The sequence below is a fragment of the Syngnathus floridae genome, chromosome 9 (assembly GCF_059516105.1).
Source record: "Syngnathus floridae isolate MCC-2025c chromosome 9, RoL_Sflo_1.0, whole genome shotgun sequence".
Taxonomy (NCBI): domain Eukaryota; kingdom Metazoa; phylum Chordata; class Actinopteri; order Syngnathiformes; family Syngnathidae; genus Syngnathus; species Syngnathus floridae.
In genome coordinates, this window is record NC_142421.1 from 11,371,245 (window position 1) to 11,650,819 (window position 279,575).

General features: G+C 45.3%; 22 protein-coding genes and 2 long non-coding RNA genes across 47 annotated transcripts in view; 12 read left to right on the forward strand and 12 right to left on the reverse strand.

The window, feature by feature from the left end:
• Positions 1-3,261, forward strand: part of cog2 (component of oligomeric golgi complex 2) — a 4,829-nt gene extending 1,568 nt beyond the window's left edge. The window contains exons 8-18 of the mRNA XM_088385745.1: positions 1-71; positions 211-337; positions 414-553; positions 921-982; positions 1,101-1,252; positions 1,322-1,507; positions 1,728-1,800; positions 1,909-2,051; positions 2,145-2,284; positions 2,664-2,856; positions 2,971-3,261. The exon at positions 1-71 is cut by the window's left edge and continues 54 nt beyond it. Of these exons, the coding sequence (XP_088241871.1) occupies positions 1-71; positions 211-337; positions 414-553; positions 921-982; positions 1,101-1,252; positions 1,322-1,507; positions 1,728-1,800; positions 1,909-2,051; positions 2,145-2,284; positions 2,664-2,856; positions 2,971-3,069 (1,386 nt within the window). The 3' untranslated portion in view covers positions 3,070-3,261. The remainder of the gene's footprint in view (positions 72-210; positions 338-413; positions 554-920; positions 983-1,100; positions 1,253-1,321; positions 1,508-1,727; positions 1,801-1,908; positions 2,052-2,144; positions 2,285-2,663; positions 2,857-2,970) is intronic.
• A 5,959-nt stretch (positions 3,262-9,220) lies between these two features.
• LOC148393494 (equilibrative nucleoside transporter 1-like) lies at positions 9,221-18,102 on the forward strand. Its single transcript, XM_088385749.1, has 13 exons — positions 9,221-9,579; positions 13,237-13,311; positions 13,744-13,825; positions 14,129-14,310; positions 14,536-14,675; positions 15,226-15,360; positions 15,498-15,595; positions 15,679-15,760; positions 15,828-15,910; positions 16,098-16,206; positions 16,321-16,406; positions 16,634-16,833; positions 17,080-18,102. The coding sequence occupies exons 2-13, from the start codon at positions 13,283-13,285 to the stop codon at positions 17,189-17,191; spliced, it is 1,338 nt and encodes a 445-aa protein (XP_088241875.1). The 5' UTR covers positions 9,221-9,579; positions 13,237-13,282; the 3' UTR covers positions 17,192-18,102.
• Positions 18,103-18,379: 277 nt separating this feature from the next.
• Positions 18,380-26,352, reverse strand: LOC148393495 (atlastin-2-like). Of its 2 annotated transcripts, none has more exons than XM_088385746.1 (14): positions 26,156-26,350; positions 23,394-23,542; positions 23,095-23,304; positions 22,728-22,862; positions 22,549-22,653; positions 22,415-22,465; positions 22,283-22,339; positions 22,083-22,175; positions 21,860-21,998; positions 21,666-21,793; positions 21,537-21,593; positions 21,381-21,452; positions 20,784-21,215; positions 18,380-20,051 (listed from the first exon to the last, which is right to left on the reverse strand). In XM_088385746.1, the coding sequence occupies exons 1-14, from the start codon at positions 26,226-26,228 to the stop codon at positions 19,896-19,898; spliced, it is 1,857 nt and encodes a 618-aa protein (XP_088241872.1). In that variant the 5' UTR covers positions 26,229-26,350; the 3' UTR covers positions 18,380-19,895. The 2 variants fall into 2 exon arrangements, with proteins under 2 accessions (XP_088241872.1, XP_088241873.1); XM_088385747.1 differs by lacking the exon at positions 18,380-20,051 and adding an exon at positions 20,061-20,513 and having other exon boundaries at positions 26,156-26,352.
• LOC148393496 (uncharacterized) lies at positions 25,947-50,630 on the forward strand. The gene is made up of 5 exons (XR_015860597.1): positions 25,947-26,385; positions 26,467-26,651; positions 26,914-26,960; positions 42,170-42,286; positions 44,592-50,630. It is a non-coding gene; the product is annotated as an uncharacterized LOC148393496 (long non-coding RNA).
• Positions 50,631-50,914: 284 nt separating this feature from the next.
• On the reverse strand, positions 50,915-53,678 carry olig3 (oligodendrocyte transcription factor 3). The gene has a single exon (XM_088385750.1). It carries the CDS (start codon positions 52,348-52,350, stop codon positions 51,472-51,474), a length of 879 nt encoding a protein of 292 aa, XP_088241876.1. The 5' UTR covers positions 52,351-53,678; the 3' UTR covers positions 50,915-51,471.
• Positions 53,679-64,057: 10,379 nt separating this feature from the next.
• Positions 64,058-67,596, reverse strand: LOC148393498 (uncharacterized). The gene is made up of 2 exons (XM_088384736.1): positions 67,492-67,596; positions 64,058-64,952 (listed from the first exon to the last, which is right to left on the reverse strand). The coding sequence occupies exon 2, from the start codon at positions 64,898-64,900 to the stop codon at positions 64,145-64,147; it is 756 nt and encodes a 251-aa protein (XP_088240862.1). The 5' UTR covers positions 64,901-64,952; positions 67,492-67,596; the 3' UTR covers positions 64,058-64,144.
• Positions 67,597-68,098: 502 nt separating this feature from the next.
• On the forward strand, positions 68,099-73,183 carry LOC148393499 (interferon gamma receptor 1-like). Of its 2 annotated transcripts, none has more exons than XM_088384733.1 (7): positions 68,099-68,296; positions 69,657-69,783; positions 69,876-70,057; positions 70,126-70,319; positions 70,924-71,083; positions 71,246-71,361; positions 71,435-73,183. In XM_088384733.1, the coding sequence occupies exons 1-7, from the start codon at positions 68,230-68,232 to the stop codon at positions 71,813-71,815; spliced, it is 1,227 nt and encodes a 408-aa protein (XP_088240859.1). In that variant the 5' UTR covers positions 68,099-68,229; the 3' UTR covers positions 71,816-73,183. The 2 variants fall into 2 exon arrangements, with proteins under 2 accessions (XP_088240859.1, XP_088240860.1); XM_088384734.1 differs by lacking the exon at positions 68,099-68,296 and adding an exon at positions 68,610-69,226.
• A 135-nt stretch (positions 73,184-73,318) lies between these two features.
• Positions 73,319-75,375, forward strand: il22ra2 (interleukin 22 receptor, alpha 2). Its single transcript, XM_088384735.1, has 6 exons — positions 73,319-73,522; positions 73,601-73,721; positions 73,991-74,178; positions 74,439-74,596; positions 74,737-74,891; positions 75,059-75,375. Exons 1-5 carry the CDS (start codon positions 73,357-73,359, stop codon positions 74,884-74,886), a joined length of 783 nt encoding a protein of 260 aa, XP_088240861.1. The 5' UTR covers positions 73,319-73,356; the 3' UTR covers positions 74,887-74,891; positions 75,059-75,375.
• Positions 75,376-75,615: 240 nt separating this feature from the next.
• LOC148393501 (adenylosuccinate synthetase isozyme 2) lies at positions 75,616-84,356 on the forward strand. Its single transcript, XM_088384732.1, has 13 exons — positions 75,616-76,037; positions 78,601-78,703; positions 78,993-79,061; positions 79,134-79,184; positions 79,393-79,459; positions 81,247-81,354; positions 81,446-81,527; positions 81,597-81,723; positions 82,228-82,382; positions 82,554-82,678; positions 82,741-82,838; positions 82,914-83,063; positions 83,207-84,356. The coding sequence occupies exons 1-13, from the start codon at positions 75,879-75,881 to the stop codon at positions 83,257-83,259; spliced, it is 1,347 nt and encodes a 448-aa protein (XP_088240858.1). The 5' UTR covers positions 75,616-75,878; the 3' UTR covers positions 83,260-84,356.
• Positions 84,357-95,918: 11,562 nt separating this feature from the next.
• On the reverse strand, positions 95,919-105,688 carry zbtb18 (zinc finger and BTB domain containing 18). 5 transcript variants are annotated; one of them, XR_015860418.1, is made up of 3 exons: positions 101,249-101,625; positions 97,786-100,027; positions 95,919-97,003 (listed from the first exon to the last, which is right to left on the reverse strand). XR_015860418.1 is itself a non-coding variant. In XM_088385142.1 (3 exons), the coding sequence occupies exons 2-3, from the start codon at positions 102,746-102,748 to the stop codon at positions 98,412-98,414; spliced, it is 1,632 nt and encodes a 543-aa protein (XP_088241268.1). In that variant the 5' UTR covers positions 102,749-102,867; positions 105,041-105,687; the 3' UTR covers positions 97,025-98,411. The 5 variants fall into 5 exon arrangements, 3 of the variants coding, with proteins under 3 accessions (XP_088241268.1, XP_088241269.1, XP_088241267.1); XR_015860419.1 differs by lacking the exon at positions 95,919-97,003 and having other exon boundaries at positions 97,025-97,974; positions 98,078-100,027; XM_088385142.1 differs by lacking the exons at positions 95,919-97,003; positions 101,249-101,625 and adding exons at positions 102,733-102,867; positions 105,041-105,687 and having other exon boundaries at positions 97,025-100,027.
• A 10,471-nt stretch (positions 105,689-116,159) lies between these two features.
• On the forward strand, positions 116,160-147,788 carry akt3a (AKT serine/threonine kinase 3a). 5 transcript variants are annotated; one of them, XM_088385794.1, is made up of 15 exons: positions 116,160-116,321; positions 118,549-118,944; positions 129,616-129,735; positions 131,719-131,844; positions 133,661-133,772; positions 137,895-138,039; positions 138,336-138,467; positions 138,761-138,826; positions 139,402-139,470; positions 141,222-141,344; positions 141,427-141,555; positions 145,132-145,346; positions 145,437-145,524; positions 145,605-145,707; positions 145,992-147,788. In XM_088385794.1, the coding sequence occupies exons 2-15, from the start codon at positions 118,899-118,901 to the stop codon at positions 146,075-146,077; spliced, it is 1,560 nt and encodes a 519-aa protein (XP_088241920.1). In that variant the 5' UTR covers positions 116,160-116,321; positions 118,549-118,898; the 3' UTR covers positions 146,078-147,788. The 5 variants fall into 5 exon arrangements, with proteins under 5 accessions (XP_088241920.1, XP_088241923.1, XP_088241924.1 ...); XM_088385797.1 differs by having other exon boundaries at positions 129,619-129,735; XM_088385795.1 differs by lacking the exon at positions 116,160-116,321 and adding an exon at positions 116,429-116,650.
• A 1,537-nt stretch (positions 147,789-149,325) lies between these two features.
• On the reverse strand, positions 149,326-172,599 carry sdccag8 (SHH signaling and ciliogenesis regulator sdccag8). 2 transcript variants are annotated; one of them, XM_088385792.1, is made up of 17 exons: positions 172,341-172,585; positions 171,689-171,868; positions 171,128-171,195; positions 170,852-170,923; positions 170,646-170,759; positions 170,430-170,504; positions 170,262-170,326; positions 169,985-170,185; positions 169,636-169,774; positions 169,119-169,271; positions 168,832-168,966; positions 168,347-168,463; positions 167,702-167,844; positions 158,970-159,097; positions 157,027-157,135; positions 155,937-156,068; positions 149,326-149,699 (listed from the first exon to the last, which is right to left on the reverse strand). In XM_088385792.1, the coding sequence occupies exons 1-17, from the start codon at positions 172,405-172,407 to the stop codon at positions 149,591-149,593; spliced, it is 2,007 nt and encodes a 668-aa protein (XP_088241918.1). In that variant the 5' UTR covers positions 172,408-172,585; the 3' UTR covers positions 149,326-149,590. The 2 variants fall into 2 exon arrangements, with proteins under 2 accessions (XP_088241918.1, XP_088241919.1); XM_088385793.1 differs by lacking the exon at positions 149,326-149,699 and adding an exon at positions 154,795-155,381 and having other exon boundaries at positions 172,341-172,599.
• Positions 172,600-173,380: 781 nt separating this feature from the next.
• Positions 173,381-185,373, reverse strand: tnfaip3 (tumor necrosis factor, alpha-induced protein 3). The gene is made up of 9 exons (XM_088385791.1): positions 185,052-185,373; positions 183,016-183,365; positions 180,041-180,231; positions 179,803-179,944; positions 179,018-179,188; positions 178,714-178,894; positions 177,626-178,596; positions 177,138-177,346; positions 173,381-177,057 (listed from the first exon to the last, which is right to left on the reverse strand). The coding sequence occupies exons 2-9, from the start codon at positions 183,320-183,322 to the stop codon at positions 176,773-176,775; spliced, it is 2,457 nt and encodes an 818-aa protein (XP_088241917.1). The 5' UTR covers positions 183,323-183,365; positions 185,052-185,373; the 3' UTR covers positions 173,381-176,772.
• Positions 185,374-186,718: 1,345 nt separating this feature from the next.
• perp (p53 apoptosis effector related to pmp22) lies at positions 186,719-192,104 on the reverse strand. Its single transcript, XM_088385503.1, has 3 exons — positions 191,565-192,104; positions 189,674-189,814; positions 186,719-188,306 (listed from the first exon to the last, which is right to left on the reverse strand). The coding sequence occupies exons 1-3, from the start codon at positions 191,770-191,772 to the stop codon at positions 188,095-188,097; spliced, it is 561 nt and encodes a 186-aa protein (XP_088241629.1). The 5' UTR covers positions 191,773-192,104; the 3' UTR covers positions 186,719-188,094.
• On the forward strand, positions 191,445-194,599 carry LOC148393507 (uncharacterized). Its single transcript, XR_015860495.1, has 2 exons — positions 191,445-192,153; positions 193,385-194,599. It is a non-coding gene; the product is annotated as an uncharacterized LOC148393507 (long non-coding RNA).
• LOC148393508 (cytoplasmic dynein 2 light intermediate chain 1-like) lies at positions 192,550-195,726 on the reverse strand. Of its 4 annotated transcripts, none has more exons than XM_088385502.1 (13): positions 195,563-195,726; positions 194,776-194,905; positions 194,618-194,652; positions 194,478-194,550; positions 194,293-194,381; positions 194,019-194,217; positions 193,753-193,821; positions 193,599-193,676; positions 193,426-193,505; positions 193,225-193,295; positions 192,996-193,093; positions 192,838-192,930; positions 192,550-192,687 (listed from the first exon to the last, which is right to left on the reverse strand). In XM_088385502.1, exons 2-13 carry the CDS (start codon positions 194,791-194,793, stop codon positions 192,625-192,627), a joined length of 966 nt encoding a protein of 321 aa, XP_088241628.1. In that variant the 5' UTR covers positions 194,794-194,905; positions 195,563-195,726; the 3' UTR covers positions 192,550-192,624. The 4 variants fall into 4 exon arrangements, with proteins under 4 accessions (XP_088241628.1, XP_088241626.1, XP_088241624.1 ...); XM_088385500.1 differs by lacking the exon at positions 195,563-195,726 and adding an exon at positions 194,989-195,148 and having other exon boundaries at positions 194,478-194,547; XM_088385498.1 differs by lacking the exon at positions 195,563-195,726 and adding an exon at positions 194,989-195,148.
• On the forward strand, positions 195,080-199,782 carry LOC148393509 (uncharacterized). Its single transcript, XM_088385492.1, has 3 exons — positions 195,080-195,210; positions 196,119-196,228; positions 196,397-199,782. The coding sequence occupies exon 3, from the start codon at positions 196,798-196,800 to the stop codon at positions 197,938-197,940; it is 1,143 nt and encodes a 380-aa protein (XP_088241618.1). The 5' UTR covers positions 195,080-195,210; positions 196,119-196,228; positions 196,397-196,797; the 3' UTR covers positions 197,941-199,782.
• LOC148393510 (uncharacterized) lies at positions 198,543-203,420 on the reverse strand. 5 transcript variants are annotated; one of them, XM_088385504.1, is made up of 5 exons: positions 201,398-201,622; positions 201,196-201,314; positions 200,880-200,977; positions 200,731-200,816; positions 198,544-200,641 (listed from the first exon to the last, which is right to left on the reverse strand). In XM_088385504.1, the coding sequence occupies exons 1-5, from the start codon at positions 201,409-201,411 to the stop codon at positions 200,554-200,556; spliced, it is 405 nt and encodes a 134-aa protein (XP_088241630.1). In that variant the 5' UTR covers positions 201,412-201,622; the 3' UTR covers positions 198,544-200,553. The 5 variants fall into 5 exon arrangements, 1 of the variants encoding a protein (XP_088241630.1); XR_015860491.1 differs by having other exon boundaries at positions 199,767-200,641; positions 200,714-200,816; positions 201,185-201,314; XR_015860493.1 differs by lacking the exon at positions 201,398-201,622 and adding an exon at positions 203,320-203,420 and having other exon boundaries at positions 198,543-200,816; positions 201,185-201,314.
• LOC148393511 (uncharacterized) lies at positions 202,301-205,811 on the forward strand. Of its 4 annotated transcripts, none has more exons than XM_088385495.1 (3): positions 202,301-202,455; positions 203,533-203,642; positions 203,811-205,811. In XM_088385495.1, exons 2-3 carry the CDS (start codon positions 203,540-203,542, stop codon positions 205,280-205,282), a joined length of 1,575 nt encoding a protein of 524 aa, XP_088241621.1. In that variant the 5' UTR covers positions 202,301-202,455; positions 203,533-203,539; the 3' UTR covers positions 205,283-205,811. The 4 variants fall into 4 exon arrangements, with proteins under 4 accessions (XP_088241621.1, XP_088241622.1, XP_088241620.1 ...); XM_088385496.1 differs by lacking the exon at positions 202,301-202,455 and adding an exon at positions 203,016-203,140; XM_088385494.1 differs by lacking the exon at positions 202,301-202,455 and adding an exon at positions 203,030-203,152 and having other exon boundaries at positions 203,531-203,642.
• A 264-nt stretch (positions 205,812-206,075) lies between these two features.
• lyrm7 (LYR motif containing 7) lies at positions 206,076-207,106 on the reverse strand. Its single transcript, XM_088385506.1, has 5 exons — positions 206,999-207,106; positions 206,805-206,877; positions 206,573-206,643; positions 206,423-206,504; positions 206,076-206,333 (listed from the first exon to the last, which is right to left on the reverse strand). Exons 1-5 carry the CDS (start codon positions 207,014-207,016, stop codon positions 206,263-206,265), a joined length of 315 nt encoding a protein of 104 aa, XP_088241632.1. The 5' UTR covers positions 207,017-207,106; the 3' UTR covers positions 206,076-206,262.
• A 20-nt stretch (positions 207,107-207,126) lies between these two features.
• Positions 207,127-208,231, forward strand: hint1 (histidine triad nucleotide binding protein 1). Its single transcript, XM_088385505.1, has 3 exons — positions 207,127-207,294; positions 207,774-207,878; positions 207,977-208,231. The coding sequence occupies exons 1-3, from the start codon at positions 207,184-207,186 to the stop codon at positions 208,139-208,141; spliced, it is 381 nt and encodes a 126-aa protein (XP_088241631.1). The 5' UTR covers positions 207,127-207,183; the 3' UTR covers positions 208,142-208,231.
• A 155-nt stretch (positions 208,232-208,386) lies between these two features.
• Positions 208,387-228,728, reverse strand: cep170aa (centrosomal protein 170Aa). Of its 2 annotated transcripts, XM_088385490.1 has the most exons (22): positions 228,159-228,728; positions 223,660-223,797; positions 222,437-222,526; positions 221,614-221,695; positions 221,443-221,498; positions 221,145-221,367; positions 220,191-220,316; positions 218,739-218,888; positions 218,362-218,661; positions 216,185-216,544; positions 215,695-215,975; positions 215,266-215,343; positions 214,583-214,703; positions 212,977-214,488; positions 212,843-212,893; positions 211,902-212,181; positions 211,386-211,596; positions 210,889-211,056; positions 210,718-210,806; positions 210,544-210,637; positions 210,424-210,475; positions 208,387-210,260 (listed from the first exon to the last, which is right to left on the reverse strand). In XM_088385490.1, the coding sequence occupies exons 2-22, from the start codon at positions 223,762-223,764 to the stop codon at positions 209,977-209,979; spliced, it is 4,713 nt and encodes a 1,570-aa protein (XP_088241616.1). In that variant the 5' UTR covers positions 223,765-223,797; positions 228,159-228,728; the 3' UTR covers positions 208,387-209,976. The 2 variants fall into 2 exon arrangements, with proteins under 2 accessions (XP_088241616.1, XP_088241617.1); XM_088385491.1 differs by lacking the exon at positions 212,843-212,893 and having other exon boundaries at positions 228,159-228,727.
• Positions 228,729-228,879: 151 nt separating this feature from the next.
• Positions 228,880-237,306, forward strand: rtkn2 (rhotekin 2). Its single transcript, XM_088384664.1, has 12 exons — positions 228,880-229,413; positions 229,892-230,088; positions 230,481-230,527; positions 230,625-230,678; positions 232,973-233,090; positions 233,286-233,486; positions 233,770-233,864; positions 234,284-234,390; positions 234,471-234,602; positions 235,137-235,305; positions 235,948-236,055; positions 236,181-237,306. The coding sequence occupies exons 1-12, from the start codon at positions 229,264-229,266 to the stop codon at positions 236,765-236,767; spliced, it is 1,965 nt and encodes a 654-aa protein (XP_088240790.1). The 5' UTR covers positions 228,880-229,263; the 3' UTR covers positions 236,768-237,306.
• Positions 237,307-238,149: 843 nt separating this feature from the next.
• arid5b (AT-rich interaction domain 5B) overlaps positions 238,150-279,575 on the reverse strand; it is a 56,111-nt gene continuing 14,685 nt past the window's right edge. For both annotated transcript variants that reach the window (XM_088384663.1, XM_088384662.1), the window contains exons 5-11: positions 261,959-262,189; positions 253,042-253,163; positions 252,055-252,433; positions 248,816-248,868; positions 248,278-248,375; positions 241,787-241,985; positions 238,150-241,578 (exon numbers count right to left, since the gene is read on the reverse strand). In XM_088384663.1, the coding sequence (XP_088240789.1) occupies positions 239,809-241,578; positions 241,787-241,985; positions 248,278-248,375; positions 248,816-248,868; positions 252,055-252,433; positions 253,042-253,163; positions 261,959-262,189 (2,852 nt within the window). In that variant the 3' untranslated portion in view covers positions 238,150-239,808. The remainder of the gene's footprint in view (positions 241,579-241,786; positions 241,986-248,277; positions 248,376-248,815; positions 248,869-252,054; positions 252,434-253,041; positions 253,164-261,958; positions 262,190-279,575) is intronic.

Sequence of the window (279,575 nt, forward strand, 5' to 3'; positions counted from 1 at the left end):
TCAAGGCTGCTGGAGTTTGTTCCTCATCACTGCAGACTCTTGAGAGAGGTGACTGGGGGAGCCATATCCAGGTTAGCAAACAAAAATAAATAAGTCCTTGACTCATAATTGGGAAAATAACCAATCATTGATACCTGATTAAAAAAAAAAATCAGACTGAGTAAGCAAATTCTTGTGTCCGCTCTACATGGATGTTCCTTCTCCGGCCAGCGACAAAGCTGACATCGTTCCCGGCTACGACTTCCCAGTCAACTCAGTGTGGCCCGAGATGGTAAAAGGCATTGAGGAGAGGCTATCTTACCTCTTCAACCCTGGAAACCCCGACATTTTCTACCAGGTACGGCGGACAACAAAGGACGCCACTTGACACCCACCTCCTCCCCCCTTATCACCTGGCCGCTCTTCATTTGTAGCGTTACAGCGCCAGCGCGGAGTTCGTCCGTCGGTTCGAGCGCCAGTGCAGTTCGCAGGCCAGCGTGAGGCGACTGCGAGCGCACCCAACCTACATCGCCTTCCACAATAAATGGAACCTGCCCGTCTACTTCCAGCTGAGGTTAAAGCTTGTTGTGTGCGCTTTTGATGTTGAAACAAAGTCGGTCGGCACTTTGCCATCTCGCCGAGGATTCAAATTTGTTCCCTATCACAGTCAAATAAACTCAGAAAATTTATTATAATTTCAAAATCAAGTTTTACTAATTATCTCGCTTGCATTTTTTTATGTTTAAATAAGTAAAGATGTTTGTTATTCTAAGGTAATGTTTATGAATAATACTTTCTGTTTTGTAATTTTAATGTCAAGATTACAAACAACTGAGCAGAAATCTAATTCTCAGATGGCATTAATATTTTTACTAGGATGCATGTGTGCTATGCTGTGTGACAGTCACTCACTTCTTTGAAACATCTGAATGCTTTTCTAGGTACCGAGAAATAGCGGGAAGCCTGGAGAATGCCATTGGTGACGGGTTAGAGGTGGCGCCAGGTGTGTGTTTGGATTCCGACTTTCTTTTTTTTGGGGGGGGGTCCAATTTTTGTCACAACGTCCATTGAATTAATGAAGTCCATAAATAGCCTTTGTAACCATCTTGGCTTCCCTCCAGCTGGTAGCGCGTACCACCTTCAGGCGTCAGCGTCGCTGTGGTCTTGCCTGATGCGCTGCTGGGCCGACAAAGTCTACCTGCCGCCGCTGGCTCATCGCTTCTGGAAGCTGACGCTGCAGCTTTACTCGCGATATGGCACCTTCCTGAACGAGGTCAGCTTTTGGGGGATAAACCACCGATGGTCATTTCAGGACTTGTTGACGGATTGGCTCGGCGAACAGGTGCTGACCGAGACCGCTTCGCCCGAGGGGAGCAAAGAGCCCAGCAGGCCCCTCCCCAGCTCGGCGTCGTCCACCTCCAGCAGGACGTCCGTGGAGGAGACGGGCAGCGAGAGCGGCAGTCCCGCCTCGCTGTCCACCAAACAGCTGGTCCGCATTGCAGCTGACGTCCAAAAACTACAAGAGCGAGTAAGCGCAATGATCATATTTACTACTTCACCCTAATCCCACTTTGAAACCTTATCCATAGTTTGAAACGCTATCCTTAGTTTGAAACTCTAACTCTAGTTTCAATCCCTACTTTGAATCCGTAACCCTAGTTTAATTTAGTCCGATTGGAAAGTAGAGTTTTTCAGCCTCGGCAGGTGTAAATCTGAAGGGTTTAAATTGCTCTCTTCTTGTCTTTTAGTTACCAGAAGTGTCCGAAATGGTCAGACGGCGATTAGAAGCCATCGGCTTCACAAACTTTGTCATTGTGGAAGGTGAGTGACAATCATTTTAATGTCACTGTCTCCTTTTACTTTTCTTTAGTTAGCAGAACGTGCCAATCGGTGAGCGATCTGAAAACAGCAGTATTGTGTTTTCCCCAGAGGCATTAGCGGACTCTAATGCGTGCCTGTCCAGCAGCATCCCGGCCCTCAGCACCCGCATGACCCAACACCTGAGCGAGCGTAGCTGCCGCTTCCTCAAGAGCGCATCCGAGGTGCCCCGACTCTACCGCAGGACTAACAAGGTCGGTCGCCGGAGCGCCTGAATTATCATCGCCGTAACAGCCTAACGCGATGTTGAGTACGCTTATTCTTTTTCTTCTGTCTTGTGCCGATAGGAGGCACCCTTGCGAGCGTCTGCGTACATGGACAACGCCTTGCAGCCGTTACATCAGCTGCTGAGCGACTCAACGGGCCTGGTGGACGCAGCCACGGCACGCCGGTGGCTGACAGTCACGCTTTCTGAATGCACGCAGAGGTGAGCGCACACAGAATCAAGTTTTGGTTGTGGTGGTAAAATACAATCAAATAATGTCCATTTTGTTTTTTTGTTTTGGGTGTTTTTTTTTTATTAGAAATAATTACATACATGCATTTCAAAATATAGTTAGTACTATATAAATAAATTTGTACATGAAAATAAAAAAGTTTTCGACTCTTTTAACCCTTTTAATATTGTTTAAAATAAACAAATACATTTAAAAATGAGGTAAACTTTGAAAAGGTGTTCAATACTTTTCAAAGTAAAGTGCTAATACTAAAACTAAATACAAAGTGTTCAAATAAATGTGTCATTTGGGGTCATTCAAGACAATGGTGATGATTTGAGGACATGGACGCGTGCGTGTGTGCGCTAGGTACTACGAGACCATTTCTGAGGTTCTGAGCTCTGTGAGAAAGATGGAGGAGAGTCTGAAACGACTGAAGCAAGCCAGGAAAGGCGCTGCTGCTGCTACCAGTGCTAGCGCGGCCGGAACCAACGGCGGCCCGTCAGACGACACCAAGATCCGACTTCAGCTGGCTCTGGATGTGGAGTACTTGCGGGAACAGGTGAGTGGCCGGGATGAAGATTCGTTTCTCTCCCTCATCTTCTCTTCTCCCTATCACACTGAAGAACGTCCAATGCAAACGATCGTCCTATTGCTGTTGTGTGCTCCACCTCAGATCGAGCAGATGGGTGTGGAGCCTGCTGATGTGGCCATGTTGGCTAGCCTGATGGAGCTGGTCAAGGAGGCCCGAGAGCTTGGCAAACACAACGCGTGAAACAACACAAAGAAGGGCAAACTTTGGGTAGGCCGCAAAGCCTCGTTTATCATGTGGCGAATTGGGATCGGAAGGGATGAGCGCCATCAGTTGTGCTTGTGTGGTGCTCGATGCAAACTGACCGACTACTCTTATTGTGTGTTGTGAAATGGAATATTTCAGCTGCATAGTAAAAATCTATTTGAGAGTCGATCGCTGAATGTTTTCTTACTGAATGTTTCCAAGCCCTCGAGAAAAGAAGGGAAAAATACATCAACAATGGAAGCATGGAATGGAAAACAAAAGCATTTCAAACACCAAGAAACCCTAACCTCTGTTTGAAACCTCAATTTGAAACCCTCACTGGTTCAAAACCCTACTTTGATACCGTAACCCCATTTTGAAACCCAAGTAGCTCAGTTGAGGACTATTCCTTATTTACAATGTCAGCTTCTCAACTGAAATTATTCATTGGCTTTCTGTAGCACTTCATGAAAGCAGACAATAAACATTGTTTGAAAAAATGCCGTACAATCAAAACTACACTTTTTGTCCACTGGACAGCAGCAACTAGCTATCATGTAATATTGCAATATGTCGAATAAAGGCATAATACGGTGCAATAATGTATTGGAAAAGTCCCTTCCGCGAACGAAATTACACGATATAATGTATATAACTTGTGTATAAATGTATTGATGAAAAAGAAAGTGACTTTTATAAGGGATGACTTAAAGTTCCAATTCATACTCCAGCCAAATGATGGCGACAAATAACGCCACCCACCTTTAAAAAAAAAAAAAAAAAAAAGTTGAGGTAAACTTTTGTTAGCTACATGCACCTGGGGAATAGACACCAATTTTGCAAACACTCGGCCGAAATCTACATTTATCCTAAAATGTCACCGCTGTTACCGCTGCGGGCCTTCGTGAACAAACGGCTGCTCACCGCTGCAGAGGAGATATTTGACTGTCGTTTGCTGAATTTTGTCCACAATTTAGGGAGTGCGTTATCTGCGCCTCACGGCAAAAGCCTTTGCCAATCACCTGTTATCCAATTTACTCACTGTGTGCTCGTTTGATTTCTTCAGATTTAGGAAAATGCAAAGACACTGAAGCAGAAATTAGACTTACACAAGTTGGTTGAGTTCAATCACAATTCTTGTTCAAAAAGCTCTGTTTTCAGGAAAGTACAATACAGCGCTGGGCCCTTCAAGAGCGGAAAGTCTCCATTCAGAAAAGCCCAAGTCCAAGGTTGTTAGATCAGTTTTATATTCAGTAGCACATTGTGGGCCGAGATTGATGGGTGATGAGTCTTCGGGGTGGGGCAAGTTCGAAGGAGAGTCTGCTTCCATGGGAGTGGTGCTGGTTATGGGCGATTCGGTGTGTAGGTGGGGGGCTGTTGGTGTGTGTGTGTGGAGGGGGGCTGTTGTCTTCCATCCCGTCTTTCGGCCTTGGCGATCATCTTTGGCCGAGTTCTCAGGTGGGGGCTGTTGTCTTCCCTCCCGTCTTTCGGCCTTGGCGATCATCTTTGGCCGAGTTCTCGGGTGGGGGCTGTTGTCTTCCCTCCCGTCTTTCGGCCTTGGCGATCATCTTTGGCCGAGTCTTTGGGTGACTCCTTCTGGCACCTGCTGGTTTTATCTCCACGTGACCTTCCTGTGAACATTCTTCTCCAATCTTGGACATACACTGTCGTACCTCATTCTTTTAATTTTGTCATTTTGTACGAAATTATGTTAGCTTTTGGCTGTGACATCATTAATCTATTGCTGTTATTTTAATACATCATGTCTTTGCTTATTCTTAGTTTAATCATGCTTCCAACCGTATCTTTTCTTTGTTAGGCAAACTATTTCCCTCTGTGCAGAGCGTTCAGTAGTAATTAAAAACTGGCGTCTAGCATTAGTCAAAACATAAGATACCATCAAGTACTGAACGGTCAAGACGACTCTGGGCGTGTCCATGATTCAGAGAAAAAACATCAGGCATGCATTACACAGTTCCTTAAGGGTCATTAAGCTATTTAGGCAATATATCAAAAGTCATTTGTTATTTCAAAGTGCTCAAAAATATATATCAGATCATAAAGTTATAAAAACCTTTCTCATCACCACTTATCAAAAATGTCTAGTTATGTCTTCTTTATTGATTTGGTGTGTAGGTATAATTATATGCTTAAAATGTTTCTTTTATTTATCTAATATGTGAATATACTTGTCTGTTTATGTACTTTATTCAATGAGGTTTGAGCATATCTGTTTTTGTAGCTAGGCAGGACTTTTTGTATTTTGACCCCATTTCCTGCAATGCCTTAAAAAAAACTAAATTCATCACACATGTCTTTTATAAAACTGAGCATTATTCATTTTAATTGTGTACTGACTAGCCATAACTCTAAATCACTTTTTTTTTTAATCCCCAATCTGGGACCCTCCCAGTCCCCACGGAAGTGTTTTGTGTACAGTGGGAGCCTGAGAACGCTGATTTACATAACGCAGTAGTGATTGCTTTTGGTTCAGCGGGGTCTATTCTCACAATTCTTTCATGTGCGCCCTTGCTGTGCACTATGAGTGCCTGTCGGATCTGCGGTGTCACGCGGTCACCTGCTGTTAGGCGACAACCCCCGCAGAACCAGAGGTCGGGGTTCAACTTCTCACGCAGCTAACACAACACAAGCATTTTCCTCCCTTTGGGCGCGCGACGGACGCACAGCGGCGGTTCTCGGCAAAAGACTGTATCACACTGCAAGGTAGAAAAAATGCAGATTTACACGTGGGAAGCAGCGGGGGCTATTGAACACGTGGTCACGCATAGATCCATACGCTGCGTGTTTGTGGTTTGCGTGTCCTTCGGCTGAAAAAGAACAACAAAAAGTCCGCATTCATTCAGCCGAAAAAAAGAGATCGGGTATGCGTGGTTCAGGTTGTGGGGGGCTGCCAATAAATAAGAGAGTTGCTTATTTTGGGATTGTGCTCACTAAACTAGCGACACATGATTAGTTTTACACGGGCAGCTGACGTGGACGGACGTAAAATGGCAAAATATGGCGCTTGATGGAATTTTCCATATTTTCTGTCTTTCCTTTTTAATTGTGATTGAACTCAACCAACTTGTGTAAATCTAATTTCTGCTTCAGTGTCTTTGCATTTTCCTAAATCTGAAGAAATCAAACGAGCACGCAGTGAGTAAATTGGATAACAGGTGATTGGCAAAGGCTTTTGCCGTGAGGCGCAGATAACGCGCTCCCTAAATTGTGGACAAAATCCAGCAGCATCACTGTGGACATGTTTTTTAAGATATATTATCTGCATGTTTGTTTTTTGTTTTTATCAGTGGTCAAATTCTCTCTTGAACTGACTAGAAGGAAATGAAACTGCATTTTTTTGGGGGTCAAAGTGTCAGGAATGAGTGGAGCAGGGTTTTTTTTTGGAAGGAAAGGGAGGTGGGTGGACAAAGACATAGAACAGGGCAGGCCGAGGCTCATGTACAGTGGACAGAGACAGAAGGTCCATTCAGACCAGGGACCAATAGATAAAAACAGGTACTGACTGAAAGCCTACCCATGAGACCAGGGAAATGCACGACGGGAGCAGAAACCGACGGGGAGTAACATTAGACACCGACAGTGATCACATAACACAAAGTGGAGTCGCAGACAGACAAAGACACATACAAGCGAAACCTCTCAGGAAATTGCATTTGAGTCTCAGGACCTCATTTTAGACACAAATGCACTTTCAAGGACGATGAACACACACATGCACGCTTGTATATAGCACGGTCAGCTGATTTGCCTGCTTCACTTCTTCCCATGCATGTGACAGGTCACATGTTGGACACTGACCTGACAGTTCTCGATACCATCGGTCAAATTTGCAACTGGGGTGCAAACAGGCACCCCAGTCTCCTTGAGCTACTTTGCTTTAACATCATCATGGCCGACAGCTGCTCATAAGAGAAAAATAAAGAGTAGCCAAAGGACAGATTGGGATGTTTTCGCAAGACTGCGAACTCTTTGCGAGTTATCTCCATTTTTATTGCCTGTTAATCATATGTCCTGAATGTCCTTGACGTTCCCCCTCTTAATCACAATTTCATAAGAAAGTATGATAGGAATGGAAAATAAGGCGACACCCTTTCTCGGCCGATCTGACACCGATCGGTGGCGAGGTGTGAAGCCAGGGTTACGTCAATGGAGTTTTAGCTGCACACACATCTCGACATTTATTTCCTGTGTATTTCTCAAAAAGTAAAAGTAATCATCAACACTATCTATGCACTTTTCAACCTTTTCCCATGAGAACTTGGGTGGGACTGAACATCACATTCCAACACTGAAAAAAGCAGAAAAAGCTGCAAGCACGGTCAGAAATGTCGAACTGTCTTACTGCCAACATTTATTTCCTGTGCATTTCTCAAAAAGTAGAAGTAATCATCAACACCATCTATCCTCTTTTCAACCTTTTCTCATGAGAACTTGGGTGGGACATTCCAACATTGAGTAAAGCAGAAAAAGGTTCAAGCACGGTCAGAAATGTCAGTTTTTAATAGATTTTTTTGACATTTACATTGAGATGAAGAGAAAATGCAGAAACACAGACAAAATAACTTTTATTAAGTAAAACATTTAAATAAAATTGAATAAGGAGCCATTTAAACATATTTAGGGAGGAAATCATAACAGAAAGTGATTTAGTTTGAATCCAGCTGTTGAGCTATTAAATTGTACGGGTGTTTAAAAAGCGCATTCCATATCTTGGACTTTTTTTTTTTTAAGAGGACAAGTGTTCCACAAATGGATACAAAGTCCACTTAAGTCACTGCTGAAGTAGCAAAGGTCAATCTCAGGACATTTTCTTCCTGACACTGCATTGCGAGAAATCCATTCTAAGTGGGACATTTCTTGCAGCATGACAGGAAATGCGTACGGGCACGTGACCATCCACAAAGTTGTGCGCCGTTGGGAATCCGACAGGAAAGACAAAAAGTGGCTCACACTTTCTCGGACCTCCCTTGAGTTGGAGTCGTCTTTTTGTTTACTTAATCCCTTACCATTCTTAATCTCAGGTGGAATTCACTTAGCTGCCATTTAGAGGTTTAGGAGGCCATCTAATGAAATTCCTCCTCTTAAATCTCACTATGTGGTCAGAGAGGAGGCACTTGTTGGTTGCTGGCTTGAAATCTGGTGCTGATTGCTTGTTTTTGTGCAAATGCCATCTTGGGACTTTTCGGTTTCCTCAAGTCTAGAAGAGGGGAAACTGTCACTGCTATTTTAACTTTTTCCATGAGGAGTTAAAGAAAACCACAGAGTGAGAACAATATTTTGGAAAGTTTTGTGCCACCACAGTCTTCCAGTCCCAGGCGCCAGTCTCTCGTCACAGATGGTGTCTTGTCCGAAAAAACCCACAGCCTGGCTTTTTATAGCGCCGGGTGTGGATGTCTGCAGACGACCGCCACTGCTTTATGAGCAAACGGTGGAGGCGGACACTCTTCCTGGCCGCAAAAAAACGGGTCAGAAACAACACCGGTGGAGACGCTTGTGATATGACGCGATGCTAGACTTGTCACTTTTCACAGACACTCAGGAAAACAAACCCAAACAGAGAAACTATTACTGTTTGTGCAAGGGTTGGAAACACATGGTCATGGGCCGCATAGGGCCCACCAGATAATTTAATATTTTTGTATGGGTTTAACAATACAAGCTCACACACACACACTTGTGTGTCTGCTCGCTTGCTTCAAATGTCAATAGTCTGGGTTTTCAAATGACCATGGTTCAGTCTGGACAGATGATATGACTCACATCATGTTGACTGCTGTTTTGCCCAGTGTTATTTTTATTGAGGTAACTGTTTTTCAGGGGTTGGCTTGTTTTGGATGTCAAAAAAAGCAAATTTGAACTGAAAAAACTTGATTTGTACTTCTATTTATACTTTTAACATTAAAAAAATACATAAAATGGGGTCTGATGTGAATTTCTACACTTTTTGCCTGTTAATCTCTACATCAGGGGTGTCCAAGTCCAGTCCTCGAGGTCCGCATTCCTCCATGTTTTCCAAGTTTCCCTCGTTAAACACACCTGATTCAATGATCAGGCTCCTGCACAGGTGTGTTTAACGAGGGAAACTTGGAAAACATGTAGGAATGCGGCCCTCGAGGACTGGACTTGGACACCCCTGCTCTACATCCTATTACAGCAACAGACAAGAGTAAACAAGTCATTTCAGAAACAATGCCACCATTTTGAGGGAAGGCGATTTTCTGCACCGTCTTAAAATATTAGTGTAATTTGACACGGTAGAGCGGGTAGACGTTTGAAATCAAGTTTTGCTAAAACTTGTACTGGTTAATTAAGCTTCGTTGGACCTTCGTCTTTACTCTAGACAGTCACTGCCTTTTCCAAGGAGTCCCTGAACGCAGCGCAGTATAGCGCTGCTCGACTTGCTCTGATGACACCCACACACAAGCACAGTCACAGACACACGCGTGCTCAAGCACAACACAGGAGTCCACGCGGTCCTCAGACAAGGTAAGATAAGATAAAAATTTCACTCTTAACACGCCACTATCCCTCACAATTTCATTCGCTACGAGTCTCTAGTGTTATCTTAAGTCTAAACGCCCAAAAGACTCGCCGTTTTATCCAGACATTCCCCGAATTCACTCATAGACCAATGCGTGAATTTGGCACTATTTAATTTCAGTTGACAGCGCGGACTTATCGCGTGGGTGCTGTGTAGCAAAATAATTTGCAAGGAGCGGAAAGAGGACGGCGCGCCTTCGATCGGCTCTTGGGTGACACTCGAGCTGCCATACCGCCTTTTGTTTGTGGCGAATTAAATTTAGCGCCAAGCCTCGGGTGTGCCTAACGCTCTCGGCTAGTCGTTTGCTAGTTCACTCGTGTTTGCATGTAATAAAGTATTAACGGCCATGCGGTTGACTGTAGCCGTAATGCTGACAGTGGCTTGATTGTACTTGACCTTTGTCACTTGTGTAGCCTAAATAGTAAAACTGACGAAAATGGACAAGTGTACCAGCGAATGTGTACTGCAGTACCGATTACAAATCAGGCTTATTATACCTCATTTTTCTGCTAGTAATTGAATAAACATACTAAGTTTCTCACTTTTTCCCCAGTTTGGTGTGTACCCCACCCCTCTTGGCTTCAGGGTTATGATGAGGGCAGATTGAGGATATTTGTTAGCTGTGGGCAATGTCTCAAGTTCAAATTGAGAGTCAGGCTGGAAAGAATTGTGATCATTCACATATTTTTTTATTTCACGTCTATTACTAAAATAGAAAGCGAAAGCACCACGAGGATGAGCTAGTGGCAGATTATTTTTCCTGCTGGCAACCTTGTGTCTGATTGTTCATGTGCGTGCTTCCTGCTTCTACTGTTGCTGCCATTTTTCCCCGGTTTGTCATCACACTTTAAAAGGTTTGACCTACTAAACTGGAAAAGTTGCAAAGCCATTACTCAACGGCACCGACGCTGAAAGAGAAGGAAATGCCACATCAAATCCGAATCTCGGCACCCTTCATTTTCTAGAATAGTGTTACCAGATAGCATGAAGGCGTCGTGATATATATCGGGTGAAAAGAGCAACGTGCGCGCTTTCCTGGAAGGCCGCCTGGTCACACGTGCCTGTGCTATTTGCGTTGGGCATGCCCGACCGAACAGAAGTGAGGACGAGGAGTCAGAATGGTGCCTTTGTTTTCGCTGGGAGGAACAGCTGATGAGAGCGGCGACGGCCCGGCCCTGTGTTGGCCACATGTGTTGACTCATTTGTAAGGTTCATCTAAAGTGGCCTATTTATGCTAATGCCCTTTAGCCAATCTTTTTTTTTTTACTATTCCCATGTTTCAGGTGCACCTTAGTTCCTAACACCCTTGATTGATTTAATCGTGATGAACAAAGTGATTAAATCCTCATGCCTTCACCAGTTCAAACTCGCTTGAATCAACAAACAATATAGGCTTTATCTCAATTTTATGTGATAGACGGGAAATGTTTGCAGGGGTTTACAGTGGGTGGGGGGCGTTGAGTCTGAAGACAAAGCTCAAAAATAAATTTGCATTATGAATGCATCTTTGTGTTGAGGTTGACTGGGTCAAGTCTCAGTTTCTCAATACATTTGAGGCAACATTTTTATTCAGGTGCACCTTAGTTCCTAACACCCTTGATTGATTTAATCGTGATGAACAAAGTGATTAAATCCTCATGCCTTCACCAGTTCAAACTCGCTTGAATCAACAAACAAGATAGGCTTTATCTCAATTTTGTGTAATGGACGGGAAATGTTTGCAGGGGTTTACAGTGGGTGGGGGGCGTTGAGTCTGAAGACAAAGCTCAAAAATAAATTTGCATTATGAATGCATCTTTGTGTTGAGGTTGACTGAGTCAAGTCTCAGTTTCTCTATACATTTGAGGCAATATCATTTTTATTCATCTTTTGCCAAAAGGTGATATGATCACCTTAAAACAGACATCATATGTAGAGTAGAATTGGAAAAATCACATAGTCAGCCATTTTGGTTTGAAGGAGCCAGTTTGGGAAACTCGTAGCGCCAGTCAGAGGTAGGTTGGCACTTTTCACACTGGTGACGCTAAATTGCGGAACTCTCGTGTGCGTGGATGCGAAATAGGCTTTCTATTGTTTGGTGCTTTTTTATTTTTTGTACCTGAGCCATGCCACGCCGCCTGTCGGAACTCCTACAAGGGAATTTGCCCAAACGAGCTCCAAACAGGTGAGCAGAGAATGGTTTCAAAAGTCGGATATTTTTGTGTTAACAGTCAAGCACAGCTTCATCAATCGTGTTGCGCATGTGAACTGAGCGGCCTTTTAGTGCGGTCATTATAAATGTCAATACTGTTAAGCATGTTGTCTCTCTATAAAGGACTGACCTTTTGCCAACAGTTGTTCGATTGCGGATCATCAAAGAACGCACAATAGCATCTCGCGCTCTTCTTTTACCGCACTCGTACCCAATCAAATGGTGGGATATTTTTTTGGGTTGTCGCTCAGATGCCAAGTCCGCAGACTCCAAAGTGTGTGTGTTGCATTTCAACAGCAAGGCTCGTGATGCCAGCTGGCCGGCAATTCATGTCGACCTAAAAGAAAGACGCTTAGCAGGATTCAAAGCTGTGCTGTCAAGTTATGGCGCTGAAAAGAGAAGATATGTTGCTTCTGCTTTGTTTTAGTGAAACTGCTTTGTCAAAGAGAGACTCGCATCTATTGAATGTAAGCTAGGGCTAACCCGCAGGTGGCTCACATGCTCGTGGGGGGGCGGTTGATTAACGGCATGTGAATGCTAATGGGCCAAAGTGGAGTGCACTACATTGCTTCCGACGAATTTCCAGTCTGCTGAGCTTCATTTCGATCAATACGGCAATGATGTTGAAACGTTCAGCATGTTCCACGCATCCGTTTTCCATAGCGCTTAGCTTAGCGGGTGATCTAGAGCTTATCCCAGGCGAGGCGGGGTACACTGTTCAATTGATTGAATCAAAATGGGAAAAAGTTCTATTTTTATCACTGAGCGCATGCCGCGTCGCAACTTGTCTTGGCAGAAAGCTGTGTCACGGTACATCAATAATACAAGGCTGGCCTTTGAAGAACAAGGAGAAGGTCGTGGGTGGGGGGGCGCTTTATAGCGACACGTCAAATGCGCTGCTTAATGGAGGGAGAAATTGAAAGCAGGGCCGCCGGCTTGGAAAAAATGACAGTCAGTGAATGACCGCTGATGCGACATCCTCTTTTAAGTCTCCCGCGAAATGAGTCATAAGGATTTTAGTGCAGGAGGGCGGGGAAAGAAGAAAGGCACGTCCCAAAAACAGAGAAAGTCTGCTTTGTAAAAACAAATCATCACAGAGCACTTTGCTTTACGCCGTGCGTTACAGGAGACCGCTTGCTTTGTAGTTTATTTATTTTTGGGAGGGCTCTTTACGTGATTTGTGGTTCTGCATGCACGGTTGACGTACTTATGTAAGTTTGCTACATTGCAGCATTTCTTTGCTTGGTTCAAGGCAACATTGTTTGTTCTGTCCATGTCGAATTTGAACTTTGACCATTTGACTAGCTCAAATATTCACAATTTGAAACAGGCGCGCATCTCTGGCCGTTGATGATAAAAACTGTTTTTGTGCGTTTGCCGCCGCACATTGACTGTTATCTTTGGTTTTCAGAGCCGCTGCACCATCTTGATCAAACCTCGCATTGCACACAGCAACCATGACTGCCATGAACTCACCCAGAGACAAGTAAGCCAAAATGAAACGCGCTGCCTTTTTAAAAATTATACAGAAGAGTGTTACCAGAGCAGTACTCAAATATGTGCGCAAATAATTTGTAATATAATTGTGTTTGTTTGTGCTCTTACAATTTGGTCATTAAAAATATAAAAATGCAGATTCAATCTTTGAAATTATTTTTAAAGTTAAATCATTTTAAATGTAGGATTTGTATGCAGTTCAATATGACATGATTATTTTTAAAGTGAAATAGTTTTAAATGTTGGATTTACATGCAGTTCAATATGACATGATTTGGTAGTCACCCGATAATTGGTCACATTTGGTCACTAAACGATGGGTCCTGAATTCAACCAATGTGGACTTTAAAAAGCCTTAAAAAAAACAAAAATTGGACCTGATTACAACAAAAATGAACTTTACTTGATATGTTTTTGTCAGATACAATGCAGTGTGGCTCATATTCTTCATCCTGGGCTTGGGAACTCTTCTGCCATGGAACTTCTTCATGACGGCCACCATGGTATGCCATAAGTCTGGGGCTGATAATGCCTGGGGGTGGGGGGAGAGACAGAGACAGACAGGCACGCAGACACACACACACACAAAGATGGAAATTTGACCATCTGGTAGTTTACATCCTGCGGTGGGTGCCATGTCCAGCCCAATTCCTTTAGCGTTACTCCACTGAGCTGCAAGGGAGGTTAAATGTTGGAATTTTAACTCGAGTATCGGTTAATAAAGGCACAAGGAGAGGAAAACACAGAGCCTCTTCTTGTCTGTCTCTTTGGTCAGATTTGCAACAATATGTGTCATTTCTTGCCAGTACTTCACCAGCAGGCTGAAAGACCCGCCCAGCGAGCTTTCTGCTAATCAGACGGCCAACAGAACGCTGGACGGCGGCGACACCCGCAACATGCTGGAGTCCAAGTTCAACAACGTGATGACTTTGTGCGCCATGGTGCCGTTGCTGCTCTTCACCTGCATCAACTCCTTCATCCACCAGAGGTGACCGACACCCAAGCGATGTGTATGTGTGTATGTGTCTGAGCATGCGTGCGTGTACGTGCGTGGGGAATGTTTGCTTTAATTTTGGTCGGATTAAGAGAACTGCAGTTGTTTCTGTAGCCAGACACACCTTGGAATATTTCTTTTCACGCCGACTCCTCTTAAACGCTACGGCGTGGCTGAGCATTTAAATGTTGATGTTTGTTTCTTTTCCTTTCTGCTAAGGATCCCTCAGAAGCTGCGCATCACGGGCAGCCTGACGGTCATCCTGCTGGTCTTCCTGCTGACCGCCTTGCTGGTCAAGGTGGACGTGGAACCGCTGCCCTTTTTCACCCTCACCATGATCAAGATCGTCTTCATCAACTGTGAGTTCCCCCCCCCCCAAGGCATCATTGATGTTAGGTTTGAATCCTGTTGCTAACCAAAACAGCAGCACTGGAAACAGTCTGAATCTCAGGTAATAATCTCGCGTTATGCTACTTAGACTTGGACAGCGTTGTGTGTCCCTCTTTCATCGGAAGTCAGCTGGGATAGAGTCCGCCCCCTTCCTTGTGATCATTTCCACATGTGAAAACATGTGGGGCCCAGTGAAAACAAGCAGCTCGGCATCACCGGGTTCCTTGCATAGTGTGCGATCTCACGCTGTGTTTGTTTGGAAGGCGCAGTCGGACGAGCAAGCTGCCGTTCCGCCATGTTTGATTTAGACAAACCTGACCCTAAATCTTTGATATCAGGGCTTGCGCAATACTGCCGCTTTAACGTTTAGTATTTCAATGTGTACACATATGAATTGTCTAGGAGTGGATTTTGTCTTCTCGTCGCCTTCCTCCCCAAATTGAAGGTCCACTTGTCAGATCAGCCATTGGATGACTCCAGAAGGTGTAACACACGCTCTCTTGATGCCCCCACCCCAAGCGTTTGGGGCGGTTTTGCAGGGCAGCCTGTTCGGACTGGCAGGGATCCTGCCCACCTCTTACACCACGCCAATCATGAGCGGCCAGGGCCTCGCCGGGACCTTTGCCGCCTTCTCCATGATCTGCGCCCTGGCCTGTACGACACACACAAGAGCAAACACCACAACAGAGTCGATCAACTCGGTTGTGTCGACTCAAAAATGTCAAATCAAAAACCATATTTAGGAAGTTGTTGTCTTAAATGGATGGTGATGGAGCTCTATCTTTCGGCAGCCGGCTCAGCGCTACGGGACAGCGCCTTCGGCTACTTCATCACGGCCTGCTTCGTTATTCTCATCGCCATCGTCGCCTACCTCACTCTGCCCAAGATGGTGAGACCTCACAAAATACTTTTTTTCTTTCTCCACTGCTTTGAGTTTCCCATTATAGCTGCTGTTATGGTGGTCATCCTCAGGAGTTTTTCCAGTACTATATGGAGGGCAACGGATCCAAGTCGTCTACTGATGACGAGAACAGGATAGACCTTCTCAAACAAGGTACTGTCCTGTTTATTCATTTGACCGTGCGTATTTAATGAGAGCGAGGCGTTCATTTGTCCCACAGAGAATGCTGAGAAGTGTCCCGAGATGAGTGTGACAGAAGATGACAAAAAAGTGGGCGTGTCTGTGCTCCAAATATTCCGCAAGGTAAAAAAAAAAAAAAAAAAAGAGAGGACCTTTGTAGAGGTTACCTTCCCAAAACTGCCTCTATAATTGAAAATCTATGTACCATGGTTATTATTGAAATAAAAACAGTAGCGCTTAAAAAAAAAATCTTTATAGCAAAAATGCCACTTGCAAGTGCTAAACATTTTTGCTGTTGTTGCGTATCAAGATTTGGGTGATGGCCCTCTCTGTGTGCTTCATCTTCACCATCACCATCGGGACGTTCCCGGCTGTCACCGTCGATGTCAAGTCCACGGTGGCCAACGGCAGCAGCTGGGGTGAGTCCACAGTCAACTGTCTTAAAACAAATCTTTGATACATAACAGCCATTTTGTCAAGTACCGATAGAAAGTTGTGTCCTACACCCATGTCAAAGGAGTTTATCTTTTTAGAAATATACTTCATCCCCGTGTCGTGTTTCCTCCTCTTCAACGTGATGGACTGGGCTGGCCGCAGTCTGACGGCCGTCTGCATGTGGGTCAGTATTCAACTTCCATCAGTCAGATGCACTCAAAGATATCCTATGTATTTGAGGGTGTGGGGGAAACAAGCTCCATTTTTGGTGGAAAGTCCCTATTGGTAGTATATCTGCGTACTCATCAGCTTACTCACGAATGTTTGGGTTAAAAAATACCATTTGTGTGTGTGTGTGTGTGTGTGTGTGTGTATATGTGTGTGTGTGTGTGTGTGTTTGTGTGTTTTTAGCCTGGCAAGGACAGCCTGTGGCTTCCCGCTCTAGTGGGCGTGCGACTGGTGTTTGTGCCGCTCTTCATGTTGTGTAACGTGCAGCCCCGCTACAAACTGCCCGTATTCTTCTCGCATGACGCCTGGTACATCGTCTTTATGATCTTCTTCTCCTTCTCCAACGGTTACCTGGCCAGCCTCTGCATGTGCTTCGGACCCAAGTGAGTAAAACACCGAATGCTGCGCAAAAAAAAAAAAAAGCAGCGGACACGCAGATAACCAGTATCTACGAATTAGAGGTTATTTTTTTGTGTGTATTTGTTTTAATCAAAATTGATTAGTGTGTTAAATATGGCGTGTGGTCGTACTTACATAAGCACGTGTCACGGTTTATACAGTATCAAAAAATATGGTGTATAGCAATGTTATGTTGTGGTTTTAAGTGAATGTTATATGTGCGTGTACAGGAAAGTGTTGCAGCACGAGGCAGAGACGGCGGGGGCCGTTATGGCCTTCTTTCTGTCCCTGGGCTTGGCGCTGGGGGCCGCCATCTCCTTCGTCTTCCGCGTCATTATCTAAAACAGCCAACGCCATGTAAAAAACAGCACACACACGTAACATCTTCTACTGTTACTTGCTGCCATCTCCGGAGAATGCCTTTGCTGAGGGTAAGGCCAGAGGACACCCTACCTCTGTCTCACCATGGCAACTATATAAGCTTAAACAAACTGACACAATTGAGCTGAATGGTTGTTTCCCAGCATGCAAGGTGGTAACTATCAACGAGGACATCTTTTCAAATTACAACTGAAGACCGAATGACCATTTGTTATGAGGAGCCTCTATTATCTTAATTATCTGACATAATTTTATCATTATTTTGTTATTGAGGCTCTATGGCTTTTTGTTTTATTTGCTTGCACCAAAAAGACATGGCCAAAGTAAATTAGGGCCACACGCAAGAATCAAAACAAATATTTTTTTGTAACCCTACAAGAAAAGTAACTTAAAAATGGGGTGAAATTTGAAAATGAAATAGTCATATTTTTAGTTATGAGAATTGGTAATATTTGAAAAAAGAGATTTTTAACAAATGTTTTAATACGAGAAACATTTATTCTGTAAAATGTCATGTTTTGTGTGGGTGGGGAATCCCCAACATTTTACAAATTGATTCCCGTAACTTTTCAAATTATTTTTTTGTAAGATTACAACTTCGATCAACTTGGACAATCTTGGCTCTGCAAGATTGTCTGACATGCAACAGGCCACTGCTGCAATTTTCTCATCTAGTGGTTTTGTATATTTTTACGAACTTTCCAAGTTTATTTTTCTATCATTGTCAAAGAGCATTTTCCTCATTATTGGTCTGGCCTTCTGCTTTTTGTAGTCAGTTGCAGTACATATAAAAAGCTTTGAAAACGCAACCTTTGTGTATAGGAATCTACGTCTTCAAGTACACTTCAATTAAAGTATTTTTTAAAACTTTGGCTCCCTCATCTGGTCATTTGTAGTATCGCTACATAATTAGCCAAAATCTGGCACATTTTAAGAAAAGCGAAGATGAGTCTTTAGGAAGGATTTAATCAAGGTAAACACTTTATTCAAAAATAAATTACCGAAAATGATTTTAAAAAGGTGGACAGGCATCACACTTTAGCCTCACTCAGCCAATCACATTATCAGGCGTCATCAAACACCTGCTCAAACTTCTACAGCAGCAACACGACAACGAACAGGTAAATTGAGCCAAACACACACACAAGCTTGATTCACTATAAAACGTTTTCAAACTTTATTTAAATATCTAACATGCAGGCTCAATGTGTAACAAAACTGGCGCTTGAGGTGATTGAATGAAGCTACTACTAGCTTATTGGCTCCTGAGAATCGAAGGAGTGCGACCGTTAAAGGGCAAAATTCACATTGAGTATTCTGATTTAACACTTTTACAAACCAGCGTTGGTAAAAAAAAAGAAAAAAATAACCTGTGGTTTATTCCTCTAAGATGGGAAAGTTGCAACTAACTAGGTTAGACTTAACTTTTAACTTTAACTTGATTAGCACAAACAGAAGTAGCGAGGTAAACATTTTAGTCTGTAAAGTATACTAACCTGCCAAAGCCTTGAATTTGCTTGATCTTACTCGTATGGGATTTTAATCTGTCAAATTAAGACCCTATGAAGAAAAAGAACCTTTGGGAGTTTATTAGCCTGCCTACTAAAGCTTTAAATTTGATGTTTCATATAATAAGGCGAGGAGGCTAGATAATTAACACAGACAACCGTGCTAATGAGCATAATTGTGAAGTAGTAGTTTACCTAATTATTAAAGTAGATGAAGCATTATCTTAAACTTATGTTGTCATGAAAAAAATACAACTTTGAGAAAAGCATTTTTAGCCTAAGCGGAAGCAATTAACTCACTTGGTGTTAATTGGCCTAAAATGTCAGCCAGAGAGCAAATTAAAAAAATTTTTGTAGCAAAACATGTCATGGACAAAGTACATGGAATTAAACTAAGTGGCAAATTAAAGTCTGTTGCGGGGGGCGTACAACATGGAGAGTAGGAGCCTTTTAGCCTGAAAGCCAAACCAGCTAAAGCCTTAAATTTGCTCAATGTCACGTCCACGTCAAAAATGTCAGCCATGGAACAAATTAAGTTTCTCTGAATTAGTAAAACAAGTGGACAAAGAAGACTAAGCCAAGAAATGTTGAAAAGAAATATGTACAATTTAGGGGAGCCTTGGCGAAGAGCCAACTAAAGCCTTAAAACTTGCTTAGTGTCTTTTAATTGGTTAATCGTGTCAAAATGTCAGGCAGGGACCAAATTAAGTAATCCTATGAAAAAGCCAAAGTTAGATCGGGCACTATGTGCAACGTTGCCAAAGGCAGCAGAGTTGAAAATGCTCATCTGAGCACCATGCAGGACAGGACTACAAACCACGTAATGGGTGTTTGGCTCCGAACTGCAAACACAATGGCTGGCCCATACAGTTTCCATTGATGACAAAGCCACGAGGTTACAAACGCATCTTAACCAATGGAGCGTCAAGTCAGCAGCTTTTCAATGCGCTCATTTGCCCTCCATTTTGTTTCCTGAAGACCTCGTTGGGAATAGTTGTGCTTTCAAGGCAACACGTTTGCATCCATTGTTGAGGATGGTGATGAAAAATTGTCTTTTGGCAAAAGGCCACTGCAAGCTTTGGTGTTGATCTACTCGTCACAGTTCTAAACACATGAGGAAGAGTGGTGATGATGATGATAATGATGAGGGAAGTGCATCAGTGCGTCTTTAACTTGGCGTTTTGCTGCTGCTGCTGTGAAGAAGACGAGCCGCCGCCACTGCCGCCAGGTTCGGTCAGGCTGGCTTTGAGTGAGTTGACCACTGTCTGCCGCACGTTGTCTTCCATGTAATGTTCACTGAGCGGCTTGAGAACCTGCAACGGGCAAAGCACACAGTGAGCAACGCGTCGGGAGGGACAGATAGTGACAGTGTCCACAAACATTGCAGTCAAAGGAAAGTTAAGTTAAATTAAGTATAAAATTAGAGGGAGGGGGTCCTTGAGCATGCACGGCATCAAAACATCTCCAAAGTAAAAAAAAACTGAATCCAACTGATAGGGTATCCGAACCACAAGACACTGAAAGAAGAAGAGCAATAGCAACCGTGAGATCCTGTTGTGGGCGTGGCCACAGACTCCAACGTGAACAAACGGCTAAAAGTGTGGACGCGACAACGTGCGGCCTTAGTGGCTCTTCCTTTGCCGGTAGTTGTTATTGGGGGGCGAGAGCCCCACCGCCCGGCCCTTTGTTGACGCTCCCAATGCCAGGAGAGCGGCGGGCCACGCTGCCGGCCACGCCACGCCCCTCGTCACACGCTTGCAAAGTTTGGAAAACACCTGAGGAGCACAGTGGGGAGGGAGAGGAGCAGTTACCCACCAGCACCGGAAGAAAGATCCAAAAGGATCATCCGGAATGAAAGAGGAAGAAAATGGAGGGAACTGGTGGAAGGAAAAGAGGAAAAAAAGACAGGACGCGAAGGCCAGACGAGGAAGAAAGGCCCTAAAATAAGAGTTGCTGTATGTAAACAATATTTTCCTTCAAATGCATGATGGGATAGAAAGGAAAACCACAAACAAGGCCCAAGTCATGCGTGCAACCAAACTGACCTGTTCCCACAGCGTCTCTGCCACCAGGTCGATGATGGTTCCCACCTCACGGAACTCGCCAGAGTACTTGACGTACGCCCACGCGCAGAGCGACAAGAGCGCCAGGACCATCAGCAGATTGGCCAGCACCGCCAGCATACTCAGACCCACAAAGGCCGTTACGCCCGACACCACGTAGGCGACAAACATGACGACGAAGAGCGTCGCGGGCGTGCGCGCCGCATAGAAGATGTTTTTGCCGTCGTTGTGCTTGCAGAAGTTTCCAAAGGCCTCGTCCAGCTCGGCCTCCAGCTGGTTCTGGTAGCGCTGGCAGAACTCGTCACCGCCCATTTTCTTCACCGAGCGGAAGTAGCGCACAGAGTGCTCGCGGAACTCGTCGTGGGAGCGCTCCAGGTCGGCGGGGGCGATGTACGGCTTATCGCCGCCGCACACCTGAAATTCCACAGCAACCTTAGGTTAGTCCGGACATTTACTACCAGGACTAGAGCAATTAATCAAATTACAAAAGCATTTTCTAATCGCAAGGGAATGCCAGCATGATAAGGGATAATCAAACATGTCATGTTTTCATTCCTCCGGCCTGACAAACATTCTGACCTGCTCCATGTTCTTGCTGTACATGTCTTTGGCTCCAGCTACGGCAGTCAGGTTGTTGGCTTCTGCCGTTGCCTGGGAAACAGTAAAACAAACATTGTGATTGCTGATCTTTATGGGGCAGCACAACAGGTTGAAAAAAAAAAATGCACGGCAAACCTGCAACATGGACTTTGGATGAGGCAGCTCTTCACCTTGATAGATCTTGATGTACGCCTAAAGGATGTCCCAGTTCACATTAGCGAGAGAAGGCGAAAAGCCGCATCTTCTGTTTTGCCCGATCTCTACCTTGAAGTACTCCACAAGATCTCGACATGTGACTTTGTTGCCGCCGATCTCCTTCACCACCAGTTGTTCGGGTGCCAGGAGCAGCGGCACCAGCTGCGACAGCTGCTGCTTAAAGTCCCCGTCGATGTCTGGAACGCACAAAAGGCTGATGCAGTCCATCCGGCGCACAACGTGACGTGCGGTTCCGACTGTACCTCTCAGTCGGCCATCAAAGTGGAGATTGGTGGACACCTTGAGGCCCGGGTGAGGCAGCAGGAAGCAGCCGATGTTGGAGAAGCACGAGTGGATGTGCTTGCGGACGTTCTGCAGCTCCTCGTGCTGGTTCTGCTTCACCTGTGGGAGCGCACAGCAGTCACGTTGGAACGCCCACTCCCCCGGAGGCTCTTCTTCAAGCATCGCATAGCAGGCCAGTCTCACCTGCAGGCGCCTCGTCAAGAAAGCGTTGCCTCCCTCCAGGCCGTAGTCGTACTCGTAGGGGAAACTCCAATCCCGAATGAGGAACATGAGGGACTAATGAACACAGATGACGTTTCAACAAGACACCACGATTCAGCTCGGAAAACAACAGCTTGGTGGTGTCAAAGGTGGAGACTCTGGAATGCGTGTGTAGCGAGCACCTGAAAAGGTTTCAAGTAGACTTCTTCCAAGGCCAGGCGGCCGTACTCTGTGAAGAGCTGCAGAAGGGGAGAAAATACAAATGAAAGTAAATTTTGGGAAGTTTGGGAAGAACTAAAGATGACACCACCAACCTGAAGATGCTGCAGGTCATCTTCCTGAATGTTTTGCGAGAGATTGTACACCTGAGAAGACATGCAACATGTGATTTGCAGGTTCTTTATTTCCATAGTTTTTTTTTTTATTTTTTTTTTAGGACAAGCCAAACCTGCACGGAGCTGGTCATCGTGCTGAGGGCAAACACTGTGGCACAGTCCTTAATGGTAGACTGGCTGTCGAAGGCTCCCTGCGTGTCCACCAGGAGGACGGCCACCTGAAACAGCGACAGCGTGACCATGCCGCCGCCTCCTCTCATCAAAGATCCTTCTTTTCCTCGCACGGGACTACCTTGCTGCCGTCCAGCTTGTCCACCACAAAGACTTCATTCCAGACTTGAATTCCGGTGGTCTCCCTCTCGCAGCCTCCTCTCCACGTGAAACCGGTCAGCGGGTCATCGTCACCGCCTATCCACTGCTTTTTTTGCTGCGAGGAGAACCGTAAAACTATAAATGATACATTCTTGTAATGATTGGAGAAATTCATATTTTCAAATGTCTTCCTACGACTGGAAAAACTTGTTGCGCTCGAGGACACATTCCAAATCTTTCGTCATACTCTGTGTGAAAGACAACATGGCTGCTTGCCATGATTGCAACGTCTCACGTTCTCTTATTCTGTCAACAGACATCACCCAAGCGACATTCAGCCATCTCACCTGATTGTACATGTAGCGCAGCATGAAGTCCAGCAGGAAGGACTTGCCCTTGCGGAAGGCGCCAGCAACAGACACCACCACCACATTGAGGTCCCGCACATGCTCCTGCAGCAGGATCTTCTCCAACGCGGCGGAGTCCAGCTCAAAGCTGTGCTCGTCCTCGTTGGCCAGCAGGATCTGCACCGGCCGGGCCTTCTCCTCTTCCTCTTCCTGACCAGACCGGGTGCCAATCGGGAAATCTTGAACAGTGAGGTCGAGACGACAAGAGTCCATCCGATATGCGCACGCCCACGCCTAACCTGTAATTCCTGAACGCCTTCATCAGGTGAAGGAGTCCAGTCGGAGTTCATCTTTCCCAGAAGCAGGTCATCCTCCAGGTCCTTGGGTCTGGCTGGAGCACTCCTCTGACTGCGTCGAACCACGGTGACATCTTGGACACCGCTCGAGCCTTCCTCCCACAAAAAGAAATGTCAGGTTAGCTCTCCCCGATTTGGACCGCACAGCACGCAGGCGGAACTTTCACTTTCACTGCATTTTAATCTTAGGCGGGGATCTAGGCCACATTCAAAAATAGCCATGCACTGAAAATCACACAGGACACGAAACCATAAAATCCAAGGACGGTGTCAGGCCTGAGCAACTTAAATGATGCAGGGGCACATGATTGATCATCAGCACTGCTCAGGGGCCACATAGGACCTTCGTAACTAAAATGAAACACACAAAATATAGGTAGAAAATCTGTGTATCAAGTGAGCCGCTAGTTGCCCATCCCTGATCCAAAGCGTCTCCCTGACGGATGGGACCGCAGGAGTGCCGCAGTCAAACAATCCAGATGATTTTCCATTCAAATGCAGCACTCATGCAAATTAGGTTGGACCGGCCCATCCACTCACCGCAGTCACTGACAGTCCCGCTCATCCCGACTTTGTAAATAATTGAAATGCTTCGGTCCTCGCGCGTAATGCCTCCATCTCCGCGCTTGTAATTGTTCATAATTGAAGAGTTGCCCAAGCCCGTGTTTCGCTCCGCCGCTTCCCAATAACGTCGGCTTGTGTGCGCCCATCTCGGGAGGGCAACCTAAAATTAGCCACCTTCCTTCTTATCGTTTGCCGAGCAGATGCTAACCGGCCCGCTTTTCCGAGCGGGCGCACACTAAAAAAGGTCAACACATCTCGATGAGGACAAATTTGTCCGTCATGCATGGCTTTCTTTAACCATAGCGGGCGAGCGCCGACGTGAGCCTCTTAATCCCCACACTGGCTCCTTGCTTCCAAAAATGGCTATTTGCTCACTTGAAAGACAACAGTGATGAGGTCAAAACCCAAGCTGCTGCTTAGGACACTTTTTGGGGGGGCAAAACTTGCGTGGATAAAGCGCTTTTCTCTTGCAACACTGAAAAACTCTGCCAAGGCTTCCCGACAACCTCATTTGTAACGTTAATGGTTTTAAAAACGACCAAGTCAACAACACTAAAGCTCCTTTTCCTGCTTGTAAAAGAATTTCCCCATGTGATCATGTCACTGTATTGTTTGTGATCCAACCCAAATCCCAACATTTCGCCTTTGATGGGCTTGCGTACAGAGCAAAGGCGGATCACGGTCACATTTGTTACGACAGGATCTCAGTTAAAGTGCTTTTGGCTACTGTAAAACCAAGTGGACTAACAAAAACTGGCAGTCTGACACAGAACCCAAGAGAGTTTTATTTAGCTAGTTTTTCCTTCCTATCCTGAGCGGGACTCATGCTGGCGCATACGCTCAGACGAATGGTTGTGAAACAGAGGCGCCTGTGTGCACAGCTAAATACCAACGTTCCACATATTTAATCCCACTTTGCACTAAAACCTGTTGAAGCAAATAGCTTGTTACCTTTTGCATGTCAACTGCTTGGTGTTTAGCGCAAACCTTCTCGCTTACATCCCGATGTCCACCCAAGAAGAGATAACAGCAACGTCACGTGGTTTATCGACCATGACCCATTTCGGGTCGCTTAGCTTTGAAAACGAGCTGAACCGTCATGAAGTGTACAAGCGTCTCAAATGATTAAAGCCAGAGAAAGCAAGCTACTATATGAATGTGAAAGTATTCTCCCCTTATAAGAAACCAAACTAATCCAGCCTTTTCAGAATGAATAAACCAGTAACTCTGAACCAAAACATCAACCTGCCCTGGGGCCTCTCCGGACGTGAGCAGGGCAAATGTGCAACTGTTGAGAGATGGAGAGGACAAAGTGCACAATAAGAGCAGTTAGCTTGGATTAAAGTGCACATGTACAACATGCATAATTGGATATTTACAGACTGTACGAGTTCTTTATTTTTATTTTATTGTTGATTTGTCAGCCAACTAACATTTAAACAATACAGTGGACGATTTCAGTACAGTGTGTGGTGGGATTTCCCTAAGAAAGAACGATGCACTTCGGCTCAGGACAGAATAACCATTGTTGGTTGGTTCACTTCACAACAGTGAGCACCAAGCAAGCAGCAAAACATTATTAGCCTCGTTACACGGATGCTCAGCAAGCGTACTAATAATAGGCCGTGTATAAATATCAGGGTTATTAGTGGAACTACCGGGATTTGCCGTGTGTGTGTTTGTTTTCATCACAAAAATCAATCGCTACATACATCAAGATCATACATCACTGTACATCGCTCGCGGAACCCGGCGATGTGTGCCCGAGGACCAAGCCGGTCGCCTGGCTGGTCCAGGTGAAAGTGGCAGAAGAGAGGGACAGGTGTCCCGCGCAAGACGCTAGGGTGTCCGGCTCCGACTCGTATTACAGTGCTTTCACTTGAGGACAGCTTTGGTTCTAAGGTGGCAATATCAATCGCTGTGGCGGTTGCTCCCTTTCCGCTTAAACGAGCACTGCGATTGTGTTGTAGCGAAACGAACCCAAACGCGGGACGCCGCGCGGCGTCCGAGGCTAACAGGCGAGCGGGCTAAGCCAGGACAAAAGCCAGGGACAGATTGGACGCCGATCGCGTTTCCAACCACTCGTTTGTGTTCAAGTCCAGCCTGCATGCAGTAATCGTGGAAACGCAGAGGCCGCTTACCTTGCTCAGCTCGTGTGCTTTTACAGTTGGGCTCTAAGTGAGCTCTGCTCCTCAGCCCGCTCACCTCCGCCATCTTGGGTTTGAGCTAACTGCCCCGCTGACGTCACAACTGCGTGTCGTCCGACGCTTACTTCCATGCTTAAATGTTGGCGCACCACTCTTCACCGGAGGTTTTCGCCCTCAAAGTTCTCCCCAGCCCCCGAGAGCGTTCATTATAAAGGCTGAGAAAGGTGATCGACGTCAAGTTTGAGACATTTATCGTGCTTTAATGCGAGGCGCTCACGTGAACACGTGTCTATTGTCTTTATCAGGAAGCGGGGGTCTCGGGCCAAACAGGCAAAAATCGCCTGCACTTAAGCAATATCCTTTCGACCAATTAAAACTCATGATAGCCTAAAAACGGCTCTTGACTGCACCATTTCAGGTCTTAGAAAAGAGTTGAAAATTCTGTGGCAGCTTGCCCTGGAGGTTAGCACATCCCTCACAGTTCTGAGTTGTAAGTCGAAACTCTGTGGCTACTACATTTATGTGGGTGCGTCATCTTCATTCATTATTGGAGCCGAGATTTTTGTGTGACGCCCCTGTCTTAAAATTCTAATGTCACCTGTCAGCTGGGCTTGGCTTCATTGTCAAAATGATTATTGCGCTACAGTGAATGGATGGAATGATAAGAGCATATCATGTTGCGATGACATTTTCTTTTAAGATATTAACACCTGAATGCCAGTCATAGTTACATATATTCATGTGTATTGCAGGGGCTTCGACACAGGAGGACCACCTTGAAAATGTGCACCTTTAGCAGGTAAGCCACTCGGCATCACCTAATTGTTCCAGCTTTTGTGAGTGTTTTGGTTAATGCTAATGGGTGTGTGTGTTTTATACAGTGGTTGGCCACTTTAAACTGATCCTTCTCTCATTGTTTGTACAGTTAAAACTTTTATGGTGGCGACATTAACATGCAAATAAGAGCCATGCTCGCGGTGAAGATAAGACCTATCTCCTGTTTGAACACACATTGAGCTTTTATGGCATTTCACCTGCATTCAGGAAGGCTAAATGCTAAAGCAAAGCAAGCCATAAAACCTGCTCTTCACCTCATTTGATAAAGTCACTTGGAGTGTTTGCCCAGCTGTTTGCCGACACGAGGGAAAGACAATCTGCTCGGAGCAGAAATAGGAAGGCGGCGTATCTTGGAGGTCTCCTAATCCTTTGACAAGTTCCTCTCGGCTGCAGAGGGCCAACCTTCGCGACAGGGAGGAATCTGACATGGGAGTTGGGGGTGGGCATCTGTCTCTAATGGGTCATATGTCAAAGCAGGTCCTTTTGTTTGAAAGTTCCGCTGCTGTGCGGCGCTTGAGTGAGAGTACATCATTTAGTCAAGTTAACAGAACATTCTCATGGACACACGACATTGTGGAGCCACCGCAAAAGTCTAAATCAAAGACACAAACAATATTGTGGAGCGAGCGCCGACACATCTGTCTTCTGACATTTACACGCGCACAACATTGCGGCGACCCAATCACGTGTCACAGTCACGTGAATCTGTCATCACTCATAGTAGTGTTTGTGTTTATGTTCTGCACACCACACTGTAGACTTTGCTTTGACATGATTGATCCACAATGTCGTAATAATGTGTCAGTTCATGATTGAGACTTCAACTCTGACGTCTGATTGGGCCTTTATGACTCTTTCCCGTCGCCACTCCACAATGTTATGTGTGTGTGTGTTTTATGTCAATTTTGGCATCGCCTCTCAAACTCCACTTTCACCTGATATGTAGACACAAATCAACATGATGTATTGACACAGCAAAGAGGACCAAGACAAGGACAAGTGGTGGACAAACACCGATAAAGAGGTTGAAAGCCACACGTCCTGAAATAACCCGAGGCTCACACGACTCTCTTTTGAGACTTGGCTGCCATGGTGCGACAGGTCGCACCATGACCGGGACATCCCCCGCATAGCTGCCCCCATCCAGGGATTATAATTGACATTTAGAAACCCATCCGCAGGTTTACATTAAAAGATGAACATGGCAGCATTTTGCGCCACTCCCCGAGTAGACTTCAACGCTATTTCAGTCCGTTTATAACATTCAGAGGATTAATTTAGTGTTTTTTGATGGGGGCAGGGGGCTTTTGTAACTTTTCATACAGCGGAAGTTGGGTAAAGAATTTGCGAAGAAATTCCAAAAGCAGTGTTTTTGTATTAGCCGATTTCGACAAAAAAAAAAAAAAACAGAAAATCCGCAGCTTCACTTTAGTTTGCATTCTAATTGTGGTTGGTGGGCTCCTCCTAGCGGCTCAAGACTTGAATGCATTTACTAAGTACATGGCAAGTAATTTTTCAATGCTACCACATGATGGCAGCACAGACTAGAATTTAACCCTTTTTTTTTTTAACCTATGACCTGGCCATTTCTTTTAGAAATCAAAATTGACCCTTGAGCCCAAGAATTTGCTCACTTCTGCTTCATAACGATAAAAAAAAAAACATAATGCGTCTGCTACTTTTAAAGAATCTGATGGCACTCAAATCAAAATAACTGACAGAAGTGATGCTCTCAAAGCATTAAAATAAAGTATTTCAATGAATTGCAATTATTTGTTTAGCTCCTAAAAAAAATACAAATAGTCTGAGCAGCGCTTGTCTTCTGTTAGTAAGCCATACAGGCTCTGAGCCCCTGGCAAGATTCCCCGTGCCCCCGGGGGCACCCGGGCAGCCAAAAAATCACGGCAGCGGGGGGTCTCATCACTCTCTCCACACTTTTGCTGTCAGCACTTTTTGTTTGCGGCAACATAGCCGAGTGACAAGGCGTGCACTCCCAGGTAACTGGACTGCATGCGACGATGCTGGCACACCAGAAGAACCATGTTGAACCAAACGAGCAATACTCCACTAGATGGTTACCTAGATCGGTATGTGGGTGGTTAGGTATGTTTTGTGGGTCCTCATTTAGGCCTCATGTCTTGATGTTTTCAATCATAGTTTTTTTTTACGTTTTCAGTTCCATTTGTGACCTTGTCATTATTTTACCCAAGTATTGATTCATTGGCAAATAATGTATGAAAAACTTCGTAACTAACTATTCAATTCATATTTTGTGCAGCTCCTACTATTATCAGTTGTTTTGCTTCATGAGAATAAAATATGTAATTGACTGATCTAAGAAGTATGAGAAAATATGCGTTTATCAGGTGCTTCCAAGTTTTGTTTATTTTTCTTGGTTTCGCAGCACACAGCTGCTCAAGTAACTCACTAAGCGAGAGTTGCGTTTTGTCATCGGCAACCTGCTGAGATTTCTAAATCTTGTTTTTCTTCTTTTTGCTCTGTAATTAGCCAGACTTTTTAATTCCGCCACAAGATTGAAATCACTTTTCACTTTCCTGCTTCTTTCTAAACATGCAAAATGGTCTCCCTCCTACTCACTCCCATCTTTTGTTTTCCGTACACTTTCACACCTCGTGTGACGCGCTATTGTCTGTAAACAGGCGGCCCTTAACCAGGCTTCAACCCTCTGTTTCTGCTTTGGCCACCGTTTAGTGCCGTTGCCGTGGCAATCGCCGTCCATCAATTTAGGGTGGATAGCTTGTGAATGAGTGGCGAAAACGAAGGGGCGTGTTTGTGTGCAAGTTGAGGTCAAAGTTGAAAAATCACTCAAGCTCCAGAAGAGCTGACAGCACCTTTCCAGAAAGTCCTTCAACTGGATAAGTTGGGAGCTTGCGTATTTCATTTCATGCAATGTAGAGTTGTATTTGTCACATTAGTGTTAAAGCAAAGACATATAACTGACTGCAAACATTTGGAGGCAAACATTTAACCCGGAGTGCAAACGAAACATGGTGAAGCAGCGTTTAGCATTTAAATAATAAACATTTCATGATTGCGTCTACAAAATGATACATTACTTTGCGTATATTTAATTTATTTCAACTTATTTCTTCATTTGAAGTGACTTCCTTTTAGGGGTTAATAGTAATTTAATATTAGTATTGATTTTTAATTGAACAATTTGACCTCTTGATCGTTTTCTTAATCTCATATTAACATTGCATTTAATAAAAATTATAAATGTTGCATTGTTATTTAGTGTTAAATGCATATTCCCCATTATTTTATTATTTCTTTTCTAATTTTGGTATTTTATTTCGAGAAGAAGCACTCTTAGCCAGCCATTCATTTTCTTCATAAACTCTCAGCTGGTGTGACAACATGCACTAAAATGGTCATTGTGTATATTCAAACGTTTCTGTGCCGTTTTTCTCTCCGTACTGTATGTGTGCTCATATTCTACCACGCCATCTTGCAACGTGAGCGTGACCGGCGTCTCTCTTGGCTTCCCTTTTTTGTGGGCCATCAAAGGGGCTTGAGCAAAGAGACATGAGCCTTAATTGTTGTGCTTTATCAAGGGGATAAAGGCGGGACGGGCATCAATTGAGCGCGCCTTTATTGTGTGACAGACTGACGGCGAGGTAATTGGCAGGGGCCGGGGGGGTGTTGAGGATGACGGCGGGCGGGAGACGACCCAAAGCCAGCGAAATCGGAACAAGAATTTCGTGCAATTGCCACGTTTATGTTATGTCATCGCAAATTTGACTCTGAGCTGTGATTTCTCCCCAATGACTCCATGTTTGAAACCTATACTCTGCAATGTTTGAGTAAAACAAAGACTGTGACATGTAATTACAACAACATTTGTTGTTTTGCTGTGTAATAGCCATTTTTATTTTCTTGATTTGAACTCCACATTCACTTGACATAAACTGTAACATACCGGTACTATTGTTTATTATTATTCCAAAAATGGACAACATAAGCGGCCCCTCCCATCTGCAGTCGAGTAAATAGAGTGGTACAATTTGCGGAAATATGGTGGCTAACTTTTCTTTAGTGTCCGCAAATACGCCAATTAGCATTTTAAGAGTTCTGCAGCATTTAAATGTTTGCCGAGTTGGAAATTCGCAGCGCGGCGCAGCTTGCTAATGTCGCCGGCTAATGTTGGCCGGCGTCCATTACCTCTGAACCGATGGCTCGGCGTCTGATTATGTGGCGACCATGTGACGGCCGTTAGAGCATCATTTCCAATCTGTGCTCGAGACAGCACTTTTAATTAGCGCTTTTAGCTTTGATCAAGACTGTGAGTGCGAGGGGGGAGATCGACTTTGCTCCATCCTGACTGGAGAGGCATTTGGTGGCAAGTCTACTGACTTCGCTCTACTATTGTAGAAATATTTGGGTAAAAAAAAAAAAAGAGGGCTAACTGCGCTGGTTGACATGAATATATGAGTGTTTTTATGCCTGCAGTCAAAAGGCAGAGTTAAGTGGGCCTTGTTGCGTGCCAGTGAGCAGGGTGGAAGAGAGTGGCGCTGGGAGGGGGGCCGATGAAGGCGAGCCCCACGCCCCCCCGCCGGAGCACCATGCCTAATCAACCCTTTCTCGCCAGGGTCAAGACTTTCTGTCTGGGTCCGCGGTGCTGCCTGCCACCGAGGGCCGGCCCATTCAGTCGCACAATGTCCCTGTCAGTCCCGACAACACTTCCTGCCTCCGCTGGCTCCAGCCCTCGCAGGGATACACAATATTTCACAGCTCCCGACAATGGGCTGTCTGCCCGCACCCACCATATGGTTACTATGGGCCCGCAATATTGACACACATCACTAATTATTCAAAGAGACCGCAGCGCCGAGTCGGGGAGTTTCCCTCCCCTGCCGCTCGGATATGCGGACGCTAGTGTGGGATTACGCTCACATTTACATATAGGAAAAAAAGACAGGTTACATATTGAAGGTTCTGTGCAACTAATTGATTGTGGCAAATTGTATGTTTCATTACCCTTTGTCCTGATATGTACAGAATGTTGCAGGCAGTTATTAATATTTAATTCTACCTTGTGCTGCAGTCCCATCAATGTTCTTTTTCAACATGAAGGAGCGCAAAATGCACGTTGGCTAATTAGCCGATGTTTGCTCCGCTGTGGAATTGTGCCGTGATTGTCTAATTGCGCTGCAGCTCCTATGTGTGATTACATTTTTTTGAATACTATCGAGACAAACTTGCCGCTGCATTCGAGAACATTTTTCCATCTCAGCCTTGGCAGGAGGGAGACGCAGAATGGCTTAATCATAGTTGAATCTGTTTTTTGAAATCACGCTAAATGGCGTCGTTCCACATTTCCTTACGGCCATTTAACTGCTGTGGCAAACTTTTGCAAATTAGCCGCCACCTCTAATCTACCTTCTGCTGCTTTTGAGAACAGTGGCAAATTAGAAACATTTCAGTTTGAGTCCGACTTGAAAGCCTCGCAGTGGTATGTTGAGAACTGAAACTCGACGTGACTTCCTGACTGCAATATTTGCAATGGTCATGTTCGCGAACCCTGACTTTGTCTTAGTTTTGGTTGTCTTCTTTTTTTTGACCTGCCATCTCCGTATTTTCTCACAGCAGGCCCAGCCTGTCCCAGAACGGGAGCGGTGGGAACGTTCCCCTGTGCAGCCGGCCATGACAGGCCCATGTCGGGCCGGGACTCGGCTCCTCCACTCCGTGGAGCGGGTGATTGACAGGTCTCACCGGGGGAGGGGGGACTCCTTCAGGTGGCGTCTTGGCCGTTCTGAATGACAGATAAGAATGTGGGATCTTGGCATCAAACGAGCCAACGGAAGAGGCGAGTTTTTGTTGACAGAAAGTCTGTTGTTGGAATTACGTGACGTGGAACTTAAAAGAACCGAGGCAACATGAACACAACATTGTGGAGTGAATTATCTAATTTCTTGAATTGAAAACCTACATGAAATTGATCACATTATAACGTGACTGAGAATTTTTCTTTTCTGGTGGGCCAACGTCAGGCTTCTGTAAAATTCAGCCCAAACTTTGGCAGAGCACGCCTGATCCACATGGGAAGGACGGCCCGAGTCAAACCCCGAACCTCGGAACTGAGAGTGCCTCATTAAAAAGTTAATTTTCCATCACACGTCCCCTTTAACACGTCAGCGCGGGCCTGACAACCAAATAACGAGTGCGGGAGCGGGCCTTTAAAGTCAGCTAACGGTGAAGGTTGCCACAGGTCCAGATGTTGGCGAGCTTCGCCGTCCTCTCCCGGCTCGTGTTATGCGCTGTGCCACATCTGTGCACGCGTAGGTGTGCCATATTGCGCGCCATCTGCCGCACATGCAGCGCGGCCAGAAAGTGCTCATTTTAAGCAAGGCCATAAACGCTCCAATTGACGGGCGTGGAACAGCGGCTTTTCTAAGGGCGCTCCCAGGACCCGAGCCCAGCCGCAAAGATTTTGGCAGCCAACGGACAGATTTCACCTTCTCGCTCGCCGTGTGAAATTCTTTGTCGAAGCCGTGACCCGCCAGCCGCGGAAAAAAGGAGGCGCCCAATGGGCTTCCTTTTCCGGCACGCATCTTCACCATCTGCTCTTCCTCCGCACCTCCGTCTCATTCCGTCTCTCAGCTGGGCCGAGGGGGCAGTACGGATGCGAATGTCACCCCGTCACAATGTTGCTTGAGGGAAATTGACTCTTTAGCCTCGGCGCTGTCGGTGGCCATATGCTGATGTTTTCATATTCGGCAGATCCGCGCGCGGGGAGCCGTAATGTCTGCTCCAGTCAGAATTACGAGGAGCCGCCACGCCTCGTCTGTCGCGCCGCCCAACTCCCAATCCAAGCGTCCCGTTAATGGCGTCCCTTCGCCGGCAGTTTCGCGCCCCCGTTGGCAGGATTCCGTCTTAGTTTTAGCGTGTTTAGCGCCTTTCTTATTAAACATTCACAGGCAAAGGGCCGTCTCGCCGAGCGCTGAGCTGTGGGCGGCTTATTCATATTTCATGCCTATGTCTGCACCCGCCCCTTTAATTAGGCCGCTAGTTCGTCGTTAAAGTCCGCCGAGAGCAAACTTTTCTCTCGTTACAAAACTTCTTGTGCTGATGTACAGCTTTTCCAAGCGACGGAGGGTTTGGTTCGCTGGTGTTCAAACTACGGCCTGCGGGCCATTTGCTGCCCGCCACCAATTTTTGGCTAGCCCGCAGCATGTATTCAAAGTAACGCTAATATTTCAAGGCATCGATATGTTGCCACATGCGGCAAAATCAGGTCAGAAGTTGACTGATTCACACAGCCTCCGTTCAGCTAAACCCGATCGAAGGCGGGCTCTCGTTGAGGTCCTCAGTGGACCTGCCGGTCCCGGCTGAGCATGTTACATAAGTGTGGGCCATTTAGAAATGGCGTCCGCCGTCCGCCCAGGTCGGCCTTGTTGCTTGTAATCGGCAACATGGCGCGGCGCGGCGTGCGGCTGACAGATGCCCGCTCCAGCTGGTACAGAAGGGGGGGTGGAGTTTTATCGCCCAATTGGAACGGGGGTCCTCGCACCCCTCCACGGTGCTGGCCGCCGTCGCCGCATTTAATGAGTCACGAATTGCCTGTTTGTCTTCTGCTCCCTGCTGTTTCCGCACTCCCCCTTCCAGAACAATCCCTGAAACACATGCTGCCGCGCTCCGCCGAGCAGCCGGACTCGGTGGCCCAGCCAAACCGTTAGGCACAACAAAGTTGTCATCTTTCTTTTATTCTTCCTACCGCCTTCCCTCCTTCTTTTCTGGGGGCAATTCCTCGCCTCATCTGAGCGAGGGACGGGCCACCGTGTCGTAAAGCCGCCCGATCAGATGCTGCGCCTGACCTCGCCAATATGGCTGCCCCGAGTAAGCGGCGGCCGTTTGACAAACGCGTAAATTGCTGTATAATTGGGCTGCTGCTGTCGAGTCGACGCTTTACATGACAACAAGGAGACAGTGAACAGGTGGTGATTGCAGCCAGCGCAAAAAAAAGACAAAACTTTGCAGCAAGATAACAAATTCTTCTTGGCTTCAAGTGAGATCCAAGAAGACAGACTGAGACACTTGGATGACCATCACATGGAGCAGACACAGCACACACACACCTCCTCCAACATGTGCTCCGTTTCAGCTCAGCATTGCTAAATTGCAGATTTGTGATGGCGCCTTCAATGTGGTACCACGTTGTGCTGTAAAATGTCAGGCAGGCAGAACTGAGGTCTCCTGAAATTGATGCAGCCCAAAGAGGACAAGAAAAAGACACTCCACGAATGTGATACTTTTACCGTTTTATTATTTGCTATTGTCACAAAGCACAGTGTTGTGCCCCCCACGCGCCAACCCCAGGTGTGGAGTAGCTTGAGTTAGCGTCAAGTCCCATCCCTGCAATCTTGGCAGCGCCCGCGTTCGTCCCAGCGGCGTGAAATCCCCGTGGTACGGGGCGGCCTCTTTGTGCGCGTCTCCCGGCTCTGCGAGCGGCATTCTTCTCATTGTCCGGCTCAGCGAGACAGAGGCGGACGGCGTGAAAAGCTCCTCGGCGGGGGGAAACAATGTCTCCGGGGACGCCCATAAATGTCTGCCGTTGAGTTTGGGGGCCCATTGACTCTTTGCCTCCCTGCCAAGCGGGACCCTGTCAGACCAGCCCCTCTCTCTAACAGCTTAATTAGCAGAAAGGACAACAATGTCCCAGCCTGTTTTGGAAACAAGAAAGGGCCTGAAAAAGGCCGCTCTGCCCGCCTCTCATTGTCCCGCCATTACAGCCAGTCCAAGTCTCCTCTTCAGCTCAGGACAAATAAAACAACATTCCTGCACTGTTGCGTGAGGAGCATGACGACCGGCTTGACGGACAAGCCACTTCTCGGCCTCTTTCGTCTGCAGAAAGGGGAGGGGGGTGCGCTCTGATTTACGCTGGCGCTCTTGTGCTCACGCCGCATTCGAGAAAGTTGGACATTTCGAAAAACTACAATGGGATGACGCTTGAAGTTGGGGTATCTACTAGAAATCAATGCTCAATTTGAAGGATGAAAAAGACCACATATGATTAAAAAAAATAAATATAAATTTCTGGTCAATTTCTGCTTGATGGATTTTAACCGATGTGAACTGATTCTTTCCAGCGACTCGACAGATGCCATGTCCAATTCTTGAGTGGTGAATCCTTTGACCTTTTGACCCCTGGTAATAAGATTTACATTTTTCACAATAATGCTGAGGGTGGATGATGATCATGCACTTTGTTTTGTTATGCTAATGACGCTTGTGTCCTCCAAACTGTTGTTCCACATTCTTGGTCGTCGTCTTCTGACTGACGGACACGTCTTCTTACTTTCATGTTTTGTTTTTCTCCCGAAGTCTTTACGTGTCATTAAACTGCAGGACCAGATTGATTTTTACGTGAACGAGGCTATTATTTATTTTTATTTGTTTCAGTGCCGGTGGCTTGAAATATGACTTGAGGTGAAACCATAAAAGGCAGCGTTCCAAAAGTTTGACAGCCTCTGCTCTTGCCCCCCTGCGTGTGAGAAGTAAGCTGGGAAAAAAAAGTCTTCTTCCTTCCTGGGAAGTTGCGGATGAGGACGTTCTCTCCATAAAAGACGGCGGCACCTCCGAGAGGAGCTAATTTATGCTGCCGCCGCCACGGCGTAAATCGCCTCTAGATCATATTTGTGCGACGGACCGGTGGGTGGTCTGACACGGGAGGGTTGAACATGGTTCAAGTGCCGCCGCGCTCAATGAGCAGCACAAAGTTTCACAATGTTCCGTGGCTGGAATTGACAAGACGGAGCGACACGGCGCTCGGGCTGGCCCAGCCCTGAACTTCAGGCTCACAACAGCACTTGTTCCCGCTGGATTTATTGACGCCCCGTCCAAAAGGTGTTAAAATCAACACAATGAGCACATTTAAAGAAAACACTCACTCGCTTTTCTTTGCGCACGGTGATAAACTTGAACTCAAAAAAATGGACATCAACTTAAAAAAAAAAAAAAAAAAAATCAGGTCTTAAATCTCGCCTGATGTTTAAGTGCTTCGAGAACAAAGGGGAGAAAGTGAAGTTAGGCGTCGCGCACACAATGTGCTACTTGTGTCCTTCAGTCATTGTTTATCAGCACTTGACTCAAAACGCTCAAATCAGTTTGAATGGAGAGAATATCAGTGAACGACAGCATCGAATAATTAAGATTTTAAAATGAGAACTGAAGAGGTTGAATGTAAGCCTAATTTTTCCTAAAAACCCTTGCTAACGGTTAGCACGTCGGCCATGTTTTCTCTCTGCAAGACAACTTTGCAACAAGAATAGAATCAAAACCAAAGCAAGTTTGGTGACAGTGGCCGACCTCCTCCGAGCGACACTCGGAGGAGCGTCAGACAACCCCTGAGAGTTAATCATTACCGCGAGAGCGCTGTGAAGGCGGGCTGAGCCCTCAAAGCGTCGCACAGCAAGGCACGGGCAGCTCACAGAAGGCCTGATAAATGATGCGACACACCTTCAAAGTATTCCTCGACAAAGAGCGAACAGGGATGGGCGGGAATCCGGCCACCACACAGAAAAGTAGTTTTTTTCTTTGTGTGTTTATTATATTGTATTATATTATATTATATTATATTATATTATATTATATTATATTATATTATATTATATTATATTATATTATATAGTTTGAGTTATATTGTTCAATAAATGTTGGGTGTTTTTTTACCTTGGTTGTTTAAGTACTTAGGGAAAAAAAGGCTTTTAGTGCAAAAGTAAATAACTAGCAGAAGAAAAATGCTGCATTTGCTAATGTGAACAACTGTGACAAAATGCAACTTACTTGAACAGTTGTAACGCCAGCTGCTGATTTTGAGCTTCAAATATTTTTTAGCTGACTTCAAAAATTCTATCTTGCTTCTCAATCAAGATTTCAACTTTACGTCTGTCTATTCCCATCCTTTTTGCGTTTTTTGGTGAGATACGATGAGGTGTCACACGCTATCTTTGTAGGCATTTTTTTTTTCTCTGAGACAGCCTGTGAAGTCGTGTCGGGACGGGAGGAGTCCAGCCGGGGCTAAAATGACAGAGAGGCAGAGGCCACGGCTTCTCTCTGAGATGAACATTAATAATGGCGGCCAGCACAAAAGATCAGAGAGATCACCTCCATTGTGCTGCCATCTCGCCCCCGTGACACCCCGCGTTCTGCCCATGTTAGAAGAAGAAGAATGGAGGCGCTTAACCTGGTGACATCGCTGGCCTTTGGCTGGCGTGTCACACTGATCCAGACCATCATGATGCAGAGATTTATGCTACGCACATTCACTAGAATGCTGATTTGGGTGATATTAAGCTCTATTCATTGCACATTTATGTTTTAATCAGGCTGTCTTCTAATAACTGGCACAAAAAAAAAACTACCAACGGATCAGAATAAATACTGTCAGCTGCGGCACAAAAATTTTCCGGTTTCTACTAGAGGGTAAAATAATGTGGGAAAAGCCTACAAGAACAGCTGAACTTTATTTGCAGTTATTCAGAGGCACTTTAAATGGTGGCAGGTCTGTACTGACTCACATTGAATGAGAGTTTAGATGGGATTAGTTCATTCTGAATTCTGCCGCAAGTTGCATAGCAACAGGTGATGCTGGCCTGGCCTGCTTCTTCCAACATTGAGCCACAGAACAGACAAAGCAGAGATATGTAATAAGAACTAATATATAATTGTAATATCTTGTCACGTCGTGAAGCTCTCACCAGTCTAGCGTTTGATATTGACGGCTCTTTGAGGAGCCTTCAGGTGCCCCGGGGTGAATAGAGCAGTTCTGACCAGTTTGGTCATTAATCATCCAGGTGGACAGGAGACAGAAGAGCAGCAGCAAGAGCTGGACAGGTGCGGACGGACCAGCGCCTGTCCTTGACCTCCATCTTGGCTGCCATCCACTTACTTTGTTTTTATGTCGCAATCTTTATTGACAGCATGAGTGGAGCACGTGGTGATTGAAGTGAAAGTAAAATCTATTCCATGTTTCTGAGAAATGTAGGTGAAAAGGCCTTTTTTAGAGTGGCAGAGTGTTCTAAATTCTAATCAGCGATTTGATGATGCTGATGTCTGTTTTCTTGGTCTCACCTGTGTCACGGTCTGGTGGTGGCATGGAGCAGGACGACCAAGTGCAGCTTGGACCAGGGTTTATTGAAGCAACTCAAAAGGCAAACTGACATGACTTAACAATAACTTGACTGACCGGGACGTGGAACAAGAAGACAGCAGGACATGACGGCATCAAGACAGGACGACAACACCGACCGACAGCAACCAAAACCAATGACCAAAACCAATGATCCGACAGGGAGGGAGGGGCAGACAGGACTTTTATACACGACAGGTAACGAGAGGCAGGTGGGAACAATCACACTGATCATGGGCACACAGGAGGGGAGGGGCGAGCACACAGACAGAAATCAAGACAGACACATAGTGGAGCAGTTGGGGGCGAGGCGTGACAGAACCCCCCCCACAAGGGACGTCTCCCGACGTCCAAAAAAAAAAAAAAAAAAAACTAGGGGAACCGAACCGCACCGCACTCGGGCGGCGACTTGGGGAACCGAACTCGGGCGGCGACTTGGGGAACCGAACCGCACCACACTCGGGCGGCGACTTGGGGAACCGAACCGCACCGCACTCGGGCGGCGACTTGGGGAACCGAACCGCACCGCACTCGGGCGGCGACTTGGGGAACCGAACCGCACCGCACTCGGGCGGCGACTTGGGGAACCGAACCGCACTCGGGCGGCGACTTGGGGAACCGAACCGCACCGCACTCGGGCGGCGACTTGGGGAACCGAACCGCACTCGGGCGGCGACTTGGGGAACCGAACCGCACTCGGGCGGCGACTTGGGGAACCGAACCGCACTCGGGCGGCGACTTGGGGAACCGAACCGCACCGCACTCGGGCGGCGACTTGGGGAACCGAACCGCACTCGGGCGGCGACTTGGGGAACCGAACCGCACTCGGGCGGCGACTTGGGGAACCGAACCGCACTCGGGCGGCGACTTGGGGAACCGAACCGTACCGCACTCGGGCGGCGACTTCGGGGAACAGAACCGCGCTCGGGCGGCGACCTAGGGGACAGAACCGCACTCCGGCGGCGACTTCGGGGACAGAACCGCACTCGGGCGGCGACTGCGGGAACAGATCCGCACTCGGGCGGTGACTTGGGGGAAGAAAAAAAACTAAGGGAACCGAACCGCACTCGGGCGGCGACTTGGAAGTCTGTACCGCGATCGGTGGCCACTCACAAAGTCCGTACCGTGATCGGCGGCATTCGGAAGGCGGGGCTGTGCGTGGCGGCAACACCCATCACGCGCCGCAGCAGTGGGAGTGGAGCCAGGGACGATCGCGGGTCCGACGCAGCTGGCTTGGATGCCTGCTGACATTCGCGTGTCCTGCGACGCTGGGGTGGAGCCCGATGGCGGCCGTGAGTCCGATGACGCCGGGAGGCACTCCAACGGCGGCCGTGGGTCCGGCGTCGCGGCACCAGAGTCCGATCGCGGCCGCAAAGCCACTGGCGCCAGCAGCAGTCCGAAGGTGGCCACGGGTCCGGCGTTCCGGCAGCAGAGTCCCAACGATGCCGCGAAGCCCATGGCGCTGGAACCTGCTCGGACGTGGACCGGGCGTTGCAGTGGAAGCTGGTGGTGGAGGGGGGTCCAAGCGCTGGTCGTTGTTGTGGTCGGATCATTCTGTCACGGTCTGGTGGTGGCATGGAGCAGGACGACCAAGTGCAGCTTGGACCAGGGTTTATTGAAGCAACTCAAAAGGCAAACTGACATGACTTAACAATAACTTGACTGACCGGGACGTGGAACAAGAAGACAGCAGGACATGACGGCATCAAGACAGGACGACAACACCGACCGACAGCAACCAAAACCAATGACCAAAACCAATGATCCGACAGGGAGGGAGGGGCAGACAGGACTTTTATACACGACAGGTAACGAGAGGCAGGTGGGAACAATCACACTGATCATGGGCACACAGGAGGGGAGGGGCGAGCACACAGACAGAAATCAAGACAGACACATAGTGGAGCAGTTGGGGGCGAGGCGTGACAACCTGTTTAAGTGCTGCAGATTTGGTTAGCAACAAAGTTTGACTAGGATGAGCAGTTACATTCTTATTTGACATATTAGTGTAGAATATCTGAACTGTTGATTTGTTTATTTTCTTTTCCTCTCTGACCGCCCCAACACACACACAGACACACACACACACACACACACACACGAAGAAGATGAATGTGCTGAAATCCGAAAGCAAACATCTGAGCTTGTCAAGGCGGGCGAGAGTGACGCCGTCGCTTAAGCAGCTGACAAATGACTCCCCCTCCTTTCCCTCGCAGTCCCTCCCGAGGGATGCCGCGTTCGTTCAGAGCCATTTTTCAACCAATTTATTTCTTGATGTGCTCTAACCTGGGGCATCTCCCGCTGGGGAGGCTTTATGCGGTGATTAATGACGGCTGTTTAGCGGCGGTACCTAGGGGAGCCGGAGCCCATCTGCACCAGCCTGACAGGTACAACGCAGACAGAGCGGGACAGGCCCAAGGATGACCAGCACACAGGTGTCATGCACCCGGTAGATGACTCCCCATTTGACCTCGTATTGCAAGAAAATATAACAATCCAGAACCCCCCATGAACCCTCCCCGATTTGCCGGTTGGACAACCTTGGAACTCCAACTGTTTGGTCGTTGGAAAACTAGTGGCCCAAACAGAAGTCCAACGGTACCTAAATGTTGAGCAGTATTCCAAGCACTCTTACGCCGACGCATTTTCACCCACGCTTTCAAAGGCAACCTCCAAGGTCTCGTCCAGACGATTTAGCCATCCATGATACGCTTGAACACCTCGTCTGCTTCACTCCCGGACGCCGGGAGGAGCGTAATGAGATTAGGCTGTGGACAGGTTGGCGGCCAGTAGCTGTCACAACTACTCTGCTCTCCGTAGCGTCGACATGCGCAAAGCCAAACACTTGATGGTGATTAATGAACGAGCTAATGTGGAGTCTGCTACTGTCGGTCACATCTGCGCTCGCTCAGCTAGCACAAAGTTGAGCTGTTTAGCTAGCGACAGGCCACCGCTCGCGTTCCAGCTCGCTAATGGCTCCGAATCACGCAGCTAATTGATGACTTCTTCTTCTGCTGCAGCTTTGTGGACGTGCACCTCATCACTACAATGGGGCCTTCTGCATGCACAATGTCCCGCCCCCGAACTCCCGTGGTCCCAGACAGCTTTGAAGCCCGCCGAGATCAAAACGCAACTAGGTGAGCACCGTGTGACCCCACCGCAGACAAATGGCCGCGAGGGAGGCGGGACAATGACTTTGGAAGATAAAATCATATTTGCAGGGCAGGCGTCCAAAGCCACCGTGGACCCCCCCCTTTCCACTTTCCCTTTCTTGTGTGAATATGGACAATGACTGTTTGCGTTTACACAACCATAAATCAGACGTGCCCATTGCCACAGAGCAGCTGGCACGTTTGCCAATGATTAAAATTATTAATCACGCCCATTGGTCACGCACTTCAAGCCGGGGTAGCGTGCAAAGCAGGCTGCTTGCGGGAAGTGGGGAGGGGCAAGGGAGAGAAAAAGCATGGAGTGTGGGGCAGACCTCCGCCAAGGCCAAGACAATGCCAGGCTGTGGGGGATTCTTACATCAGTTAGTGCAATACTCTTAACAAACTGAGCAAAATACTGTTGCCAGAGCCAACTGGTACTGTAAATACCTGCACGGTGCATAATGAGCCGGACACAAGCATGTTACGTCCACGCGTATTGCCTTTCTTCATCGGCGGGCCTGACAGATGGCCTGAGCTGCGAAAACTGGGTTTTTTTTCAACAACGGCAACAAATACCAGGAGACACGTGAGGGCCAACACGGGTCAAAACTCGTCGCTTGGCACAACGTCGGTGTCCGGAACAGATGTGTTCATCCGATGAGAAGAAATAGCAGCTCGCGCCCGTGACTTTTGTGGACTGCTAATAGGCAACAGGGGACTATTTGATTTCACAGTCCGCCAGTACAATTAAAGCTGTCGACACATTCTTACATTTTTTCCACTTTATGGTCACAGGAAAATGTCAGACGCTGTGCCAATTATGTCCGCGTGAACATGAACCATAATAAGGGCGCAGTCCAGCATTATGGCCAGATGGTGCTGTTTTCCTCTATTTTTATTTTATAGTTAATACAGAGCAGTTGTGAGGGTTAGCATCACAAAAGTGACAAATGTATGCAGAAATCTGATTTCAGAAATCTGAAGAATCTGAAAAAGTCCTAACATCTACATGCAGGTACTGGAGTCGGAACAACTATTGAACTTAAAAAAAAGAAAAGTCAGTTTACAAGTGGACAAAGACCGCGATAGATGCTTTTGAATATACCTGTGCTCGCCCTTCTCGGCGGGCCTCCCGGCAGGAGGTGGCTGAATTGACAGGCGCTTTGACGAATGACCTCCAGTCAACTCTCCATCCTTCCTTCCTTCCATCTCCTCCTCCAGCCATCCCTCCACCATGCGCGGCCCTCGCATAACACAGCAACACAGCGTCCCCCGGGCAGGCCCGCACAGGAGGCCCCGTCTAGGAGGCCAGAGCTGGAGACAAAAGCCCCCCTCCACTCTGACAAAAGCCTCCACCACCTTGAGCCCCCAGCCCCCTTATCAAGTCCTCCAGGGAGAGTGCTCTCCGCTGGGCAGCGGCTGTTAATAAGCCGCTAATGAGGAAACAGACCTCTATTCTCTGCTAACATCAAGACAGATGGACGCATCTGACGTGTTTGTTTTCAACTTCCTGTGGAGATGACAGATATCAAGGCTCTGAAAGTTCGCAAAGCTCAGGGATGGAACACATTTCGTTGTCAAAAACTCTGATATTGGTCTTAACGATGAGGTTCTTCAAAATACAGTCATTGCAGTTTAGTATCCAAATTATATATATATATATATATATATATATATATATTGTTCATCAGATATTTTGGGAATCAAATAAGAAAAATTACACAATAATCACAATTGCTGCCATCAACTTAGTTTCAAAGTCAAAGTCTGCTTTATTGTCAATATCTTCACCTGCCAAGACACACAAAGAGATCGAAATTACGTTCGCACTATCCCACGGTGGTAAGACATAGTTCACAATGTACATATGAGTGAACAACACAAGAAAATAAAACAAGAAGGCACAAACAATGAATAAATAAGAGTGATGAATAAATAATAAATAAACAAATAACACAATAAATAAGTACAGGACGCTATGCAGAAGGGGGAAGAGAGTTCAGGATCCTAACAGCTTGGAGACTGAAGCTGTTGGTGAGTCTGGCGGTGCGGGAGCGCAGGCTCCTGTACCTCTTCCCAGAGGGCAGAAGATCAAACAAAGAGTGAGCGGGCTGACTCACATCACTCACAATCGTGGTCGCCTTGCTCATGCTTTAGATATTCTTTTCTTGTCCCTTCAACAGACAAGACACAAAGTTAACCGGAAATCTCTTTGAAATGATTCAGAAAAGAATTTGATGTAATTTTTTGTAAGATCACATCCTCTGACACCTGGGCACTTTGTCCCCAGGTGGGCCGGTCCAGATGTGCTCCAGAGGGGACATGCGCCAACGGTACGAGGAAGTGTGCCTTTTGTCCACGTCTGACAGGAGGTCCGCACCGGAGTGCAGCCCTCCAGGAGGCCCTTCCACAGCAGTGTGTGTCGGATCCATCACACACAGGTATTGATAGGGACCGCCCCCCAGCGGGACCCTTAATAGGCCTCTAACGGGATGACCAGCCTGCGAACGGCCCCCGCCAACCCCCCGTCACTTACATGATCACAGATGGAGGGTGAAGTTGGGGGTTTGACGGACAGACGGGGAAATTTGGGGATGAGCGGGGGGAGTGTTGAAGGGGGTGAGTGACGGCTCTTGCTGGGGTGTCAGAAAGTGACAGTGCTGTCCTCATGTTGAGGGAAAGTCTTTATCCTGGGGCGATGATTTTTTTTTTTTGCTTTGTTTATGATGCACTTTTTCCCATAGTAGTGGGTTTTTAGTTCATAAAACAATCAAAAATGCTTTTAGCTCATTTGAAATGCATGTTCTCAATGGCAGCTAAGGCAAAAAGATCCAATTCCATTCGATAATTGCAAATGGCTCAAGTTCCTTCAGTACATCATCAGATTCTCTCAAAAATCTTTGTAAAACTTGACTTTGTTTGGTGCCTGGGAAAACATCAAGAATTCCTTCTAGATCTTTATAAATGTCCTAAAAAAGACCTAAAACCAGCCACATGTTTCTACAGATGTCCCAAAACAACTACAAAACTCTTTAAATCATCTTAAATCTGACTCCTGATTAAAATTTCTGTCAAAACGACCACATTTTTTAAATAGAAAATGTGTTCTTAGTGTCTCCTAAAATTAAAACAAAATATTTTCTTCAATGGGGATGCACAACCCAGGAAGTGCAAGCGGGGAACAGAAGAAATAGGGCGTACACCGTTGGCCTGAAAAACAAAAAAACTAAACTAAATTAAATGAGCAGATTGAAGAGCACACAGTCTATGCAAAGTCTATGATGAACTTTTTTTGTTTCAAATATTGAAAGATTTTGGCAGATAATATAGACACCCATGGATTGGATTACTCATATGTGGATCTGTTGAGAGAGGACTGTTGAGTCTTTTAGTTGGATGGGGATGACTCAGAAGAAAAAGTAAGAGCTATGCTATGCTATGCTATGCTATGTTTTGCTATGCTATGCTATGCTATATCATGTTTAACAATTCCACGTCACACATGCTATTGCAGCTCTTTTAGTAGCATTTCAAAACTGAGGTCAGAGTTGTGTTGCTGATTATGTTTCCAATCATAAACACACACTCATACATGCACACACACACACACGCACACACACACACATGCATGCCCATCATATCAATGTCCAGTGTGATTGGGTGGGCGTCCTCAGGGGGGACATGAAGCAGCCTACAAAACGTTAACATCTGCCACACATTACTGAGCCAGGGCACTTTTCATTGGCCCATATGATCACACATGGACACACACATGAATGCAAACACACACACACACACGCACACACACACGGTTTGGGGCTGCTGTCATTTCTGCTTTCCCATCCAGTGATAATGCCCGTTTAGAATTGCTGCTGATCTTTGCTGAGTGGGGGGTTCCGCCCTCGGATAATTGCATGTAGATGACGTTGCTATTGCTGCATCAAAACTAAGCAAATCTTTTTAAAACGATAATAATAGAAACTAACTAAAATAACAGATTGCCCTTTGATCACAACATTTGTACCGGTTATAAACCTAGCAATTGAACGGGGTGTGTAGACTTTTTATATCTATACATGATACATCCAAAACCAGTTCCATCTCTAATGAAGTCGCACCTTTGTTGGCACGCATGTCGCACGTCTTTTGCGTGTTTGCTCTCCAGCAGCAACAAAACCACCAACAAGATGTCAGTGTTTTGTTGACGTTGATGAAAAGCACCAACTGTGACGGAGTCTGCCTGGCAGCTCCTTCAATGGTGTGCTCTGCCGTGCCAACTGAATGTGGGCCAGGGCCAACAGGCTAATAGGAAATCACGGCGCCTGCTAAGCTAGGCTAGGCTATGCTAGGCAGTGAATGAACTTAAACCAAAATCAAGCGCTGAAAAAGGTTGAGCGGTATAGGCAGACGTGCTTTTGGGAGTGAAGCTGTTGTCAAGTTGTTGATTTACAATCCTGCGTCTGCTCAATAGCCACGTTTTCATTTCAGTGATTGTTGTTCATAAATTTATTGGGAGACCGATATGAATTTTCACTGTTGTTTCCCAGGGACGTCGCCTGCCTAATTTAATTTGATTTGATTATGTACAGCAATGCCACTGCGTGTGTTTGTGAACATGTCCGTGCGTTGGCATGCCAGCTCTGAGGCTGGCAGAGCGCTGGGTGACAGTCTTTCTCAGCAGGAGGAGTGTTAGGACAAAGTGAACATGGTCGTGAGGAGGCGGCTGATTCCGGTCCCAAGCCAAGAACAGACATCGCAGATAAAGACATCACATTGCATCGTTGTCAAAACAACTTTTAGTTTACAAACATTAAATATATGAGTTAAGCAGCAAAATTCACCCGTTTCCATCCATCTCAGGGGGTGGCCATTTTGCCACTTGCTGTCGACTGAAAATGACATCACAGTTTCCTCAGGTCACAACCAATCAGGGCTCAGCTTCAGAAAGGTGGTGAGCCGTGATTGGTTGTGACAACAAAGTCCTCATGCACAAAGAAATTGAGTTGGCAAATCTCAACGTCCCGTCGCTGCAATAGGACAATTTTGTGAATCACAAAACACCAAGAGGTGAGGCTGCGTTTCGTTAGAGCGCTCTGTATGAACTATAAAAGTCGCACGTCCCTTCCCTCCGATGACACGCGTAAAGCATCCATGCGATGACACCGTTTAACCACATTTATCCTCGCCTGTTTTCCTGCCGTCATTATTCCCGAGAGACTCATCGCAGGCGACATATTCCAAACATGCGGTGGCCAGCGATCCACAGACACACTCACACACACACACTGTGCAGGACAGTTGTTTTTGAGCAGTTTTGGGGGCAGTCGGACCCTGACGGGGAGCCTCCAAACTATTGAGGCGACCGGCTGGCACGCCGACAAGCGCCAGTCCCAGAGCACGTTTACGACCAACGCTGAGCGCCATCTGTCAGTCACTGTAGGAGAGGAGCGCTCACACACGCGCACACACACTTCCCGTCTGGCTCGGTACACTTCCATGAGTGGAAGGTCGGACCCACGATATTGAGAGCCACAAACAAACAGTCTGCTGATGTGCAGGCTTCTCACGACGAAAACACTGAGCATGGCGACGAGCATGACTTGACTGCTTTTTACCTCCATCTTTTAGTCATTGTAATGATCACTTACCAAAAAGTAGTCATTTCTATTCATACATTTAATTCAGAAAATATGTTTTCTAAATTATTTGTAAGTATTTTTTACTTAAAATTCAAAACATAGTTTAAAACACAAAAGGTTTCTCATGTTGAATGCCTATTCAGAAATTAGGGTTTTATTAGTTGGGCCCTAATCAAATTTAATTGTTAAAAATACATTTAAATTGAGTAATTTTTTCTGGGACAAAATAAAGGTTTAAAAGTTTTATTTTATTGGAATATTTTCATAAAGATGATTTAGATCTATTGTCACTTTCTAAGTAACTAAATCACTGTCGCTTTTACTCGATTGGTTATAAATAAATTAATATGTAAACAGATAAAATGGCAAAAAAACTAAATAATGTCATTAAATTCCTCCCTTTTTTGTTTTTGCACAAAATAAATACAGTACATAAAATGACATTTCCTGTAATCAAACAATATTCCCTCATGTGCAAAAAAGTTTGTTACTTTCACTTAAATGGCACTTTTTGCCATCTTTATTGTTGGACTGATTTATGGTGGTTGATGCGCCGACATCTCGGAAGTATTTAAATGTTGCAGATGGTATCTTTGAGGAGCATCCTGGTGTTTAACGGCACCCTGCCTATTCTATAAATAAACAAGACATTGCATATTACTTGCTTAGCTCATCACTTGTTGACATTTTAATTCATTTTTTCATGACTTTCAATTCAATAAATAAAAACACGGGAGTGGCGTCACATTACGCTTTATGATTATGACACTTCCTGTCGCAGCCCGACGACGAGTGCAGCACCGCGACCCCGCCCCGGACAAAAAGTGTCAATTAACATGCAAATGAGCGCTTGTCGCCAATGGCAATGGCAAGGCGCTCTTATGATGGAAATATGTTGCCCGTTTTGGCCCATGTGGGTTCAACATTAGTCAGCTGAGCACGGTGGGGGCAACGAACCCCCCCATTACTCCCGAGGTCTCCCCCAGGGCAGAGGCAGGTGCACTGACCCCCCCCCCCCCCCCCCCCACAACTCACACACAACGATCAGGCGGTTTTAATCGTGCCGGTTCAGCCTGTCCTCCTGGTCAATAAGTTATTCCCTCAACTGCTTTTGTTCCAAGCCGCCGTCTCTTTATTCACAGTAAATTCACTTTCTCCCGGCGCCCTCGGGTACACACACAAACACACACGTGCAGCCGACGAGCAGACAACTGGCAGATGTGCTTTCCATTAAACTTTGTATTTGGGGCCCGTGCCGTCTCAACGTTTGAGATCGCAGGCCGAGTAGGGTCATGATGTCGCTGTCATCCGATTGGCCGGCATTTTGAGTCAGCGTTTAAATCTGTGTTTTTCTGTCCTCTGATTGGTCAGTTAAAGCAAAACATGTTTGTGCACATTTTTGGTTATGATGCATTTTCTTGGCTTTTGAAAATGTTTTTGAGATTGGATAAATATTGATTGTGATTGCAGCATGAGTCGTGGCAGTTTTGTTGCATTTTTCCAGCTAATGAAGACGTGCCGTTGTGACATCGTTATAGGCGCTTGCACTCATTTAGGTTTTCACCTGAATACCGGCGTCCGTAAGGAGCTCTCATTTACATGCTCGCCTTAAACATGCGCGTGACATTTGTGGGCCGCCACCCCCCGGCGAACGTAAGCCAGGCGGCCTTCGCAGTTGTTGGCCTCCTAATTAGGCCGAATGAAGAAGTATTGAGGAGTCCATTTGCTTTGAAAAGCCAGCATAATAAAGCGCAAGTCACTGCTAAGCAGCTTCCCTTGACAACATCCTCCTCAGTGTAGCGCGCTTAAAAGGCCGGCGCAGCTACCCGCCTATTTACATCCCATCTGCCAGCTCTCACACACACACACACACACACACACACACACACACACACACACACACACACACACACACACGCACACACACATGCAGGCGTCATTCCTAAAGACAAAAACAGCAGCAAAAAATGAACTCTTTCACTCCTTCTCGAGTCACAAAAGGCCTCCTCTCCCTTCTGCCTCCCTCTTTTCTTTGCTTTAATCTTCATTTGCATGAGCCCCCCCCATACCCAAAAGCAAAATGTGTATAATCCTCTGCTTTTTAGCATCGTGTAATCCCACCACCTCTCTGTGATGTCATTCTCCCCTTGTGGGTCCCACGTGAACAATTAGCTTGTAATCTGCAAACATACATTCTGTCATTGCAGAGATGAGACGTGGGGGGCAGGATGGGGGGGAGGGGATTGTTGGTGTGTGTGTGTGTGGGGGGGCACCCTAGGGACCCGGCGAACAAACTGCTCAGCGCTCCCCTGTGTGGATTGACAATCCAACCGGACTGCATTCATGTCACCTTTTTGGGTTTTGTGCTTGGGGGAAAAATCCAATCAATAAAATGCATTTTAAGATTTGTTTTTTTTTGACAAATGATTTTGTTTACTTGTTACACTTCACTTTGCATTTTGAGTCATTAGAACTCTATCATCCCAGGGATGGAGGGATGAAGAGATGTATGTATGTCTATTCATCCCACCAGACTGTAATAACCAACACACATTTTTCCCCCAAGAGTAAATTTGGATTAAGTGCATTCAATTTATTTTGCTGGATTTTCTTTTGAATTTGTTTTTGAAGTAAAACATTCGTATCTAGCTGATTTTTGTGTAGCCCAATAAAATGTATACATCATTTGATTATTCTTTTCCAGTGATGTATTTTTTTAAAATAAAGACTCATATTGAATGGAATATTCTCTCTAATAGAATGCAAATGAGCTCATGTGAATTTCATACAATGCAGGCCCAATTTTTTTTAGGGGATTTTAAGGGGGAAAAAAATTAATCGATATCGAGGTGAAAGCACATTTTCAGCGGCATGTGTCTGCATGAGTGTTCATAAACGTGATGTTCAACACAATTAAGGCTCATTTGTTGAAACGTGTGTAAATGTTCTCAAATAAAACAGTAAGGCAGTAAAATACGATCCATAATTTTTGTTTTATTGAAATGTCATCCAGGTCCTCTGGGTGATTCATAATAAATATTTCATCAACAATGTAAAAAAATAAAGACAGGCAGTCTCTGGGCGTAACAAAACGTCAACATTCGGGCAACATGCACAAAAGTAACAAGAAAGGGAATCGAGATGTTTTTACAACGAGCCACTTAATGAGTCAATTGCAAAACTATAAAAGCCAGTGTTTGCTACATTTTTGGAAAAGAAAAAAAACATGTTTTTAAAATATGGAAGTCACTTTTTTTGTTTAAATCCTTGGTACAAGGCACAAAGCGCAATCTTCATTTTCACAAAATAAAGAGAACCAAAATATTCATGCACAATTATTAATTTTTTTTCTCGTTTTGTTTTTGTTTTGTTTTTACCTTCAAGTTTGAAAGCGTCAGTCTTTCAGGAGTCCTTGGTACAAGGATAGAAATAACACACATTTTCTCATATGGACCCAACAAGAAAACAGACAGCAACATGCACGAATTCGCGCGCCATGCCCTCAAACAGTCTTTAGAAATGATCGACAAATCATTTCATGCCGTCCTTGGCCTCCCCCGTCAGTCTCGTCAGGCCGGAGGAGGTGATGGGGATGTGTGTTGGCGGCGGCGCGGGAGGAGCGGGAGGGGGCGGCACCTGGCAGATGGCGCACGGGCACGGCAACCCGGCCCAGTGCTGGAACCCGGAGCCCAGCTGCAGGCTGGGGGGCGCGGCGGCCGGCGAACCCTTCATCAAGGCGTGCGGGGCCCGGATGGGGAGGCTGGAGGACGTAGTGGACGTGGTGGACGACGACAAGCCGCCGCCCAGGAGCGGGTGTACCTGGTGGGCGGCTGCGGCTGCCGCGGCAGCAGCCGCCGCTGCCGCCGCCGCGGCGGCTCCCGGGTGCGCCACGGTGCCGCAGTGGAAGGCCGAGTGCTGGCCGCCGTAGATTTCCCCCACCAGCCGCTTCATCTCGTCTAGGGAGCTGTTGAGCATGAGGATGTAGTTCCGGGCCAGCAGCAGCGTGGCGATCTTGGACAGCTTGCGCACGGAAGGACCGTGCGCGTAGGGCATGACTTCTCGCAGGCCGTCCATAGCCAAGTTGAGGTCGTGCATGCGTTTGCGCTCGCGGCCGTTGATCTTGAGGCGTAGCTGGTACATCTCCTCCTCGGTCACCTGCTTCTTCAGCTTGAACTTGTTGCTGCCTCCGCCTCCGCTGCTGCTCTCCACCGACGACGAAGACGAGGCTGACTTGGACTCGGACATCTTGCCGGCCTGCGTGGACGAGGAAACGGGGTGCTGGTGGTGGTGGTGTAGGCTGAAGTGCGGGTGCAGGTGGTGGAAGTGGTGGGCAGGGAGGTGCTCTCGGAGGAACATGGCATCCATGTCCGGGGATGAGGCTCTGCTGCTGGGGCTGGAGTCTGAATTCATTTTATGGCTCGGCCTCCGAGGCTTCCTCCCCCTTTCTCTCTTTCTCACTCGCTTTCTACCTCTCTCGATCCCCCCTCGGTTCCCCTCTCTCTCTCTTTCGATTTCCACCTGCGCGCTTTTACGCAGCGGCTCCGTTTCTTGTCTGTGCTGGCTCTGTGAGGTGTCAGCGGCTTTTTATACGGGCGGCCACACAAAAGCCGCTTTGCTATTCATAACGCCTTGTTAGGACGATGACGCGCCTCTTTTTTGAAGAGGAGGAGGCGGAGGCGTGCTTTGACTGTCCCACTGACCGCCGTACGCATCCATCCAGCGGCATTGTCAGGACACTGTCAGGGGCGGGGCGGGACGGGAGACCAGCTCGCCTCTTCTCTCCACTCACTCCTCGACTTTCATTTTCACTCAAGCTTTCTCGTTTTCTGTCTTTTTTTTTTTTTTTTTTTTTTATGAGAGAGCCCAGCCGTGAGTAAGAGGGAGAGGCCTAAAGCTCATCTTGACGCACGGATTTTTACCCCCATGCTTCCTGCTGAAAAGTAAAGAAATAAAAGCATTGAAAGTCAAATATTGAGAAGTCAGAAATGAAAGGAGCTCCAAAATTGGGGGAGTGCTTGTAAATCCAGCCTGTGATCTCCTGAGCACACAGGTTCCACGCAGGTTGAGGTGCTTCTGAACAAGGCATCCATCTAGCAGTTGCTTTAATATCTTGTAAAATAAATATTTTTGACACTGCAGCAAAGGTCTGCTAGGTGTACTTGCTGACTAGTTCAAATTCGTCACGGTTTGTGAGGCAGGCGAGCGGCGAGGAGGAGCAAGGTACAAAAGTCCCCTGGGGACATTTTGGGAGAGTTTTGTTTTCTTGTTGTTGGCAGTGCGAGTGGCAAGCAAGCAAGCAAGCGGTGAAGAAGAAGAAGCAGAAAAATAGCACTTTCTGTCTTGACAAGACTTCTTTCTATGGAATTTGACACCCCCTCCTGTCAAACAAATGATGAGTAGCAGATAAAAAAAAAAATTGCAGTGGGAATCTGGATCATCTTCTTATGACTCCAAGCTAAATTTTGCACTGTTTGTCTCTCCAGCCATACATTCATCCATCTGTCTGTCCATCCATCCATTTGACTTGATGTTTCACCATCTCTCTTTCTCTATCCACGTCTCCCTCTGCACAAGCTGTTTATCTCTATCGGTGCCTTCTTCCACAGTCCGTGTGTGCTTTGCCATGGTGAGGCGTGCGGATGAAGTCGAGCGGCGGAGGCGGTGTGCGCTGTGCCATCCATATGGCAGCATGTAGGCGGCAGCGCTGTGACCCGCTGGACGCCAGACTAAAGCTTTTTATTTGGGCCCAGTCTGGCTTGAATGGCACACCAGGACCACAAAGTCCATTAATAACTAATCGGCCTCTGTCTCTTTTGCTCGCTCACAATGCAAGCAAGTAGTGACAGGAAAATATTTCACAACTGGCTCAGCATAAGAACACATCTGGGTTTCAGCTTTTTAAGGCTGTGCTTGGTAGACTTGGACACAAATGTACTTGGCACATGACCTCAGTCCTGCAATTTTTAAATAACATTTTTTTATTTCATCATACTTGTATTTTTTTATTCAAGTCAATGAAGACATCTTACTAAATTAGGATTTTAGCTGTCTGGTCTGAATGTAATAAACGTGACGATTATGTAAATTCACACCGGAAAGGAAGTAAAACATCAATGTCAGCATTTTCATTTCCAACAGGTGCTTATACGTATGAAGTGAAATTGTTTTGAGTCACCGATATTTCAATAATGTGCCCACGTGTGATTAAACACATTTAAAAGCAACAATATACGTACTATATATTTTTAGTACTTGTTACTGCTGTCAGTTTTATATTCAGATAATTTACTATTTCTGGCTTTAGTGTCATAGTAAAACGATTAATCAACATGTACTGAAAAGCATTTCTCTAGAGGTTTGATTGTATTTGGGACAATTGACAATTGTGTGCGCATGCGTGTGTGTGTGTGTGTGTGTGTGTGTGTGTGTGTGTGTGTGTGTGTGTGTGTGTGTGATCGTGTGTGTGTGGTTTTATAACACAACAATATCGTTAAACTTGGGTTTCATATTCAGATGATTTTTGCTTTTCATGCTCTCCTTGAAAATTACTCATATCCTAAGCAAAACTTTGCATTTCTCTGCAAAATTAAGGTTTCAAAATTTTTAATCAAAGTTTCAATGGCACCCTCTGATTTTATCTTTTCATGAATTAATAATAAAATAAAATTATATTATATATATATATATATATATATATATATATATATGATTATACATGTTATATATTTTATAAATATTTTATTATGTTATTTTTACTGTGAAAACATTCAAATTCAAAATTGCAAAATTGTGGGCACATTATAAAATGAGCTATTTGGACATAAAAAGTCAAGTCAAGTGTTTCTTCTGCCGTGTGGACCAACAGCTCGCATTGACAACACATCGTTCCTTTGTCCGTCCATCCATCCGTCCGTCCGTCCATCCGTCTGTCGACTCCTCACCCGTCCTCCCGCCACCCATGGCACTTGAAATAATAATCAAGTTTCTCCCCGACTCTCCTCCCGCGTGCTGCGCCATGAGATCGCCCTGCTCGAACAGTTAAATAAAGAAAAGAAATAGAAAAGGAGAAAAAGGTCCAAACGCGCATTGACGGGGCCCTCATTGTTGGGCTTGGCCCAAAAGGAGGGATGGAGGAGAGGGGAGGAGAGGGAGGGGCCCTTTGCTCCTCATAAAGGTGCGAGAGCAAAGCGGCGGGCCCGCCTTTGCTCTCGCCTGGTGGCATTTCAAAGTGTCAAGCTTTGAATACCAATTGCTTGAACTGGACATATGTGGATCCGCTGTAAACCTGCTAATCCCGTCCCCAAGTGTTCCTTTGTGTATCGGGGGGTGGGCTTGGCCGCCCCCTGACAGAAAGTGTTCCTAATCCGGCCAATGTGTCTCAATGAGGTGTGTGTGTCGGCTATCAAGTTGTGTGCCGCAACTGCCTCGAGAGGCTTTCCTTTCATATCATGACGCACTCAAAGTTAGCGATAGGACGCTGAAAGTTTTGATTGAATCTAAAACGCACTCTAACCTTCACGGGAGATACTAATTGTACCAGCTCGCAAGACTTTCAACTTTATTTTTAGAACACAACCAGAGCTGCATTGACATGCTGTACATAGAAAAAAACAGAGTCCTCAGTACCTCCGGTTCCATCTGGACTGCTGGACCTGAGGAGCTAAAAGAGGTCAGGAAGGCCAGAACTGGAGTTCCGTGCTCCCTCCTCCGAGCTCCAGTTAGGAGGTGAGCAACAGCATTACAGACCAACTTGCTGGAGGACTGGCTTCCTTCGAGTGTGAAAACTAGCTGAGCGTCATTATAGTAAAACAAGCGCATTGAACTTGCACTTTTAACGAGCTAATAACCGTCATGGGTGGGCCTTGGAGTCCCCCCACCACCACCCCTACCCACCGACCAACTCCGCCCACCCTCTCTAACAACGAAAAGGACGAGGACAGTAATTGGTGGTCAAATGGTATCAGCGCAACATCTTCCAACTGAGAGCTCCGTGATGCTTCATTAGAGACGTTAGGAGGTCAAGGCCACGGTGGAGATCAGGTCAAGGGTGCCTTGCGTCCAAATATGTAAATTTCCAGATATATGTTATATTTGACCATTAAAACAAAATAACTAGCCATATACAGATATAGATTTGAGGTAAATACATATGAATATAAGTTTGAAAATGCGTTAAAATAAATAAATAGTATAAAATTCAAAGACGTACAATAAAAATGAGGTAAATATTTTTGGGAAAGTGTAATTGAAGAACACGACATAAATGTGTAATTAAATGCCAAATATGTCAAAATGTGATAAACTTGTGTAATTTGATGATTCGGTTTTTGTAACACACACACACACACACACACACACACACACACACACACACACACACACACACACACACACACACACACACACACACACACACGCGCACACACACACACACACACACACACACACACACACACACACACACACACACACATATATATATATATATATATATATAAATATATATATATATATATATATATATATATATATATATCATTGCCTTTTGTTTTAATCCTATGATAAAAACGATTTTCATCAAAGTTTGAGGCATTGCAGCAGCATATGGAGAGCACCAATCAATCCGAGGTGCATGAGTTGTCACGAAAGCAACATTTTGCACTGACACCACAAGTGCAAATGCTTGTAAGAACTTTTCCCCATTGATGCCTCTGAATTGAAGTTGAAAGAGAAAATATCAAGACGAGCATTTTGTCTGCGTTTCACCACCAGCAAACAAACCTTTCAAATGTAGCGCCCGACTTTTAATTAATGTTGATCAAATCGTGGGGAGTTTGTTAATCGCGCACCTCACAATCGTCTATTGAAGTCCTAATTGATATTTGTGGCGCCGGGGTGTTAATTAGCCACAAAACAAGTACGGGACTGACTGGAAAGAGCAGGCTTTCGTCGTCGGACAAAACTTTGATGCCCCAAAAGAGAAAAGAAAAAGTACGTGTAGTGTGGTGTGAAATTGAGTTTTATGTCAGAGCAACAGATTGCAGGCCTTGAAGTGGACCTTTTTCAACAGCTACACACGCACATGCACTCATGCGTTCACAAGCCCGCCTCACCCCCTCACCCGTCTTAAATCTTACATGTTAATCTCCCCTTGCTCCCTTCTTGCAGATACACAAACATGTCCTTTCACAAGGCGCCCTCGCCTCGCCCCCCACCCTCATTTTCTGCTCATGTGCACCCATTGCGAAGGGACCAAGCAGACACAAAGTGACGCGGCCGCACTGGAGGATGGGAGGAGTCGGATTGTGCTCCCGATGAAAAGAGTTAAAAGGGGCACCCTGTTGCAAATATGCTGCCTGGTTGCTTAAATGTGTGTGTGTGTGTTTGTGTGTGTGTGTGTGTGTGTGTGTGTGTGTGCGTGCGTGCGTGTGCGTGCGTGCGTGTGTGTGTGCGTGTGTGTGTGCAAGTGTGTGTGTGTGTGTGCGCGTGTGTCTGTTTGCGCGCATGCGTATGTGTCTGCTGCATTGAGTTGTGTACTCAACTCATGTTCAGTTAACGATGCAAACTCGCTGCCCTGTGATTGGTCAGTCTGCGTTTGGGGGCGTGGCTTCCCGACAGGTGAATTGCATGATGTCACGGCGACGTCGTCGGGAGCTTGCACTTTAATATTTATACGTGCGGAATCTCGCGTTGGCCTTTTCGAGACACGCGTGGCGCACACGTCCGACAGTAAAACGGCACCAGGCGCCCACGACATTTTTCAAGTTTGTTTGACACATTTAAAATGCTAATAAGCCCTTTATTATGTGCTACATCAAATGCAAATGCTGCGTTTTACTGCCGCCGAGTTGGGTCCACGTCGGCATTTGCATATCTTATGTCCGTCTCCTTTGCATGCGGGAGGGGGCGGAGGGGGATCGACGGGCGTACCGACTCCTAATAAATAACATTAACAAGGCGCCTCCCGATAAACAAGACCCAATAACGCGGCCCTAATAACGAATGCGAGGCCGCGGCCCGTTTAAACGCGGCCGTTTGACACCGGCGGCATATGGTGTGCAAATCCGCCCCGAGCGGAGAGCGGCGACGCCCGCCGCAGCGATGCGGAATTGTCACGGCCCAGCAGACGGATTGAGAAAACACGTCTTTAGTGGCAGACGCTTTATGATGGGAGGAAAATGCTGCCGAGGAATTTGTCTCTTTAGGACCAACTGGAATACGATGGCGAAGGCTTGTGTGTGTGTGTGTGTGTGTGTGTGAGAGAGAGAGAGAGAGAGAGAGAGAGAGAGAGAGAGAGAGAGAGAGAGAGAGAGAGAGAGAGAGAGAGAGAGAGAGAGAGAGAGAGAGAGAGAGAGAGAGAGCGAGAGCGTACGTGCGTGAACGAGAGTATAAAGGTGATTGTGTATATATGAGAGGAAAGTGTTCGGAAGACATAGAGTTAGTGTAGAACAGAGCGAATATGTGCAAGGTGACATTGTAATGTGAGAGCGTGTGTGTGTATGTGTGAGAGTAAGTGGGCAAGACACTATGTACTGTATGAGATGAGGGGAGAGAGACGGACAGTACGTGAGTAATACGTGAGAAGTTGAGAGTAAGTTTCTGTGATCATTTGTGTGTAAATGTGTGAGTTTGACTGTGTATGAGTGTGAGTGTGTGAATGTGAGAGAAATCGAGTGTGTGAGAGAGAGCCAGTGTAAGAGTGGATGAGTGTGACTGCGATTGTATGTGTGGGGCAAAGTGAGAGAGCGTGAGAGAGCGTGTGAGAGCGCGGCGTGTTTGTATGTGTGAGTGGGGGACAGAGGGAGCTTAAGACTGAAAGTTTGTGAGAGTAAATGAGGAATTGTGTGTGAGCGGTGTGCGCGTGCATAGTTGCAAGTCTTCCTCTTAATGTTTAGCTAAAGGCCTTCATCAGCTCCCGTGGCGGGGCCCGTTAAGCGGAGGTGGCGTAAACATTCCATAAAGCCTGTCATCATATTTTGCCCGTTACGGCGGCGCCGAGGCAATACGTTACAAATACGAGCTGCTGTGCGCCCACACTTTCCGGCGTCTGTCCTTTAGAGCTGTTGTGTCTTCTCAGGTGACTCGTGCACGCTTTCGAGGGACAGCCTGACTTTTACAAGTAAAAAAGTACTCTCAAGCAGTAGTCTCCAACCACCGGGCCACTTTGGACCAGGCCACACAGATGAAAGAAAAAAACTTACCGTACCTCAGGTTGATTAATTTCAAGGTTTATTGTTGTAGCACTGCACTCCAAGGGGCAGTATTGACGCAGACGGACATAACGCACAACAAAGCGTATTTGAATGAGTGGTTTTGGAGCCACAACGTTCATCAAATGCTTTTAAATGTCTCTCAAGCATGACATCACAAGTCACAAGACTGACCGGTCGGCCGGCCGGCGGCGCTTCCAGTGTGCCAAGTGCGGATGCTGAAACTCGCTTTTGTCCTTGTCCGCTGCCTCCCACCGCTCTGTCCTTAATCTCTCGTCCCGCTCCCTCGTCTCGCTTTCGCCGGCCGCCTAATCCGCTCCACAGCCGTGAAAACTCTCCATGAGAGACAGATGACCCGTTCTAATGGGAACGGGGCACCATGCGCTTGCGCTCGCACTCACTCACACACACACACACACACACGCGCGCGCGCGCGCACTCACACACACACACACACACACACACACACACATCATTGCCTTCATTTTTGATGAATTGAGTCATAATAAGCTCCACAATACTGTGGACTACATGATTTGAATTTCATGTAGCATGTCATTAACTTTGTTAGTTTAGCTGACTCCTGGCCAAGCCTAACTTTCATAGGAATAGGATTTTTTTTAAATTTAGCCCCCAAAACCTGTTTGACATAACAGCATTTGAGAGATTTCCTAGACATGTCGATCATGAGTAGACCCACAAAAAAAGTCTCAAGAGGCCAAGCCTGAAAAGATTCAGGAAATCAGCCATTTTGGTTTGAAACACCATCTGAAGAGATCGATCATTTGTCCTTTTCATTCAAAGACAAACCCATCCTAGAGATTTTGTCCCATTGCTACTAAATCTGAACCGGGTACACAAGAACTAGGTGCGGCAAAAAAGACATCAAAAAGTTTTGGTCATTGTGTGTTGGTGTAGCATGGCAACAAAGTTTGAGACCCCAGTAATGAAACACATTGAGACATATTCTGGCTCATGTTTAGGAAGAATTTCCCTCAAAACCAGTTCAACTTGACAAGATGAGATTTGGTAGACACGTCTATCAAGAGAGCACCCACAAAAACCCCACTGCCCGTTGTTCAAAACATTTTGTCAGATATCAAGCTAAAACCACAATTACTAAATTGCAGATTTGAATTTTGGTCCGCGCGTGTCAGTGGAGCATGGTGGCAAAATTTGCTGATGCACCAAAAAAGTGCACAGAGGACCCGAGATACGCAAGTCGCAGCAGTAGCTCCTTCTCCATCTGCACCCAGAAGACCTCCACAATGAGGCGAACATGTCACTGCCTGAGCCTGAACAGAGGGATGGAGAGCGGACAGGGGAGGGAAGGGGGGGGGGGAGCGGGGGACACATTAACAAGCTATAATCTCAACTGCCTTATCCATAATGCATTGTGTGGGCCAATTTACATGGTGCTGTTCCCTCTGGGGGAAAGGAGATCATCCATCAGGCTACTTTATGAGCTCCCTCACACTCTCTTCCTCACACACACGCGCACACAAGCACACACTGTGGCTTATTTATCTCTCCCCGTCCCTCTGTTTTGCCACTGCCGATGCTTCAAAACACTGCTGCCTCGATAAAACATTTCCGAGGCCAGTCAGGCAGACGGGAACTGGCAGGGTGCTGGCGTTTTTGTGGTTTTCCCCCTTTTTCTTAAATGATGACAACATTGTTGTAAAATGTGCTGCACGTCCGCGGCCAGTTTGAGTCGCTGGCCGCACACTCTCAGTTTGGCGTTACTTTGCAATTTGTCATTCTTTCCCATTTATGACTTGAAACAATTCACTAATTTTTGCTTTTTCATTCATTATTAGCTTAATTAATGATGAGATAAAAAAAAAAGCCACAATACTGATAAAGTTCTCGTGTTATTTTAGTAAAATAAACTTGGTCATTATTTGCATCTTGTGTGGAAGGTCGATATTATATGACAAAAATGCATTTATGGATAATTAGTCTTTGTTCAAACTTGTCTAAATATTTATTTAGGGTTGGAGCAAAATTAGGAGTGAGCTACAGGGAGAATCTGCTGCTGGAGTTTGCATTAACTTGCACATTACTTTGCATTTTGTCGTTGATTTCCATTGATTTCAAATCATATTTCATACACAATTATTTTGAATTATCCTTTCTTATTGCACATTATTATTATTTGAAAGAGTGTAATCACAACTGATATAATAAATATAGACTGAAGTAAACATTGTAGTATTAAATCAAATTAGTTGGCATAAAATGGTTGTTGTTTTGCATCGTTCTATTGATCGGCATAAAACTTTCTGAAAATGTATGCGTCATTTTTTTTCAACCAATTATATGGTGGATTTTTGTGAGGTTATAAAACCAAAATATTAGTATTCGTGACTATTATGTAATTGCTTTCCATGAATTTCTGCAAGTTTTTTTTTTAAGTTAATTCAGCTATGGATGAAATTGAAAGAGTTTAGTTTGTTTCGGAATGATGCATTTAAATCACAGGTTTGTCAACCACAGTGGACTTGTCACTTTTAGACAAATGATTAGTTTTGAGTTAAAAAAGAAAACAAAACGTGAAATGATGTTTTTAGTATCATATAATGTATATGAACTTTGCATGTTTATACTATATGAACATTTGTTATTCTTTAGAGAACACTTGTAGTATATTACAATGATGCATTTTTATTTTCTAGTAAAATTTATCCTCCTTGTTTGTGTGATTTTAGTTTAAATGTCGAGGATATTTCAGCACGGCTTTAATTCGAAACATAGTGTATATTAAATCAGCGCCTGACGAGCGCGCCATAAAAAATGCTTGTTTACTATTTGGAAGTCATTTCATTTGGCAGAGTTTACAGCACGGAGGCAAGTCCAGTTAAATTTGATTGTGCCACACTTTTTGAATAATTGATACTCAGACAGCTGGAGCCGAGATTACGACTAAAAATCCCGCTCCTTCAGAAATGTTTAAATTTTTGATGGTTTATCCTGACGCAAGCTGTTGTCGTCGAGCGTAATGATGCTAATTTAGTCACCCCATCATTTGTTGGTGATTTGTTTTGTTTTCTAATGAGTTCTTCAGACACTTAGTCTAACGTCAATTAAAACAGGCAAGTTTGCAGCTAAAAGATGACAATTTTTTGTCTGGGAGGAAAAAAATGATAAATGAGGGGAAGCAGTTTATGTGCAATGTGTGTTTGTCCCCCATGAATACACACTTAAGTCCACCATGTGTCACACAAATTAATTGTCCGGACACATATGGACACTCAAAATGAGCTCATGTAAGAATTTCTTTTTCTTTTGTGGCCTGCCTAATGTCAAGGGTCACGTCCCCAATGGTCGAAAGACGAGAACTCTCTCTCTCTCTCTCTCTCTCTCTCTCTCTCTCTCACACACACACACACACACACACACACACACACACGCACACACACACACACACACACGTACGCACAACCTCCTGTTGTGCTAAATAACCTCATTTTAATTTTGTCTTGTGTAGACCCGTTTAAAGGACAATCTGAAACGTCTCTGCAGTCAAGGTGGACCATCATGTTGTGTGCATACATAGAAAGGCAAGAACACGTACGCACACTTCCAAATATAGTGACAATGGGTTGTCAGTGAATAAAAATCATTGTAATTGCGATGGCTTGGTCTCCGCACAGCGTTTAGTATAACAAATAAGTAATAATTTGCTAATGGTAACATTATGTTGAGTCGGTTTAGGGGCAATTAAAGTGAGTGATATTTACATATGCCTAATGAATCACCGGCCGCGGCAGTTGAGGCCCTCGTGAATATTCATGCAGGCATTTCTCTCCGCTACTCGCCCCCGCCTCCCTCCTCACCCCGCCGCCGTTTATAAACTGAATTATAGCTGATTTGCCCTTTTCAAAAGAGCAACATGGCTGAGTCGCCCGCAAGGAGGCGGCCGAACAATAACGTCTGATGATAAACATGTTTTAGTGGGCGCGAGACGGACAAATCTGGGCCCATTTACAGCTGGGCCTGTAATGAGCGTTAATAAAGTCAACTTGCAATTGTGGCGCGCTACTGACGCTTTTGCAAATTCACCTGTCAGGTGCGACCATTCACGTTTAGCATGTTTGTCATGCTAATGTAGTTGGATAGCAGGTGCATTGTCTTGAAAACTACACACCTACTGAAAAAAAGTAGAGACTGGTTGCAGGTCAATTGCAGGTTACATCAAAGCTCAAAATAAGAGGTGTTGCATCAACGTTTGAGAGGCAAAATTAGCATTTTGCGCCTCAAAAATAGCATTTTGTACCTCAAAAATAGCACTTTGTGTGTCTTTTTCATGACGCCACTCAGCTAGCAAGACCGAAACTGGGGAAAGAATTACGTTTGTTAGTCAGAGGGGTGGCCTATAAGATTAAAAAGATTAATATAACATAAAATTTGTGTTATATCAGTCATGTCGGTTGTCTATTTTCACGATAGGGTGGTAGGTTTGGATGATGAATGTTCTCAAAAGCTGAGATGCCAGTCCAGGGGAGGTGAGGGAAATCCGGGGAGCAGCCATTCAAGTACGAAAAAAACAGACAAACAAACAAAACGAGATTCAAACCCTCAACCCGAGTATAGCGAGGCAGATTTGCACCACTTGTGCTCCAGGTCGCCCTTGTTGTCCAGGCCTGCTTGGAAACTTACGTGTATCTGCCTCCCCCTTGCGCTTTTTTGTGGTTACTGCCATGGCGCAGAAAAGGGGGTCGAAAAAGTGCTCGAAAGGTTATTTGTTGAAAAAATATTTGTAAATATTTTGTATTATTTTATAAAGGTTAATAGTATAACCGAAATTGTTCAATCAATAGCGTTATTGGTCTCTTTTTATGGGTTAAGACAGAATCCCTCCTGTCATGGCCCCATATGTATGAAAGGAGAGCCACAGCTGCCGGTTCACTTTTCAGCCATTTATTGAAGATCAATAAAACACTTCAACATAATGGCTCAGGTCTTCCTGGTGACTGTTAAATGTGATGCGTTTAGTCCTCGCTTTGCTCTCTCTTATACACAAAGCTGACGTAGATGACGGACGTTTCCGGCAGTTTGGGCAGGCGCAGGTCGGGAAAGGGCATCGTGCCATCGCTGTCGATATGCGTCTGCACCGTGTACACTTTGACGCCGGCGGCGCCGCCCCGCAGCACTGAACCGTGGATGACGCCCAACCGGGCTTGCTCGTGGAACGCCGCCCCCAGCTCGCGCCCCAGGAAGATGTCCTGCACCTGCGCCACCGTGGCCCGACACCTCCACCTGTCGGCGTCAAAATGGAGGTCGTTGTCGCTCTCGGGCTCCATCTTTCTTTGGGGCGTTTGCGGGAAGTCGATGACACTTAGTCGCTCCAGGTGCTGCACCGCAAAGTGTCCCTCCAATGGAAGGGCGGCGCTCTCCCCGCGCCTGCCGCTGCCGCAGTCCATCAGCGTGAGGTGGAGCACCTCTGAGTTGTTGAGCAGGCGGGCGGCGTTCCGGGGCGACGTGTACCACATGGTCAGGCGCCGCATGTGGAAGACGGGCGAGGAGAAGGGCGCCGCCGGGAGGCGTCGTAGACTTGGCATTGTGATATCCCTGCAGCAGCAGGCGTCCAGAGAGGCCTGGTTGCACGCGTCCGGCTCTTGGCTGCACGAGTAGTAGTAGAAGCTGTCGTGCGTCACGTAGGCCAGATGCAAGTCCGAGCGCTGCGGTGCCGCTGATACCCACAGCAGGACGCACAGGAGCGGCACCGGGGGGCCCAGGGAGCCCATCGCTAACGGGCATGGGGCACGGCCGCCACCTTGATTGGTACTCCCATTCGACCTGAAATAAGATGAGGAAACCCAATGTCACCACAGGCTCACCCTGCCAAATTTGCCAAGTTTATAAAATGAGGTTTAAAAAAGCCAAAGGATCTTGAGTGCTGCCAATCAACTCAACCAAAATCCAGAAGTACAACCTCGACAATTGGATGCTACTTTGTCTAGCATCTTTTTTATGTCTATGTTTTTTGTTTTTTTTAACTCACCCTCCTGCCTTCTCTCAGTGATGTGCACTCACTCATGGCCAACAATAAGGCACTTTAATGTCTAAGCCCACTTGCTGGCTGTCATGTCGGATGAAAATAATCCAAGATTCTCTTTCTTCGTGCTTATGTTTGTCTTGCTGCCTCTATATACTGCATTCTCAAACGAATGACTTGGCATGACTTTAGTGGGGCAGCTTTGAAGAAAAACAAAAAAACTCAACACCCTCAATATGTGATCATGCTGAGTGTGAGCGTTCTTAATCTTTTGACTGACATCCTGACGACGTACATACTGTAGCACATGTGTTTTTCACTAATTCGGGTTTTGTAGCGTGGATTCTTAGCATATGAGTGCGTCGCTCTCGGTCTTGGTTGCCAACAAGTGAGACGATCTGGAGACATCTGGACTCAATCAGATCCTTCGCCACTGACTGTGGGCCGCCTCGCTTTCGGCAACACGGCAGACATAAACGTCTACTGGGGAGCAACTTAGACACCTGCTGACCTCATCAACTCAGTCTATAAAAAATAAAAGTACGCACATTATGAAATACACAAACACTGCAGAGGACTTGTTTCTCAGCTTGACTGCAAAAACGGTGGCGGGCGATGCTGTTCGCAATAAAACGCTTTCCTTTCAGTTTGCTGCTTTTTATAAAATATGTATGTTTTATATCTTTACATTTAATGCAAAATTAAGGACTTTGGGTGGGGGAGAATGCAAAATTGGCATATAAAGCACATTACACATACTTGAGTTTAAAGAAGAAGTCAACCCCCAAAATGTTTGTTCAATAATCTGTTGTATGCGTCCCCACTAGTCTAAACACGATATTCGGATAAATATTTTTTGGTGGAATATGAATTAAGCAGCAAAATCCAACCGTTAAAATCCATCTCAGGGGCAGCCATTTTGTCTCTCACTGTCGACTGAAAATGACATCACAGTTGCTCACGGCTCAGGTAACAGCTAATCACAGTTTAGTGATGTTTTTGTTAACTAGAAAAATATTACGATTGTTTCCTTATGAAAAAAGAATACTCCCTTTTAAATCAGTTCAAAATCCAGGCACAGTAGTTGATTTTTAGGCAGCATGATTTCCTTTTCTTGAGCGTAGGCTGTAGTAGCAAGCCGTCTTCCACTTGTCACCCCGATTTGAACCACACATTAAAGATAATTACAGCAGGCCTTGGACCGCTTTCTGGGGCATCTCCAGTTCAGTCTTTGTACAAAAGATTACATTTCCTGCTTTGGCTGCTTTGCCGCATCCATTCTGGCAAAAGCACGCAGGCACACTTGACCGCTGCATTCCTGCTCTGGCCTTGGCTCAAATGGAACCAGAACACAGTGTTGTCTTTTTTAAAACCCATTTCCCCACAACTTCTTTACCCTTTACATTCTGTCATCGACAGAAAGTGTCTTTCCTTGGAATTTGAAACGCTTCTTTTGAACTTGGCTGAATTTATGGTTGTCGTTTGCATTGCTTGTTGGGCTCATTCACATTGAAACAAATTACAGCCTGCAAGATGTCGCTGTCTCGTCGGCATCTCTAAATACAGTTTGTGCGGTTGTAAACAAAACCAAGCACACTTTTGTTTTTGTTGTGAGGGGTTTCTCAAATTAAAAAAATAGTTTTAAAATCATTATGAAAGTATGTATTACATTCAGAAACACGTAGAACTAAAAGCTGAAGCGGGCTCTAGTTTCAGGCTCACATGTTTAAATATGTTCATTGTATAGCAGGAATAAAAATATAACTGGAATGAAATTGAATATTCCTGTGAGGTTTTTAGAATTGCGTGGCACAGGCTTCAGCTAATGCACACACAAGATGATTCTTCATATTTGAGAAGATTCAACATCAACACAGTGTCTGTTTATGTCAACAAGAACCCACATGTGGAATATGTTGACAATTATTTTTTTTCTCTTCCTCCCTGGCTACAAGATTGTAACAGTCCCACGATGTGGATTTTGATTTCAATATGCTCGATGGATCAATTTGCACTACACTGATGTCGGAGCGGGCTTCGTATAAAGTTTAGTGGATGCATACTGAAAGGAAGGAAAGAGTGAGGACAGCTACCACGGCAGCTGAAGTCTTTCGATGTGACGAGTCTATCAGCAAAAGAATATTATGTAACACACATGAAGGAATGCAATGACAAGTGTACATTACAAAGTATCACCGTTGCCTCCCCTTACACACACACAAACAGACAGACAGACAGACACGCACGCACGCACACACGTACACACACGCGCGTGCACACGCTTAGAGCATCATTTTTGATAAATGTTATGTAGTAGCAGTATTGTAGCGTGTAACTCACCACTGAAGAGCTTCTGCGTGACTGCGTCGGGGTGTGCGGCAGCACGGGAAGAAAAGATCTCATGTTGGCTTGACGTCAGGATGTGGGAAGTTTCCCGCAAGGAAGCTGGAGTATGCAAAAAAAAAAAAAAAAAGCTAGAGCATGCGCTGCTCTCACCAATTCATTAGGCACACCCAGCTGCATATTTAGCACTTTTAGGCCTGTGCAGAATTGCAAAAAAACTTTTTTTGCATGGATTTGTTGTTTTTATACTGGCAAGAGTATACGGGGCAGTTTGGGGAAGTTTACTATAGTCTATATACGGTGAAAAAATAGAAACAAGCCGTTTTTCATGAGCTCGGCTTAAAGTTTTATTATCTTACACTGTAATTTTGCTCCAATAGTGTTCACAAATCTGTAAAAATCGTTTATTAGTGAGCATTTCTGTTGTACTTCTGAAATTCAACTCACAAATGTGTCATATCACGATGATGGTTAGATAGCATGAATATTGCACAGTTTACTTATTACTGGCTATGCTTTCTTCTGCACGCTGCTTGCGTATGATTTATTTTTATTGCAAAAAACGAGAATATAAACAGTTGGAGTGTGTGATGACGTCACTCTGACGCAAGGCGTCAACCGGAAGTCTTATCCAAATAGAATCCAAGTCGGTACCACGCGAAGCTTTCCTGTGTCCTTGCATGTCTTGTTGTTAGCATAAACGCCGCCAGTGGGTCTCTGGCTGTCGAGGACGCCATGAAGTGGCCGTGTATGAACACTCTTCTCGTTACTTTCTTCCTCTTGGGAATCGGATCGGCCCACGGTAAGAAGACTGCCCACATCTAGCTAGCCTGCCCGAGTCTGTCACTGCGGTTGGGATTCGGAACACGACTAATTCTCGCAATTGCCGTAAACAATTGCGCCTACGTGTATTAATAGGAATTTGGGGACAAGGTTAATTCCTTGCATGCGTCACTCCGTCATGTCCAATTAAAAAATAATTACTGTACTAGCTACCATAGCCATCATGGAGCCTTTGCACTTCACTGATGTCAGTTTAACTGAAAGTATGTTTAATGAATCAACGAGTTAAATTTAATGCACATATTCGTCCTGAAAATTGCAACAGCACAGTGGTAGGTTTAGTACACAACTAAACGTGATCATTTATTCCTAACCAGTTGCAATTCGAAAATGTAAACGATGACGTGCAATTTTAAGCAGCTAGCTAGCACAATAATGGTAATTCGTCAGCTTTTGTTGTGGGACAACCGATCTTAAGTCTAAACTGCAAACACATCACTTCCCCTTCGTAGTCTTTAATGTTGCCACTACGGAATGGTAGCCGCGATAGCAAAGAGTGATTGAACCATTGCCCCAAAACAATTTGTGTTTAGCACTTTGTGAATCGGCAGAGCCGCCTGTATTCCTCCTGGACATGTAATGACGGTTGCATCGGCGACAACTACAATGTGAGCAGTTCAACGGCACGTGAGGCAATTTAGCGTCTGAGTATTCCCCTAAAGTTCAGCACTCGTGCCTTGTCATCACAAACACACGAGTGGGGCTTCCCAAGGCTAAACGACACCCCTTGCATTGACTTTCTTTTTGTAGTGTTTCGTCCCACCCTGACTGCAGCACACACCCTCAACCCGCTGCCCTTGAACGGTTTCCTCTTTCTCTTCCCGTTTCAGTAGGAGACGTCTGAGCCGAGCGCCATCTACCAAAACCCACACATCAACGATCATGTAGAGTAAGCCACATCACTGACATTGAAACCCACCACCGTGATTTGACAGGAAGTGAAATTGAGCGCTGCGGTCGAAAACCTTTTTTGGCAGGTTTAACTCACTGATGCGGTTTGATCGTGTCTCACCTAGTCATGTTTTGACTTGTGTGTGTAATTTTTGATAACAAAACGAAAGCACCGACACAGCAATCGCTTGTGTTGCATTGTTGCTCGACCAGAAAAAGAGGAAATGTACTTGCTGCCTTTGTGTGAACGCAAACACAGACGCCAGGGGCAACAGGGGCTTCAGCCCAAAGTAAACATTTCATATTAAATCACAATCGCCGTATTGAGGAATTAAAAAAGAGCTACCCAGATCAAGAGTGATTGGTCTCCAAAGTTGGTGTGAATGTAAATAAAGATGTATTATGGTGTATTAAATGTGTCTGCTCAGTGGCGCCCCCAAGTGATGTGATTTTGCACTGCGGCAACCTGGTCAACAAGGTGGCATGGAGCTATGACAACCCACCTACGGGACTCCGATTCCGGGTGGACATCGGCAGGATCTACAAGTCGCAGGGGTTTGTGTCCTCCATCCTTTGATTGTGAGAATGTGATTGGCTTCTTCTACCCAAGCCTAAAGTGATCAATTGTTTTGGCCGTCATTCTGCAGTGACATGGGTCCGTTGTGGGTGGACCCGCCTGACCTGCAGGCGGACGTGTCCTTCTTATCAGACCAGAGGGAGGACTACTTCCTGGCGGTGACCGCCGTCCTCGGGAAGGAGGAATCGGAGGCGGCTCCCGCCGATGGCATTTCCTTCAGCTACTATTTGGACTCCCCTGCTGCTCAGAAATGTGAGATTGGCCACGTTTCCATGGTTACAAGTGGAATAGAGACGCTAAGGGCTTCCCCTTTTCTTCAGGTTCCTTGGACCTCCCTCCTGTGACTGTGCTGGACCAGCATGATAACACAGTGTTGATCAGCTTCCAACATCCGTGGCTCACGTACGAGGATGCGCTTCTTACCAGTCTGCAGGCCGAAGATAAAAGGAAGAGGAGACACGTGCAGCCGGACAACCCTCTGCCCGTCTTCAAATACGACATCACCATCGACAAGGTAGGCCTCAAACTGGGGGTTGGCCAGACATAGATTGACAGTCTGGCCAATTATTGGCCCTAAAGAAGTAAAGGGGGGGGTGACAGAGTGGCTACAAACCAACATGGAACGTATTATTAGAACACATTGCTCAATAGATAGTGTTAATGTTCTCAATTATATTTGTTAGATGTTTGTCATTAGCTGTTATGTTCTGCAGCTAACTAAATAGCTTACGTCAAACTCAGTCATTGTCATTTTCTGCTACCTTGTGGCATTGAAAGGGGATTACAGCACATGATGAATCTTTTTAGGATTTTGATCTTCATGGCTGTTTTTGAGAGTGAGAGAGTAAAAAGCTGTTGTTATAATTCCAACATAATTTGGTACATTTTAAATTGACTCATTGAAATATCTTTCCCCTTGTCAAACTTTGAATTCATCTCGGAAAACTAAGCATTCAGAAATCAACCATCCTGACAAAATTGTTCTTGTAAAGAGGTGGTTTTTTTCCCCAAAATATAATTTATATTAACATCGAAGAGCCCATCTTAATTGATGTGTGTGTATCTGGCGCCTCCGAGTGGCCACGTATCCCTTCCAACTTACCTTGCCCCCCCTGCAGAAGCCATTTGCCGACCTGCACTGCACGGAGGACGTGTGCGAGCGCAACCTGCCCGTGGACGCCAGCCAGCAGGAGCACTGCGCCACCATCAAGGGGGAGCTGGAGAGGATTGCTGTTCTCGGCACACGGGACTACTGCGCTCAGCCCATGCAGGAAAACAGTTGAGTGTGTTCAATTGCAGCTGCTCACGTCAACGCATGACATCACAAAGCGTTAGGCACATGTTGGTTCTCAATCGCCGAGTCATGTTATAAGAAGCATTTTGACGGGGCAATCTGTTAGCAGATGCAAATACACTTTCATTTTTCTTTTTTAAATGTAGAACACATCATCACCGCTGTGGTGGTGTCTCTCTTGGTCCTGGCTGCCATCCTTACCGTCCTCCTCATGATTTGCTGGAAAAAGACCAAAGCCTCAGCCAAGCTACCATCCTCGCTGGTGTGAGCTTTGCATGTCTGTCGTTTTGATGCCTTTGTCTGACATTTTTCTTTTTCTCGTGTGCGCCTCGCAGCGCTTCAACGGATTTGTTGATGAGACCCCCGTAGCATCCATCCCGGTTTCCGACTCATCCGTGCGGCTGATTGTGGAGGAGAAGCCCATGTCGCCTGGCGAGTCAGAGCAGTCCGGCGAGCCACAAGTGCACGAAGAGTCGGAGCAGTCCGACGAGCTGCAACCGCACGAAGAGCCGGAACTGTCCGGAGAGGATGCCCCTGGCGACATGGAGGATGAAGAGCATCAGGCGTACATGGGGGGCGAGCAAATAGACGAAGATGAGGACATGGAGACTTTGAACGATAATGCCTACGAGAGACGCCAAGTGATCGTCAGAATGTCATCTGACGAGGACATTGAGGGCTATCGTAGCGGAATCGTAGCTGAAGGTTTGAATTAAAAACTTTTTGGTTCCTGCAGCTTAACATAACATCTAAGTCAGCACTTAGACTTAGAATACACCCCGCCCAAGAAAAAAAAAGCTTGTGCTTTCTTCATGAGGTCAAAGATCTTAAGTTGTGATGCTAATGCAATTGTTTGCAAACCTTTTGGCCTTTCGAGTCTCGGGCGCCCCAATTGATCCCGCGCAAGGCTGCACAGAAAGCACCTATGTGAATCACAATATTGTGATTCTTCCTCACTGGAATTTATTTTGCTCGTGTGTTTTCTTTGATGGTCATGAGATATTGCACCTCACTGCACCTATCTCTCGCCTTCTCTTTCTTTCTTTCTTTCTCTCTCTCTCTCTCTCTCTCTCTCTCTCGCTCTCTCTCGCTCTCTCTCTCTCTCGCTCTCTCTCGCTCTCTCTCTCTCTCTCTCTCTCTCTCTCTCTCTCTCTCTCTCTCGCTCAGCTCTCCTCGCACTTTGAACCGGGTAAGAATTGTTCTTTTTTTTGGGTCGGGTCGAACTAAAAAAAAAAAAAAAGTGCTCAAACAACACATTTTTTTGTATATAACCAGACAATTTCAATATTTTATATTTTCAATATTTTTATGTTCTTTGCATGATCTTGTAATGGTATGGCAGAAATGTACAATTTGACTTCCGATACTTCAGTTGTCAATCAATCTACGAAAGCAATCAGTAGTTCAGTATGGCTTTACAGTCTGTGCCAGTTCCGTGTTTTCCTGTTTTGATATTTATCAAAGGCAAATATCAGTGTTGGTCACACGTGAGTAACAAGTACACACTTTACTAAATTAAATTGATCATTTCTCCATCAGAATTTGTAGGGAACATGTATGTACATGCAACTAACTGCAATGTATATAGATTGCTGATCGATCATGAAAACAATGACATTCGAGTCTAAGCGCCGCACTTTGGTCAATGTTTGAGCGAGGATGTTTACAAGCCCGCGATGCAAATTTGTGTTGACCGGCAGCTAAAGAAGTAATATACTGGCTGACATTTAACGTCTTCCCCTGGAACCAAACCTGGGACTGAAAGTGTTTGTTTGTGCGTGTTTGCTCAGATGCCTGCCGGGGAGCTTGCCTTCCTCTTTGCATGGAGAGTGGAAGTGCGATGCACATGCACGCTTCCAGTAACTCACTTCATTGTCTGCGGTCCTGCCAGGAGTTCTTACGCTAAATGGGCTCACTGGTGAAATATTCAACTTTTCAAAGTTGCATTTAGGATTTGAATAGGGCTTTCACAACAGCTGTTGCTGTAACAAAGCAAAATTAATATCGTTGATCTCTTTGCAAACTTCCTAACCGTCCATTTCTTCAATCCCAAATAAAGTTCAGATGTTCTAATGGTCACTTTAGCAAGTGTGTGTTGACTCCTATTTAACAGATGCATCCTGGGTTTTAAGCGGGTGTGTACACTTATGCAACCACATTTGTACAAGGCATTTGGGCTGGGGGTGTGTTGACTCCATATCCGCAGTATTCCTCTGCATGTGCTGGCATGTTGTAAAAACACTTAGTCATTGTTCACATGGATTTCTGTAAAAACACGTGGCCAGTGGTCTATAAGTTGCGAACAGAAAGAGGAAGTGGGTGGCTGTTAAAGGTTGGAGGCTGCAGGGTCCGTCTGACAGTTGGCAAAATGAACCGTGTGCTGATTGGAGGCCTGCTGCTGCTCAACATCGCCACAGTGGCAGGTTAACAAATGCTGTTTTTTTTTTTTTTTTTTTTACACTTTATTGTATTATCATGTTGATGTCTGGTGTTGTTTCTAGTGTCTAAAGTGTCGCCGGCTCCTGCACATGTCAAGTTTGACTCTGTGGACTTTAAGAATGTCCTTCACTGGATGCCGCCCGCCAACTGCAGCAACTTGCGCTACGATGTCCAGTGGAAGATGTGAGGACATGCAAATAACACACAAAATCTGAATTTTATTGCTTTTACAATACGTGGACAATAATGTCACAAGTGAATTTCCTATGGAGTCCAGCAAGGCTTCTTTTGTGGTATACATTATTTACATTTATTTTTTTTAAATGGCAAAATCAATGGAAGAGCCAAATGTTCTGTTTTCCCAAACGGAGATGACTGACGTCATATTGAGAAGTGTGAGACCTAATAATGACATACTATGTCATGATTGTGTGCTTCTTTGTGCTGGTCAGTTATGGCGATGCTCAGTGGCGGGATGTGGACAGCTGCCAGGGCGTCCGAGAGAGCCACTGTGACCTCAGCGGGGTCATGTCGGACCTCCAAGAGTGGTACTATGCCAGGGTGAGAGCATCTTCCTCATCCTCATCACTGAACAACTCAGCCTGGATCCTCTCCCCGAGATTCAGCCCCCGATGGGACAGTGAGTGTTTTTGTTTCAAGACATGGCTAAAGCATGAATGGCCTAAAATGGCCCCAACCAACCAAGATGGCAGACTTTCTGTGTTTTTTTTGGGCATGGCTTCTTTAAGACAGCTCAAATTGCACATTGCCAAAGGAACCACATTTTGGGTTCTGAATTTCCTAGAATAAATGTTGCCTAGAGTTTCATGATTTATGCTGAACCATGACACTTTGTAGCCACGTTTGTCCTAAAATGGTCACTGTAAACTAAAATGGCAGCCAAAATTAGTGCACCGGTGCTAAGGCTGAACGTCAGCGAGCAAGGCATCGTGGTGCGCGTGAGGACCCCCCAGCCCTTGGCCAGGAAGATGCAAAACAGTCGCCTTCATGCCACTCTCGTCTATGTCGTTTACCTCCTCAATGAAGCGGGCAAGGAGGTATGTCTCAAGCAAAAGTGAAAATAAGTGCACAAAAAAGAAATCCACTTTAACCCCGAACCTCACAACTCCCAAAAAAGAATCTTTCATTGCCTGTGGACAAAATTCCCAAATCCATTGGTCATATTTTCTTTTGTCAGGAGATGTTTGAACTGCTTTGCTGCTCAGGGAAATTTGTGATGAGCAAAGTGGAGCACAAGACAAAATATTGCTTCCAGGCTCAGAGCGTTGCAGAGCTGCAGGGACACCGCAGCGCTCGCGGTCCCAAAAAGTGCATCACCACAACATGAGCATGGTAACACACACACATCAACACAACACAACACAACACAACACACACATTTGACATCAATAATAAGCCATTCCACGTAAAATTCATGATTAAGAGCATTTGATGTACACTCATTTGACTCATTAGTGCGTGTGTATGCACGAATGTGCATCTGTAAATTTGGCCCACAGGTCTTTTTCACATGATGTCCGTGGCCACTTCCAAAATGGTCAAGTGTTTGACGGACGCCCCATCCCAAGAGTGCAGATGGTTTTGATATCTTCGATGTTGACACACTTATCAAGTGAAACGACTCCGTAAGCCATGTGACATCATGGCACCCACATGTGGAGCTCAGAATGATGACATTGTGGCGGACCTCAGTACATGGTCTCTCACCCAGCAGGCCTACAGTTAGGGGTGGGGTCCTCTGTGATGTCATGCTCTCTTTGTATCTTTGATTAATTTTGTCTAGTCAATTGTTGGCAGACAGCCATGGAATAATGATGTGTTCTGCCACAATTGATCAATTAATACATAAATAAAACCAGAAAACATACTGTGCAATTAATTTCCAATTATTTATTTATTCCAGTCAGAATAGTGGACAAAAATTAAACATCTAAAACGTAGAATGTGTCACGTTTTGATACTCATCATCACAAAGCCTTGTTGTTTTGAGAGCAAACATCATTTAACTACGGGGATGGCTCAAGTATCAACAATTTTACACAAAAAGGAAACGTAAAGTGACGCTCTATTTTTTTTGTTAAAATAAGATGTTTGTGCTGACTTTTAATCATAAGTTCCCTCCCAAAATAGCCCCAAATCGTGCAACTGTCACCTACTTCCTGGTTGTTGACACCTGTGCGCATGCGCAGGGCGTGTTACTCCGTTGCGTCGAACGTTGCCGTGGGAGTGGGCTGGCGCCTGGACCACTCCATTCAATTCTGTTGGCGACCCACAAATTAAGCGCTTGTCAGTCCCAGAGCCCCCCAGCAGCGGTCGGATATGTCGGAAAGTGGGTGCCAGGAGCCGGCGACGCGGCCCGGCATACCGTCGGTGGGCAACCGAGTAACGGTGGTGCTGGGCGCGCAGTGGGGCGACGAGGGGAAGGGCAAAGTTGTGGACCTGCTGGCGCAAGACGCCGACATGGTGTGCAGATGTCAGGTTGGTGTTGCGTTCACTTGTTTCGCGCTCTTGGTTCCCGCCTCTATCACTGGCTGCATTTCTTCATTTGAAAAAAAAAAATGATAATACGTATACGTGCATCTCTACGATGCTACCCCTTTAATTGGCTTGAAGCCAGTATTATCAGACACTTTGTTGCCAATGGTGTTTTTCTGCTAATGTCACCTTGACGTCTTGCTAGGTTCACCTATTCGTAGCAGGTCTTTGAAGGCACCTTTTGGGCTCCTTCGAAGTGACCGACGAGCTGTGAACTAGCAATAATGGTGGACACGTCAAAATTACGTGATGTTCGTCCTATTTGACTGAACGGGACTCCTACACTTAAACGAGGAATGAATAGTATTACAAGGCGTCGTAAAATCACAATACTGCAATTCTCTTCACAAGTCACCACTATTCTCACCCGAAAACTTAAATATTGTTACATACTGATTCTGAATATGGAACAATACACGAATTGGGTAACGTTACGAATAAACATTACATTTTAATCGTGCAACCGATGTCTAAATTAAGTAAATCCAAAAGATTCAGAGTTTTTATTCTGTGCAATACCCAATTCACCACAATCGGTCATTTTTTGACACCTAAACAGCATTACATAAACTGTTGTCACCTATTTTGGGGGTAGTGTGGTTGACCTATACTCATACGGTACACTATTTAGAGCCAATACCAAAAAAATGTTTACTGAAGCCAGTATTTGACATTATTCCCCCATAATTGTGAGATGTCAGCAGCTTTGTGTACACTTTCTGGCTGCCCCTCACTAGAAATTGCAGTGTGAGATGTTTCAAGAGGCGCGGCGTGGCGTGTGCCAGGTGTTGTTTCAAGAGCTTTTTATAAAACAGCCTTTGCCAGTATTCCTGGCTCGGTGGTGTTCTTTACTGACCCGTGAGTCACTTGGTGTTTAACAGCCATGCTGGGGTGACAGACCGAGCACCCAGCAGTGGTCTTTACAATGCCCCGTTGTTTGTCTCTTGGTGATGATTGGATGCGACCAAAGCGATGGTAAACCTGTTTGTACACAACATCCTCGCAATATAGAGCAGGCAATATCAACATTTTGTAATTTTGTCATACCGCAGATTACGAAAGTGAGCAGGAAATGTAACCGCCCCAGGCTCTAGTAGCTGCAGGTCCACTCTCTAAACAAATACAGTGTAGCTCAGCATCTGGTTAGCGGACTTCATGTCAAGTCTTATAAAACTTTTTAATTTCGTCATTTCCTGCTGAATAAATACTGAACGTTTGTCATTCTGTTACACTGTGAGTGACCCTCTAGTTCTTGTAATAGCGTGTGTATCATTTAAGCACTGAATGCGTCATCACCTGAAGACGAGGAATCATGTTCCTCAAATTAAAAAAAGTCAGCTGACTGTTCTGTTGTCTGCCCCAACGCTAACTAAACACTAGAAGTGTTTGTACACTAATGTTACGACACAGGGGTCACTTTTGCCCGGAGAGTAAGCAGTAATCTGAGCACACACAACACACAACACACACACACACACACACACGTATTGTTACGTAACCGCTTCCGTAGAGTTGAAGTACACCTTCACGGAAGCCTTGAAGATAAAAAACGAGCTCTTCAAGGTAAAGAGGCCCATTTTCCCAGCAACAAATGCGCCGAGAATTGCCACTCCTACATTCTTACTTTGATTTATGATTCAAAAGTATTTCTGCAGAAACGCAGTCCACTGTCTTGACAAACTAGACCGTACTGTAGAATTTATGTTTGGGCCATGAAGGGTCGAGTTCTTTCACCCGCTTGTCAGCAAGAATTATTTGGTTCCAAAAAGCTTTGTCAGCACGCCTGAACAAACCCATTAAAACAATGAATGTATATTTCTGTTTGGTCATTGCAGCCCTATTCAGTTCAGAGTCTAATAGGGCACCACATACTTTACTCAGTGAGTTAGCTTCTTTATCTTCAGCCTAATTGCTAAAACTCAACCAATCAAACGTATTCGTCCCTTGGCCGTTGACACGTTCCTCGGGCTCGCCAAGCATGTCACGTGTCCTCGGCCTTTAGTGATAATCTGTGCAACGTGGACAATTTCCCAAGTGCCCCTAAATTCTTTGCGGGGTGCTGGTCGAAGTCACACACGTCTTTAAAAGGGCAACGCCTTTCTCTACCTTTGGGGTGCTGCTGTCCGCGTCCAGGAATAACCACAAGCACATGTGGTCGCGGCACATGCTGCCTGTACTCCATTTATCGCCTCAGGCTCCTTGGGAAAAGGGAACACGTCCTGGTCACGGGGCAGCTCAGCAGCTCACCCACAAGTGCATTCAATATGGAACTTGTCGTGACAAGTGGCAGAATATTTCAGTTATTCAGCTATAACTGCAAATTGTTGGACTTGGGTGTCTTGCTCTCTATCGAGTAACATTCCTGCTTCTTGTTGCAACTATTCGGTCTGCATTCCCCCTTCCCAATGGGCATCTCTTCAAGTGCATGTGTGTGTGTGTGTGTGTGTGTGTGTGTGTGTGTGTCTGTGTGTGTCTGTGTGTGTGTGTGCGTGTGTCTCCTCCGCAGGGCGGCAACAACGCGGGACACACCGTGGTGGTCGACTCAGTGGAGTACGACTTCCACCTCCTCCCCAGCGGCATCATTAACCCCAACGTCACCGCCTTCATCGGTGCGTCTTGCTCAGCGTCGCGGCAGAAGTACCATTTCCACGCCGCCAGCTTCTCGTCCTCCATTTGCACGACCCACCCCTTTACTAGCTGAAGGGCTCCCACTTCTGTTTAGTGCCATCAACACCCCTTTTTGTGCCTGTTCCCTTTTAACTGGCCTCAAGCGTAACGATTCTGACTTGTAGCCAAATGTCAATGCATCTGCAGTCGCTTCATTAACTAACAGGGTTAAAATGTCCCCCGGTCCGCTTTTCGCCAAGCGTTCTTCTGCTTTTGCCCTTTCCACACCAGGTAACGGTGTGGTGATCCACCTCCCAGGACTGTTTGAAGAAGCCGCAAAGAACGAGCGAAAAGGCAAAAGTGAGTTGATGTGTGCGTGCGTCGCTGGCTTCTGTCAACACGTCGAGCGTTAAACTGTCTTTGGGCAAGCAGGTCTGAAAGACTGGGAGAAAAGGTTAATCATCTCAGACCGGGCGCACATTGGTGAGTCCTGTCTGCGGGGTGCGTGCGTGTGTGCGCCTGTGTGTGTGTGTGTGTGTGTGTGTGTGTGTGTGTGTGTGTGTGTGTGTGAGCGAGTGTGTGAGCTAGTGTGTGAGCGAGTGTGCGATTGAGTGTGTGTGTGCGAGCGAGTGTGTGTGTGCGAGTGTGTGAGCGAGTGTGTTTCTCAACCCTCTCTGCGGCTTCTCGGCAGTGTTTGACTTCCACCAAGCCGTGGACGGCGTTCAGGAGCAGCTGAGGCAAGAGCAAGTAGGCAAGAAGTAAGGAAACAAGCACACACCTTGACCAAAACTAGTTTTAAGCGTGTCAAAAAAGAATTACACAATGGATATTATTTTAATGTTGTTGTTTTTCTGACAGTTCAATGTGAAAACAAAATTAAGTGTAGGTGGTGCTTGTGTACGTTACAAAATAGATTTCAAAAGCATAATACAAGAGTATCATCTCGTAAAAAACATTTTTGAATTAAGTTTATGTGCAGATGCAATCAAAAATATTCTACACACAATACACTCACCTCTCAAAGTCTCGGCTTGGAATGGTCAATTTGATGTTTTTATTTCACGTAGTCTGAAAGGATTTGTATTTGATTTACAATAATCCCTCATTTTCCACTGGGTTATGTTCCGAAAAGAGTCCGTGATAGGCGAAATCTGTGAAGTAGAAACCTTGATTGTTTTTACCATTATTATACATGTATAACATTGATATATTGAAAGAACAAAACCTGTTTTCAGGCCCAAGCATTTGTGAAGTAAAGAAGAGAAGTAAACGCTTTCTTACAAATAACTACACTAAAATAATTTTAATCATCAATACGAAGTACGTACTGTCGTCATATGTCTTGCTATTGATCGGTTATACTAAAACTCGGAGGATTTGTAACATAACACCTCAAGTTTAGGTGAGTATAAGTCTCCGATTCCATCTCAAACGCGATTGAGCATGCATTTTACCTGATTTGGAAAATCATCACATAATAGCTACTGCAACTGTCTGACTGAACAGTTTCCATAAACGTACATAGAGCGTTCCACACTGCTTGTTGACGGTATCATCTTTACTTTTACTATTAACGGCATATGTGAAGAATGTCGAGCGGGGGCCTGTGGAGCATTTCGTTTATTAGAAGACAGGCTCCAGTGATTGCTCTTGTAAGCTGACGCAACTTCATCCCCTTAAAGCCCGAGACGCTCTGCCAAAATGCGTGTGTGTGTTAGAGAGCGAGAGAATGCTTTTAAAGGCTCGGGTAGATTGCTGCAAGCAACGAGCTGGTGTCTTTCCAACACTTTAGGCATCCTTCAAGTGGCGCTCCGATGTCAAGTCGCGCCTTGCAAAATCTTTCTTAACAACACAGACACAAAGCAATAATGATGATCGCAGAGATTCATTTACAGGTCACGACCACAAGAATAAGCACATAATCAATAATGTTGGTGCAAATCGTATTATTTGGAGTGCAGATATATATTTACAGTGTTTTGCATTCCTGTTTGGACCTCTCTCATTCAAGGACAGGAAATGAAATGGAATCGTGACTACCGCTCTTCCGCTTTTGTTTTTGGCAAACTGGTTTGAAAAAGCTGTTTTTTGTTGCTTTCATTGGAGAATTTACTACTTGCGGTCTGCAAATTTGGGGGGATGGTTTCTATCAATCCTGTTCCTGTTTCCATAATATAGAGATTGCATTTTGTTCTTTTTACTGTACCAAATGTGAACCAAACTGTTTTATTTCCTGTTCTGTAGTTACACACTTTGCCGGTGTTAATGATGAAATCCAATAGCCATCACGTGTGAGGATAGTTATCGAGCACGTTCAGCTAATTGCCCGTGTGAGTGTCATGTTACTGGTTAGCAAGTCGAAAAGGGAAAATGCGGTGTCCGCAAAAAGCAGGTGCTCCTGAAGTCTCGAAGAGCATTTAGCGGTGCGTAAAAAGTTTCTGATGGTCAGGTGCTAAATCCAAATATTCAAGCGTCTCTTGAGTAAAGGTGGCATCACATTGTTACAGTGACGTGCTAATTTTGTCTTTGTTCTTGCATGGCTTAGCCTGGGGACGACAAAGAAGGGCATCGGTCCGGTGTATTCGACCAAAGCGGCACGCAGCGGCCTCAGGATATGCGACCTGCTGGCCGACTTCACGCACTTCTCCGAGAGGTCTGCCGAGCCTCCGTCGTATGCCACTTTCCTACAGGAATGCAGTCTTCTACCCGATTCTTCAAACAGTTCATTTTTTTGAACGCCGCAGGTACAAAGTCTTGGCCCGGCAGTACCAGGCTATGTACCCCAGTCTGCACATAGACATGGACGGCGAGCTGGCCAGATTAAAGGTAAAGACTGTAAAAATACAAATAAGTACGCTAAAAATGTGCTACATAAATGTTTTATCCCCCTCCCAGACGTACGTGGAGCAGATCAAGCCAATGGTGAGGGACGGTGTGCACTACATGTACGAGGCTCTTCACGGCCCTTCCAAGAACATCCTGGTGGAGGGAGCCAACGCAGCACTGCTGGACATCGACTTTGGTCAGTCGTGAAGCGCACACATTCTTCAATTGTGTATGACTAAACACACAGAGTAGTTGTAGTGCCATTCACCTATTGTGGATTTTTTCTGCTAAACAGATTTTGCGGAAAACATCATGCTGTGCCTGAAAAATATTTTCATAGGTTTAATTGTATGCAAGAGGGGTCTTGGTCATGTTTTCGAGGGGCCGCAAAAGCAACATTCTGCTCCGAGGGTAATTAAAGTCACGCATGACTTTTGTTGGGCATTACCGGAGAACCTTCGGTGCAATCGACACGCCGCATTGCCAGCGGTGTCTGGTCGCAGCCACTCGACCTGACCCAGCTGCCTTGCCAACTATATCAGGACTTGCTAAATTAAACGTGTCACGCCAACCTGGGGCACACCAGTGGTGTGAAATTTCAAATTTTACTCCTTACTTTTGAAAACAGCCAAAATTAAGAGTAAGAGTAACCCTGATGAGCGAGATCATAATATTCTTAACAACTTTGTGTCTTTTTCAGGGACATACCCGTTTGTGACGTCTTCCAACTGTACGGTGGGTGGGGTGTGCACGGGTCTCGGCATGCCGCCGCAGAATGTCGGCCAGGTCTATGGAGTGGTCAAGGCCTACACCACCCGGGTGGGCATCGGGGCCTTCCCTTCTGAACAGAACAATGTAAGGCATTGACAACAAACAAAGCTATCTTGAAAGATGGCACCGTAATACTTTTTAACATGAATTCATCAAAAGTGAGCATTTACTTTCTGTACCAATTTTTTCTACTTCACCTTTTCCTTGTGAGCCAAAATTTATTTTAACTTGCTTGCGCCTTTTTCTGCCCTTCAGGACATTGGTGAGCTGCTGCAGAGCCGTGGCAAGGAGGTCGGGGTGACCACGGGCAGAAAGCGGCGCTGCGGTTGGCTCGACCTGGTGCTCATCAAATACGCGCACATGATCAACGGCTTCACAGCGTGAGTTAACCACCTCGCACGCAAATATTTGTTGCCGGCTAACTCCCTTTCCACTCTCGTAGTTTAGCACTAACCAAACTGGACATACTTGATGTCCTCCCGGAGATCAAAGTGGGCGTGGCGTACAAAGTTGACGGGCAAACTATACCGCACTTCCCCGGTGAGTGATGTTTTTTTTTTCAAACCACTGTAAATGCAAGGATGTGGTATTCAATTGTTGTGACCATGTGAGCAGCCAACCAGGAGGTTCTCTTGCATGTGGAGGTCCAATATGAGACGCTGCCAGGCTGGAACACCAACACGACGTCCGCCAGGAGCTTCGATGAGCTCCCGGAGAACGCCCAGAAATACGTGTGCTTCATCGAGGAGCACGTCGGAGTGCCTGGTACAAATGCACGCACAGACAAAATGACAATTTCAGTGCATGTTTGTTCAATACTTTCACATTGTTAAAATCTAATTGTAAGCAGGAAGCCATTGTGTGACTTTTTACACTGACTGAAAAGAGTCTTTTGTGTTTCCTCGCAGTCAAATGGATCGGAGTGGGTAAATCACGGGAGTCCATGATCCAGCGCTTCTAGACACCACCGACCTTGTCAGCCTCTTCCACCACGCACGCAGGCAGCCTAACTACCTGACTGGACTCTCTTGATTCCCGACATGACTGTGGAATTGGGAAGGCATTTTACACATGTATCGTCAGAACCGCTCCTGTGCCGAGATTTGAAACCTCATCAGCTGTTTGTACCGGAGCCTCAATAAGCTCAGCATACACCAGCGCCATTAACACACAGTCGTGCCGTGCCGTATCTGTCTGTTCTTCTGTTTTAAAGATGCTTTGTGTTTCATTCTGTCAGGTGGAAGTGGCACTTTTCTCACCGACAGGTAGCAGGTGTGTCAAACTCATTTTTGTCGCGGGCCGCATCGCAGTTACCGTTTCCTGTCAACCCAAATAAATGTACGAACGCCTCATATTATATACAGTATAAGCTACAAAACAAACTGACAAATCATTTGTTTTGAAATCAGACTAGTGAAAACTTCTTAAATATTTTAAAAAGATGATTTTTAAAAGTGGACAATTTGCAATTTTAGTGATAAATTTACTGCACCATTTGTCTTTGTCGGGCTACAGAAAATGATGTGGCGGGCCGTATATGGCCCCCGGGTCTTGAGTTTGACACTTGTGGGTAAAAGGGATCTTTTCATATTTGCCTTTGTTTGCAGTCAATGAAAACGACGCAACCAAAAAGAGATTTCCAACTTGTAGACACTCGTCTTTCTTCCTGTTAGACACAACGCATCCCCCCGTTTTTTTTGTAACGGTTGTTTTCACACTGAGTTTCCCTTTAATTGCCACAGAAAGTCTGGTGTAACGCTTACTTACTTTTGGGTTCTGATTGCTGTTACTGTTGCACTTTTTTGTAATTTAAATAAATTTTATGGATCAGAGCAAATGGAGCTCGAGCCTCACAGTGAAAATTAAATGTGGAATACTGATGTTATTCATTTAGAAAATGTAATATACTGTATCCATATATGTATGCTGTGTGTTTTTGTTTCAAATCTAATCAAACCAAAACTTTAATGTTAAACAAAAATCTATTTTTGTATTTATATGTTAAAGTTGTGGTCATAATTTAATAAAGACAATACTTTGTAGTTACAGAAATACAAATGAACTGAAAAAATCATTTGTAACAGTAGGATGTGTTGGAGCTAAAACAACCGTTAAAAATATGTTGTAATTTGATATTTATTATAGTAATTACATTAAAAATTGTCAGGATTCCTTTAGATAGTAAACAATTCTTGTTCAGCTTCTGAATGTGGTTAATCTATGTGTTTTCACTAAAACTAAACTTATCCTCATTTACTTTTTGGGACATTCAAATGAAAAACTATTGTTTAGGGTGTGAACCACATTTCAAATCAAGTCAAAACTTTTTTTTTTACAATCATAACATACGCCCTTAGTATCTTAAACTAGTAAAGTTTTTAACTATTTTTTATTTGATTTCCCCTGTTAAGAGAAATGCCGCCGCCGTTTGTTAATCAACTTGAGGGGCACGTTTTTCCCGTCTGAGCCATAAGCAAAAGTAGTGGCGTTGCTTCAGGTGTTATATGTACATATTACCAAAAAATTTCATGCACCTAATTACATGTTAACAGAAAATTATTTAGCATTTATTTCATAGATGGGCTACAACTAAGAACCGCTTTTATGCAGCTACCGGGTGCAGCCCAATCATGTCAAAGCCTACATGTAAACAGAGCTGCAATGATGTCCGACTAAATTGAAAAGAATGCACATGTGTAATTAAACTAATAAATAGATTTATTTGTACTATGAATTACTTCATTTTGTAGGATCTCAATTCACCTAAGGGTTCATTTTATTATGACATGTATAATATATACGTATTATATACGTAATATATACATACTTATGACATTATACATCATAATCATAATAAAATGAACCCTCAGGTGAGTTGATCTCTCTCTCTCTCTCTCTCTCTCTCTCTCTCTCTCTCTCTCTCTCTCTCTATATATATATATATATATATATATATATATATATATATATATATATATATATATATATATATATACATACTTATACTTATATGACCAAGCCAAGATCCTCTGGGACTTCCAGATCCAGACAGACAGAATGGTAATGGCGAACCAACCGGACATTGTGGTGGTGGACAAAGAGCAGAGGAAAGCCGTTGTGGTTGACATAGCCATCCCAAATGATGGTAACATTAGGAAAAAGGAACATGAGAAACTTGAGAAATATCAAGGGCTCAGAGAAGAGCTGGAGAAGACCTGGAGAGTTAAGACTTCAGTGGTACCTGTGGTCATTGGAGCACTAGGGGCAGTAACCCCCAAACTGGAGGAGTGGCTCAAACAGATCCCAGGAAAAACATCTGACATCTCAGTCCAGAAAAGTGCAGTACTAGGAACAGCAAAGATACTGCGTAGAACCCTCAAGCTCCCAGGCCTCTGGTAGAGGACCCGAGCTTGAAGGGAAAAAGATACCACCCACGGGGGGTGAGGAAAAAGTTTTTGTCATACTTATGACATTATACATCATAATCATAATAAAATGAACCCTCAGGTGAGTTGATCTCTCTCTTTCTCTCTCTCTCTCTCTCTCTCTCTCTCTCTCTCTCTCTATATATATATATATATATATATATATATATATATATATAATATATATATATTTATATACATACTTATTATGACATTATACATCATAATAATAAAATGAACCCTCAGGTGAGTTGATCTCTCTCTCTCTCTCTCTCTCTCTCTCTCTCTCTCTCTCTCTCTCTCTCTCTCTCTCTCTCTCTCTCTATATATATATATATATATATATATATATATATATATATATATATATATATATATATATATATATATATATATATATATATAACTAATATATCGGCAAATTCTTAAAATGCCATGCCATCCAATTACAACAAAATCACTTCAAGGCAAAAGATAAATTCAAGGTTTCACTTTGACCACAAGATGTCGCCCTTCAACTGCAAATGATGGAAACGCTCAACGCACCTGGAAACTGTTACGCTTACCATACAGTTTTTACTTTTCTTTGTGTAAATTCTCAGTCAACCAGGGACTCCGTAAGTGTTAAATCAAAGCACGTAGACGTCCATCAATTTGTTGTGTTTTGTGTAAACGGTTCAAGAAGATGACTTGGGCAACTGCATTAATCGGCTTACGTTCCTGAAGTCTTTGAGGCGGTGTCGTTGTTGAGCTCAGCTCTCCAACCACAGCTTCACCTGCCGCTCATTTGCATCCACTCGCTGGCCTTCCTGTCCACATTTGACTACATCTGCATGCCCAACAAACAAACTGGCACAGATGTGAGGCCCACTCATGATTTTTACATACATAACACAAAGGCCCACAACGGAGCCTTTCTTGAGACTTCAGTTGCAGGTCAACTGCTCACCTCGCCCAAGCAATTTTTACATGTTTTCTCCTCATCTGTCACCCCTCCCCCTGTTATTCAAGCAAGGCCCCATTTTAATCCACAGTGAAGCCTCTTTGTCCACTGGAAGAGGCTGGCTATGCGGACAAGCAAATGAGTTCTTTCCCCTCTTTGGGCCCAGTGTGGCGTTCAGGCGCTCACGCCAGACTGTGAATTTACAGAAAAGGGGCCCTTCAAATATCCCCTTGAATGGAACAATCTTTAATTTGTGGTGTAAGTGGGTGTGTGATCTTTTGACCGACATACAAAGACCGCGATTGGAATTCAGCCATGCCAGTCCTCAAAAACAAAAAGTGTTTTATGACCTGTCACGTGGCATGTGTTATTACAATTTAACAATTGGAAGGTAGTCTTTATTGGCTGTGCTACCATATTTGCCCAACTGTGCTGGCTGCAAGGAACCATATTGGGTCACTTACTAACTTGCAATGAACACCAAACCCTGGACAAGGTGAATAAAAAGTATTAAAGTCCATAGTATAAGAAAACTGAACTTGAATCAGTATACTTGGTTGTATAAATTAACATCTAAGTGTCACTTAGTGTTATTTTTTTAAGAATGCATTATAAATATGAAATAGCGCAAGACTCAACAGTGACTGCATAATGCATGGCTGTAATTTTATATATATTTTTAACCCTCTGCTTTGACTTTCTGTGTGTTTTACCTCCTTCACCTGCCTCCATTCTTCTCGTCACCAAAAAGACCCCCCCTTCGCCCGTCCCTCTCATCGTCCTTGTGCTCCACACAAGGCAAACACAACAGATGTGTGAGCAGCGACACCCTCAACAGCTGTTGACTCCTCTTCCCTTCTTGACCCCTCACATAAATATCTTCTCGCAACGTCGCCTGACTAAAAGGTCAAGAATTCCTTTTTTTTTTTTTCCAAGCAACAAAAAGTAAGCAATGGAACACAAAAGTAAAAACACCCTCAAAAGTTGACTTTTTAATCTTAACATTTTACAGGCACTTAAAATAGACTTTATTGTTATTTGTATTGCTCGAGATGGAGTCATGATTGAACACAGTGTTAGGAATCACTCCTGATTCGCATGAAGCATGCCTTGCACTCTTGCAGTGCCCGTTTCCTGCAAGGCTCAAGACTTCTTGCTGCTCTTGATGTGACCTTATTGGTTCCGGGCAGCCGCATCTGGCCGTTAACCAATATGCTTAGCGGCCAGCTTCTAGCAAGCTTCTCTTCTCTTCTCGGCCTTTTGCTGATCTCCCCACTCACTAAACACTCTCCCACCCTGCACGCTCCGACCTCGGAACCTGTGCAAGCACCCCTCACCCCCCCCAAGCCCCCAGGGCCCAGCTGCTGTCGCCTTCGCAGCCGTCCAGCTCAGCATGAGAAGCCCAGCAGCTGTTGATCAATGGGCAGCCGGAGCCAACGCCTGCTTGCCCCTCCACACACACACACCCTATCCTGACCCCCCTGCTTACACACACAGATGCATGCACAAACACACTCCCCAGGGACACAGCAGATGGGGTGACCCAGCGCAGAGGGTGTGGTGGGCGACAAAAGACCTGGGTTAGGTGTGTCCCAGTGATTTTGCACAGGATCTCAAAAGGTTTTAAGTTAGTGAGATGGAGGACCCCTAACTGCCCTGGGACTAAATATTCATGACTTGTTTAACAGGATGGAACGGAACCAAATCCAATTGAGTTTACTCTTGATCCATCGGCGCTAACTGATGTGCACATTCTAACACCATGGCTGGGAACAGAGAGGAACTAGAGCTGGCGTAACCATATTAGCTATTAGGTTGCTATATTTAGCGACTTTTCTGATCACTGCTTTTCAAAATGCAATTAGTGAGTTTAATTGCTCATTTTTGTATTACTACTTTCCACTTGAGAAGAAAGGAGCCCAGCAGTTACAGAGTGATGTTTATACTCTACATCACAAAAGCAGTGATTTGGTGCATCTAATTGTCAATATTTTGCTGAGATTGCCTTGCCTCACCTGCACCTCTCATATTACATAACGTGTTGCAAACTATGTTACAGACCCCCCAGGTTAGGGCTCACAGATCTTTAGAGACCCCAGTTTGGGACAAACTGCAGTAGATGATGATGCGTGGACAGGTGTTGGCGTCAGCATGGTCCAGACTCGTTTCGGCAGCTGCCGTCCCCCTCACCCCTTGACAGAAGCATCCACTCCACCACCATCGCCACCTCTTAGCTTTTTATGGACCTGGCCTGTTTTGACTTTAAATATTTGCCCAGGAGGCGCTTCCTCTGTTTGGGGGAAGCGCTGAGGTCACGCTTTTGCTAGCTGATGCGCGCACACACACGCTCATCTTCTTTGTGTGTGTGTATATTTACATTCTACTGGTCGAAACGCACACCTGTACGGCCAGAGGTTGGGAGTCGGTTGGTCTGGGAGGAGCCGGGGCTAATTGTTCACATTCGACAGAAACATCATGTCATGCATCATTGTGACTATTCCGATGCATTTGCACAACTTTCGAGGTTGGACTTTAAACATGGATGAGAAGACACGAGCGCAGCGAGATCTGTTTGAAGCCAACTAAGGCAAATGTTATGTTATTAAAACATGCTCATCTCAAGGTGACACCTCTGTAAAGCGTCTTCTGTTCTTTCCTCTAATCTCCGGGGAGTTTTCCGCCTGTGATCCGTCGTTGAGACAGCCAAGCTAGGCGAGGCGACGCAAAGATGAGGAAACACGGAAGCCCGACGTGGCTACAAAAGAGAGTGGGAAGATAATTACAACTGCAGTGAAAGATTCCGACGGTGATCCCACAGAAAACACCCCCGCCAGTCAGCTGAGTTCAAAGTCTAGGAGGGACGACAGAGAGAGGGAGAAGGCCACATAAACTGGAACGCCAAGATTTTTTTGGGGGGGGGCGGGGAGCCGTGTCGATGAACAAGAGTGGTGGTGCGCACCTTGCCCTGCCATCTGGGCCTCCATCACACACACACACACACACATGCACGCACGCACGCACGCACGTACACACACACACACACACACACACTCATACGGTCTGTTAGTAAGGAAGACGGAGATGGCGGCAATTGCAAGGAAGCTTACCTGCAAATATTTTCAACTGTCATAGTGGGCGACACATGGGAGGGCTAACTAATGACGGTATTTAACACACACAAACACACACACACACACACACAAACACACGCACACACACTTGGAACAAGCAACTGGACACTTTATTGGGTACACTATATCTGTGGACAAGTGGTTCAGAATGTGGCCTGTGATCGAGTTTTTTTTTTTTCACTCTATCTTTTATGCAAGAACCACACAAGAGCCAGTTTGCCCATTTTACGCTTGCAAGCGGAGGGAGCCAGCATAACTTTTGTGCACCACAAAAGTGCTTGAAAGCATCTCCAAACTCTGCTCCCGCAGCAATCGTATTTCTTCTCAACAAGGAAAGTGGGTTGTGCAGAACATGTCTTCTTTATCTTGTGAAAGCTTCTGCTTGGGTCGTCTCTGCAAACTGGTTCCAGTAAGTTGCAGAGGTGGTCTCATCTCTTTATCTTCACAATGGTCAGCGAGCAGATGTTTACACTCCTGGGTGGAGCACAACTTAAGTTTACCACAAGCACAGGCAGAATGAACAGTTCTGAGTCAGCACTTGAAAATAATCACAAGATCAAAATAAGTTGTCAACCCTATCAGCCTTGTGAGAAAAATGTCCCAGGTTCAACCTGGACAGCTGCGGCTTAGTGGCAAATGTTGCGTCCAAGAATGCTGAGAATTTAGGAAGAGCCCCCTTGAAGAAACTCTTTCCACGTAAATGCCCACCCCCGAGGCATTTGGCTTGCACCAAAAAGCAAAAAAAAAAAAAAAATCCCTAAGTTATGTTCCGCAGTCAACTTGAAAAACGCAAAAGCTTGGGCCCTTGCAAGTCAAGCTATCAATTAATTTCAATTCATAGTTCGCACTGGGCCAGTTTGAGCTCTATTGCTAACCCAAACAGGAGCCCTCAGCATATGAGACCCGCCCGCTCCCCACAAGTGCAGATAAAAATAAAAGCAATGAGTAAATATGGTGGTTGCTAATAGTCGTATACAGTCATGCTCCACATTTGCGGTGACAATGGCTCTTCCCCTCGGCGCCGCGGCAAGCGGGCCGGCCGTAAACGGCTATAGATGGCGTCCATATGGCCGTGGCTGATGGGGGCCATTTTCTGTATTGTTCACTTTGTCAGCCGTGCTGACGAGCGGGGAGAGCGAGACGGAGACGGAGCCAGCTAATGATGATGCAGAGTGCAGATGTGCTTCGGTGCAGCCCGGTCGTTAAGCAACAACAGCTTGTCTTGTGTGTGTGTGTGTCTGTGTGTGTGTGTGTGTGTGTGTGTGTGTGTGTGTGTGTGTGTGTGTGTGTGTGTGTGTGTGTGCTACAACCACAGCTGCTTGCCAGCCTGTCTGCCTTCTTCGTCCTGACTTCATATACGACTAATAGTTACACACACGTTTGTCTTCAACTTTTAAAGGTACACCTTGTTCATAAAGGTAACAAACGAGAGCTTTATAGTTGCACCTTCCTATTGAACAGCTGAAGTTTATCATCAGTGAAAAAGTAAGCAAAATAGGTTTAATTAGGTGGCTTTGACATGATTTGTGCTCTGTTTTTTTTTTTTTTTTTTTTTAAAACTACAAACACACTAACCAAAAGTCCCCCAAAGGGACTGAGCTTCAATATATGTCATACATCCTCCCCGTGTCCATTTTTCCTCTCCGCCTTCTTCTGTCGAACTGTACAGATGGTCCCAAGCTGCCTTCAATAATCCAACGTCAGGCCATGCCAGTGCACCGCGGGCTACACCCCTGATGCCACGCACGCACGGAGTACAGTGCCAGTTCCCTAGGCAGGACCCAACGTACCCTCCGTAGCCCAGATTGGATTGGCCATGCCTGGGGGCATATTGATTGTTTTTATCATTGACAACTGATGACTAGGTAAACTTTTTATCACACAAGATTGAGCGAGCAGATGTTTTTGTTTCAGGTGTGGACCCAAGAAGAGGTGCAGGTGAGCGGATGGTTGTCGAGATGGAGCAAGGAATGTGACAGATGGGTCATGCCTGGGCAGAACTGGGAGGCTGGCATCGCACGGAGAGTATGCACACACACACACACACACACACACACACACACACACACACACACACACACACACACACACACACACACACACACACGCGCACACACATCTCGTCACATGCCGTCCTATCCTTTGAGTCCGGCAAGTCATAAATAGACAAATAGATGGCACCGCAGCGGACATCTTGTTGACAATATGTTGCCTGTTTGCTGTTGCATTTTGTCCTCTGAAAATGGGATTTTTCATGTTCGCCTCACATGTGAAAGGTTCTTGATTTGAATTTCAGCTGTCAGCTTTCCCTAATTACCAACGTTTTGCATTTATCGTGCCTTTTTGTTCAAAAGCCTCCTGCTCCCACAGCAGGAAAAAAGTTCAGTATCACTTTATAGTGTGATAAATTGCACATTATAATGTGATAAATTCCACCTTATAATGTAATGAAGTTCACATACAGTATCATAAGTTTCGTGTCACGTCATTATAACATGATAAATTTCACATGATTTGAATTCAAATCATGTGAAATTTATCACATTAAAAGGTGAAATTAATCTTGTTATAATGAGAAATTTATCACATAACATGAAGTTTATCACATTAAAATGTGACATTTATAAGATTATACTGGGAAATGTAATACATTGAAAGGTGAAAACTTGGCATTAAATGGCCATAATTTGCTATGGAAAGCACAAAGTTGACCTTGCCACGTTTTGGGGCATCAGTAGAGCACACAACCCTCGCTATCTGGGGCATCAGTAGAGCACACAACCCTCGCTATCGTCCATCTCAGGATGATAAAGCTCTTAGTGGTGCACGTGTCGTCGTCGTAAGGGGTGCCAAGTGTTTGCCCAACGACACCCCGAACACGCCCTGCTGGCACCTCTTATCTGGCATGCACAGCTGGCACAAGGTGGCAGAGGCCAGCCGCGAGATCACGATGGAGGGGGGGGGGGGGGGGGGGGGGGGGCTGTGTTTGTCATTGTTGGACCCGCGTCTGCTCTCGCCGCTTCTGTTGACGACCCAAATGCACTCGAGTACAAAAGTGAAGTGTTAGTTTGGATAACTTTGTGCTCTAATTTGTGCTTGTACTGAGATAAATGGGAGGGATTGAAAGCAGACCTCAACATGTGGGTGGGGCTTAACTACAAACAAGTGTAATAAGAGATTTTTTATTATCGTTATTTTCTTATTCGTTTTGACTTTGGCATTGTTTGTTTTTAGTAGCTTTTTTTCCTGCAAAATGCAAAATGCTTAGTTTTAGCATAGTTTAAGTTTTGATATTAATTTTAGTTTTTATTATACATATGTACATATAAAAAAAAATTCAATTCTATTTTGAGTATTGTGTTTGGTTTTTCTTGGCCTCCCTGACAGAATCAATGGACATGCTTTCCTCTTGTAAATCTAGTTCTGCATAAATACATGAGTGAATTGTGTTCACTTCACATGATATTTTGTGTGCGTTTGTGCAAATGCGTGTGAAAATGGGTGGTGGGGGTGCACTCTTTCTTTCTTTCTTACACACATGCAGACACCCAAAACTTCAACTTGTACCCCCCCCAGAAAAAAAGGGAGGAGAGTGAAGTGAGGCGGCTGGTTGACCGGATGGATGGATGATTGGGAACATTGCCGCCCCCCCACTTGGCCCCCATGCACACACAAAAATCCCCCCAGTGTCACCACCTTCTTCCCACACATGGTGCCCCCCCCCTCTCCTGGCCAATGCAGTGCCACTGTATTGTGCACATGCAGAGGCCTGCTTGTTGCTTGCCTTCTGTCCTGCTGCGCCGAGTGCTTTGACAAAGGGGCTCCTTTTAAATATGCAGACACGCATTGATCCCGCACACACGCAAACAAACACGCACACGCACACACACACACACACACACACACACACACACACACACACACACACACACACACACACACACACACACACACACACACACACACACACACATATATGCAGGCACTGTTCTCACTCCAGTTTTCCTGTCTCACTCGCCCAGGCCCGCCATGTATGTGTCCTGTCCTTTATTTTCCCACAGACAATCAACAAGTCTCTCACAAGCATAAAAAGCATCCAGAGGGCTTAGCCCCCCTTCGGCCCTCCTCATGAGAGGGGGCGCTCTTAGCAGGACTGAGTAGCTAAAAGCTCCTTTTCTTCTCTTTTTGTGCTGCCATTCTTACTGTACATTTAGCCAAAGATGCATCAGCTTGATTTTCATAGAAAGCCTACAAGAAATACAAAATATTTTGGTTTATTTTATTTAGCTTGAAAGAATTGAAGAAAGCAAACAAGCCAAATATTGTCGTAGCTTGACAAACAAGAATAATGTTATAACAATTATATAATAATAATATAATAACAATAATAATAGAAACATAGGTTAGACCTTGAGTGAAAAATACATGGATGAAATGGAATACAAATTAAATAAATATAGGATAATAATTGCATGGGCAAGGATGGTTAGAGTTGGTTACCAAATGTGGCTCCTGGGTGACATGTTGTTAATCATTTTTTGTGAGAAGAATGAAACATCAGGAGGAGGCGCAGTGGCCTTTATGTCGACGCCCCCCGCAACTGCCCCCCACCCCCTTTGGTATAGAGGCAGCTTGGCAGAGGCTGTCTCTGTCCCTGTCCCTCACGCGAGGGGCCCTCGGCCCCCAGACGGGACGGAGGAGCCTCAGCTCGGTGTCGAGCCTCCCAACATGTTGAACAGGGCCGCCGCCTTGGGCGCAACCAAATGCTTCTGCAGCTGCCCCTTTGTCCCCCCCACTCACCCCACAAACCCGCCCTACCTCCGCTTCCCTTAAGTAAACAAAGGACAGCAACAAATTAATGACCTACATTCACCGCCAACCTCACACAGCCCACGAACAAGCGCTCGCTGCAAACAGATGTTCAACGATGCAATCAATAACGCCACACCAAAAGGGCGGCGATATTCTCTTCCATGACCTTTTGGAAACACCAAGACACCAAGACAAACAACAAAAATGTTGTACCTAAAGTAAAATCTGATGTACAAAAACACATTAAAAAAGTAAACATATTCACAACAATAATATGAAACAGAACACTCAAACAATACTGATTCTGAAGGCTTTTTCTTGTGCACTAAAATGAACATTGGTCAGGTTATGATGTTTTTCACGATCTGTCTTGTCTGACCTCATGACCTGAAAAGGCGAGAGCACTTGAGCACTCGAGCATGCCTTCTGCGTATCAGACTGTTTAACTGTGAACTTCTTTTCAGGTTCGCAGCAAAATTAGGCGCTCATCAGACATTGAGATTAGCAGCCAGCTTATGGCGTGAGTATGTGTGTGTGCGCGTCTTGGGGGTTCGGGGGGGGGCGGGGTTGGGGTGAGGTAGGCTTACTGAGGAGGCCATCTGTGGCCTAATGAACGCTGCCCAGCTCTCGATGCATCTGTAAGAGCAGCTAAAGCTCATTTCTTTGCTGCAAAACTACTTGAGGAGCTTTACAAGCTGAGTTGGAGGAGGGAGGGGAGAGGGGGGGGTGCGCAACAAGCTGCCGCACAATTTTTACATGGCTCGAACGCTTCACATGCAGCCTACGCATGCAGCTAGCGCCAAAAGCTCCACCTTTTGGGAGACAACCGGAATGATATTTAACATAGTACAAATCTTATGAGAACCTGATGTATCAAAGAAAAAATGAGGGTGGATATGGCCGTTATCAGCGAGAATCTTACTTGCATCTCTGATTTAAAAATTTGTTCACCAGCGTTAATTAATGGGGAGCCGCACTAATCGGATGCACACAGTAGAGGCACTGTTGAGTCACAATGAAGGAAAATCATGATGGCAGCCATGATATCGACTTGGCCACATTATTTTGATCAATAGACATGGAAATAAATATATTAAATGGTGGAAGATAATGATTCATTTTCAATTCAAGGAAATATATTTTTATAGATAAAAACATACTTCACTGATCTATGCAAGTATATTTTATTCCATTGTCAGTTATTTTTAAAATTAATTTCCCCCAAACAATCTAAATGATTTCATTTTTATTATTTCTCAAAAATCATCGTGACTCTCAAAATGATGACTGGGAAAAAAAAAGGCAGTGGTCCAATGTGAAGAATCTGATAATTTATTGCAGTTTGCACACAATTGAAAAATGTTAACGTCAACAGCACACCGGAAATGACCAAAACTAAACACAATTTGAATTTACTTCCCCTTGAGAAAAATAAACTATGATTGTCAAAGCTAAAAATGACTAAAACTCAATTTCAAATGAATTGTAAAACTAAAACAAATGTATTTAATCTCAACAGGGGCGCAAATAGATCTGAAAAAAGTAATTGCTTGTTTTTATTCCCCCAGATGGTGATTGTCCTTTTACCCCCAGACATTTGAAGCCCCCCATAAACATTTATTTTCTAAAAAGACCACCCACAGTCCCACACTCCTTGTTTTCAAGTAAACACGGCAAAAAAGTTGGAGTGTGGTTAGTTCACAGCCTGACACTCGCAAATAAATTATTACAAATACAATTAAATTAAAATAATAATAATTCCAAAAGAAAATCTTAAGAACAATCAGCCTGGACTACAGCAGTTTAAGGCGGTCAAGTAAAACCAGAAAAGAAATAAAACAACAGCAGTAATGATGCAAACCGCAGCAGGTCAGATGGCTGGGTGGGTTTGGGGCACACACGCACACACTTGAGGGCTATGGTGCGTTCAGCAACTCCTTTGTTTTTTTTTTTTGGATTGTATAAACGCTTAACGATTCTTTTAAAATTCCAAACTCAACTCCATCCCCCAATACTAAAAATTGTGTTTAAAAAAAACAAAAAAAACAAACAACCCCACAAGTTTTAAAACTCTGCTCTGATGAAAACACCTCCAGTGATGATTTGGATAAATTCTGTCTTTTTTTTTTTTTTTAAATAACAAAAACATGTTCAATCGCAAATGAGGAGTTAAAAGGCATCTTTCACGCACAGATTTTAACGTTCTTTTTTAAAATATAGCTTAAAAAGGTGCTTTTTGTCACGCACACACACACAGCAGAAATCAGTGCACACATTGACACCAGCTTCAAAAGCTTCAGCAACATTTCCCGCCCACAAATTGCCAACTTTTAAGGACAAAATCCTCCGTGTTTCCCCCCCTCCCCCACCAGTCGTAGTCAGCTTGGCTTCACCCTGGAGTAGTAGTAGTAGTAGTAGTCGTATATTCACAAATATGCAAAAAAAAAAAAAAAAAAAAAAAAAAGAAAGTCAAATTTGATCAATAACAATGTGTACAGTAACACAGCAAATTCACATTATTGTCTTAAAAACAATCTTAAAATATACAAGTGTGGACGTCATGCAACAACAGCAGGTAAAAAAAGGGGAAAAAATTCCAATAAATTTATTCATAATAATAATAAATGAATTTAAACTATAGCAGAACAATTTACAACCTTAAATTAAATACTTTTCTCAACAAAAGGGTCTGCCAACTAGATTGAAGAAAACTATTTATCAGTAAATCATTTGTAAAATGTTAGAAAATACTTCAAACTGATTGGAAACAAGAAAAAAAAAGAGGCTGTGCATTGCATGAGTGCCAACATTTCACGTTGTCAGTCGCTCCCTGAACACGTCACAGGCAACACGCTTCGCTCGCCACCGTGCCAGTGGAACGTCATGAATACACACGCACACACACAGTCTCTCTCTCTCTCACACACACACACACACACACACTCACACATACAAATACACACACAGGCGCAACCAAACATGCACACGCATCTTTCGAAGCGTGCATGGTGATACCCGTTAAGCGTATCGCCGGCCGAGTGGTGAGATGAGAGACGGAAACAAAAAGTTGAAACGCCAGACCTTCAGCGACACTGAGAATGCAATGACCCAACCCAACCTCCCCACCCCCAAGTCAGTAGTAACGTGTTCATGTGCTATTAAAGTGCAAGACTCACTTGGATGGCCACGCCCCCTTCAAAGGCGAATTCCCAACCGCCGTGCAGCCGCATGTCAGCCCAAAATGAGCATCTCTTCACGCCATTTCATCTCGTTTCATCGTTTATCTATCGAAGCCGCCGGCCACGTATAGTGAGGGGCAGGACAATGATGTACTCTTCCGCTAGATGGTGTCAGGTACAATTAACCTGTGCAAGTAAATTGAAAGGCAGCTAGATTTCTCCTGATATCAATTTACATGCAGTGAACCCCCGCACACACCCCTTTGAGGTTTGTTATTCGTATAATCACCTTTTTTTCCCTGGAATCAGCAGTTTTTGTGCATGATGCCACTAATAAGAAAGCACAAATTGGTGTCAACTCTCTAATATGAACTTTTCACTGATTGCAGGCAGGTCTGGAATGACCCACTGCGACAGATAGGGGTTCACTGGTAAATATCCTTTCGTTAATTACTTGCATGGTTTTTTGGAGGGGGGGGGGCGCTATTCTCAGCAGGGGCTATCTGTCAACTGTACTTTTTGTGCCATTTTGATCATTTTCCAAAGCTGCAACGGGGCTGGACAAAAGGTCAAGAGGCGGCGCTTTGAAAGGCGACGCCGGCGCAGGGCAGCGGCAGGCGCGTCTACTTCCAGAGTTCCTGCGAGCTGTCCTCGATGGCCCAGTCCCTGACGTTGGGCAGCGCCAGCGGCTCGCTCTTGACTGACAGCGAGTTGACCAGCTCGCAGTGGAACTTGCGGATGTGCCGGTAGAGGTCGCCCGACTGCGTGAAGCGGCGCTCGCACCACTTGCAAGCATGCGGCTTCTCGCGCGTGTGTACCACAGCATGGCGGCTCAGGTTGTGCGAGTACTGGAAGCTCTTGCCGCAGGTGGCGCACGTGTAGGGCTTCTCGCCCGAGTGCGTGCGCTCGTGGCGCTTGAGCGTGTACATGCAGGAGAAGGTCTTACTGCAGATGGTGCACGTGGGCACGTTGACGTCGCCACCGGCCGGCTTGGAGCGCACCCCCTCTTGCTCACGGAAGTGCGAGCTCAGGTGCAGCTGCAGGATGTGCGGCGAGGGGAACACCTTGTTGCACAGCGGGCACATGAAGATCTGTGTGTGGGGCGGCGCCAGCATGTTGGACACGTAAGGCAGCAGAGCGCCGTCAGCGCCGCCGCCCGCTGACGCCTCGGCCGGAACCTCGTCGCCGGGCGGCTTGTCGTCGCGCTCCAGCTCCGACGCCAGCGAGGCCTCGCGCAGGGCCGACAGGTGCGCCTCCAGGCCCAGGCGCCGCTGCGCCGACAGGGGGCCCCCCACACCGCCATGCCCCGCCGTCTTGCCGCTGTGCTCCATCTCGTAGTCCCCGCCAGGCAGGTCCTCGTCCTCGTCTGACGCCGCGCTCCTCTCCACCTTTACCCTGATGGCTGGTGGGCTGCGGAGGCTGTCCGGCGGGGAGCCGCCGCCAAAGTAGCCGGCGTGGTGGTTGACGACCACCGTGGGTTTGACAGACAAGTCCAAGACGCAGTCGGCGGCGTCGCTGGACAACCTGCTGCGGTGGCTTCGCGAGCGCTGTGACCTCTGCGAAAGGGATCCGGTGGAACTGGATGGGCTCCCAGCGGGCGACGCCGGCTTGACATCGGCCTCGCCATGGCACGGGCTGACTGGAGCCACCGCGGCCGGCGTTCCGGGCCTGTCAGCGGAAGGCATCCTCAGCCAAAGCGCCGCAGCTGCCGTCTTGCCCTCGTCCTCATCGTCACTCAGGTCGGCGGCGGCAGCGGCGGGCCGGCCCGGCGAGCCATCCGAGAAGCTGTCGGCCTTGTCGGAGCAGCTGGAGCCGGCGCCGTCGTCTTCGCGCCGCGTGCTGTCGGCCTCGGTGGCAGTGGCCTTGCGCTTGAGCCGCTTCTTGCACACCTTGACGATGTCGTACATGTGCAGGTAGGATGCGGCGGCCAGCACGTCCTCCACAGGCAGGTCCTGGAAGCGCAACTTGCCTTCGTACATGAACTCCAGCAGCAGCGAGAAGGCCGGCGCCGTTACAATGTCGCTGTTGAGGTGCACCACGTCGCGCTTGTCCAGCTGGTCCTTGTAGAAGAGGTGGAAGTACATGCTGCAGGAGGCCAACACGGCGCGGTGCGCGCGGAACTGCGCCTCGCCCACCAGCACCGTGGAGTCGCACAGGAAGCCCTGGTGCCGCTGCTCGCTCAGACACTGGAGCAAATGTCGGCTGTGGTCGGGAAACTCCATCCTGCTGTCCTCATAACCTGCACAGACCATCAGAAAATGATTTTATATTATTTGGGTTTTACGTACACTGAGCACAGCCATCTTCTGTTTAAATGGCTGCCTTAACTTTAGTGTATTTGATTACCAGAGAGTCCAATAATCCAACACACTCTCGTCATCGATTATTATTCTCATTGAATTAGAAAATAGAGAAAAATAGAAATAAAATTCCATATAGTTGAATCCCAAAAATGAAAATAAAAATCAAATTTTGCTCATCTATTCAACATTCAACACTTAAATTAGAGTACAGTGGAAAATGAATGAATTGAAAAAATTAAAAATATCATAAAATCAGATTGCGCTCTTGTCTAGTCAACACTTGGGTGGTTCCGCAACCAGGAGTTCTACTCATTAAATTAGGATAGGTTGGAAAATGTAATTTCTTTCTGTGGTTCATTTCAATTAGTGGAAAAAATATCAAATTATTATTATGATTATTAATATTATCCGGCACTCGGCATTGTACAAGAAAAGAAGTGCTTCTAAATAAATTTGAATATAGTGTGAAACGGAATTCCTTATAGCAGTTCGAACCAGAGAGTGGCAGAAGTTGAATTTGCTCTTGTCGACAGTTATGCTCCGTGTAAATGAATGTTGTGAGAAATGTCAAAAATGATGTTAGACCTTAATATGAATAGTGTGGAAAAATATATTCATGGACAAAAATCTAATCGTCCTCCAGTGCCACAACGCGCATCTCGGAAAAATTCAACCATTGCGGCACACATCAGCGGGTCAGCTCAAAAAGACAATATTGCATGATTGGATTTTTCATCCTTTTGAATGAAAACTGCAAATTCACCATCTCAACAAATTGGAACCTGACGCAAGAAACAATCCAAATATTTTTCAAATACAAATGAGCTACTTTTAAAAAGGACTTCCAAAGTCATGGAGCCCAAACCAAAGATTATTATTATTTTTTTTGCAAAGTAAAATCCATCCAAGTGTGCTGCACATTCCTTCCTGGCATGCGGCAATATTGGCGCTGCCTGCTCTTTTGTGCGGCGTGGCCCGCCGCTGCTCCTACGCTGGTTATTTTTATGAGCCCACTTTGGCCCGGCTCGCCTTTTAGGTAACCGGCTTTCCACAACAAACGCACCTACCTAAGCGTCACCTCCGCCCGCGCACGGCTTGACAAAACTCCAGCGAGCCCCCCACCGCCCCCGGTGGGCCCCCATTTTACAAAGACCCACCTGTTAACCACGTCGCTTTGTCCCTCCTGAGAAAATACATGCCGCTCACTCGCTCGCTGGCTTTTCTGGCGCTGCTCGTTAGCCCGAACGCTTAAATGGCCTCATTTGAATGAAGCCTCGGTAAGAATGGACGAGTGTGTGTGCCGTGTGCGCGACTTTTAATGAGGGGCAGGGGAGGGGGTGTGTAATGGGGGGGGGGGCTTACAGGGACAAGGGTGAATTAGCCCCTCCTCGAGACACGCTCCCAAGACGTGGTCTTACGAGAAAAACCTTCGCACATCCTCCTCCTCCTCTGCCCAGAAGAAGAAGATTTACGATACAATCACTGTAAGTGCCCCGCTCGTCACAGCATCAATCCTAATCCTTAAGATGCCTAAAAATAAAGACGCGGGCATGGACCGGTCCCGTCCCGGCTCAGGGGGGGTCCGGGGACGGACGACAAGGAAGGCAGGCGGGCGGGCGGGCGTGCGGGGAGGGGGTGAGCGAGAGGGGAGGGGGGTGGGGGGCTTAGCCACATCTGATCCAGCTGACGGGGGCCATATGGCAGCTGCTAGCCAGATAAAGAGATTAAGACGAGCGGCGAGTGCGATTACAGCTGTCTAGCCAATTCGGACAGCGCAAAGCTGCAACTTCAAAATTAGGCTCTTCTGCGCCGGCCGGGGCGAGCGTTAGCGCTCGCACCCGGCCGCTGCTTTCGAGAATAAATAAAAGTCGCGCCGTTGGAAGAAACTCGTGTTTTGACATTTCACAGCCGCACGCTTCATGCGGATAACGTGATAAGGGATGCGCTCTCAAAGAATTATACAGTATAAATCTGACTTCCAGTCCATGCTCAAGCAATTATTTTACTCTCCGCAACTTCAACAAAAACCTGAATGTAAAATAATCCCGGTGTCTCTAGTCCGTACTCTAATCTGAAGCACAAAAGATGGAGCTACTTTCAACTGCAAGAAAATTTCAAATGAGACAAATTTGTGTTTCTACTCCACACTCGAGCAACAGCCAAACGACAACTTTTAGAAAAAAATCAGTTTTGCTACCCCTCACTCGGGGCTGATAACAGACAAATTAAATAGAATGCTCAGGCTTAATTTCTCAGCCACAACAGTAACACTGCCAAAATGAGAATATTTGAAAATTTCAAATCGCGCTTCAGTTTTGATTTTTTAAATATTTTTAAACAATCTTCTCGTCCACACACACGCACAACAGTAAGACCAACTGCCAAACGAGAACATTTAAATGCTTTGGTGAGAACTTTGAAGTGAGTGCCGTGACAAACAAATGAAGTAATCCCACTACGAGTCCACTACCACCGAAAACATTTCAAACACTTGAAGACCATCTCGACTTTAAAGCGAACCGCGGAAGAACATAATGAAGGAATTAAAACACCACCATCTAGTCCGTACTCGAGATTTACACCGTTGGCCAACTCTTCCGACACACGACGCAACACGCACACACATCACGGGAGCCGATACCTGCAGCGGTCCGCATCCACTCGATGAGGTCCAGCGTGGCCGAGGAGCCAGAGCTCTGTGACTTGTGTGCGCTCACTCTCTCTCTCTTGCTTTCCCTCTCGCTTGCTCGTCCGTCCTTTGCTTCTCTCGCCTGTCCTGTGAGTGGGTAGCGAGTGAGCCGGCAAATGCGTGTGAGGAGGAGGAAGGGGAAAAAAAAGCAGCAGCAGCAACAGCAGCAGCAGCTCACTGTTGAAAGTGCGAGGGACAGATGCAAAGTGGCCGAGATGTTGGAGGGGGAACCAGATACCACCTCCCACCTCCTCCTCTTGCCTGCTACTAACTGCCACACACACACACACACACACACACGCACGCACACTAACTCTCCCAGGCTGTCTCACAATAAAGGGCCAGGGAGGGAGGGAGGGCGGTGGGTGGATGGCAGCCTGTCAGCTGCTCTGACATCATCCTCAGATGGAGATGCTACCTCCAGCTGTGCTCTTTCTACAGCCATATGCTGCCTCCTCTACACTCCTGCCACCAGACTCCTCTTTCATTTCAACCAACAACTTTGTCGCCTCGCCCCCCCCCCCCCCCTTTTCTCTCTCTGTCTTTCTCTGGCTGGGAAATGACATGAGCGACTAACAGCAGCAGCAGCAGCAGCAGCACTGGTTAGTTTTTTTTTTCAAATCCGGCCTAAACGTAAGCACCCAAAAGTTGCCAAATGATGGCCAGCAAGTTGTTTCGAGTAGCATTTTGTCTCCCTCTGAGACAAAAGGCACATTTGCGACTGACAAACACACGTAGCTGATATTGTTTGCCACTTTCTCACGCTTCGGTGACGCTCATTCATTCCACCCCCCACCCGCCCAGGCAAGCTACGATACGAGGCAACAATAGAGCTTTAAGACATCTAATGTGTACAACTTTTTTTGGCATCATCAACATGGTGCACACGTGTATTTTGAAAATTATGAAACGTCTGCTTTAATTTTCTTTCTCAGAAAAATCGATGATGTTCAACCGGGACATATTTAGTGATCCAAAAGCATCCAAAACAGGTGAAAAATCCCAATATACGTTTATATTTCATTAGTAATTGCTAGGTAATTCATTACTAGTTTGCAATTTGTTTTTGTTGTCCGGTGAAATTCAAAGTTTTGATGTTCTGCCTGAAATTCATACCTTTATTGTTGTAAACATTCAAGAATCCAAGAAGATTTTTTTTTTCATTAGAAATATTTTAAATTGATCAGCCAATTAATCAGTTATGCATGCTCACACTGCACTGAGCATTGGATAGTTCTCGATACGAGTTGCTGGAACAACTTTCACCTCACCTGCCCCTGTGTGATTTTCCCCCCCAAGCCCAATAGGGTCATTGAGCCCGGCCCATTTGGAAGATATGGATCACAACTAGTTGGCCGTGATGACGGTGCTGTGAAGGATTCCATAAGAATCCTTCCAGGAATACATGAAAGTGTGACAGTGGAGGTTGGAAAAGCACGTTCAAGCCCAGGGGAATTACTTGAGAGGTAAAATTTGTAGTTTAGATTTTGTGACACCAGTTCTATTCTGAATAACTTCATACATATGAGGGCCAGGACGCCGACGAAACAAACACTCCACCCATTACTGCTCCATAACTTATAAAAAGCTCTGTGCTGACTGTCGATCTATCACCTTTCAATCGGTGAGGAAGATGGATAAAAAATTGAATACATCAAGTGGTGTTAACTGAAAAAACTGAAAAAGATCAGTAATAATTGGTCGTTACAGTATACTTATACGTCCTTGGATTTTTCTTTAAAAGTTTGAGAACCCCAGGTTTAAAAATGAATGGATGTGTTGCGTCTGAAGATGAAAACGTCCCAATTTGATCTTGAGAAACTTTTTCAAACGGCTCACTTTAAATAACACTGCAGGTGGCCATCTTTCAAGTCGGTGCAATAAAGTAGTAGTGACATGCCTACCACCTAGGTAATGGTGATGCATACATTTTATTTAACAAGTTATTTTTTCTGCTCGAAGACGATGGCGAAGCTATAAAGAAGACACCCCCGGTGAAGGAGCCACGCCGAGCCCGGAGAGAAGCTAGCTACTAACGGCTAAAAGTGGAGGCGAGCGTCGAAAGAAAGCTGGCGTGTGGAGGACTGGAGCTATGTCCTCCGTAGGACTTTCCTTTCTTCCTTTAGGCCTCGCTACTATGACAACAGCTGCTAAAAAAAGGCGAGCTAACACAACACAGTCATGCTAGGGATAAGGAAGCTACTTTTGACTCGCTCCCTCAAGCTCTCCACACGCTCGCCGTATTTCAAGCGCCACTTACAGGCAGCACGCTCCGACGTCCCCCGCTGAATCCTCCTCGGCTTTCCCCCCCGCTTCCCCTTTACGCCGACTTTGTGTCGCTTTCCATAGCAGCCTTGTGGAGAGAGGGGAAGGGGAGAGGGACTCTGCGGCGGCCAGATGTTTCCGAGCTGTTGCTGCCTCCGTCCCTGCCTGGCTGCTGTTTTCTCCCCACACAACAGCTCGCAACTCGGACTGGGACTTGACTGGCAAGGCTGGGAGCCAATGGTGGAGGGTCGACAAGGAGCAGGAGCTGAGGGGGGGCGGTGTATGTGCCTTCTTGCTTTTCGCCTTCGTTCTTCGTCGGTCGGCGGAGGTTGACTCCGAGCAGGCGGCAAGACATACACCGAGAGGGCAGGGAGGGAGAAGCGGATCGGCCAAACCGACTGGTTGAGCGACTGTGTGAGACGAGGACGGGCAGGGAGCGCAGGCTGCAGAGAGAAAAGAGTCCGGCTGCGCGGTGCCTCATGGGTAATGCAGTCCGGCCGGAGTGTGCAGGTGCACAGCGGTGAAAACGCCTCGACACCAAAGCAGGTTTCAAGTTTACCCCTCACGAAAAATAACAATACTGAATATTATCCAGGACTATGAATTGACATTGAGTTATACTTTTTTACTCATAGGATGATTTTTAGTGCCACTGAGCCAACGTTCAACTGAACTGCTTTCATCTGCTGACGTCACAATCACCAGGCCAGGCACGTCTCTGTGCGATGATATTATATTAAATACATCTTCCTTCAGTTAAAAAAAAAGAAAAAGAAAAAAGGAACTCTAGTAATCCTAAATTTGTCCGTGAAACAGAAAATAATAAAAACTGGTGAGGGAGATGTAGGGAGGTATTTTAGTGCAGTCCATCATGCATAGTGCCGTCCAGTCATAATTATTACCTAAATAAAAACTATATTAATTATGATGATTCTTTATGTAGTGTAGTCTGTATGTAGTAAAAACACAACAATGAACATTAAAAACGTAACACAACAAACAAACAACCTAACAAAAAGTCTCTTTTTGTGGGTCACTAGGACAGGCACCTTGGCGGAAGGTCTGCCCAGCGGGGAGACGGACACGTCCTGCGTCCTGCATCCTGCGTGGGCGAAAGGCGTCCTAGTAAACTAATTGGCGTCACTAATAGGCGGCTAATGAATTGACATGATGCGGTGTCATAGCCGCGGCACTTGTTCAAATGCAAATGAATGGCGACCCTGTTGTTGCCTGTCAGTTTTCCGGGGCTCCACTTTCGCAGCGCGGTGGGACAATGAGGCCCTTGTGTGTGTGGATGTGCACTCAGGCACACACACATCATGCAAGCGCTCATGGGGCAAGTGGTAACAACCCAAAGTATTTCACGATACAGATTGATATGTTTGTAGCTATTTTAGCCCCTGGACTTTGAAAGAAAAACGAGAAATAAGACACTACTTAACTTCACTTGAATCACATGATTGGCGATGTGTGCCGGCCCTACAGTACACCTTTTAACCTCTGGAGGTCGCTGTTGGTCCCATGTAGGTCTCGCCACATACGGAAAGCCGTTTGAGCGTTTATTCTATGGAGAGGTTAACAACTTTAGGTGCATGTACCAGCGTGCTCACTCTCCTCTTGAGAAATAAGAAAATTATTTTTATGCTTCATTGTAGTTTGTATTAGTTATAATATTAGTTTTATTTTAATTAATGTATGTTTGTGAGTGTGTGTGTTTGTGCGTGTGTGTCACACAAAGAAGAACAACTGTGTTTTTAAACTGGCTGGTCTTCCAGATGGTGCAGACTCATTTTTTGAAATGATCAAAAAAAAAAATAGCCAGCAAGTTTCAGTCAAGATATGTGCTTGTCAATCAAACGCGCTCACCTCATCTGCTTTCGGTACATATGTGCGTATCCGTTTCTGCCTCAGCATCCACACAGTGAAATTTGGCAGCACGTGTGTGTGGAATGTTCACACCTGTGTGTGCGTGTGTGTGCATGCGTGTGTGTGTGTGCGTGTGTGTGTGTGCGTGTTTGTGTATGTGTGTGTGTGTGTGTGCGTGCGTGCGTGTGTGTGTGTGTGTGTGTGTGTGTGTGTGTGTGTGTGTGTGTGTGTGTGTGTGTGTGTGTGTATGTGTGTGTGTGTGTGTGTGTGTGTGTGTGTGAAGCCCACATGGAGCTGTGCAACTTTGGCTGTGGCTCCATGATGGACATCTGGAAGCTAAATTGGTTAATGGCACCTCCAAGCTGGATGCACATGTGTGTGTGTGTGTGTGGGTGTGTTGGGGAGGGCTGTACATCTGTCCAGCTGTCGATGCTGCTAGCCGTGTCCTTTTTGCTTTGCAAATGAGAGTGTGTCTACGTGGAGTGCCATTGAAAATCAATTAAAATATTCAGAAAGGCAAAAGTGGCAGAAACAGATTATCTTTCTTTCTTTCTTTCTTTCTTTCTTTCTTTCTTTCTTTCTTTCTTTCTTTCTTTCTTTCTTTCTTTCTTTCTTTCTTCCCACAGTCGTAGACCTGTACAAATGACATTAAAGGCAAAACAAAATAAATGCTTCACGAGTGACGTACCAAAGTGAGCAGCAAGAACCAAAATATCATACGCCGCTGGTCAGATCCGACGCAAAGTGGGTGTTTGTGCGTGCAAGTGTGTCAGAGCGACCATAGCAGATGCACAACACTGTCATGTGCACACATTGTGTTTATTGGGGAGAGATCATAGACATGTGATGTACAAGTCCATCTCTGTCTGTCTTATCTGTCCGTCTAGCGCCTCGTCTGTCCCTCTCCACTACAGATGTCAGAGGAGCCAGCCAACAGCTGTGGCAGTGGAGGAAATTAGCCCCCAGGCGGTGACACACACACATGCACACACACACAGATACACACACACAGATACACACAACCAGACAGGCAGAAGACAGTCCAAAGCATAACACACTTTCAAAAAAGTGATTGTGACATGTTCTTTTTTTTAAGTCCCTGACCCATACTACACTTAAAAGGAAATATCCACAACTAGCTCCTTGAGTTACTCAACTGCAGAGTGAGGTGGCATCTTTGAGGAGGAGCGTAATCATATTGGCAGAATACAGAAAGGAATGTCTAATTTGTTGGTGGTCTTCTGTTAGAATTGGTGAAATAATTTGATACTAATGCGACGCCACTTTGCCAACATGCTTCTTGACAGCCACAAAACCGTTTTGTGGACCGATCACAAAAAAATGTCATGTTCACACATGAAAAATTAAGCTTACCGTATTTTTTGGACTAAAAGTTGCTCCGGAATATAGGTTGCATTAGCCGTAAAATGCACAATAACGTGAAAAAAAAACACATATAAGTCGCTCCGGAGTATAAGTCGCATTTTGGGGGAAATTTATTTGACAAAATCCAACACCAAGAACAGACATGAACGAGCAACAACAGGCTAAATGATAGGTATGCTGACGTGACATAAATACAAACAAAGAGCTGAGAACGGGCCTGACGTAACATTCAGAGTTATTAAAAAACTATTACATAAATAACACGTTTATAAAACCATCTGTGTCACTCCAATTCATTAAATCCATCGATCGTCCTTTGTCAACAATGGGTGCGCGCCGCTGACGGCGCTTGCACTTCAAAATATTCCACAGGCCCATATATATAAATTATATATCAAATAACTATTATATAAACAATTATATTATCAAACCATCTGTGTCACTCTAAATCATTAAATCCATCGATCAAATTCCTCGTCCTTTATCAACAACGTCGCGCGTGCGCCCTGACGTCAGCCTCGTCGTTATTCCACAGATCTAGTATATAACTATATTGTAGCGTTAATAAAGTACAAGGAAAGACGTGGGTTTGGTAAACGGCTCTTTATTTAACAAAACAAGAGTTCAACGAGCCAACAACTACTGAACTGTAACGATAAAAACATATACAAGTTGCTACACGAAATAAAATATATCGAATAACTATAACATAAATAGTTAACCGCCACACGGCCCCAAGCACTGGCGTGGACTTCCAGGCGTGTGGCGGCGTGGACTTCCATCCCCAGAGGTGGCACTTCCAGCCACGGAGGTGGAAGAGAGCTCCATAGAATAGGACCGAGCGTGCGTAAAAGCCATGTCCGAGCCCCTTCCACCGTCCCCGGACATCCACCCGGCCGAGCACCGGCCCATGACTTCCATCCACGGAGGTGAAAGAGAGCTCCGTAGAGTAGGACCGGGGGTGCGTAAAAGCCATGTCCGAGCCCCATCCACCATCCCCGGACAGCCACCCGGCCGAGCGCCGGCCCCAGACTTCCATCCACGAAGGTTAAAGAGAGCTCCGTAGAGTAGGACCGGGCGTGCGTAAAAGCCATAATAGTTTTTCAAGGCTCATTAAATCCTTTAAACGCTTCGTCCTCCGTGTCACTTAGAAACAAAACCGCTAATGATGCCGGTAGTACGTGGGGCCCTTCGTCATCTTCGTCATCCCGTGATCAATCTTTGTCCTTTTTGTAAACAACCGCCGCACCACGCCGCGCCGCACTGCTGACGTCACTTGAAATTCAAATTACAGTAATCCCTTGCTACATCGCGGTTCGTTTATCGCAGTTTCACTTTTTTTTGTTTTTTTTTTTTGAACATGTTTGAAAATATTCACATATAAGTCGTTCCTCAGTATAAGTCGCCCCCCCCACCCAAACTATAAACAAAACCGCGACTTATGGTCTGAAAATTATGGTAGTTTTTTCTGGGGCTGCTTTGCTACATCTGGAACTGGGTGTCTCACATGTGTAATAACTTGTCAAGACTAGCATGACATTCAAGAGCAATATTTGCTGCCCTTTGCCAGAGAACTTAGTCCGTCAAGGCCTTTTGCCTTGGATTTTGTTAGCAACCACAAAATAACGCATTGTGTTTCTGCATTACAATGACAGGTCCATTTGATGAGCTCGATTTTCTGCCTTTGCATTGCGTCAACGAGGCACACCGATGCCAAACTCGGACGAGGTCTTCAGGCTCATATTGTCATTGGACAAAATTGGATTTCGATGGCATGGGGCCTTGAACTGCAAAGTGTTCTGCCACCTCTGCCCATTGCGCATCATTGTGGGCGCGACGCTGTTGTGTCAGTCAGTAGCCACCATCGCTGCACCTCCCTCCCCCCCCCCCCCCCCCCCCGAGCCAGCGGGAACATTTGCCTTGTGGCTTCAATTCCCAGGAATGCCTAACCTGCGCCAGCTGTTGACAACATGCTAGCTGTGCCAACAATGCGTGGCCGCCACACCTCAGCTGCCACTTGGGGCGGGGGGGGGGGTGGGGTTGATATTGCTTTGTGTGTGTGTGTTCACATCTGTATTTATGTTTGCACATATGCACGTATAGATGCTTCTCAGTGTGTGTGTGTGTGTGTGTGTGTGTGTGTGTGTGTGTGTGTGTGTGTGTGTGTGCGTGTGTGTTCGTGTTTGCGTGTGTGCGCTTATGTGTGCATCTGGAACAACATGGAAGAGGCTTTTCAGCGCCTCAATTCGCCTGCCAAACAGTCCAGATGTTAGCCGTGTGAGCCTGCGGCCAAGTGGAGGGAGCTGCACACATTGTTATTATTGTCAGTGTTATTAATATTCAGTGCTGCCAAATTGCAGCTTGTTTTTGCCTTGAATTTGTTTTTAGAGATTTTTTTTGTAAGTTTTGGACAGGATGTAATTCTGTTCTGTTCTACCTACCTTGAGGAAGTGAAATACTGACAAAAAATATTTTTTAATGTATTTCATTTTATTTGTATTATTTATTGTGAAATAAGAATACATGTGGAAAACATTGTTCTAAAAACTAATCAAAATTATTCATCTTAGTCATTCAACTATATTTTCGTTCGCATTTTTAGTGTCCAGAATAAGCTTCATGGTGCTTGGTCAAAAGAAGTTGAAATATCGCATTGTGGCACTAATAATTAAAGCTTATCTTTTGTTATTTTGGGAGAGCAAAATAAAACAACAACATATTGAGCAATTAGCTCCATCATCATGTCGCTAGGATGTTGAGGCAGTTTTTAGTGTGTGTCCGCATATATCCATGTGTGCGCTTTTGCTAAACCACAGAGGTGGCATCTGCCCATGTTTGTGAGATCCACGTGTTGGGACTTCCACAGGGCTTAGCTCTCGTCCTCCTGCCCCATATGGCGAGCCGACGTTGGGGTAACGCGTTGCGTCCATCCCGTGTGTCACCTTTCAGCCGGCTGACCAAGTAAACAACAACTGGACACTGCCTTCAGTGTTGACGTACTGTTTTGTTCAAAATTAAAAAAAAACAAAAAACAAAAACGATCTGGTCTGCTAAAGTTGACAGATGACATTTGTTTTTCAACCGAATGTCCTCATGAGTGCTTGAGTCATATCCCAAATTAGCTTGTCTGTCAACAAGTCACATAAAAGTCACTGAAATGTGCATTTTGCACTAATAATAGCAATTTTAGAGGGACGTATCAGTGGGCAAAGGGAGTTCAGATGCACCATACAGTGACAATTAAGACTTGAGTCGATTCCTCCTTCCCCTGTATTGTTTGTTAGCAGAGATGGGACCAAGTCACACATGTGCAAGTCTCAAGTAAGTCTCAAGTCTTAACCTTCAAGTCTCAAGTAAGTCCCAAGCCATTTTTTTCTTGGGCAAATCAAGTCAAGTCAAGTCCTTAAATAGGTCAAGTCAAGTCCAAGTCAAGTCCTTAAATAGGTCAAGTCCAAGTCAAGTCACCTTATTATTGCAATTTTACCCGCAGAATCTGATCTTAGTAGTGAAAAGACAAGATATCAGAAACTTTAAGTAAGTCCAATGTGTCTAACCTGTTTAAAAAATATGACAATAATTTGGATTTGCACTGTAATTACTGATATTCAGTAAAATACATCATGGAATCAAACAAAAAACAAATTACCTCATACAATGATTTATTGACAGCTCAATCTAAACAAATGAATGTCTGCCAACAGTGTCTGACACATTTGAGTTGCAAATTTTACTTGGCAGAATGGCTCTTCAAATGACGGACAAAGTTTGAAGTTGTTGCCTGGCTGTCCGAAATGTTTTTGTTGCATATCTCGCACTGTGCTGTCCGTCTTTTGCCGTCATAAAAGTAATTGCGATAGCCGAAGGTGATGACTCGCGGTACCGCTCCCGCTCCCGCTGACATGTTTGCGCATGTCCGATATAAAGGGGCGTGATTCTCCAATAAACATGTTCGGTAGGTAGAGAGGGCACGACTGATTGATTGACAGGGTAGTGATCCAATCATGACAAGGCCTTTCTCAGCCCGCGCTCCTACTGTGTTATCGATATTATTTTTTTAAATGTATTATTAATTTTATATTCAAACTGAAAACATAAACTAAATAACACTGAAGTCATTCAAGTCATTGTGTCTCAAGTCAAGTCAAGTCCCGAGTCTTTAACTTCCAAGTCCAAGTCGAGTCTCAAGTTTTTTCATTTTTTGTCAAGTCACAAGTCATCAAAACAGCGACTCGAGTCGACTCGAGTCCAAGTCACAGTGACTCGAGTCCCCATCTGTTTTTGTTAGTGCCTCGCTCCCACTGACTCATGTTTTTTAGCAGTACCCAACAAAAAATACAGATCTTCAAATGGAAACGCACCCTTTTAGTTATGTTGTTTACACAAAAAGTACTGTCCCAGCTTCTTTATGACTACTTCCCATCACACACAGTGCCACAACGGAATGCTCGGAGATTGCAAATGAAAAGAGACGTGACTGTCCTTCTCTGGACAGATGTTTGTCCTGAAAGTAAGACGACGATTCTTGGCCGGCCTCCCCGGGGGAGCCACGAGCATATTTGCACATTAGCCGTTAATGTGTCTGCTGGCTAGGAGTGTGTGTGTGTGTGTGTGTGTCTACACGAAGGAGGATTGTTTTGTCTCAAGGAAAAAAGCAGAGGAGCGCAACTAGGAAGTGTCAGGATTGGAAAGAGCGCACCCTCGGGGGCCATCAAAAAATCTCCGTGTGTGCCTTTGCCAGTTGTTAGAAAGCCAAACACAATCTGCGCTTCCAGATGTTGACAGATGCGCCGCCGTCAGCCTCACTTGGCGGCGGCGACACTTCCTGCATGCTCCCCCGGAGACTTTTTCTTCTTCTTCTTCTTGGCTGGAGAGCCACATCAAATATGATGTTTTCCAGGAGTGAACCTCAGAGCACTGTTCTCCTTCCAGATGTGCAGTGAATAATCAAAACACACAATTGTTTTTTCTTCCACATGTGTGACACTGACACAGACACAAGCAAACAGCTGCCTCCTGATGTAGAAGCCACACAGATAACAGCACTCCCTAGTGGCCTGGAGTGCTTTGTGCACTGATGACTGAATTTAAAGGATAAGATTCAAGATTCAAGAGTTTTTATTCGCCATGTTTGAGCGTGCCAAACAAGGAATTTGACTTCAGTAAATCACAGCCTCTGATCAACATTTAGGTGACTAACAACACTCAGGACTTGTGAAAAATGGCAAATATTCTCAAACATCCCCTGATTTTAAATCTTAACTCAGGTAATTCAGATCAAGTTGTACTGTGCAGAAAATTGGCTTTCCTGCATTTCACAACAAAGAAATAAAATGCGTGTTACTGTTACAGAGAAGTGTATTTGTTTGAACAAGGTGCTTTTCTCACCCAAGTGCTTCTTTTTTGGACATGTGTCCCATGATTACAGATACTACAGAGGCATAAGAGGAAAAAAACAACACATTTAGTAATAAAAGCTATAAAAGTGCACCGTAAAAGTAAAAATGTGTAGTGGCTTTTCTGGCCCCAAGCCCCTCATGTTTTTTTATTATTATCCTTTTTTTAAGGGTTACAACAGCTGAACAACCTGAGAAAGCAGAACGTAACAACCTGGGGGGCCATGCAGCGTAGTGGGTGCGAGGGAGGGGGGGGTATTTTGGGGCATGGGATGGTGGAGGGGGGTATGCAACCTGTCTGCACAGGAGCATAAGGTGCGTACACACACACGCACACACACGCGTACACGCACACACACACAGGCTCACATATTGCACATTTGAGAGCATATGCGTTGAACATCTAACAAAGAAACACACACGCTAACACATAAGCTAACACGAAAGCTCCACAACTAACCAGGTCAACTACTTCAGTAAACAAGAAAGAGAGTGAAGATCTGAAGAAAATCTATCATGCCATAAATAATAAAGGATAGCCGCATTTATACACTCACGCACAGCTAGATCAGCATTATCACAGTTTAGCCCTTTTAGTCAGCTAGCGTCATGTTAGTGTGCTTGAACACTATAGCTGAAAGTCATATATTCTTTACCCTCTGTGATGAACGACTACTATCAATGCTGTAATGATGAGTTAGAAGAAAAGTTGAGAGCTCTCAATGAATAGTATAAAGTTCAATACCCGTGGAATCATTTATTTGCAGATTTTATTTCATTTAAAGAAAAAATGGGGGCCCAGTTTATAGGTAAAAAAGTTTTAAAGAAGTTATTCGGCTGTTTCGTTTTGCCATGTACTTTTCCAAGTAGCTCGTGATTAGCGTGACTGCTTTAGGTGTGTTGTGTCTGCGGTCATCTGCTTGTGTGCTGCCTGCATTAGACAGGCCTTTGCACAGGAGGTGACCCAGAAGAGGTCCACGTATGCATGTTGGACCATGCTGGCTGCCAGGCGCTGCTGCTGCACAGCACACCTTGAACACTCCGACTGCAGCTGCTCTTGTCCCGTCTCTTGTGTACATGCGTGGATATAAATATATTTACATGCGTGTCTGTGTATCCCCTCTTCACCTCCCGCACGGGGGTCCGTCTGATCGCAGCTGTCCTTACCTCTCGGCAGGTCTCCTGGGCCGGGCTGACCCCTCTGTCTCTTCAAAGCCACCCCGGTGACGAGCTGAAGGGGGCAGCTTCTGCTTCCTTGAGCTTTGGGAGCTGGGGCTGGAGTTGAGGAAGGGATGTGTGTGTGGGGATGCAGGCACAAATATGGTGTGTGTGTGTGTCAGTGTGTGTGCGTGTGCGTGCGTGCGTGCGTGTGTGTGTGTGTGTGTGTGTGTGTGTGTGTGTGTGTGTGTGTGTGTGTGTGTGTGTGTGTGTGGCCGTGGGGCAAAGACAGGAGGTTTGGCAATGAAGGGTAGGGGGTGTTATAGTAGACAAGAGGTTGAAGTTTAGTTTGACTGGGTTGGCCTGAGTTCACCCTTCTGTGTCATCTGTGAGTGTGTGTGTGTGTGTGGTAATCCAACAAAATGTGAAATAAAAGCGTGTGCTGAAAAAGTGTCCCAAATACCCAATTTGACCTCAAAATGTCCACCCCGCATTCATTTTTTGAACACAGTCAGATGATCCGCAGCTGCCTCGCGCAACTATCAAAAACCAAAGCATTGTGTGACGTTATCAAAAACATTTGTGTTGTATCATCAATACACAACTAAATGCGTCATCAAACGCTGAGATCTTATCTCCAGTTGCTTGGAATGAAATGGCAAATGTAGTGCACAAAAAAAAAACAAGCAATAGCTTCTTACTTCTCCTTTATTGAACATTTTGATTTATGTGCCTTATTGGCATATCATGAAATTATGTGAAAATGTGAAAAAATGATTTTGTGATTGGTCGAGCTTATGTTCAAAAATGAATTTCACTTCACTTCACTTTTCCGCCAGCGATAACCTTGTTGCCCATATAATGTATTATGGGGAACTCCGAAGATTTTTCACACAAAACTAGGTCACTATTCAGTGAGACATGTGATACACTACACAGTCAGAGTAGAACATCTATAAACAGAAACCTAGTTTCCGGCTCTTATTTGCATGTATTCATGCATGAAAGAAACCTTATCAAAGCCATTTAGTCATTTTTTAAAATGAAAAGTATTGTTTTTGTCTTTAAATACATGGAAATAATACAAAATATATAATATTAATTATAATATCACATGTAAATGTATACATTTGAACACCACATACATACAGGACAGACAGACACATGAAGAACCCCCAAGTGTGTGCAATATGTATGTGTAATATTTCACATCTTTTTCGAACTGAAAACAACCGTGTTGACAGTCCCACAGGTGAGCTCATTAGCAAATTGCTGCTAAGCCGTTTGGCTAAGTAGCACCATGAGATCTCGCGAGATCTGGCTCCGTGGCCCCAGGAGGCCGTGCGGGATGATGGTATGAGATGATGATGATGATGATGATGATGCGCACGGGTGGTCACTGGTGAGCCAGCTCTCGTCAAAATACGAGAAGAGCTCCGCGGACGCCTTAATAAGAAGTCCGAATTGCCCAAGGTAAGACGCGGGACTGTCATATGCTGCCATTTGAGTGAATGAACGACGGGAATAAGAGGGAGAAAGAGGAGGAAAGGGAAAAGGCGGGAGTGTTGGTGGTGAGGGAGGGGGGGGGTCTCCGCGTGACGTCAGGAGCTTCCCCTAAAGTCAAAACAAGACGTTGATGCGCAACGCTGTGAGGGAATCCGAGAGGATGAACAGAGACCTCTACTTTCGGGGCTGTGGACTGTAAAGCGCACAAAATAATAAACGAAGAAGACTTCATTAAGACGAGAGACAAGCCACGAAAAAAAACACAAGTTGTATCGAGACTGCACCTGCTGCTTCAGGTAAACAAGCTAGCCCGGTAGGTAGCGACGGTGTTGTTAGCATAACAACATGGCTGTGTTCATGTTGTGCCGGCCAAGTGACGTTTCGTTGCAGTCCAGATATTTTCCAATGTCACGTTCATATTAGTGCCATGACATACATACACTGTTTATTATGGTGACAGTGGAAGGGGGTAACGTGCGTCAGCTTGGGAGCCAGTGACGTAAATGACAACGATGATGATGATGATGATTTGTACATCATCATGTTTACCAAACAGGAAGGTTTCTAAAATGAAGTCTTAACTGAGCTTTTTAACTGTACTGGCAATTTTCCCCAGTCAAAAATGAAATCTCAATAGAGATTGTATGGCAAGTCTTCTTAACATTTAAAAGGTAAGTTTGGCTATCCTCACTATCCAGAGTGTTTTCTCACATTGGTCAAAAATCCAAATAGAGCTTTCTAGCGAATAATTCTAATTAGATTTCACAGAAAAAATTGTTGGGAGTTTACTTTATTAGTAACCACGTGGCTTTTGCATATGCACGGTTGACCATATGTGAGTGTGCAGATTTTTTTCCTCCATTTTTTTTCACTCTTTTCAAAGTAAAAAAAATCCCTAATTTCTCTCAGTTTATCAGCGTTTTTGAAAGGGGTTTAAAGGAAAAAAGTTTTGGGCCAGCCAGGTCCAATACATCATCCATATTATGTCCCCTTCAATTTGTCAGAGAATAGAATTTCCTTTGCGCCTGGCATGTGCTTCCCCTGGCATAGCTGGTGCATCCCGACAGTGGATATCACCATGGCAACCACCAGCCTAGTGACAGGGGGTTCTCCTCGCACTTCATCTCAGTCATCGTCTCTTGTTTTAGCCTCTCTCCAAAGCCCAGTTTAGACTTGGTTTTCTTGTTCTCTCTAGCGAGACGAGCAAATGAAAGGAGATATTTTTATTGCGTGTGGTTTAGTGTGTGCAATTCGTGTGCGTATGTGCCAGGGTGTGTTCCCGGTTTAAACCATGACGCCGCAGTCCCTCCCTCCCTTGTGTGGCGACGGCGGTGGCGGCGCAGACGCGAGCTGATCCGAATACTGATTCACTCTGCCCGCCGCGAGGTAGCCCCAAGTGTTAGCTCAGCCGCCGTGGCGCTAATCCCCAAATGAGGCGGTGGCGGGGCGCTGTTGTTGTGTAATACAGTGTAGTGTAGCAGGGTGCATTTGAGGTGAGCATGCCAGCAATGCGGGGGAGAGCTGGTGCAGAGCTTTTGGGCAGAGAGAGACTGTGTAACTGTGTTTTATTTATTTATTTATTTTATTTTCCTGCTATTTATAGCCCATAGCATGCTCTACTACTCCACAGTCCCAAAATGCTCTGGCACCTCCCACACGTGCAGACACAGCAGCCTACACACATCATTCGTCATGCAGGAATAACATAGCGTGCTAGATCAAGATGAATGAAGGAAGCAGACGACGTATTTGTCTGGCAAGCAAGGTCACGTTCTGGCTGGCGCCAGAGACTTTGTTGTCAGTCGTGCGACCGGCACAGCAGTTGGACGACTATGTCCTCAAAGGAAATACGGCGCTACCTTAATTAGAGTTGCAGGAGAATATTAATTGAATTCTTTTGTGTTTAGTGCTGACTTTGACTGTCAGAGAGTTGTAATAATAAATAAAAAAACTACACAGCTTTAGCTTGAATTATTCTTGATTATTTTATACTGGGGAGCCAGGACAAGGGCGAACATTTCACTTTTGTAATTTTCTTGGGTGACGAATGACCAACTTGGCATATTTGGAAGTGAAATTGGTCGGCATATGATTAACAATAATTCCCAGTCTCTTAGTGATCAAATAGCAGAGGATATGAACAAATAAATCATTTTATTTCATTTTCTCCCTTCCTCATTTCATTTCCTTCCAGGCTGAGTCACTGCCGGTGAAAAAGGTCTGGAGAGGGAACAGGAAAGGAGGAGGCGGCAGTGGCGGAGGACGAGAAGAAGAAGAAGAAGCGAGGAGGGAGGGACGGAGGGAGTGAGGAAGATAAGCCACAACAGGAAGCATCGCGACACACGCACACCCTGAGTATTTGGCGTGTCGTGGAGTGAGCGACTACGTGAACTGCGAAGCAAGGAAGGAAGGGAGGGAGAGTGACGCGAGGCTGGGAGAGCCGCCCCCCCCCTCCTCCCCCTCCTCATCCTCCTCCTGCTGCTGCTGCCCGGCGCTCTCTGTGGAGCAGGCGTGTAGCGGCAACGCACTCGGCGTGAAGGAACCATGAGCGATGTCACCATCGTCAGGGAGGGATGGCTTCAGAAACGGGGTGAGTGCTTCCGCCGACATCCCTCCTTCTTCTCGCGCTTGCTCGTTATCTTTGTCGTGTCTCCTCTCTGGCCTGGCCTCGCCGGTGCCGCCACATGTGCCGGTTTGTGATTGGCGCGTGCGAGCACATGGATGTCTGCAGCTCGCGGTAGCCTGTTTTTGCCGCGTCTCTTTATGACTACGGGCTCAGCTGGCCATGTATGGGAATGTTTATGTACGTGTATGTATGTATGTATGTATGTATGCATGTATGTATGCATGCATGCATGCATGTATGTATGTATGTATGTATGTATGTATGTATGTATGTATGTATGTATGTATGTATATATGTATGTATGTATGTATGTATGTATGTATGTATGTATGTATGTATGTAACATGCGTGCGTGTGCACCCGTGTTAGCCTGCAGTCACACTGCATGCTGCATCTGTCAGGGGCGGCCATCATGTACAGACTGTGACATCAAGTTAGTTCTGTCAGGATTCATTCACAGAGCTGCTCTGTAGCGCTGAATGTCACAAAAGAGTCATATGACACAAGGTTGAGATGGGTGCAAAGGGGGGGGGCATTGTGGTGGTGATGGTGGTGTGGGGGGGCAGTGACAACACATCCTGTTTACAGCCTCACTGAATACAAACAGAAGGGAAATGACTAAAGTGCAGGGAGGGCGTGATGCTGTGTTGCAAAGATGTGACTTCTCGTTTTGACAACCTCCAAAGTGTCCAATGTCAAGTTCGCATCTGGTCTCCAGCTTTGCTGTGCGAAGTTTGTCTTCTCACGGTGCTTGCATGTTTTTGTTTTGTTTTTCCAGGTGTGCTTCGTCCTACGTGAAAAAGAATGTTAGTTTCTCTAACACTGAGCAACACGACTGTCATGGAACTCTTTCAAATAAAATTTCAATTTTCAAGCTTTGCTTGAAAGCTTACTATTAAAACTAAAAGAAAGCCAACAAACTATAAACTATTACTTCAGTGACCCTTTTTCTATCTTTTTCGACTAAGTACGTGTTGTGTGGTGTCCAAGAAGTTTCCTTAGCTTAGCATCTGCTATGTGGTCAATCGCCTCACTTGCAATGTTGCTCATGTGGCCTTGAGTGCCTGGAGAATTCCGTTTCCTGCTCTCACTTTTCATCATTGCATCTTTTTGGCCGCATCACAACAACCCAAAAAGCAAACACACGGACCACGTTTTTAGACTCGCATGTTAATTTGACTTTTCAGGCATATTCCTTTTTGGTTAAATTCCACACTGTACCACATTTGATGTTGGGCTTCAGTGGTTCTGATGCGGGGATTTCCATGAGCGTCATCCTCCTGCTATGTGACGGGAGCCCCTTGGAATGTGTGAGCCAAACTGTTGCACAGGAAGTGATGGCACAGCAGGCTTGTGGGTAATGTAGGCCAGCGCAGTTGCACGGGGGGGACAGGACCTGTTGGGCATCAAAGTGCCTCTTAGTACATGAGCCAGATACTCCCATAGACACACGTAGACGGCACGTTGAAATGGGGCACACACTCTTTAGCCGTCTGTGCCAGCATCCTGCTGTGATCCACCGACACTCGTCGGTGCATATTAAAAGGAACACACCGCCTCCAGTCACGACGCGGTGTTTGACTGAAAGGGAGGGAGAGAGAGAGAGAGAGAGAGAAGGGGACCCAGGTTATGGGGCTGAGGGGGTGTTTTTCCGTGTCAGGAATATGAATATTGGACTGCATCATATGCTCAATTCTCCGTGGGTGCTGCTGGGTCAGGGTGCTGACTCACTCTCCGGGTCGTGATACAGCAAAGACTGCAGTCTTAGTCATTCGATGATGTAGACACCTACGGACCCCCGCCACAGACCATTCAAAGATGACTTTCAGTTGCCTTTTAGCTTTTGTTCCACAGTGTGGAAGGCTCTCGTTTTTCTTCCTGCAAATAATGCTCATCTTTTCATATTCCAAGATTGCCCGGCAGCTTGTTTATTAAAACATAGACGGCATTTGTTTTCATCAAGCAGCAACCATGTTGATGCTTGTGTTGACGTTAAACAGATCTAGTGACAATTTTGCACTCTGCTTTCTTTTTTTCCAGAGACAGTGTTAAAGTTGCAGGTCACACATCTTAATCATCATTTTATAGAGACCTTTTACGACCCGCAGAGATTTATAATGACATCATCGTAAATTTCATGCAGAGGGCACCGATAAATTTCCACAATGCTGAAACTATGACCGGTTTCTTCACTAGTTTGGTGTGGTCGAGTGAGCCTTTATTTTACAAAAACAACTGTCACTTAAATAGCTCAATTTTCCCCAACTGTAGCTTACATTAATTTTATTATGGTTCCATTTCTTCCTAGCAAACAATGTTAACGATGCCTATGCCTCTGATGCGCTCTAAGCTCCCGTCGTCTGCATACACGGCGGGCAGCGGCTGTGACAGTCGTCCGAGTTGGGTCGAAATATTTTTCCTGTGGGGCGTCCCACGGCTGTCACTCCAGCAGACAGTCGGCCGAGGTTGCACACTTGACGTTTCTCACTTGGGTGGCGAGGGAGCCCGCTGGTTGTTGTCATACCGAGGCAGTTGCGTTTTTGCCAAGTCCACACAAAGCCGTTTTAGGATGAGTTGCAGCTTACGCTGCTGGTCTTGACTATATCATCTTCCTGTGACTCATATCATTGTTTACATTTAGTCCAGCCAGAGCCACTTAATAAATAGGGTGGAGCTCCATGGAGATGTTTGAGGGAGGACTGTCTGACACTAATCCAGCCAAGATGTGATGAAGGCACAGCTTGCTGTTTCAAACTGTTTCTGTGTCTTCTCCTTTAACCTCCTTCAAGCAAGCGTAGACAGTTTTGATGTCTTGTGTTTTGCAAAGCTTCATTGAACATGCAGCCACTTTGATCAAGTGCTGGTCATGTTGGCTTTGCGTCACCAGTAATGAGGTCAATTTCATCTCTGCTCCAGCTACATTTGTGCTTGATAAAGAAAGTTGAGTTAAGTTGAGTTGACGTCGTGTAGTATGACTGATGGCTTTGGGTGCGAGAACCTAATTGATTGAAACCAAGTGATTCCCGTTCAATGTAAAAAAATGTCAGCCATGATTTGTGCTGACGCTTGGGGCGCTTGGGGTATCCGTGTCATTTTCAGAGACATATTGATTCGTTTTGAAATAGCTTTTATTGAGCATTTGTGTAAATGCCAGCTTGTCATGTAACGAACATCCTTGCCTTAATGTCACCGTTTCTTCCTCTCATCACAACTAGCATATACCCTTCTGCTATGCCAATTAAAAAGGATTTGTTAGAAACGTTGGAAAAATGACATCACTTTGATGATCTTTTTTTCTTGGACGATTGTGTAAAAAGTCCTCAGCCATCACATTAAAATCCCCCCCGGAAACAAAGAAGTGGTGAGGAACATCACCCCAGGCAGGGTACACAGTACAGCGTGTCCTCAGACGACCGAGCTTTTCAGAGGCCGCTGTTGACTTCCTTCCTTCCTCTCTTCATTCAAGCTGAGTGGGATGCATTGCTTCTTTATCTCCTTCAAAGAAAGAGCTCTGCATATGGAATAAATCAGCATTTTCAAGGCGACATAACCAGTGCTCAGAATCCACTTCTCATATGAGGCATAAAGGCCGGGTGATTATAAAGGCACTTGGCGTGATGAACGCCAGCATACCTGTGACCTTTATGAGAACTTGGACGGATGGATGCTGGATAGTCTGAAGGACGGCGGCCGGCGAGCCACGAGTCCTGCTCGTAAAGGAAGCCGCAGAGATGTTGCCCCCTGCTCTCCGCCAACACAAGTTACAAAGCTACTTTGGCCCCGTGGAGAATTTCGAAGCTCAGATTCATGTCCCCCCTGGCTGTCGAGTATACCTTCTGTGGGCCCGAACGAGACATCCGGGTTCGCAGTCAGCCGCCGTTACCGAGACTATTCTTCCCTGGATTCACCCTTGGTTGTATACAAAGCGTTCAATCCACCATTGCGCACCCTTGCCGCATCCTTCTCCCTCTCCCTGGGTGGTTTCATCCCTTGGGGAGCTGTACCGTCGCAGTTGTAAATATCAGACTGCGCTGTGGGGAGGTTCAGCGGGTGCATTGCAGCGAGGCGGCCATTTTGGCCGGGCCAGTTCAGCGGGTTCGCTCTCGCTGGCCAGCCAGATCAGGTGGCGGTGCCAGGTCTCTGACATCAATCACCAGACGGCGGCGACTCTACGCTGTTGCCCTCCTCTGTCAACAACACTCCCTCTCTCCTGTCGTAGCGCTTTTCTGTCTCCTCTCCGGCCGACGTGAACGTACGGGGCAGGCAGCAGACAGGCAGACACTGCGGGCTTTGTTATGCATGGCATCCTCTTACACATCCGGAGGAAGTGTACGCTCCAGTGTGGTTTTACAAACTGTTTCTATTGTCCTCAGAATGACTCACTCCACACTGCAGAGGAGAATGGCTGGCTGGCTGGCTGGCATGCATGCAGGCAGACAGACAGGCAGGCAGACAGACAGACAGACAGACAGACAGACAGACAAACAATGCAGACAGACAGGCTGAGGATATTTTCCAATGCACCAAAAACCCGCCATGAGTACAAACACACTTGAAAGGCAGGCTGGCTACTTGGGCCGGACAACAAAGTTAGGATGGGGTTTTGTATCTCAATTGTTCTTCCCCATGATTTGCCTGTGAAGCGTTAGCGAGTTAGCAACGCAGAGTTGCTGCCGGGGACACTCGGCTAGTCGTTGCAATCGTTTGCAGGAAGAATCTTTGCAAAGGCCACACAAACATCGAGATGGATTAATGGCCCAGGAGAGTGAATGAGCTATTGTGGAGTCTTGTATAAATGAATGAGGAGGATCAATGAATGGAGTGCTGATGGCTGCTGAGGATGTTCATTGGAGGATGTTGAGTAATGGGATTAGTTGGTAGCTTCCAATCATCAAAGTGCTGACGTTTGATCAGTCACTCTGGATGCACGTATGCTAATGCGTCACTCCTGCTTTGGGGCAATTGTGAATACAGCAACCATCCTTCATTCGGATCAGAGTTGAACTGGAGCCCAGCCCAACTGACGTTGCCCCTTGTTCACACTCAACTATATTAGGAAAAGCTCATTGTAAACCCCATCGCTGCTTTTGATCACTTAAGCCACCCCAGCGATTAGAGTAAAAAGGACAGTGTGTCGTCCAACATGATGGCAGGCGGCGGTATTGTTGGTCGCTTCGCTGAGGCTTTGGACTGATTAGAGGAGGCAGGTCGGAGTCACTCACTCCATTCGCTCCGTCTGATTTAGGCCAGCAGATTACCGCGTGCTGGTTTACAGCAATTGTAAATGTCAGAAGAATTTCGGGGCCATATTGTTCGCGGCTTAGTGGTGATTTTGATCGCATCGTTTAAGTTTGAGGAGATAACCGGCTGCTCTCGGCTGTCGTGTTTGCTTCCGTCGTTGCGGTCCAACGTTACGTCCAACTTCACGGTTGAGCTGGCAGTGCTGATGTCACAGCGGCCAGGTTAAAGGGACATCCCGTCTATTTATAGCCCTCCCACCTGTAATCTGTCTCTTGACGGGATTAGCCAAACCGCTAGTTTGAGCCTTCTGTGCCCGAGTGCTGATTGTTATTAAATCACCAAAGTAAAATTGAGAACCATCCAGAGCATTCACTTCCACTGTGCATATGATCCAGACCATACAATGGAATCACAAAACGTACTTTTAAAAAAAAAAATCCAAATGTTGCCTAAAAACAAGTAATACTCTACTACTGGTTGTGCATCTGTCATTTATGAAACAAATCTGTTTACATAGCAGCTATAGTGGAGACAAAAGGAAAGTGGTGATGTAGCCGCTCAAACACAAAGTTCACGTTCCTGCGTGTGTGAGCGTGTGTGTGCGGGCGGGAACCTGCCTGCGTGAGTGTTGTGTGGGAGTAGAAGACGGGTCAAACATCTGCCATATTGAGATATTGTTCTACTGAATTTTGATGCTTTGACTAGAACAGATGATTCGTGAATTGGTGGTGCTGATGGCCAAACAATTGCAGTTATTGTTACAGCAAGTGGCGTAACAAGAGTTCTTGTTTAATATGTTTACATTTGGTTTGGCAGCAGATGAAGCACAATAAATATGAATCTGGTCTCTGTGGCTTATTAGTTATGCATAATGGAGCGTGACTGATAACTGTAAGAAAAAAAACAGCCTAGGCGGCGGTGTTTTGCCCGTATTTCTTCGTTGTGTTCATTCATAAAATCCGTTGTGTGGAGATTGCTCTTGACGGAAACTACTACTTCTTCTTATTGTTATTATCATAATACACTGGTCAGACAGACAGGTAGAGAGTTAGACAGACATCACGCTCGGACAAAATGGAGGGAAAACAGCAGTTAGTGAGCTGGAGAGCACTTGCTGTCGCGTCTATAATACGACATCAATTGGCTGGGCTGGTGTGTGTGTGTTTTAATAGTACTTAATTGTTTATTCTGGCCCGCTGCGCTTGGCTTTTCTGCTCAAGTGTGTGTGTGTTTGTGTGTGTGTGTGTGTGTGTGTGTGTGTACAGAGAGGTATGTTGTGCGTGTGTATAGGTTTACAGGCAGACATGGAGACGAGCAGCACAATGCTTTTAGAAAGAAGGGGTGCATTAAGAGGGTGGAGGGGGGCTTTACAAAAGATCAGTGGGTCTTAAGTTGCGCACACGCATGCACGCGTAACGCCAGCTGCTGCCCACGGCCCCCAGCTCGGCATTTCTGAATGAATAATACAGAGCCAGCCACTCTGCAATAATAGCAAAACACACACACACACATGCACAAAGCTTTGCACCTGTTCACCACTGCTCTATTGGCAAGGGCCGACCGGCCTGGTTAAGGTCCACCCAGGGACTCTTTTGAAGATGAATGAACGCACGTACACACAGTTGTAGGCAACGGGTTGGACAGCTGTGTTAGCCTCCCAATGATGCCTTGTCAAGTTCTGATGACGCCTTCCAGTCTCACGTTCAGTTTAGTAATCCTTCAGTAGTGCTTGACCTCATTAGGGAAACGATCAAGTGGACTTGAGCCTCTCCCAGCTTCGTAGTTTGAAGTCCAGAACCTCAAAATTGTGAGGCCGGTGTGCTAAGGCTATCATGCTAGCTGCAAAGTTTGGGTATTTGAATGAACTGTTGTCTGCTCATCCTTCTCTTAATGTAAAGAATTAATTTGTGCATTATGATTTGATGCTGCAATACAATTCATCGTGTGGCTTCTTCTTGCCCACTTGGAGGCAGTATAATGCATTCATGCAGGCACAAATGAGGAAGAATTGCACTTTTTCTTCTACTACTGGAAGTTACCCTCGAAGAAGCTGTAATATTAGAGAATGTATGTTTGTGAGTGTTATATTATTTGTGTAGTATTATATTATTATTATTATTGTATTATAAATGTTGCCCTATCATTGTACTGAAAACCAGTGAGAGGAATTCAGGAAAAAGATTGAATGTGGAAAATACGTGCGTGCGGGCGTGCGGCCGCGCGTGTGTGTGTGTGTGTGTGTGTGTGTGTGTGTGTGTGTGTGTGTGTGTGTGTGTGGGTGGGTGGACAAGCACTAATCACATTAGACACACACACACATTATGAACACAAGCAGCGTGGCATTTGCCATTTTACCGCACGTTTTCACGCGCCATTAAACCTGCACTTTGTTTTTTTTAGCAGGTGCCTGTTTTTATTCCTACACCAATGATGTTCATAGTGTGGTTTTTTTCTGATGTTAAGACTTAAAAATGGGAAAAAAAAAACTATAATTACAAAAAATAAACAAACAAAATACAAAACTATTAGATACCAAAATAGATACAGACAAAAGTAGAAGCTGATGAAAAATGAAAAAGAATCTAGCAAAAGTAGTGTAAGTAAATTACATAAGATTATGTCAAAATACCCACATATTAGTCCAAATCCAAAAATATTAAACCACAAAAATATTAAATGGGAATATTAGACGACATAAAAACACCAACGGCCCTTCCCCAGAAATGAAAGTATTGGACGAAAGTATTTCTACAAAATATTACTTCAATACCAGACTCAATTTTAATGACCCAAAAATATTACAAAAAAATGACAAATGCCATAATAGGAAGTTAAAAAAAAACTATATATATCTTTGGAAAGCTTTTATTATTTATATTAATTTCAAAATATAAATGCCATTCCAAATGGCCTGGTGTCTTCTTCTCAGTGTTTCTTGTTAATCCGTAAAGCGTTTGATCCCGAGTTAGACCACCACAATGCAGTCAGTCCAACTCGGACATGCGGGGGCCAAAAGTGGCACAGGTGGCGCCAAGCTGACAGCCCCTCCCGTGGCTAAGATGCTAATATGCTAACCCTGCACTAATCCTAAGTGTGTTTTAGGAAGTGCCCGGACTCTGCTGACCCACCACACACACCCAGCAATATGTCTTGTGGGATTACTACCAGTAGAGCATCACTGGGTAGATGCCATGCTCAAGGGAGCCACTGCCATCTACTGGACTCTTGCTGTACTGCAAGAGATTGCTCATCTGAAAATGACGGTTTAATATGTCAAGCGTGCTATATGACTACCAGCTGAAGAAGGGGTGAGCAGAGGGGCACCAGGGCGTTGCGTCCTTCCAGCCCAGCGTACCAGGAGATGCAGCTGGCTGGGTGAAAATCTCTTTAGCGCCCCTGAGGGAACACCACGTTCCCACAAGGGACTGGGGGGGGGGGAGGGGTATTCCTCTCAGTGCAGGGCCCTGCTTGCTCGAGTCATGTGAGCGCAACCCAGCTGCGGCAATAACTCTGAAAAAGATGGCTTTGTTGTGCTGAAGCAATGACGAGTGTCCTTTACAGCGGCCCCGATGTGCTAATGACGCTAATGCACTCTAAGTGGATTTGCGTCCAAGAGCCCAGATTCGCCTTAAGATGTCTGAGCAGACTGGAGTTAGAACTGCTGCGCTGGTGGAGGTGGGGTTGTCGGGGTCACACACCTACAGTAGTATAAATACACACACACACACCTGCAAGGTGTGTGCATGTTTTGTTCCTGTGCTTGCAGCACGTGTCCACCAGTGAGGTGCCACAGCAGGACTTGTTGCGCAATCTCACACTTTTAATCCACGGCAGGTTACCTCACTTCCTCTGACGCTTGTTTACCCGACCCCCTGGAGGCGTTGACGATCGAGAGCACCTTTTCCACACGATACAACAAAATGGAAACTTCAGAGCCACAAAAACAAGACAAAACATACAATAAAATCCGACAGACTGACCATGTAGATCAAAATCATTCAAATACGAATATTGGACAAAATAAGAGAAATTTGCAAACATTGATGTGACTATTATTAAAAAACAGACAAAAAGGAAAAGTTTGAGACAGAAAACCCCTAAACTAACAAAAAGATGATGAAAAAGAGAATGAAAAAAAATTAGACAACACAAAATAGGACCAAAATATGTGTTTGTGTGTGTGTGTTTGTGTGTGTGTGTGTGTGTGTGTGTGCGCGCGCGCGTACACAGGAACGTGGCACATCCCCGCCGCTGCCAGCGCTGCCTCTGCGCCATCTGCATATCAGCCTCAGCCTCGGCCAAGGCATTAAATTAAATCCCTGTTCGGGATGATTAACAAATGGCTGCTGAGCTCACATAGTTTTGCGGCGTTCGCTCATTTAGCTTGCCGTCAAGGTTTTTTCCTGGTCCTGAAGGAGTGTGACATGGAAAGGAAGGAACACTTTGCGCCACTTGTTTCTCTTCTGCTGGCTCAAGTTCAGCTTTGTCGCTTGTACCTGTCTGCTGCTTGGCTTTGCTTCCCCCCCCTATCCGCGCCGAGAGGAATGCTTAATCAGCCCCGCTAATTGAGTGACATTTACTCACTGTGTTGTCCTAATTGTCCAATCAGAAAGCTTGGAACGGACACAGTCGCATCTGATCCATCTCCGAATGCGGAGACGGCAAGCTGCCGCCGCCGGAGACTGATATGACAGCGAGACTTTCGCCTCCTTCGTATTTCTGCCGAGAGTCAAGTTGACTTTTTTAAACTCTTCTTTCCATGAGCAACATGTCTTTAGAGCCAGTGCAGTGGAGGACTTGTTCCCGGAAACAATACTCATAAAATCGTTATTTGGTTTTGTTTCTTGGTATCGGTCCCTATGCAAGAACAGAGTACTTGTAACCGTATCGGTCTATAAAAAAGTGGTGTGTGCTAATGATTTAAGGTCAAACCATTAAATCCACTTCTTCACCCATGCTCTACTACTAAAAAAAGAATACATTAAATAATCAATTTATTGTTCTTTTAAACAAGATTCTTACTTAGAAAAAAATGCCAGGCCCCGCCTCTTAAAGGTGAACTTGAGTAAAATGCTGTCAAGGTTTCGTGCGGCAAAGTATTTACACTACAATTTGCGTCTTTTCCCGTGCCAATTAAGTCTTGAAAGACTTTACAAAAGAGCCTCTTTTCCCTCTCTCCTTTCCTTCCTTGGATCCGTCAGATCACAGCGCTCTCCCGTATCGCCGATCTCCCGCTGTTCCAAGAAACAAAAGACTCCTGTTGTCTCCGCTGCCGTATAGTTTAGTGCCGACTAATTGGTCTTGCGGGAGAAAGGAGCTTGTGCGGCTAAAACCAAATGGAAGCGAAGCGCGGAGATGGTGTGGGAAGCAAACCGGCTGTTGTCTTTTTTTCAGCAGCGGTCCAAACCAGAGACATGTGGCTCCCCAGACAAGCTGTCCAGAGCGAAAGCGCTTTGCCGGACCCGTCACGAGCCGGGCCAAGATGGGATTGCTTCGACAGAACATCGTTGGATCGTGCGTGTGCCTCCGCCGTCGCTTTTGGAAGCCTCGCGCGGACAACTGTCCATCTCCCCTCGCCGTCTGTGCCACCCCTGGCTGCCCCCCCCACCTCCTCTTCTCATTATCCGCACCCACCCACGCACACACGACCACACACATGTACGCACTTGCCCGTGGGTCCGGGCCAGAAGCGTTGCCGAAATGTTTTCAGTGGTGCTGGACAGCTGAGCGACGAAGCGGCCAGCGATCGTCGCTTGGACACTCGCATCTCCAAAGTGACTCAGAGAAATGACTGGACTCGGACCAGCCAGCCTCTCGTCACTGCCAGTTTTATTATACTTTGAAGCACTTCAACTTTTCTCTCCATCCTCATCCTCTTGGATAGCAAATTGAGGCCCCTTTCACGCAAATTAGCGCTTGTGAGACAAAGCAGAAGATCAGGTCAGAGTTTACACAAAACACAGAAAGGGCAAGAGGCTATTACTGCACTTTTGTGCTATTTATGTATGGATGTGCGTACATTGAATTGTGTATGGCATTGTACACCTTAAAACTTCAAACTGTTTGGTTAAAAATTGGACCGACCCAAGAAGTTGGGTCAGGTTGTTTTGTTCAATTGTCCAATTTTTAACCCAAATTGGTTTGTTTTTAACCCAACATTTTTTCAGGGTTGAATTTCTTGATCCACTTTGACTCCAAATCTTCAAAATTGTTTCTTGTTCATAGTAGTTAGGATAGTGATATCAATCAAACATGAGTTTCAAATAGCGAGGAAGTTTTTATTTTTTAGGCATGTCATTCTGTATTCTGGCAAATTCCACTCATCTGCTGACCATTGCTTTTTTTCATTATTTAACAGAAGGGTTCGAACAATTCTTATTAAGCCTTATTTCCACTTTCATAATACAGTATGGTGCGCTCTGAATGATCACACTTTACAAGAATCACACTCTCTCTTTCCCACCTTTTCTGTTTTCTTTCCTGTTCTGTTTATCGGTAGCAAGCAATCCAAAGAATATGCTTCGCTTCTGTAAAGGACAGGCGGAGGAAATGTGCGTGGGAGGACCGAGTGGGTGGAGTTGTTATCAAAGAGAAAAATAAAGACCAATCGTCGGGGGGAAAGGTGTGATTTGGTAATCACAACCACACATTGGCACCCGTCTGCATATTCTTAACTGCGCCATGGCTCAAATCAGCCGCAACACACACAAGCACGCCTCCATCGCCGATAGAACTCGGAGGTACCGGCAGGGCCCGCAGTCACACAGTCCCTTCGGCAGAGCAGGTGTTTTTCGGCAACGTGCTAATGAGCATGGCCTGCTGTCATTCCAGCTTTAAATGGATGTCGCAAATAGAACAGACACCATCAAACGCACTCGCACGCACGCCGCCTATTCTCCTCTTGCGGCAAATCAGCCCAAAAAAGGTGATCGGAGCTGTTGCTCGCACAGATGCCATTTGTCTATTTTCACCAGGTGTATTCTGGAGGAATGCTTAATTAAAAAAACAGCCTTGAGAACGAGGCGAGCATTGCTGCCAGTGAGCGGCTGCTGCTCGAAAGTGTCAAGCTGGTGAGGTTTCTTGGAGGTTCCTGTGAACTCCAGTAATGCTCATTCAGGTGTGTTGTAATGTTCATTCATCATATCAATCTTTGTTTGAATTGGGACCAAATCTCTTGAGTCTAGGCCATCTTCTCGTCCGAGGGTTTTTACTCGCTGTGGTTCTGAAATGTGCTTGCATGTGTGCGTGAATCTGAGCAGGGTGGTGACCTCGACACCTGGCCATGTATTAGCCAGATGATGCCGCTGGCATGGTCACTTTGAGTCGAGTGCAAGTAAACATGTTTTTGTCATATTTTACATGATAATCCGATCGGAGTCCGGCAGGCGGACATGTGCTATGCGAAGTACTCCGCAGTGTTTTTTTTTTTGACTGATGAATCGTTAGGCCCCGTGATTACGATTCACATTAACACTCTTTTTACTTCTTTGCCTGCAGGTGAATACATAAAGAACTGGCGGCCGCGTTACTTCCTGCTCAAGACGGACGGCTCGTTCATCGGCTACAAGGAGAAACCTCAGGATGCCGACCTGCCCTACCCGCTAAACAACTTCTCCGTAGCAAGTACGTAGTAAATATTTGTGAGAAACAACACAAAGAATCAAACAAGCGTTCCTCTCTGTGCCACATGACGACTGCGCTGTGATTTGTGAGGGTTTAAGGATTATCTTGTTTGATTTTCGAAACAAAATGTGGTCATTTGGTCGATTTCCGGCCATGATTCCAATGGATTAAAAACGATTAGACATCTGTGGAGTATGTCACACAGCAGGCATATGTCTCCTAATAAACAAATGGCTGTAGTTGTCGTTCATGGAAAGTCATCTGCTCGGCGCAGTGACAGTGAGTGAGCTTGAATGCTTGTCAACCTCATGTGGCCTGTGATTGGCTGGCGACCTTGTCTCACCTAAAGGCAAGTGGGATGGGGTCCAGCTCACCTCATAGTGACCCTAATTAGGGCAAGTGGTTTAGAAAATGAAAGGAGAGACGGATGGATGGAGTTCTCCTTTAAGGTCTGAATATTATTGCTAACAAAAGACGAATGAAGGAATAACGCCACCTCGAATTTCTCTCAATGCTTCCAAGCAACTGTATTATAAAGTCAAGCAGTCCTCGATTGTTCATGAGAAGGGCGGAGGAGGAAACCTGCGAGCACCAGCATGGCGGGCTGATCGTGAACAGATGAGCAATGGAGGGATGCACTGCAAGTGGAAGCATCCCGAACAGACAGCGAGGAGGAGATGGGATCGGGGAAGGCGGAGGAGGAGGAGGAGGCAAAAGGAGTTTGTGCCGAGGACAAGCCGGGCCATACATCCGGCCCCGGCTGCTTGGCACTGCGCTGGCACCACCACATCTGTTGCCCAAAGCTGCGAGGCCAGGTGGCGCGTGTGTGTTTATCTGTGTGCAAGCGAACAACAGAAGTGGTCAGATGGAGCAGAGACAGTACAGGCCTGTTCCCCGCAGAGTGACACACACACACACACACACACACACACACATCCACCCACTCACTAAACTGCTTGAGATTTTGCAGCCGCCTGCTGTGGCAAACTCAGTTTTGATTGGAAACGCATGCGTGGAGGTGTGAGTGCTTTTTTGGCACGGGGCGGCCGCTGACCTTGTTTTCCGCCAGCGCAGCAGGTCAGGTACAAACTTTGCACGCATGCGCTGGACCCGCGTGGCATCGCCATTAACCTTCTTGTAAATTTTGGGTGGCACCGAGACACCCTGCGCCGCACCTTACTCAAACACAAAACTGTGCTAGCTAGCTAGCGAGCGAGCCGAGGACATCACGAGGCCTTCTTCCCCGTCTGCGCTCGCAGCCAGCTCGACTCATGGCCCCATCTGGCTCTGTGTGCGCACGTTTCTGCCTTTGTGTACAAATGGCCTAATGCGCTGCCCATTTTTTCGCCGCGGCGCGATTCTTCAGATATTCACCAGATGCGCATGTGCCGCAGCACATATTATCCTTTGGCACGGCCAAGCGGCTGCATTTGGAATCCTCGGCGGTGGATGTTATTACCTTTTTTTTCTCTCCTTTTTAAAGCGATTCAAAGACCAGCTGCATCTGTGCTAATGGAACACGCTTGCCTAAAAGTCAGAGGGTTCCGCTAACACTAATAAAATCTAAAAAATCTATAAGAATTGGTTGTGAAAAAAAAAGAGACTCTCTCTCTCTCTCTGTTGTTACAAACAGTTGTTATTCTGCCTCGAGTATGTGTGCTCAAGACAGCCATCCATGATCTTGATCTTTTTAGTTTCTCATGTGAAATGACCTTTCAATGTAAACATGATCAAAGTTAGAATTGAGTGCTATATGGACAGATTTTTAGCAGACTTTTCTAAGAACACTGTAACAAGCCAAATGTCCCGTTGGCAGAATGCCAGCTGATGAAGACGGAGAGGCCCAAGCCCAACACCTTCATCATTCGCTGCCTCCAGTGGACCACCGTCATCGAGAGGACCTTCCATGTGGACTCCCCCGATGAGAGGTTAGTGAGCCCCAACGCCAAAAGACAACTTTTCACTTTTTCCTGAAAGCACACACGCAAAAGTTTCCAAAAGAAAGTTGCCCGCAATTTTCCATGACTAAAGTACGTTATTTATGATGTTGCATCCATTTCATCAAGGGCATGGGTAGGACTTGGTGTGTATGTACAGTAAGCGTGCGTGTGCGTGTGCATGTGTGTGTGCGTGTGTGTGTGTGTGTGCGTGAGGCGGGAGAGGAGACCTTTCAAGTAGCGTCGGCATAAATTCTCCAGCTGCTCGCTTGCTTTCTGAGGAGCTGAGGTGTTTATCTCCAGAAAATGAACAGCTTTGCCCAGAAGACCACAGATGCTCCTGTGCATCCTTCTCACTACACTATCTGTGTGTGTGTGTTTCTAATATATTGGTGCCTAGTCAATCAAATAACCATGCGGTAATTAACACAAAAGAATATCTTTACATTGATGGTCTTGCTAAAGGTCAGGTGTAAACCAGATGTGCAATGCTAAAAGTGTCCTCCAAGGTGGGTTTCTTTTCTTTCTTTTTTTTTTTTTCTTTTTTTTTTTTACTGTATCCGCGGCATTGTACTGGCAGCGGTCCAGCCGCTCACACGCTGGCGCGACGCCCGACTGTAGACAGGCCCATTATCTCTCATTAGCAAAAAAAAAACCCTCATTATAGTCAAAACACTCAAACTAAGAGAGAGCGAGAGCATTTACGTATCTGCTTGGTGACCTTGAGAGAGTTCCCGTTGCTTTTCATGTCACCGCGCGCAACACGGCTGACCGAGAGCGCCATTGTAGTCGAGCGGGAAGAAGAGTTTGCCCTTGTTGCGGAGCGCATACGCTACGCTCACAAGTCTTTGCACTCAAAAAGGGATTCAGATCTTGAAATAAAGTCGGGAGCGGCGTTTAGGTTGAGATAGATGTTCTTCCAAATCCTCGCGGGAAACATATGGGCATGGAACGCCAAGCAAAACACCCAGCGCTCATCATTTGGGAGTCAAACAGGTTTCATTATTCCCACCGCAAATCCCTGCTTGCTTGCTCGCAAGCGTCAAAGATTTTTGCAAAATTTGAACGGTGTCTTTGAAGGGCTCACCTCACTTCACTCGCTGCTCTGGTGTAACACCACAATGTGCCGTGGCTTTAACTCTGTTTGAGCAAAGATCAGCTGAGAGAGAGAGAGTCTCAAAGTCACATTCCACTAACAACTGCATCAAATCAATAAAAAAAAATATTTATATATATTTAAAAATACTTCTTTTGAGTACCGTAATTTCCGGATTATAAATCGCGTTTTTTTCATAGTTTGGGTGGGGGGGCGATTTATACTCAGGAGCGACTTTCACAAAAGATCATTAAGACATCACTTACAAGTATAGTTGACCACTCCCCATGTTATTTTTAGTATAGTTGATCACTTCACATGCTTTTATATCTTTATCTTGAACATATTCTAAACATAAAAAATAGAGAAAACATCAAATAAAGCAATTAACACTTTAAAGCACCATATCCAAGTCCACTGTCTGCTGTATGTACACTTGCTCCATTTTTGCTCCTCTTATATTTATTATTATTATTTATTATTATTTGTTTATTTATCATTTATTCAACACTCTTATTTATTCATTGTTTGTGCCTTCTTGTTTTTTTTTTTGTGTTGCTTATATGCATATGTGTACTATCTCACCGAGGGATAGTGGGAACGTAATTTCAATCTCTTTGTGTGTCTTGGTATATGAAAAAAATCGACAATAAAGCAGACTTTGACTTTGATAAAACAACCAAATAAACAAAACAAAAAACTACATCTGAAAAAAAATTATATTTTCAGACTAAACTGGATGAGGGCGCTCTAAATTTCACCGTTGGCCGTGACTCATCAACTTGGTGGGCTTAAGAAAAATGGCACCAAAAAGAAACTCATATTTTGCAGGTTACAAACTTCAAGTTGTAAAATATGCAACTGAAAACAGTAATCGAGCAGCAGAAAGAAAGTTTGGAGAACCGTGATGTACCAAAGGATTACTATTTCAAGTGACGTCAGTGGCACGGCGCGGCGGTTGTTTACATAAAGGACAAACGTACCCACGTAAGGACTACCGGCATCATTAGCGGTGATCATTTCTACGTAACACGGAGGACAAAGAGTTTGAAGGAATTAAGGATTTGGAGTGACAAAGAAGGTTTGGAAAACTATTATGGCTTTTACGCACGTCCGGTCCTACTCTACTGAGTCGGGGGCCGGCGCTCGGCTGAGTGGCTGTCCGCGAACGGTGCATGGGGCTCGGACATGGCCATTACGCACGCTCGGTCCTATGCCATGGAGCTCTCGTGTCTGGAAGTTCACGCTGCCACACGCTTGGAAGTTTGTTTTGTTTTAATAAAGAGCCGTTTACCAAACCCACGTCGATCCTTGTACTTTGTTTACGCTACAATATAGTTATATACTAGATCTGTGGAATAAAGACGAGGCTGACGTCAGGGCGCACGCGCGGCGATGTTGACAAAGGACGAGGAATTTGATCGATGGATTTAATGGATTTAAAGTGCACGGATGGTTTGATAATATTATTGCTTATATTATAGTTATTTGAAATATATTTTATCTATCGTTATATGAGCCTGTGGAATATTTTGAAGTGCAAGCGCCCTCAGCCGCGCACACCCATTGTTGACAAAGAATGATCGATGGATTTAATGAATTGGAGTGACACTGATGATTTTATAAACGTGTTATTCATGTAATCGTTTTCTTTAATAACTCTATATGTTACGTCAGGCCCATTCTCAGCTCTTCGTTTGTGTTTGTCACGTTAGCATACCTATCGTTTAGCCTGTTGCTATCGTATCGAACGATCGATGGATTTAATGAATTGGAGTGATATCGATGGTTTTATAAATATGTTATTTATGTAATAGTTGTCCTAAATCACTCTATATGTTACGTCAGGCCTGTTCTCAGCTCCTCGTTTGTGTTTGTCACGTTAGCATTCCTATCGTTTAGCCTGTTGCTATCGTATCGATCGATCTATGGATTTAATGAATTGGAGTGACACCGATGGTTTTATAAACATGTTATTCATGTAATAGTTGTCCTTAATCACTCTATATGTTACGTCAGGCCCGTTCTCAACTCTTTGTTTGTGTTTGCCACGTTAGCATACCTATCGTTTAGCCTGTTGTTGCTCGTTCATGACTGTTTTTGGTGTAGGATTTTGTCGAATAAATTGCCCCCCAAAATGCAATTTATATTCCGGAGCGACTTATATATGTTTTTTTTTCACTTTTTGGGGCATTTTATGGCTGGTGCGACTTATACTCCGGAGCGACTTATAGTCCGGAAAATACGGTAGATAAAATGATTCCCTTAGTATTCCTCAGCATCTGAAAATCAAAATCAAAAACTGAACCCCCCCCAAAATAAAAATGAAATCAATTAAAAAATATTTTAAAAATTGAAAATAAATAAAAAGGATTACATTAACAGGTGATTGTTATGTAAAGGTTAGCAAGCTTTGATTGTTTTCCAGTTACTCATCCATGTTCAAAACTGGCTGAGTCCCTAGGGCCTGAAAATCAAGATTTTTTTTTTGTAAAATGCAAAAAAAATAAAGACAATATGCATTTTCAAGTATACATAAAAATATGAAATTATTGCATAATTTGTGTTGCTCTTTAATACCATGGAAAACGCTCATAACCCCTGTCATTATATTTATCATTGTTACAAACAATAACCACACACACACACCTCCTAATTGACCAACTTTGTCCCAGCAGATGTTGAACAAGTCTGCTAATGAAAAGCCAATGGGGGGGAACAATGTTTGCAAACAACATTGCATTGTTCGCTGTAACACAGGGGCGTATAACACACACACACACGCACACGCAGGCATGCACGCACCAGCAGGCATTAGTTCTGCTCCGTGATCATTGTTCATTGGCTTGATTCTCTTGGCGGCCATTTTCCTCTCTGTTAAACAAACGAGTGTTTGTGTCAATTTAAAGCGCGTTCAAGCCAAGCTGCCGTTTTTGCAGATAACCCGCGTTAGCCGTAGCGACACGTAGCGTCCGTCGTACGCCGGTGTCATTATCCAGTCTGTGGTCTCCTGGTAGAGATGAGTGGACGGAGGCCATCCAGATGGTGGCAGACAAGCTGCAGAAGCAAGAGGAGGAGAGGATCCAGTGTAGTCCCACCTCCAACATCGACAACATGGTGGAGGAGGAGATGGACATCTCCACCACGCATCACAAACGCAAGGTAGCTAACGCACGTATGGAAACATGACTCATGTTGTCAAGCTTCATACTTGGAGGGAAGTCTTTTTTACATCTGGTTATTTCAATTGCCCTAAAATGTACAGGAAGTCAGCCATTTCGATTAGAAGCAGCCATTTTGAGGCATTGAAAAATTTTCTTAGACTCTAAATGCATATTCTTCAGAAATATGCTGAATTGCAAATTGTACGGGCACTGAACTTGGACCAACTTCTGCAAATTGTTGATACAGCTTTTGTAACCTCCTAAAAGGTTAAACTTTGTTTTTTGTCCACCCAGACAATGAGCGACTTCGACTACCTGAAGCTGCTTGGAAAGGGAACGTTTGGGAAAGTGATTCTTGTCCGGGAGAAGGCCAGCGGGAAATACTATGCCATGAAGATTCTAAAAAAGGAAGTCATCATCGCCAAGGTCTTTCCTCAATTGACTTTTAAACTGCATTATTTTAGCCTCTTGAAACTTGTTTTCAGGGGCGGAGCTTAGAGTTTCAATAACATGCTTGCCTCTGAGAGGTATTGTTATCACAAAAGTAAAACAAGGATAAGTAACAGGACAAGATGGAGACGCCAAGCTAACAGCTAAGCTAACATGAAATGTAGTGTACCCAAACACCAGACGATTACTGAATTTCTGATGAATTTATCGACCTGTTTAGTGAATCTTTGTGATGGTTTGACATGCTGTTGTTGTGTTGTTGTGTACAGGATGAAGTGGCGCACACACTCACAGAGAGCCGAGTGCTAAAAAACACCAGACACCCCTTTCTCACCGTAAGTCACATACGTGCCACACACACACACACGACGGGGGGGTTCACACTTACTGTATGCACACATGCAAATGGGCTACATCTGCACTTACTCTCACACGAGGCGGCACATTGATCCTATACGTACCTGCGTCTCTGGAGGCTAATTACGCGCCAGGCATCAAATTGTGGGACAATAATGGACACATCTGTTAGCCGTTTGCTGTTTGCGCAGACACATCAGCTCCCGCGAACTTCCGTCTGCTCCAGATACTTTTTTTTCCTTTATACCACTGTCACATCTGCAGCCACAAAGAGACGCAAAGACCAACTGTTCTTTTGTTTAGTGCCTCTATCCTTCAAAGTAAACACTTCTCGCATGATTGTTTGCCGAAGCGCATACGGAGATGAACCATCTAAAGCTACGGATGCTAGTCTGGTTTTGTTTGTTGCGCCTGCTGTTTTCATTCTCGAACGATGGCAATGACATTCAAGATGGTGAAAGTCACCTGTACGCCTTGTATTTGTTGCAGTGATACAATGTTGTACTTTGAGTGCATGTGCAAATTAAATGTGCGTTTGTTGTGTTTGTTTCAGTCATTGAAGTATTCATTCCAGACAAAAGACCGCCTCTGTTTTGTCATGGAGTATGTGAACGGCGGAGAGGTAAGACGTGAGATACATGACATACTATAGTATTTCAGTATTCCCCCACTATATCACCCTTCATTTGTTTGTTTAAGCATTCGTTTTCTGACTTTTTTGTAATTCAATTCAAATTAATTCATTTATTTCAAATTGAAATGCTAAGTAGTACAATGCAATTTTCAAAAGCCACAAAAAGTCAATTGGTCATCTATCCCTGCGTATTTAAGAAATTTCACGGGAAAAACGTGTCTTTTCTTCTATGCAATTGAGTAGGCATCAGTTAATCACAGATGAAGTAGCCGAGCTTTACTGTACACAATGCAAAGATGTGCTAACAGTGAGCCACTTAAGGGGACTGTTGAGTCAATTTGCCAGCCAATTGGCTCGTCACGCGTTTCCTCCTCATCCTCCGGATGCTTGTCGACTGTCGACTCACCTGTGGGCCTCCAGCAGCCAGAATGACAGTCGGAGACAAAATGAGTTTGGATCCCCCCCCACTTTTCCCCATTTCTCAGCCTTTTAATCGGCACCAATTGCAATCTTGCCTCATTCCCTTAGTGTGGCCATCACCTGCTGCCCGCCTTCCAGCGAGCAAGGCGCATCGCGGCGCTCGGCGCCAGGCCTGGGCCAACGCTCGCCCGAGACGGCGGCAAACACACGCCGCAAATAGACCCTCATCGGACAAATTGTGAGCGCGCGTACTGCACGGGTGCTGCCAATTACAAAGCTGCCACAGTCGCAGCTGCCAGCGCGCTGATCAAGGCCCACCTGTCGTGTTAGAGCACGCACGCGCACACACACACACAGCAAGGTGATCCATCCGTGAGCATCACTCCAGCGGCCATATGCAAACCTCCCTGAGCAATTAATGGGGAGATGTGTGCCCCGTGGCCTCGTGGGTAATTTGTACCACTCTGCTGTGGGCCGTGAGTGTGACAAGTGACAGCAGAGAGTGAAACTATGAGGCCAACACGGAAAAGCGTTGTGTAGTGGGAGGGCTGGGGGTTCACGCCAACGATGACACAAACAAAACACTTGACCACTTGTATTTTCTCAATTTTTTTAGGAATAAAGTTGTCTTAATTTTTTTTTTATATAAAGATTGTTTGTTAGACTAAAGTACATCAGTATTTGATTTACAAAAAAAGCATAGTCCCAGGAGTACAAAGTCTTTGTGCTCCAGAAAAGTTCTATTAGAATAAGAAAACCTCCCGTAAGAAAAACTTATGGTATGAGAACAAAGTCATATTTTTAAAAAAGTTGTATTGTTTAGGATAAAGAAAATAATGTATTAAAACTAGTGGCCTTTGCATTAATGATGCGAGTTAGTTTTTTTTTTGCCAGCAAGGAAGCAGGTTGGAGTGAATGAAAATGGAGGCTGGGAGGGGGGGCAGATAGTGCACTAATGAGCGTCACGCCGGAGGCTGGGGGGGGGGGGGCGCGACGCTCCATGCCGCCTCCCTTTAACTGGACTGGCGTATTGATTAAGAGTTTGGCCCCCGTCGCCCAACTCCACGCCAGCGCCTCGTCAGCCTCGCCTGAGGTTGGTGCGCGCCGAATGGGGGTGTGCGCTTGTAGATGAGGTGCCAGCTGCTGAGTGCCTCCATACCCCCCCTCCGTCTTTTTGCCCTCCCCTCCGCCATCTATCATCTCAATATGGTGCGCAGGCAGCCAGTTTGTGTTGTGCTAATTTCCTCCAATAAATCAGTAATTATTGCTGCGCCGTCCCTGCTGTCTCCCTATACCCTCCCTCCGCCTTCCCCCCGCAGCTGTTTTTCCACTTGTCCAGAGAGCGGGTGTTCTCCGAGGAGCGCACGCGATTCTACGGCGCCGAGATCGTCTCGGCGCTGGATTACCTGCACTCGGCCAAGATCGTGTACCGTGACCTCAAGGTAAACACCGGCACTGGATGCTCAGGTGGCTAATTTACCACAAGCGACTTGGCTAACTGATTATTGATGCGCTCCCTCCCAGCTGGAGAACCTGATGCTAGATAAAGATGGCCACATCAAGATAACCGACTTCGGCCTGTGCAAGGAAGGCATCACGGACGCCGCCACCATGAAGACCTTCTGCGGCACGCCTGAGTACCTCGCACCCGAGGTAACCTTGGCACCACTCGCACGTTTATGTCAAAGCAGGCCCCAACCCGGTCTCTCATGAAAGCCGACACAAGAGCAAGTTTGAAAAAGATACACACGACATTAGTTTGATTACTGGGTTTGTTTGGTAGTCTGATGTAATAGATGTATGAATATTTTCCATCTATAAAACACAACCTCTTGGGCTACAAAAGAGTTATTTAAACACAGCAGATAAATTAGAACGAGCTTGAACTTCTAATGGTTGATTTAAGCCAGCGTGCATCCAGCTCCAAGGCCAGCAGATCAACTGGCGAGCGTGCGGGCCTGTGGGTGGCGACGTGGGGACCAAGGCAGCAGGGGAGCGGCGTGGCGTCGTACATCCCACTTGAAAAAAGTAGCGAGGACAATTTGGCGCAGCATTTTCATCTTTTTTTTTTTGTTTTGTTTTGTTTTGTTTTGTTCAAGTGCCTTTCTTGCGTGCCAAAAGCTGATTGGAGGCTGCTAGTTATTTTTCACAGGATGTGCGTTTATGCACGCGTGTGTGTGTTGCAGTAGAAAGTGCGGGCTAAAGTGAGGCAGATGGCGGCAGATGGGCGAGGTTGGAGGAAGGTGCTCGGAAAAAACCTGGAAATCTACACCGCCGCCGCTCGTCCGCCCGCCCGCCCGCACGCTCTGCTTGCCGCCCGCGTGTAAAAATAACACAGTGTGCTCCCAGCCAAGTTCCAGAGATGCAAAGTAGCTGGGATCAAACAGAGGAGGGGAGAGGGGGGGTTCGCTGGTGGGGGCTTGAACGCAGACAGCGATGAGATGGCAGAGGAAATATTTCAGGGTTAGCTGATGGTAATTCTGTGTGTGCAAAGGCCACCCAATGTGGGCTTGTGTCATTACGTATTGGATTAGAAAATGCGACATGATGCAATAATAATCAGAATCTTTTGGAAAAAATGCAGCATGGTGGCGTGCAGGTCTTGGTTTTGTGCAATTGAGGCATCAAAAAATGTGGTTAACAGCATTAATGAAACAAAATCGTATAAAGTAGAATGTTACAAGACAACACTCAATTTTCAATATTTGAAAATGTCTTTGAAAAATACTGTTGAGTGTTGCAAGATACAGTTTATTTCAAAACAAACCTAATATGTGAAATTGTAAATAAATGTAGAATTATCTTACCAAATATCACACATTTTTTACTAGAAAAAAAACAAGTTAAAAGGAATACAAATTTAAAAGTCGAATGTCACAAAAAACAAAATGTTTTTTTTTTCTCCAAAAATTACGTAATATTTTTAAAATGTTACAGGATACTAAGCATTTCTTTATTTAAGAACAAAAAAAAAATGTTTCACAATTTTATTCTTATTTTGTTTCATTGTGACACTTCAACATGTTTGAGCAGAGGCTCACACGTCAACCGAACAATGAAACCATCAAACTTGCGTTGTGATTCAACACATCAGCATCAATCTGTCCACCTCAAATCGCCATCGCTGCACCTTTTTGTGTCAACATGTACAAAATGTCTCCCCTTTTACTCTGGCAACATGTGTGCGAGTGTGTGTGTTTACTGTGATCACGTGTACGCCCGCTGGCGATACGGGCCGCTAGCTGCCCCGGGCTAGCCGCTCATTCCTGTCCCGTCCTTGATCCCTGTCTTGGCTGCCAAAGCCCCCCCCGACCCATGCCATCATCTCGCCGCCTCCGAGATCCATCCCCCACCCCCTCCTCTGCCTCTCTTTTGTCTCATCCCCTTTTTCCCGTCGCTTAAACACGCGCACGTCTTTTGAAGTCGTGAGGTCAGCTGTGCTGCCTCAAAAAACAAGTCCAAACGTGCTCACACACTCGCCGGCGGCTGTGGGGCAGCGATCTGGCAGCGCGAGGATTAATCTGCTCCCTGCCTGCGACCGAGCTGCCACCTCTTTTTTCCCCCCCTCTCAATTTTGTCTCTCCTTGTTTTCGGCAGTTGGAAAAGTTGCGGGCTAAATATTCCATCTGTCTGTCAAGTGCTGCTGGCTTTAAGACAACCCTTTTTATTTCATTTTATTTAAACATTTAAATAGTTGTGTTACTCTTACAAGATATCAACCTAATAATTTGGTTTAAAGTGAAAAAAGGGTTCTGTTATGGATGTCACACAAATTTTTGAAGTTGAAAATAAATTTACCGAATTTAATCAGTTTAATATTTTTGGAGTTGTTCTTGCATGCTCTTCAACATCTACTTGTTTAGCGCACTTTAAAAACTCAAGCGGCTTAATATTGCATCTGGTGTTAGCCGCCATGTTTGCTCTCCAGTTGTAGAGTGTGCAGCGCTGGCAGTGGCCCATCTTCCTCCAGCAAGCTTTTTCTTCTTCTACTTCTTGTGACTTGCTAGCAGCGTGCAAACATCACACATGAAATATCTATCTCCATACAACCACTTCCATAGTTGTTTTGCTTCCCAAACTCAACAATTGATGACGATGTTTAGTTTTGCATCCATGTCACAGCTGCTTGCGCTTGCCTTATTGATTACAGCCGCAAGTATTTTGTTTTGTCTGGCATGCAGCGCTACTTTCATTCATTTCATCAGCCCCTCCCAATGAAAACAAAATGTCTCAAACAACTTTACTCGATCTTGGCACCGAATGTTGTGATTCTGATGGACTTAAGTCGATCTTGGCATTTAACGAGCTAAAAGTCTGCCGTGTATGCACCGCGAGCGTCAAAAGACAATGCCTGTGTTTCGCTCGTTATGTTTGTTGGTGCGGGTTGGCTCGCTCCTGCTCGCCCGCCCGCCTGGCCGGCCGGCCTGCTCCATTATTCTTAACAGTGAGAAGATGCTATTATTATTGGCGAGATGTATGGCATATGCCGCTCTGGACGCTCTCCAACCCTGCCAGTCTGTCCGTCACCACACACACACACACACTCACACACACACACAAACGGTCACACTTGCACTCGCACACTCATCATAGCGTCACATGTTAATCAGCTTGTGATGTTAATGAGCACCTGAAGTAGCTCTGCCTCGCTCGCGACGGGATGAAGGCGAAGCAGATGGACGAGGCGAGAGTGGGCCAGGTGCGTGAGACCACTTTGATAGCGTCGCCGAGTTGCCGTGACCCGCCCGTGCTCGCGGCCCGCCCCGCCTTCTCCATCCAGGGACGAGCGGGGCCTCTGAAGACCCGCCACCCGCTGATGTTTGCCATCTCTGCTTTTTTTTTTTTAATGCTTCCCTGCAGCCACCTTGCTCGGCGCCATATTGACTCGGCTGCGCTTTATCTCCTGGCTCATCTGTCCGCTACTTCGTCTTCTTCTTCGCCACCTTGGGCGCTTTGGTGCTAGTAAAAGAAATGCACACACGCAGAATGCAAACAGATGTCTCGTAAGAAAGACAAACAAAATGTTGTTTAAAGTCACGTTTTGCCTTATTTCTGGCTACATTTATTCAGTTTAACCGGTTAGCTCAGTCGCCGCCACACTCTTCACATGGACAATAAGTCTTTTTTTATGATTTGTTGTTGTCATTTGATCCTTTGTGCTGGACGCACTTTGGTACTGCTCCCTAAGTAAATTTGAGGCCAAGAAAAAACTTTGATATCTGCTGTCAGGTGCTGGAGGACAACGACTACGGGCGGGCGGTGGACTGGTGGGGCCTGGGCGTGGTAACGTACGAGATGATGTGCGGCCGCCTGCCCTTCTACAACCAGGACCACGAGAAGCTCTTTGAGCTCATCCTGATGGAGGACATCAAGTTCCCGCGCACGCTCTCGGCCGACGCCAAGTCGCTGCTTTCGGGACTCCTCATCAAGGACCCCAACAAACGGTGCGTGTTGGAAAGTTTTCTTTTCCTACTCTCTGATCATATGTAGCTTCAAAGCACGTACATGTTTTTTTTTTGTCTTTGCTAAACTAGGCTCGGCGGTGGACCAGATGACGCCAAAGAAATAATGAGGCACAGTTTCTTTACCGGAGTCGACTGGCAGCATGTGTATGACAAAAAGGTGCGGACGCATGTACCAAATATTCAGTTCTGTACTCTTGAGTTTTTCACCGCATCCTCTCGGCCCGCCGTCTGCTCCAGATGGTTCCTCCGTTCAAGCCTCAAGTGACGTCGGAGACGGACACCAGGTACTTTGACGAGGAGTTCACGGCGCAGACCATCACCGTGACGCCGCCGGAGAAATGTGAGTCTTCCTTGCGTCTACGTAGTTGCCGTTTTTTGTGGCCACCCTGAATGAGATTGACCAAGACCAGAACTCATAGAGACCAAGACACAAGACATTTGGGAGTTGAGACTAAGGCAAGACTATCAAAAATCAATTCTTAAAAACCATGACAACATGTCCCAACTCAGCCTAACTTGACGAACAGAGCACTTTAAAAACAATTGTGTTGACTTAACTGTACAAATGATGGCCTCCCAACGAGTAACTTGCTGCTTCTGTGGGTATTGTCTTGCACACACCAGTCGACGAGGACGGCATGGACTGTTTGGACAACGAGAGACGACCGCACTTCCCGCAGTTCTCCTACTCGGCCAGTGGGCGGGAATGAATGACACGCCCCCTCTAACCCCGCCCCCTGCTGTGACATCATTACAGCTGGTCTATGAGATCATCAGCGTGGGACACTCAAAAGAGGAAACCACAGCTTTCGGACCCGGGAGAATCTACCCAAGGAAGGATTTTGCCATCCTTTTTCCTTTTTGTCAGCCATTTTTGTCTCATTCATGGTTTACGAAGGGAGCGAAAGGTACGAAGGCGGTTAGCCGCTAATGTGACGGCCCCCGGTACGACTGCTGCGCTTTGACTGGTTCGTTCCTCGCTGGCCATGCACACATACACACTCACACACGCGTGACTCGGTTGTAAACTCAGGCTTTTCTTGCACACGTGAACCATTCTGGGATCGACTGAGCGGGTCTGGTAGGCAGGAGTTGACTCAGGTGTAATTTCCCACTCGTCGTTGCTGCTATTCCAACATCCGCCTCTAGGACGCATACTCTATGCGTCTCTTCAACCGGACTACTGCTAAACAGATCTATCGCTAGTAGGACTGGGTCATATAACCTTCAAATAAAACCTAATTTTCCTCATATATTTAAAACAAGCTTGACTTTTTTGCTCCTGATACCAAAACAAGCTTGGAAACAGTTCTTTTTGCCCAACATTAATTTGCATCAAGTTCCACAGAAATAGTAGGAATAAAAAGCTACATTTTTGCAGATACATTGCTATTGGTCTCATTATTGATCACTCAAAAACTATGAACAAAATCAAACTGTCCAAAAACCAAAGCAATATTTCCCATAGGAAATCATGTAAATCCAATTAATCCATGAGTCACTTTTTTTCAGATTTACAATTTCATCACAATCCCCTTTTCATTTACAACCATGTTGTCAGTGTACGCAGTGCATGTCAACAAGGATACTCACTGAAAATAAAAGTTGTCCTGAGCAATAAACGGGACATAATCAATAGAATGGAAGTATGGCCCAGCCCTAACTGCTAGCTAGCGACACATCTATGCCTCAGCTTACTAACTCGCTGCTACCGTGGTCGCTGGGTCGCATCCATGCGTATCTAGCCGACAAACGACATAACCGATCGAAGATGTCACCTTGTCACGCGAGGAGGTTTCACGTTCAAGCGCAGCAGTTCCCCAACCATGGCCCTTTATAGCTTTACGACCCACAATGCAACGCTCGCTCGTCAATTTAAGACTGGAGGCCGACACCGGCGCCACGCAACGCCGCCGTGGATGCAAACGTATTTATAATGAGGATCTTTCCTTGGTGGAAGTACTTCTGGCTTATTTATTATCCCGCTCATCGTCCCCATTTTCTATTTGACTTTTTTCTATTAACCGACAGGCGATTCTACCGGACGAGTCTTTGTGCGTTAGGGCTGAGAAAACAAAATGGCCGAAGAATGTAGGACGGGGACCCGGTTCTGTCGCTTATTACCTCCGCCAAGCATTATTTGTGTATTTATTACTTTGTTTGTTAGGCCGCTTGTGTGCAGGACCAAAGCCTTGCCTGGCGGAGGCCTTGTGGCCGTGAGAGGTTGCTGGAGAGCGCAGACTTCCACCAAGGGCTTTTTATATTATACCCATATTCATGACTTCGTAGAAGATCCCACTGTAGATGACTATATGCACTTTTCACCCCCCCCCCCCCAAAAAAAAAGTCTGTGAATTATTTATAATTTTTATGTTTTGTTTCACTATAAACGTGAATTCAGATATGAATGACAAATAGTAATTTTGTCTGTATGTCTCTTTGTTCAAAGCTAGAGTTACCTTGGTGGAGGTCTGAGTTTTTGGAGCTCTTCTGTTGTTTTTTTCTCTTGTTTTTGTTTTTTCGAGGTCTTCTTTATGTATTGCGATCAAACTGTGACGAGCGCAGACGACCGGATATGTTGAAGATAGACACGGCAACTTTACTGATAAGCACTTGAAATGTTTGTGTGAGTTGGACAGGAAAAGTGAGGCGCAAGTAGAAAAGCAGAGGACGACTGTGAAAGAGGACAAGTGGAAGTGGAAGAAAAGTGAAGGCAAGTCAGCACTGAAGAAGGCTGGAGAAAGAATCACCAGCGACATTGTAAGTTTGAAAGCACCATGCCGTCGTGATTATCGGCCGATCCCAATTCCGATCCGGCTTGCCTGTTGAAGACTTTACATTTTCTAAACGCGAGTAAGAATGTTCATTTATCTGTATGCGATGGACCGCCGGTGGCCAGTACAGGGTCCAAGTCAGCTGGGGTGGGCTCCAGCTGCAGAGCCACGTTTTGTCACGTCAGTCGTTGGTTGAAGCGGTCGCGTCTTCCAACGTTGCAGCCGGCCGGTCCTTCCGTGTTTGTTTGTCTTCGTCACACGCCACCAAAGCCTTACGCTTTCCCTCCAAAACAATGACGGAAAAGGTTTGATTCATTTCAGTAAAAACGAAAAAAAAAAAAAAAAAAAAACACCATCTTTTGATGCATTTAACGTACGATGCAGTTGAAATAGACAAAATGTATGTCATGCTATTTATTATCATTTGAATGTCACTGTGTTACTATCACTTGAATTTGTTTTCTAATTAATTTATTGGATGTCTTTGTGTTCATTCTGCAGTCAGACTTCTTTTGAAAAAAATAAATGCATCCCTTTTATTCTTTCCACGTCTCATAGACGACATGCACAACGGACATGAAGCCAAAAGGAATCCTTCTTTGTCGAGACACCTACCTGATAGTTCAAAAGCGACTATTTCCTCCGTCCCCCAAGTATTCAAAATCAAATTTAAAACGAAGGAATCTCAATCAAATCTTCAAATGTAGGATTAAACAGAAAACACTCAAATAAGATCAGAAACAGAAATGTTTGTTCGACTTGTGCCCTCTAGTGGTGATTTCTTTCTTCCTCTTTTTTTACACGCGCACAATTTTACCCAAAATGAACCGTTTTAACGTTTGAATTAGAATTCATATTTACAATACAGTCATCAATAAAAAATATATATTTTAACGTGATTCAATCAATTATATTTTAATTCAATTTCCTTTCAATTTGGGGTTACAAAATTAAATATGCGCAAGGGAAATCGAAAGATTTTTTTAAATGTTATGAATTATTTTTTACTGGCATTAAAATACAACACAATAGCTCTTTGTTATTTGTAGCGCTTTCTCAATAGCTTTTGTTGTAAAAATAAAGAACTACATAAGACACTTGCAGCAACTAAAAACCTGGCTGAATATTCTTTTAAAAACCGCAATATAAATCAGTTTCATAAAAAATATCTTGCATCAAAAGAGTCTGATTATAAACAGTTTAATGTTTCTCATTCAGTACTACTAAAAGTTTGAGAAATGTGTTTGAACATGAAAATAAATAATAAATCGATGTTGAAAAGCAGTTTTATTTAAGTTACTATTCTTCTATTCCAGCTTTATTGCAATCCTGCTTAAATGAGGAACAAATGCACATTTCTGAAGTAAAAATTGAAAAAGAGTAACAAATAACTGATATTGCTACTTGAGACGCACTCAGAAATTCAGTTAGTCACACGTACACATCGTGTTAGTTGTTTAGTGGTTGTGTGTGGTTGATCATCATGTGGTTCTGTTTCGCCAGCAGCTCACACACCTGCTGGGCGCTGCTCTGGCAGTGGCGGTCCAACTGTTGAAGCCTACATAAACACACACACACACACACACGCAAACAATTAATTTATTACTGCATTATACAACATTTGTTATTGCAGGGACATTTTGACCAGTGAAAGGACCCCACCTGCTGGACTGTGTGTGTGCGTGCGAGCATGCGTGTGTTGGTGTGACAGCAGTCAAAAATCCAAGCAAGTTTAGCTGGGGGGCACTCAGCAGTAATTTCCCCTGACAGTCTTGATAATGACACCCGCACACACTCAGTGGCACACGTGAGTAGTAGCCCACAGCTAGTGTCGATATAAAATGTTTGTTTGTGGTTGTGTTTATTTACAGGTGGGAGTGCAACATGTCCTCCGGGGGTTAGGGTTAGATTTGTGCTGTTCAAAAGCCTCAAATGTATTTCAAGGTGATCGTCACCACATTAACATGCTGACATGTCAGACAACGTCAGAAAGGAATTGGTTCAAGTGTTGTTGCAAACCCTAATTTGAAACCCTAACCCAGTGGTTCTTAACCTGAGTTCAATCGATAGTTCATGCATTGTGTTGGTTTTGTTCTTTGAACAAGGTGATGTTCATACATGGCTCATTTTGTGCACCAGTAAAACGATAGTTCATGCATTGTGTTGGTTTTGTTCTTTGAACAAGGTGATGTTCATACATGGCTCATTTTGTGCACCAGTAAAAAATTTGAATTTGAAAAAATATATAATTTTTCACTAAAAAGGGGTTCGGTGATGGCGCATATGAAGCTGGTGGGGTTCAGTACTTCGAACAAGGTTAAGAACCACTGCCCTAACCCTAATTGCAAACCCTAATTTGTTACCCATGTTGCAAAAGCTAATTTGAAACCCCAACCCTTGTTGCAAACCCTAATTTAAAACCCTAACCCAAGTTGGAAACCCTAATTTAAAACCCTTATCTGAAGCACTTATCCCCACTTTTGGTTTAGTACTGTTAGATGTCGACCAACAGGCGCTTGCCTTCATCTGTGATCCGTGCGCGCGTGCTGCAGGCGTGTTAACAGCACGTATTAAAATGTTACACTACTGCTGTTGAAACGGCAGCATGTTGTCCTTTATGAGGCGTCCTCGCTGACGTTGCATGCTTGCAAAGGGTGCAGCTTGCGAGGCCTCTGGCCACTTCTGCCGCCGCACTGCTGCAAGCCGAAAAAGCTGCGCGACACCACCCAGACTGCACAAGCCCGCCTGGACCACGAGAGAGGATGAGACACAGCAGTGCTCACTCGAGAAATGCAATGCAGGCAGAAATGGACAAGGACGAAATGGGTCAGCTTGACCCAGCTTCCTGAGTTGATCCAATTTTTAACTCAAATTGAGTTTTTCTTGCACTCGTATGCTAAGATGGGGAGGAAGTGAGGGCGCTGACGACGACAGTCCTTCAAGATATTTGACCAAGTTGGTTTCATGCTAACTCGCTGCAGTTTCCGCAGTAGCCTTTTCCGGCCGCTGACATCCTGTATCTGAGAGTTAGAAGTGAATTTGGCTGGCGGCCGGGGCTCAGGCGGTAGAGCAAATCATTCGGAAACCGGAAGGATGGTCGTTAGAATCCAGCTCTGTCTGAGGCACGTCATTGTGTCTTGGGCAAGACTTTTCACACACCTTGACTACTTGCCAACTTCATTTGCAAATGAAAAGTTTTTGTAAGAAGTGGTGTCCTTCTTGCTTCTGGGCCATGGTAGCACACTGTGTGTGTGTGTGTGTGTGTGTGTGCACGTATGTGTGGCAGGCGCCCAGATGAAGCAGCCTTCGCACCCCAGGGCTCGTAGCGCGCCGGCGGTAGCAGCAAGCCTGTTCCTTCTTCCCGCGGCCTGTCGCGACCATTTGTTCCATTAAGCAATCTCCTGGAGCCTCTGGTGCGCGCATACACGTACACACACACGCACACACACTTGAACAACTGCTTGCACAGCTCATGGCGCACATGGGCCGCCATCCCTCCTCCAGACGCACGCACCATCCTTGTTCACGGAGGCCATATGGCTCAGTCAAGCCTGTGGATCCGCACACACATCTGCGCATATTCTGTATGTTGCGCCACCCATACACTTCGCACACACACGCATAGTGGATGATTGTGTGTGACCTAAGTGTGTGCGTGGTGATAATTGGTGAGGCGGCCGGCGAGCAGCTGTGCGCTGACTAAAGGTTTGCGTGGCTTTCGCTGCCGCAAAGAGGACGGCGAATCAACACCGAGAAGACGCGTGACAGAAGGAGACGAAGAAGAGGAGGAGGAAGATGAAGAGAGGGCCGACGTAAGTGTTGAACCCTTGGAAACAAAAATGGACAAAAGGAAAAGAGATTTCAATTTCAGCTTTGGAAAGATGCGATTGCTCAGGTTTCATATTTGTGTAATATCTTTTGCCTGCTTTGTCCTTTTAGATTATTTTTTAAATCACTCATTAACTAATTACTCATTGTTAGATTATTCAATTATTTTTGAAAGCAATTCAAATGTTGCAACTTCATTTCAAATGTAAAAGCAATGTGTGAGTCATGGAAAATATTTTTATTATTTTAAATTTAATTTATTTCACAGGGACAGTGTGAATCAATGTATATTTCTGTAGATGCATCAAAATTGGCCAAGGGGTAATGAGGCAAGGTGTGTGAATTGTCTTGCCCAAGGACAATACATCATATGGCTCAGACAGAGCTCGGTTTGAACCGCCAACCGTTTTTAAACAAGCCACTCTACTGACTGAGCCACGGCTACCATACAAAATAATATGAACCACCTTTTAATGTTCTACAAATTTTAATTGTTTGTAACATTAAATTTTTTATACTTTAATTTTGTGCAATACTGCTCTTTGCAATGTTTCACACTGCTTAACATTTAGTACTTGTTTTGAAAGAAACAACACTTTTTTAAAATTAAATGCCAATTATCTTTATAAAAATGGTGCAATATTTTGTAACAGCTAGAGAATGCAATTTCTGAAGAAATTGCGTGTGAAGTCGAAGAGGCTGAATAAAAACTTGGGGAATGCTTCAGAATGATCTCAAATAATACTGACAGGAAATGTTATACAATGACTGAAAATGTTGAAGTTCGAACAGTACAAATTGGTACAAATTGGTAAAAAACTAGGAAACTGCAGGTGAATATATAAGTATTTAGAAAGAACAGAAAGCCAGAAAAAACAGTACGTGAGAAAACCAGTAAGCGAGGAAAATTAGCAAGCAAAAAAAAAAAACGCAAGCGAGAAAAAAATGTAGGAGGGAAAAACCGTAGACGGGAACAACCGTAAGCGGGAAAAACCGTAAGTGGGAAAAAACGTAAGCAGGAAAAAACGTAAGCAAGAAAAACTATAAGCGAGAAAAACCGTGAAGGAAAAACTTTAGCAAGAAATAACTTAAGCAAGAAAAACTGAGCGAGAAAAGCAGTGAGTGAGAAAAAGAGTAAGTGAAAAAAAACATTACCGTTTAAAGTTGGAACGGGTTGAATCGGTCCAAAAATTTAGAAATTAGAAGGGTTTAATGAATTTTACAAAATTTTGCGAAGCTTTGCGCCAATGTAAAAGTTGAAAATGTGTAATTTTGGTAAATGGGAGGTTTTGGAATAGGTAGGCACAAGATGAACAGTTTGAAGTTGGAAGGGGTTGAATTGTTCAAAAAATGTAGAAGGGGAAAACTAAATTTAGTAAAATTTTGTGCATGTTTTTAAGGTGAAAATGTGAAATTTTTGAAACATGGCAAGTTTGGGAATGTTGACAACCTTTCCCAATGGGATTTGAATTAGCTGAATGATGTGAATTCCAAACGATTGATGTAAATGTGAAATGTTCAATGTGCCATTAATGGTGAAATTTTGGCTGAAAATTTGTGAATTTTGGGAAAACAGAAAATGTTTGGAATGGGAAAAAATGGACGCACCCCTCATGTGAATACTTGGAATATGTTGAAATTGGAATGAGGTGAATCGGATGAATTATGTGAAAGTAGTTAAGTGTAAAAAAGTGTTCGGAAAAGTTTGAATAATAAAGAACAGGGATAAAAAGTGTGAAGGGCTTATATATCATATCATTTAAATGTAGAACAAAATTTGAAACTCAACTTAAAAAAAAAAAAAAAAAATTGTATCCTACAATTTTAAATCTTCATATGAACTCCCTGGTGACTTCGATAAAATGTTTCAGGTGGAAATTTCCGAGTTTGACGCAAGACATTCCATTAGCTACAGAACGTAACAGCTAATGATGGGCATCAAACAAATATAATTGAGAACATTAACACTATTTATTGAGCAATGTGTTCTAATAATTTGTTCCATGTTGGTTTGTAACCACTCTTGGCCACTCCATTCAACCCCCGCCCCCTTCCTCCTGCTCACGACGTAAACAACACAGAAATAGTCAAATAAATAATGAAGTGTGTGTTAAGAAACCCCTGTGTCGTTTGTCAGCAGGCTTGGCCCGGTAAAAATACATCAAGCTGATTTTCCAAATGTTTTGCTCTTCGCGGCACAGATTGCAGCGAGGGGAGGAAAGAAAAACGGGGGGGGCTGGATGGCAACAAGGCCGCTCACTCGCCTTGTTAGCGGGTTACATCTCGAAAGGCCTCGGGGCGCTGCGATGGAGCACGCTGTTATGCGTTCAAGAGCCCTTGGGGGCGTAACATGCAGTAACATTCAGAGACTCAAGACTGAGACAAGCGCACACACTGCTGTCGTTCGATGTGTCATTGCGGCTGGATTTGCTGCTTCATTCCTGTACCGCAACGGTTGTTGATGGCTAACTGTAAGTGTTCACGTTTTGTACTGAAAAGTGAAATCAAAGCCAACTCAACTTGGACATTGAGTCATTCTTTCTTTCTTTCCACTTTTGGGAGTACAAAAGAGCAGAGTGTCAATTCTGTCCATGAATCTGTGCATCCACCTGTTGCCATTCATACCAAATGATCATTTTGCATTCAACTAAACAGGCTCAGATTTCACACAAAGGTGAGTTATTTTGATTTGGTAATGTGCCTTCACATTTCTCAAAATATGTGCCATGGCAGAACAAACGTTGGCAGACACTGCCTTCGTGTACCCACGTTCAAAATCAAGCCACACCCCAAACTGATTTTTTAAAAATATTGTTGTAACCCTAAAAACCTTTTCAAGCGGTTTTAATTGTCATTTAAAGGCCCACAAGCAGCAAACACTCAACACTAAGCAAATCCATCCACAACAGCAACTAAAAAACAACAGCAAAGCTAAAAGAAAAACTGTGGTCAGGCATGTCCAAAAGCAGAAGAAAAAAAAAGATGTTGACATGCGCGGCAACTCGCAGGAGGATTCATCCACTGAGCGACATGTCAAAGCACAAAACAGAATTTGCTAAATGCCAACGCTGATTATCATCGTTCGGCCGGGGAAGGCGGCGCCAAGTTTGGGCGCCAGCTTCCCGGCCCATCCGCGCTTGGCAGCCGCGCTCAAGCGAACCTCCCGAGGACGCACGCAAGAACGATACCCTCTCACCAAGCGAGATTGTTTTTGCATGCAGCTGCCGCGCGCTTGACTTTTGCTTCTGTTTGTCTGCTTGGCCACAAGTTCACGGGCGGGTGGGAGGAAAATGTGGTGACGTGTGCGTGTGTCTAGGTGAGGTGCTGATGCAGAGCTCCTACAGAGTGGGACGACGACACCCACACACACTCTGGGCCACATGGGCAGAGGCAGGCGACTGGCCAAGCGCCCCTGCGGAGACACACGCACACACGCGCACACAAAGACTCGCGCACTGCAGCCAAAGGCAAATCTGGAAGCACTTTATGCCGTTCCAGAATTGTCTATGAACTCCACCATAGTTTAAGCATCAGCAGCCGTGCCATTTACATGTTTTTTTTTTCTCTGTTTTTGGGGGGGGGGCGCATTGTGCGTGATGTCAGAAAATAACACCTTCTCGTTAGTGAGAAAAAAAGAGAGCATAAATATAATTTTAGCTAGCTTGTAATAGTATTTTTTTTTTTTCGATTAATAAAATTATCTTTATTTTCTTGTAATATTGCAATCTACATCATTACATCTTTTCAAGTAAAAAGTATAATTTTATCCTGGTCATTTGTTATTTATGTTCTCTTAATTACGACTTGGTTTAGTTGTATTTTCCAAGAATGCCACGTTGATTCTCAACAAATTTCAACTTTACTCGTGCGACAAATATTTTCTCTTTTTGCTCTTAAAACGACAACTTTATTCTCCATGACTAGTCTGGTGAAACGAGCTATGTGTTGATTTTGCGTGTGCGCGCACCTGTTCTTCATGGTGTGGTGCACGCGCCCGTGCTGAACACACTGTTTCTCCATGTCGGAGCAGCGTGCTCTCATATTCTTCACTGTGTCCTGAAGGTGGTGATTCACCACAGCCAGCTGCTCCACTTCCCGCCTACAAACAAAAAGAAAAAAAAACATTTTAAATGTTACAAGTCAATAAAAAAGCTCCATTTTACACAAATAAAGATGTAAAAGTACTGCTACTCCTTCAACAACTTTATAATAATAAAAAATCTTTATCCAAAGTACTTTTTTTTTTCCTCTAATAGCATGGCTTGACATGCAAGGTGAAAAGTGTCCCACATGCGTGAGGTACACATGAACCTTGAGGGCACCCGTAGCCCATTTTCTGCTTCAACAGCACAGAGCGGACCTCGTCAGCCCCAGCATGAGTTTGTGTTTATTGTCACTGTGGCGGTCCAGCAGGACTTTAACCGCTACACTTGACTTGGACTCCAGGAGCTCAAACAGCCAGAGGCCCACACACACACATGCGCACGCACGCACACACATGCGCACGCGCGCACACACACACACAACACACACACACACACACACAGTGACGCCACTGTTTTGCGGATCACCTACCGACTGAATGGGCATCTAAGGGGAACGGCGTTTATCATTTTGGAGCCTTCTTCAGTCTGTACGTGCGTGTGTGTGTGTGTGTGTGTGTGTGTGTGTGTGTTGTGGCTGGTGAAGCCAGCGCAGGCTGTCTGTCAGGGCCAGATTGGAGGCCGTCATGTGACTAATGCGCAGCACAGCTCCAACAGCTGACAGAACGCTGGGCCCAGGGTCACTGTCGTACACGTACTCACACATGTATATGCAACACACACACACACACACACACAAACAACAACAGGCAGACACGTACACATGGCAGATGGAGGGGCAGGCAGGCCTGCTGTGACTCCACTTGCATCAGGTTGAACAAGAAAACAGGTCAGGCAGGAAGGGAACATGTAGCATGTAAGCTAGTCACGAAACAAATACAACACTCGAGTCTCCAGTGCGATATAAAAATGTCAACCATACGACTATTCATCAAGACGATTTGTGGCATTGACCTTCTGTTTCCCGTCAGCTCCTCCAACGTGGCTCCCAGCGTGCGACACTCCTCCTTCAGCTTCTTGATGAGGGAATTCTGGGAAGACAGGAGTTTGTCCAACTCGCTCGCTGAGAACACACAAAGCAAACACTTTGCTGCTCTCCACTAAAGAATTTGAAAACAATTTTTAAAAAGTGCCTCCTGGCGCCTGTGTAGAGATGAAATGCACACAAAAGCTGCAGCAAAAGTACATATGTACCGCATTGAACATTGAACGTTAAAATACAACGTTGTCTGGTGCTATGCCCTTTGCCGCCTTGTCCTCTTTCCGAGCAGGCTTTCATCCCGCCTTTGAAATTGCGCGCATACCAGCATATGTTTGCTCTCCTTGGGAAACAAACAAATCCTAACAATGGTGTCGTTTTTGGACGCCGCCGATGACGCCCCCACCTGCTCTCGCATCGGCGCACCATCAGGCACTGGCAACAATCAAATAAAAAGGAGGACAAGGCCACGTCTTTGAAAAGTTGGGCCATTCCTTTTGTTTTTGTCATCGGAATTTCAAACTTTATTCTCACAATTATTTTTTTTTTCTGTTGGAGTTTTTTCAGTTAACGTAAAATTTGGGCCTATGCCTTCCGTAAAATATATTGTCACAATAAAAAAAAAACAGTTTTTTTATTGTCACAATATTTTTCTTTTCATCTTGCAATATTTTAGCATTTTTCAATGACTTTATTCCCATAGTTGTTTATTAGTGTTGAATATGTATTAATACTTCTATTTGACTTCCATCCCAAAAATGTTCCACATGCCAAACATGGCAAGTCTGTAATGATGCTTGCCTAACTTTGACGAGCTTCATCTGGTGGGCGCGCGCGCACACGCACACACGCAGTCTTGGCCATAGTGCGAGAAAGTTGGGATGAAGAATGCTAATTAGGCGAGCGGGCTTTGAATATGTCTGGCCGTGCGTAGGCCAAAAAGAACCCTGGGACACAGAAAGCCCGGCAGAACTGGCACTGGAAACAAACAACAGCCAAAGCCATGGGGGGATGAGGGAGGGGGAGAAATATCTGATGTCATCTCGAGGCAACTCTGTATGCATGCATTTAAAAAAAAATAGGAATATGAAAAAAAAAAGGTGGTGGATGGAAGGAGAGCAAAAAAAAAAAGAAAGCTCATTATGGCGCTAGTCTGTGAGAGTGGCGAGAGGAAGTGATGCGAGTGACTAAAGGATGGCCACCGTGCCCCTCCGCCTCCCCCCTCCCTCGGCGTTTCCTGCTGTGCTCTGATGTCAGCTCTCTTTAGACAACATGTGTGGCACTGCCACATGCCAGGAAAGCAAGCCTTTGTTTACGCCTCCTCTTCCCGCCAAAGCTCTCTCCTTCTCCTCACTCACTCCACTGGCCTCCTTTTTTTCTTTGCAAGTAGCAGCGGGCCTCTGAGTTGCAAAGGAAAAGCGCAGGTAAGGAAAGGAAAGGTGGCGGAAGAAGAGAGGGGGCGAGGAGCCAGATGGTGCCACAGATGTGCGAGCAGCGGTAGCTCCGATGTGCACTTTACAACTCTTAAAATTGGTGGTTTGCCTTGGTACAGTTGGGCTTTTCTTTTTTCATGAATTACACATTTTCCATTCTGAAATTTCAATTCTGTCCATTTGATTCCCTTTGGAAAATCAAATCACAACGACAGCTCTGCATGAACTTGTGACAAATCCAGGACTATTTGTAAAAAGAAAGTCGATGAAGGTAAGGAGGAGGAGGAGAAGGAGCCAGATGGTCTGACGCTGGGACGCAGCGGGCACTCTGACCCGTCCGTCCAGGTCACCTTCCACGCCGCCACATCCACCTCAGAGGCGCCTTGCTGCTGCGACCATCCATTTTCCATGGCGCTTACCCTTGTCACAGGGTCACAGGGAGCGACAGCCTATCCAGGCTCAGTCCTGGTTTTGGAGTCACTGACCTCTCTGCAGGTGCTGCGTCTCCGTTTCCTGCAGCAGCGCCGCCATCTCGCCCTCACGCTGGCGCCAGGCGCGGGCAGCGCACGCCATTTCGTCCTCGTGAGCTCTCGCCGCCGTCTCGCTGGCTTCTCTGGAGGCGCCGATACACAAACACAAGGATGCTCAGTACAAGTGGAATTTACATCATGAGAGTCAAACAGCCACTGGAATGAATCAAATTGCATTAAGTCCTTCCACTGACATCAATCACAATGTCTTTGGAAAACAAAACAAAAGATAATGGAAAAAACTAAAGTAGGAAGTGCAAACTGCAATGTGTGTGCCTTTGAGGGGCGTGGCCAAGTCAGTGACATCGGAGACAGCTTGCAGGGCGGTCAGGGTTAATATCGATAACCAAAACTAAGGCAATAAATCAAAAACAATGAAAACTAAAAGAGAATTTATTCCAACTTCATTTAAAAAAATGGCAAAATAAAACAAAGATTAGATGAAGGCCCCAAAATTAAAGTATTAGAACTGCACTCTCCTTCTTCCTGCTCAACGACAGGGCTGTCACATTTGCATCACAAGCGGGAAATAGCGGGTCGAGCATGTCGCGTGTCCACATAAACGCACGGTGACGCACCATCGCATCACTTTTAATTCCTCCCTCCGACGCAGGTAGGGCCGTCACAAAAAAGGTGCGCGCATCCCAGCCGGCCGGCCGGCCGTCTGTTGGAGACAAACTTTCCAAGTCCAGCAGCGTGCCAACAACAGACGCACACAAAAGGACGGGAGAAACTACAAAGACGGGGAGAGAGCGAGAGCGATGACAAATAAATACAACTCTTCCTGAAGTCCAAAGAGGCGCTAATGAAGAGAGAATTCTCCAGTTCAAGTGAAAACTTTTCTCCCCTGCAGCGCTTGGCCTGCATCTCTAAAGTGACCGCGTCTGTCGGTTCCATCCTGCTTGCCTTCCTGCGTGTTTGTGTGTGTGCGTTCTCCTGCTGTCCTGCTGTCTGGGGTGTGAAAGCGGGTGGCGTTGCCGTGCAGGGGACGCAGGGAGACCAAGTGTGTGTGTGTGTGTGTGTGTGTGTGGGTGAGCGGGACACCCGCTGGGTTTGAACAGCAGCCTGAGCCACCAAAGCGCACACCAGGGCTCAGCGGGAGATGGCGGCCAGGCATTGCCAGCCATTTGGTCCTGCAAGAGGTTCCAGGGGGGCTGCGTCTACTTTTGTGTTTCTGTCCATACGCGCGCCATTGAAGAGCAGCATGAGGAGGAGGACGGGGCGCTCGCACCAAACCTGTTTACCCACCAATTAGCATCAGACGCCACGCCAGAAAGTTGCAGCAGTCGGCAACGGCGGGCCCACAAAAGCAAGCAAGCAAGCTAGCAAACGGAGCGCCGCGGCCGCCTCTTTGTCGCAAAACAACTTCAGAACAACAATCTGACACCTTTATGCGAGTGTGTTCGTGTCAAGACCTGAAAGTGACAAACAATATTCAATGTAGAAGGACCCCGAGAATTCCGGGAAAGAAGGATAGAACTCAACAAACAAGAAGAAGAAAGACATTAGAGAAGACACGGTTATTGCTTCTTCATCACTTCAAATTTGTTCTCGTTTTTTCGAGCCCTCAGCATTCTACACTGAGGAAGAAATATGCCGACAGCACTTTGACAACCGTGACATTTTGTGATTTTAAACATCATCATCCCAAAAGAGAGCACAGCACACAGAAACTCGGCTAGTTTTTAAAGCTTTTATGATGGTGACAGTTGTCTACAATGGATTGTGTTGGACCTCGAGGTCCCGCTGTTCAACAGAAAGTAGCTGGAGGACAAGTAAGGTCACCAACTGGACCGTCTTCATCTGCTTGAGTTCAATTTGATCAGATCCAAGCAGCAGGCCATTAGCATAGAACCATCAAAGGGCCTCCAGTTTGGGGGCTGGACAGGAACCAGTGTGTCAGCTCCATAATGTGGCAAGCCCTGATGCGGGCGGACACACACACACAGACACACACACACACACACACACACACACACACACACACACACACACATATGAACACACGCAGCTCTGGACAAGCGTCAGTTAGCAGTCGGGCCAAAGGCCAAAGCTGGGATGTTTGTGGCTGAGCAGCCAGGTGCAGTGGCTGCTGGGTAAAGAGAGAGCTGGGGGGGGCTTACTGGGCAGAACCGACGTAAGTGGGCACTATTCAAGCTGTCGGCCATTAGACGAGGGGGGGCAGCCCGGCCCGGCCCGACCCAGAGTTTGCAGCGCCCCGCGGTGCCGGCGACGTCCGGCGCCAGCAGCGCCAAATGCTGCTTTATTAGAGGAGCGGCACAAATTGGAGTCAGATGGTGGACTTGGAGGAGACACTGATGTTTGTACAAAGAGCGACAAGCACAATGACGCTTTTCGAATATATCACACAAAGTCACACTAACATGCAGCAAGTTTGTGCGAGGAGACCAGCAGTCACACTGATGCCATTGTTTGTCAAAGCGACATTGGCTCAATCCCACTCCAAAGAACAAAATGTGTCACTCATTCTGGATAATTGTGTTGGCAATTTTATGATTTCTCATCTTATTTCACAACATACATACATTATTTGAAGTGCTAAAAATGTGTAACAATGTGTAATATATGCAACCTGGAAAAATATATAATGACGTAAAAACAAATATGATGGATACATACTATGTTATGGTATCATCAAGTATCGGTCCTCAGTATCAGCGGGTACTATAATGTAGGTACTTCAGTCACTGTACATGTTGCTATGCGTCACTGTTTGGCTAGCACCATGTAATTGTTTAAGTAAAATTAGTATTCTCCAAAAGATAGTTTTGCATCCTGTACTCTACTAGCTGTTGCCTATTTCTGGTTTTCCATCCACTTGTTCAATTCGTTGCAGGTGGACTTATTCCACCAGACGCAGCAGCTAAATATGACGACTGACAGGCATAGCGTCAACATTAATATGCAAACTTTGCCTGCGAGTGTGTGCGGAGGGCTCTCTCTGCCAAGCCCTTGAAAAGAACACGACAGAGAGGGAAAAAGAGCGTCAAATGAAAATGACATATTGAACATCATTTATTGACGCCACGTGTAACAAATGGCTTTGTGTTTGGTTTTTTAGCACGCCTCCGGGTCACGCCGACATGACACACAGAGGCGGCCTGATGTAGCCCGCAAACCCTCTTCATCTGTCTCTCTCGCTTTCTCTGCATCGCTCTATCTTCCATCCCATCCCCTCATGCCTCCTCCCCCTCCCACTCTCTTTTTTCCTGTAACTAAACTGGCTGTGTCTCTCTCCATCTGCTGGTTCTTCCTTCAGCGGCCATGCACCTGTTCACACCTCCTCTCCTGTTGGCCACCTCCTCCCTTTATCTCTCCATCCATCCCTCCCTCCTTCACTCGCCGCAGCGCTGCCAGCCTCGTTCCCTGGCGCGGCTTGGCGCTCTGTCATTCAATCCATCTGTCGGCGAGTCAACTTTGTTTACAGGCGGCGGCCCGAGCCTCTTTTCTTATCAAGGAGATGCCCCCCCCCCCCCCTCCCCAATCGCCAACCCTTTTCCCGGCGAGACACGTCGGAATACCGTTAGAGCTCTGGTCCGAGCCTGCAAGTACGTTTAAGACATCTCAAAAGCTACTCTTTGACAAAATTGTCCTCTGAGGGGAATCCTACAGTTGACCAGGATGTTTTCTACATCACACTCGAGCCTATATCGGCTTACTTTGGTCATGTAGGGTCCACTGGACCCGAGCACATATAACCAACCATTCACACTCACATGAGCAAGTGTGGACAATTGACAGAAAGTTGTGTGAGGCTTCGTGCGCAGCGCTGCGGGATGGCACAGGCGAAGCGCGGAGGTGGACGGATGGTGGATAGAAGGCGGAGGGGCCGGTTCACTCGCTTGTGGGTGGCGCGACAGAAGTGCGCCTATGTAGGCCAGTGTCCCGGGGCACACTTGGCTGCTCGGAGAACAGTTGTCGCCGACAGATTTGCCTCCATCTCGCCCGAGGTCTCCCAGTCAGGGATCTGTCGATTGCGTCTATTTTTGCAAAGGACGAACAGATTACGGCACTGTTTGATAATCACGGAAGGCTGCGCGAGGAGCGCTCTTCTACTACTGTGTCAATTAACGTCACATACAGTAGAAACTATCCTAGGTGTGTATGAAGTATGCTATTTAAATGAATAAATCAATAATAATATTTAACTCTGCTCTGAGCTCGATAAAATCCTCCTGAAATCCGAACTGGTTTCAGTGTAAAGGAAGTGGCAAGTGCAAAGTTTAATTTCTCCTCAGCTATGTCAAGTACTTCAATAATGCGTTTTGTTTTTACAAACGGGCCGGGGTGTGGCGGTGTTGTTCTCTTTGCTGACCTGTTTTGTGAAGCACTCAGTCGTGTCTATTTAACTATGAAAGCTGCTCGATGAAAAAGAAAAAAATGTTTTTGATTGACTGATGTAATTTTACAGGCACCAATGGCCCCCGACGAGGGTAAAGATTTTGAAGATATTACAGATGGGATCCAGAACATTCAGCTGGATGGGGGTGACCAACCAGTCCAAAGCAAAGAACCACCACCATTTAAAAGATGACTAAAATTACCCAAATATTTTCAGAAACATTATTTTAAAGATAAAAATATTGGAGGGATAGATTTAAAAGCATAAGCGGAACAATTAATACCGACTACTAATTGAGTCAATACAGTCAACTTGTGCTTCTAAAAGCGTGACAAAGAAAAAAAATAAATCAAGAGTAGCAGACAATAAGACTGAAGATAGGAAGCGCGAGGTGCGGACACGAGGGCACCCTGGCAGCGAGGAGGCGAGAGCAGTGCCGCGAGGCGTCATCACAAGGCCGACGGGCCCACCACTGTCAACATCAGAGCGCATACGCCTTCTCGCTAACACACACACACGCGCACACACACATGCAGGGCTGGCCGAGAGCCCTCCCAGCTGCCCTATCCGTAACTGTCTGATTAGTTGTGCTAAGCAGCCCCTCCCCTGCCAACCACGGTGCCATCTGCTCCCCAACAACATGGCTGCCGACCAGACGCGCACGCGCGCAGCGGGGCCTTCTACCTGGCACGGCTCGGCCGCCGTCACACAGAGACCTACGCATCAAACTCCGCAGACACAGGTGTCGCCCTGAGGTATCAACACTTAACATTCACACAAAGGAAAGATGCACACATTGCTGCACTGCACTCCAGCTCACCTTCTGGAGATGAGGCACTCAGAGGCCACATACTTGCATCCAACACACTCATAAAAAACAACAAACCAAAAATTGGGCCAACTTTGAGTGCTTTCCCTACCTTGACACTAAAGTCAGCAAAGGCCCGATCTTGGGCGTGTCATTTTTTTTCCGCACTCGCCTTTCCGATTAAAATCAGCAAAGTCTCATTAGTCCAATGTTCACACTAACATTACAAAAATCTGAGCGTGTGCTTACAGGTAAGAACGCCAAAGCCACGGTCCAGTGTGTGTTTGCGCCGCCGGCGCCACTGTAGCCCTATTATGCCGGGCTGTGATTGGACAAGAGCCCCCCGCCGAGTTTGCTTTGCAGCAGTTTTGTCGAATGCTGAATTTGGCCGGGGCCTGCTCGGAGCCAGCCTCTGGCGGGACGCGGCATCTGCTGCCTTCACCTTCCTCATTTACACTTCTCCGCCCTCTCACGCTCACCCGTGCCGCTCTCTCGTCTCCGCCTACGCAGACCTCGCCGCTGTCGTGCTGCGACAGATGAGGCGGAGGAGCGCGTAGAGAGAGAGCAGCAGCAGCGTGACATGTTTAATGGAGTTTGGGGAAAGTCTCGCCGTCTCGCCGTGCGCTCAAGGTCGAAGAAAAACACAGCAAGCAGCTCAGTGTCGCCATCTTGTTTGTGATTCTTTCTCAATAAACAATGCGACAATAAATGCACATGGAAGGGGCAAAACAATCACCTTAAATAGAAAAAGGAAGCGCATTTTTGACAAAGCAAAAAACTACAATTGCGTCTCTAAATTTTACATCATAATAAAAAATAGTGGAAAATAATGTACAGGAAGTATCTGTCCATATTGTATTGTCTGTGTGCCTTTTAGAGGCGGGGCCTGGTGGGGTCGCTTGTGACCTCGCTGAGTCTCTGTGTGAGCTGTGGGGGGCTTCTGCACAAAATGTTTTTTGGTGGGATCAGATTAAGCGATTTTATTTTTCTGTTACTTGTGTAAGGAATGTACTTTAAGGTACAGCGTGGAGAGATGTAGAAATCTGAGACTCACTAGACAAACATATGAAGGTGCGAGAAAATAGCAGACTTGATTGAAGCAAATTTACAAGTTTAACTAACTCATTTTAAAAGGCAGAAGCGTAAATATCTAACTCGATTTTGTTTTAATTCCCCAGTCAATCTTTTTTTGTATTTTGCCTTGATACATAGTGTACCCTTCCGGTTTCTACTGTTTTCACTGGACTGGAACACACTTGAGACTTTAATGAAACTTTTTTTTTTTTTTTTTACTCTTTCCCTGACTGGCTTTTCAAATCTTCTGCAAAAAGTTGAATTTGTTGGACAAAGTGTCTAACGAGTAAACTTGCTGTTTCCCAAGCAAACATGCTCATGACTATGTATTCCTGATTTCACAGAGATGATGGACTTTTTATAGTGGGAGGCCTTGCAGACATTGTCCCAAAAACCCAAGCATGGGGTGTACTCTACCATCACATGCGTGCCTGGCTTGAGATGACCACTAAGGCCGATTTTTCATTCTGGTTGCCTTTGGGAGCGACAAAAGGAAGAAAGAAGAGGAGGAGGAACGAGAGAGAGCGAGAGCAAGAGCGAGAGAGAGAGAGGCAAGGAAAGGAGCAAACAATCAATCCAAACTTGGTAAAGCCCTCTGCTGGGCTGGGGCCGGCGAGTGTGTGTGGATGTGAACAGAGTGACGGGGATTAGGACAGATCCTGGGCTGTCCAACTCACAGCTGGCTGATGATCCAATCCTGGAGCGCACCAGCTGCCAGGGGACCCACCATTGCGTGCGTGTGTGTGTACGTGCGTATAGACACGTGCTACCACGAGTGATGTGAATTTTGCCGACAGACCAAAACAAACACACACTTTTTGTACGCATTAATCGGCGGGAATCAAACAAGCTCTGAATCTGCTGTGATCACTTGCGCCTCAAGGCAGACAGAATAAAAGCGGAGAGGCAATGAAAGAGCTCCTTTCCCCTCTATCAAGGGGGTCAAACGGGAGCCAAGCGGACAAAAAAGCCAAGGGCCGCATCCGCTGAACGAGCCTCGAGCAGAGCAGCGTGACCTCTGATGGCCTGCGGATGGACACAAACTTTTCTTCATTGCTCTAGTATTGAAATGAAGGAATATTTTTGCCATATTCCAATAAATTGAAAAGCACCTGTATGTCTCGGGTGAAAAGTTTCTGATATTGTAAACATTAACGAGCCAGAGCAATAAATCCCGAGTGCCTTTCAATGCTAATGAGCAAAATTGATTTCCAATGGCTGCTGTCTCCTCGGCTGCGCCAGCACCTGTCCAACATCACAGCGCACATCTGCGGTGCCATAAAACTATATCACACAGTGACGTGAGCATTTGCGCCAATAGTTACTCTGGTCCAGCTCAATGTCTGTGTCACCGTGCACAGAACCGCTTACCAAACACACATACACACACACACACATACACACACACACGAGAGCTCGCCATGCAACCAGTGTGAGTGTTAGCGTTGGCCAGCTGACAGACAAACACACTTAAACACAGATCAGAGTGAACGAACACACACACACACACGCACGCACGCACACACAAGGCAGCACTGTCACATCTGTGCCCATCTCAAACATCTCGGTGGCGGGGTGACAGGGTTGACAACGCGCCCCCAGCGGCTGGCACGGGTCGGGGCGGACGACACCGGTGGCGGCGGGTCGTCGGGCAACAGATGACAGGAGGGGGACAAGATGGATGAAATAGAAACACAGGCTCCATCTAATTTCCGGATGCCTCCAGCACTAAAAACTGACATCATGAAACATGGTATGAAACTACTCCTAAAAAAAGCAGTATTGGGTTTTCAAATTACATTTCAGGATAAACTACGCTGTAGCCTTACAAGCGAACTTAATTTGACAACAAGCTGACAACTAGTGCTGTCTTTTTATTTAGCATTTATTCAGAAGTCAAGAAAAACAAAACACCGAAGAGAAAATAAAACACTGAATTTTTTTCAAATATGCCACCTCTGTTTCAATTTGAGCTAAGAAAAAAATAGATGAGAAAGAGCAGTGGATCCAAGTAAGAGGAGGAAGGAGGGTGGAGCCTGGAGAGAGAGCCACTGAGGCCACGCTGTCCTGCATGTGCATGGTTGCGCGTGTGTGTGTGCATGCGTGTGTGTGTGTATGTGTGTGTGCGTGCGCGCGCCAGGGACAAGTGGAAAGGCTCAAGTAGCAGTTTGGCGCTGCTGGCGCCGGCAAGTGAGCGAGCCAGTGTGTGTGTGTGTTATGTTGTGGCATGCCTAACAGGATTAGAGGTGACCTGGTGGGGTCCAGTTGGTCCCGAGACCACAGCGCAGCGGCTGCCCACGCGCACGCGCTTCCGTTTAATAGGATTAGCTGCTACCTGGTGCCGCTACAGTTGGTGCGCGGGGTCCGAAGCGGACCGAGGCCGAGGCAGAGGGTGACGCCGCGAGCGCGTTGCTGGCATGCGGAACGGGATTAGGCGCTCACCTGGTGAGGTGCAGTTGGCGCTGGGCGCTCGCCAGCTGTTCGGCCAGGCTCAGGGCTTCGGCCTGCCATTGGCCACCGTCCCTTTGGACAGCCTCCAGACGCTGCCGGCAGCCAACCAGCTCAGAGCTCAGCTTTTCCACTTCCTGTCCCGTGGAGAGACATGTTGAAAACAAGCGCGCTCACACAGCGCCGCGTTCAAACACAACTCGTGTGACCTCGTGTCAAACGGGTTAGGCTTTATTCTTGCCTATTCGCAACTCTGTAAATAAATGTCAACTCAGTAAATCAGAATATGAGTTTATTTTAATACAGTAGTTACCTGTGTCGATTCCTATAGCTGCTCCCTAACCCTCTACCAAAATAATAACATATTTTCATTTCATTGGCCAAAAATGTGACATCCTTTAATAAATGATTTGTTAGAGGGTTGACGTAACTATCTACTATTTACATATGTACAACTGTATGGATGAAATGCAAACTAAATCATTTTTATAAAATTTTAGCAAATAATTTTGGGGGGCATATAATGTGTGTATGGTTCATGGATGTACTTATTTTCAAGTTTTCCTTGTGAAATTGATTAAGTTTTCTCATGTTTTTCAAATTGATTACCATGCTTCTGTATATGACAATGTAACCAACCTGTGTGGATTTCTCCAGCTGCCTGCTGCTCTTGGACTTAAGGTCCTGCAGTTCTCGCTCAGCCTCCTCTTTCTTGAGTTGCGCATTGCTGAGTTGATACTGGAGCTCCGCGCAGACCTGAAGCCCACACAAGAGACGATTAATATTCACTTTAATTTCATGAAAATGTGTTCCCTTATTCCTGAATATACATTATAGTTGTGTGCTACTATTAGTAAGGTCATTTATCAAGACAAATAGCTCAAACTCGCACAATACTACATTTGAAGTGGTTGAAATATATTTTGGAGGTTTAAGGTTTGACAGAATACGGAGAAGACCATAGCTAGAGTTTTGCTGTCCCCCAGTGGAATGAAGGAGGATTACAATACACGCCTTTTTGGTACCAAAAAAAAAAAAGTTGTGAATTGGATTGAGTTTGTGGTCATCTTGCATTACAATATTGTGACGAGAGAACATATGCTTATGTGAATCAAAGTGCATACGTTGCTGTTCTCTTGCCCCACACTGGCGAGTTGTCGCTGCGCATCTTCCAGCTGATTGGTCAGCGAGCGCTTGTCGCCGTGGAGTCTGTCGAGGTGCCCCTCCAGTTCGGCGGAACGTTGGGACAGCCAGGCCACCTGATGCACCGTGCGCGGACACACCACAAACTCAGTCAGTAAAAGGGATGGTAGCAAATTAGAAAGTGCAGGCTTATTTGTGTTGGATGTCACCAAATTGTGCAGCTCCACCAAAGTTTGTGATAATGCTCAGTAAGATAAGTTGCATTTACGGTATTTGCCAGCTCTTCCTTCTGCCTACGGCTCTCGCTGCGTCCTTCCTCTCTGGCCTCGGCCAGTCTGTCCTTCAGGGCTTGCGCGTCATGTTCTCGCTGTGTCGTCTGCCGGGCGAGTTCCCTGGACAGCTGCTGGCACTGTACCTCTACCTACAGACGACAGTCGATTGAGTTGATGGCTCATTGTAAATCCAATTGAGTACATTTACTTGATTTTCACTTCAAATTTTTGTCTATGTTCTTCTTGTTTTATTGGGATGAACTAAATAATGGTAAAAACTATTATATGGTAGCTGATGGAGGTTAATGCTCGCAAAAAATGATGTTTCAAGATTGAAAATTTTCCACACAAATTCCAAAAGATTCGTTTTTTTAAGTTCAAACATGCCAACAGATGGTGTCATAACCATGGCTAATCTGTAAACCATTTGTTGTAAAATGAGTTAGAAATTATGTGTGTTGTCTCATTTGTGGTTTCATGATGGATAGCTGTAGTCAATTGCAATAATCCAACCTCAGCTCTGTGCAGGTGGGCCTCCTCGGCCATCTCAACGGCGCCTTTGACTTGCAAACAAGCCGACCACTCCCGGTGCTGCATCTCCTGCTGAGCGGACCGTGCCACACTCAGAGCCGTCAGTAGCTCGTCACGCTCCCTGCGAGTGAACAGGCCCCAAAATGTTTTCAAACAGACATAATATACATACACCGACACCGAAGCTCCCATTTATCACAGGAAGCCACTCATAATCTAGAATAGCAATATATGCAGGTTAATTTTCTTATTTAAAGTTTTACCCCTCCCATATGTTTTATAGACATGTTTTGAAAATAAAAATACACCACACTGTGTTGTGTCTACTCACTTGGTGAGTCGGTCAACAATCTGGACGTGCACGTTGTCGGGCGTGCAAGCCAATAGCGCCTCCTTCTGCGTGCACTGCAGACACAAGCCGGCCACGCGCGGCGCGCCGCCGGCCCGCAGCGCTGCCGCCACCTCCTGCTCGCTACGTCTCAGACGGCCCGTCAGCTCCCGGCACTCATTCTGACTGAGCGACAGATCCTTCCTGGAGGGTGAAAGAGTCATAGGAAGGTAAAGGGAAGGCGGAAGATTTAAGCGGTGATAAAAAGTCCGAGACCAACCTGAGGGAGAGGACCTGAGCCTCCAGTCTTTCAATCTGGGCCTGATGCATCGACTTCAATTGCTCCTGACGTGCACACACACAACATTGAGTGCGCGTAGTGCAAAAAAAATATTTTGCGTTTATTGACTCAACTGTAGAGACAAACAATTATCATGACAGGACAAACCAGCTCATGCTTCCATGCTGTGTAGCTTTCCCCATGCTTGGCCACGTAACTGTCGCCTGCCATAGTTTCATTCACCTAGAAACACAAAACAACATATAAAAGTACGTGATATGCATCACAGCAAAATGGGCATTTTTTACATGACATTAATTAGAATGAGTCACGTTCATTTGTGTTTTGATTGCAACATACAATTTATGAAAGTTATTTTTTTACCGTGTGATGGTCCTTGGGAGACGCATCCGCATGTGTGGCTTTGAGCTCGGCACGCAGTTTCTCGTTCTCCACCACCACCACTCGGATGCGCTGTTTGAGCCCCTGCTGCTCCTCCTGTCTCACACACACACACACACACACACACGTGCACACTTTTACTCATCAAGTCAAACCAGCTGAATCCACAACGGGATCTTCACACAAACCTTGCAGAGTTGGACCTCAGCCTCCAGGTGCTGAATGTAGTCTGGGGGGTTGTGAGTCACCGGGACCAAGTCCTGAAAATGGATTAGGGCATTTATGTATATATGCTACTAATATATTATTTTATATTATTTTTAACAATGTATGTACATGCAGTATATAACAGAGATGTCACTATCATTTTTTAATCAATTATCTTTTTGAAACAATAATTGAGTAACTAAGTGGACTTGCACCATCAAAAAGATAACGAGACAGATCCGGTGTTAAATGTTTACCTTTGGAGGTGAGAGAGGAGCAAGCATCTCTCTGCCCTGCTTTAACAGGAGACTCTTCAGTTGATTGACTGTACACACAGGCACACAAAAACTTACACATGCCTTGAACTTTCCATTTCATATCATATTACCACCTTGTGGAATTTTAAATGTGCAGGTAGTAGAAGCTTTATGATTGCCATAACATTGATGCTAATTACTGTTATCTTTGGCGGTTCACATAATATGTTTAAATGAATATTTAATTACCGTAACATCTATGGTCATTTCCATTAGCCTGTCTATGGTGTCTGGCTTTAGAAGTTAGTATTACTAATGAAACATTTGTTAAAAAAAAATATATATATACATACTAACACTAATAACTTAAAAAGGTTAAGTGTCAGTTTTACAGTAAACTTCAACGTTTTTGTGCTGAGGCTAAAACCATTAAATATTGCTTTGGCGCCATCTTGAGGCATCTTTGTGTCACGGAAATGTGAAGTGATAAACTTCATATTGTCAGGCCATAGTCTTATATAATTACAAAAGTGTGCTTTGTCACCATTATACATTTGTCACCTGCTTCGCTCTGTTTCTTGTGGTTCCACCGAGGCCAGTTTTTCTCCATTGTCGAGGCCAGGGTGCCACCGCTGCGACTGTCCCCATCCTCACATCTGACAGGATCTTCCTCCTCATTGTCATCGTGGTGGAGATGTTCCAGAGCGTCGCTGAGCTGCTGTAGGCTTTGGTTGGGTGGCTCTGGTAAACACAAGTTTATTAGTATTATGATCCATCCTTACATTTTCCATAGTGCTTGTCTTTGAGAATGGCTTTACTGCAAACTACTATGATAAACATATTTATACAATCAAGAAAGCATTATCATTATTGTAATGAAGGTTGAATATTGGTACTTGAGTGTACTGCGTCCTATTTAAAATGTGATGTAGGTGTGCCTAATGTTATGTGACTCGTGACCAGTGTATTCTTTAATCCAGGGGGTCTTAAAAGGTAACAGGTGGCTTTAACTTTTAACTGAGACTGAATATGAGTCTCTTATATTATTGACGTTTTAATTAGACTCCACTAAAAGGGCGAGTGGGGAGCACAGTAATAGCAAACTTCTCATTCAGTTCTAAGTAAATTTAAAGATGTTGACTGTCTTAGACGCGTAGCTTAAGCGAAGGCTACCGAGCCACGCGAGCGAAAACACAAAACAACGTCCACTCACGTCTCAATTGTTTCTGGTAAACATTCAGATGCTCCGCTTCCTCCTCGTCCGATTCGAAAGGTTTCATTATAGCACTTAAATGACGCTCAGGGAGTAAATGCTGCGATTAGCCATGCTTGCCACTAGCAACCCGTAAGAAACGCGTAGCAACCGTCAAGTTGGGGTGCTTGTTGTGGTGACTCCACCGTACCGGAGAGGCGGTGTTAATTAAGTCGGTGTCACCGCCCGGGCCTAGCATAATTCAAAACCAGACTTGTGAACAAAACGAGTCAACCCCTCAATGGAACGGCTTTAAGCGAAGGCTGGGAGTTGTAGTCAATAATCATAGTGCAAAAACCAGAACGTAGAGCGCGAGTGAGGGTCACATGTATCGATGTTCATTTAAGTTGTTTTTTTTTAACTCTAAATTATCAATTTTATTTAAAAACATTTCGAATCTACTGATATCTATGTACAAAATAAGTAAAAAAAAAATCTATGGAAGGAATTAGAGCGGTTGTTAGTGAGTCACTTGTGTATTTTATCACCCAATCATTTTTAAAGTTAAAGTAAATGTCACAGAACATTAGGGGAAGTTTCATGAAACAAGTCAACAGCTGACTTATTGCTGAAACAAAGGTAACCATGGAAACGCCCTCTTTCGATTGTACAATGGCAGCTTCCTGTCCAACTGTGCTGTACTTTTGACTTTTGCATCATACTGATACCTGAAATAGAAGAAAGAGTGACTCACGGCGTTGTTGATTTACCGACAGCCCTTTAATGGTGACATTGCGACTTCTGCCCATGACCTCATGAACCTTTCCAAAATGTCACCTCCCCACTTCCTTCCACTTCTTTGCGGGTGGGGAGTTTACTATATGTTTTTTTTTTTTTTTTTAATGAACATTGGACCTACTACACTATGCTACGTTTAGTCTTTTTATCATGGTACTACTTGGAGAGCTGAGAATTATTTGAGGTGTCTCTAGGTGTAAATACTTGAAGAACCCCAGCAATATTCAATGGCAAGTTACTTTCTTACAATGCCCATTTTGGTATTGATGTTTTAGTCGTGTGTATTATTTATTAAAAGCTTGATGCAAAAAGAGTACAACAATGAGGCCACACATACAAAAATCACAGTAGACATAATTCTGATTTCTTAATAAAAATAATTCATTTCAGGACAACATATAAATAATTGTTGAATCACACAATACACATATCTTGATAAGAATAAATACTTAACAAATAAAACGAAGCTTTTTTTTTTAAACTCTTCATACAGTACTCCATTGTGGACAGGTCCCACAAAGAAAACTTGCATGATTTGTTACACCTTTGTTACACGTCCCAAAGCGTTAGTCCTTTTTCTCACACTGGTTGGATCAAAGTGGGTGAGGAGGGCATTAAAGCACACAGAGATCTATAGTGTACGCACACTACACTTGAACGTGAAGGCAAACTCGGCCCGCACACGGAAGAACATACCGTATGGTGCACTCGGCGATACAATGCAACCTTCAAAGTCGAACGCAAAGTAGCGCAGTAATGTTTTCCTCCCATCAAAATAAGGGGAAGCCAATTAATTCCTGTGACAATCAAACAACCTAGAAGATGTTAATGTTTAACATTTTTGAACTCAAAAGTAGAAACAATAAGCCACTATGCCTCCTCGCCTCCACTATCTTAGTAAATTATTGTGAATGTAACTGATGTCATTTACTAGGGGGAGTCAAATTCAAGAGTTTTAGGGCCATTTTAAGAAATTATTAAAAAAACAATTATTTATTCACACTCTTTTGGGTGGGGGGTCTTTCCTAGCCATAATACCTTTGGCTATGTATTAGTCACATTAGCATTTACAAATATTTTAAAAATTTACAGGAAGGTAAGCCAATCTCTTTTAAAAAAACAAATTGGAATTACAATATTCGACTTTTGAGGCGTTTGACGTTGGGGCGTTCCACTGTATCAAACAAAGAGCGCTTGCCATGTCTAGCTAGTCCGAGGCGGCCATTTTTAAGGAGGTATAACAATAATCGTTTGGCGCTTGATGGCACAAGTACATTATTTTGGCAAAGAAACAACACCAAAAAAGAAAACCAAAGCTAGTATTAAAATACATCTGGAAGTAAGAAAAAAAAATCCCCTCATAACAAATAAAAGAGGAATGTCAGTTTTGAGACGCACACGCGTGTTTGGATTGTGTGTATGTGTGTTTTAAAGATGAGGCATCAGGTCGGAAGGTCCAACAGCACGGACCCAGATCCATATTCACAAATGCATTTCAACCCTCCTGTTTGGTGCGAGACTCGGGAAAAAGCAAGCTCGTTTCTTCCAGGCTCAACATGGGCATGAGTAACCGTTTAAAAAATAAAAAAAATAAAAAACTTTTGTCAAAGTGAAAATCATCACCTTGTAAAGCGAAAATCTTACCATGATACAGAACTTTATTTTTCTGGTGCAGCAGCAGATTTGTTTTGGAAAAAAATGAACAATTAAAATCCATTTTTAGTGCTTTGCTTAAATGACCCATGACATGACACTCACAGGAGGGTTGATATAATAATAATAATAATAATAATAATAATAATAATAATAATAATAATAATAATGGGGAGCGCTGATGCTGGTATCAGGCTCCTGTGGTCCGTCTTAAAGGCAAAACTTGTGGAGGATGAGCCCCAATACAATACTGTGCCGTTACAGCAGCAGCACAAACACATTCAGATACATTGTGTCGGACCAAGTAGGCAATCAAACGGTGTGTGTGCGTGTGCGCATGTGTGTGTGCATATGGTCTGCGTATAGGTGCTCCAGTGGTCCATAAACTGGCAAAAAACAATATCCAAGGCAACTGATCTGTTCTAAATGGGGCTTGCAAAAGGTAAAAGAACGTAAATGCTGAACGGCGTCTCCACTGGCAACAATGGAGACGCTTTCTGTGCGTGTAGCACTACAACCAGCAGGGGCCCGCCCTGTCTGTCTTGCACTCTTGGATAGCAAACAGAGACTTTAGTCCACACGTACATGGAGATCACAAAAAAAGTATATTTACGCGAAGGGATTTGGGTTAAATCTCTGTCAGCATGAAACTTGATAGAGGGGAAAGTACCGTAGATGGCACGGCACAACATAAAAGATGAAAGAAAGTTGAATCCATCGTGAGATGAGGGAAGAAAGAGCAAAGTATTGGAGTCAAGCAACATAAAAAAATGTGAAAGTTGGAATATGAGGAAAAATTTGATTTGAAAGAAATTTACTATTATTCTTTACCATTCCGTAGAACAGTCCAAGAAAAAAAAAAAAAATTTGTCACCGGTCTGTTCGTATCCTGATTACCAAACAAATACCACAAATAAGACGACTGCGTCTTGAAGCAATGAACTGAATTGAGATGAGGATCTGAGAAACTGAGCTGGGAGACAAATTTAAAGCATTCAAAAAGAAAATCAAGGTTGAATTGAAAGATGTAAATTAATTGAGATGCCCGTCTCTGAAATGTGACATCATACAAAGAAGACAAGCCACTTTTTGGCAAGTCTCTACCCTGGTCAGCGTTTCCTTACAAAAGTGCATTTCCAAAACCTCAATCGCTGGAAAATATACTTTTCTGAGAAAATTCCCATGTACGTTTGGACAGCCATGAAATTGTTTAGCAAAAGCGGCAGTTACATCTACAAAGGGATTTCCCTCAAATAACTTGTGGAAGATGTGATCACATCATACAAATTGATTGTAAGAGCTTCTCTTCTTTTCTTTTTTTTTTTTTTTTTTGGCAAGAACATTGAATGATTTGGATTAAGGTCGGTGGGGAACTTTTTGATCGGTCACAACTCTCACGCTCATACCCTGGCTAACAAACACGAAGCTAGATGAACAAGCACAAATGCATCCAGAGAGACGAGGGCTCGAAATCCTTGGCTGTGATCTAGACCGGTGATTTCCAGCCACACAAGACATTTGGCTTTCATCCAATTTCACAGAATTTGGTTTACTACAAATATCTTGGAGCATTCATCTGTCTGGGAATCTTGGGAATCACCGGTCGAAGCAAAAAAAAAAAAAGTCGGATGCTTCCGGTTGACGTACAATCATTGCGTCCGGCACGAGTGGGCAGGTACCTCGAAATACATTTTGTACACGTGCGGCCGCAGCTCGTCGGATGGTCATAATTGCACAAAGAGGTATTGTGGAGGCCATGTCTACTGTGCGCGCGCAAGCACGCACACACACACACACACACACACACACACACACACACACACACACACACACGTTCACTTATCCCCCCACGTGCACACGCGCACTTTTTCTTCACATTCTACACGGGAGAGGAAAGGGCGTTACGGGGGAGGGTGATGATTTTCAGGCCATAAGGTTACTAGTTAGTCACTTGCTAGTTAGTTGGTTTGTTGGTTGGTTAGTAGGAGAGTGTCGCTGGGGTTCATCCGCGGTAGATCTGTTTGAAGTGGTCGCACTCGTTGCAGTAGCCCTGTTTCTCCTGGTTGGCGTAGTGGTCGCAGCCTTGCGTCCGGCACCGCTGCTTGGACTTCTCCTTGGGCGCCTGCGCCCGGCGACCTGCGTCCCGGGCCTGGCCCCCCCGCGTGTGACACTCGGGACAGAGGTCCGTGCAGCCCGGAGACACGTTGCTGCACCCGCTCCGTCGGCACTGTGTCTGCGTCTGAGTCTGTGACTGCTGCGTGGAGCGGGGTTTGGTGGTTCGCTCGCGCTATTGGGATAAAAGGTGCAATAGATTATAAACAACCGTATTGTTATATTTTTTCCTAAGGCAGAGGAAGCGGAACCTACTACGACAGGGGGAGGGGAGTGTGGCGTGCGATGTGCCACCTGGTTGAGCCGTGCACTTTGCTCTTTGACGTAGCATTTGTCGCAGTAGCCCTCCAGCATGGCCTTGCCCAGCGCGCCGCAGCCCGGTCCGCGACAGCGCGCCGCATTCTGGAAGCCAGCCTCCGCGCCATGCCGGCCCTGTGTCGGGGCTGGGGGAGGAGGTGTCAGGTCTGGAACGGAAACGCGCAAACTTCATGAATGGTGTGAAAGGCAAATGAGAATATGGGCAACGTTCATACATTCCATTTTCAATTGGTGAAAATAAAAAGTAACTGTTCCTGTTATTTATATTATTATTACTTGTTATTTAGGCATTATTCTAGAAAAAAATATTGTAGATTTTTTTTATAAACTGCATCTTCTCATATTCAAATTATCTTGTACTTTGCTGATTTTCAATTGTCGACTGGAAATGGAAAGAAGGAACAACCAATGATGAAAGAACTTACGGTGGTTGGTCTGATAGTCTACGTAGCAAATAGTGCAGAAGCCCAACTTCTCCGGTGTCCCAAAGAACTGGCAACCGGACCGCTTACAGGGCCGGGCGAGCGGGACTTGCCAGGCGGAGGCGTGGCCCGGCGTCAGGGTGAGGCACGGCCGCTCCTTCGGCTGGCTCCAGGCTGAAGACGAGGCCTCAGTCCCGGGCTTGCCGGGTTGCGGATCGCCCGCTTCCGGAGCCTGCTGCCTCTGCATGCAGGGCGGACACAGCCCGTTGAATATCCGAAAGGCTTCCTGTCTGCACATGCCGCAGCGCTCCGTCTCCGCCTCACGGGGGGGCCCCCACTGGTTCCAGCCGGGAGCCTGCGGCGCGTGTGGGGCAACGGCGTCCGGTCCAGTTCCGGCCCCAGGCGGCGCCTGGTACTGCCTGGAGTTGAAGCAGCGCTCGCACAGTCCGGCGTGCTCCACGCTGAGGGTGAAGAGGCAGCCGGGGCTTTTGCACTTCATGGCATGAGTTTCGCTATACAGGCTGAGGCTGGGCGCGGTGGGTGGAGGGGGCGGGCGTGGGCTGGACAGCAGCACCACCCGGCTGGATGAGGAGGACGGCGGGCTGCTGCTCCGCCCCCCTCTGGAGCTGCCCTCGCTGCTGTCCGATCCGCCGCCGCTGCTGCTGCCCCCGCCCTTTGTGTGCACCAGACCTTCTATCCTGGTTCCGGTGGAGGCGGTGGTGGTGGCCTGGCGTTTCTCAAAGCACTCGTGGCAGTGCGGCTGTGTGTCCACCGACACGTAGAAGGTGCAGCGTGGCGTGGCACAGCGGATCTCGATGAGTGAGAGCTGTGAGACGGAGAAGGGCGGCGGGCGCTGAGGCTGGGCTGCCCACGCCTGCTCCTTGTCCTCCTGCCAGCGCTGGTACTCATGGTTGACCAGCTGCAGGTAGTCCTCCATCAGGTTCATGTCCTCCGGCAAGTTGCCCTCATCCAACCTTTTGGACCACAGACGGCGCCGTGCTCATTACCTCTACCAAGGACCTTGCTCAGTCAAGTCAAACGGTGTGTAACGCCCCCCCCCACCAGCTATACATTCCTTAAATAAAACGTACCGTGCTGCGTTGATGATGCGCGTGGTGTCGTATCCCAAGCCAATGACAGGGATCTCGATGAGCAGCAAGTAGTCTTTGAGGAGCCTCTCCTTTACTTGCTGCTCCTTCTCCATCAGGAAGTGCACCTTCAGCTCCTCAAAGCCTCCTCGGCCGGGATTGATCAGTGGTACGGCTCGGATTTCTTAGGCAAGAAAAAAGAATGGCAATACAGACTTGAAAAATTTAAGTTTTCCTTTAATAATAGGGAACGTAGATAGGATTGGGGGACAGCAACACGCAACCGATTTGTTCCTTAATTGCTTACCAGGACCGCTGTCTTTAATGGTGATGAGGGGTGCAAAGTGCTGCGAGTCATAGCCCAGCACGATGGGGTATTTGTAGCACTCGGCCGGGGGCCAGTGCAGCGGGAGATAAATCCCGCCCACGTTGAGGGGCGAGATGGATGACCCCGATTTCATGCTCCTCAGCACCTGGTCTGTTGGTAAAGGAAAGCACTTTTCAGTAAAGGAACACAAAGAGTTCTGCTACAACTTCAGAACAAGCTAAATTGGGCTATCTGTGTAAAAAAAAAAATAATAATAATAATAAATAAATAAATAAATAAAAGCCACTCGCAATTAATCTGACTACATTTCTTATGGCAAAATAATGAAAGTCAACTCTGCGACGTCCTACAATAAGTAGCATTTGTTTTTTAAGTCAACAGTTCCTTTCTTCTTTCAAAATATTTGGACAACTTTACGATTCAAATATTTCAGCTAAAAATCTTGACTTTTTTTAGACAGTAAATTTAGATTTTACTCCCAAAATATAACCTTTTCCCCAAAAATTAATATAACATTTCTACTTACGTCAGCATTGTTGTTCTCCTATTTTGATATACTTCTTTGGCTTGTAATGTAAATTAATCTATTTTTCTTCTTGTAGTGAAACCGTTTAGTCTTAATCTATATTTGAGATGAAATATATTGACTGAAACAATTGTTGCATGTCGTTAGGCTAATAGCGTAAATTATGTCGAATCTCGGTCATGGTAATCCTCCGCAAGACACGTTAACTCTTCTTGTTTGTTGAATTTGTTGCACGCACCTGCGATAACGATGATGGGCCTGCGGAGGATGTTGGACAGGACAAAGATATGGATGTCCTCCAGTGAGTCAAACTGGAGGCCGTTGCTACTGGAGACCGGGGACGCCATCTTTACGATCTTCTCCCACTCGTCCTCCCAGTTCTGGAAGCCGTGCACCACATGAAGGCAATTTGTTGTTTGACTGAACACATTAAATGAAGGTCGCGTGTTTTTAACACAGCGAGTTCGGCTTCTGACCGTGGTGGTGTACCGGAGGCCCGTCTGAGTGAACTCCTGAGAGTGCAGAAGCTCGGCCTGGAAGCGCGCCCGAAAGACGCCAGTGTCCGTCTCTTTCAAAACTCCGTGGAGGGCTTTGCGGAGAACCAGGTCCGTGTCCTGGACACCCAGCATGTACTGGGAGGCAGCGTGCAGCAAGCAGTTGCCATCTCCTTTACAAACAAGAAACAAACCTCATGTTATATTTGAGCCGGAGACAAAAAGTTTAGAAGTCACGTTTGCGACAACTGGGCCGAACACTGCAAGGCACATTGGAGGCATATTAAGCGAGGCACCGTGTGACTGGAGATAATTACACTATAATGCGTGTAGATGATACACCCACACACGCGCGCACACACACGCACACACACACACACACACACTCACACAGACACACACAAAGGAAAGGAGGAGCGTGGGGATTTTCCGCGCTGTGGGCTAGATTGTGCGATGATATGACGCTCACATGTCTGAAAGCACAAAGTGAGCAAAGCTTCTCCTTAGGAGGTCAACCATGAGAAACTATGTGAAAATAAATAAACCTCCATTGCAAGCTTATCTCCCAGGAAAGTGTTGTCAGTTGTCACGCTAGCAAAATAGCATCTTTTAAAAAACAAGTCAAAAGTATAAAACAAAATGGTAGCAGCTCTCATTTGGACCATATGCTGATGAGTCAAGGTAGCTTCATAATCGAGAGCCACGTTAGCTTGTTACCCCACAGCAGCACCTTATTTGTAGTGTTACTTTTTTTTTTCAAAGGTGCAACCAAACGACATTATTGCGCTGACTAAAGAGCCTCTTTGGGTCTTTCTGTCATTGTGAAAGAAAGATTGTGCAGAGAGCCTTGTTGTCGTACAAAACACAGGAATTTCCCAGCTTGTGCTCTTCATCTTGTTCATCCCGGCACGTCAAACGCAGCACTTAACCGGTCCCGGACTTTCCACGGAAGGAGGGGAAAGGGAAAGAGGGCAGGGCAGGGGAGGGGAGGAATGCTGGTGCGTTATCTTGAAACAGCAAGCGCCACTGCGACTGCCACTCACATCAAGTATGAATGAGTGTGCGTTTGCAAAACACACCAACGTGTGTATGGTCAGAATGAAAGTGAATGAAACAGTCATTCACTCATTTTATCAGTTGGTAGCTGATACATCAAAACCACTCCTAAGTACAAAACAGTAGATGAAAAGGATTTTACATAAAAACAACTATACAAATTAATACTTCACAAAAATATGCGAAATTAATATAAAACAAAATGAAGGTCATCATGATCACTTGACAACTGTTCCAGTTTCTCGCATGGCACTCTTACTAAAATTAATTGCCCACCCCTACAATATTGCATATCATCGAGACCCACCAAGCAGCAGAGCAGATAAAGGTGTGCTTCATGCAAAGCCAAGTCAAGTGGGAAGTGGGACATTTTGGTCTGAAGCGTCAAAATTGTGTGAACTCCAGGCTGGAGCGACATTGCTTAGCGTGCAAACATGCTAAATTGTCAAGCGCTACACCTTCTAATGTGGGCACAGCATGCCGTTGACATTTGATACGTCGCTTGCAGCTTTAATTGTTAGAGCTATTTTTAGAGTAGCAGGTGAATGTAAATTAGCATTGGCCGCCGCAAAGAGCTGTGATTGTTATGACCTTCTCAAGATGGCTCTTCATTGATGGACTTCTGTTGTGTGTGTGTGTGTGTGTGTGTGTGTGTGTGTGTGTGTGTGTGTGTGTGTGTGTGTGTGTGTGTGTGTGTGTGTGTGTGTGTGTGCGTGTGTGTGTGTGTGTGTGTGCGTGTGTGCGCGTGTGTGCGTGCGTGCGTGGGGTGCTCCAGTGACTCAGCAGCAGACACTCAATGTGTGTGTGAATGTGTCCTCTGCTGAATGTCACGTCTGGGTGCTTGGGAGTTCGCGACTGTGAGTCCCACTTTGATGATATCATCATCACTGCGCACCAGGGCGTTCTATGTGTCTATTACCGGCAAAGTTTTGTCAACTTCAGGGTGCTTTCTGATGAGGAAGCGAGCTTGTGAGAGCGAGTGTGCTCCAGTCGTTTCTGAGTCAACTCACGGGACAAGTTCCTCATCTATGCAGTCATGGTGATGCTTGCAATAAAAGAGATTATTTCAGCTTCCTCCTTCTCCACTTCGGGCTGATCTGATGCTTCCCTTTAACATATACAAAGGCCGTTCTGAAAATGATTCCCCTGCACTACTTTGAGGACAGCTCTAAAAATAGAGTCCTGTGTACGGCGCTTGACAGCTGCGCTTGGTTTACTGCGCTAAAAGAGCGTGGTCACGTTTGATTTAACGAGGCCCAGTGACACACCTGACGGCGCGAGGGACGCTGTAAATCTTCCCAGCCATGTAAATCTATTTAGGAGCCTGCCAGATTTATAGCCCTCCTGCGCACAAGGCGAAAAAGAAGGGGCAGACCCCCGAGTTGTAAATAAAAGGGTGCGAAACCACAGAGTTTCCCCATCGTGCTTCAGAACGGGTGTGCGGGCGCTGGGATGTTCCACGCCTTTGACCAAAACATGACTTTGCAACATTCGAAAACCTTTTCCGGGGTGACTAAATGAGTAAAGTGGAACCCAAGAAGGTCTCGCTGCTGTCACTTGCAGTAACCGCAGCAGCAAACGTGAAATGAAGTTGACTCATCGGCGTTCTCATTGGGCTCCTTTATCACAATCCTCAGAAGTTTACATTTGCAACAACTATGGCTAATCAGTGGATTTCTAGCCGATCAAAGGCAACAAGGGCCATTTTCTTTGGGATGAGGAGATCCATGGCGAGACATGGAGACCAAGCAACAGTCGGTTGACTATGAGGAGAAGCAACAGGTCTAACTCGAAACCTGATTCCAGTCAGTCAGAAACTTAAAGAAAGTAATTTCGTGAAAAGACACGCAAAGAAGTTCATTTGGGGGAAAGGCACCACAAGAGCAACGACCATCTCTTACCATTGGTGCGCAGGGGAACCATCTTCTTAACTTCCCGGCACCAGTTGAGCTTCTTCTCCTGCTCCAGTGAGGCCTGCATGACTCGGTCCAAGATGGCGGCCTGCACCACTTCGCGGAAAGCCTGTGGGAAGTGGTTCATGGCGATCATCTCCAGTGTGTAGCGGTGCATGCCGCGCAGGTGGTGCATGAGACCACCGCTGGCTGCTGGCTTCAACACGTCGTTGGGCACCCGCTGGCGGATCTTCACTGCCTTCAGTAGGTTGGACACAAACAGGAACTTGGGGAGGAAGTTCTGGCCCTGCGACATGATGGCGAGGAATGGGATCGGGCGAGGGGGTAGAAGGCGGAAACTGCAATGGAGGGAGATGGCGGAGTCAGTTAGTCTGCCAGGAAACTACAGCCAGAGATTCCCCTCTTTTATTTTTTTATTGGACGGTTAATTTATAGCTGGCTTGGGAAAGCACCTCAAACACAATCATCAGTCCACTAAATCAAATAAAATCCACAAAGACATCCTTGTATTCTGGTTTGAGTAAACACAATGCTCCACTGTGCCGTTGTGCTTGAGGGGGGGTAATCCCACAATGCGTTCACTCTGCTGACAAGTATGACAACGCAAGCTCTTAAGGTACATTTTCTGGAAGTGATCATCTTATGGTCATGGAAACGCACGTTTCACTCACATGAGCTGCCAACAGCATTACAACAACAAAAAAGCACACAGGAAGTTGGCGGTAGCGGGTCAGGTGACGAATCAGGCATCCCGTCAGATTTAAATTCGCTGACGGGACGACAAACAAAAACCTGCAGCTAAAATGTCCAAACGTCTGCCAAACTTTGTTTGACTCATCATCTGCAACTTCCCACATGCTGCACTGACACTAAAAAAAAAACATTTTTACGTAACATTAGCTATTTTCACACTGCATGTAAGAGCCATAATTTATCTTGCCGTTATTATCAGAACTTTTATTTTGTTACTACTTTTTTGCTTGTCATGAGAGAAGCCTGTTCAGTGGTTCATATTTTACGGCGCCGAGCAAGAGGATGAGGCTGCTGAGCATCCGGCAACAACAAAGGCCGCAGTGAGATTTTTATAACAATTTTCTTTTGGCAACATTACAACTTTTGATTTTATGTGTGAGATTAAAATGTCATTTACCAAAGTTACAACTTTTACCCCGACTCCATTTATTGCAGTTTTGTCTCCATTTCAATACGTCTTGACTACAGCATCATTCTCATTAAAACATTTGTTTGTGAAAAATACAAAGGCCTGCAGATGGAAGATTTTAGGATAGAATATTTTTTTTTAGCTTCATACTCCTTGATCAAAAGCAGATGCACGTTCTAGAAGAAAAAGCTGACCAACATTTGCACCAGCAGACTATGACTGAGAGTTTACGTCAACCTGGCACCACCATCACCTCCATGTCTGGTGCCAGCCACCCTTCTGCACACCCCTGACCCTGCTGTCACCTGTTGCCAAACGTCCAACAGAATAAGAGCCTTGTGTTCAAACAGGCCCGGATTTCACAATGTCAGTCAACTTGTAAGTCAAGACAAGATCATCATTACTATAGTACTTTTTGATATCTCCAATGTAAAGTGGGTGCCTTGTCTCAATTTAAAAAAGAAACACCGCTTTCGGAGGCTACAGTTTGGCCCCTGGGGCTTGAGTTTGACACCTGTGCCACGGATGCTTCACCTCTCCACGAGTGGCAGGTGCACGCAGACATACAACACACATTATTAGTACTTGTTCGAGCCAAGGAGGCTGACGTAATCCCCAACGACAACAATAGGGTCCAACGACCCCCACCCCCCTCCCCCAAAAGCGTTCGCGCAGAGACGACCGTAGCCCGGCTAAACGGCTTCCGCGACAGCCCGCTGACAGGAGGAGGATGACGTCTTTGTAAACAATGGCTGTCGTGAGCCGCTCGCTTCCAAAACCGACTCGAGAAGGCCCTGCATGGCCACCGCCTCCTCGGACTCGCCTGGCAAGCCGAGCCGACGCGTCGTTGGGACGGGCTTACCTGTCCGACGTGCGCCGGAGGGCTGGTGCTACAACAAAGGCCGCCGGATGCTCGGCAGCCTCATCCTCTCGCTCGGCGCCATTCGAGCTTCTCCTCTCGGCGCGGCGATTTTTTTGGGGGGAGGGGAGAGGTGAGGGGGGGGGAGAGCTCGCACTTTGACGAGTCCTCGCGTTCACGAGTACACGCGTGGACGCCGACGATAGCGTTTAAACCATGAAAGCAGAGATAGCAAGAGTGTGGGGGATAAAAAGCCCAAGTCAAGGGGATTTCCACACAGGGACTTTCCGTCCACCCATTTTACTTCCCTCCCTCACTCAAGTCAAGTCTCCCCCCCCCCACCCCCTCCCTCCCCTAATCAACCCTTGGGGGCTGTTACGCTGGTCGCCGCCAGGGGGAGCTGACAGGCGGAGCTGCCTTGTACGGTGGCCGATAGGGGCGAAAGCAGAAATGCTGTAAGGGATTTTTTTTTTTTAAAGAAAACAAAGAAAAACAGATATGCAAAGTAAAATACACTCAAAAGAACTGCAAAACTAAAACACTCCAAGTAAGAAAGGCTGCAAACGCAGGAATGCTGTAAGGGAAAAAAAAGGATTAAAAGAAATCAAAGCAAAAACACATGCAAAATAAAATACACTCAAAAGAACTGCAAAACTAAGACACTCCAAGAAAGGCTGCAAACGATGAATAATGCAAACAAAAATCAAACACATGAATGCAAAAATAAACATATAACAATAAATACATTTGAAAACAATAATAAAACGTACAAAAACACATTGGATTTAAAACAAGAATAATAACTTAAAATGTCAATCTTGACCCAATTGTTGAACAGGTGAATTTTTAAATGACTTTTACAAGCCATATTTTGTACGACAATCAATTACACACTCTGCAGTGTCCATTAAGAAACGAACATCATATTTATGAAGGAATTTTATTTTATTTTATGAAAAGAAGCTCATTAGATTTGATTCGTGTTGAGTGCAACACATGCTCTTGGCCAACAGATGGCGGAAATGTCACTTCTTTAAAACAGGACTTGTCAATGTTGACGCTAACCCCACGCAAACACGTGCATACACACGCTAGGCTGGGAACAAGTTAGATTCCTCAAGAAGGCCCTTCCCAGGGTGGGGTCCAGTGGTTGTGAGTCACTGTTCGCTTATCACCACGGCTGTGTGTCCGCGTGCGTGTTGGCAAGTCGAGGACAAAGTTCAGCAAACTTTTTGCACACAACACATTTTGACTGCCAGTAGTAATGCGGTTTAGCACTTAGCTTAGCATTCCTGTTAACTGCTGTTGTAATAAAATTATTAAATCTTTGACGACACAAATAAAATAAAACACAAGATGAACATATTACTATATAAGTCTTAAAATAAACAAAGATGAAAATATTACTATATAAGTCTTAAAATAAACAATATTACTATAGTAGTACAAATTGTGTTTAGGGTTCTGCTACAGTACACGTTTCTTTCCTTACCTAGAATATTGCATGCCTCACACTTTCTCTCGAAACTCGTCCCTGTAACCATCAGCTTTACAGATGCCACACCTGCTGTGTAGGTGGCACACATGGCAGCAAAGACGTCTGCGGCACTATTAGTCATAGTGACAAGTAAAGAGGAGTATTTTTTTTATTCACTGAAGAAACAAATCAATTTTGTCAAAATGAAATAGTTTATTGCATAAAAAATAAAAACTACCAATAAAAGAGAATCAGTTGACACTACAGCAGGAGAACAATAAGAGGCAAAGAGTTAATAAAAACACATGACGCACCCACCGAAAAGACAAAGAGCGTTAATACAGTAGTAGCACAGTAGTCGTCTTTCTCCTACTGCTCATCAACGCACATGCAACCTGCCACGATTCATCCCCATATTCAAATATTTTGCATTTGGTTTAGTCTGTCAGTATCGACTCACATAGTATCTTTTTATCTACATGAATTGCTAACTAAAATATGCTATTTTTTTGTTTTGCACACTTAATAAATCAAACAAGGATTATTTAGATGCAAAGTTCTCACATTTGAGCAGCTAAGGCACATCAGACAAATGGATTTTGGTGTTTTGCATACTGAATTATGTTAGTTCGCTCCTTTACTGGTTCAAATAAAACCCAAACACAACACGATAGTTTGTGAAAAAACACACACACATTTGGGTACTTACTGCTTCCTTTAAACCACCAACAACAACAAAACTTAATATCACAATCAAAGCGGTTAACACACATTCTGACATCTTTTTAAAATCCTAATTTCTCTAAAAGATGATATATCACAAAAGAGTTTCTATTTAAGCGCAATTACATCACACAGCATCTAATGCGAAGCAAAATTAATCCGCCTCGTGCCTCTTTGTGACAAATACAAATGAAGATCGTGCAGGCAAAAAAGATGAAGAAATGAAGATTACAAATGCCAAGGAAAAAAAGGTGTAGACATGACATGAAACCATATTTTATATGCAATGGGGGAAAAGAAAGAAAGGAAGAAAAAAAAAAAAGGAAAACACCAGAATTCCAGTGTGTGAAATTGCCGTCCGAAGCTTCAATGGCAGGGTAGCAAACCTTTTTTCCTATTTTCTAAAAGTATGAAAAAATAGCATGCAATTTGCCCCTAAAAAATACTAAGTATTTTTTAATCACATTTCTTGTTCGAGAGCTAGATCAATCACACTGGGTCACTTGCACTGGAATGAACGCTCCAGATCATCGAGTCTAGAACAATTGCGCCTGATCAACACTTTACATCGATCTTTTCGGAACAATAAATTGCAGATCAATTGATCGCTTTTGTTAGTTCAAATTACATGGCGAGCTGGATTCATCAAATTTCTTCAGATCAAACGGTTCTGAACAAGCGAGTAGGCACTTTGGTGACGTTTTGTAAGTCGAAGCACTGAGGGACAAAACGGTTGCTACTGACGATGCCGATGCGACCTCCATCTTGAATTGGAGCAAAAGTGTACACATGTTCCAAGACAGAGGAGGAGGACATGCTGCTGGTAGTTGGGGTCGAGGGGGAGCTTTAGGCGGACGTGTAGAGGTACTTGGTCTTGGCCAAGCCGGTGAGCTCATCCTCGTAGCGCGGCAGGCAGCAGAAGAGCACGGCACAGCCGATGCACAGCAGGGTGGCGCCCCAGGCGAAGCCGTACGCCCACGTGTAGTAATAGTGGCCCTCGAATATCAGCTCGTTGAACTTGACCGGGTAGATGATCAGGGCGATCACCTGCAGCACCACTGCAAAGGGAATGCCACACTCCTTTTAGCATTTCTCATTTTGTTTCGCTGGCGATCAAAACTAGTGACCATATTTCATTCCGGTCGAGGATGGATGACAGCCGAGCTAACTAGAGTGTGAGAAAAATACTTTCACACCAACGCGAGACACTATTGGAGGAAAATACTCTACGCCAGCAACAAAGTGTTGAGTCACAATTAAGCAATCAAATCTGGCACCGCCCGTTGCGTCTACTCGAGAAAAAAGGCGTCAGTGATGAATTGTGACGCAATAAAAAAAACAAAAAATCTGACACTCAGGAATTCTAAAGTGGAGGGGGGGACAATACACTTATATTTTGGGGTGTTCCCTTCCAGGACAGACACGAGAGTCACTGATAAATTTGTGAGTCAGAAAATAAGCAAAGCAAGCTGCTTCACTTCCTGTCACAAACAATCACAGCACAAAATGGATGACGAATGCCAGTAAAAGCGGCAAGTTGACGTACAGACGGACGGACAGACGGATGATTAGTAGCCGTCACCTGAATGCAAGTCAACACTTTGTGTGTTAAGCATCTTTGTACTTGGTACAAATTCAATTTCACACTTGGATGCCGCATTAGCTCCTTTTCTAAACATTTCATGCTTGGGAATGTGTACTCGAAGGCTTATTCTTTTTTTTTTATCGTCGAGTAGTCTTAAAACAGAAACTTATCTTTTCCTTCTTTCCTAACCGCATATACAAACAAGTCCACGTGGTCCTGTGAGGTAAAAGTACTTTCCAACATTCCACCAATGTTGACACACCCGACTTTTGCCGAGCCCTACCCTGGCTCGCTCGCTCCCTCCTTTGCTCGCTCACTCACTTCCCCTCCTACAACACGTCGTCGTGTTGTTCATCCCTTTTTCTTTGGTATTGGATCCCTCCCAGCAACTTAGAAAGAACGTCACCATTTACTGCTCACTGCTTTCACTCCTCGGTGTGACCTTTTGTTCCCTGGCAAAACCCAACAAGAGCGAGCAAGTGAACGACCGCTCGGGGGAAGCCTTTTGCAAAGCGTTCATCGGAGCGAGGAAACAAAGAGGACCAGCGGTTTGCAGGCCAAAGCCTTTACCGTCCATGAAACATAATGCTCTGGTCGCCCTCGTTAACGGCACCCAGCGCAGAAATGCGTCGAAAAGTGCCACTTTTTACAGTAGAGAGCTGTTTCTGTGGTAACGTGGCTCAAACGTTGATGAACAAACAAACGGAATATATTCGCCACCATGTTGTAAAGGCCCAAATTAAGTTTGGCCAACGTGGTTCCTATACCATTAGCCGTAGTACATAAACAACACACAACCACATTCGGTTATTTACGTTCATACGTGCACATGTTTCTTACCAACAATAATAAGCATGACTCCGATGATGGGCAGTAGTGTGACGTTGAGCGTGCAGCACAGCGCCACGCAGGACAGGATGAAGGCGCCAATGAGGATGAGGAGGCCGATGATCATCAGGGCGGCCACTGCCTGCGCCCACGCTGCTCGTGCAACACACAAACACACACTGATCAGGAAAAACAAACATGGCGGCCTCACGTCAGTACAATGCAACGTGGTTGCTTGGTGGGGCTAAAATGATTATGATGATAACCGTGATGCTGATTTACAGCCCACGCCGATACAAAGCAAGGTCCGCGGCGGCCCGCAAAACCACGTTCGCCTTCTGCGGCGCCACGTGACGCCCTCCAGATAAAAGCGCTACAGAATACAACCACAGCAACCTCCTCGCACGCTTTAAAGGAGCTTGTGTGTTGATTTCTTTGAGGACAGAAAAAAATCAATTTTTTAAAGCATTGCATTTTATGTACACATTTAGCTTTGTTGACAATTTTTAATTATTATGTCGCTACCAAACAGAATTTGTTGATGTTTTTGTACTATTACAAAATATGTATACATAGAAAAATTCTGCACCACACAGTCATACCATGCAAGCCTTTTGTGTTCTCTACGCTTTGTCGTTAACGTGTGGGTCAGCCAACACCTTCAATTATTCATACCTGTGTGTGTGTGCGTGTGCGTGTGTGTTTGTGTGTGTGTCTGTGCACGCATCTGATGCCTAGCTACCTGGCCTGAGGCATGACTGACACACACACGCACTCACGCACACACAGACACACACAACGGACGTGTTCGACAGGTTGGCGCTCTTCTCTCAAACCTCAACGATCCCGTTTGGCTGACAATCAAAAACGTTTGAGTCAGACAAGGATGGTGAGCTCCTCCCAATGCTTGTCATTCTACTTTGCATGAATTAGCTTAGCTATGTATGTCATCTTTAAAGAATCAGATACGGCAGACTAGAATTGATTGGCCGTCCGGGAATCTCACGAGCTTCCCAAAGGCTACCACAGGTCCACAATATTGCGGTTATCTCCATTTGTGTTAGTTGTGAGTGTAAAGCAAAGAAGAAGCGGGTCCAAACAACTCAACGGGACGTGGGCTGTGTCGCCCGTGTCCCCCCCCCGCGCTTCACTGAGACGTCAGGAGGGATATTTACGGTCGAACGACCACACCGGCGCTGGTACTACTAGACAAAAGCGTCCTCTGTTATCCAGCAGTGTTGTCGTGGTGAAGGGTGCAAAGCAGTGGAGCAATCCAAGGGCAAGTTTAGGAAAGTTTCTTGGAGGAAGACATACTGAAGGTGGAAAAAAAATCCACCAATGAAACAGTTGATACTTTTTGACGCTGATTTGACAGTAAAAATATGGTAGCCATTTTCTGCTTTGATCCAAGGGGCAAAGGCCATTTTGCTACACTCAAATTTGTAAATATGCACTGATACCATAAGACCAGCCTGACACACTCCTATTGGATGATAATCAGGTCATTGTAAACAAGTGTGTTGACAAATCCTGCAACCTTTCTGACACACCTCATAACGACTATCTGAACTGCCAGTAATTTGGCGGAAGCTCCATCCTGACGTTCTAATATTTTAGGGTCTCCTTTTAGTTTTTTAAGGCCAAGGTTTGTCACCTTGGTTGGAGGTCTGGGCTCGAGCAGTTTGTTTGTGTTCCCAGGCCAGGCCGGATATGGCATGAGAAGGGAAAGGGCGCGGGGGGGGATTCCAAAGTTTAGGCCTCCCTCCCCCCATCCTCGGTTTGAACTGAATTAATACAGCAAGGTGTTGCATTTTCTACCGAAGTGCGCATGAATGACGACTGCGAGTGATGTTTTCACGTCGCCACGGTTAACGCTCGTGTATAGTAGTTGCGGGTCACTTACAGAACTCCATGAGGGACTTGCCCTCCTCCCACTTGTCATTGCGTCCGTGGTACTGCTCCCACATGCTGGCGTAGTGCGTCTTGCCCTCCTCATCCGTCACCCAGCCCGACGTGGCGGCGATGGCGATGATGTCGAAGATGATGGCGAAGAGCAGCAGCAGGGGCACGATCCACCTGCAGCGTGGGTAGGCGATTCCGCAGCGGAACATGGCGAGCTTCGGAGGACTCAAGGAAGCAAGGACGAAACGAAAGCTCTTGTCTGCTTGCCTGCTGGTGGTGGTGTGCGGCGCTGGCTGCCTGGGTTTTTAGTATCTTGGTGAGAGGAAGAGGAGGGAGAGGGAGAGGGGGGGAGCCACACCCGAGTGTGCAATGCAGCCGTCAACCTGGTTTGGGACTTACAGGGTTGGACTTGTCTGCCTTGCAAAATAAGCCCAGCCCAGTTCAGTTCAGTTGAAGGGAATGGGTCATGTTACACCCTCGCAAAAAGATGTCAGCGCTACTGGTCGATCCCTGGGTGGTGGCGGTGGTAAATGATCGCGGAGGTCGACGTCAAAGTAGCAACCACCTGTACCGAACAACGACAACGGAAGGTGCGGAAGCGCTGAGATAAAATGAAATGTTGTTGGGGTGACGCCTTTTCACCGCACGATGGCGGCCAAAACGTGCACAAAAACACCGTCGGGCAATGCTGCCACCTACTGGCTGTTTATCTGCATTGCTTGAATACTACGTCATGAATTATAATGTAGAGCACGAAGCGCGTTTATAAACAAACGGTACGGAGAAATATCTTGCCATCTGTTTCCACTGTTCACTCAAATTTAAAGTGTTACTCTTTATTAGGAAGTACAATTTTTTGTTTGTTAGTAGTGAGCACTTCCTGTACTCGTTATACCTTCTTTCTACTACTAAAATGTAACAATGATTTACATTTTTTATACTATTACATTTATTTTTTACCTAATCCTCTCAGTAATTCCTCAGAGTAAAAATCCAATGAGTTTATTTTTCTATTGGAAAAAAATTGAGAAATTTACAAATACAGTTTTCGAGTGGCGTTGCTATGTGTCCAGTTGCAGGCCTTTCCAGGACTTGGCTGCATTCTTCTTGTAGTCTTCCAATTCCTGCAGGCAGAAAATACGTTTTTATAGTTGTATCCACTCAGAGATTATTATACAACTAAATCCGGGTATTACGTTGCACTTTTTTGTACATTTGAGCATTTTTAGGAGTGTTTTGTTGTTGTGGTTGTTTTAAATGGAAAGTGCCGTTACCTGGTCTTTCTGCACCCGCATGGCGTCAATCTGCGGCTCGCTGTACTGCGGGTCCTTGGCTGGATCTTTTTCTTCCTTCTTCTCGCTGGTGTTCTGAAAACATGGAAATTAATTGGATCAAACTATTGTCTGGAATATGACTTATATTGAAAGCTGACCTCAGGGGGGAAGATGCGCTCGTAGACTTTCTTCCAGAGGTCTTTGGGGTTCTTGGCGTGCAGAGAAGTGATGTCTATTTCTGTTGTAGGCGGAGAGCCTATCGCGTTTATGTGTAAAATTAAACAAATGTAGCTCGACAACGTGTAGACGCAGACAGTACAATTTCATTAGGTGTGATGATGTAGAAGTGCGTGGTTAATATCGGCCACCGGAGGACGCTGTACTCACCGATTTGGCTGAAAGAGTCAGAGCCAACTGGAATGATGAGGGGCTTACTGGAGTCAAATGACATCGTTTTCCTACAAATAAACAGCACAATGAACTCTAGAATATTATAATAATGTTTACATTTTTCTATAACGTTTTATTTGTTGTTTCATTATTACAGATATGACACGATGGAGAGAGAATTCTGTGTGCCGTGTTCACCCTGTGTCCGCATTGAAGGCCAGATGGGAGAAGAAGCTTTTGGTCTTGGACACGAGGCTCTCCGACTTGATGCTGCTGAACTGACAACCGATAAAAAACACAGAAGAGGAAAGGACAAGTGAAACATGACAACGATGCAAATGTGTCGTCGTGCGTGAGACGAGTCATCTTACAATAAGCGAGGCGGCGTAATAGTGAGCAACAAAACGCAACGTCTTGCAAACCACTTTCCTCTTGTCCGACGCCAATTCCTGCAACGGTACGAGCTTTTTTAAACTGTGACTCGATCCTATCTTATGGTGCCAAGTATTTTTGTGTGCGCTTTACCTGAAAGAGGTCATACTTGCTGCCGATGATGAGCAGAGGAACTGGAAAGGGGCTAATCAGCTCTCTGTCCTGTTCAAGCAACAATTATCATCATGGTGTCTCAATCGATAGCTGGCAAAAGTATGTACAAACTTGGGAAAAAGAGAAAGCCCAATTGTTGAACAGGATTGAAGATTTGAAAAGGTACATCTCCATCAACTATTTACCATTTTTCACATTCTTAGTCTTCTGCAGGACAAACCATGTTGTAAGATGCGTGTGCTTACGGGAAAGTCTTTGGGCAGGACACGTGCAGCAAAAGGCGCGGTCGCTGATTGTTTGGACTGCGCTCGTTTCTTGTCAACTTGTCGGGCCTGAGAAGCAGCCTGCTCCACGTGGGTCTGCGCCACCTGCAGCAATGTCTCCATCGTAGCCCACAGAGTAGACGGAGCAGACAGATCCAACACCAAGATGATGGACAGGGACCTGTGTGGCATAGATTGAATTCATGAACACACTCCATCCAGGTGGATTTAGCTGCGCATTGTATATGTGAGTTACCTGATGCTAGCAGCAGTGATGGGGATCTGCACGAGATCTGACAAGGAAGTCCCACCTCCCAGCTCCCACAGGTGGGCTATGTCTTTGGGCTGGACATGTTACGTGACATTGGACATGTAACAGCGGAGAGGAAACAAAAGTCAAGTTTTCACGTAGTAGCTACTTCTGATTTGACAGTCACTCACCGTATTATGTCCTGTGGCTCTCCTGCCAAACGTGTACTCCAGAGCCAGAGTGGGCTTAGCTGGTTCATCCCTGCTGTGTATAACATTTAAGCACTATGATTAATTAAATGTGTTTATAATTACTCAATTTGAATACTCGCCTGTCCAGGCAACGGAGCAGAAGAGACGTTTTACCCTGTCGTAAAGAAAGATAAACATGTTGCATTTCGCCAATCACAATTAAACAGGGCTTGACATAAATGGAAAGTAAGCAGAGGAAATAAATCAACACTGAAAAAAAAAAAAAAAAAAAACATACCCCAGCCTTACTTCCCATGAGAAAGACGGTCCTCTCCCCCACTGCTTCTCCTCGACCATCGGCGTCCTCTCCAGCATCGCTCTCCCGACTTTGGACTTCGGCGGCGGCCAAGTCCCACAACTTGTCGATGCTGATATATGACACAAACAAACATCGCGTCACTTTATGTCCACTCCGTTGTATCGTGAAAAACGTCTTAGCACTTGGCCTTACCATGTTTTTGGCATCATCGGTCAAAAGCTAACATGTCCCTAAACAGTAACATAGCGGGACACGGAAGCGTTGCCAAGACAACGAGCGCACATTGATGACGAACTTCCGCTAATAGTTCGGCGATAAACACGTGTCGGCTCCAGACGGCCGAAAATCACCAGACACCAGACTAAGAGCTATTACCATCAAATATATGCATATATATGCCATTTGAAAACTACTGTAAGTATAAAATGAAGATTACCCAAAGAGAAGCAAACATAATCTCACTGTTGTTGCATATCGACGCATCCCTTCATGATTAGTCACTAGCTTGGAGAAAACGAGCACAAAAAAAGTGGTGTTTCAGTGAGTGGTTAATTCTTTCCTTGGCAAATCGTAAATCTACATTCTGCTTTACATAGTTCACACTAGGAGACGCCACACGTTCACTGATTGATCCGTTGATGCACGTGAAGGCAATTCACTCATTGACTCGTTCGGGAACGGGAAAATGAGGACTCGTTCCCTCACTGATCCGTTCTGGCAATGAACGGGAAATGCAAATGACTCACTCACTGACTCGTTTACTCACAGATCCGTTCCGTCGATGAACAGAAGCGATAACGCCTTCTATTCAGCTGCATCAAATAAACACTCAACCTATGTGGTGAATCAGTAACATTAGCTACACTACAACTGCAGTACAGACGTGCGAGCCGCTTTCATTAGCATGGTAGCTGCACAAGGCTAACTTTTATGATATATAGCTTGATTATTGGCATTATCGTCGAATTACAACTGTCTTTTGTCGAGTAGCTGCAAAGACTACTCTGAGCAGCGTCCTCGACGAATGCTGCATCGTAAATGAGCCATCATCATATGCTGGTTCTTGCCTGTACCGAGAGTAATACGGTACCGTGGAACTTACTCAAGATTGAGTATTAGCAATGGTGGTTGCAGGCAGGCATGCCCCGGATTTTAAATCTCAATGCCTTCATGCACTCTACCAGATGATAACGCATAATCACGTTTGCTAAAACAGGTCCGATCTACATGAAATGTCGTTTTGTGTATTGGGTCGCTTTAAGTTCACGTTGGTTTGTTACCTTTGTAAGCCAAACATCGTTGAACAAGTGTTGTGATTGCAGTGTGAAAATGTTTGCAAGGACCACAGCAAAGTACGTGGAGGAAAAGGACCGAAGTCATCAACGACTGGAAGAGCTTTGGCTGCAGCCTGACGTTGTGTTGCGCAGAGCGGGTTAGTACACGTCTATTTTCTACTATGAATCCTCTTCCAGTGTTCGTTTTAAGTAGACTTCTATCAAAATCATGTGTCATAGGCAGATTGAAGAAGTCCTTGTATAGGTTTGACCAGTTTCTCTTCAACTGTAACTTTCATTGTTAATGTGTTTGTCTTGTTTTGCAGAAAGTGAAGCTATTTGTCCAAAGCAGCAGGAGCCAGAGCACACTCACATTAAAGAGGAAGATGTAGACATTGAGGTCCAGCACTTCAATAAACAAATGGAGCAGAAGTTTCTTTGCACCATAAAAGAGGAGGAAGAGCCGCAGCGGGATTGTAATAAAGAGGAGGGAGAGGACTCCTACGACATTAAAGAGGAGGGAGAGGACTCCTGCGACATTAAAGAGGAGGGAGAGGACTTCTGCGACATTAAAGAGGAGGGAGAAGACTTCTATGACATTAAAAAGGAAGAGGAGGAAGATGCCTGCAAGATGCCATGGATTGATGTTCCTTTGAAGAGTTTAGATGAAGGTCAACGTGAGGTGAGCAAATGAGCAGAGCCTCCATGCTGCAGCTCCAGTCAAAAAATGCCCAGAGAAGGTGATGGAGACCACTGTGGAGGATCACAAGCAGCTCCACCATCAGATAGCGATGACGTGTCATCACATGTTCCTGCTGCTGCTCATGATGATGATGAGTCTCAAAACAAACACAGGCAATGTTCTCAGTGTGGGAAATGTAGTGCTAATAACAGCGGTTTGAAACAAGACATGAGAATACACACAAGAAAGGAAAACCTTTCCTGCTCAGATTGTGGCCAAAAAGTCCCTCAAAGGGAAGATTTTAAAAAGCACACAAGAATCCACACTGGCGAGAAACCTTTTTCTTGCTCAGTTTGTGGCAAAAAATTCTCTCGGAGTGGTAATTTAAAAGTGCACACAAGAATCCACACTGGTGAGAAACCTTTTTCATGCTCAGTTTGTAGCCGGAAATTCTCGTACAAGGGAGGTCTAACACTTCATACAAGAACCCACACTGGTGAGAAACCTTTTACATGCTCAGTTTGTGGCCAAAAATTCAGTACTACGGGAAGCTTAAAAAGACATAAAAGAATCCACACTGGTGAGAAACCTTTTTCCTGCTCAGTTTGTGGCCAAACATTCTCTGAGAAGCAATATCTAACACTTCATACAAGAAGCCACACTGGTGAGAAACCTTTTTCATGCTCAGTTTGTAGCGAAAAATTCTCTCGGAGTGGACATTTAAAAAAGCACACAGTAATTCACACTGGTGAGAAACCCTTTTCATGCTCAGTTTGTGGCCAAAAATTCTCTGAGAAGGTAACCTTAAAAAGACATACAAGAATCCACACTCGCGAGAAACCTTATTCATGCTCAGATTGTGGCAAAAAATTCTCTCAAAGGGAATCTTTAAAAATCCACACAAGAATCCACACTGGCGGCGAGAAACTATTTTCCTGCTCAGTTTGTGGCCAAAAATTCTCTTGGGGGGGGAATTTAATCAGGCACACAAGAATTCACACTGGTGAGAAACCCTTTTCATGCTCAGTTTGTGGCCAAAAATTCTCTGAGAAGGGAACCTTAAAAAGACATACAAGAATCCACACTGGTGAGAAACCTTTTTCATGCTCAGTTTGTGGCCAAAGATTCTCCCAGAGGGGAAATTTAAAATACCACATACAGCACACAAGAATCCACACTGGCGAGTAATCTTTTTCATGCTCAGTTTGTGGCCAAAATTTTTCAGCGAAGAGAACCTTAAAAAGTCATACTACAAAAATCCACACTGGCGAGAACCCTGTTGCCTGCTCAGTCACTTGCCAAAATGTCTCTATTGCGAATTCCGAGTCATGAATTATAATGTAGAGCACGAAGCGCGTTTATAAACAAACGGTACCGAGAAATATCTTGCCATCTGTTTGCACTGTTCAATCAAATTTAATTGTTACTCTTTTATAGGAATTACGATTTTTCTTTTGTTAGTAGTGAGCACTTCCTGTACTTGCTTTACCTTCTTTCTACTACTAAAATGTAACAATGATTTCCATTTTTCGTACTATATTTATTTTTCCACCTAATCCTCTCAGTAATTCCTCAGAGTAAAAATCCAATTAGTTCATTTTTCTGTTGGAAAAAAATTGAGAAATTGACAAATACAGTTTTTGAGTGGCGTTGCTATGTGTCCAGTTGCAGGCCTTTCCAGGACTTGGCTGCATTCTTTTTGTACTGTTGGATTTTGTCCACAATTTAGGGAGCGTGTTATCTGCGCCTCATGGCAACAGCCATTGCCAATCACCTGTTATCCAATTTACTCACTGCATGCTCGTTTGATTTCTTCAGATTTAGGAAAATGCTAAGACACTGAAGCACAAATTAGACTTACACAGGTTGGTTGAGTTCAATCACAATTCTTGTTCAGAAAGCTCTGTCTTCAGGAAAGTACAATACAGCGCTGGGCCTTTCAAGAGCGGAAAGTCTCCATTCAGAAAAGGCAACGTTCAAGGTTCTTTGCTTAGCTTATATCAGCTGCACATGCCAGTGTGGGCCGAGTTTGATGGGTGATAAGTCTTTGGGGTGGGGCAAGTTCGCCATGGGAGTGGGTGCTGGTTATGGGCGATTCGGTGTGTGTGGGGGCTGTTGTCTTCCATCCCGTCTTTCGGCCATGGCCGAGTCCTTGGCTGGCTCCCTCTGGCACCTGCTGGTTTTATCTCCACGTGACCTTCCTGTGAACATTCTTCTCCAATCTTGGACATACACTGTCGTACCTCATTCTTTCAATTTTGTCATTTTGTACAAAATTACGTTAGCTTTTGGCTGTGACATCATTAATCTATTGCTGTTCCCTGACTATGTAAAGTTTGTGCTTTTGATACTTCATGTCTCTGCTTACGTCAGGGGTCACCAACACGGTGCCCGCGGGCACCAGGTAGCCCGTGAGGACCGCATGAGTCGCCCGCTGGACTGTTCTAAAATTAGCTCAAATAGCGGCACTTGTCAGTGAGCTGCATCTATTTATTTTACAGTCAAACCTCGGTTTCTGAACGTCCCGGTTCTCGAACAAGTCGGAATTTGAATAAAAAATTCCAGATTTTTTTGCTTCGGTTGTTGAACAAAATTCAGAGGTCGAACCTCACTAGATGAGCCGGAAGGACCCGAGAAAACCCGACCGCACGGCCCGGATGCCGACTGAATCTGTGGTTATGGTATTTTCGTTACTTTGAGGATTGTATTAACCCCTAATCATGCCTCCAAAGAAAGCAAGTGGGAGCAGTAAAGCCATCCTAAAACACAAAGATGCTCTTAATGCGACACTGAGCGCCCGATCGGACCAAATAAAGCTCCCCGCGCACTGAGGTCCACTTAAATCTTGGAAAGTACATCAGGACTTTAAGAATATTTTCTAAATTTCAGCGACGGCTCTGTCACAATAATGCGACCAGCGCGGTGCAGTTGCGCGGTCGGCGACGCGCTACGGTTGCGTGTTCGGCGGTGCGCTGCAGTTGCGCGATCGGGCAAAAATGCGCAAATGAAAAAAATGTTTTTAAAAAAAAGGGGGGGGGGGGTTCTTTTAGTCTTGGAACGGACTAAATTTTTTTCTATTATTTGTAATGGGAAAAATAGATTCGGAATTCGACCGATTTGCTTCTCGAACCGCCTTCTGGAACGGATTGTGGTCGAAAACCGAGATTTGACTGTATTTTTGCTGTTCTTGTTAAAATCACACTTACATGAGAACTGAAAATGACAATGATAACACAAAGTGAAAGCTAAATTGAGCAAATTGGCTATTTCAGAAGTGTGTGTCAAACTGGTAGCCCTTTGCCTTAATCAGTACCCAGGAAGTAGCTCTCGGTTTAAGAAAGGTTGGTGACCCCTGGCTTACGTCATTCTATTCTTAGTTTAATCATGCTTCCAACCGTATCTTTTCTTTGTTAGGCAAAATATTTCCCTCTGTGCAGAGCGTTCAGTAGTAATCAAAAACTGGCGTCTAGCATTAGTCAAAACATAAGATACAATCAAGTACTGAACAGTCAAGACGACTCTGGCCGTGTCCATGATTTAGAGAAAAAACATCAGGCATTCATTACACAGTTCCTTAAGGGTCATTAAGCTATTTAGGCAATATATCAAAAGTCATTTGTTATTTCAAAGTGCTCAAAAATATATATCAGATCATAAAGTTATAAAAACCTTTCTCATCACCATTTATCAAAAATGTCTAGTTATGTCTTCTTTATTGATTTGGTGTGTAGGTATAATTATATGCTTAAAATGTCTCTTTTATTTATTTGATATGTGAATATACTTGTCTGCTTATGTACTTTATTGAATGAGGTTTGAGCATATCTGTTTTTGTAGCAGGCAGGACCTTTTGTATTTTGACCCCATCCTTTCAGTACTCTTCCAATTCCTGCAGGCAGAAAATACGTTTTTATAGTTGTATCCACTCAGAGAATATTATACAACTAAATCCGGGTATTACTTTGCACTTTTTTGTACATTTTAGCATTTTTAGGAGTGTTTTGCGGCTCGCTGTACTGCTGGTCCTTGGCTGGATCTTTTTCTTCCTTCTTCTCGCTGGTGTTCTGAAAACAGAAATTAATTGGATCAAAATATTGTCTGGAATATGACTTATATTGAAAGCTGACCTCAGGGGGGAAGATGCGCTCGTAGACTTTCTTCCAGAGGTCATTGGGGTTCTTGGCGTGCAGAGAAGTGATGTCTATTTCCGTTGTAGGCGGAGAGCCTATCGCGTTTATTTGTAAAATTAGACAAATGTAGCTCGATCGAACCCTAGGGGTTCGGTGAGTCGGCTTCAGGGGTTCGGCAGAGCTGGTATGCTATTTCGCATTATGCATTTTGCCAATCACAATTAAACAGGGCTTGACATAAATGGAAAGTAAGCAGAGGAAATAAATCAACAGTAATAAAATAAAATAAAATAAAAACATACCCCAGCCTTACTTCCCATGAGAAAGACGGTCTTCTCCCCCACTGCTTTTCCTCGACCATCGGCGTCCTCTCCAGCATCGCTCTCCCGACTTTGGACCTCAGCGGCGGCCAAGTCCCACAACTTGTCGGTGCTGGTATATGACACAAACAAACATCGCGTCACTTTATGTCCACTCCGTTGTATCGTAAAAAACGTCTTAGCACTTGGCCATACCATGTTTTTGGCATCCTCGGTCAAAAGCTAACATGTCCCTAAACCAGGTCTGGGCAAAATACGGCCCGTGGGCCACATCCGGACCTTTGTGCTTCCCTGTCCGGCCCGCATGAGGCCAATCGTAAATTATATTTGATTACAACTTAATTAAAAAAAAAAAAAATCTGTGTCGTACGTGCAATACAACTGTTTTGCTTTCATTTTGAAAGGCGTCGCACTTCCGTGTAGCGTACGTGTATGTGAGCTGTGCCTGAAGGTGTACAATGCGAAGTAATGCTGCCCGAGAAATAAATGTGTGCTGACCCTCAGAAAAGAAAAGTTGACAAGGAGCGCCGTGTTTTCAACAAGACATGGACTGCCAAGTATTTCTTTACAGAAATGAAAGGTAAAGCCTTGTGCCTGATTTGTGGTACACAGGTCGCTGTGTTTAAAGAATATAATTTGAGTCGCCACTACACGACCAAGCATGAGAAAAAATACATCTGTCTGATAAACAGCGCGCATCAGAGGCTGATGCATTGCTAGCAAAACTGCAAGCCCAACAAGGACTTTTTATCAAACTTCACACCCAGAGATGCAGCGGCTTTGTCATTTGAGGAAAAGTTAAAGAAGTTACGAATAAATTGTACTGATTAATTATTGTGTTTTTATTTGACCTATACACCACAATTTCACACAGCTTAATATAAATATAAACAGAATAATTGTATTCTTCTAATTACCAGTACCAGCTATTTAAAATTAATAATTTAGTGCATTTTACAATGGAAGAAAATTGAGCAGGTTTAAGTTATCGTAGGTGTGGCCCTCTGACACAACTGAGGTTTTTCATGTGGCCCCTTGTAAAAATTAATCGCCCACCCCTGCCCTAAACAGTGACGTAGCGCCACACGGAAGCGTTGCCAAGACCACGGGCGCACATTGATGACGAATTTTCGCTAATTCTTCGGTGATAAACTACAAAGATCAGCACGTGTCGGCTCCAGACGGCCGAAAATCACCAGACCAAGAGCTATTATCATCAAATACATGCATACATATGCTATTTGAAAACTACTGTAAGTATAAAATTAAAATTACCCAAAGAGAAGCATAATCTCACTGTTGTTGCATATCGACGCATCCCTTCATGCTTAGTCACTACTAGTGATGGGTCTTGAGGCGTTGTGTATTGTTTCGATACATTGCCAAACTGTCGATACTGTGTCACTGAATATTGTCACCCGCTGGGGCTTAACAATACTACAGGCCACCCTAGTTGACAGACACGACTGACACTGATTTGACGACCTAGTATATACATTAATTAATTTAAAACAATACGTTTTCCAAATGTTTTGAAATTGAGCCTGTTGGGCTTTTTGGACACAATTTCTCACGCCATTGAAAACACCCACTCGCACGGCACAGATGAGGCTGGAGTGCAGTGTAGTGGGTCTTTTGATTGTCCCAGTGTCTGACTTGGGGCTGCTCCATAATTCTTAATAACTTTGAGCATGAACCGCAAAAGATCAGATATTGTTTTAGCAGATCCATCCCGTTGACAATGCGCTTCCTTTAACAGAGCTTTGGCGCGCTTCCTTGAAAGACTACGCTGCTCCTTCGGTCACGTGACTTTTTTTTTTTTAAAGCGATAATTTTTAATGCTTCCACTCTGAGCTCGACACATGAGCCTACGCATCGGTGTTATTCGTAGTACTGCTTGGTTGCAGTACAGAAGTGCGGGCCGCTTTCATTAGCATGGTAGCTACCACAAGATTAATTTAATTATATTTAGCTTGATTATTGGCATTATCGTCGAATTACAACTGTCTTTTGGCTACTCTGAGCAGCGTCCTCGACGAATGTTGGATCGCAAATGAGCCATCATCACATGCTGGTTCTTGCCTGTACCGAGAGTAATACTGTACCGTGGAACTTACTCAAGATTGAGTATTAGCAATGGTGATTGCAGGCATGCCCCCGATTTTAAATCTTAATGCCTTCATGCACTCTACCAAATGATAACGCATCACGTTTGCTAAAACAGGGCCGATCTCCATGAAATGTCGTTTCGTTTATTGGGTCGCTTTAAGTTCACGTTTGTTTGTTACCTTTGTAAGCCAAACATCGCTGAACAAGTGTTGTGATTGCAGTGTAAAAATGTTTGCAAGGACCACAGCAAAGTACGTGGAGGAAAAGGACCGTAGTCGTCAACGACTGGAAGATCTTTGGCTGCAGCCCTATGTTTTGTTGCGCAGAGCAGGTTAGTACATGTCTATTTTCTACTATGAATTCTCTCCCAGTGTTTATTTTAAGTACAATTCTATCAAAATCATGTGTCATAGATAGATTGACGAAGTCTTTGTATAGGTTTAACCAATTTCGCTTCAACTGTAACTTTCATTGTTAATGTGTTTGTCTTGTTTTGCAGAAAGTGAAGCTATTTGTCCGAAGCAGCAGGAGCCAGAGCGCACTCACATTAAAGAGGAAGATGTAGAAATTGAGGTCCAGCACTTCAATGAACAAATGGAGGAGAAGTTTCTTTGCACCATAAAAGAGGAGGAAGAGCCGGAGCGGGATTGGAATAAAGAGGGAGAGGACTCCTGCGACATAAAAGAGGAGGGAGAGGACTCCTGCGACATTAAAGAGGAGAGAGAGGACTTCTACGACATTAAAGAAGAGGGAGAAGACTTATATGACATTAAAAAGGAAGAAGAGGAAGATGCCTGCAAGATGCCATTGATTGGTGTCCCTTTGAAGAGTTTAGATGAAGGTCAACGTGAGGTGAGCAAAGGAGCAGAGCCTCCATGCTGCAGCTCCAGTCCAAAAATGCCCAGAGAAGGTGATGGAGACCACTGTGGAGGATCACAAGCAGCTCCACCATCAGATAGCGATGACGTGTCATCACATGTTCCTGCTCCTGCTGCTGCTCATGATGATGATGAGTCTCAAAACAAACACAGGCAATGTTCTCAGTGTGGGAAATGTTTTGCTGATAACAGTGGTTTGAAACAACACATGAGAATACACACAAGAAAAGAAAACTTTTCCTGCTCAGATTGTGGCAAAAAATTCTCTCGAAGGAAATATTTAAAAAGGCACACAAGAATCCACACTGGTGGCGAGAAACACTTTTCCTGCGCCGATTGTGGCAAAACATTCTCTCAAAGGGAATATTTAAGAAGGCACATGAGAACCCACACTGTCGTCAAGAAACCTTTTTCATGCTCAGTTTGTGGCAAAAAATTCTCTCAGAGTGGTACTCTAAAAGTGCACACAAGAATCCACACTACCGAGAAACACTTTTCCTGCTCCGATTGTGGCAAAACATTCTCTCAAAGGGAATATTTAAAAAGGCACATGAGAACCCACACTGGCGTCAAGAAACCTTTTTCATGCTCAGTTTGTGGCAAAAAATTCTCTCAGAGTGGTAATCTAAAAGTGCACACAAGAATCCACACCGGCGAGAAACCTTTTTCATGCTCAGTTTGTGGCCGAAAATTCACTGACAAGGGAAGTCTAATAACTCATACAAGAATCCATACTGGTGAGAAACCTTTTTCATGCTCAGTTTGTGGCCAAAAATTCTCTCGGAGTGGACATTTAAAAGAGCACTCAAGAATCCACACTGGCGAGAAACCTTATCCATGCTCAGTTTGTGGACAAAGATTCTCTAATAGTGCACGTTTAACAGAGCACACAAGAATCCACACTGGCGAGAAACCTTTTTCATGCTTAGTTTGTGGCAAAAGATTTTCAGTGAAGAAGTCCTTAAAAAGTCATACTACAAGAATCCACACTGGCGAGAACCCTGTTGCCTGCTCAGTCACTTTCCAAATAGTTTCACTGAGAATTCCGTGTGCTGGCGAGATGAGCGGATTTGTGAAGTTTTCACCTATTTGAGTAGACGTCATGAGTTTTTGCATCAATGATGATGTAGTTAAGTGGCCTTGGGGTAATAATAGTTTTGTTGTTTTCATTATACTTGGTGTTATTTTGGTTTTAGTTGAGGTATTTAACAGTAAATAAATTTAATTCATATTCTGGGCAAGTTGCTTAATTTCTATTAGTGTTTAGGGTTTATTTTGTTCAGCTTTTCATGTTCATGTTAAGGTTTTTGCCCCCATATTTGTCAAGACTTAAGAAGAAAAATCAGAAGCAAGCAAGACACTTTTTTTTTTTTTTTCTTGTGTGGCGATTCAGCCCTGCTCTCTGCACTGGAAAAAGCTAGCCAATCAAGAAGGGGTCTGACACCATATCTGAAGCGAAGTGAGACAACTACGGGGAGAAAAGAAAGCTCAGATGCACAATGATTAATTCTTTTCATTTTGCACTGAAAATAGATTAAGCAATTTGTGTAGAAATACCGAATGACAAAATATGAAAGCAAGTGGAATGCCTTGGAATCATGAAATAAAATGAGTGAATTATAGCGAATGACATTGATCATTGTGGAATCGTGAAGTATTATATGGAATTATGTCGAATATTAAACAATGAGGAACGATGGAATCATGTTGGTGTATTTTTAATGACTGTTTTGGCTAATATTTCAAATTCTTTAAATTTTTGGTTTTGTTCTTACATTTCTTTTGTAATTTTCCAATTTGTCTATTGTAATATTTGTGTATTTTCATCCGTCAATAGTTTACTCCAATGGTTTTCAGAGTTGGATACTAATTAAAGCAGACAAAAATCAATTTAATATAATTTAATTGCACAATACAAATGAATTATGAAATTAACTTATCGATGCCTCCAGCAAAACCAACATTTTTCCATGTAGTGGCCATGACCTTATTTGGCAGCTCTTGATCCAAATGAAATGTGACAGATATGTCTCCATACGAGTCCCTTTCCTTGTTTTGTTATCAGTTGTCCTGTCATGACTTTTTTCTGGGCTGGTCACAATAGGGGACATTTTCTAATAGAAGATCCTCTCTGGGTCGAAGCACTGCGAGAAAAAGACCAATAAAAACACCCCCAAAATCAAAAGGCTAAGACTACAATATTTGAAAACTTTGTGTGAAGACATGGACTCACAGAGTCTTCCGCTGTCAACGTGCTCCATTTGAAGGACGCCCTGGCGTAGGACTGTTTCCACATCTGAGGCCATTTGGATCATCTGGAACAGAACAACACGCGTTTAATGGTCTCAAAAGTCCTCCAACAAAGTTACTATACTTTGTTTACCTTCTGAATGTTTTCTTCTGACGATTCATGTTTATTTTTACAGAACTCCTCGTTGATTTTTGACTTTGCAGCTGTTTGAAAGAAAAAAGTTAATATACCTGATAGTTACTGTAAAAGCCGTCTTTTTTTTTATTGTTTACTTTCACTTCCGTAATCGAGTCGAGTCAGCACTCCTATTTTTACTCAACTATTTTTTTAAGTGTTGCTATCAAGTGACAAGTGGAAAACCGACCTGTCAGTGCTCTCTCGTCATCTTTGAACACAGCCATCCTCGTTCTGTGCAGCGACTTGAACACGCGTAAGACCTGCACGAACATCAAACATGCGTATTGGCTAAATTAAACCTCTACCGCTTCATTCTTGCATTAAGCAAAGTCAAAAATGGTAAAATAATCGTATTTAATTGTATTAAAGTTTGCTGCTCACCTTCACGCGAGTGCCCATTTTGACTTAAAGGCGTTTACTTCCGCCTTCGATATGTCAAAGACCAATCAGAGCAAATTTTGCGGTGACGTTAGAAAGCAACCAATCAGTTGTCAGCGAGCTCCGCCTCTCAGAAGCGATACCGCCCTTGTCTCTACGTCAGCGTGCGACTGCGCCTAGTTTGCCCCATGGCTGACGAAACAGCAAAAGCGCAGGTAGCCCAGCCTGGCGGAGACACAATATTTGGGAAAATCATACGCAAAGAAATCCCTGCGAAACTCATCTACGAGGATGACCTGGTAGGCTTTCATTGAGTATGCTCCAACGCGCACTCGCTCCACTTTTACTGCTGCGAGGCTCAAGCTAAATGAGTGCTAATGCTAGTGCAGGTTCTGCACTCATAACTGTGCCTGTGATCATTTTTTCGACTGAATATTCAGCATTAAATATGGCTGCAATAAAACGAAGAATCCACACAGATCTTATATAAATTGAAGATCAAAGACGCCTGAGAACATTTGATCCTTGTTTAAGTCAAATAGTTTGCAATTATATTTGACTTTCAGACATGAAAATAAAAAACTGACAAAATGTACAAGTGTTAACGTTGTCATTTATCCTATTATTTTTCTGCAAAAATATTTTTATTAAGTTATTTTTTCCCCATCTAATCTTTTTTTACTAAAAAAAAATTCTTTTTATATTATTCATGTAATTTATTTATAGTTTTTTGTTTTCTATAAATTAAAATCGTCTGTTTCTATTTGTTCTGTTTCAGTGCGTGGCCTTTCCTGACATTTCCCCCCAGGCGCCAACTCACATCCTGGTGGTCCCCAAAAAGCCAATCGTCCAGCTGTCAAAAGCGGAGGATGGTGATGCTGCAGTAAGGATGGATTTGATGCAGAGCATGTTATGACTTGATTGAATGCTTGTATTGTTGTTTGACTAGTGCCCTCCCCCCTTTCTCTCCCTCCCTGGCAGCTTCTGGGGCACTTGCTGATCGTGGCCAAGAAGTGCGCCGAGCAGGCGGGCTTAGCCAAAGGCTACAGGATCGTCATCAACGATGGGCCTGACGGTGGCCAGTCGGTCTACCACATCCACATTCACGTCCTGGGGGGCCGTGGCATGAAGTGGCCCCCCGGCTGACACCTCCGCACCACAACGTGTCTTTTCCTGTGGTTGAAGTGAATGTGCTTGTTTAACTGTAGTAATAAAATTGGTTGAGAGCACTCAAAACTCAGTCTTCTTGAAACATTTTTTTTTGTAGCTGTACATACAACAGTTTTGGTGGTCTTCTACTAAAGATTATGCAAGTGACCTAGGGAGGAACCCCCCCTCCCCCCCAAAAAAACTACAATGATCAACATTTTATCTAAAAGTCAAGCCAAACATTGAAGTGGATGTCTCTTGATTTATTGACAGTAAATTTGCAGTTTGAACAAATATAAAATACATAAAACATCCACAAAATATTAAAAATAAATAAAAATTGGCTTTGTTTTCTCTTTACAAACAAAATTACTGATCAGACAACAATGAGACTTGGAAACAAATGAAAACCTACTGGTACCAAATATTCACTTCAAATGTTTTACTTAAGCTAAAAAAAAAAAAGTGCCCTGCGATTGGTTGGCAACCAGTTCAAGGTGTCCCACGACCGTGACCCCCGTGGGTACAAGCGGTATAGAAAATGGATGGATTTGAAAGTAAAACCCTGGGGCACAAAAAAATAAAACAATTTACAAAATATTTCTTTCCCCAACATCTTTTGTTCTTCACTTTCTGCATCAGATCTCATTAGCCTAAGTACGACCATTGAACGTCAAGAGTTTTGAAGATGAAAAGCCATTGGAGAAGTGGTTTAAGACCTTTAGTGGATACACACGGACAAAGCCACAGGATTTTTGCTCGGCTCCTTGAGCACAACGTACATAACATGAAGCCACACGCTACAATCAGAAAAAGAGGGACGGAGGAGCTGAGATGTTCAGCAGCTTCTTAAAGCGCAAAGTGACACAAATTAACATTAAAATGACTACAAAACAACATCAGTATTGAAATATTATAAAACAGCAAGTTAATACTTTTTTTTCCTCCTCCAAAATTGAAATTGAAGTATAAAAAGCCCAATTGCAAATCATAGGACACTTCAAGTGCTGCTACAAGCTTCATGGCATCGTATCCAACAGGCCAAATCAAGATAAGGCAGCAAAAACAAAAGTTAATGAGCTGAGCTGCACGTTAGAGTCATCAACTTTGGTAAGTGGCTATTGTTTTGGATTTTTATGATAAATAGCCTCCACACACACAATATGTAACTAGTAGGATGACAAGTCTCAGTTTTTCACATGCTACTACTGGGTAAGTAAAAGGTTTATTTATATATTGACAAAAATGAAAGACTTATTGGGCGGACTGTCAAGTGTTGAATTGTGTATAAAACTGCATCGGTTGACTTGTGAAATAATGGGACCATTTCCAGTACAAAGTGTCTGTTTCTCAATGTCACATTAAGGCGGCAGCTGCTTTTAATACTCAAGTGCAAAAAAAGGCTGTAAAATATGCATTCTGTTGGTCTGAGAAGTTTGATGGAGACTCTTGTTGGAGGGACAATGCTTTTAAGGCAAGACCTTAATGGGAAAGTGTTTGTTCACGTGCCGGATGAACTGCTCGTGTTCATTTGTGGCTCCATCTTATCATTCATCTTTTTCAAGTTCAGTCAAGTTTTCAGTTGACAATCAAAAAAAAAAACTAAAATGCCCTTTTGTCAGATCAAAAATACAAAAATGGAAAAACCTTCGTATTTAAACTGGCAGGTTTTCTGTCTGCGTTTTTTCTTTAATTTACAGGATTTTAACTTTTTTTTAAAAAAAATGATCAGGATTAAGTGACAAATCTTAGTAAAACTCAAACAGATCTTTCTTGCTTTTTGATTGCCAATTGTAACTGATTTGAATGAACAATAGCTGGACGATTTTGTCTCACTTCTGTACAAGGGCCTCCTTGCCGCTGGGCCGCATGCGAGTGAAAGGCAGCGCACTGACAGAGGCTGAACCGAGACCTACGGAGCCGTCGGACGACGGAAGCCTGGCGGGCTCTCCGGACGCCGGACGGATTTCGGGTAGCAGCTCTTTAGGCGGGAGATGCTGGGGACCTGCGCCGGTGGAGGACTGGGCCGCCGGTTTGGCAACCTGAGGCTTGGTGGGTGAGATGGGGCTGGCTGCCGCATCCAGCGTGCCGTCCGGGTCCAGCATCAGATTGATCACTGGGACACACGCACACACAATGAGTGTGAACTGGTTCATGACCAAGTGCAGGACATAATATTCGGTACGTGACATGTAACATTCATGTGGACATTTTCAACTTGAGTGAGCGCGTAAAATGGACGCATGACAACATGTGAGAAGTCCAAGCGTGTTATTCACCTTCCAGCTGCTTCTCGACTCTTCTGAGCTCAAGTAACACGGAGGAGATCTCCTGTAAAATGAGCAATCACTCAAATACTGCACTCAGATAAGTTAAAAAAATTGAATATGCTTGAGTACCTTGTTGGAGGACGTCAAGAGCGGGACGTCGCTTTCGGATTTCAGTTTCCTGTCGATATCCTCCCAGTTCCTGTCCTGATCCTTGAACAATATCCTGAACCGTGACAGCAGCATCAAGATGAAATGGAATTGACCATGCTTCATGAATTTTAATAATAATGAGGGTATACTAACCGGATTTTTCCAGCAGTTTTATCAGTTGACTGTTTGATCTTGGTGGACAGCTGAGAGACTGAATGGATCAAAAGGCTGTCCAAAACTGCCTAGAAGGACAGAAGAATGCAACGCGTCAACATGCCCAGCATGTCTGCCTCGTGGCGCCGCCGCATGCGTGCATGTGCTCACCTCCTCTCGGTTCCACGTACGTCTCCTGAGCGCCCGAGGCTCGTGGCCGTCGGGGGCCCGGGGGCGGAGCTCCACCGGCTTGCCGTTGATCTCCGGCGTCTTGGCACCCTCAATGATGGGAGGGATCTTGCGGAATTTCAGGCTCTCATCAAAAACGCGGTCCACGAGCTGGCAACGTTAAGAACAGAAAACAAATTTAGATGAAAAAATAAAAAACTGTAGATTGGTAGACAAATACAAAAATGTGACCCAAAAAAAGGGGAAATCAATTAAAAATAATTACTGAACAAAAAATGAGAAAAATGGTCAGAAAAATACTTGAATAAAAAAATTGAAGATGAAAAACAAGGATAAATGGACAAACAAATACCCAACATAAACCAAACCTCAAATTTCAAGTTGTGCGAAATGGTATCAAAAGGTTTTTATACGTGAATGTGCCGTGACAGGCACAGCACAGCAGGCAAAGCGAGAAGAGGAGCAAATGGAGCTGGCACCTGTCTCATGCTCTCCTGCAAGTCGGGCCGCGCCGGGCCTACCTCTTGGCGCGTGTCGACGGCTGAGCTCGGGGTGGTGGCGGCCGTGCTGGGCGGTGTGTCAGACGAGCTGACCGAATCGATCTTGCCCGCCACGTCGTGGATCTCGCGCGCCAAGGTGGCCAGGTCCTTAGCCAGGTCCTGGCTGATCCTGCGCACACATGGGAACAACCTGTTAACCATCAGACAAGGCGATTTAGAACATGGCCAAAAACATGCGGCAGTCACTTTTCAGTAGGGCTGAACAATTCATCCAATTCAAATCTACATCCCATCCTTCATTAGCCCTTTAATCTAGAACACCAAAATAGTTTTGTGTGATGCAGATTGATTTGTTGTTTTTTTATGTGTGAAAAAAGTACATTGAAAGGTAACCTTGAAAAAAGTCCTAACATTTCATTGCAATATTGAGGGAAATAAAAATTTCTCCAAATGGCTCAGCCCTACTTTTTGAGCATGATCGGAGTGACTCAATACCTGGCTATCTCCTCACTGTGCGCCGTCCAGTCTCTGATGTACTCGTCCTGCTCCTTCATGCGGTGTTTCAGCACCGCTGTGCCCACCCCGGGCAGCGCGCCGGAGCCCGAGGCAGGTGTCGCAGTGGCACCGGGTCGGGAACCTCGGGGGGGTGTGGGGTGATGCGGCCGTGTGTGGGGGCGCCCTCCATGCTTAGAAGCGTTACGGGCTGAGCCAAACTCTTCCTCCGAGGTGGACGCGTACTCAGGCGGCAGGCGTCTCCACCGGTTGCTGCTGGACACTGGGAAGGCGCAAACAGGACGCTTTAGTTTCACTTACGGCAATTTATTGCCCCAAAATAAGACCTCTTCAGCAAGTTAAGAAATAAGTCGGCTGTCAGAGTGTTACGCATATGCACAACTAGGATCCTACTTGAGTATGTATTATTTCCTCTTCGGGGAAAAAAAAAAAAATTTGAGTGAAGCAACGTGTTATTAAATAAAAAATAGTCACACATTGCAGCAAAAAAATAAGTCCGGCAACAGCAAAAAAACTACATGAATGCAGCTTCCTGCACCATGACGTGATGAGACATGAACACTTTGTGGCACGTAATGGGTGTCTTGATGACGAAACCCCACAAGAGGGAGCCATGTTCCAAACCCAATTACTATTTTTACTTCAACGTTCAGTCAAGCATTTGAGTCGTCATCACAGTTTTGAGTCATGGATTACAAGGACAACTCACTGCAACACATTGCAAGACCTGGGTCAGCATCTGGACACAAAATGGCAATCCAAAAATTCTTCTCACTGGTCAACTATTGCTCACAAGTTTCTTCTACATTTCTCTTGAAAAGTTGTTTCAGAAGCTGTTTCTGTGGATGCAACCCAGGTCTTGACACGTGCGCACACACGCAAACACACACTCCGAACTGGATTCTACAGAGCCAGTACAGTACCAACAAGTTCTTCATCTGTGTCAGCGGCACCAGGCTCTGGATGAGAGCTCTCTGGACGATGAAAACCAGCGTGAACATTGTCACAACACAATGACAACAGGTCGATACAACAAAAGTCTGTTTCACTTGCTCACCTGTGGGAGAGCAGTAGCCAGTCGTAGCCGTCTTGTTTCTGGCCTCGTTCAGCTTGGACACGCTGTTGGCCCTCATCCTGGGGGTCAACTTGCTTTCGGTGGGCGTGGACGAGCGCAAGCCCAGACGCAGAGCCGTCTCAGCCGAAAGACGCGACGCGGCGGCAGAGCCGCGCGCTGCGGTGCACTCCGAGTCGCTGCGCGCCGAGATGGAGCCCACCCGGTTGCGACGCGGCTGCGCCAGCATGTCCAGACGCGACAGCGCCCCACGGCCCGACGGTGGTCTGGACGTGGAGCTTGTGGTAGACACCTCAGACGCCACTGACACTCGGTCAGCGTCGGCCAGATCCGTGTCCGAGGTGTCACCCAGTCGGGCTCGGCGGAGCAGGGAGGCTCGGGTGGGCCGTGGTTTGGGCAGCGCGGCCGTCTTGCTCAGAGAGGACGAAGCGGCGGTTTGGAGATTCCGGTTGCTTTTGGAGGAAGTGGCGCTGGCGTTTTTGGTGGACCTCCCGTCGTGTTTGCCGTCCAAGCCGTAACTGGAGTAGGTCTCCTGGTCCGACGAGAGGATGTCGGAAATGGGGAAGGAAGAAGTCTGGTCGTCGTCGGTGAGATCGAGGGAGGGTTGGCGTGCCCTGGAAGCAGACGGCTGAACCGAGCGGCGCGCTTCAGTCCGACCAGCTGCGTCAGCGGTTCTGCTTTTGGCCTTCCTCTCCAAGCGGTCTCGCGCGCCGGCGGAGACGGCGGACTTGGAGGCCGCGCTCACGCCGCTCTTCTCCCGGTGCATGCTGCTGAGCGAGCGTCGCTTCTGCGCGCTGCCGGCCTTCGCCTCGGCGGCCACATGACTGGCAGTGCTGGCTGTGTCCACGTCTGACTCTGGCGAGATGGAATCGGTGCGAGGGTGGTAGCCGTAGCCCGAGACCTGACTGCTGATGCTGCTGCTGGTTTTAGTGGTTTTCGGCTCAAGCTTGTTTTCGTCCCTCAGTTTGGCCTCCAGGAACGCCATGACGGCCTCGGTGTCTTTGAGGAGCGTGGCCGTATCCATGCTTCCTGCAGAGTCACTGCGCTCCCGGCTTCCCGCTCCGCCCCTGTTGATGCGTGGAATGAGCTCGGCAGGGACGCTGTCGCTGGGCTTCTCAATGGTGAAGCTGCCTTGACGCACCAGAGGCTTCCCGGATTTGTCCCCGCCGCCCTCCTCCTCCTCCTCTTTTTTCTTCCTGCGCTCCACACTAGCAGAGCTTCGCACGGCGGTCTTGCGCGGAGAAGAGGCGGCACTTGCTTGGCGTCGGCCGCTCACATCGCCGTTCTCCATGGGAGGCGGCGGCGATTCCCCGTCGCCCTTGTTCTCCTTTTCCTGGGCTTCTGTGTCCTGTTTCTCTCCGATCTCAGACCTCTGGGTCGGCGCTTTGGCGCGGTCATCCGCGGGGAGAGGGGGGAGGCTCCTGCGCTTGCGGTCTGTTAGACTTGATGAGGATTCGCCTCGGTTGAGGGCTGGGGCGGACTTCAAGGCATCGCATCCTAAGTTGACAATTGGTGAGACCAATCACTTAGTGAGACCCGAGCCAAGCTGTGTAACTCGAGTACCCCGTGTGGTGACCGCGTAGGTGTATACCTCTTTCTTTGTCCAGGAATGTTGTCGTCGTCTCAGCTCCAGAACCTTCGGGATCGGTTCGGGTGTGGTTGGCAGCTAAACTGGCCCACTGAGAGACCCAGTTGGAATCCGCCGGAAGCGGCTGTTGAGACAAGAGCCATCGTCAAGTGAAAATGCAGAGAGGAACTTGCAGTATGTGATTGCACACAATCGGGCGGAGTGTTAGCCTGAAGTGGAACACAAATCCCAGCTCATGTAAACAACACTTTAGTCTTGCCACAACTTCACCTCTGGGGTACGTGGAAGCAAGGTATGACATGGTTTGGTATTATTCTTGGAAGGGGGCAGAAAAAGAGAGCCAAACGTGGAAAAGCAGAAAGACTTGCTTCTGCTGCTGCACACAGGCCTTTTTCTTTTTCAATGCAACTGCCTGCAGGGCAGTGTGTCCGATCTGGGTCACTCTTGGGAAGGGAACGTCTATTTCCACTGACTGGCGAGAAGAGGAGCCGTCCAGCCTTGGGTAGGACTGCGACTCCCGTTTCTAGACTCCACTAGAAGTCTTTGAAGTGTTCATTGAGAACACGAGAGCGGCATCAAAACAATGTGTGGTTTGCTGTGAGCTATGACAGCAAGAAGCGGTTCTCAGCATGACCACAAGTGACACCACACAAACTGACTGTCAATAAAGCAAAAACAATGATTACCTCTTTTGCTGTCTCTGTTTCCTTTCCTCTTCCCTCCCCTTGGAGGTCTGTGTCCTGGTTCTGCTGCAGCCCAAACACCTACAAAGAAGCATCTAACTCTCAATGCTCAGCCAATCAGATCACATTCTTGTTCAGTGGGCTGTATGATATCCCCCACAAACACACCTAATGTCATTAGGAGGCCAACAAAAGATTCCTTTTAGTTAAGAGGCAGTTGCCACCATAGCAACAAGGACACATCAAGCCAACTGGTCACAAAAAGTAGCAGGAGCTGCCCTGCAATTAGTGCCACTTGATGACAGCAATTAACAGAACACTTGCTGTTTTGGCTGCACAAGCCAATAATTACATCACTCCTTGTAAACGACGTTGTGTCGTAACACACCCGTTTGCTTTTCAGCACAAGTGTCTCCTTTATAGCCTACCTACCTTGTCAATCATGCGCCGGGCCTCCTCTTCCTCCAGGTTGCTGTTTTCCAGCTCAATGGTGTAAGTCCCGTTATCGCTGCGGTCGTCCCCTGCCTCCCTGGCGGCCGCTCGCCCCGTGCTCGAGATGTCCTCGCTGGGGCTGGTGGGGCTGCCCGTCGCCAGCCCCGTGCCCACCGAGCTGCGGCCCACGCTCGGGTCTTCCGACCTCTGCTTGAGGAGCACGCGGGCCGCTGTGGGGGCGCCCGCAGCCACTGTTGCAGAGATTGGGGCTTGGACTTTACCTAGAGTGGATCCAAACAATACTGGTCTGATAATTTGAAGGAGATCCAATACAGGATCATGCAAAGAAAAGCAGCAATGCAACAATGATGCCATAGCATCACCTCAAAGCAGCAGCAAACTATAACTGATTGAATTTAGCTAGCTGTAGGACAGCACGCATATTCCAAATCATGTCCAATTCTCGGAACAGCCTGTGTTGCGTCATTACCTGAGTCCGAGGCGGCGCTAGCTGAGGTGGAGATGCTAAACACTTTGGGCTGAGAGGGGGGCTGCGGAGACAGCCCCTCACCGCCGGCTGCGCTCAGCAGTGGCGCAGTTTGGGAAAAGGAATACGAGCGCCGCTTGCGGGGGTTCTCCTCGTCGTAGAACTCAATCATGAAGGCTGTGCGACCGCCACCTCCTCGAGAGCCGCTCGCCGCGTTCTGGACGGCTGAGCCCACTCCTCCTCCTGACCCAGAGCGGGCGTGTGCAGCGTTTAGACGCTCCTCGAGGGCGTGGCGCCGGCTGGCGAAGCGCAGGCCCAGGCCGTTCTCCGAGTCGCTCTGTGTGCCATCTTCATGTTTGCTGCCTACAAGGATGACAAGTCACAAGTAAACATCAGCTCATGGTAATTCACACCACAGCGACAAATGTTTGTGATTGCCTGGTCTGTATTCATAGTCAAACGTAAATTGCAAGCATGTGGTGGACTGATGTAGTGCAAATGTGTGTTTGCGTGAATAAAACGATTATAAATATAATTAGAACTCAATCAAAGCACATCCTCTGGCATTTCAACACCAAGATTTTTTCTTCTACAATTTACATTCCTGCCATGTCCCATTTGGGTGTGCCATAGTGGACATGGTGCCAGGCTGGCCCAGCACATGCCCCCTGGCTCAAAGAAAGAATTGGGGGAAGGGGGGCACGGGAAGAAGATGACAATGAGGAGGCTGCAGTAAGGGGGGAGGAAAAGCTTCGGGGATGAAAAGAGAGGAGGGGGTGCTGAAAGGAGATTTGAGAATTAGAAATCTTGTGGGGGTGTAGGAAAAGAGGATCTGTCTGCTTTTAAGGCAAAGAAGAAAACGGTGATGTGGGGAGGGGGACATTACAGTTGGCGCAAATAAGGATCTGCCGAGTTAGCATCTAGATTGTCTAAGAATGTTAGACGTTTTGAAAAATGTGTGTCTTTCATTTAAAAGGCATCAAGTGGGATAAACAAATGCCTTTATTCTTCTGTCCGCCAGCTCAGACAAAGAAGCTGCTAGTTGAGAACAGAGGTGCCACTTAGGAGACACAGGCGCTCTGCACTGCTTGCCACCACGAGTCTCACACATGCAAATACACACGAACACCGACACACAATAAGCATTCGACACCACCGTAGTTTTTCATGAGCTGTCAGACAACATGCTTTTCTTGTGTCCCGACATCTCACCAGCCACTCCCAGGACTGACCCAGAAAGACTTAAGCTGTGCGTGGGCTCGTCCCAGCACTCCAGAGGTCATTTGCGATGCTGAGAAACAAACTGTCGTAGCAAACTTGCTTTTTCTGGATTGGTGGCTGTTCATCTGCTGCTCTTGCGTTCTTTTTGGTTAATGAGGACTATTTGAGCCTTCACACTTTGTGTATCTAACAGACGTGCCTTGAGCTACTTGCTGCTCAGCTATTCTCACATTCACCTGACAATCAAAATTTCTTACTAACAAGCAACAAATATATGTACTCAGAGTCACCACATCATTACTAGACAAATATTAAGGCAAATCTTACATTTCCCCTGCCTCTGCTCAGTTTGTGCACACGCAGCATTCACGTGAGAAATGATTGACATCTGCCCTAAATCAGCTCCTGAATGACTTACATTTGCACGTTCCCGCATCCGTGACGGTTTAGTCCTGGTTCTTTGGTTCCTTGCCATCCGCTGCTTCTTTGCCCTTTAAACCTTGTCCAACGGCTACATCATGGCCTTTCTCTCCACCACATGGCAGCCGGGGCGACTACTAAGCTGGCTCGCTGGCTGGCTCGCTCTACTTGCTGTCTTTGTCCAATCGGAGCTGGCGTTCATGCAGCGGTCAGCATGACGGGGAGGTCCGTTTGCCGCCCACCTCCTCCTTGACACCCATAGTCAGCAGTGTTCTCAAAACATGCCTCTCTGTCTTTAATAGTCCGATCACACTATTTGTGTGCTGCCTCCACTTGAGCAGCTTCCAAATGTTGAGACATCTTGCTCAACATTTGAGCATGCCAAATGAGCATCCCTCCTTTCCACTCCAGCCATTTTCATCAGCCGCCTGTCTGTCAGGCGAACCCTCCCCCCTTATACATCATCATAAATTGGCCTCCATTTAATTAAGCGAGCACTCCGCAGTTACTCGGACGAGAAGCGGAGTGCAGTTGCTCACCTTTCAGCCTTTTGAGATGCACCGGCACATCACTCTTGTTGCTCTTGCTGTCGTCCTCTGTGGACTCGCCGCGGATGAGGGTTGGATCGTTCTGCGCCAGCCAATCGGCCACCTTGCTCTCCGACGCCATCATGGCTGCCTGCAACGTGCTCAGCTCTTTGCTTCCCGCCCCTCCGCTGCTGCTCCTCTTGGCCCGAGACCTGTGCTGGCCGGGCGTGAGCTTGGAGACGTGGTCTTTAATGGTGACCCTCCCGGGGGAAGGGTTGTCAAACTCTATCGTGAAGGAGGCGTGGCCTTGAGCTGTGGATGACGTGCAGTTTTAGTTAGCATGGACTTGTACATTTGTCGAATCTGAATGACCGCATCGAAATCGTCACCTGCACTGCCGGGAGAGCCGGCCCCCTCCGTGTCCTTTGTTGGGATCTCATGGATGCCGTTGGTGGCCACGTGACGATGATGTTCCTTAGTCGGGATGTCCGTGTAGCCTGCGTTGTGGCAGTCCTCTCCACGACGACCTTCTTTGCCCTCTGTGGATTAAATCACCCAAAAACTAAAAACATGAGCAAGTGTAACAAGATAAGAAAAGCAGCTTTTGCCGTCCCTTTTTGGCTCATGTTATGTGAACGGTAAAAGAGATGCTAGTGGACATGTTACAAATTTGCTTCGCCAAGCACATCAGTTTGTTGGTAAGAACAAAGGAAAGCTCAGTGGGGTCCTAAATATGATAAATGGTGCTTTCACAAAATTGGAAAGGCCATCTGCTTCACCTCAAGGGGCATTTGTAGCAGTCTACAGCTCTGTGACTAAGAAGAAAACAAACTGAAATGGAAGAGAAGAAATAATCAGGCCGATGTGATGCACGTTTATGGCGCGCTGAAAGTTTGGAAGAGAATTAGCACATGCTAAGCTAAAGACTGAGAGAGGTCCATTTGAATTCTGTGTGTGTGCTTGTGTGATGGCAGAAAAGGGGGAGCTGCTTGTGCTATGGTGTAACCCAATCGGGCAAAGGCATAATGCACAAGGAGGAAGCACAGGAGGGGGTTGTAAGCTTGGGCTATTCACTGAGGGGAAAAAAAGAAAAGGACGCACACAAAATCAACAAAACACACAGACACATTCACACTGAGAATCTGCCCTCAATCTGTCTCCCCATCTTCACTTCATTTGGCCTCACACATACTTAACAGACTGAGCAAGTTCTGACAGTTTTCAAACAAGTATGGGCTCAAGATCTTTCTTGACCTCCTCCCCCCACAGTAATACACTACAAACAAAGTCACCTTACCTACGTCCACGGCAGACGTCGCCGACCCCATTCGTCTGCACGACTGATCAAAAATGAACACCACCAAATATAGCTAGAGTCCATATGGAATCTGCATGATGAGCAATGCGATCAATCCGGCAGCTGAAGAGCCTGGCCCAGTCTCCATCCAGATGTGACGAGAGATTTGAGGCCGCTACAGTCTAAAGCAGTCTGGGCCAAACTGATTTGATATTGCTAAGCTCTTTGACCACTGGTGCAGTCCTTAATCTTGTTACTCTACACAGCATCAGTTGACACGACCCCACTGTCAGACGACCAGCCGCACACACACGCGCACACACTCACATATACAGTCTATTCTGTGAAAAAGTCTCTTTGTGTGCGCTTGAGTGTACATCACCAATGCACACACAAATGCACTGCCTGTTCAGACACAAACAACGGCGGGTATAACGGGGCGGTGTGTCCTGCTCCTAATGCTCCATATGTGGCATTTTAACGACTGTGAGGTCAGTTGTGAACTTGAACGTGAGCGTAGGCTACAAATGTGGACGTGTCCTACCTGCGAGCTCATGCTTCTTGCCAGTCGTCTTGTTTTCCTGCTTGAGGGAGTTGCCGTCGTCGTCGTAGCCCCACCACGCCGGCTGGCCGTACAGAGGGGTGCCGCGGGGCAGAGCTGTAGCATCTGCTGGAGACAACACAGGCGAACTTCATGCATACACAGTGGAATGTGCTTCTCTGTGCTTTAAATAGGGCCACCCACAAAGGGAATTTGGGGAGGTTGTGATATAATTGTGGAAGAAAATAACTCCTTGACTTAGCAGTTGGGGATAAAAGAAGACATTTTATGACCATCTATTTGAAACATATCATCATATGAAAGAAAACAAGCAGCCAAAGTGTCGCCCTAATTAGATTCTTTGTGAAAACAAAACCTCGTCCTTCACCTTCTTTTCACCCATGTGCCCCTCGTCTAGGCTTAATCGCAGAACAGTACAGCAGGATAATTACGGCTGTTGCCTGGCAAATTGCGTGCCATATGTGGAGCAAATGAAATCTATGCCTTGCACAAGCGTTGAAAATTGCCTTCGTACACTTCCGTACATTCTTTGGGCACATCTGCGATTGCCAACACTCGCGAATAAAAAGTGATGCTGGCATATGGCGGCTTTGTATGATGATGAAACGCGATTGCCTAATCTCGAATAATAACGCACAAGCTCCACGTGGCCTTATTTCAACATCTGGAGCTTAAAGGGGACCCCTGCCGATGAACAATGTCTGTGATTAGGAAGGAAAATACGCATTTTGAAACCAAGTTAAGTGCATGTTGGCAAGGGAGCTCCAACACCCTAAGCCTCCCCCCACCAAGATAAACCCCCAGAAAAAGCGAGTTTTCTGAAAGAAGAAAGACTCCGTAAAAATCTGGACTGTACAATCCACCCAAAAGATACAGACTTAAGTCTTACATTTCTCTGTTGATAAATGAATTTGTTTGTTCCACATGAGCTCTCACCTCCAGTTCTTTCTTCAGCCTTGTCTGCAGTTTTGGGTGGAGGCTCTTTGGAGGGAGAGACCCCATCTGTGGTTGTTTGGCTTGGCCTGGGGGTGCCGCCACTGGTAGCCTTTTGTGTCTTTGATGGGGTCTTCAGGGGGGACTTGCTGGTGGTGGTGGTGGCGGTGCTTTCACCTTTGGACGGCTTCTGGCTCAGCTGGAGGCCACTGGTGAATTTTTCATGCTGCAAACAGAAGACGGATGGAGGTGAAGACCGCGACGACTCTTTCAAGCAGGTGGCGCTGTGCTGCCATCTCACCTTGAGAGCCTCCTCGGGCACGGTAAGCTCGCCTCGCTCTACCGTGAACCAGTTAGTATGTGAGAGCCAAATTAAGGAAACACATGCGACAGCCGCACCAGATGCATGCAACGTTTCCCTGAGGAACACCGGCAGTAACGAGACGACAAAGCCGTGGGTGGATGTGAAGGATATCGTATCCGAACCTCAGTTTGTCCTCCAACTTGAGGGTGATGTACATCTGCTCTTGAATGCGGACATCGTTTACAAAGGTCTGTGGGGAGAAGAAGCCGAAAATCAGAGCTGCACAATCCATTATTTTGCATCACCTTATTGATTTATTTACATTCCAGAAAGTCATTGGAAATGGAAACTAGAGGGAAAAGTGACACACTATCAATCCCTAAATACCCCATCCATCCATCCATCCATCCATCCATCCATCCATCCATCCATCCATCCATCCATCCATCCATCCATCCATCCATCCATCCATCCATCCATCCATCCATCCATCCATCCATCCATCCATCCATCCATCCATCCATCCATCCATCCATCCATCCATCCATCCATCCATCCATCCATCCATCCATCCATCCATCCATCCATCCATCCATCCATCCATCCATCCATCCATCCATCCCACAACCAACAGGCTAAAATACCCGTAGATCGACATCAATGTGCTCAGCACGGCAGTACAGGAAGCGCATCAGTCAGAAAATGACCCAATCGGACTCTGCGAGCAATCTGCTGAGTCAGCAGCCACAAAGTTCCCTTGGATCCATCTAAACAAGTGAATTGTGGGTGACGCAGCAGGAAGCGTCTCTGACTCGGACTTCCTGTTGAAGATCTGCAAAGGATGTGAATGACTTGCTGCGTATGTGTTCCAAGTGTGTGTGTGTTAATCACTGCACATGAGTGAACACCAAAGAAAGTTCACCTCCCCTGAATATTTGTCATCTGCCTTTGTATTCTGAAGTCCTCCACATGTTTGGTTAGAAGCACTCACCCCATTGAGGCTGCCGAGGTCCTTGACCTTGTGTTGGTCTGAACCAGGCTCGTAGTTGATGACGGCGTGCTGCTTGTCCACACTGCGCGACTGTAAAGCAACACGTGGCACATTTGATTCAGGTCATCGAGTGCAAACTGTTCGTCACTTCCTGTTCACATGACTGAAGAATGGAAACCATGTCAGACAAACTATTTGAAGGCTGCTTTTCTGCTGAAAAAGATGAAGAATGCGAGTATAAATCCTCCGAGCACGTCAGGGTCAGATGGAGAAATGCTTTCAGGCCAGTTTGAGATTTGCTTTGCCTCGCTGGCACGACGTAAGGAATTGCCCTCCCTCATCTGTTCTCCTGAGATTGAAATGTGTCGATAAGCGCTGAAATGCACACGAAAGCCTTGAGAAGCTCCTCCAGCGGGCTGAGTAACACAGATTACCTTAGCGAGATTAGGCTGGATCAAAGGGGATCGCGAGGGACTGAGCGGCTTGTTTGACCTCACATGTGATTTTTGGCGCCACACGCTCAGGAACACAAACAGTGGTGATGACTGCCAAGTTGCAGCTCAGGAAGATGGCAGTGCTTAAAGCCAGTTAACTTGTCTTTTAGGATTTACTTGCTGTGTGACACAATAAATAGATGATGCGTTTGGTTGGTTGAAGCGGTCACGTGATTTGCAAACGCTTCAAAAAAAAAAAAACGGCCAATATAAAACGGGTCACTAGACAGTGAGATGAACTTTTTACGTGGCATTGCATCAGAAACGAAGACAGATTATGGCAGAAACAAACTGTGACAGCATTCGCGCCATCTGGGAAAAGAAACTCGACAACCTACTTTTACCTCTGCCAAAAAGGTTCTGTTGTCACGGGCCTCGCTTCTGCAAGATTGCACAAACTACTCAACCGATTTTAGAAAAATGTGCGATAAAGATGTGAATGCAGACACTCCCCCCCATCATTGAGCAAAAGGCATGAATTTCCATTTTCAAATGAAGAAGGCAGAGAGTGCTACAGCCAAAAGAGAAAATAAATGTCATCCAAATATCTGCCCCACTTTCTATTAATAGCGCAATGACCTCAACTACTCACAAGCTGGCAGGCAAGAAAGTCTCTAAGGGCCACATGGACACTGACTCAACGTGCATGTAAACATGTTTTGCCAACGCAGGTGGAGCACGCACGCCACAAAACGAAACTTCCTTGCACTTAGTGCACATTGACCTCACCTGTAGCATGAGCTCGCAGTCGTCCCGCCCGACAAAGATCATCTCGCGGGGAAGCCGGTGGCGAGTCCCCCCGCTGCTGACCAGGAACCAGGAGGTGACGCTCATGTCTGTACTGCTGCGGCTGCTTGTGTTACACACCTACAGGGGTCAGGGGTGGGGTCAACAGAGATCAAATCAAAACACGTTCTGGTGCCCATTCTGCTCGGCCGGTAGGTGGAATGAGCTTGCGCAGTGCCGCAATATGACGCCCAGCTGAATCTTATGACACATCGGCACGTTTTCTCCTCCTCTCGCACTGATCATTACCAGATGTCGGAGGAGGAAGTGATGTCGGAATGTTGGCCGGCCTTCCGAGCAGGACAGTTAGCTCTCCCCCGCCCCACCCTTACCACCGCCCTCGCTCGCCTTCCTTTGCATGAGCTGAAAAGGAGGTCAAACAAAAACACGCTGACTAGCAAGTTGCAAGAGGCCCGTGAAATGAAGTTATTCTGGCTCTGGCCAGAAACGAAAACAACGTGAGCAGAATTGAAGTCGTCTGACTGGCTGTAAACCACAGCACATGAGAGGTCATTTTCTTCATTGAATTTTCCGCCGCGTTGTCACAAGATGAAGGTACAACAATTTTGACTTGCGACTGGATGGCGAAACGAGCACGAGTTACATCTTCGTTTCGGTCTCGCTCCTTAAACATTTCTCACCTTTTTGAAGGAGGCACTGAAATAGTCACATGACAGTGCAAAAAGGAAGAAAAGTTCGCCAAAGAGGGAATTAAGCACGTGTCTATTTGACCTTGTAAGTACTTGGTAGTACACCAACTCAATCATCCCTCGGGTAAAAATTTTAATCAACAACATTTGCCATCATTCGTTGTGCCGTAGCGCCTTACCTCTATTTTCTAAAAGTCACAAGCAACAGTCATGCTACAGGAAAAGAAGAGGAATGGCCATCTCATGCTTTTAGCAGGAATTCCCCAACCCATAGACCTCGACACACACACACACACACACACACACACACACACACACACACACACACACACACACACACACACACACACACACACAAACACACACAGCCTGGGGAGTGAAAGGGTGGGTTTATTCTGAAATGACAGAGTGCTTTGTGCGGAGGAGTCAGGAAGAAGAGCGCTTCCTGCAGAGGAGGGCACTCATCCTTGTCGAGCTTTTGAAATCAAAAATGAATGGCAAACCGTTCATGTCAACACTGTAACATAGTTTATCTGCTGCAATAACTTAGTAGGTTGTTGCCAGTACAACGTTCGTTCGGCTTCCGCCGGGTGTGGCGGCATGTTGGGTTGATACAACATCTGGCTCGGCATGATGATGGGTTGACTCACACGCTTGACCCATAACACACACGCACTAAAGTAAGCGGAACAGATAGTTGAAGTGGGAGCTGTTTGGGGAAGAAAGGCCAACTGACTCACGCCGCGGACACACTCGCCAAACTCGTCCCTCATAGAAGGGCGCGGTTGTCCGCGGCACAAGAACAAGCATGGTTGAAAAAGTGCTTTGTCTGTTAAGGTTTATCAGGTGACAACAAAAGGATGGAAGCTGCCTCTAGGCATGAGTAAAAAGCGATTCAAAGGTAAAGTGTTGAAAATGCTGACCTGGGATCAAGATGAGTAACAACAAACAAAGTCATTGTCTTTGTGAGCTTTGAGATGTTCCGAGAGCACAAAAAGACTAGCCTGGACCCCGAGGGCCCGCAGACCACAAAATAAGGCGGCATGTAAAGACTAAACGACTCAACAATCTGTGGTCAGTCAGTCAGACAGACAGACAGACAGACAGACAGAGGGGGCTCTATTGTCATCACTTGAGGCCATTGAAGATAAACACACACACGCACAAACAAAGCATCCGTACAATCAATAGCTTCTCTTCCAGCAGACAAAATGGAGCATGCTCCTTGTGAAACAATGACGACGTAGCTTTCTGTACCTTAATGTGTGTTATTGTTGCTTGCTAATGTAGCATGAGGGTGGGCGGGGCTTGTCCCATACGTGAGCATATGGCACTAAAAAGGGAATCGCACAAGGAGTTGGCGAAAGGAACAAACAAGCACACCTCTATTTAGCCAGCACCCGTTTCCCTTGCTGCATTGTTATTGGCACACACACCCACAAAAACACACACTGCAGGCTGTCGGACACAATGCGCCCACATGCTCAGTGACCTCTGTGCACCTCATGACCCACAGACCCACATTTGGAAATATCATGCCGCTTCGTGGACATCATGAAATGTGCAGCAATCCACAATAAATTTTCTTTACTGCTGAGGTTAAGTGTTAGGGCTGACAACAACAAAAAAAGTCACCCCAAAAGCTGCCAATTTTGGCACCAACGAACACAACAGTCAAAATATCTCAATGCTCATCTGACAGCAGGACGCAAGCCCTTAAGCAGAACATGTGATCACTTCTCCAAAGTTGACGCTATGCTGGTGTGAAAGCCGGCAGCAGATCACAGGACAAAAACAGCGAACTGCAAAACGTCAATATCAGCGTAACAACAATCAGAATGAAACCAGAACCGCTGCACAAATAAGACATCCATATCTGAAGCACAAAACAAAGTTGGAAGGCGTCTCACACCCAGAGACAGATGTGAGAGTCACTTGTGTGTGTGTCTGTGTGTGTGCCTGTGTGTGTGTGTGTGTGTGTGTGTGTGTGTGTGTTTTTACGTGTAGTTAAATGCAGGAAAACGAAGTGGAGGAACGCCCATCATGTTCCACAACGAGGGAGCTGAAAACATTCGACACCACTGACTTTCCAGTTCATCATCGCAGAAAAAGCTACATGACCTTCTTGGACATTTCGACTCGGGCAAAAGTGAGAGCCGCTGTTGCTATTTTTAGTCAAGGTGACGCTTATCAATGCCATCGGTTCTACCAAATGACATTAGCATACAAAGTGGAACGCTCTGAAGTCAAACCAACATTTTTTTTTTTTTTATGCCTCAAAAAGTAAAACGGAACCTGCAGCTACAAACAGTCATTGTGTGCGCAAGAGGGGATTTCAGCCCAGTAAGCATATTTCAAATTGCGCTCAATTTTGGGGGTCTCGCTGTAACGTGACACTCAAAACATCACATAATCGCAGAAGAAAACAGAAGTCACTTCCTAAACTTCCTTTGGTACACAATGGCTGGCTGTGGCCAAGCCACACAACAACAAAGTCCTCAACTCAGTACAGAAAACATTTTTTGACCATGGAAGTGACAAAATGTGCTAAACTGACTTCTACACATGATCTCAGGCTACTACTGGTCTTCCCAGCAATCACTTCCACTGGTCTGTGATCAGATTTCCACACAAAAGCTGCAAGAACTGTGATAGTGATCCAGTTTTTTTGTGGGAGCCACCCAGCCTACCACAGGCCACATTTGCAGAGAGGAAATGAAGAGAAAAAAATGGCAGAGGGATGGAAAACGAGGGACAAAAACTGAAGTGGATGGTATTATCTTAACATTCTATGGCTGCATGCCCAAACAATCTTGCAGCTGAGGAGGAGGAGCCAGTGACCAGCAACAACATAAATGCGTACAAAAACATTTCGGCTCAGTATGATGAGAGAAATGCATACAATGCATTTTTTTGGGATGTACAATGAGGTTTTATCACACTACCCCGAAAAAATAAATCAAGGTAACTTTGCTGGGTTTGAATGTTTTGAACGAAAGGAAGCACTGCACAGCACAACAAAGACCTCATAACCAACCACACTTTTTCTGTTATAGTGACAGCAAATGTGAGCAGAGATGAAGGGTCACTCCAGCTCACATCTGCTACATGAAAACAAAGTCCCCCCCATATAAAAGAATGGGGGTATCATCATACAGTAGCTTCCTATTCTAATAGAATAGAATAATATGTGACATTTGAGATGCTATCGCGTGTCAAATGAGACAAAGCGTGCACCATTGGACAGAACTCGTCTTTTGGGTGCATCCACGCGTGACCAGAACTGACTTTTCGCCGGCAGTGCAAATAAAAGCCGGCGTTTTGAGTGAAGATGTGACGAGTAGTGAGAGGCGATGCTTTCTTTTGGTTTCGCCAATCGACACAACGCAACACAACAGTGCGGCTGGGGTCGGCCATCGCACGGGGCTCCATGTTTGGCTAACCAACCCATTGTTTGGGGTTTTTTTCCCAGCAAGATAAAATTCGTCATTTTCCGTCATCTTTTATTTATGCTATTAAATTAAAATATTACTTGAAAACCCGTGACGTGGTAGCCCTGCTAATTCAACTGACGTCAAGAGATGAGCATCGGCGAGGCGACTTTCCTTGTCCTCCTCCTCATTTTTGCTACCGTCAACTTCACGTGCGCCTCACTGGTCAACTCCTTCCCCCAAATAATAAGACGCCGGTTTGTTTTTATCTAATAAGCAAAAGTGTGATGTTTCCGTTCGTGACGTGGCTTGCTGTCCCGCTATGTGTTTACGTGCGAGAGTGGATGGAGCCCAGCCCTACCGTTGCTGCCGCAGTTACGTCTGGCTCCGGCCTTCTCTCCCGCGGTTCCTACTCGCTGCCGCTGGTTAGCCGGCAGCAGCCACACAGGGTCGTCTTGGAGATGTCGACCAATTTCGACACATTCCGGTTTGGCGTTTCAAATTAAAAGAGACATGCGTGAAATAGCACAAAGGATCCGGTCATCGTGGCCCATTTTGTTCACGATTGTTGTGTTTTATTGTGAAAACATGACTTTTGTAGTTTTCTGTACATTACGTTCATCTTGATACTGATTTTCCATCGCCCTCCCAAGCGCTCGTGCCGACACTACAGTCGTGGACGCTTCCAACTTGGCCAGAAGTTCCGTTAACCAGCACCGAGTGGGCGGGTTTCCTGGTCGCATTGGTCACGTCTCAAATTTCCTTGTCATTTGCTCTGTGGTAACCCAACTGCGACTGGCAGGCCCCAAATAAATATCTCTATTTTCTATTTTCATCAAAATAACAAAAACAGATAACATATTAGGAGCTATCCACTAAACATTATAATGAGCAATACAATTAAAACATGAAATTTAAATTTTGCAAAAAATTGTTGCTATTGAGTATATGAGTGACAAGTCAAAAAGTGAAACTCAAATCACGTCTGCTTTGTTTCAAGGTGACGCGGTGACGTAGCCTATTGTCAGTGCAACGGCGCTTGGTGTATAATCACGTGTACGTGCCGGCCCGAGGGCGGAGTGGTTTGTTATATTCAATAAATCACAATGAATACCTCTTTTTGGATATTTTGTTTGATAGTACACTGCTTTGCTAAAGTGTTACCAAACTACTTGCACACCCGTGTCTTCATATATATAATTGTCATGACGATTGCGTCGACACCCACATTACGAATCAACAAATGCAAGTTGTGAATACAAAAACTTATGTATTATATTAATATATTATAATATTAACAGCTAATTGATAGTAGCTGAAATTAACCCTGTCATCCTGTTTATGTATCGAAAGAAATACTTTTGTTTGATAAAATTATTTAATGCCGGTTGACATGATTAACAAATCGAACACCCCCATTTATTTGAAGTTGGAGCAGGAATGTGCACGCGCTCTCCAAGCAGCGAATGGAAAAAAAAAACATGGACGACCAGCGGGATTTTCAAAATTCCAAACGAAACAAGAACTCAAGCATGGCCATCTCTGGTAGCTCTGCCGTGGCCATGGAGATAAAGAGGAAGAAAATACGAAAGAGTGCTTTATTCCAGCAAACGGAGGTAAGAATACAGTATTGCCCAGATTCTGCTGTTTGCATGGAGTCAAGTTGACAACTCGGGTGACGCCCGATTGGATCCAAACGCACCGTGAAAAAGGAAAAGATATTAGCTTGTTAACGACATTCGTATTACATGAAATAACTCCTAAAACCTCAAATAACTTCGAATTTAGTTTGCTTAATACTCGTAGTTTTATGTTTGTAACTTTGATAGTCATGTTTTGCAACAAAATGGCCAATGTAAAATGGAGACAGAAATGCAAAAATATGGCAACTTTAACCTCGTACTTTTCATATCAAACAACTTAGTACAATATGCATGCTATAAACTGTAATGCGAGTAATTACAAATGTTTTTGGTAACCTTGTTTAGTTTGACAAAAGTGAGAAAAACTCTCAGAATGATGTTCTGCACAATGAACAACATTTAAAGAGATGCCATCTCTTCCCATCTAATGTGTAAACGATTCTCCTGCAAGAACTCAAACCTTCAAGAGAAGCTGGACTTTGAGGTGCGGATGCGAGAGGGAGCCTACAAGCTGCTGCAGGCCTGCAGTAAGAGAGAACAGATTCTCAGCGCCTCCAGGAACCTGTTGACCTGCAATGCCAGGATCAAGGCCTACATGGGTAACATGCAGAAGACAAAGGAAGGGCACAATTTGACAGAAGTCAGCAGGTAATGTTTCAAAATCCATGCAAACATTTATTTTGAAATATGAGGGATTATAGGTCAATATTGGGGTTCAGAATTCACGTGGACCTTTTCATTTTTGTCATTTTAATTAGGATAAAAAGCTTGAAAACGAAATAGTTACATAGCAAAATAGCACACATTCATCAGCAATTATATACATATTTACATTTATTACATGTAATAAAATATTAATTTGTAATGTACTACATTTCATCTTGGTTAACAAGAAGCAGAATGAACAATTAACTGGTGTATTTATCTTTTTTTCTACTCCCTTAAGTTGAACTCGCTTCCTTTTCCAACTTACTCTTCACTCACTGAGCTGTTTTGTTGCAACGATTGTAAATGTTATTTTCAAACTGTGATTGTTGCAGCAAGTCAGAGGAGCGTGTGCCATGTAGAGGAACAATTGCTCTGTCTGGTGAGTTGCCATCTCGTTCTTTTGTCATGCCTCAGAACTGAGAAAAAGCAAAAGATGAGCCACTCAATTCAGAAGTTACCACTTTGCTCTGTTGCAGGGCTTCGTATTCCATTGATGTGGAAGGATCAGGACCACTTCAACAACAGAGGAAGTGAGTTTCTCATTCTAAGATTGTCATTACCGTATTTTCCGGACTATAAGTCGCTCCGGAGTATAAGTCGCACCAGCCATAAAATGCCCCAAAAAGTGAAAAAAAATTTATATGAGTCGCTCTGGAGTATAAGTCGCATTTTGGGGGCAATTTATTCGACAAAATCCCACACCAAAAACAGTCATGAACGAGCAACAACAGGCTAAACGATAGGTATGCTAACGTGACAAACACAAAGAAAGAGCTGAGAACGGGCCTGACGTAACATATAGAGTGATTAAGGACAACTATTACATGAATAAAATGTTTATAAAACCATCGGTGTCACTCCAATTCATTAAATAGCAACAACAGGCTAAACGATAGGTATGCTAACGTGACAAACACAAACAAAGAGCTGAGAACGGGCCTGACGTAACATATAGAGTGATTAAGGACAACTATTACATGAATAACATGTTTATAAAACCATCGGTGTCACTCCAATTCATTAAATAGCAACAACAGGCTAAACGATAGGTATGCTATCGTGACAAACACAAACAAAGAGCTGAGAACAGGCCTGACGTAACATATAGAGTGATTAAGGACAACTATTACATGAATAACATGTTTATAAAACCATCGGTGTCACTCAAATTCATTAAATAGCAACAACAGGCTAAACGATAGGTATGCTAACGTGACAAACACAAACAAAGAGCTGAGAACGGGCCTGACGTAACATATAGAGTGATGGACAACTATTACATGAATAACATGTTTATAAAACCATCAGTGTCACTCCAATTCATTAAATCCATCGATCGTTCTTTGTCAACAATGGGTGCGCGCGGCTGAGGGCGCTTGCACTTCAAAATATTCCACAGGCTCATATAACGATAGATAAACTATATTTCAAATAACTATAATATAAGCCAATAATATTATCAAACCATCCGTGCACTTTAAATCCATTAAATCTATCGATCAAATTCCTCGTCCTTTGTCAACATCGCCGCGCGTGCGCCATGACGTCAGCCTCGTCTTTATTCCACAGATCTAGTATATAACTATATTGTAGCGTTAAGAAAGTACAAGGATAGACGTGGGTTTGGTAAACGGCTCTTTATTAAACAAAACAAACTTCCAAGCGTGTGGCGGCGTGGACTTCCACACACGAGAGCTCCATGGCATAGGACCGGGCGTGCGTAATGGCCATGTCCGAGCCCCATGCACCGTTCGCGGACAGCCACTCGGCCGAGCGCCGGCCCTCGACTCAGTAGAGTAGGACCGGGCGTGCGTAAAAGCCATAATAGTTTTTCAAACCTTCTATGTCACTCCAAATCCTTAATTCCTTCAAACTCTTTGTCCTCCGTGTCACTTAGAAATGATCACCGCTAATGATGCCGATGTTGTCCTTACGTGGATACGTTTGTCCATTATGTAAACAACCGCCGCGCCGCGCCGTGCTACTGACGTCACTTGAAATAGTAATCCATTGGTACATCACGGTTCTCCAAACTGTCTTTCTGCTGCTCGATTACTGTTTTCAGCTGCATATTTTACAACTTGAAGTTTGTAACCTGCAAAATATGAGTTTCTTTTTGGTGCCATTTTTCTTAAGCCCACCCAGTTGATGAGTCACGGCCAACGGTGAAATTTAGAGCGCCCTCATCCAGTTTCGTCTGAAAATATAATTTTTTTTTCAGATGTAGTTTTTTGTTTTGTTTATTTGGTTGTTTTATCAAAGTCAAAGTCTGCTTTGTCGTCGATTTTTTTTCATATACTAAGACACACAAAGAGATTGAAATTACGTTCCCACTATCCTTCGGTGAGATAGTACACATATGCATACAAGCAACACAAAAAACCCAAGAAGGCACAAACAATGAATAAATAAGAGTGTTGAATAAATAAATGATAAATAAACAAATAATAATAAATAATAATGATAAATATAAGAGGAGCAAAAATGGAGCAAGTGTACATACAGCAGACAGTGGACTTGGATATGGTGCTTTAAAGTGTTAATTGCTTTATTTGATGTTTTCTCTTTTTTATGTTTTGAATATGTTCAAGATAAAGATGTAAAAGCATGTGAAGTGATCAACTATACTAAAAATAACATGGGAAGTGGTCAACTATACTTGTAAGTGATGTCTTAATGATCAAGTAAAAATTTGTGAAAAAAAACATATATAAGTCGCTCCTGAGTATAAGTCGCCCCCCCACCCAAACTATGGAAAAAAACGCGACTTATAGTCCGGAAATTACGGTACTCCCTTTTTATTCTTAACCTTGTATTTTTATAGGCTCACGGCGGGTGGCCATCTTCTGCGTGATGCAGATGGGCTGCCAGGTGTTTGACACCAAGATGGCAGTGGTGGACAGATCCATTACGGACGTCTGCTTTGAAGAAGTCGCCATCTTGTAAGCGCCTGCTGTACGCCACATACAAATAGACGTTTTGTTTTATAACCAATTATTCTTTTAATATTCTATAATTCTATCGCAGTACATCATTTGCTTGAGTCATGCAACAGTGATCCCCAAATGCGGTGCAGTTTAAAATCTCAGTGATCTGTAATAATCACAATATCGATCACGTGTTTCCAAATATGGCAGCAAAGATGCAGTTCCCGATTTTAAGCTGCGGGTGGAGCTGTGGAGCTGCGCCGCGGAGGACGAGCTCACCCTGGTCAACACACCGAAGAAGCTGGCAAAGAAGCTGCGGAATTCTTTGGGGAAGACCGCCGGGAAGAAACTCTGCCCTCTGCTGGATACTCCAGACCCCGACACGTTCCTCCAGCACAACCCGCTACCGCCGTATGTCGTCGTTCGTGTTTGTTTGTTTTTTGTTTTTTTGTGTGTGAGCAGCCCACATCGCCGCTGGCTGAACCATGCAGGCTTTGTCATGTCTCCTTGTAAGTTTTTCAACACCAAGTGAGTGTTGAAATGGGATTTCAACATTGATTTAATGTGAGCACAAGGGGGATTTGTCACAAAAATAATAATAATAAGGGGAGATGCTTTTGAATGCACTTTTTGAAGTCTGTAGCACACTGTGCTTGTATAGTGAAGTGCTCTGTATTTTGTGTTCTTGTTCCAGAGGAGCCAAGTTCAATCTGCTGGCCTACTCCACCATGAGACTGCCTGAGGCTGAAGGCACCTTCCAGTCCCATTCGCTGGTGGTCCTCCAAAATTGTAAGAAATCAAAACACATCTGGGGGTTTTCAGCCTATTTTATGTATTCTAGCTTTGTCAGGCACAACTTTTTTTTTTTTTTTTTTTTTAAACCAATAATGCAAATATTTTCCCTTCTAGTGTTATGGGCTTATGAGTCCAGTTGTAGCTACAGATAAAAATATCATCTCCTTGGGGGAATTCACTCAGAAATATATGTAGAATTGATTATCCCATCAATTACTCTGGTAAAAACACAGAAGAGGCTCGACATGGTTGCGGGCATCGCAAATGTGGTTTGACAAGTGTTCTAGTTTTTAAGCAAAAAATATTGACAGCAAATTATTGTCGCTCTGCCTCTTATAGCTCACATACATTGCCTTCATCTGTTAAATGTAAACCTAATGTCAAGAGTTTGGGGCTGCTTTCCTCCCTGTCAGCTGATTGTTCGTCCTGGCTTCCACTTTACGGAAACTTGTGCTGCCGCTTGGTGGCCCAGCCTGCGTGTATGACGCAAATTGTGATGGCCGGCTATCTCGACCACAAGGTAACGTCTACTGCTTTTGTTCTTCCAAGCCAGAGCTGGTCAAAGTCAAAACGATGTAACTGACATGTGTGTCCCGGTAGCAAAGCGTAGCGGGCCTGGAGCGCCGCTGCAGCCTCTACTGCGTGCTGAGCGCCGCCACCTTGTGTTGCTACTTCAGCCCGGAGGAGGCAGACGCCAAATTGCAGCCGGCGCTGCGGCTGGCCGTCAACAAGGTGGGGCCAGTCACCTTCGCAATCGGACACGCCTCTCTTCATTTCACGCTCGCTTAAGCTTGTTGATTAAAAATGACAATGCCGCATTGCCACTAAAACGGTGCGCTTGGCAATGAGGGAGGGACGGGCAACATGGCACAATTAGGAATGAATAAAAATCATTCAACGTTGATTTACTTAGAGGTGCTTGAAGGACTTGCACCTGCTTCCTCTTCTAGTGAACATTTGCCACACATAATGTGCTGTTTTCATGCTGCGTGTCAGGCTGTCATTTACGCTTTACTTTGAACAGAGTAAAAACGGGATCTTTGGATGGCAGAGTGACTTTTTTTTTTCAAGTTCATGAAAGAGGTTCGAAAGTCTGGAGATCGTAAAAATGTTTCTTCAAAAGCAGATGGAAAAGCAGTCTTCTGTAAGAGCCATGTGTGCGGATCCTCAACAAAATCAAATCGCTTCCAGTCAGCTCCAAAGTTTGCTAGCTACTCGTCGACTTTTCCTTTTCAAAGAAGCCGTTGTTTGGGTACTGCCTTGCAGGACACTCGCATCCAGGTGATGGGAAAGGAGTCGGGAGGGAAGAGGTTTCGCAGTCTGTCCATCATCAACCCTTGGCCAGAGGAAAACCAGACTGAAATCTTCACAGCAGACACCAGCGAGCAACTGGACCAGTGGCAGGAAGCGCTGCATCAGCACCTCTTTGATCAGAGTGAGTCCTCCTCTCACAGTCAACCCCGAATATTGGGAGGGTAATGTTGTATTTGCATTTTCAAATTTGTCAAATGAGAAGATTAAAGTGCAATGTAATTACCACCTATTTCACATATGACAGTTTCATTACATTTCAACTGCTCAGACACACACTACAAACGATTAGCACATATGGTAATGAAAAAAACAGAAGCCTGTGGCTAAGCAAGCACCAACACTAAATTTGAATTGAACAAGAGTGTTTGGTGACATCATCTTACCGGCTGTACGGGCGAGGTTTGTTTTTCAAGTTGGAGGGAAGCGGAAGCCTTCTCCTGCTACTGCTGATGTGTGCCATTATGTCCTGACGGGCTCCTGTAGTGCTTCCGCCATGTTTGTAGTTCTTTGAGTAGCACTTCGTCAAACTTCAGTTTGACCTGCCAATAACATAATTTGAGGAAACAAAAAGAACAAAAATACTCGTTAGGACAGTTTTCCAAATAAGAGCCAAGTGTGCTTGCTTCATAACCCATGCAAACAGTTCCATTTTTACACTATTCACTATGTTTGATGTAAAAATAAAACCAACTGTGGGTGGGATCATTTTGTTGACTGTGTACATGTCCATTTGTTGGAAGAGTCAAGTTGTTGTCCTTTGCAGGTCAGTGGCTGCACTGCTGCGAGCAGCTCATGAAAATCGAGGTGGTGTCGCCACGGAAACCATCCCTCTTCCTCACCAAGCAAGCCGACTCTGTTTACAACGAATTGAGTGAGTCCTGTGCCGTATAGAAAGACCGATTAATTGACAATTAGCTCTTTAAAAGTGAGCAAAAATTGGAAAAATCTCCTCACAACCTCCACTTTTCAAGGCTTCACCATATATGGTCCTTGCAGGCATCAATTCTCCAGCCAAGATTGAGAGCATCACTGACATCATCCACAACAAGATCCAGGAGACTGACGGCCACTTCCTGATTGGTCAGCAGGAAGCCAGAGAGCCTCCCAATTGGTCGGCTCTTTTCGGCGGCTCCCGCTCACTTGTATTGCAGAAGACGGCGGCTACTAAAGTTCTCTCACCGAGTCAAAGCTGCACGCCGTGTTCAAGCCCCAAGCCTTGCTCCAGCTCCACGCCCAATAGTGGCAAGAAACGGCGCGCCCCGCTTCCTCCCGCCACACCCGACGCTCCGCCTCCTTGTCACGCTCCTTGCCCTGACAGACCTCCTCGTCCTCCTCTCTCGCACCCGCAGAAGGAAAACACTTCGCGGGTCAAATCCAAAACGGGAAGGCCTTCTCTGGATGCCAAATTTTCCGCCATCATCCAGCAGCTGCAGCAGCACAACAACAAATACAGCGGGGGCGCTCCGGCACTGAGCCGCAAGAACGCGCCGCTCGCTTTCGCTCAGGTCGACAGACAAGGCGATAATGCTCCCGCACTGAGGAGCAATCTGAGGAAGTCCTGCCGAGAGAGGATGAACTTCTAAGACAACACGGAACACGAAATTGAAATGAATAAAGATGAGTGGGATAACATTTGACATTCTCTAATGCGAAAGAGATGACAGAAGGGAGACATTTCACACAAACATGACACTACTGACAAGCCCCAGCATGGGTGTGCAAACTTTTGTGCTCAAGACGGAGCCACATTTCATTTTTAATAGAGGAATAGAAATGCAGTGGACCCCAGCTACTGTGAATAGCTTACATTTGTATAGAATTGATGGCCACTATAAATGCATTAAAAATCGTTTTTAACCCCCCCCCTACAAAAATATATGGACAGAGATAAACTCAATTAAAACAGGCAAAAGGGTTAGCACCCCACCCAAAAAAGATGAAAAAAATCTGCAAATAGATGAATAAATCCGAGCTGCAAGTATGTGGGGGTCCACTGTAGTATTTTTTTTTCATTCATTAATTTCTTAATAATAATAGTAAATGATTTTCATTTCAAATCTGTATTATTACTAACTATGATTAATCTTGCTAAATAGAAAAAGTAAAATTATTTGGTATTTTATTATTTTGTGTGGTATTTTATCCAAGCAGGCAAAAAGGCAGCAAACACTAATCCAAGACTGAATGAATGTGAAGCTAATGTGATGAATACCTTTGTGTGTGCGTGAGAGGAGTTCGCAAAAGCCTTGAAAGGAGCGAAAACAGATTGCCAGTGGGTGTTGAGCTCGGGAGGAGCGCGAGTGCAATTTAATAGTCCCGTTGTGTTGCATATAACGCTCGCTTTGCAGAGTACGCGTTGGCAATTATTCATTAGACGGATCGGCCACATAAACAAGAGTTCATTCGCGGTCGTGGCAATGTAATTATTTTTATTTTATGCCCTTTTTATGAATGGAATCACTTCAATTAGTTTGACATCCCCCAAAGCAACATCTGACTTGCAAAAGAACAATCATGGGACTTTATGAGCTCAGGCAAATTTATCCGATTACGTATGTGGGTGCGTGTTTTCAAGTTTGACACATATCCTTAGGGATTTTGGCCGAGCAGCTGATCCTCTTATTTCTGCTTTAGTTGTATTGATTGATTGACGATATTAGAAGCTTTCAGGACAATGTCCTGAATTTCTGCTTTGACATCACCATCAGTGGAATTTTGCCCAGCTGAATCAGTAAACACGAGAATTAATGTCATTCTGACTTGGTGGATTTTATTTCTGTCCTTGTTAGAACTTATTTGTTCTGACGCCTGTTTATTTTGGGTGTAATTACAATGTTGACCACGAGGCGGCAGCACACTAGTTGGACACTAAATTTGACAAAAAAAGTCAGTCTCACAGGCCACGCAATTTAGAACCATGAATGCAGCCTATTCACACCTGAGCATCAACAAACACATGCAGACCTTTTTAGATAGTAAAATATTTTAATTAAATATACAGGTCATAGCATTAAAAAAAAGTCTAATTTTTTTGTCTCTGCCAGCTGGCTGATTGGTAAACACATGGCTACTGTATCAAAACACACTTTTTGAGGATGCACCAAAAAAAAAGATAAAAGTGAACATAAAATAACTAATCCTTAATTCCAAAACATAGTGTTTCGTTAGAGGCTAGATGTGTGTACTTTTTTCTCTTTCACTCATACTTACAGATATAGTATACTGCCTTTGATGCTATTTACAGGTTATAACAGTTTGAATAGGATAACCACCACTCTCGCGTGAGTGCGGTGCGCTATCTACAGTGCTATTTATTTTTATTTACACATACACACAAACACACACGTGCACGCACACTCACCCATGAGGAGATGACGAAGATAGAAGAGAAAGAAAAAGGTCAAATTGATCCCGTGTATTGATTTTTTCCCCCCTCAGATAAGACAGTGCTCGTTGCTCAGGGAAAGCAACATGAACATATTCAATATTGTTTCAGGACAGTGTACTGGTATGTTTTTTCTACTCACAAGTAACACAGCTCAGCACTAGTTGACATCTGCACGCTACTAGTACTGCTTGTGAAGTGCTTGATGTTAACGAGTAGCACATAGTTGCCAATTCGTGGAGCATTTTGCTGGTCCAGTAACATGATGTCAATTAGTGTATTATTTTCTCATATGTCCCCTCTAAAGTGTATATGAGCACCTGTCACACAAAAAAAATAATGGATCTCAGCACAGGTAATCACAAGCAGAAAGAGATTTCTAAACAAAATTTGCACCTCATCAATCATTCTCGAGAGAAAAATAACTCATTCCAAATGCCTGCTACCTCCCAACATTTAGTGCTACGAACAAGATCGCCAGACGGGGAAAAAGGCACAAATATTTTCAAAGCGTTCTAAGTGACCACATTCTTACTTAAAAAGAAAAATCATACAGCGGATATTTTTTTCAGCGTGTTTGGACTGTAAAAGCTCATTTTCAAGTCATGAATAATAAAGGCAGTGAAATGGGGCGAGCATTCCGCAGCGGGCGACTGCTTCATTACGCTCGTGCGACGGGCCGCTACAGTCCCAAGATGCTTGATGGATTATTGAAAAAAAAAAACTCCAATCCCATAACCACATTCATTCATGTGAAATGGATTTGGACAGGTTCTGTCCCACAGCACCTCTACAGGTTACATTTGTCAGTGCACTCCACTGCGTCAAAAAAGCAGAGCCACTGAAAGCCAGTGATGACGGTGCCGATACATTTTGGCGAGTGGTGGGTAAGCAGGTGCCTGCTGCTGTAGTGTTTGAAGCCACACGGTTTTAGCCCTCGGACGCAGTAAACAAAAACGGCGCGACTGCCCGCTGATTCCCGCCGACAAAAGGGAGCACATCCACGTCAGAATTGTGCAAATAAGGGTACAAACAAAAAGATACAGTAAGTGGTGATAAAATACAGAACAGTGCAAAGGATATGAAATGTATCAACTAATACCGAAAAAATTGAACTTTTAGTCTGTCTCGCAGAAGAGTTTTACAATCAGTCACCAGCCTTCCATCCGGGCCCATCTGACGACTGAGCCGCTGTCTTTGCTTGGCAAGGGAAAAGGGCCAGGGCAAGCCGGGCGTCCCTCACAGTCTAGTGCTGGGGTGTACTGAGGAGAGCTGCGGCGGGGGCAAGGTGGAGAGCGGGTACATGTGGTGCAGCAGGTCCCCATAGAGGGCCGTTCCGCCCGGATGTCTGAAAAAGTGGTGTGGGCTGGGGGCAGAGGCCAAAAGCTGCCTGTGGAGCAGCATGGAGTGGAAGGCTAAGGGGGGCACGAGGGGGGACACGGCCGACTGGCTCTTCAGGTACTGCAGGCCCGGGTGCTGCTGGAGGGCGTCCTGCGCCACCAGGCTGCCGGGCGGGTACATGCCGGCGTAGAGGGCCGCGGCGTGAGGCAGCGGGTAGGCGGGGTGGCCCTCGGGTAGCCGGTTGTTGAGGTGGACGGCGTGGGCCGGCTCGGCGGCTTTCAGCTCCTCCGGGTCGCTGCGGCGGATGGCGGCCGCCGGATGGATGGGCGTCACCACGCGGACCTTCCTCTCTGCCAACTCCTCTCCCTCCGGCGGTTCCCCGAGGCTCCGTTTACCGGGCCGCACAGGGCTGTTGAGGGACGAGTCGGATGAGGATTTGGGACTGGGAAAGGGTGGTGACGGGTCTTGCTTGGGAGGCGAGACAGTCATGGGGGGAACTCGGCACGCCTTGGGGTGAGAATCCAAGCCCTGGTGCACGACGGGGTAGGGGAGGCCGCAGAAGGAGGCTTTGGAGAAGGCGGACACCCGCTGAGAGAGCGGTTTGGCCACGGTGAAATCTCTGGGCTCGTCCTCGGGCTCTCTACTCTCGCCTCGAGTTTGTGCGTCGTCGCTGTATTGCGACCTGTAAGCCAGGCCTTCCTGCTCCGGGCCTCCGCAAACAAAAGCCTGCCCACCCCGTCGCTCCCCGTTAGCGTATGCGGCCATCCTGTCCTGGGTCAGGCAGCTCTCCGTTTGCCTGTACAGACTGTGCAGGTGCGGCGACGAGTAGCGGTCCGCGGCAAAGCTGCGGGCAGCCGGGAGGAGTTTGTCCGAGGTGTTCTCAGCAGCGTCCCGGTCCGGAGTCCTGGGGAGATACGGCTGCCACGGGGCACTGACGTGAGGCTGCAGGATGTGGCCGCTGCTCTTCTCTTGTGGTGGCTTGATGCTCTGCGCATGCTGAATGACGGACGGCCGGAACATCGGCGTCGCCTCTGGGACGCTGTCGGACACATGCCGCCTCTGACTTTCGTCCTCGCCTTCCCTCTTGTCCGCGTCTCTCTCGGTCGCAAGACACGGCTGTAGAGACGACGCGTACGAGAAGGACACGGACTCGCACACTTGTGAGAGGAGCTTCTTTTTGGCCAGAGGAGACATGACGCCTTGGCCGCCTTTGCAGTAGGCGCCTATCTGTGCGGGACTCTCCTTCCGAATCACCCCGTAATCTTCCTTCTCCGGGAAGGGATCCGCGCTCAAGTCTATGGACTGCCTCTCCTGTTTACAAATGGGTAAGACCTTGCCCACCCTCCCGCCGTGACTCTCCAAGGAGGACTCGGGCAGCGCCACGTGTCCGACGGGTTTGTTTTGGTCCCAGCGGTGAGGCAGGTAGGTGCTTTTGGCAACCGGGTGGACTTCGGTCTTGGCGGCTTGAAGGGCCTCGCCGATCTGCCTCCACTCAGGCTGGGAGCGCATGGCGAACGGCGCTCTGCCCGAGTCGGCCTCTTTGTCGGCCAACGATTCCTCTTTCTTCAGCGTCACATGAAGCTCCTCCTCCTCCTCCTCGATGACGATGGCTTCCTCCGCAGCGGGCGCTTCCAGCTTTGTGGCCGCTTCCCCTTTTACCTTGGAATCCTGCAAATGGCATACATCGAAATGATTAATTATCGATTCATTGGATAAGCAATTAGTTGTTGATTAATCATCTCGCCTCTAAAAAATATGACCTGAATTAAGATGTCATAAAGTAGACCAAGTTGGCCTTGAAAATCTTGCAACCTAAAAGCCGCTCCTCAAAATGTATACGTGCATGTAAAGATGGTGGAAGACGGTGGCCACCAACCTGTGATTGTTGCTGGCCCTTGGCCGCCTCGCCGCACTCCTTCTTGGCCGCCTGCTTGGCAGTGCTCGGGCCCTTGGCTTTCTTGGCCCCAACGCCTTTGGCCTTGGTTGACGGCGGCTTCTCCTGGCTGCGGGGTTTGGCCAGGGGGAGGGGCTTGTCCTGCTCTCCTTTCAGGTGCCTCTCGTACGGGAGGAGAAGCCTGCAAGAGGGTTGTCGACGCTGTTATATCACAGAAGGCTTGGCCAACACAATGGCAACTCTGGACATGTTCAGTGTCTGGCGAGGTCAAGTCGCAATTTTTGTCTTGTTGCGCGCAAACTCGATTGTTCAACAGAATAAACCTTGATTAGTCACACGAAGGGAAAATTGCAGCTTTATAGCCACTAAGTGGAGAGAAGAAAAATGCTTGTGGCAACTGTCGTGGAAGTGAGTACGAGCAGCAGTCTTGCATGTGTAAAAAATATGAATAAAATAAAATTATGTGGATTGATGTGGTTGTGGGGAAAAAAGCACGATATGGACTCATCATAATATTAAGTAATTATAGATCCTATAAAAGCAAAACATGCTTTGGAGGGCGGTGTTGGCTCTAAATTTCATACTTGGCATGCAATAACTAATCCTATTGTCATGACACAATGTTAGGGGAAATCCACTCACACATGAATGCCAGAGAAGTGTGTGTGTGTGTGTGTGTGTGTGTGTGTGTGTGTGTGTGTGTGTGTGTGTGTGCGCGTGCGTGTTAGCTCCTGCTGAGACACATCACACTGCTTATTATTTGAACCTTGAGAGGAGAAGAATAAATGCTGGGCTTTTCCTGGCCATGATTACACCGTAGCAAATTTTGGGAAATTTACCATTGGCAACATGATTCATCACTTCAGCTGGTGTGTGTGTGTGTGTGTGTGTGTGTGTGTGTGTGTGTGTGTGCGCTTGAACCGCAGTAGCACAGCTGACGGCATTACATGCAGACGCTCGCAGCCAACAAAGGCCACGTGAAGCCAATGGGAACATTGCGGGGCTTTGCTAGTCCTCATCCCGACATTCCAAGAGTTCACAGTCAAGTTGTAATTTTAATGAGGGCTCGTGCGCAAAGTCGCAACTTGAGAGCTGTTTTGAGGCTATGAAAAAGAGGCAGAAAAAGCAGGACCATATTATTTCAATTGAAAAGATATATATATGATTTTCTACTGCTTTTTTATTTTTAACACCCACAACATACTTTTGCAGCCCGGAAGAGATGTTTTGCTTGCTCCTCATAAAAATCCTCCAAAACACTTCAAGAGGCAATGTGGGAATTTTTTTGTTGTGTTATTTCGCTCTTTGAACAAGGAAAAAAGAAAAAGGCAGCCAAACGACATTTCCTCCAGCTGCTCTGGCAAGCCGCCGGCCAAGAAAGGAAATGTACCATTAAATGCGACTCATTGGAAGGCATAATGACACCTTCACGAAGAGCAGCAACCACGGCAGAAAACAACACACACGCATTTGTACTCTAAGTATTTGTGTGTGGGAATGATGCCGGCCGGCTCAACTGTGAAGGAATGTCAGAATGGGATGGGTGGGGGGATTATGTACGAGCTGAGAGAGAAATGACTGGCTTCTTGTGTATGTAAATGGAAAAGCCTAACAAGCTATTCTGGTCAGAAAAAAGCCCCCACGAAGTGAGTGGCAGGAAGTTCCCAACATTGTGGGAAGGATTTTTTTGTGTTCAAACTTAAACACAAAGTAGCCCTCAAAAAGATTGTCCAACTTTTGACCACGTCCCCCAAAAGTGCTTGATGTCTTGGATGGCTGGTTCCGATTGGCTCAATCCAGGTCAAGGTGAGTACACCTTTGCTTCTTTTTCAGATGTTAACCTTATTTTAGATTTGCTCGATGGTTAAAAAGTCAACAGCAAGGCTGAGCACACAATTTGTTATTTTTTACATTTTCCAATTGGGACCAATTTCTTCTTGAAACTCGTCTGACAGTTACAGAGTCGTAAAATCAACTTGCCTGTGAAAATAGGTCATCAAGATAAAGGTGAGTACGCAATTTGGTTTTTCCACATTGTGATAATGTGCTTCACTTCCTGTTTTTCATGACATTTAAAGAAGCATGATGTCAACATTATCTCACCAATCTTTTGTCAACAGTCGCAGTGACGATTACTTTTGAACATTTTCATAAATTGTAGTGGTTAAATTCTTCTTTGCACTTGTCTGAGCGGTTACAGAAGTGGAAAGTTACTAACTTGTCCTTGGCAACACGTCATCAAAGTTAAAGGTGAGTACAGGATTGATTGTTGGTTTTTTTCTCCATTCATTTTAATGTAGCAACTAACTTCCTTGGAGGACTCCTCCTGCCACAAAACAGGAAAATAAAAAGGTGTCGTAACCACCAGGGGCCACATGGAGGCGCATCTTGCTTTTGTAGGGGCTCGGGTGGCTGCCAGGCGAGGGAGGGGTGAGGTGGGGGCAGGGGGCGGACTGCCGGCAGTGGAGAATTTCATTAAGGCAGCACCAGCAACATTTTTATGAGGTCAATAAACACTTAACTTCCTCTCATGCCAATTTATCAGCCGCTTCTTATTTGAGCGCCCGCTTTTTCCGCGTCGATAACAAGTGACTAATACATGCGCCGCAGAGGAGGGGGGTCGCTTGAGAGAGGGGGGAGCTCTAAATGTTGAATAAATATAGAAATATCAGGCGCGAGCTAATCTGGGAACGAGATGAGTGCTGATAAAAGGATATTATGCATGTCGGCCTGATCTTAATAAATCAGCAAAATCCAGAATGGTTCATTCAAAGGGACCCTGCCAAGATGAGCATGTTTCTAGTCTCACGCACGCACGCGCGCGCACACACACACACACACACACACACACACACACACACACACACACACACACACACACACAAGCAGTTGGCAAAAACAAGGCAACTTTACCAGCAATGTGCTGCCTTGCTTTGCATTTGGTTTTACAGGAACAAGCGGCGGCGTGTCAGAATCCAAAAAACGGAGGCCCGAAGTCACCAAATTTGTGGAAAAAGCCCGCAGGCTGTTCCACTTGCACAACCTCCTGCCACCATCTGCGCCCCAAATTAATTTTAGCCGCTGCTGTGCGTTAAGATCACAGGAATAGACAAAAAAAAAAAAGGAGGGAGACCAAAAAAAGAAAAGAAAAATAGGACAATTTAAAGGGCGAGCGGAGCCAACACAGATTAGGAGCAGAGAAAATGATTTGTTTTATTGTATTTTACAGGCCCGGGAGCCCATGAAATACACGACCCCCCCCCCCCCACACACACACACACACACACACACTCTCTCTGCTTTGGATGCATGCCTCAAAGCCACTTTTTGTCTCAAAGCCAAACCACTCGAGGTGACCCTCATTCATGCACTTAAAAGCAGAGGGCAGCCAAAGAATGTAGAAAAAAACCTAAGCCCTTTGTCACATCTGAAAACAGCAGATTTAAAATGACCTCTACTGTTCCATCCTCCCCCCCGCTCTCATTAGCCGCCGCTCCTCCACTGTGGCAGGTGGACGCGAGCTCGCCAAGTCTCGTGTAATAATGACGTGAAAAGCCGCAAGTGGTGCTGAACACGCTCCTAAATTCTTGAAGATGTCATTTCTATTTATATAATAATGTATTATTATAGTAATTTATAATTTATGTAACTATTATATTTTTTTGTCCTGACAATAAGAAACTAAGCAATTTCAAAATGGCTTCCTCACCACATGCCCTCCCCTCCCAAAATAAAAATGCAGACATGCAGCATATGTATGACAGAACGTCATTAATTTCATTAGCTACGCCCAACGATTTATTAATCTTGGCAGGGAGCAATGCGTTTGTTGAACTTTGGCTGAAGCGGTTTTCTCTGCGCTTACTTTTGACGGAATTCCACACGTGAGGGAAACGAGCCAATCTTGTTGTTTAGGAACATGAGGATGATTTTTAAAAAGCCCCAACTGTGCTGTTAAGTTGAATCAATTTGACTGGGCGGTGATAAGCAAGCAATTGCTTCGCCATCTGTTGCTGCATCTGCAAATTTGGCGTCTTCGGTTTTATTGTAGTTCCTAAAATGATTATTAGCCTTTTTTTTAATTATTATTATTTCAAGACAAAATATATCTTGTAAAAATATGACCAACATCTCGTGAAGGAAACAAAATCCGAAAGTGATGTCACCACGGATGCTAACGCTAGTCCTGCGGCAGCGGTGGCGGGTTATTTCAGGTCACGAGGGTCGGTTGCTCAACGTGCGCCGTAATGCTGAAGCTGCTGCTTTTTCAGGTCAAACTATTACGCGGTGTTACTTTAAGCGACGACAGCCATTAAATCACGTCTTGCCTGGCTGTGTCTTTCTCCGCCTCGCCGCTGGCTGACAGAACCAAAATGGCAAGTAAAATTGCCTCTAATACGCTTTTCCTGCGAGAAACGTACACGCGCGCACACACAAACTGATGGATCTGCAGTACGGCAAGGACGAAGCAAAGAGATGCTGACAAGTGCAAGATAGTGCTGAATAACATCTGCACTTGCAGGCACCCACACAAACGCGCGCACACACACACGCACACATACTGTACCCTCTGTTACGATTCCCAGCGTGAGGCGCAAATATAGTTTGGCCCGCAAAGAGCGATGCTTTTGCGACATCCCTACACCAAGGACTCAGTCAATAAAAAAAAAAAATCAGCATATTGGAAAACATTTGATACACTCAGCTGTTTTTTTTTTGACCTTGCACCGCTTTTGAAATAACAAAATGACTTGCGTTGGGTTTGCGCGTCGCTACAGCAACACCGCATCTCCGCCCAATGACACGAGAGAGGGAGAAAGAGAGCGAGAGATTAAAAATGTAGGAGCTGTTAAAAGGCGCTGACCTGTATCACAGGCAGTGGAGGCGCGCGCGCACACACACACGCAGAAAAAAGACCAGTCTATTTCAAGGTTATTGATGCCATCTTTTTCATGACCTCATTTTTAATTCCGAGTGCCGCAGCCCCGCCTGACGGCCCATCTCATACAAGTGTTTTTTTTTTTCTTTTTCCTGAATAAATATCATTAAAGCCTCGCCAGCCGCTGCAGCAGACGCTCGACTTATTGATTTCTTTCTAATGAACAAGTGTGTGTGTGTGTGTGTGGGGGGGGGGGTAAGGTACAATTAGTCGAGGTTATCTGCTGTTCAGCTCGTACGTTACCGCCATTACGCCTGAAGATGGACGGATGGACGGCGTAAATACGCTCATTACGTCGTTGGCCATGTCGGGAACTAGTTCAAACAATTGACTGGTTTGAAGGGCAGATGTGATGTCAGATGGACGTCTACAAACGATGGGTTCTCTCGAGTGCCCATCAAGTGTCAAATTGAGCAGGCAAGTCAATTTATTAGCAAAAAGCTTCATTTTGCCAGACCCTTGTGCGTTTCTGCAGATTGCAATTTTCAAGCAATTTGTAGGGTACTTTAAAGCGTATCATAAAAATGTTATTAAAACACCTGGAAACTAATTTCAATTGTGGAATTAATATTTGGTCTACCTATAGCACAAAGGCATAAACTGAGTTGGGTGAAATTTTATGCAGCACAAAATTGTTGCTTTGTGCAGCTGACTCATCTTTTGTGCGTTGACCAATGATGAAAGGTGGAACGAAAGACACCTCCGGGGAGCAAACGTGCGCTCGGCCACGCCGGCAAACAACCTCATTCATCACGCCGCCCGCAACGTTTGCTCAGCTAATACAAGGCGGCTAATTGCCCTCCGAGCAGAGAGCGAGCGCATCTTGCCGCTGTTATAGCTTTGTATCGATTCAGCCGTATTTTCCTCCCAGCTGTCTTCCGTGACCTCAGAAGCACAATGGCAAAACTTTCCAGTGCAGTACAGTTTGGGAACGGGTCAAATAAAGTTGGCAGGGAACAAAACTCTGACAACTATTCCCCAAATCAAATGCGTTCAAGTTATTTCACCACCAAACGATAAATTAATTCCTGACAAAATCCCTTAAAAAAAATCCAGATTTTGCCAAATAAAAGGCCAAGTTGCATAAAGCACAGTCCCAAATGAACTTTTTCCCTTCCTTCGCTTCTTCCGTCTAAGCAGCAGTCTGACATTTCCTAATAAACTCACTCTTGACTGTGTGATCTTCACACTCCCTCCGCCCCCGCCTAACCCCCATATGGTATTACTGACAAGCGTGTGTTTGTGTGCACGTTTACGTTGTGTTACACTTAGCGTTCGCTGGAGGGCAAGACGACCGACTGCCTCATGGGTGACCCTGGCATCACTTTGTTGGGAACTTGCTTTTCTTTAACCTTGCGCAAGTGAGCGTGTGTGCGTGTGCGCGCACGCCCTCCCTCCGGCTCATGCCCATATGCTTGTTTTAATTTTGTAGTAGCATCTCTGATGATGAGTAGGAGGAGATGCTGCAATGTCTTAATGGTGTGATGAGATGAACATCGATGGCGGTCTTGCACGGGGTTCTTTGCCAACTCACCTCTCGTAGTGGCGGCGCGTGCAGGTGGCGGCGCTGGTGCTGCTGGGGTTGCCGCCCAGTTCGTCGTACACGTGCTTCCACTGCCTGCGGACGGTGATCTGCGGGGCCACACGTGACATCATCATGTCAGGAGGAAAATACGATCAGCGCACGGGGAACTGCTGACTCATTCGATCGGCAACTCCTCATCTCGTCATGTCACTTTTTCCCCAACGGGCTTCAAATCGTATTACATAACGCGCACATGCGCTTGGTTGGTAGTACGGCATGAATTGCGGTCCGGGGCCACGGTGTGGGAGCTGATGAAATAATTTGGAATTATTAAATTACGTACACATCATTTAAAAAGTGGCGTCACTCCGTGTGGGGACCGGTGCCAATAAAACAAGGCAGTTTAAAAAGTTTTCCATGTATGAAGCAAATTGCTGCCACGCCAGAGGAAATAAAAAAAGTTGTAGTGTGTGTAAACGTTTGCGTCATATCATGAAATGCGGGCTTGGCTAGGGGTGAGCCTATGAGCACATATGTGAGCACTTACCAGCTCGTATCCTCCTAGCTTCTGAGCGGCCTCGAACATGGTCCAAAGGTTGACTGTGGGCGGGGTTGGGGTTTGGGGGAAGGCAGACAAACAAGGACAAGTCAGCAATGCGGGGAGATGAAGTTCCACAAAAACAGAGAATCTCAACATCACTAAATATAGAAAGGACAATAATTCGGTTAAAAAAAAAAAAAAAAAAAAGGGTTCTCATGTTATATATTCAAGGTGTCATGTTATACATCTCATATTTAAACGTTTCACATTTAAATAGCTTCATAAAATATTAAGACTTTTGTCGTGATTCACGTTTCAATGACCTTGACAAAAAAAAGAACATTCTTCAAAGCCAAATGGAAGAATATTCAAAACAAGATGACAGTTTTATAGACTTTTTTTTTGCCCTCATTTGAATGCATTTAACCTTTTTTCACTTCTAAGACTGTTAACATTGCGGGAAGAAAAAAAAAATGTTATGAAACTTATAATCATGTGGGGAATTTAAGGCCAGAACAATGCTTTTTCTTCCCGGCGCTCGTCGAAAAGTCGACTTGATTGTGTGTGCCGCTTCCTTTCAACTTGTCAAATCAAGTCAAATGATGCCGTGCGCTGTCTGGATCTAATTGCAGGGGGAGATTTCCCTTTGAAACGAGGCCAAGCGAGAAAGCAGAAGAAGCGGCCGCGCGCATGATGGGTGTTGACTTTATTGGAACACGCCGAAGGAATGTGCGGATGACATATTCCCGCTCGGGCCAAATGAAAAGCAGCAATATTGGAGCCCGAGCGCGATGCGTACCATGCGCTGAGAGGACATCAAAGTGTGTGTGATCAGTTATTCAAGTCAATTATCAATTCAAATATTGTGGCCGCCATTCTCTGATCAAAATTTTATTTGGCGAAAGTTTTCCTGTTTCATGTTTTATGCTGCAGCGCCCCTGAGTGTCAACTGAAATTGAAGTCAAAGTGCCTTCAGGGAATTTTCAGAGTGAATGTTTTGTAAATCATCATATTACGTTTATATTTACATTTTACACAAGTTGGCAGTTTGTAGAACAAAAAAATGCACTAAAGAAAACAAAACAGGGCTTCTGAAAGGCTGCGGCTAAAAGTGCTCGGCCATTCTGGTCTGGCCTCTTTCCTGTTTGGAACATGATTGATTTGCAAGCACAAACAAGCGAATGTGTGATATCACATTACAAGTATTGCGCAACATTTCTAAAAATGGCCTCAACGGTGGCTTGTCTTTGAAAAATCTCTGCCACAATTTCTCCACTAAATATTTGTATTTGCTCGCTGCAACAATAACACCACTTAACATTTGTATTTGTGGAGCCAATAAATACACCCCCTGCCCCAAATCATTGAGTATCACGATAAAAAAACTGAGGCTTCGCTGGGAGGAGAAATCCATCAAAATTCAATCTGTGCTTACACAAAGCCTTGCATTTGTCAAAATGACATTTTCCTATCTACGCCTTTGACAGCATTGATTTTTTTTCTTCCTTCTTTCCTTGTCGCCACGCCGGTCGGAATAACAAAGGCTGAATGGAACGCCAGCGTTTCCGTCATCATATTGTCTTGTGCGACTGACTGCCTGATGGATTCTTTAAGCAGCTTGTTATGCAGCATCTGTAATGACCACGTTGGAACCACGGCCGCCTTCGTCTGCTGTGTGTGTCAAGGCACACGCGTCTCTCTTTGGTGTCGCGTCATTAGCAATCGCTTCTCTTGATTCCCTCGCCAATTAAACAGCAACACAATGCGTCGTCGGGGCAACACAAATTGGTACCCGTGTTGGCGGTGTGATCGCCCGATATAGGGTAGCAGTCTTCATTTATAGCAATGAAGTTTGTGAACAAAATTGCACCTGTTGCTGAATTTCACCCTTCATTCATAAAATGAATGAAAATGAAAGCCAGACATGATGATGATCAGTTTTGAAGGACAAAACAAAACCATTTCAAAAGCTCAAGAACAAAAAAAAGATGCGACGGCAGCCATCTCAAGTCTCAAATAGACGGAACTTGTTCTCGTCTCGCTGCGCTGGAAAATAAGAGATCAGCGGCCGACATGTTGAATACATTTCCGAATGCGCGAGAGACCCGTTTACGCGGAAAAAAAAAAATAATTAAGATAACATAGCAACGATTGACTTTAGCGCGGACGAGGCGGAATGACAAACAATGCGCGTTGGGATTCTTTGGATGTAAATCACGGGGAAGATGCCAACAAGGCCCGACATCACTCAGCCATCTGTCGCAGAGCTCGCTTCCATACAAGCAATAGTTTCTTGTGATCAGCGGCAGCTGCACGTTTTTGCGGCGCGCGTCTAGAGGGAAGATTGTGGCTACAAAGGTTGCGACGTAATCATTGGCATTCATTGACACGGGATTCCTTTGCTTCAAAACCTCAACGTTTGACTCTGAAATCATCCAAAGATTGGCAGCATTAATCAGAAAAGATCATCTCACTTGACAATCCGACTGGTGGCCAAATCTGGTGCTCAAGATCGGGAACAATATCAGGCTTCTTTCTACAGAGACGATCATCAAACTTGGATGCCAGTTCAAACTTGAACAAACGTCCTTAACCTGGAAATAACTCCAGTTTTTTTGTCAAACTCCACTTTGAGTGTCACAAAGATTTTTTTGGGGGTACAAATGCAGTCGTTACCGCCCTCTAAATGCAACTCGACTCATCCGGCAAACGTCCTCTAACAGCGTCGCAAGAACACAAAGACGACAAGGCGTACATGTGGCGCTGATGAGAAGACGTCTAATCTATATTTTGGTCCATCATGCAGGTGGCAACAGACTCTCGTTTGTTTTGCGGGCCGTTTGATGGGGAGGCTCCAGAGAGAGCTCCTCGCCTCCTTTGTCAGCTTTCGTACCACATTTGCATTCGTTTCGTGAGGCATGCGCCAAATCGAGCGCTTTTGAGTCTTTCGACTCGTGACTGTCGTACCAAGGTGAACTGCGGCTGGCGCTTCGTCTCACCTTGAAAATGAAGTGGGCCTCCTTTGCTACAACAAAAATGTTTGTGACCTGGGTAACGTTTTTGTGAATACTGTATTTTGGAGATAATGTTCAGTATGGAAGTGAAGTAAAGTAAAGAAAGGTGAAGAGGACGTCAAGTAAACCATCTGACAAATAAAATGATAAAAATGCCAGGAGCAATCAAGAAATGGAGGACGATGAGGTGGATGAAGTGAAGCAACTAATACAAGCACGTGAGCGACTCACTCTGTTTGAACCCCAAGAAGGGGATCCTCTCGATGGGTGTGTCCCTCTTCTTCATGTACTTGTAGAGCTCCACCAGGAAGGCCTGCTCGTCCTCTCGATTCTCCTCACTTGAGGCCATCGCCTCCGCCGCCGCCATGTCAGCCGCCGCCATGTCGGCCGCCGCCGCCGCCGCCGCTTCCTCCTCATCGTCCTCCAGCGAGGAGGACGAATCCCTGACGTCTTCCTTCTCACTCCTCTCCTCCGCCATTTCCTTCGGTTGCTCCTTCTCCTCGGGCGGCGCCTTCCTGCCGAGGCCGCCGCCGGCCTTGTGTTTGGGGGCGGAGCTAAGATTGACGGAGCTCAACTTGCCATTGGCTAATGCTCGACAGCTCGCTTTAATCTAAAAGGGCGACAAGGACAGCGGTCAGGTCGCAAGTTCCAGAAGTTATTATGTCAAACAATGAACAATGTTGGTAATTTTAATTGATTTATTATAAATAATAAAAAATATTAGTAATATAATACTATTTTGTAAACCATACACTGAAAATGTGTTTATTTTTTAAAAATATTTGGCAGCATAAACATATCGACCAAATAAAAAAATGCATTCAATAAAGAAAATTAAAAAGAAATCTACTACAAATAATACAAAAATGTAGAATTATTATTTTTTTTGTTATAAAATAATTACAATACAATTTTTGGATTTATATTATATATTTTATATCCGATCCGCGGCCATTGTGACGAGCTGACCCTTAAAAACGAGCCGCTTAATTTCTTTGTTGTATTTTTGTGCGGTGTTTTCCTCCGCATCGATTCTGGGTCAGTGCAGATGAAGCACAGATTAGCTGGATAGACACCATTGCTGCTATCAATTTAACCGCTCAAGGTCGGCAGGATAACGGCGGAAGGGGAAAAAAACACACACAAACGTAGTTTCTTGTGTTTCTGAATGTCATACTGACGCGTGCATTGAAACGAGGGGAAAAGTGGTGCATCTACCTTGGGACTTTTGGTCTCCGGGCTATTGGGGTCCTGAGCCGTGCCCAGCGCACAGCCCGCGGAGTCCCTCCTCTGCGAGATGGACAACTTTTTCTTGCGGGGACGCCCCTTTAAGTTGGGAGCTGAGGACAAAAAGACCACATCAAGGGTTCAACCCAAAAAGCCTCTCAGTCATAAGTTGCGTCATGAACATATAAAACGCGTACTTGTGCCTTATGACAGTGTGTGTCTAACCCCCCCCCCCCGGTGACACCCCCACTGACCCGCATTGCGTAAGCGGGCCTGTCCCCATTTTCTTCCCCTGTCGCGCACCACGTAAGCACGCCATTATGCCACGTAACACGGCGAGCGAGGCATTGATTGAGCTATACAACAACAACTCCAAAAACGAGGCCGCCGTGTTGTGTGGCCAACAAGTGCCGGGTTGCGTAAGGCCAGCGGCCGTGCTATTGATTCCCACCCACGTTAAGAGCGGGCCAGGAACATAGCAAAGGTTTTAAAGCACCTCGAGATGTTTTTTTTTTTTCCCCTGCAACCAGATATTTTATTTTCCTTCAAAGGGTTGTTGACATCTTCCACTAAACGGCAGAAGCAGAATTTGTTTTGCACACTCACCACTTCCTATGTCGCCGTCTGTGCTTTTTATGCCTCACTGACCTGACCACAAGACGATGACTTATTATATGTTCATGTGTGACACTGCCAAGGAGGACATGTCCGACCAATCAGAAGCCAGAAAAAATCCTTTCCGTAAAAAGGTGCAGTAACCAAAAAAATAAAAAAATTGCTGCTGCTCCACTCCAATTCTTTTGGAGGAACATGCTATGAAGCATTCCAATTCACAAATTTCTGTTACATTAACAGTGTAGGTGTGTAACGGCGTAGTAAACGGAGGACTTTTGTCATGTTTTGCCAAAGGTGCCGGCGGTGTCGTAACACGGTGACCCGGCGTTTGCGACACACCCCGCCAGCTGTACTTGTTCAACACAATTGTAAACCTGCCTGTCGCTTTTGACAAACAATCCGTGTGGCCGCCGTGAGCCAAACGGGCCAAAGGTGAACACAGAAACACGAGCGCGAAGAATTTCGCAGTAAAACCGCAACGTACGAGTGTCGCTGTCAAACAGCAGAAGGGATTTACTGAGGTGGCCCTTTCATCGCCTCAGCAACATTCTGTAGATTTGCACCTTAGCCAAAATTAACACATACCACCAGAAACACTAAACTTTTTGAGCGCTGACAGATTTTATGCCTACTATATGCTCACCTTGCTAATATTTCAGTTTCTGAGCGCATGTTTAACGACATGCTTTTTCAAACAGGTGGCCTGAAAGCACAACTAACAAACAAGTGACCCACATATATGTTATGAAAGCAACTGGAAGATTGCCTTTGTGCGTGTTTATTTACATTGTAAAACATACGAGTGAGTCAGCTTAGTCGATAAGGATCATGGAGATTTGTCAATGAAATGGGACGCGCCCACAAAAAGGTGTTTTATAACAGGTTATAAAAGGCATAGTGGGATATAATTTAAAACAAACACAAAATAGCACAAAAACAAGAGTGTGGTCATCATGTTGGTTGGTTTGGAGATGCTTGCTAACAAGCGAGCTACGTGAGTAGCCAACCTAACTGCCTAGTCACACTTGGATATTAAAATTATACGTTTTTTTTAATTTGATTGACACACAAAAATAACAACTCCCATTTCTGGAAGTCTGCTGTGAATATATCAAGATGGCTCCCAAACATGAGCATTACGTACTCAAACACGCTGCATCATAACAATGCCTTCTTGACTTTAGTGCCAGCTGCGTCGGCCATTATGCTCACATTATTTTCTGACTTGTTTGTGTAGCATTCTTCATCGGGATTATTTCTCACATTTTCATGTCAGGAAAAATACATCAATTTGAAGCGTATTTTGCACATCTATTTGTCTTTAGTGTACGGGCTGCGTGAATTGCAGTAGTATTTGTGATTACAAAAAGCGGGGCAGCCCCCTCCCCCCCAACACTAGAAGCGCATTACTATGCACGGTTATATTCACACGCTATTATCGCAAACATTCTGTCAGCTGACAATTATCAATCAGCGTCAGAAGGCAACCATTGCCACCATTGCCATGGTGACGAGCCCACATCCCAGCAATCAGTTACCCTGGTGGATGAAATGCAATATATAAATATAGCCGACTTGCTCGGTCAACTGCTATCAATTACAATAACTATGATGATCAAAGAATAATAATAATATGAATATTGGTTTTAACAGTGTCCAAAATTAAATTTAAATTATGATGAGGATGATTAAGTCTTGTGCAGGCGTGCCTAATGGCCCTTCCGTGCTGGTCTATGAAGAGGAGTAAATAGTCCTCTCATCTGCACGCTGTCTCCCACACTTGTTGTGACTCAGTGGTTCTTCCCACTCACGCTCAGCATCGACCGCCGTTACAAACACACCAGACGCCTTTGCATCCAAATTCGCCCTCGCCACACATGCCATGCAAATTGCCAACTTGAGCCAAAAATAACCGCTTCCACTTCATGTTGATGATGCGCTAGCTTGTAATGAGGAGAAGAGCGTCACAGCTGTTGCCCTGGCACCCATCTCCCCTATCCGTTGCTACTAAATAACTTAATGATTAAACTTAATAACTAAACATACTAGCTAACATCCTTCTAGCTGGACAACTGCTAACCAACTAAAATTTCAAAATAAAATTTAGGAATTCAGCAAAACACACACACACACGCACACACGCACACACGCACACACGCACACACGCACACACACACACACACACACACACACACACACACACACACACACACACACACACACACACACACACACACACACACACACACACACACACACACACACACACACACACACACACACACACACACACAGAGCAGATCAAATGAAAGCAATTTAGCAGACAGCGCTTCAGCGTGAATTTCTCTGCCTTATTAGGGAAAGTCATTTGGGAAGGCGAGCCAGAGAAAATAATGAAAAAAACAAATGATGAAAAAAGGAGTTGTGTTCTTAATTCATTAGTTGTGCGCTGTTGTGCGTGCTCCCAATGGGCCAGGGGGAGCGAGAGAGAGAGAGAGAGAGAGAGAGAGAGAGAGAGAGAGAGAGAGAGAGAGAGAGAGAGAGAGAAAGAGAGAGAAAGAGAGAGAGGCAACATTATGCTTTCATCACTGCAAATGAAGCAAAACTCTGCTGTTCCAGGAAGAGCCAATTAAGCCCTTCAAAGAAGTTTATTATTGCCAAGGATTAAAAAATCATTCTCATCTGATTCATTGGCGCTCCGTGTGTGTGTGTGTTGTGGGGGGGGGGGGGGGTGTTCTTGTGAAGGCTCAAGCTAGGAAACATGACAAAAGATTATTTCCAATGGAATTGGGACAACAGAGAGCTGAAAAAAAGTGCTACAATATGGCGTTAAACCCAGAGGTCCTGGAAAAAATAAAACATCTCAAAGCAAACAAAACTCGCATCTCACGGGATGCCAGCAAAAAAGATTTTATTTAACCTAAAACTTATTTTAACAGCAAGCTAACATACCAGCAAACTTACAAAGTAGAATGGGAAGCCTTCCAATTTACATATTTGTGTTGCATAAGCAGTGTAAGAATGTAACTCCATCATAAAAGGATGAGTTTTGTCACGTTTTCATCGCTTCTATTGTTACCACATTGCCCTAATATTAGAAGACTTTTATTTATTGCTACATCTGCTGCTCAACAACAACAAGTAAATATGTGAAGGTGTCAGCCGAGGAGCTCCTGACAAGAATAAACAAACTCCGGCAGCGTTAAAACGTTGCGTAACGCGCGGCATTTGCTAAAACGGGATCACCTTCAAAAGCGCTCGCACATCATTGATGCTGACAGACTGCGGCGAACGCTCGCTCACTAGGACTGCGAGCTGGAAGGAAAGATTTCAATTTGGCTTTCCGAGAGAGGGGGGAGGGGAAGGGGGAGGTATGAAAGGGAGCGGTGGATAAGCTTCAAGGCTTATCCTATTCATTACTGGAGGAGAAAGAGAGAGGGGAGGGGGGAGAGAAATCTCAGCATCGACCTATAAATAAATGAATGGTGGGATAAACACATCAATAAAACATATGTACGTATTCTAATAGATCACGCTCTAGTTACGCTTGATGGGATGGAGGCGACCCAATGAGCCCAATCAAGCCGACGCCATCATTGCGGGAAAAGGCTGAAGCGGCGGCGCCTATAAATAACAATCATTGGCTCCATAAAATAGGCCACAGCATCTCCCGTCATCATGTTTGCCTTTTTACGCGCCAATTTATTGGACTCTGTAGGGGAGCTTATTTATAATTCATTAGAAAGGAGACATTTTTTTTTTACGGCAAAACAAGCTCATCTTGTAATGACTGGCGCGTTTGCGAGCGCTTCTTAAAAAGCCGTAAAACACCGGGAGTGATTTTTCCGCTGTCATGTAAAACACATCAGACGGCGACACCGGAAGTACCTGTGAGAGAGCGAGCCTCCACCTGCGCGCCGCAAGCTCGTCTTTAGTGAGTCAGTCACTTCAAGCCGCTACAGGCTCGTCTGGTATTTATCTTTAAGAAAGGCGGGCAGGGGGTTATTTGGGAGATTGCGTCACTTTGATTATTGCAAAAGGATGACTCGCCCCGTTTCCTTTTACAGGAATTGCTAAAGGCCATGCAAAATTGTGATCGTGCAAGCAAGCATGCCAATTTTTTTTTTTTATTAAATTTAAATATGAGGCAAATGTAACCTCCAAAAGTGTATGTGCAAGAATCACGTCGCCAAGAACCCTGATTTTAAGTAGGCCTGCTGATCATCTTTTTTTTTTAAATTCTTGGAAGTTGTATGGGTTACTCCGCATGACAAACACGGTGAACATTGTGGAAAGTGTGTGTCGGAATCCAGGAAGACTTGACGTTTTGAAGTTGACTCTTCGTTCTCATGATTTGGCACTTTCGGAAGGAACTTTCTGAGAATGTTTTTTTTTTAATCATTTTTTGTTAGCTTGTTTTTCAAAATTTCAGACCCTCATGACCAATAGTTACCTCTTTTTCATATCACCACCAACAATTGCGTCCGTCTCAAGTCACCACATACGCATTTTGTTTCCGTTTAAGTGGACACCACTACAAATCGGACACGTAAAAAATGTTCATTAAGATTTGAGCGAAAGTGACAGTGCCGCGTGCCAGAACTTTTGCTTCCAGAGAGTCCATGAAGGCACCACGAGGGAGGCCACAGCTGCAACAACATGTGACAGCGATGACGTCAGGACATAACAGAAGGTGTCTTACATTCGATAGTGTCGCCTACACTGATGACAAAGATGATCATCGCACAGCTGTAGTGATGAAAGAATATTGAGCACACCGAGGTGCAAAATATTCTAAACGGCTCACGGTGCAAACCAAACATTGTTTTTAAGTGAAATGGCTGATGGGTGTTTAGGAGGGGTTGAAAATGTGTTAATGTATTATATTTGACTATTTTACATTTAAAAAAAATGAAAACAGAAATTAATATGCTATGTTTAACTAATGTTTCCTTGTGGCATTTTCAATCCTTTCTATTCATTTTCTAATATTCTTGCAGTCACTATTTTTACACTGACCCAATATAGCCTCATTTAAATGTAGCTTGTTACATTTTGATAATAGAACAAAGTGAAACCCAAACATGAAAAATGAAGCAGAAAAGTGAGCGGAAACACAAAACATGAGTCACTGCCAACAAATTTTGGCCACGAGTGCACTCGTAATTGTTTGCTGAAGAGGAAACACAATGACACGTTTGTTGTCGTTTGGCAATGGCGGCTTGTTCAATGACCGTTGACGCAAAATAAAATCTTCCGACGCAGTTGCAAGAATCCGATCCGACGACACACTCGCAGATTTCATTTCACGGCCCATGTTGTGGATAGAAAGGGTGACATCATCCTGCAAGTTCATGTTGAGCAGGAGTCAATGTTTTGTTTTGGGGTTTTTTTAAGAAGGGGGGGGGGATGTGATCTCACAGAGTGAAACATGGCCCATTTCTGTGTGTTTTTTCCCCTTCGCCTCCTCCTGGCACATTCTAGTGCAGGAAGATTTATGAAGCCAAAGCTTGCGCAGGTTGTTTTTCATCCAGCGAATGGCGACAATATTAATCTTTAAGGCAATAAAAGGCCTTTACGCTCGCCCCCTCCCGTGCAAAGATTAGACCGGAGATCCCTGCTTAATAAAAGCCGAGCGGCGATGACAGAGTTTTCCAACAAACAAACACATTTGAAATATAGAAGTTGTATGCGGCCCCCGACAACTATATTAGAGCTTACGTACAACGGCAAATTGTACTCCCCTCTTCCCTTCCCCTCCCCTCCTGGTTGTGATTGCCTGGCTCGCATGTGTTGACTTAAGCCCGCAGGAGAGTTGGGTTTCTGACACAAGAGGGGAACGAAGGGTCAGCACAACTCCAGGAATTGAAGGAGGTGGGAGAATGGGGAAAAGTCTAGCTCATAATATTTCCCCTGAGAGTCGGCGACAAGCAAAATCTAGGCAGTCTCCGCCGCATGCGTGCTTGAAATGCTTTCCATTTGCCCCCACTGACCGACCGACCGCACCGTCCCTTGGCCACGTACTACAAATACTTTGTTGATTTCATTTTCTTTAGCTGATATTTCAAACATTTGACTATATTTCCAACAACTTTTCACTCGTGCTCCCTACAATTGAAAACTAACATCTGTACTTTGTCAAAACGTGCTGATTGCCTTTACAACTTCCGCAGATGACGACAAATAAAATACTATCACACAGTATTTAACTGACAGTTGCTTTGTCTTTTTTACTCCAGTATTTCTGCACTTAAGCTCGGCGCACACCAGGTCCACTCCAACTATTTCTGTTGTTGCAACATAGCCTTTACACCATTTTTTTTTTCACACACACGTCCACCCAATTGAAAACTATACAACTTTCCCTCCGGCGTGAGCCAGCGTGGGTGCCGTCAAATTCAAGCAGGTAAAGAATGTGTGCTTACGTATAATTATACATCATAAACAATAACTGTCACTCGTGTCCTCAAGTGCAAGGAGTGAGACTGCGAAAAAATAAAATACACTGACTGTCAAGCTGGCTAAGAGCCATCCCAGATGACTTTGGTCATCAGAAGTGGGTACACCTTTGATTGGATGCCTGCCAGAGATCTTGTCCACAAAACAAGCATTTGCACTTAAATTTAGGCAATTGACTGGACTTTGGGAGGGAGCCGAAGGAGGCAAACTCAAACGCAAAGCCATTCAAGCCTGGATGGAAGAAAGTCACTTCCTCGGAAAAGGCACATTAGCAGCAAGCGGTCTTGTGCACAAAGATCCAGCAAACAAGTTGCAGTTGCAGTCCAGCACCCAAAGACAGAACCAGAACACGCTTTGCTTAACAATGGTTGGAAAACACAGGCTTGAAACAAGTCACTTTTCAAACAATCTCGCGTGTGTGTTTGTGTGTGTGTGTGTGTGTGTGTGTGTGTGTGTGTGTGTGAGTGTTTGCGTGCGTGCGTGGTGGCTCTCAGGACTTCCCGCTTCGAGTGCTTTAAAAGCCTGAAGAGCAGATCATGTCGGATAAAAAGCCTGATGAGCAGCCCTCGCATCACCCCTCCAGCGCCAACACGCTACAGTACGCTAGCTACAGCGGCGAGCGTTTAACACCGCAGTAGCACTCGGATGATCGCTCCAAATTCACTTTGACAAATGGGAATGAATCACGGCGTGTAAATAGAAATCAAGAGAGAGCCGCCACCGCCATCGCTTATATAATCAATGCGCCGCCTGTACACCTCCTGCGCCGCTGTGATGAATCTAAAAGCGGGCCCGCCAGGAATAAACTCAATCGCATCGTCTTTCTTTCTTCTGTTGACTGTATTTCACATTGCGCTTTTTTTTTTTTGTTTCATCTGGCTGACCAGCTGACGCGCACAAGCCTTGCTGCAGAAAAGAAAAAAAGTTGATTATGTCACAGCTGGACGCCATTACGCCAGCGCTGGTATTTATCCGTATAAATGCAGATACAGAGCCAGGAAATGGCGGCTTGTGATTGTGCAAAGCTCACAAATGTGCTTAAAATAATAAGCCGGATGCCCTCGGGGGCCCTTGGCAGCCTGATGGAAATTGTGTTGCTTGTCAAACACAAACAAGTGAATAAAGAAAATATAGATGGCGTGCGCATTGGAGGTTAGGAAAAAAAAAAACAGCGGCTGGAAATACAGCTTTAGCGGCATCGAGCCAAACAGCGGCCACGGGATGTTGGCTGTTCCAAAAACATATTTGCCTTGAAAAAATAAGACAAATTATGGAGAAATTTAACAAGCTGCCCTCACATTCCACAATTCTCCACTGATTCAAATCATTCCAACTTCAAAAATGTTCAACATAGCAAAAATTTCCACTTCCATCTAGTATTTCAGTTTGCCGTCACATGCGATTGCTACACAGCAGCGACTTTACAGGAGCTTAAGCTGTTATTGTGAAAGTGCCCTCGTGCAGCCATGAATCACACAATCAAATTGTTACTGCGTGCAGAAGTTCAGACATGTTCCGGCACTCCGAAAAATTCCAGAGCACAACGCTTTAGGACAGGTGAGGCTGTTCAAATGGAGGTCGCTGCTCACCCCGCCCCCTTGCCTTTCAGATGAAACCACGAAAAATACATCGGAAGACTCACTTGCGTGAATTATAACTTACACTGAAATGTTTACAGAATTAAAAGGAAATACAAATACGTGTTTAGTAATAATAATAATAAATATAGAAAATAATTACAAATTGAATAATAAATTGGAAATTTAAAGGGAATTTGCCAAAGTCTTTGGAACAATGAGCAAAGTTTGAGAGTGCGTGTCCAGCACCAACTCACCATGGTGATCGCAGACGCTTTCGTTGCGCAGCAGCGTGGGATGCTCAAAGGTGTCGCGGCAGTAGAGGATGCGCGTGTGGGCGCCCAGCGTCGCGATGCCGCCCAGCGCCAGCACCGTGTGGTTGAGCAGAAGCGAGCCGGGCTGCTCCCGCAGACGCGCCAGCACCGAGCGGTAGCGGCAGTACTGCGGGTAGCTCAGGACCAGCACCTTCCTGCCGTCCTCTTCCTGACCTACACAAACGAGTAAAAAGGGTTAGCGGGTCCGGCTCGCAGTGGGCAGGTTCAGGTTCGAATCCGTAGTCCTCTGTACTTTCACATTCTTAGTACAACTTGCGATCTGCAATATTTGCTACATCCTGGTGTAAAGTGTGCTGTAATTTCTGCTCCTTGGGGTGTTGTGACGTAAGCCACAAAGACATCTGGAAAGTGTTTGAAATTATGGGGAGAAAGAAAATCCAACACCAAATTATGTTTTTTTTCCAACTGAAGAAAAAAATATTTCTGCCTTAATGATTTAAACACACAAATGGCCATCCAGTATGAAGAAAAGTGTTCATTTTCAATATGAGTCATTGAAACTTGGGCCGACTTGACACGACACGGTTCAAATCCTTCAATTCAAATTTATCGCCATGTGGCCTGGATTAAAAAAAAAAAGAAAAAAAAAAAAAGATACGAATAACAAATATTGCAGCGCATAGAACAACAACTGACTGACAGGCTCCATCAACGAAGGCGTTGCCATTTAGACGAGATAAAAAGCGCCAACCTCGTCACCATAGCCAAAATTAGGAGAGTTGAACACAATCTGACCAAGACTATCATCCAAAGCGTCCGTGACCTACTTTGAACGCGCCATTAATGAAAGAACAGCAGACATGCACGGTGTGACGCTTGATTCACTTTCTGTGAAATAGAATCCGGCACGATGAAAACACGATAATAGTGTGAGGAAGCACAAAGTGGATTTCAGTCAAAAAAAGATATTCATGTGTGTGGTGTATTTAGTCCAGCATTTATTTTTTTTTACTCTGTTCCCTTTTGTGCCTCGCCATGCATGCGCATTAGTCACACCGCTAATGCTAATGAGAAAGGACGCTTTACGCCTCACCATGAAAGAACTCATCTCGAAACGCCCACACGACAATGCAAATATAATTAAAATCGGATCACATATGAATATATGTATATTTAAATACATACAAGTAATTACATGCTCAGCTGTATCAGCGTTGCCCCCGCCAACACGCATGTCATTAGCATGCAAACGTTAAATGGACGTTTCCTACATAATGGAATCCATCAGCACGTGTTGAAAATAAGGACAAGGGTCTTTTAAAAAACATACTGTTGCTTTTGTTAAAATGCTGGCATAGGATCAGAACGCACTAAATATGCGTACAAATGCTGGTCCAATTGTTTGTCGATTTTAAGGCTTGCTCTGCTCGTTTTGCCCCAGCATGCAAAAGCCCGACGAGTGGCTTGGCGAGGTCGAGGCGGGCGTTTGGGAACGTAAATATGAATAATTCACCGGCCCCCGGCCCCGCTTTAATATATATATATATATATATATATATATATATATATATATATATATATATATATATATATTGTATATATTGTATATGTATATATATATATATATATATATATATATATATATATATATATACACACACACATATACATATACACACACACACACACACGTCGCCCTTGGACATGACATTCAGGGGGGGATTTCCGTGGCAGACTTGTGTTTCGGCAGCCAAGTCTTTCTTAATGTTAGAAGGCTAATGAACCTGTGACTGAAAATTGTTTCGTTGGTTTTTGGACATTTGCAGCAGATGCATTCGTGCCTTTCTGCCTACTTGCATGACAACCGCCACAAGCAAAACTCTTAACTGACAGCCCGCTAGGGCTAGGGTTGCCATAAGTGCGTGGCAAATGACTACTTTTGTCTAAATGAAGCTTTGTTTAAACCATGTTCCAATTTTCAATGACACCGCGCAGAAGGCAGATTTATGGCGCATTAGTGCAAACATGCATCGTCTAAGCCTCACATATTGCGCTTCTGACACAGTTTTTGCTCGCAGGTACGACAGCTGCTTTGTTTTCAAATGTCACCATTTGGATTGTGTGTGTGTTTCTCTCTCTCTTTCTTTCTCGCTCGCTCTCTTTGTCCCGCATTGCACTTGATTACATTCAATTTGCAGAGCGCGCCGCAGGGCTTTAATAAGCATACAAAGGCATTTGCCGAGGCCCGCACATTTGTGCGCACTTTTGAAATTTCTCTCTTTGTTCTTCCAGCGTGACCTTCCCCAATTAAAGGCCCCACGTGTTTCTCTAAGCGTTCTAATTGGTCGCGGCCGCATTGGGACTATTTTGCCAACATGACCTTGTAAACGGCGTTGCCATCGGGGTCCTAACAGCTCAGATTTTGGGGGTAGAAGGATTGCGCCTGATGTCAGCCATACAAAGTTCAACCACAAATTACACTTACACCCGGCCCACAAGCCCAATGTTGGTTACAACTTCTCTAGATTGCTCGAAGATTTTTTTCTTTGGCGCAAAAGATTGCCTTTCCTCCACATTTCCCAGGCTGGAAATCAATTCCAACAATGAAGACGACGAACATTTTGCATGAATACCTCCGAGCGCTTTCTGTCGCTTTCCTATGGCAAGTCCCAGCAATGAAAATTCACTTTGGGGAAGTTATGAATAATTTGGAGGCTTAACTGTACACGCTGAGGATCCCTGCGTGAGGAGCTCCTATTAAAATAGATATTAAAAATATTCAAATGTGCCTAAAGAAATCGTGCGTGTGCATAAGCAACACACATTGGGCTTTTTTGTGTGACGCACACACTTGTACGCACACAGGCCCGTCAGTATTGTTATTTATTGATAGCACACACTCTCTGATTGATGCTGTTTTGTTTACAGCGCCGAGTCGCTCTCAATTAGCCCAACGTTCTGGTACATTTTGTCTCATGCCAGATTGTACAAGCTATGACTCATGCAAATTTAATGAATTTATTTAATTGTTTATGTAACGGCGCCTTCGTAGGAGAAATTGTCATTACCGGCCCCTAGGCTTCTCTTTTCCACTTGCATGCTGACAGATGCACCCCCTCCACCGCCCCGCCTTTCCTTTGGTCCGCTTTTGATGACTGCAAAGCCAAAAAGGCAGAAATTATGTCGCCGTGTCGTGTCCATACGTGCGAGGGAGAGGAGGAGGAGGATGACGCTGAGTCACACACGTGTTCGATATTATGAGAGGAGGCTAAATGGAAAGCGGGCGAGATCACTGACAGGAACAATTTTTGGAAAAACATGTCAACCGAAGACTACTTAGATGTTTCTCATCCAAAAGAACAAAAAGAAATATTTTGTTTGAAACATATTTTGTTACATTTGTTATTTATCCAAGCCAATCTGACCCGCAAGACGATTCAGTTGACATTTTTCAAGAGTTTAAAACAGGTCAATTTGATCTGCTACAGAACTGATGACCCAGCAGTGACATAAGAGGCTTAAACAAGGGCCAAATTGTCCCATTAATAGACTTGGGGGTTTTTCTGGGATTTTTTTTTCCCCCACAAAACAAATACTTCAAAACTATTGCGTTATTCTTGTGGTTAAACACGCAGTGGGTCGCACTGACCCAAACATGTTTGTGGCATACCAAAGAAACAAAGAGGGCAAAGTATTTTTTTTTCTTTAGCAATCTTTGAGAGGAACCACCGGGAGAATATTTTAAAGATTGCGTGCATGCAAATCACAGCAGCCGCATGCATCGCTTTCACTCATTTTGTTGTTGGCACTTTCGAGCCATATTGTTCCGATGCGATTTGTCCAGCGATCCCGATTGCGACTTCAGGAGAGGAGAGAAAAAAAAGCACGTCTGCCAGTGTGACACGAGAGGGTCACGTTTGAATTGCTAGCACAATCGAGACGGGATTCCACATTCCCACTCGTCTGCTTTCACATAACATAACTTTCTTTGGAACCACACCAAAGGGACTTGTTTTTTTAAATAAATCAGTTACACACTAAAGCACTACGGTTTGATTGGATTGTGTACTTCTGCGACAACAACATACTGACGTCTGTAGCTAATGACTTTCAGGAGGTTTTGATTATGAGGAAAAATTGATCGTTGCATGCTTAAAAGAAGAACAGAAACGTTTGCTTTGATTGCAGACTGGACTTCAATGTGATTACCTAACATCTTTACATGCTCGAATATGTCTTGTATGTTCCATAAGCTATGACGGGCTCATTTAGTTGTGTTTATGAGCGTGCCGCTTTTATGTCATGCTGCCAATTACATAAGTGCGCTAACGTTCTGTCTCATAGAAGCTAATGTGGCTAATGAGAGGCACTCTGCTGTTGCAATGGAATGTGACCAAGCGGCGTGGTAAATACGCTAATGTCAAATGTTTGATCAAAAGGAAACTTATGTAAGCATGAATCAGGCCTTGAGATTAATTTAGTAAGACTGAATTGTCAGAGCAGAATGAGGATTACCTGATAGACCCAGCTAGCCAAGAGGTGTCCCGGCTAGCCGTACTCGACACTGCATGGCTAACTGGACAAATTCATTGTGTAGGTACAAGATGTGAAGTACAACAATGTTGTCACATAAAAAATGGTGACCAATCTAAATTTATGTAATTAATGAAGTAGTTAAGCCATCAGTTGTAAGTGCTTTGGACAAGTATTCCAACTTAGTTTGTTGTCGACCGCACAAGTCAGTCTGCGTGCATTGTACGAATGAGGGAGCGTGGATCAATTGGTTGCTGTCACGGTGTTCTCATTTCCTTGACCTTGCCACCCCATAAGAGAAAAAACAACACGTATTTGTTTTGGAAAGGAAAAGCCTTTTTTTGACACATTCAGAAGTGTTAGTGAGATGAATCAAGATGTTTCTTTGAAAAGCGATATAACGCGGCCCAATATGTTTTCAGTCCGATGACAAGGAAGCAGAGCGCCATCAAACGCTGCGCCTGTCACAATGCGTTGAGCTTCAAAACAACGTCTCATCCACACTGCGGGTTTTGGGGGTTTGCGAGCTGGTGAATACCTGCAGCTTGATAATACACAATGAGAACTGGGCCCAAATTTTCTCTCTTCTGATCAAACTCTTATTGTGACCAACTGTTCGAATGTCTTTTCGCAAACCGATTATACTCCCAAATTTGAGTTTGTGTGTGTCTCTCTCCTATTATCCCGTGGGGTTATTCTATGCTGCAGGCTGTGTCGAAAATTATTTTTCCTCCCTGATGTGCCTGTCATCGATTGATTTGACCTCCTTACGCCAGCGCTGCAATGGTTGGCGAGCAAAACAAGCGCTGCTTGGTTGCTCAGGCTGCCAAGTCGACGTGGTCTTAACGCATCCCGCTCGCTCAGACGAGTGTAAGAGACTTTTTATTTAAGTCGACCTTCAAAGAACTGACAAGACAAAACGTCTGACTATTATTATGCTAATGTAAGTTCCTCGTGGGTGGAATTTTGAAATGGCTATTTGCAGAGCCCCGTCAATGCAGCGCTTCAATATTTGTGCAAGGGCTGTAATGACACGCCAGCGAGTGGTTTTGTTATATGTTAGAAAACAATATAGCATAGATTTTTTTTCCAGGAAAATGAAAAAACAAGTTTGTACCATTACACCCATTGATTCTGTGCAAACAGATTTATTTAACTTTATTTATGTTCAAAACAAGCTGTGGGAACTCAACAAACTAACAAGCTCAAGAGGTAGAGTTAGATATTTGTACGCAGGTTTAACCATCATGAACTATAACATAAATTCAATAAAATAATCCATCCATCCATCCATTTTCTGTACCGCTTTGTCCCCACGGGGGTTGCGGGCATGCTGGATCCTATCCCAGCTGTTATCGGGCAGTAGGCGGGGGACACCCTGAACTGGTTGCCAGCCAATCGCAAGGCACACAGAGACGAACAACCATCCGCACTCGCACTCAAACCTAGGGGCAATTTGGAGTGTTCAATCGGCCTACCAAGCATGTTTTTTGGGATGTGGGAGGAAACCGGAGTGCCCGGAGGAAACCCACGCGGGCTCGGGGAGAACATGCAAACGCCACACAGGGAGGGTTGGCGGTGTAATCGAACTGGCACCCTCCTAACTGTGAGGCGGACGTGCTAACCAGTGCACCACTGAGCCGCCTCAATAAAATAATTATAATTAAAAAAAAAAAAAAAAAAAAACATTTGTACATTTTAAAAGGAGTTTTTGTGTCATCCTAGTGACAAACAGGAAAAAGAAGCTGTAACACGTTTGCGCTTGTCCGAGACATGTTTACGATGGTGGCAAAGCTGAGGCAGCAGAAGCCTTGGGTGTCCCCTTAGCCCTCCGTTTTTAGTGCAGGTTAGTGCGGGTCAAGCTTTAAAAAAAAAAAAAAAAGCGTGTCATCCGTAAGCTCCCGCAATGCGCCTTGACGTGTCGTATGTTATGCTTCCCTCTACTCGTAAAGACTTTTGCCCTCCTCCCTTGTCTCGTTGCCAGGAGCCCGAAGGTTTCTCAAATTTGTTAAAGGGGACATAGTATGGAAGATTGACTTACAAATTAGCGGAGTCTCTCAAATGTGTGTGCGTGTGTGTGTGCGCGCGTGTGCGTGCGTGTGTGTGTGAGAAATTAAACAACATCAAAAGTTTTTGGTTTGTGCAAGGCGACTTTTATGGATTTGAAACAATCATTTGTGTTCTAGAACGGATTATTTGTACAATGGACTTCTTTTTTTTTAAATTGGGAGGAGGACAGTTGTGGAAAACATTTCAATGGGGAAAGGGTGTTCTGTGATTTGAATAAAAGGAAAGAAGTAACAAGTGATGGCAAAGGTGCGTATTTTTATTGGGTTATTTAAAACAATTTCAATTCCTGCATGTTGTTGATTTCCATTCCCCATTTTTATTTCTTTTTAACTGAATCCAAAAGTGGTCACTATTAACACTCCACACACATTTGTGTGAATTGAGGCGCCAGCATCTGTGGGTGGGGGCTGGGGGGGCTTCTATTGAACGTGATGCGGCACCAGACATGCAAAAATGCACTCATGCCGATAACGAGTGTGTTTAAGCGAGGCGGCAAGAGCCCTCCACGCATGTAGGTTCCTGTTCTTAATTACAGCAAAGCGCTAAAGTTATCTAGTTAGTTTCAGCACAGGGAGTAGAACAAGAACAGACAAAAAATAATCTAAAATGTTTGATTGCGGCAAATGAAGAAAATTGAACTTGATTTGATGGCAGAGAAAACCACAGGCATGAAAGGTTGCATGTCAGCAGAGGAGAAAGGAAGAAAAGACACGAGTACTTTTCCTCCAGTTGATTTATGTGATTCTATTACATTAAACATTCTTTCCCCCGAGCGGGTTGGGCTCCCTAGCAACCGGCGCTGGCGCTGGCTCTAATGTGTCTGGCGCTGGGCCAGCCCAACGCCGCCTCGTCTTATTGATTGCCACATTGAAAAGTTTGCATTTAATAGGCCCTGTAATACACACAGGAGTTATTCAGCAAGGCTTCTTCGCCTGTCAGATACAAGGAAGAAAAAATTAAAAATCAAAACAGAAATAGTTTCTTTTTTTTGACAGGGAGGGGAAAAAGAAAACCTAAAATGAAAACACAGCTGCGTCAGCGGAAGAGAAGTTGTTTTGGACAAGCTCAAGGGGGATGAAATCGTTTCTTTGTTGTCGGCTTTTGTGTAGTAATGGCGAGGACCATGTGTTTTCCTTTTTTTTTTTTTTTGTCGCCTCCTGGCTGGGGCAGAACGACTGCTGAGTTTGGAAGGGGTCAATCCGCTTATAGCACGCTCACTTGTGCCAAAGTAAAAACAAGCTGGCCTGAATATGTGCTAAAATACCACAGGGCGCAAACTGTAATTAACTTTCTTGAGCGACGCTTTCGGAGCAGACCGCCCACATCCCACAGAGGGCGCTACATCGACACTCACACATTTGACATATTTGGCACGTTTTCAAATACGCTAAATCAAGAATGAAACAAATCCTCCAAAATCTACTTTCCTTCCAACATATTTAACGTGTTATGTTTCAAATATACACATAATTATCATTTTCGCTGCTATATATCCGGACAGCCTCGCAAAAAAAACGTCAGGGGAAGAATTCACAAGAAACATGTCTTACCCATTTCAAAACGCAAATGTCGGCCAATCGGATGTGCCGGACGATTAATCGACCGACCCCTGATCGGATAACAGGTAGCAGACGGCAACAAGTGGCGCAAACGTCGTGATGCGACTTTTGCAATGCGAGCCCGACGGCATTACCTTCAGTCAACAGCTCTATAGGACAAAAGGGCAATGCTCTGACACGGATAAATTATTAAACTTCATTCTTATTCCAGAAATACGATATTAATAACAGCGTATTTAGACTAGTGGGGGCACATTGAACATTTTGCTGCAAAGAAAACACTTCTTGAGTTCCCCTTCAAACTTTGGTTGGTCTTGTACAAACACCCCTCAAGGAGACAGTCTGTCCTCGTCTTTCCGTGCAGGTGACGATATCGGATCTCTCATTTGTCGCGCACAAACTCAATTGAACAGCTGTGATCGGACATCTCGGAAGCTTGTCAGCATGGCGAGGAGATTCCCCGCTCGGCTTGGCAAATTATCTCTTGCCTCCCCCCCAACCAGTATATCAGAGAATGACATGTTCGCCTTGAAAACGCTTGTTCAACAGGACAGCAAGTTCCCATTCGAGTGCTGTTAAGAAAAAAATCTCTTATCGGGAGGTTAGGAATTAGGTCAGATGAGGAACGACATGCCATCAGAGATCAAAGTTGCCGTGTGTGTGTTTCCTCGAAGAGGGGGCCCCCCTCATTACCAGCGCAGGCCTATTTCAACGGGCGCGCGAGAGGAAACATGACAAGGAGAAAAAAAAAACAGGAGGAAGAATAACACTCGAGGCTATGAGACTGGCTTCTTTCCCAGCGTTAACTGGAATGAGAAAGCGAGAGGGCGAGGAATTTGCTTTATGAGTTGTGGGAAATGCTAAAAAAGTGAAAATGCTTCAGTCGCCGGTTTGGAGTTGGCTTGGCAACCCGACGGGTCGGAAATGTCCGATATTTTCCTCAAGAAGATCTTCGATGATGTCATGGGTGGAATCTTGGGGAGTTTCTAGCATGATGCAAGCATCCAATCAGATGGCTCTGATATCACAAGCTGCCATATCTGCATTATTAAAACAAAACATCTCATTTTGAGAGGAAATGACCATTGTTAATTGTTCATTTCTTAATTGTGTTGATATTTTGATAATAAACAATACATACAAAGAAAACAAAATTGGTCGCATGTAACTCCAAATGTGAATTTTTAAAACACACATTTTTAAAATATATGACTCAACAGTTTCATTTTTGCAAGCATTTTCCATTTGTATTTATCGATTTTTTTCAAGAAGTAATAAATATCTGAGTATCTAGACAAGCGCTGTTATCCTTACTTAATATTTGAATGCAGCATAGCAATTCTCAGTTTGATACGAAGTGGACTATTAGAGCGCCATGACGAATGTAAGCGCCTCTCCCTCTGTTTTGCGCGGAAACAAACAAGCTGTAATGTGAACCCAACGAGAAGCATTTTCCATAATGACGTTCAGCGGCAACACTCAATTTAAAGTGTGTTTATTTAGCTGGAGGACTTGGCAGCGCGCTACGGCAAATGGGCCGACTTTACACAACAATACGCCTTCAACACAGCTCGTCAATTTTCCCGTTCACGCGCCGTCTTGCATTCAAAAGTAAATTCCAGAAATATAAATGATAGCATATCTTTGTGTGGCTATTACACGTCAGCACTTGAGAAGGGGGAGGGAGAGGGGGCCTGAACGACCTGCTTTTCAACTGCACCTCATTGCACTGCCTTCATTGTTTTGGCTCGACTGATTTGTAATTCATTTGGCACGGTAACCAGTAAATCGCATAGCAAACTTGAGCCTGGAGAAAAGAGTATCATTATTGGCGGTGGTAATACCCCCACCCCACCACCACTAAAGTGGGAGTTACATTCCACACTAGCCTCCGAGCTGAAATATTCTACTTCCTGTTTTCAATGTTCTTTAGTCTAAATTACACAGTCAACCTACATGGAAGGCCACCATCTAGTGGTCAACAGTGAAATTCCACCCCCAAAAAAACGAGTGGCAGGAGAATATCGAGAACTGAAGAAAAGTCTGCAAAATAATGGGAATATGAATACAGACCGCAATGGGTTCAGGAGATTTTTGGGCTACATTTTAAATCATTTGGAAAGCTTGCATTTTGCACGACTTGTTTGTGTAGCAACTGGATGCAGACAAAGACTTCAGAATCAGAATCAGCTTTATTGGCAAAGTTTGTGCATGCCAAACAAGGAAGTTGACTCCGGTTGATCTCAGTCTCTGTACAACATTTAAGTGACTAACAACATTCAGGCTATAAATAGCCAAAGGGTGGCCAGTCAATATCACGCCTGTGAATGTGTAAGTGTCCGCACTGGAGGACTGCACAACATTGACATTGGACCAGTAAGGCAGTGCTCATTTTCCAGAACACAGGTCATGGATGTTCTTGCTTTGAGGCTAATTGTGGCGGCAGCGTTGATAAAGCAGACTTGTGTAATTTGTGAGTGTGTGCGTGTGTTCACACTCTGCTCCCGATTCAAATGAGATTACACTGCATTCCAAATGATTATGGAAATGACATCTTTATCTGCTTTTGCTGAATAGTCGAGGCAAATGAGGCAGAATTAGTACATGATTTTGAGCAGACCTCTCAATGTTGTCGAAAATTAAAACTTCAAATTATTACATGCAACATAATTTTAAAACATTTGATGGGTTGTAAATTCTGAAGAATAGTTGAATTGTCAGCATTTAGGAGGGCTTATCATCTGATATCAAAAGTTACTTTGACCGAAAAGATCCTTTATGCTTGTGAGTTTGTTTGTGCTTGAATGTCAAAACAGAGCTGCTGTATGAAAGGGGCCTGCCACCCTCAGAGCCTTTGGTTCTCAATAGGGTTGGGATCAGGGGAGGATGTGGAGCCCACACAAGTTACTTGGAGCAGTCAAGGATACAGACCTAATACAGCATCTGATTCAAATTCACTCAAACTAAAGTGCAAGTGTTGCACGGGATGCTCCGCCCACAATAACTTCAGCAAATAAGCTTGACAAGTTAGCGTTAGCCATCTGTCCGCTATACCTGCTTTGGATTGGCACTCTTTTGGGCTCATGTCCAAGCAGGAGTTTGTCAAAAAATGAGGTCTCACATTCAAATTCAAAAAGTGTTATTACCTTGTTTATTTTGTCGTATTCTGCGAAATTCCGACAGCCGGAGCCGTCCGGAGAAGGCAATTGGCAATACATCAGCAAGATCCGATTTCTCAACCTGTCAGTCCATTTCCGTGTTATGTACTGGGCCGAGGAGCAATTGGCAGACGAGAAGGCATTGAGCCAGTCTCCCCAGCACCCGCCTCCCCAGCAGACCCCACCCCGCCCCTTTCTGTCCTCCTCAGCCATGACTCAAATGAAAGCGGCTGAAGAAAAGGGGGGTGGGGGGGAAAGCTAACTCACTCGCCTCACTCACTTGATTAAATGTGCTGTTGCGCAGGTGGACTTTATGTTCCAGTAAATCAATCCCATACTATTGTTTTTTTTCTTTTTTTTTTAGTTCTTGCCGTCCGATGATGCACACAACAAAGAGCTCTCCTCAGAAGCTTGAGCCAAATGCTAATGATGATTCATGTTGTTAGCGATTCATGTCACTTCTCACTTGATTATTATGCCTCCGTGTGCGAAATCACAACCAGTTGTCGGGCGGATTTCAGACAGAATATCCGGTGGCAGCGGATATTCATCTGAGAGACATTAAGTCACCACAAAAAAAAAAAGAAACGGAGGGTTTGCATGTTTAAATTAAGATCAATCAATGTCAGATTGGGGGTTGTTTCCTGAGCACTTCATAGTCAGAATGCCGTTAGACATCAGATATTCTAAAATTGCCAGGTGCACCAAAATAAAATCTGTACAAAATAAATCCACCGCAGTTCGATGACTTAAACGAGAGCATCCGTTGTTGTGCACGTTTGCGCCAATTAGCACGGCGAGTCCTTCTCGTCGCCTCTGGCCCAGGAATCCCGCAAAGCAGATGGACTGAGCGAGCTCATAAAAGATGCAGAGTTATTAAGCGTACAATCTGCGCTGTCTTAGCGAGCAAAATCGGCAGGCTCGCGGAGAATGCCAAACATCGCACGGACCGAAAGCGCCGGTCGCCCGCTGAAATATTCATGCTGCCATCATACTCGGAAGGACGATCATTTTGACAGCGCTGAAAAGACTTGACCGCGCGTATGAGTGAGAGCTAAAGTGGCAGGCAATTTGTGCAATGAGTAGAAAAAATAAATACGTTCCTTGCAAATATCAGGGAAAAAAATGTATGTGAATGTGTTGCGGATTCACGCAAGCGGCAGACAAGTGTATCATCAAGGCCAGTGTCTATTTAAGAAGCCTTGGCAGAGGTCACGTCAATAAGCATCTCTGGCTTTCGCTCTCTCGCTGCGTCGTTCCAGACCTGACGAATGGAGAGACGAGAGATGCACAACTGCTGTTTGAGGCCTCGCCTAGCTTAATGGAGAGACGGAGCTTTTCATTTCCTCCGAGGCCACCCGCGCTCATTGTTTAACCGCCCCTCTCCCTCCCCTCCCTCCCTCATCTTCCGTGGAAAAACACATTATGGCACATTCCAGAAATAAAATAACACAAATTATTAACTGACGTCGCAGTGCGCCGACGCTGAATGTGATTAGGACGTGAGGAAACATCTCTTTCGCTCTATCGCCTCTACCGCCCCCCTCCCTCCACCCATATTCAAATTCGAGGCATGCTCATACATCTAATAGATTTTTCCACCTCGGCACACAATTTACTGCTTACAGATTTAGAATTCGCTGGCTTCCGGCCAGCAGTCAAAACGGAATTAATGATATGAGGGGTGGGGGAGGGGGGAAGCCTGTGATTCTCCTCCACATTCTAATGAAGATGCTGCCATGCGATAATGGCAGCCTCTCAGTAACATCAATGACGGTGAGGTACATGATCAATATTTTTTGACACAGTGTACAGTATTTGAACCCACAAAGTAAACAAAAGTCTGAACATAGAATGGATTGTATGTGTGTGTCCGCGCATGTGCCTTTAAGAGGCAGGGCCTGGTGGGGTGGCCTGCGGGTGAGCATCTGCTTGTGAGCTGTGGCCGACAGCAGCTCCAGTGTGAGTGAACTTGCGGTGCTGTTGAATGTGATGATGCCTTGTTCATATTTTTAGGAAGAAACATGGCTGCAGACAAGCAAATTATGGTTCGATATAAGCTCTTTAATCCTGGTTGGATTTTGGCTTTTGTGGCGTACGGATGCTCACAAACAGTGCGTTTCCGTCACAACAAAGCATTACTCTTGCTCGCGTATCTTTTTTCTCCCTGCTATTTCCTCGGTCCGCACACGATAGCGACCCGAAAAGCTCGCAAATATGGTGTCGCCGTTGTCGTCGAGACAGAGGATGGCATCTGCCCGGCGAGCTTATCGCCGTTCCCGACCGGTGCGAACGCACTGACACAATCTGGCCCCCGTATCAAATTGAAACGTTACGACTGAAATATTGTTGGGATATCCGCGCCAATGTGTGCGTGTTTGTGTAAGTGTGTGCGTCTGGCGCACAGATCAGATAAAACATTGAAGAAAAAAAATGGAATGTGGTGATATCACTGTGGGCCTTCATACTCAATTAGTCTTCTGTACTCGTGAGCAAACCAAGTCATGATTCCTCCCTTTCCCAACGTGGTAAATTACAAGCTTGAAATTGTGACATTTTATTATTCTATATGGAAAGAATGGGGCAGATGGCGCTGGCGCTGGCTCCCCCCCCCGTCTTTTCTCACAGAGTTGTGGCTCTCCTGCAACACGAATGTGTCCAAATAAAGTCATAGTGCTTAAAAAAGCTGTTTTGGGAATCATTTCCATATGCAACATTTCCACTGGGGAATCCTGAGAAAACTGCATATGACGGGATGGGAAACCGCAAAAGCCACAATAATCACGACTTACTGTTTGTAGCAGTGGTTCCTTACTTTTTTATCTTAAATGATAAATTTACAAAAATCTTTGTTCTGAAAAAACATACAGAACCGTTTCAAAAGCAAAAGGAAACATCTACTGTACGTCTTGCCGCCCACACGGGCAACGACGCGCTTCCTGTACCACATCGCTCTAAGCAACGAGCTGATTAAGGCAGCCAGTTTAGTCGACGCCGTTTGCTGATCATTTTCATTTGCCTCCATTTCTTTTTCAGACATGTGCGTATGCGCATTTGTATGTTATGTTACTGGCCCAGTTACGCCCGCAGTGAATCAAAGGCCCCGCTAAGTAAGTTCATGCTGAGATAGTTGAATTGAAAAAATTGAGAAACTACAGCGAGCGAGATGGAGTCGCAGCGCATACGAGGTTGAAACAATGTAGCAATCTGCTATATTATCATGCCCAGAGCAGATGGCCGAGACGTCCGCAGCAGGAAAAATGCCTGCAAATGATGCTTTTGGTTCTCTCTTTTTTTTTATAACAAAGACGATGTTTGATCATCCCAAAAATCTCTGTCTTTTTCCATTTTTCCATTCCAATTTGTACAAAGGGAACATATGCACCGTACGTGACAGCGAGCGTCCATCATTTAATCCTACATCTAACGCGAAGGTCAGCCATTTTAAGTGTTATTAGCTCGGCGCACGTCCTTGAGTTCAATTCACCCGAAATTACCTCTTTAATGGAAGAAGTCCCCGTGCGCACAAGCAGCAGCGTGCTACATTAACGTAATGCACCAAAAGCATCAATTATGCAAAGCGGTGTTAAGTCGCGAGCCCCTACAGTTAGCGGACGGGCAGGCATTGAATGCATCCATTTCGGACCGGATGCTGCCCAAACATGGAGCGCTTCCATCCTTGAATGATAATAGCTCACCCATATTACCTTGGGTGGGAACATAAAATTCCGTGAAAATATTCATTTTTCTGTGCATTACATGGTTTCAACGTGGACATGTGAGCAGCAAAGTAGTATTATTCTCTTCAAAGAAATGACTTTATCTCATATAATTTACAATTAACTCGTGTATAAACTAGTCATTTTTACTACTAATATTTTTCTTCGACATTGTATCGAATAATATATATAATAATATAAACAAATATTTAGACCTTATAAGCATCATAAATGGCCGCAGCATATTTTTTCATTATTTGTTTTTGTTTTGAGTTTTTTAAGCCAGCCAGGCAGGCAGGCAGCCAGCCAGCCTGTCTCAGCAGATACAACTTCCTTGAGGTTCCGCCTTGCACTCTATACGAATAGAAAGCAATTTCGGCAGGCGGCAATAAAAAGAAGGAAGGAAGAAAAAAAGAGCGAATCAGGCCAGTTCTCTGGGGAGAAATAAAGGGGCAGAATGTAAACTTGCCTGGTAAGCCATCCCTGGCGGATTGCACTGTAAAAAGAAACCTTAATGCGCACACTGCGATACAACGTCAACTGAAAGACCGGGGGGGGGGGGGGTCATTTTGCATTACTTGATTAAACGAGTCAGCATTGTGGATGATGTAAGCGCTGCAGCATTTACTCTTTTCATCTTGTTGGAGGATTGTACTTGGCTCTTTTCAAGGGCTCTTTCAACCAGATGTAACAAAATATACTTGGCAAATAATAGAGAAGAGTTTTATAGACACAAAGTAGTGGCAGTTTATGCTGATTTTTTTCAGTTACATTTTAATTACTGTTATTTTGTGTTCTTGATTAAAAACAGGTTACAAAAATGAGGGTGCGACATTTCACTTCTTTTCACTGGGAAATTTTGATTTGATACACGATGACATTGAGTTTGGTCCCAAAAGGAATGAAACTTGCAATCGAATAGTGTATGTACAATTTGTTTTGGTACTCTGCCATTTCTCTCATGTAAATGTGCCTGGGCTCAACAAAGGTTGGGAATCACCTGGCTAATACGATGAATGCGGCTACGCTACCTTTTGTTAGCCACCTCTGGTGCCCCATTTCAGTTGATTTATTCAAACCCATGTCAGGTTTGCAAGCAAATCCCACATGAAAGCTATCATTTGCCACATAATGGCTACACTGGTGATGCCAGCGTCTATTTTAAGCCCGTCGGAGCCTTCGCTTGTGAATTCAAAGCTGAATTTCAGAATCACGCCGCCAATCAATTATCCGCCTCGCAGGTTTAAAAGTCACCCGCTCCCGAGAATGAATCGCACCATTTCTGCTCTTACTGAGAGAGAAGGCGGAGGAGGCGTTTTACATGTCACACGCGTGTTAGTTAAACCATGTTGTTTTTTTTTTTTTTACATGCACTGAACGTTGCTACATAACTACAGAACAGCTCACTTAAGTCCCCACTGGCAGCTTGCCAGGGAAAGTTAGGGGGAAAAAAAACGTTTTCCCTCAACAACAATGGCAGGCATTATTGCTTTTTAACGGCGGGCTAGTTGTAAGCCAGCCAGAGCGAGTGGTGGTATATCGCTGCAGTATCCTGTGGCGGCGGTGGCGGGGAGGGGACAATCTCGTTCCTCTCGTGGAGAATAACAAACAGCAAATGCATCATTCAGGTAATAATGCTGAGCCGCCACCGTATATCATCGTCGGTGATGTCGTCAAATGTCGCCATGGTCAACACACTCCTGCTCTTACAGCATCAATATTTCATTGGACCTCTTCAGCGGCCTAAATGTTATATTTCGATGCAAACGCTTTATGCGTGTGTGGTTTTTTTTTCGTTTTTTTAATCTGACTCACTTACAAAGCTGGAGGCAACAAACAAATGTTCGAGCATCCAAGAGTCTTAAATTGGTGTCATCGGAACGGGTCTCTTGAGGTTTTATACACAAATGATTTACAAGCGTATCTGAATGTAGGTCATCAAAAAAAGCATCTCTTGACATTGCAAACTGAGATTCCTGATATGGATCAAGGGCAGAGCGCTTCATTTAACTCTTAACTACTATTTGATTAAAGGAGATGTAAAAAGCATTTTCCTACAAAATAAAAACAATGACGATGTCTTCACAGAAGATCTGACATTTTGGGGTCAAAATTAAGGATAAAGATTTACAGCAAGTTTCATCACCGGAGAGACTGCAGTCATATTGACACTTGGATGTAGCAGAGACACAAATGTATCTCGATGCGGTTCTTTTCTCAAATGCCAGAAATCCCGCGCTCACAAACACATCTAAACTGGATTGATTTTTTTTGCATCAAAGCATCCCTTATTGATTCTGCCCTGCTTCTTGGTATTTTTTTTTTATTTTATTTTTGCATTTGAGATGGGAGCAATGTGGAGCAATCAAGGGCATTTGCGCAGTAGACATTAAACACACGCCGAGAGGCGTGCGCGTTCTCCTTGGAATTCATCAATAGAGCCGTTAGAGAGCCTTGTTTTTCAAGAAGCTATTTAAAAATCATCAAAGGATTATGAAAGCAGAGATATGGATTTTAATGGGATGGCCAAAGATGGATACACTGAGTAATGCACTGATAG

Coding starts and splice junctions, on each gene's coding strand:
- LOC148393494 (XM_088385749.1), top strand. CDS start 13,283: ATGACTGCCATGAACTCACCCAGAGACAA. Junction 15,361..15,497: donor CATGATCTGCGCCCTGGCCT/GTACGACACACA, acceptor ATCTTTCGGCAG/CCGGCTCAGCGCTACGGGAC. Junction 15,761..15,827: donor GATAGACCTTCTCAAACAAG/GTACTGTCCTGT, acceptor TTTGTCCCACAG/AGAATGCTGAGAAGTGTCCC.
- LOC148393495 (XM_088385746.1), bottom strand. CDS start 26,228: ATGGCGGAGGTGAGCGGGCTGAGGAGCAGAGCTCACTTAGAGCCCAAC. Junction 22,654..22,727: donor ACAAGCTGGACGGCAGCAAG/GTAGTCCCGTGC, acceptor TCGCTGTTTCAG/GTGGCCGTCCTCCTGGTGGA. Junction 21,794..21,859: donor CTTTGATGGCCGACTGAGAG/GTACAGTCGGAA, acceptor TGTGCGTTCCAG/ACATCGACGGGGACTTTAAG.
- olig3 (XM_088385750.1), bottom strand. CDS start 52,350: ATGAATTCAGACTCCAGCCCCAGCAGCAGAGCCTCATCCCCGGACATG.
- LOC148393498 (XM_088384736.1), bottom strand. CDS start 64,900: ATGGGCTCCCTGGGCCCCCCGGTGCCGCTCCTGTGCGTCCTGCTGTGG.
- LOC148393499 (XM_088384733.1), top strand. CDS start 68,230: ATGAAGTGGCCGTGTATGAACACTCTTCTCGTTACTTTCTTCCTCTTG. Junction 70,320..70,923: donor ACGACATCACCATCGACAAG/GTAGGCCTCAAA, acceptor CCCCCCCTGCAG/AAGCCATTTGCCGACCTGCA. Junction 71,084..71,245: donor TCAGCCCATGCAGGAAAACA/GTTGAGTGTGTT, acceptor TTTTAAATGTAG/AACACATCATCACCGCTGTG.
- il22ra2 (XM_088384735.1), top strand. CDS start 73,357: ATGGATTTCTGTAAAAACACGTGGCCAGTGGTCTATAAGTTGCGAACA. Junction 73,523..73,600: donor CAACATCGCCACAGTGGCAG/GTTAACAAATGC, acceptor TGTTGTTTCTAG/TGTCTAAAGTGTCGCCGGCT. Junction 74,179..74,438: donor ATTCAGCCCCCGATGGGACA/GTGAGTGTTTTT, acceptor CTAAAATGGCAG/CCAAAATTAGTGCACCGGTG.
- LOC148393501 (XM_088384732.1), top strand. CDS start 75,879: ATGTCGGAAAGTGGGTGCCAGGAGCCGGCGACGCGGCCCGGCATACCG. Junction 78,704..78,992: donor CAACGTCACCGCCTTCATCG/GTGCGTCTTGCT, acceptor TTTCCACACCAG/GTAACGGTGTGGTGATCCAC. Junction 82,679..82,740: donor ATGATCAACGGCTTCACAGC/GTGAGTTAACCA, acceptor CCACTCTCGTAG/TTTAGCACTAACCAAACTGG.
- zbtb18 (XM_088385141.1), bottom strand. CDS start 101,288: ATGTATTTTCTCAGGAGGGACAAAGCGACGTGGTTAACAG. Junction 100,028..101,248: donor CAAAGCGACGTGGTTAACAG/GTGGGTCTTTGT, acceptor TGGTCTGTGCAG/GTTATGAGGACAGCAGGATG.
- akt3a (XM_088385794.1), top strand. CDS start 118,899: ATGAGCGATGTCACCATCGTCAGGGAGGGATGGCTTCAGAAACGGG. Junction 131,845..133,660: donor AAACAACTTCTCCGTAGCAA/GTACGTAGTAAA, acceptor TCCCGTTGGCAG/AATGCCAGCTGATGAAGACG. Junction 145,525..145,604: donor AGCATGTGTATGACAAAAAG/GTGCGGACGCAT, acceptor CGTCTGCTCCAG/ATGGTTCCTCCGTTCAAGCC.
- sdccag8 (XM_088385792.1), bottom strand. CDS start 172,407: ATGAAACCTTTCGAATCGGACGAGGAGGAAGCGGAGCATCTGAATGTT. Junction 156,069..157,026: donor GAGCTGACGGGAAACAGAAG/GTCAATGCCACA, acceptor TTTTGTTTGTAG/GCGGGAAGTGGAGCAGCTGG. Junction 149,700..155,936: donor CACCACACCATGAAGAACAG/GTGCGCGCACAC, acceptor GTGTTTATGTAG/GCTTCAACAGTTGGACCGCC.
- tnfaip3 (XM_088385791.1), bottom strand. CDS start 183,322: ATGTCGCAGGGCCAGAACTTCCTCCCCAAGTTCCTGTTTGTGTCCAAC. Junction 180,232..183,015: donor GGTTCCCCTGCGCACCAATG/GTAAGAGATGGT, acceptor TTGTTTGTAAAG/GAGATGGCAACTGCTTGCTG. Junction 179,945..180,040: donor GCCTCCGGTACACCACCACG/GTCAGAAGCCGA, acceptor CACGGCTTCCAG/AACTGGGAGGACGAGTGGGA.
- perp (XM_088385503.1), bottom strand. CDS start 191,772: ATGTTCCGCTGCGGAATCGCCTACCCACGCTGCAGGTGGATCGTGCCC. Junction 189,815..191,564: donor CAAGTCCCTCATGGAGTTCT/GTAAGTGACCCG, acceptor TTGCACGAGCAG/CGTGGGCGCAGGCAGTGGCC. Junction 188,307..189,673: donor AGTCATGCTTATTATTGTTG/GTAAGAAACATG, acceptor TTCCCTTTGCAG/TGGTGCTGCAGGTGATCGCC.
- LOC148393508 (XM_088385498.1), bottom strand. Junction 194,551..194,617: donor CTGCTCCGTTGCCTGGACAG/GCGAGTATTCAA, acceptor TGTTATACACAG/CAGGGATGAACCAGCTAAGC. Junction 193,822..194,018: donor TCCTGCCCAAAGACTTTCCC/GTAAGCACACGC, acceptor TTGCTTGAACAG/GACAGAGAGCTGATTAGCCC.
- LOC148393509 (XM_088385492.1), top strand. CDS start 196,798: ATGCCCAGAGAAGGTGATGGAGACCACTGTGGAGGATCACAAGCAGCT.
- LOC148393510 (XM_088385504.1), bottom strand. Junction 200,978..201,195: donor GACCGTCTTTCTCATGGGAA/GTAAGGCTGGGG, acceptor TAAACGCGATAG/GCTCTCCGCCTACAACGGAA. Junction 200,642..200,730: donor ACTCCTAAAAATGCTAAAAT/GTACAAAAAAGT, acceptor TTCTGCCTGCAG/GAATTGGAAGAGTACTGAAA.
- LOC148393511 (XM_088385494.1), top strand. Junction 203,643..203,810: donor TGTTTTGTTGCGCAGAGCAG/GTTAGTACATGT, acceptor CTTGTTTTGCAG/AAAGTGAAGCTATTTGTCCG.
- lyrm7 (XM_088385506.1), bottom strand. Junction 206,505..206,572: donor CAGAAGAAAACATTCAGAAG/GTAAACAAAGTA, acceptor GTTCTGTTCCAG/ATGATCCAAATGGCCTCAGA. Junction 206,334..206,422: donor CGTTGACAGCGGAAGACTCT/GTGAGTCCATGT, acceptor TTTTTCTCGCAG/TGCTTCGACCCAGAGAGGAT.
- hint1 (XM_088385505.1), top strand. CDS start 207,184: ATGGCTGACGAAACAGCAAAAGCGCAGGTAGCCCAGCCTGGCGGAGAC. Junction 207,295..207,773: donor TCATCTACGAGGATGACCTG/GTAGGCTTTCAT, acceptor GTTCTGTTTCAG/TGCGTGGCCTTTCCTGACAT. Junction 207,879..207,976: donor CGGAGGATGGTGATGCTGCA/GTAAGGATGGAT, acceptor CCTCCCTGGCAG/CTTCTGGGGCACTTGCTGAT.
- cep170aa (XM_088385490.1), bottom strand. CDS start 223,764: ATGAGCGTCACCTCCTGGTTCCTGGTCAGCAGCGGGGGGACTCGCCAC. Junction 211,597..211,901: donor CACAGTGAGGAGATAGCCAG/GTATTGAGTCAC, acceptor GATGGTTAACAG/GTTGTTCCCATGTGTGCGCA. Junction 210,261..210,423: donor AGTCGAGAAGCAGCTGGAAG/GTGAATAACACG, acceptor CGTGTGTCCCAG/TGATCAATCTGATGCTGGAC.
- rtkn2 (XM_088384664.1), top strand. CDS start 229,264: ATGGAAAAAAAAAACATGGACGACCAGCGGGATTTTCAAAATTCCAAA. Junction 230,528..230,624: donor AGGAACAATTGCTCTGTCTG/GTGAGTTGCCAT, acceptor GCTCTGTTGCAG/GGCTTCGTATTCCATTGATG. Junction 235,306..235,947: donor TCAGCACCTCTTTGATCAGA/GTGAGTCCTCCT, acceptor TGTCCTTTGCAG/GTCAGTGGCTGCACTGCTGC.